We start from the raw sequence: 288,358 nt of genomic DNA, 5'->3' as shown, positions 1-288,358 counted from the left end.
AAACTGTTGTCAATGTGTTTGTTAAGTGCTCTGAGCTATAAAATACAATACATCTGCTTTTAAGTGTCCATGTTGTCTCCTCAACTCATGAACACACTGAAGTCCAAAGAATGACTTTCCAGCTTGCGAAATGGGACCATTAGGAATATGGTTATAGGAATAAGTTAAATGTGTTTGCTAGCATTTGCTATTTAGCACGTATGTGAATTTGTTGCAGGCATTTGGTTCCAAACCAAAGTACTGAACAAAATGAAATTTTGATTCCAAAGAAAAAAGCCAAGTCCTGCACATACTTAGCACCTTTGCATCAATTTATTTAAAAAAGAGTCAACATTTTTAAATACATCAATGCAGAGTGAGAACTGATTTTCTTTTTCTTTGGAACTGGCTATTCAAAGGAAGTGATTCCCTGCATCACAAAGGAGACAAAGCAGAGTCTTAATCATCACATTTGCATCAGTCGACACCTTCTATGACCCAATCCTCCAGGGGGGGCCTGGGGTGAAATTCTCCCAGAGTCAAAGCAGCATTACTGACCATTTGTTTTAAAACAAAAAATCTTTCATAAGGGGTTCTCAAAGTGTGTGCCATTTTAGGGAGTCAGCATATGAGTGCTGCACAGGAAAAGTGCATACACTATGACTTAATAACTTTTTTATGACATTATTATTTATTTTTTTATGACAGTAACAGTACAATAACTATAACCACTGACAGTGATGTGACCTACATAACACTCGTATTACATCCTAGTTTTCCACTTTCTAATACAGTTTAAAGTAAGGCAATAGAGAGACAGTACAGTGTTTGACATTGATTGTACCTACCAACAGCAGTCAAGTAGCTTCTGCTGAGGTATGGAAACACCACTTACACAAATGTCATGCAGAACTGCAGTACACTGTTATACTAGAACCAGTGGTAATAATTATGGCAGATTACATTTGCTGATGGTAGTCCCAAATGACAGTTCATGGTTGCCTTTTGTACCACAGCATTTTTGTGTTGCGATCTACTCCAGTTAAAATTTTGACCAGATGATGGCAGTAGATAAACAGTCAAGGGATCACCAAAGGTTTTTGCAGTTCAGTCTGTGGGGAACATGAATGAACAAAGTTGATGTCAAACCAACCAATAGCTGAGACGTATTACTCTGTACCAAGATTGTTGACCCCATGGTGGCACTGAAGGAAAAGTCAGGGGATCATAAAAAGAGATCCATGCCCAGGGAAATCACGAATGTATGTACATAAGGTTGTAAGGTAAATGTTGAGATATTTCACTCTACACTGGTGGCGCAAAAGAAAAAGTCAAGAGGTCATAAAAGTCATTAGCATTCATCCCATGAGCACCATGCGTGCAGTACTTGTTCAAATATTTTACAGGAAAAACAAAAACGTCTTTACACGTCTCGGCGGCCAGAGGGAAAGAAGCAGGATCTCTGATGCAGAGGTGAAACGAATACCATTAATTATTGCATTGTGACATTTAGGTGTGTCAATAAACCAGAAAGACAGCATACTCAAAGTAAGGGGCACGCTACTGGAATGCACCTGGGATTTCCAGGTGCACAAGTCATGCAAACTGAAGTTACTTTTACTTTCAAACTTAGTAACCTTTCACTTAACAGGTGGCTGTTTCTTTAACTCCAGATACTGCTGTGATGTTGCAGTCCACGTTGTACACCTTTCATAGCCGTGGTTATATGTGCACTTACAATGTCCGTGCTCCTGTAGTTCAAGGAGCTGTAGTTATGGAACAATGGCTACATGGTTTTCATAAATCTAGTCCATTCATGGCATATGAAGGACAGAGCATTAAGCTGATGCCAAATCAGATCTGGAATGAGATCATAGCAAGAGAGATAACCGGCTCAAAGCATCCAGCCACATGCTGGGAAACTGGGAACCAAAATATCTTCTACCACCAATGAGGTTATAAATTCTGCTCTGCGCTTCATGCACTGCATCTAATGTCAAAACAAGAGCTGATGGAACGGCTGTTCATCATGTTAATGTTCAGACTTTATTAGGGCAAATTGCATGACGAGGGAGTTCGAGCATGGGTGCTGGTGTGCATTGTAGTTTGTTAAATCTAGTCTTTGCTGCATAGACACGAGCATTGATTTGCCTCCCAAATTCAATGTTTCTTTGTTTGCTCTGACAGGCATTGCCATGGAAACACAAGGGAGTGGAATTACAGTAAAGTTAAGAGGGAGTCTGTGAGAAGGAGCCAGTCCACCAGACTGTGAAGGGCTGCTATAATCCAAGACCAAAGACAGTGCTACATCATCTCTCTGGGGCTGAGACGGCTACAGCCCGCCTTTAAGGTCTTCAGTGTACTTTTAGTCTCTCACATCTTTCAGAAAACAGCTGTTAGTTTTACCTTAACTTGTACATAACTGCTATACACTCATCGGACAAGAGCCTTTCTTTGTATGGGAGTAATCTGATGTCTGTGCCTGTTTCCTCAAAAGTGAAAGCAAGGAATGGATTCTATTCTTGTCTCTTACACAGATGGGGTGTTAAACATTGATAGGGCTGATGCAGGGAGAAAGAGGCAGAGTAGGGGGAGAAGAGAGAAAGAGGCACTACTTTCTTCTCCTTTAGTTTTGATTTGATTACTCTCCAGCATCCAATTTTGTTGAGTAGGAACATCTGTTAAAATGCAGCAACTGCGTTATGGCAGAGATTCAGGATCTGACATGCATCATGGGAAAACATATACAAGTACACAGCGGCCTGTCGGTGTGAGGACAGTGAGAATTTTTTTCAGTTAAAGTGCTGACCTTAATCTTTACTTTGGAGGTGTGTGCACCAACAGCTATATCAGACAAACCATGTAGGGAAGTGTTGCCCTTTTAACAACCCAGCTGCAAGAATAAATGTTGGCATTTGTTTACATTAGTGCATCATTAAGTAGCAGATGTGTTGAACTTTTACATTTCCACAATGTTGCTGTTAATGATGTTAAGGTTAAGGCACAAAAGCTTAAATGGTTATGTCTTTTTCTTAGCTTAAAATACCCAGTTTTGGTTGCACAATTCTGGCACAAAATGCAGCAACGTACGCAGCAAATCAGTAAAAAACAATCGCTTTATGTGGCACTATCCCTGGTGGAAACATGGCAACATGTCGCTAAAAAACAAACTGTTTTTGTGGTACAGGTAATGCAGCAATGTCTTAAAAAAAAACAACCACTTTACATGACACTGTCCCCAGTGGAAACACAGCAAGAGGTTGCAAATAAACAACCTCTTTTTGCAGCAATATCTTGGGGGGAAAAACAGTTGTTTTTCGTGGTGTGAGCCGAGATGGAAGTACTGCACCAGATCGCTAAAAAACAACCATGTTTGGTGGCTAAAAAGCTGCTGGAAATGCAGCAATGACGTGCTAAAAAATAACCGCTTTTGCTATTTGTTGTTCTCAAACAATGATCTGCAATTTGGCAAGCGTCTCACCAAGGTACCACCATCCCCTCCCCCTCCTGATGACAATGTCTGCTCATATATTACATCGCTTTACAATGTTTGTATGATACATATGAAACATACAAATGTAACCTGCCTGTGGTTTGCAGACATGTACAATGCCAACGTTGTCCTCTGGTGACTGGGCTGCTTTCAATGCATAATCCCCCAATTTTAAGTGACCAAAAAAATAAATCAGATAATTTCAAATACGTTTAACTGGTTGCAAAGCATTTGCAATCAAGACAGCCTGAAGTCTACAACTCACTAACATTAAGCAACATTAAGATAAGAGATAAGATAGAACTTTACTAATACCAAAGGAAATTCTTTTGCCAGAGGTTGTTAAAAATTACAGCTTAAGAACAGAACAAACAGAAGTAGAGCAATAAAAGTATATTAGCAGGAAAAGTAAACACAAGTGCCGAAAAGAATGGCAATAAAAGTAAGATAAATTGGTGATGCTCTACCAGACCTTGCTTGTTTAGGCTGGTTTTATCTTTAAGGATTTAAAGAAATGCTCAGCTGATTGACTTGGCCAATCAAGAACATTCATCAAGCCCAAAATGCTTTGGCTGTGTATTTAGGATCTTTGATCTGCTGCACTGTCCTACATTGTGTGACAATGTACAAGAAGTGAAAATCCCTTCATTGTTCAACAATTATGGATGTGAGAACCATACAACACCCTTAAATGTCACATTTATTCTCATACTAATTGTATAATTTCAAATTCAGTCAAAACAATTAAGAACATTTCCTAGTGCAGAATTCTTGAAGTGAAACCGTGCATCCAACGTCACATGTACATGAAATGTTTGCATTAGCAGATTTCTGCTTCCAATGTACGAAGGTAACCTCTGTGAGAATAGCGTGACTCTGTCTGCCCAAATGCCTGTCACACTCACTTTTCAGCAGATTTGCAGACCACACAGTCATCCTTGTGTTCTTATAGAACCACAGAGCACTTCCTGGTTGATTCACTGTGGCGCTGCTTACTGAGAAAAGTTTCAAATCTCCCCCACATGTCGTGCTTAGCTGCTCCCTCAGACATGCTATATGCTTTGACTTCTTCTCATCAAAGGCATAGTATCAAGCTGCCTGGTGTTGCTACATAAAAAGGAATCTGTCAGTCTGAGTATGTTGCTTTGTAGGTGCAAAGCCACCAAGTTGATCTCCTGCCTAGCTCGACTGTCCATTGCAGGCAGTAAGAAGGGGCGATTATGCAAAGAAGTTTTAGCTGTAAAAATGAAAAGTGCCTGTTTAATTTTAAAGGTTTAATGAATTTCATTAATTCATAAAGGCAAAATTATTCCCAGCTGCACAGAGGGAAAACATTTAAACTTTTTTTTTTTTTTTTACACAGGGACATTATTAACAGATTCATTTAAACAAGAATTATTGATCTTTGAATAAAAAATATGTACAGTACAGTACAACTTTTGGAATAGTTGCATATAAAATATTGCATACTTTACATTGCACATAAAAATATGAATGCTTTTTTTCCTCTCCTCTCTTCTCTTCTAGTCTAAAAGGTTCAGTTCTCCACACCGGGTTTGGTGTTCAGAGGGTGCTGCTCTGTCCACAGACTTTGGCCCGACTGCTTTCCTCCTGAGACCTTGCTCCGGCATATCAACACCAACAGCAGGAATATGATCAACAATGAGCAGATAACTGCAGCTATGAAAACCCCCATCCACATATTCGACCTGCATTCTGGCTCAGAGACAGTTTTAGCATCCCCTGCAAAGAAGAAGACAAAGAAAAACACATATGCATGTTTTAACAAGAGTTTCAAGACTGGTGTTTATTGAGAGATACTGCTAAACACTTAAACACGTGCTTACCCTCTGCATAGACATTAACCGTCAAATATCCAGACTTCTCCACTGCAGCCTTCCTCCACTCTTGAGACAGAGATGGGAGCCACTCTTCTACTTCACAGAAATACATGCCACTGTCTTCAGGACTTGGTTTCATAAGCGTAAGGATGAACTGGTTGGACGCAGGGTGGCGGAATCTAAACTGTTCACCCTTACTAGACCAGTCTTGTAGGGTGGAGTTACGGTAAGCTGTGAATATAGGGTGTTGTTTAGTTTCTCTCTCTTTCTGCCAAAACCACGTGACCTGGAACTCAGATTGGCTGCTGGATTGTTTGGTGATGTGACAGGGCATGGCAATATTACGGGAAATGCTTATATTCAAGTTCATTTCGTTCTTCTCGATGTGAAGGTTTTTTTCTGCGGACAGAAAAACAAAACAGAAAAAAAAAGACATATTTTATTCAACTTAAGTTTTACAAGACAAACTAATCAATGGGACTTTAAATTGAATTCCTGCGTACACAGACAGACAAGGGAGAAGTCGGGGGAAAGGAGACAAAGGGGAGATTAGGAGGCTTTGCAAAGGGCAGAAACAGTAAACACAACAAAATTAATCTGTAATACTAAAAGAGCAGAGCAAGTAGGGCTTATGTACATAACAAAGGAGAGATAAACAACACCACTAGAGCAAAACATATGACAGCACTATTAGAGAAGTGGGTTTTTTGGCCTAGAAGCAAGACAGTACGTGAGGTTGTGTGGCACAAGCCAGAGAGAACACACACACACACACCATCACATGATATTGGTATTGGTAATTGGATTGCAAGTTTTAAGGGAATAGTGCATTATTTTGGAAAATATGCTTCTTTGCTTTCCTACCAAGAGTTACATGATACCACTCTCAGACATAAGACACACATAACTACATTTACTGAGCTGAGCAGAGCAACTCAATCGCCAGAATACATGTTGGCATTATACGTTTCTAAAAACCACATATTGCATTCGCACGTTATTATGTTCTACTTCAACAGCGCTGTGGTTAATGTGTGGTTAGGTTTATGCACAAAAAGCTTTTGGTTATAATCAGTATGATCTGCATACAGGCATCCTGCCTAGGTGTCACGCCATCCACCACCTCCTCCACCTCCCCATGACCTCCTCATGACAAAGTCAGCTCATATATTATGTCACGCACAAATGTACCGTATTCATGGTTTGCAGAAACGCACAATGCCAACATTTTCTGGCGACTGGGCTGTACACAGCGATCTAAAAGATGTGCTCATACCTGTAACATTTACACTCAGCACAATTGGCCCAGCGCTGTCTGAGGCCTTTTGTTGCCAGTGACCTTCATGATCCAGCTGATATTGCTCCACCTGGCACTGGTAGGTCCCACTGTCATCCACATGGGCCCTCTGAATTCCTAAGTAGAAGCTGCTCTGAGTGGGCCTGGAGAGACGAAGCCGCCCCTGCAGGCCGCTGAGCTCCTGGTTCTCTGGGTAACTCAGCAGGCCCGTGTGGTCAAGCTCCACCAGAGGATTTGAGGCAGGTGAATCATGGCCAGTATAGAACCAAGTGGCTTTGTAGAAGAAAGAAGGACCGGATGCACCTGTGATGATGGTGCACTTGAGCTCCACCTCGTCTCCCTCCATGGAAGTCACCGGCTGCTCTGTCTTGTCTAAAGAAAGGTCATTGGCTGGAGTATAAGAAAGAGAGGGGCAGAGGAAAGAAAACTTAGTATTTCCTTCAATTGTTTTTGTTTAAAGCCACTGAAAATTTGGTTGTAACTCTCAAGTATGCCTATATGTCAGTGCTGAAAACACGCTGAAGACACATTTGATTCAAATGCTGCTTAATTGGTGCAAAGAAATACACCACATTTTTCCAACTGAGTCCCAGCCACTTAAAATCAGTGAGAAAGGAAACTACAGATAGATAAATATGGAAATATCTCATTTGAAATGAGCAAAACTGTTTGAACTTTGGCAGAACACTGTATTCATGTAGGCCTCAATGCTTGTAGATTGAAGCTGCATAAGAAAATATGTTTAAAATTGTATGATGTCATAGACTTTATATAAAGCTGGACGACACCTGTCCACTTCCTCCCTGTGTACAAAAGTGGAGCCAAATATCCCAAATATGGCCACTGCTATCTTACATTGGTGACGTCATTTGAAGCAAGAGTTTGTGCAGTAGTGGTATTGAGGTCCTGCCCATCAATCCTAGCTGTCAATCATGTCACACCGCTTACTAATTTATCAGAAAAATGAATACATGAACAAACGTGATAAGAACTATCTTGAAAGACAAAAACCATCTTTTGCAGAAAATTATCCAACCTATATTTTGGCTTTTTAGTTAGGCCCATGTCCAGTCCACTAATCCATAATGCAGCCAGCCACCAGGGGCTGATCGATATGTTTGGGCTCCACTTTTGGGGAGCCACCAGGTCGTCCATCTTTATATACAGCTTATGGATGATATATATTAAATGCTTAATGGAGAAATGATCAGTGAGCTTTTTAACACAAACTTACCAGGCTCAATAACTGTTAGCTCTGTAGTTCTGGACACTGGTGAGAGCTGATACCAGTCACCATTAGGATCTTGCAGCCACTCCACCACCTCACACACGTATGAGCCATTGTCTGAGATTCGAGCTTGCCGAATATTCAACTCAAAACTCGGGCCCTGAGTGCGCTTCATGCTGATTCGCTGTCTGTGGCTCGGCAGTACTTGGGATCCATATGTCACTAGGGCATCCCGGTCAGAGCTCACAATGGTCTTATTTTCCTCCTGCTGCTGGAGCAGCCAGGTCACAGCATAGCGAGAGTATGCAGAGGGTTCGGAGATAACCGAGCATTTTATTTCTATGTCAGTGTTGATATTTCTTGTCAAGGCGGGGGTGGGAGTCAGGTCGAGCTTGCTCACTAGGAGAGAGAGAAAAAGTGAATTCATATATGGTTAGAAAAATAGAGAAACAGGATGCACAGTGCAGCTTTCACCCTGAATTACAGATGGCTCACAAATCTTAGCAGTACCTGGGTTCTGCACCAAAACAGCCACTGGGTAGGATGGAGGCAGCTTCTTGTGTACATTTTCCAGGAAAACAGACACCCTACACTGGTAGCTTCCTGCCTCCCTGTGGCTCGCACCATTGATGAGCAGATAGTGTATGGCTTCATTCTGATTATTCTCGACTTTCAGCTGGTAGCGGTGCTGATTTGCAGACCAGCTGATGGCTCCATCAGAGTACAGTGTCAGGATGTTATCTACGTTCGAGGCGTCACGCTGCAGGCTCCAAGTCAGTGTTATTGGTATGCGTGGACCTTTGACCCGGCACATCAGCTCCACATTTTCTCCCACAGTCACCATGTTTTTGCGACTTATCAGACGCACGGTCAAAAACGATTCTGTTAACACAAATCCAAAATAGACAGCCGTGGTGAGCAAGTAAGCAGAAGTTCATGGTCATGCAATCATGAGTGTACAAAGTGAATAAGAGATGTGCGTAAATTGCATTTCCACATTTCTGTCTGACTCTTCTCTCATTTTTTTCTCACACATTTCTCAATACTATTTCCTTCTTTAAAACAAGAAGAGGTTAATACGTGCATAATCATCGAAATGTATAAAACAAATTACCATTCATGCATTACATATCCAGAATGCTAACATACTTGTCTTCACATCAAACTTAGAACTTAAAGCATTCAGCATTCTTAACACTCTCGAGAAAATCATTTTTTTTATGTTATTGTATGCAAATATATGCATTGGAGCACACCAGAGTCTATACTTAAGTGTCATTTCAACAAATGCATGTTGACAAAATGTCCAGTCTAAAGGCCTGGAAGTGAACCCTCCTATATCTTAAAATACAGCGCAAAAGTGTTGGACCACATCAAGAACGTCCTGAAGATTTTGTTCCTCCTCAGACAGCTGCTCACGGTCTATTGTGCTAATTAAAATCCAAAATAATTTTTCCTTGTGATGGTGCAAATGTCATGGCAGTGTCTTCAGTGCAAACTTAAAATTTCGACCTGAGGTGGCACAAGAGGGGAGACCAGGTGGTGCCGAAATGAAAAGGCTTATAATGCCTCATTTCCACAGCATGGTTCAGCTCAACTTAACTCAGTTTTGGTGTCATATACTTGCAAATACTACTCCCCCAGTGTAGGTGAGATTCTTAGCTAATTGCTATAGCAACACCACCTGAAACTGCCATGACATCATCTTCAATGCCACACTTGCTGGATCCTATATCAGCAACAATGTCTGTCGATTGTACAGCAAAGTGTTTGAAGTGTATGGCGGAACTTTGTGGGCTGCCGTTTTAGTCAAAAATCTAGGGCGAATGCATAGAAAATTTGTGGTTGCTAAATTGTGGGTTTGTGCAGGATGTCCGTGTCACGTATTGAGTATTCTAGTCGCAGTGTTTTTTGAGTGAGCATTGCTCTGCAGTGTTTTAACGCCACCATCTTGTATCAGCTCAGCTTGCTTGACGCCTCAACCAAGGTGGTAAGTTAAAGTCAGCAGTTACTAATCACAACATAAAAGAGCAAGCTGAGCTGAGTAGAGCCGCCAGAACTGACATGATGAAAATGACTTTTTTGTTTTTTAGAAAGTAATCAGATCATCTGTGTGACAAGAGAAACCTGTTGTGTCATTATGCAGGTTTTATCATTTGTGTTGAATGATCTGTACTACAAAGACAGAGGGAAACAAAGCGTACCTGTAGGAGCCACTGACACAGTGGCACTCTGCGACTGGCTGCTGGTCTTGCTGTTGGTTTGCACGGTGCACTGGTAGACTCCTGAATCAGAGGGTGTGACCTCATCGAGCTCAAAGGTGAAGGTATCGGTCGCTGGACGTGTTGCCCTCACGCTGCGACTCATGAACTCCTCCGCTTTCTCTGTGACGCCATCCTGACTTAGACTGATGACTTTGGTGAATATGGCTGTTGATGTGGGTGTTGATTTGCGTTGCCAGGTGACGGAGAGTTGACCTTTGACCCCATACACTTTACAGGTGAGGTTCAGTCTGTTGCCTTCGTTAACGCTCGTGGTGTTTTGAATTTCAACAGAGAGCCCACTTTCTATGATGAGACACAGCAAGAGACAGATGAGTGTGTTTAGTAACTTTGTTATAAATAATATTGCTCATTATTTTAAGAAGATGAAACTTAAAATCCAGGGTAATTCATACAGGTAACAAAATTAAACCCTGTGTGTGTGTGTATGTGTGTGTCTCAGTCACTATGGGCTCACTTGCTGACTCACCTGTGGCTAAGATGCTGACCCGCTGGGAGCTGGAGCTCTGGACTGCTCCCTGTGTAAAAGCACCATTCTGCTCTCTGTCCTGAAGACTTGCTCTACAGATATACCCTCCTTGGTCCTCAGTTCTGACAGGCTGCAGTGTAAGACTGTAATCCCTGTCTCCTATCCGGGCTGCCCTCAGCTCCCCTTCCTTCGCCCGCCCACTGTACTCGGGTCCCACGGACAGAATGCCTGTAGGGCCAATGTGGGCCAACTCAACACCCTCCTTGAGCCAGGCTACAGAGAAGAACCTTTCCGCCAGGTTCTGTGTGTCTACATTGCAGATGAGCGACAGCTCCTGTCCTTCCTGTAGAGTTTCAGGCTGCGCAGAAATTCTCACCACCAGAGACGACATGTCTTGCGCCACCTCTACTCAGGGTAAAAAAAAAAGAAGCAAAGTGACACAAACACAGACACAGACATCCTGTCAAAAAGCCACAATGACTGCGTAGAGGAAGAGCAATGACAAATGTATTGACATGTATCAAGATGTGCTATTTAATAGATAAAATCAGTTAGCTGCTTCTAACCTCTTGCTTTGACGTTCAGGGGGGTTTCCTCTGCATCTTTCTGTGCGATATTGTACCAGGAGCGGTCAGGATCTTGGATCCACTCCTGGGCCTGGCAGTAGACCCTGCCGTGGTCTGACAGCTCCAGCTGAGCCATGTGTAGCTTGTATGTGGCCTCTCCCATTTTGTCTAACCTTATGAGTCCAGCTTGGTAACGCCTCTCAAACAACGGGCCTGGGCTCAGTGTGAAATCTCTATCCAGAGAAATGATAGGCTGAGGGTTGTCCTCGCCGTCTTTACGATGAAACCAGGTGAGAGACAGATGGGTGTGCTGGACAGTGTTGCTGGAGGCTTGGCATGTTAAAGTGAAAGCGTCACCCTCATTATAGCTCAGTGTGGTGGGGGCAGGTGATGAAACACTGAGGGAGTTGTCAATCACTATGGAATCACATCAGAAAAAGAGACAAAGACATGAAAGTCGTACATTTTTGCCATCTTACAATACAGCAATGAAAAGTCTTAAAACTCAAAAGTAGATGAGATTAACGGATAACAGATTAACAGATAACAAGGTAACAGATTACCTTTCACTGTTGTCTTAAAGTTGTAGGTCCCATGATAAGTCACCTCTGAGTTGACTACAGTGCAGTCGTATTCCCCCTCATCATTTTTGTTTAGCTTGTCTATCTCAAATAAGACTGAGTTTGGGTTCACATGTGTCAGAGTAATTTCCTTTCTCCTCACACGGCTTGCATACACTGCATAGCCGAAGTTTTCGTCATTGGTGCTGATGATGTTGATCTCAAATGTTGGTTTTGCCGGCTTCTTCATACGGTATTCAAATTCTTTTCTTGTGGTGGCGCTGGCGAAGCCACTCACATTGCAGGAGATGGAGAGCGGATAGCCCACCACGCGATACAGAGGCCCAGCCTGTGCTTCAGTGTGCACAGGACCACTCCCGGCTTCTCCTGTGTTGAGCACAGACAAAAAACAGAAGTCAGCTGAAAACTGCGACTTTAAGTGTCGGCCATTTTTATAAAGGTGCTAGAATCCGGGGTCTAACCTATGTTTTAGTATTGCCTTGATATGTAAAGCAAAAAATCCATAGTGGGGTAGGGCAATAAATTGACATTGTACCGATATCGTGATATGAGATAGATATCGTCTTTCCCTGGTTTTAAAACTATTGTGACTGTATTTAATTTTCTCCATATCGCTTGGCCTACTCTGTAGCCTTCAAATTTCTTTGCATATTGCAAGATGCATAAACACCTCACAGTATATAGTAGGGCTGCAAAATGAACCTAAATCTTAATCAAAATCACAATATGACCAAGTGTGATATTCAGATCACAGGAGCTGCAATTTTTTTCATAAAGGTGTCACAACATACTATTAAAAATGATGCACTGTGAGATGCCCCAGCGCTATAAATCATATTGCATGACATGATGCAGCTCGCTTTGAAGACACCAGCAAAAATCACATCATCATCATTCTCATATTTTTGTCAGTGAAAATGAAAAGCAAAAATTAGCACTTCCACTAAAATCGGAGGGAGGGAATTATTGCTTATTTTCCAGCTCTATGAAAATGATTTGCCACTAATTTGTTTGCCTACATCAATTATTTTTTTAAGTCAGAGAGAATAACATAAGTGAATCATCAATTATGAATAATTGGAAATCTTTGCAACTGCAATATGCAATTTTATGAGATTCTAAAAATACGTCACCAGAAACACAGTGAGTATTTTAGCTGTTATTTCTTGTTATTCATTGGTGGTATTTTCAAATTCTTCCACTTCAACTACAAGTTTCTCGGCCCCACTTAATAGCCCCTGACTTTAAAAATCAGTCTTTCTTTCTCTGTTCTATTTTTAACAAGGTTTTAACAAATTAAGTAACTACCATATTTTCACCCAGCATGCTCACTCCCCAGAATACAATCTAACTGCAGGAAATCCAGTGTGCTACTCACCGCCGTGCACAAGTAGTCCCAGACAAAGGAGCAAATTGGCCCTCATACAAGATTGCAGGGAACACTTCATCCTGAACCTGCCTCAGAAGTAACAGCAGTGTTCACACCATAGCAGCTGTGACCAAGTCCTCAGTCAGTCGGTGACAATCTGTGTCTGTTCTCACAGAGACATTGAAGTGGTTAATGCTTCCTGAAGGTAAGAGGAAGTCTGATATAGTTCCTGCATTTACACAAGCAGCTGCAGCATACTGTACTTGTAAATAGCACTGTCATTTATAACGTGTGTGTCACAAATGCACCTGCGCAGATGAAAAAAATATATCTACAGACCCACAAAAGTGTTCGTCCTTAACCTATAGCTATGTGATTATTGATGAGGCACACATTAGAAAAATCACACTGTGCCCATTAGGGCTCATGTTGGATACATCACACTGTTTCACACCATCATCAAATGTAATCCAAAGCGAATTGGACTTAAATTACACCCTAACCAGATAAAAAAAAGGGACCATGAGCGCTTATTTGTCCCTAACATACCTGCAACAGTGTGAAGTGAGGTGAAATAAAGTGATGCTCTGTGCAGACAGGTGATGCGCTCTATCGGTATCCTCAGGCACTGAAGCTCCTCCATGTCGACAAGTTTTATACTGTTTAAACCGAACCACACCAACCATTTCCTTATAGTTTATCTCTGAATAAAACAGGTGTAGCTTCCGGTTTTCCAGCATTCGATTATTAATTTCCATGATTAACAATATATCTCAGTAATCCGATCATGAAGTGGCCTACAGAGAGGGGGAGATAAAGGGCCTGCGGTTGAATCCCGTTGCTAGAAATCAGCTGGGGTCCAAGTTTGACCTATTTTGGCAAAGAATTGAAACAGGAAATAAGTTTGGATTCATTTAAATTATGTTTGAATGGTGTTGTAAAAATATGAGGCAACAGTGCCACCCAGTGGTGAAGATGAAATCATGCAGTTCTGCTGCAGCCGTGTCTGTCTCAATATGTTCCCATCTCAGCATCTAGCCTGACTAATTGAGCTGACTGAGTAAATAAATGCTGGGTAATTTTATTTGTCTATCAATAAGGGGTAAAAAGGAGATCACCACCAGGTTGAACCAAGGCTGAACCACCTATTTAACATAGCTGAAGGACTTTTTTAAGTCATAATAGCACTCTAGTCGAACATTAGTCTGGTTTCAGGAAGCAACATAGCACTATTACTGCAACAATGAAGGTGGTGACACTCTATAATGTTATTGCCATTGTGAATAAATACATAGAGCTGTGTAAATACTGTTGACCATCTTATCCTGATACAGAGATTGGTACCCCATGACACAAACTCACCAACTACTGGCCGATGATCTCACTCCTCTGCCTCTGGGATGCTTAGTACAACACCATCATCGCCAAACTTTATATTGTGTCTTTTCTAATATTCACTTTGACAGCTGTTTGTGTTAACAATATAAAGGAAGGGAGGCAAAACACATCCTTGAGGTGAACTGGTGAATACATGAAGATTGTTTGAATCAAAGGACACCATTATCTCTCACAAACTGTGACCGGTTTGTTAAAAAGTCTAGAATCCATCCAGTGATATTGTTATCAAGATTAAACTCGAAAATAAGATTTTCTGTAAGCAAAATGAAAAGTCTACAATCAGACACCTGACATTAGTTTGTATACTTTCCCTTTGCTTCTCATATTTTAGATATTTTTATTAATATAATTTATATAATTATTGCTATTTTATATATGACATAAAAATCAGTATACAAAATATACATTATATACCCGTACATTGCACTTCATAAGAGAATTGTGCAAATATGTGTGATAATATCCAGCAGTGCAACTCTGGTAGCCATAATTTGTGTGAACTATTCAAGTAGAAAATACAAAATAGCATATATAGGTAGGTATTCATGATAAATACATCTATTGTGACATCTATTGCATGTCTGTCCATCCTGGAAGAGGGATCCCTCCTCAGTTGCTCTTCCTGAGGTTTCTACTGTTTTTTCCCCCCCGGGGTTTTCTTATCCGCTTGAGGGTCCAAGAACAGAGTGATGTTGTATGTTGTAAAGCCCTCTGAGGCAAATTGTGATTTGTGATATTGGGTTTTATAAATACAATTGATTGATTGATTGATCTATAACAATATATAATAACAATAGCATTAAATAATACCGTGACACATAAAATATAAGATGAAAATACAACAATATAATGATACTAGGGCAGCAAGTGGTGCAGTGGTTAGCATTGTTTTCACACAGCAAGAGGGTTCATAGTATGAAGCAAGGGTGGGGGGGTTCGAACCCGAGGTGGGGTAACCCTTCTGTGTGGAGTTTGCATGTTCTCCCTGTGTTGGTGTGGGTTTTCTCAGGGTACTCCAGCTTCCTCCCACAGTCCAAAGACATGCAGGTTAATTGGTGACTCTAAATTGTCCGTAGGTGAGTGTGAATGGTTGTCTGTCTCTGTGTCAGCTCTGTTATAGTCTGGTGACCTGTCCAGAGTGTACCCTGCCTCTCGCCTAATGTCAGCTGGGATAGGCTCCAGCCCCCCATGCAACCCCTTGGTAATGAAAAATAAACGAATGAATAAATGAATAATGCTACTATATTGTAAAGTAACTCATAAAAAGCAATATAGTAACAGGTATATTACTACTACCTAAACTACTACCTCCATAGTAGTTGTAAAAATAGTGAAAATGTAATCAATTATATGTTCTACAGAACTTGTGTTTTTTTTCCAACTGTTTTCTAGTCTTTGCATTTAGCTCTTTAGGTCTTAAAAAGACAACCCAAAGATGTGTGAATGGATGAATTACTGCACAGCCCTGTCGGACAAAGGCTCAGGGGCCCAATGTGTCAGGGGGCCCCCTGGCTCTCACCTGCAAAATGTCAGTCAAATTATCACACACTGATCAGGAAGAGGCACAAAGTGACCACTAAGAGGTGCAAAGGAACTGCAAAGAGACACAAAATAACCTCAAAGAGACAAAGTGAACATAAAGAGACACAAAACAACAAAAATATGCTTAAAAACTACCAAGACAACATCAACAAATGGGGGAAACCACAAATCTGTGTGCCTTACTCCTGTGTAAGAGAGACAGAGGGGCCTTTTGCATAGTTGTGGCCAGGGGCCTGTTTTCTTATAATCCAACTATGAACATGTGTAACCGTGCGACGGGGTCACAAGTATTAGACACTGCACCACTTTAAAGGGCCACAAGCCAAAATGGGTGAACCACTGCATCAGGGGTTACTCAGTTGTGGTAACCAATGACAGGCAAAAGCTGCTCTTTCACTTTCCCCACTCAGATTCATCCTGACGGTTTGGGGATCAAACATGCTACCTTCTGGTCACGAGGCAGAGTCTCATGATTATAACATTCAGCACTTGCCTTGAGCCAGAATGACAGAGTCATGTAAGACAAGAAGTGAGTTCATGTCGACAGCAAATTAAAGGACACACATCATTTTAAAAATGTATTCAAGATTTATCACTTTAATGATCAGCATCTTATCCCATGCAGATAAGATGCTGAGTGTTATCCACAATATTATCTACCTGGTGCCATCTGTCCGCAGAGACCTGGTGTCTGTAATTCTTTTGAGAAGAGGAAAATTGGGTAACTTAGGGGGAATTTACTCAGCACAAGAAGAGGAAGTGTCTAGAAACGAGCGTTGCTACATACGCATGTTCCTCACAGAGCAGGAGTAGGAAGTATGAAGAGCACAGGAAAAAACAAATCCACAGCTCAAAGCGACACAACTCTTGCAAGCGTAAACCACAGAGGTCTTTTAAACTGGTGCAGGTGCAGCTCGAATAGCTGCACGCTCTTCTTCTGGGTTTCTGAAGAGCCTCTGCTGTGAAAGATGAGCGAGACGCTGGAGAGGACTACAGACTGCCCCTTGCCACTTCTTAAAGATGATGACTCCGGCCCAGATGAGGAGAGAAACAGCCTGACGGGCTCAAGTGAGTTACGCTGGGAAGATGGGGGTCTACCTGTGGAGCTGCAGAGAGGGATGGAGAACTTACGAATGAACAGAGAGCTGACTGATGTGGTGCTGAGCATTCAGGGACATGACTTCCCTTGCCATAGAGCCATACTCGCTGCGGCCAGTCAGTACTTCAGGTAAAATAGATCCCATGTTGTCTAACTCCATCGTCAAGGCACCACTGGTTTTAATGACTGATGTGTTTTCTGTCTGTGTAGGGCCATGTTTTGCAGTGGTTTGAAGGAGAGTCATGAGGAGCGTGTGGAAATGAAGGGAGTGGACAGTGGGACGATGCAGTCTCTCCTGGAGTATACCTACACCAGCCGAGCCCACCTCACACACTCTAACGTCCAGAGGATACTCGAGGCTGCCAGTCAATTTCAGGTGAAATTACAATAACTTACAATAGAATTTAAAGACGATACTCAGTCAGTTTGATTCTGAGTATCGTCTGATACACAGAAATTTCCCTGTAAATCAGCAGCGATGACTTTTTTAGAATTACAAATTGACTGCTGGTGAAGAGAAAAAGTTCTCGAAATGTGAACTGTAATTATATTAGAAGCTGATTTTTGATTTCATGTGAACGCGTCTTTTACATAAAAGTCACTGACTTCAAAAAACTCATCCTAAACCATAAATTTCACAAGATCCTAAACACATCCTCAAAACATTCAAAACATGAATCCACCAACAATCATTTTTTTAGCTTGACAAATTTTTACTTTTGTTTCGGCTGTAAGGGTTTTATCAGGTGAGATACACTTCCTTTATACGAAATTGTGGCCACATGCATGATCATGTGATTCTTCATTGGAAGTAAAACCATAACTTCCAGACTTTGAGTCTCTAACCAAACAGGAACAGTTTACTGATTTTACAATTTCGTTAATAATTATGGCAATTTAGCTCAGTGTCATCGACTTACTATCAATCAACTGGGACGCATGACGCACTAAAAGCATCCCAGGAGACACTGTGATACAGAACTAGCAGCAAAAAGCACATTTATTTACATCCAGAAAGACAAGTTCTAGTACAGCAATGATATTTATAAGCACTGTGACTGTTGCCGTAGTGTAGTACTACATTTAAAATCTTCAAACGGCTCTGATCTTCTTTCTTTAGACAATTTTCCTCCATTCAGTGGAACAAACATCACACCGAGTAAGAGACGGGTGAAAGAGGGAAGTGAAAGTTGCCCAGTTGTTTACACTAAGGATCAGTTTTCCATACAGGCTTAATTTAACTACACAGCTGTGCCTCACAAGGGAGGAGGCAGGGGTTTGTGTTCCTATACTTCTATTTTTGTGACGAGCTATTTGAGTTTTTTGAAAATGAACAGAAGGGTCAAATATTCAGGTTGGTACTCGTGTCTTTAACAGGTTGTTGGGATTTAGATTGAGGTTAGAGTTACAAATTTAGATTTAGGGTACAATTTGAGGACATGCATGTGATAATAATCATCATTTTATAACGTATACTTTTCTGAATAGAGTTTTAAAGTGCTTATTTGTAAAACAAACAAGAAACAGCAGGGCTGGCCCTAGACTTTTGGGGGCCCTGAGCAGAATTTGGTTTGGGGGCCACCCTCATTGTAACGTATTGCCACTTCACATTTTACTGAACGATTTTGTGTATTGTAATATTAGTAGCACACTTAATTTACAAATAAGCATGTAAAGACTTAAGTGTGACGTATTAGCAGCAACGCTATTTTTGAATAGTAAATACAGTATTTGTCTATTTCTCCCAGACCTTATGAATGATCCTCTTAAAGGGATAGTGCACCCAAAAATTAAAATTCACCCATTATGTACTTACCCTCATGCCAAGGGAGGATCAGGTGAAGTTTTAGAGTCCTCACAACACTTGCGGAGATCCCAGGGGGAGAGTGGGTAGCAACAAAACTCCACCTAATGGAGGCTTACGGCGCCCCAGAAACGTCCAAAAACACATAATTGAAACCACAAAATATCTCCATACTGCTCGTCCGTAGTGATCCAAATGTCCTGAAGCCCCGACACAAAAAGTTGTTTGGAAAAACGTCATTTGAATTCTGTTTTTAGCCTAACTGTAGCCTGTAGTTCTAACTGCCTCTCTGGGCACCGCGTTCACATGTACACCATAAGCCTCCATTAGGTGGAGTCTTGTTGCTACTTCCTCTCCCCTTGGATCTCTGCAAGTGTTGTGAGGACTCTAAAACTTCACCTGATCCTCCATCAGCAGGAGGGTGAGTAGATAATGGCTGAATTTTCATGTTGGGTGCACTATCCCTTTATACCAACATCCCTGCGTAATTTATTTTACTTAAATCATGGGCTACAATGCTAGCAGACTGTCAAAGAAAAGTTTGTGAAGATATTTATCCCAGTCTGTGTTGACTTTTCACTGATTTTTTTAACTTACCATATCTAATACAACCATAAAATGTGTCTCATTTTTTAACCACAGAAACATGGGAATACTTGTTTTGTAGGGACACAAAATAACTTACTTAGCCCACCTAAATTGTCCATTTTACCCGAAATTGAGCTCAACCAGTTATTGTGTAGTCAATATGTTGAAACTTCACGTTTCAGTAATGTTGTGGTTAACACATGGTTACGTTCAAGTACAAAAACCACTTCATTTTGGTGAGGAAAACATCATGTTTTGGCTTAAAATACCTCATCTGGGGGGCTTAATCCAGGCAGGAAAAGCAATGATATTTCAGTGTATCGGGGCACTAACACCCACCAATAGAGCCTAAATGGTCGTAGGAAAAACACAGATGGGTTGCTACAAAAGCAGATGGAAAAGCATGGACAGGTTGCTACAAAACACCCACGACTGTAGCCTAAAATGCTGGTGGAAAAACACTGATGGGTCGCTGAACACCCACTGTTGCACTTTAAATAGCTGATGGAAAAACAGCAATGACCCCTTGTTGTAGTCTGCAGTAGTCTGTGGACCATCTAACTTCCCTTTCACCTCCTCGTGACCAGTTTAGTTGAGCCCTAAGCACACTGTTTATATCTCCTAATGGGCAGGGTCGGCTCTGGTAAACAGTAAAAATGCCAACAATAGTTAGATTGCAAGAAAAAATGTAGGATACGAAATTTAGTAAAAAGTAAAACAATATAATATACATACATTTTGTGCACACTTTTAAAATTGTACTGCAGCTCATCAATCTTATGTAATGTCGCTTCATCTGCTTTTCACTGACGTTATTGAGAAACCTTGTATGTGTACATCAGAGTGCTTGCTGACTTTTCATCTGCAATACTAACGCCTGTATGCTGGCCTGTCTCCTGTAGTTCCTGCGTGTGGTGGATGCATGTGCCAGCTTCCTGAGCAAGTCTCTGCACCTCGAGAGCTGTGTCGGGATCCTGAATCTTGCTGAAAGCCATGCCTTGCCCGCCTTGAGGACCGGGGCTCAGGACTACATCGCCGCTCAGTTCTCCCAGATAGTCCAGCAGCAGGACTTCCTGGAGCTGCCGACAGAGTCTCTGGAGGCCGTACTGCAGAGGGACGACCTTGATGTGAAGTGCGAGGAGAGTGTTTTTGAGGCACTCATGTGCTGGGTGAGGGCCCAGCAGGATGAACGAGCGCCTTCACTGGCCAGGTTGCTCTCACACGTGCGACTGCCGTTGTTGGAGCCTGCATACTTTGTGGAAAAAGTGGAGTCAGATGAACTGATTCGCCATTGCAGTGAGGCCTTTCCTTTGCTGCAAGAGGCCCGCATCTATCACCTGTCCGGCAGAGAGGTCAGTATACAGGGAAAACCGAAATTTACTGTCTTACGTTACCACCAGTGGAAAAAGCTGACTACTTTCCTTTAAAGTTTTACACACTTTAATTCTTGTGCAAACAGCCATTTTGTAAGAGTAAAAAAAAGAAGAAGATTTTTTGTGATAAAATTGCTGCTGTATGACAGTGACATTGTGCTTTGTACATCTGTTCAAAGGTGGTCTCTGAACGAACCAAACCCCGTGTGCGGCACTTCCTGTCAGAAGTGTTCCTGATCATCGGAGGCTGCACAAAAGACGAACGCTTCATTTCCACCGTCACGTGTTTGGACCCCCTGAGACGCAGCAGGCTGGAGGTTGCCAGGCTGCCAATCACAGAGATGGAGGATGAATCCCAAAACAGGAAATGGGTGGAGTTTGCATGCATCACCTTCCGCAATGAGGTGTACATATCTGGTGAGAGACGTCACATATTCAGGTTTTTATTTTTAGAAAGGCTTACGGTAATATGTGTAGCAGACCCCCTGCTGTGGAGGTGAAAGTGAGACTGTTCCCCATCTCGTGATTATGTTTCTGTCAAGTTATGGTTTCGATGGTTCCTTTTATCAAGTATTACTTTTCTTGCGTCTTTATCACCTATGATTGAAAGTGAAATTGTTCCCCACCTGGTGATTGTATATCTGCCAAGTTGTGGTTTCTATCGTATCCTTTTATTAAGTTTAACTTTTGCATCTTTATCATGTAAAGAGATTGTTATCAATGCTTCAAGGCTTCTCATACTGAAAAATAATGGTGTTTAATTCCATAAAACCAAAAGTGTACAACTGAGCAAAACAAGCTTGCAGTTACAGTTCTTGTGGGTTTAGGTGTTTCCCAACTTAGGAACTGACACCACAGCTGTGGTTACTTTAACTGTTCAGTCACACGTACGCTAGAGGTTCAGACTTTGTGTCATGGGATTTTACATCTTTAATCAGAATGATTAATGAACAGACATAGTCATTGCTTAAAATTTAGTGACACATTAATGTTTTGGGAACAAAGTCTGTTCATCACATGACATTTTTTTTCTCATGTTCCTTGTTGCAGGAGGTAAAGAGACACAACATGATGTTTGGAAGTACAACGGCGCCCTGGACAAGTGGATCCAGATTGAGCCACTGGCAACTGGGCGCTGGAGACACAAGATGGCAGTCCACGGGGGGAAGGTGTATGCACTGGGTGGATTTGATGGAGCTCAGAGACTGGATAGCGTAGAGGCCTATGATCCCTTTCACAATCGGTGGTCACAGGTAAACATACAAGAGGTCTATATAACAGTAGTGCCATTAATTTTACATCAAATGTTCTTTAAAGCGGCTGGAATTTGTATTTTTATAATAACAGCAACATGTGAAACAGTGCAGTTTGAACATAGTGGAGCCTTTCTCAAAATGGTGGAGACCCAAACAGAGCTAAAAGGAGAATGAATATTGTCATTGCAAAAACACAACTCCATACGAATCCCAATTTTTGGCCATCTGTAACTGTTTGCTGATGTGCTCACAGTATCAAAATTTTAAGTTTACAGCTTGGTTCTGCTGCGCCATCTTAGAAATATCAATTGATGTTAAAAGTTAAAACTTACGATTTGGCCTCCACCCAAAATTTTAGTTGTCCTGAAATTGTTCAATATTGGATTAAAAAAGACACTATATTATAAATTGTGTAAAATATATAAATAAACCAACATTTTGTGACTGTAAAAATTATTATTGTAAAAAAAATATTAAGATTAAATATGATTAAATGTAATTTCATTTTTATGATAGCTGAATTTTATTAGAAATATTTTAATTTCATCATTAACATTTTATTTATGTATTTTCTTATATTCAACTATGACATTTTATCTAGTTTTGCCTATCATCACTTTTCATAATGACACAATTTATTTCATAATGTTCCTTTTCTTGAGCTTTTCAAAACTCACAAATTATTTTCATTAATATATTTTCCACAGTTTATCAATGTGATTATTTCACAATCACTAATTTATGTATTTAATGTTGGTTAATACTTATATATTAAACATTAGTGTTAACACCGTGCATGTGATGCTACATAAAGTAAACTGCTTTTAAACACCCCTCATATATTTACATTAATGCCTGTTTGGCTGCCCTCCATTACAGACACATATTTAGATACCCCTCTGATTGTGCCTCCAGGTGACCCCACTTGCAGTAGGCGTGAGCTCCTTTGCTGCTGCAAGCTTTGACAGATGGATCTATGTGATCGGTGGCGGGCCCAATGGAAAGTTGGCAACTGATAAGGTTCAGTGCTGGGAACCCGGGACAGACTGCTGGGAGCTGCGAGCGCCCATTCCCATCGAAACCAAATGCACTAATGCAGTCACATTCAAGAACTGCATCTATATAGTCGGTAAGTTGGCAGCAGTGGATGGCAACTACATTTACTCAAACACTGTGCTATTTAAGGTATTTGTGGGCTACCTTTACATGGGTATTTTCCTTTAATGCTTTTTATATTTCAACTCTACTACAGTTCAGGGAAACTTGTCGTACTCTCTGTCATACTCCACAATATTTATTTTACACCATGAAATATGCTGCATTGTTATAGATAAAAATACCCAGCAGTTTAAAAAAAAAAGAAAAATATCAAATCAGTAATATAAATAACATTACCTCAGCTGACTAAAACATGAATCCATCATTATCTGATATTTTTCTGTATTATAAGAATTTGTGTTTTTTACATTTTGCCAATAATATATAGAAACTTTTACCTAAAATGGCATTTTCAATCACCTTTCTCTATACTTGAGTATTTCTTATGTTGAGGTATCACTATTTTTCCCGAGGGAAAGGACCTAAATACCCCACCACTGTAAGGGGGTGGATTTAAACTTCTGTATATGTATGAGTGTCTGTGTGCGTCATCAATGACACATATGAAGAGTTTCAGTCCAAAATGAGATGAACAAAATGTGGAAACAGTAGTGTAGACATCAGTAGACCACCACCTACAAGAAAACCAATCCTTGTTGAGATATAAATCTGCATAGCCCCGCACCCTTTCCAGATGGGTGCATCATTGCAAGAGATGAGTCAGTCCAAAGATGGAGTGTAGCCATGGTGAAAACCAGCCACCAAAAGTGAATTATTCCTGGCTGCGGTGCATCCAAAAAAATCAACACACAGCCTTCCAAGAGATAAAGATATGAACAAGTGGATGGATTTTATTTTTGGCAACTTGCCTCAACCTGGTGGCACAGTGGTGCAGTGGTTAGCATTGTCGCCTCACAGCAAAAAGGCTCCTGGTTTGAACCTGGGGTGGGGGAGCCCTTCTGTGCAGAGTTTGCATGTTCACCCCGTGTGTCAGCATTGGTTTTCTGGGGGTACTCCGGCTTCCTCCCACAGTCCAATGACATGCAGGTTAATTGGTGACTCTAAATTGTCCGTAGGTGTGAATGTAAGTGTGAATGGCTGTCTGTCTCTATGTGTCAGCCCTGTGATAGTCTGGCGACCTGTCCAGGGTGTACCCCGCCTCTCACCCAGTGTCAGTTGTGGTAGGCTCCAGGCTCCCCTGCGAGCCCTCTCAGAATAAGCGGTTACAGAGTAGTACTCGTCTTCTGTGCCTTATATTGTGTGAGAAGTACTTGTACATGCCTGACACATATACGGTTCCTCTGTTTACTCCCAGGTGGTGCCATGCATGCCATGTACTGCTACTCACCTCTGTCAGACTCCTGGTCCCTTGTGACCCGTCTGGGGGAGAGGGCCAGCTGCGCCATCGCTGCCTGTAACAACAAACTCTTCATCACAGGGGGACGGGATAACAAGAACCAAGTCATCTCCACAGTGATGTGCTGGGACGTCGGCCGAGGGGTGTTGACAGAGGAGTGTGTTCTACCGATGGGGGTGTCGCACCATGGCAGTGTGACACTCATGAAGTCCTACACACACATACACAGGGTGACACCTGCCTCAGAGTGCCAATGACACAGGCTTCTGCCAACAGGACATTTTTGCCGTTGAGAGAAGCTTTGAAAAGGAAAGTGGAGATACTTCTTTTTTTTCTTGCATGCACTATGTTCATTTGATGTCAATTTATGTCACTTTAAAAGCTAGGAGTCAATCCCTGTGTTTAACCTATAACAGTATAATGCTATACTACAGCAGCAGTTGATCAAACTATATTTTCTGATGAATAATTACATGTACAACAGTAATAACACATAACTTGGTATGACACACTTTCTAATACCAAGAAATACACTGTTTCATGGCTTTATAGTTAACACAAATATTTCAGAAACGTAAAGCAATGACAGAATGGAACCATATTTGGATAAAATAAATAGATGCATATCATTAACTAGAAATATGCAAATTAACACAGTGTGTGACTTTCATACAGGAACTATACAAAAGCCCTATAGCACCTGGTGTTTTTTAATTCACACACACACACACACATACACACACACACACACACACACACACACACACAAACACTGCCATCTGGTGGTCAATATAACTTCTTGTTTTGCCTCCAGTTTCATTGTACTCAAACTAATTAAGTCTTAAATAAATGCAGAAACTTAACTAAAGCAAATATTGTTTTCATTTCACTTCATTTATTTGACTCTCATATCACATAGTATGGAGTACAAACATTACATACAATAACAAAACAGTGGCACACAGCATGTCTTAAGTACAACAGCTTCCATTCTGACATTGAAACAAAATATGATACTCATCTCCCACGCGATTATCATCACAGAGGTTCCACATCTCCTGGTTTCTGTCCAGCTTTTATATCTTCCAGTGACTTTAGGAGTTCTGGTGTTATTTGCTCTTCACCAGTTTACACTCTTGTTTAACTTCGACACATAACTCACACAATGTCACACCACTGAGCTCACTTTGCTATGTTTGCATGAACTGATTTTTTAGCCTCTGTTCAACAGTTTAACCTGTAGATGTTGTTACACTTTTGAGCCAGAGGTACAACAAGTCACATTAATACAGTATCTGCTTAACCTGCAGGACCCATGGTGACACATACAGTATACACCCTTATTATGCAGCCTGAGCAAATAGTTGTACATTTTTCGACTGAATCTAGTTTCTTTATCCTCTATCAGCCTCCCCCAGTCGCCAATAATTCTCCTTTTAACTGCTATACAGAGTGGATATCTTCATTTTTTATTAGACAAGGATCTACAAAAACCAGGGTAAAAGCAAAGCAAACAAAAAGAGACACAAAAGAGCAAGGCAAGACACATTAGAGAAGCAAGGATTGAGAAACAGACGTGTAAAGTTTAATAGCTTTATGGTTCCTTTTTGCCATAATTTTCAGCGACCTAAAGTAATTGGCGAAATTACACAGGAACACTGTGAATGACGGAGAGCTTCTGTTTCATTAACAAATATAAATATGATTTTAACCCATAATAATTACAAAGATTAAGACTGACAGTATCAGAAATGTTTGAAATGTTGTCCATAAAATAAATAATATCACTGTAGGTAAATGGAGGTATGTTGTCCATTTTCAAAGATAACCAATTATGGATTTCAGACCAGAACAAAGTGACTTGAACATTTAAAAAATAGATAGTTTCTGCCTCTGAAGAGCAAAGCGACACCTGGACCAACAGCAAATTTAAATCTATTGTGCAGAAGGTCACTGGCAGAGTATATTTCTGATACTATTTTCAAAATGTGTTTCTTTTACTTTAGGAGCAACAGGACAAGATATATAAAAAGAGAAGGCCTGTCTCTTTAAGGGGGGCTCTATGTCATTCTAGACATAGCATGACTTGAGGTCACCAAAATGTACTTGTTTAAAAACTAGGCTTATTGATTTGTTGTCACTTTTTTTATTTTTTTGTGGGGAGAAAGTGTGTAGTGGATATCGTCCTAACTCCCCATAGACCGTATTATTGCAGGTTGTCATTTTAACTGTAAGAGTATAGTTTAGATGTCCTGCACATCACTGCAAAGGTGTTAAAAATACAATCTTTTGTGTCAAACTAATCACTGAAATTATGTGTTTCGTAGATTAAAGTTACAGAACTACTGAATCAAACTTATTTAAATGTATTCCTTGAACAACTGACACCTTCACACACATAACTGACATTCCCGTACAACAGGATGAAGAAAAAAAAATCTGGCACCCAGCCTAAATTCACTAACCGTCAAAACAGCCGAGCTTCCGGTATATTTTCAAAATAAAACACACTGGCATGAAGATGATAACGGTAACAAAAGTCATTAAAATTATGAAATCAAGCAAAGCTTATCTGGAAAAATGTGTTAAATTAAAACAGATTGTTTTTTCTTGTCATATTAACAATGAAGTTTGGGAAGAGTGTGCCACATCCAGTCCACATTTTAAGCAATTACACCTTCCAGGATGTTTTTAATGTAATCTTGTAAAATGTAGCTTTGGTGGGAAACTTGAGTAAATACAGCTGTTTGAAGGAGGAAATTGTTAATGTTTTCACAGCACAAAGCAGCATAAAGTAGATATTACAGAGGGAACTATGATGTATCATGTATAATAAAAAGGCCTTTTGCTTATTTTTAAAGATGTATTTCATGTGACAGAAGGTTATGTTAAAGGTTGTTTCATAGATAGCCTGTGTATTATTGACCCTGCTCATTCAAAGTTGGTGTAATGAAGGACTGAATGACTTTATAACTGTTCTTTTTTTAAATAGTGTAGATATCTAGCATACAAGAAGAAAAAAATAACAACACAAAAAACAAACAAACAAAAGAAACACCAATATAAAAACAGCTATTGTTAAATTGTTTTAAACACTAATATCAGTATCGTCCCAGAAATTAAACATCGGTGCATCCCCAGTTCAATTAGAAAGTTATTTTGCACATTTTATAATCATTTTATAGTGTTGTGTATTATTTTATTGATTATTTTTCTGAACAAGTTCATTTGTAATTATTTTTTTTATTGATTATTGATTTATAGGACTATAATAACACATTTACAATATGTACTGAAAGACAGCACATATTATTTTCTTATTGTCCTATTTTTATCATTTTACAGATAAGCAGATTTGGCTGTCTGTCCGTGATGCACTAATGTGAGATAGTTATAAATATTTAAATGATTATGGACATATTTGATTTATACATCTAAGTTTCCAAGCCCAGGGCCACTGCCATGTTGATGTGTTTAATCAGGTTTTATTTTGAAGAAGGAAAACAGAAAACACCGGAAACCCTCAGGTGTCTCACCTGCCAGTTAGCTATCTTTAGTCCAAATACTTTCGTTTGCGAAGCTGTCTGGGAGCCGTGGCCAGTCCGTACCCTACCATCACACCCACTGGATTACGCCTATTTTACGCCTGTTCCGACTTGTTCGAAGAAAGATAGGCTAATATTTACTTTCGACTCAGGCTACTGTAAGAAGACAGTTACCCTATTTATTCCAACAACACCTGCGACCAAGTGAAAGTAAATGTAAGACGGCGGCTGAGTACGTGATTTTCATCGGCTTTTCTGAAATGGCTGTTCGGTATTTCCTGGTCTATCTCACCCTTACCTGGTGCCTAGGTGAGTTTGTGTGCTTGGATTGTGTTTGCGGTTTTTTAAATGTGCACTTTCATGTCGCCATATTAACCACTGTATGCATCTTGTAGGCCTGACAGGACAAGTCAGGTAAAAGTTAATGATTCACCTAATGTGGGGTTCAAGAGTTCATGATATCTCAGAGCAGTATACTCTACTAACTATGTGTCTGTGGTATAAACTAGGTTTGACCCAATGTTTTTAACTGCTTTAGTAAAAAAGAACAACTGCCCAATTAATGCTGTATAATTTATAGTGTATTTTTTTATGCAGCTGTATGCCTATCCTTGGGATACCAAGACATAAGACACCAGCGATAACATTATAACTATGTATGACGAGTCTGTGTATGCACATACATTACTGGTAGTTACACCTGTACAAACAAAACAACATCCTTGAAATGCCTATCCCACGATGACAGGCTGAAGTTTTTGTTTACAGTGTCAGAGAGGTGCGGTGCTATTTCAATGATATTGCAAAGTTTGACCCAATAGTATTGATATATGGTATTTTCACAGATTTGCTGGAGCTTTCAACCGTGTTTTATAGTCTTCATCAGTAGATGAAGTTTGCTCAGCTGACAAATGGCTCAGTTTTCATCATGTTATAATAGTTATCTGATAAAGTAGTGTTAGTACAAGGCAGGGTTTTAAATGCAGCTGCAGAGCTGGACATTAAAATACTTTGCAGCCCACTACTTTCTGACTGTTTATTTGTATTTTTTTACTCATTTTCGAGGGGCATTTTTGCCAATTAGATCCATAGTGAAGAGGCAGACATGTGGCGAGAGAAGTTCCATACTTGGGTCAAGTATGTCTCCATGACAACTGAGCAAGAAAAACCAACTATGAAATGCTGTGAAAGCTCCACAAAAAAGTAGACCTTGAGTTAAGATTGTCAAACTGTTTATTTGCAAGGTCAGGGTACTGTCTTATAGAAAAGCTTTCTAAAATTTTGCCAGCTTCCATTAACAAACATTAGGGGTACAAAAATAAATAAAAACAGCTCTCTGTAATGCTGTCCAGGACACCAACAAAATGAACTAGTCTCAAAAATGATAGATTGGAATCAGCACCTCTCCGGCACAGTGTTAGCAAAAACAATCACTTTAACATTCACGCAAATAGGATTTATTGCTGGATTATGGGGACAAGCTACTCCAGACGTCCCTCTCCCTATAGCAATGCTTTCTAGCTCCTCTTGTAGGAACCCAAGGTATTCCCAAACCAGATGAGAGATACAATCTCTCCAGCGTGTTCTGGGTCTGCCCCGGGAACTCTTATCACTTGCCTGGAAAACCTCTAACAGGAGGCACCCAGGAGGCGTCTTTATCAGATGCCCAAACCCCCTCAAAAGACCCTGAAGGAGCAGCAGTTTTACATCAAGCTCCCTCCAAAAGTCTGAGCTCCTCGCCCTATCTCTAAGGCTGAGCCCAGCCACCCCACTGAGGAAGCTTATTTCAGCCGCTTGTATCCGCAATCTCATTCTTTCGGTCACTGCCCAAAGCTAATGGCCACAGGTGAGGGCAGGAACTTAACTGGTTATTCAAGAGCTTTGCCTTCTGGCTCAGTTCCCTCTTCACTAAAACGGTCCAGCGCAATGCTGGCGTCGCTGCTGACGCCCATCTCATGCTCCATTTTACGTGTGTGGAGCAGATTTATTTATTTGATTTATATTAGATCGTACAGGTGTGTCTAATAGATCTGCAACTCGATGTACTGTATAGTGTTGAGATCTTGAGTTGTCATTATACACAATACAAACACTTTCAGACATTATGCGGTATGTTTCTATAAGTCTCTATTCTCTGTGCCTAGTTGCTGGACAGTCTCCAAAATATGCACTCAAGGGGAACACAATCCACTTGGAGCCGGGCGTTAATGGACAACCTGATGGGATTCTATGGAAACACAATGGCAACAAAGTTGTAGAGTTTAACGGCAACGAGGAACACGTGTACAACCCATATAAAGACAGGATCACTCTTGACTGGGTCAGTGCAGAACTCAATATCACTAACCTCAGATTTGAAGACAGCGGAGAGTATGAACTGGAAGTAGACATCAACAAAGGGCTGCATCGTTCAGTTCATAAATTGAAGGTCATAGGTAAGTTGTTTCCCTCTTTAACAAAGTGGTTAATTGATCACATTGGTACGTGCATTCTATAGCTGGAAGTTGAGATGTTGCCAAAGTTCTTTAAAGTAAAATCAAACATGCAAAAGAAAATGGACATCTGCAATAAAGAAAATACAGTTGCTTAATACCACTGCCACTACCAGCAATAAATATGAGATCCTTCCATGTTTTATTGTTTTACAACTTTGCATTACAATGTGTTTTAAATGTGTCTTTGAAGCTGATCATCAGAAAACTCTTTATTGTGAGAGTTCCGAGACTGTAATGGGAGATAGTGTGCATAAAACAACTGTTGCTCAGTCACAACGTTATAGGAAAGTGGCAAAGAGGATGCTGCAGTAAACTTGCAATGCTGTGATAGTGTTTCCTAGCAGACATTGAAACAAGTGAAGAAAAGTTCAGTATTCATATAAGACAAAAACTGAGCTGAGCACCGCAGCTGAAACACCCAACGTGAAGCACAGTGGTGGTCATGGAAGGCTTGTGAAGGCAGAGGGAAAATGAATGCAGCAAACTAAAGAGAAATCTTGAAGCTGACAAGAGAACAGCAGCTCGTCAGAAGATTTATTGCCAGGAATTCAGTTCAGAATATGTAGCGTCAAGCAACTAAGTGTGTGGGAAAATTGTAGAGGTCAGATGTGCAAGCCTGACACAGACAGTTCCACACACAGTCAAGGCTGGTATGCTGCTAAAGAGGCTTTTGAGGGGTAGTCAATACATGTAGTATTATCAGTAACATTTAGATCACTTTGTAGGGATTTGTTTTCACATTCAAGTGTCATTTCTGTTGATCAGTTTCAGAAAAACTTTACTCACTAGTATAAAACAATAAAACCTGAAAGAGGTGTGGTAGTGGGGAATATTTTTATAGGCACTGTACCTTTGGTACAGTTGCTGATTTCATCATGGTTGAGGATTTATTGAGGCTTTTTTGTTTTTGAATTAATCTGTAAAGTTTTAATTTTCAAATTAATTTGTATTAAAACAGGCAAACTGTTCATATTTGTAGTTTTGTTAACCTATGGAACTCAGTGTAGAAGCCCCACAGAGCATTCCCACATTAGCCTCCAGTTAATTGAGACATTGAGTCAGGACTGCTAGCCCACGCCCAACAGTATAAACATCCAGATATCAAAACCAATTTTATCTCTTAATATATCACCTATAAAAATGGATTTTATAGGTGGCTATTTGCTTTGGTTTTTATGACAGCCTCAGTTGAGAGACTTTGCTCTCCAGAAAGTATTGGTTTGTCCACAGAACTGAAAGCAATATACATTTACTATCAGTGCCAAAGACAAAGAAAGGGGAAATTACTGTGAATTATATTATCTCTATTATATCTTTGATATGCCTTTCATGTATAACTATATCAAATTTTTTATTAAGATTTTCTGATAAGAGCTTTATGTCCTTTATATTCTATACTATGTTTAAAATGTTGTTATGCATGACGTAGCGTAATAGAATTATTCAGTTAAGTTGGTATTCATTTATTTATCCATTTATCTATTCGTTAAGATGAAGTCGCCAAGCCCACCATATCCTGTGAAATGATCGACGGCAGCAGCTCTAACAAATCTGGAAAGCTAGTGTGCACCTCGGAGCCCAGACGACCTGAGTCTTTGATGAAGTTTGAGTGGAGCTCAAATGGAAAAGTGCAGCGTGGCCCAAATTTACTGATATCTCTGGGGGAAAAACATGATGATGAGGTGTACAGTTGTCATGTGAGCAACCCTCTGAGTAGGGTAACTGCTACATTCACTGCAAAGGATTGCCACCCAGGTAAGATTTCACTTAGGGTTCGGCTGCATATATATTTATTGTTCATTTTGTGGAAATTGTCATTTCAAGCAAATGTACTTTTAGAAGCTAATTTAGGCAGGATATTCATATAATAACCCACCATAAGTCATTAAAGGGTAACTGCTATTTTCCAACATGGACCCTATTTTCCCATGTGTTTGTGTCTAAGTGAGTAATGGGAACAACGGAAATTTTTGAAATTGGTCGTGTACTGAGAGAGAGCAGCTGCAATACAGGCTGCAATTCAACAGCTTGGGGCATTTGTGCATCGTTAATGTATGTCCACTTAAAGTGTTTGTTTTTGCCACTGACAGGCTCAGATTGTTATTCTGACTGTCTGAAAACATTGTGGAAAGGACCCCTCAGAGATAGACCTTTGTGTTAAAGTGTCATATCCTTTTTGTTTAACCAGAAACAGCTTACAAATCACTTGCGCCAAACCCACCAGACTCTATTTATATCAACAGTAATTTTATCATTGTAGTACACACTTCATTCAAAGTTGACAGAAAGAAAATGCAACTCACAAAACTGTCCTGCTTCATCTAACCACTGTTACAACAATCTTAAACTGTGATTTGGTTTAAAGGGGAACTAATGTTTTTTTTCAACCTGGGCTCTATTTTCCGATCTACTTTTGTCTAAATGAGTGATGGGATGTTCAATATTTGACATTTCTCCAGTACGAAGCTAGGGCTGACCTGCCTGCAGCCCATGTGTGCGCACTGTATTAAAAATTAGGGCACTGGGACAGCGACAAACGTCAAAATACGTCCACTAAAAGTGCATTTTTTTCACACAGATAGACTCGGATTGTTACTGTAATTATCCAACAACATAACGGAAAGGAGAAATGAACGTCTGGATTTACCTTTAGCTGGATTCGGACATGTTGTTCTGCCTGTTGCAATTTTAGTATGTGTGCTACCGAAGTAACACTGCTCCCACTCACTCTCTCCTCGTCTGCTTTTCAGTTTCAATGAGCTCTGCCTCCGTGTACATCCGTGTACTCCGTGTTCAAATAAATACGAGCGGTCATCAAATTCAAATGGCTCATCCAGATCCAGTTGGTCAAAATCGGGTACAAATTCAGCCATGACTACTCCAAACAGAGTAACTCCTCGCGTTTGGTAAGGTCACTCCAGCGGTAACTTCCTGCAACAACTCAAATCTTGCAAGACGTGAGATTTCAGAACCAGACTTTCACTCTCTGAGTGTTTTGACTTGCCACAACAAAAATGTCTGAATTTTTACCCGATTTTGACCAACTGGATCTGGATGAGCCATTTGAATTTGATGACCGGCCGTAGTTTATATTTATTTCGGTAGCACATATACTAAAATTGCAACAGGCAGAGGAACATGTTCGGATCCAGCTAAAGGTAAACACAGACGTTCATTTCTAGTTTCCGTTATGTTGTCGGATAATTATACTAACAATCCGAGCCTATCTGTGTGAAAAAACTGCACTTTTAGTGGACGTTGGTTGACGCTGTCTGAGTGCCCTATTATTTAATATAGCACGCGCTCACGTGCTGCTGGCAGGACAGCCCGAGCTTTGTACTGGAGAAATGTCACATATTGAACATCCTATCACATTTAAACAAACGTAGATCGGAAAATAGGGCCCAGGTTGAAAAAAAACATAAATTCTCTTTTAAATAAAACCTTAATTCACCTAGTTAGATTAGAAAATATGCTGACTCTATACCCGCTAACATTACACTTTATTTAAATGCAGTCTGGTTAGGGTGGTGAGTGTCAATTTCAGGGCTGTTTCTAGTTAAACAAAAGGGATGTTACTCTTTAGCAAAAAAGCCTGTCTTTACAGGGATTCTTTCCATAAATTGTCCAACACTTTGAACAATAATGTGATCCTGTCAGTGGCAAAAACAAGCACTTAAGTGGATGTACATTGATGCTGCAGAAATACTCTGAGTGGTGGGAACTGCCCATTGGTTCGACAGCCCATTGGTTCGACATCCCATTGTTCCGACCATATTAAACTCATTGTTCCGAAGTCCGTTCCGAAATCATCATGACGCCCTGTGGTTAAGGTCTGGTTAGGTTTAGGCACAAAAACCACTTGGTTAGGGTCAGGAAAAGATCATGGTGTGGGTTAAAATGAAAAAGAAAGTGGCAAACACATAAGCCGTGAGCCTGCTCCGCCTCAAGCCGGTCACGGTGCACCATACGCCCGCCGTGAGCCGTTCAGCACCGCAGACAGTCGAACTAATGGGATGTCGAACCAATGGGCTGTCGAACCAATGACATGGACCCCTGAGTGGTTACATTGCAGCAGACACAGAAACATGGGGAAATAAGGTCCAGGTTGAAAAACAGCAAAGTTATTTGCTTAAGAAGCAATACCTGCAGTACGTCATTGACGTAGACAGACAATTTGAAACAGAGACTTTAATCTTGCATATGCAGCTGGGCTTTATTTCTTACTGGTGGAGGAAAAGAAAATGAAACACACAAATGATGTGTGAACAGCACATGTGTGCATTCTCTATAATTAATCAAAAATAGGCTTTCAAAGTGATTTACAAATTAAATATATCCTTTGTTATAGCATCAAGAGAGATGGAAAGTTCATGTTCAAAATCCAGACTGAAATACTGAGTGTGACAGTACGACGTTGTTTTAGCAACTAAATGTATTGTGATAAAACGTTTGTGGTTCTGTGCAGACGGTTCATCTTCAGCACTGATTGCCATCCTGGTCAGCATCATTTTAATTGGGCTTCTTCTTGTGGGTCTGAGCGTACTGTTCTGCAAACGATACCATAAAGGTAAAAATGACAAAAAACACACCTTAACCAGAGGAACTGCTCCAAAATTATGTATTTTTCAGCCATTAAGGAGCACTAGCTGACATATGTATGCACTGATGTCCACGTATTCTCAAAGCTATGTGTAACAGTTGACAGAATGCATGATAAGTATTACACTGTCTACCAACTGTATGTATGGAAAGCTGTTTATGTGCAGTGTTACTGAACACAAGCAACAGTTACTATGTATTTCACTACAACATACTGTTTCTTTCTTCTTTTTCTGACCTCTCGCTCTTGCTTTCAGCATGTTTCACAAACAATGATTTGGAAAAACAGTCACCGACCAAAAAAACAGAAGGTAAGAAGGACACTGTATGTACGCTTAAAGCAGCAATGTTTGGCCTTTAAGATGATTAATTGATATTAAATAATAATATAAAATGATAATATTGAAATTGATTTTTTTTAATTAAATGTCTGTCAATAGACTAATCGTATTAATTGGCTAATTGTTTCAGCATCACTCAGATGAGAGAACAAGCAGTGAACACTAAAAAAAAACTCAGAAAAAAATCTGTTATTTGGGTGCTGCTCAAATTGTCAAGCAGCTGGACAGTTTTAGTGCTTTGTGTGAAATTGGTTTTCATAAAAAAAAAAAAAATGAATGTCATTAATAGTGCAGTAGAAAACTGACCTATTATGTACTAGACCACTGAGCACCACCATGTATGTATTATTTTCCTATTTTCTTTTTTTCTATTTTCTATCATTTTCTTTTTCCTATTTTAAAGACATCGTGAGGTTAGACAATGACCAGGTATTTCCACCAGATGGAACATGAGAATTACGTTTTGCGTATCGATTTTGTTCCTTGTAGTGATAAAAACAAAGCGCGCAGCAGTTTCATTTGGCAAGTGTTGACTGTTCATTGTGTGCAGCGCAGGGAGTGTTGCAGATAAGAGCTAGAGAGCACTCTACCTGCAAAGCTGCACAATACTTTCAATATTGTAAATAGATAATAATCGAGCATGTTTTGAAATGTTTAATGATTTGCATCTGGATCCAAATCTGCATCAAATACACACAGTGATAGTAAATTCTAATGATAGTGATAGATTTTCTCGCAGAAGCTCCTGTGAAACCTTTTGCCCTACATCGCAATATAAACAAACCTTTTTCAAAATTTGCCTGTGCACAATTCAGAACTGATTGTTCCTTTGTTCATAACCTACTTCTCAGCCACTGTTAAATCACTTTTATTTTTTATACTGATGAATCCATAATGATGGGTATTAATGCAATCTGAGGTCCATTTTGATGCAGTCCATGGCTCTTGTGAAAATGTCTGTCAGCTTGTTATTAACATCACACACTGCTCTTCAATGTGTTGTTCTACTCAAAGGTCATAATGTCTATATTATGTGTTATGTTACATTGTATTTTATATGTCAACTGTTCCAGGGTCAGATGAGCAGGCAGCTCCAGGTGTAGAAAGAAAGCCCCTCCTTCACAGAGAGTCCACACTTGCCTCTACTCAGCCACTTCGCCATTTGTCCCCAGGTGTGAGGAGTATGAGGCAGGACGATGATGCACATTCAGATGTTGAGACTGTTAAAAGTAAGATGCTGCTAAGAAATGTATTGCGTGTTGTTTGCTACACCAGTAGCAAAATCTGGGTTTAAAGCACCATTATCAAAAAATGTATTTTTGAAAGGTGAAAGAGCATCATGCTTTGTGTCATTTTCTTTGAATTGAGATTGTTTCTGAGAATGAGAATGGCATGTGTCCCAAATTATTATGGACTGAACCAAGAAGCATTTTTTGTGAAATTCCTATCTTTTATTCTTTTTTTGTGATAGCAGGTGATATGGATAAACCAGATGAGACGCCACAAAAAGGTGACATTAATACAAATGTTATTTGTTGTAGCTTACGTACTAAATATAAAGGTTGCTTCATATTAACATTGCTGGTTGTGACTTATCACTCTTTTTAGGTGTTCAAGAGCTTACAATGATGTTTGAGCGAAAGAGTGTCAAGAGAGGTAGCCTAAAGAATTTTCCTCAAAAACAATATATGGACTGGTGCAGAACTAACCTTCTCTCAATCATCACTTTTAACCCACTAGAAGTGTATTGCGGTGTATTTCTCTGCAGGGCCTTCTGCCTGTATTTTCTTATTTTCCTCTTGTTTTCTGGGTTCAAGATGTTTATGGGGGACATATATGTACCCCAACAGCTCTAAGGTGGGGTCAGGGCTTTATAAAAAGGTAGCAACCAGGTGCCAGACTGCAAGCAGCAGGCATTCAAGAGACACAGTGCCAAAAAAAAAAAAAAGTCAAGAGCAAATCTAGGGTTGGCTTTTACTTTGACTTTTCCAGGCAAGTGTGTTCACGAACAGTAACTGACAATCCTGCATAGTATACCTTTAAAAAAAAAAAAAAAAGGATTGTTTGCTAACAGCTGCAACTAATACTTATTTTTTCTGTCACGTATTCATTTATTTTTCTCTCTTTTGATGATTCAATTAATAACATCACACATTGCTCTTTGCTTGTTTGTTTAACTCCCAGATTTCAAAGACTGCTTGTGTATATTCATCTCTTAAAGCATTCTCTTTCTTCATTTTCTTTTTTCTGTGTTTCCGGTTTACAAAATAAAACAGACAAGCCCAAGGAGCCTGTGTCTCTTCCTTCCACTCCGCCGAGTGAGCCACCTTCTCCTTTGTATCAGAATAGCCTTGCCAGCAGCCACAAAGGTGATCTGGATACAGAACAGCTCGGAGAACACACAGAGGTAGAAGTCCCACAGTTTGACCTCTCAGACTTGGAGAAGGCAAATGAAGCAGACCCAGCTGGACTGTCGGACGACTTCAGTGAGGACACGAACTCTGATTGCTTCATTGCTCCTGAGCAGCCAGGTTTGGAAACTTCACTACTCAGAGTAGTTACAGGAAAAAAAAACACTAAAATTATGTGTGCCCAAACTACTTCATCGATAGGTGCAAAACCATTTTCCTACAGTGCAGTACAGAAGGGAAAGTAGACACAGTTTAAGTGAATAGCGACATTGGATTAAACATCCATGTTAGGGTAGGCATATGTTGTAATATCTGACACACAAGATAAAGGATGTAGCAGCAGTTTAATTTGTGACTGATCATTCTTTGCAATCATCTTGACAGATTAGACGAAAACATAGAAGAAGGAATTGACCTCAACCAATGATCTAACTTTAAAGTAGAGACGTAACTGCATTTTGAGAGTATCCATCTTAAGTGTTATGATGGGTTTCCAAGTGAAAAGGTTAGGCAGGCAGGATATACAATTCCATGGACAGGATACAGTGTTGGGAGGAATTTAATTTAATCACTAAAAAGTGGGAATGTCATAACAGACATGGAGGGGCCCCGTCGGTGACAGACGAAGCCCATCAAATGGGACATGTAGTTGCTGAAGCAGTCCACTGCGCACAATCTGGAGCTGTTGCAGATAAATTCTAGCCAGCGGGCCTGTAACCACAGTATTTTCGGGAAACGATGCCACGCCAAGCTGCAAGCTGTTGCCTGCTGGCTAACTAATAAATCTTAGCTCTGTGCAGCTAAATATTGCAGATTGATTGATGGGTGGATGTCATGATGTTGTTGGTTTAAACTGGTTTGATATTAGCTTATGTACGCACTGTCATGGTTTGTTTTACAGGAAGTAAACCTGATTGTATTTTGAAGAATACAAAGATACATCTTTTGTCATTTTTGGCATATATTAATAGGTGCACAGTATGGCGGGGATGTGATCTGAAAGGGTTAAAAGGCATTTTTCATTTCATCTTGACGTTAAGTATGACCACAGCATTTCTTATTCTTGACAGTTCAAACTTAAGCATGTTAAAGCTGAAGGAGGAGCTACATTTGATTGATATTATTGCTATTTAATGCAGTCTGTGGGTTACTTGGGAAATGGCTTTTCGGCTCTGTGATGTTTTTTTTAATCTCCATGGAGTAAGATTTATTTACTGCCTCTGCACAATTTAATCTTAGCAGTCAGTTCCACTTTTTAAAAAGGCATTTTTTACTCATTTTTCTGTCTGTTTCAGAGCCAGAGAAGGAGGCAGATGAGGATGACGAAGCACAGCCTGCTCCTTCCAATGCTGTAACTCCTCCTGTTGCTCGGCCACGCACCGCTTTGACCAAAAGCTCTCCAAATACAGCACCCAAGGACACCGCTGGTGAACATGAGGAAGAGGCCAACTCAGATCAGGCCACTGAGGAAACTGTGGAGAATAATACCAGAGAATCTGACTCATCAAGGGAAGGAGAAAGAAATGAATCAGACAACTCTCGCAAGGACATAGAGTCGCCCACCGTTCCTGAACCGAAAGACTCAAAAACATCACTGGATAAGCCGGAGTCGCCACAGAGAGAAGCACACACGAGCGAAGACAACCAGCAAGAAAGTGTCAAACCAGCTGCTGAAGTTGAAAGTGAAAAAGGTAGTGTAGGTGAGAGTGAGGACGCCACCTCCCTGCAACCTCCGAGCCCGCCCCCAACAGAACCAAACAACAGGAACACTGACACCTCTCCCCACATGCTGTAAATGCAGACCCATGTCGAGAAGACAACAAGACCAGTCATGACTCAGAGGGGCAGTCAGATGAAGATGAAGGTGAGGGTGAAACTGATGAAAGTAAAAAAGAGGTCCAGAGTGGCCCAAAAGAAGACAAGCCATACAATGAGAGCCTTAGTGAGGATAAAGAAGGACAAAAGAAAAATGAAGTCGTTGCATAGGCCCTCAAGCAGCTTGGCAAACTGAAACAAAGTTCAGTAGGAACATCATAGTGAAAGTGAAGCTGTAAATACAGCACAGCAGAAGGCAGTAAGGGAATAAGATCAATGTAAAGATATAAAGGCAGAGTTAAAAGATTGTGGAGGAATTTCACACCATTTTAATGTAGACAAATGTTTGCTGTGGGAATTCAGGAAAAGATGTGCAGACAGTGAGAGAAGAAGCAGACAGTCACCAAGTAAAAAAGGACAGTTTTGAGGTTGAAAGCAGACGTGTGCTTCATCTATCTCTGTTGCCTGGTTGTTTTTTTTAATGTAAAATAAACTGACCCATTAAAACCAGTCACATCAGTATGTATCGGTATGCTAACTGAGCAGAGATTGCCATCTTGTACACGGTGAAACAGTCTGTGTCAGAGAGCTGGCATGCGCTTGACTGCGCATGTCTCTGCAGAAACAGCACTTCACATTTTTTAAGGAAGTGACTTTACAGTTTTCTGTCTACGTCTCACGATGTCCACAGTCCTCTTACTTTAAACTTCTGAGCTACTTTTAATGTTAGTCATGTGATGCCGTTGTCATGTAATATGACTAATATTGTGTTTTTATTGTTTGTCTTTTTAAACACTACAAAAAAGCATCCATTAATGATGCTACATAATGTTTCCTTATTTTTATTTTTTGTAATGAATCAAGCTATTATTATAAGAAGCTATATGTTGAACTGTAAAAAACTGTCTTATTAATGTCGTTGTGATAATAAGGAGGACTATATGGTTAAAAGGAAATAGCATCAGCTTAGTTGGATATTCAGTGACTGTGACGAGGTTCAGACAACAGATCTTTGCCCTTTTACATATCAAAATGCTGTATTGACCATGTCGACGGAGAGTGAAACCATTACAAGCTTCAAATAATCCCACATCAAACATATGTGGTGTGTATGATTATATAGAGTTTATTGATCCCCAGCAGGGAAATTCAATTGTTGTAGCAGTATGACGACAGAAATAAATACAGATTAAGTAGCAGAAATAAATAATAAGAGGTAAATAGACTGATATAAGAGTAGAATAGAAACAGAAAGCAGCAAAGTTAACACCTGTATGTAAATAGTGTACATATGATAATATTAAAGTAATCTAATACCCACTTTTAAAAATGTTTTATGCATACCTTTATTTTTATTGACCCCAGCTAGTTTCTACTACTTCATTACTGTGATGATAATTGACTTTTTTGGGCTGCAGGGTATATCTGTCATTGTTGATTATCCATTAATGTGATTTCCATGTATGAAACTACAGCTGGACTTTGTTTGTATTTTGTTTTCATTTCTCTTCGCTGCAGTTTTTGCTGATGATGAATGTTATGGAAAGGTTTCGTTGCGCTAGTAAAAGCAGTGCCAGTGTGAGTAGTTTATGTCCAGTTTCTTCTCTTTTTGTTATATTAAAAAAATCTTAGATTCCACTGTGTTCAAAAGACATATTGGAGTAAGAGCATCAGTTATTGCAGGTTGCTGTATTTGCTTTGAGATTCCTTTGAAAGCTGAGGAATGGAGCCGGAAACCTCAAGGAATTTATTTACAGAAGAAGTCGTCTATCAGGGGGGGGGGGGATGATGGTTGAACTGAAATGCAATACACTTGTGAAATAGGAGAAAAATAAGGTGATAAACTGATGGTGTGTTTGGCAGGAAAGTGCAGCAAATCAAATGTATAACCTACACACTTAAAAAACACTGACACTACATCAGCGGACACTGGTAAGTAACTGTAAGAACATTATTGTATCAGTAGGGGGCAGTGTTTATTAGCTCTTACCTCTAATCATGGACTGAGGGTGTTTTTTTTTTATTTAAAATGAATGTTTTTCAAGATCTTAATACAGAGAGAGCTGAAGGACATCCTCAGCTATAGAGGGAAGCTTAACAAATAATAAATGAGGCTTTACAGGAATTTTTTGCAGAACATTTCTCTAAAGTCTGAGGCATACAGATAGGTCAGGGCAGGGTGTTGATGATGAGTTGTATGAATGCAGTGTGTAGGAGAGTGTTGTGGCTCTGTGTAATTAAAGGTGAGTTTAGTGAAAAGCTGCCGCAGTAATCCAGCAGCTGAAATCACAAAGATGTAAATGCACTGAAAAGCAGGTTCACCCACTGCTAGATGACAAGCCGGTGTAGATTTCTAAAGGTGCTTGTTGGGCCATGTGAGAAAGTCATGCATGATTAGTTTAACCTCTGAGTCACAGAGGAGTCTGTGATCTGCTACCACCTGACCTGTAGGTTCAGGGCACAAGCAGAGAATGAACACTATCATATTTCTGTGGTCACAACGAATACCAGGGGAATATTAGAGTATTGAATTATTTGCGGGGAACGGGGCTCTGCCTCTTTCAGACGAGGGTCACAATGTGGTTCCGCTGAGACGTTGTCGATGTGTCGACGGCAGCAGGGAAGCTCACATCCTGGCTGGAGAGTCTTCCAGTGGAGCAACTGTACCTCCTTCGCCAACATATTTTTATATAAGCATCTTTTCCCTGGGATGATTGTTACACCGAAGAGGCTTTGTTTTTCTTGGATTTTGAGAAATACAACAATGGCATGCCAGCCTGACTGGCCAGGGAATGCCTTTTAAAGTACTTGTTTCCCTTTCCACATCATATAGTTACATTACACTGGAGTGTAATGTTCCTTCAGATACAGGCACAATTACACTTTCCTCCCTCAGATTGTTTAGGTCTCTTTTTTGGCCTTGTTGGAATAGGAGAGAAGGGAGTAAAAAAGAATGGGCCACCCTCCAGAGCTGCCTTTTATACCAGGTTGATTAGCATGCTGGGTTGTTTAAATTGCCTCCTGGAGGGCTGACGTGAAATCGAACAATATCCTCTGGCTTTAGAGACTAGCCCCATAGCTTCTCATTTATTTTTATGCAGAGTTAGGACAGACCTTGGCAATGCTCCACTGAGGAAGCTGAGCCCAGGGAGGCCAGGTCTGGGTAGGTTAGGACAAATCAATTAATATCAGCTCAATAAAAGTTCTTGGCTCTCACTGGGCCGTTCTTTACCGTGACAGCGCAACCTGGGCGCCCACCATAATTATGTGGATAAATTGTTAAGTGTGGTTGAGACATTATAATGAAATAATCCTTTCCTATCTCTATAAAAGGCCTCCATTAAGGCCTGATTTGTCTTTGGAACCTGCGTTTATGAGAAGTGATAGTAGAGCATTGTTTGTCATTGTTATTATTGTACTATATTAAACAAAGTTTCCCTCCTGGGTGATGATGTTTATGGCTGTATATTTAGGTCCAGCTAAATTTCTATGCTCTTATTTTTCTGCTGCATTTGGTCATCATATAAAGTGTGACCAAGGCGAAAAGATTATTACACCCATGGCAGCAACCAACATGATGGAAACACGTATTAATATACTACTTATATACCTATAAATGCTACAAATGGGAGAGATAAAATAGGTGTAGGGTGGAAGGTTGAAAGCTGTTTCAGTGTCCTCCCTGAACCAAAACATGATCTCAGTAGTCAGAAATAATTCAAGTCACTACAAATATACCTCAGCTCCTCTGTGGTCTCGATAACAGAAGCCTTGCTCTGCAAGGGAAAAACCTGATTAGGTCATTGTTGAGATTTATACGGCCATCATGTTGTTATTGCTCCACTAATAAGGAACTTAATTGGAGGATGTTATCTACTGTTTGGTTGAGTTTGAACAACACCAGGTCTATCAAACACACCAGCGTTGCTACGTTCATATCTGCCGACCACAGTATAAACACTGGTTATTAAACCCCCAGGCTGAGTGAAGGTGTGCACAGCGCCAGCCATGTTTGCGTGAGTCTCATGGCGGATTCCTTAACATCAGGACAGCTTAGAGGTAATTACAGAGTCTCAGACATCTCTTTGTGGCCTGGCTGGAGTTCGGTCGCATCTCTGTGCCTGCATGCACACTTTCTCTGTCACACAACGTCTTGGCAATAATTTCCCCTCTGAAACATCAATTGTTAAGTCAATGAGTAAATATTTTCTTCTGCATGGCCAGGAAAAAATCTTGGAGCATTTACATGTTTTCATTATGGTTTCTCTTGGGCTTTTGCTTTGGAGACAGCTTTCATCTTTGTGGTAGAAACACAGAACCTGGCCTAATTTGTGCATTTTATCTAAACAGTATTGGCACATGACTGAGCAAGTAACAGAGGCAAGCAATTCTTGGTGTAAAAAAAAGCACTGGTTCTTTTGTCAAGCATCACAAAAATTAGTTTGACTGTAGTAGTATAATGTTGTTTTAGGGACGCCAGTGTCAGTTGTTAGTGCACTACTTTGGTCCTGACTAAAATCTCTCAACAACTGTTCAATAGAGTGCCATGACATTTTGGACGTTTATAGTCCCAGAGAACAAACGTGATCTCATCCCTACTTGTCATATTTTGCCACTTAGGCAGAAGAATTGGGCGTAACTATAATGACACCAGGGACAGCTTTTTGCATTATATCGTAAAGCAGAAGGAGTCTGCATTTAGGTTTAGTCAACGAAACTACTTGGTTACAGTTAGGAAAAGATCTTGTTTGACATTATTCATGTGAGGCAACCCACACGAGGGTTCAGCAGAAAGGTTAAAACAACAAAACTACTTGATAATAGTTAGGAGAAGATCTTGGTTGATGTCATTCACATGAGGCAACTCACGTAAGGGGTGAGCAGTTAGGTTTAGGCAACAAAACCAATTGTATATGGTTAGGAAAAGATCATGGATGCTGCCAAAAAACACCTGGCTTTGAGTGCCACAAACACAGCAGTAAGAAGTGGTTGCCAGGTTAGGTTTAGGCAACAAAATGAATTGGTTATAGTGAGGAAAAGATTATAATTTATGTTATTCATCATGTTAGGTGACCCATGTAACGGTCAGCAGTTAGGTTTAGGCCATATAACTACTTGATTACTGTAAGGTTAAGATCATGGATAGCTTTAGTTACGTGAGACGACTCACTTAAGGGTTCAACGGATAGGTTAAGGCAACAAAACTGCTTGATTACAATAAGGTAAAGATCATGGTTAACGTTGTTTATTTGAGGCAACTCTCGTAAGAGGTCAGCAATTAGGTTTAGGCAACAAGACGACTTTATTTACGATAGAGTAAGGATCGTGGTTCATGTTATTCACGTGAGGCAACCCATGTAAGGGGTCGGCAGTCAAGTTTAGGTAACACAACTACTTGCCTAAAGATCATGGTTAATGTTGTTCGTGTGGCGACTCTCGTAAGGGGTCAGCAGTTAGGTTTAGGCAACAAAACCAATTGGTTATGGATAGAAAAAGATCACAGATGTTGCCAAAAAAGTTCAGTGTTTGTGAGACCCAACCACCTCCTCTCCTGCCCACCCTGAGGGGACTTTCACACTTCTTTCGGTACGCCAGTTGCTCTGAACGTCTTTTAATGACATTAATGGGTTTACAATGGAGTAAGTGGAAAGCCCAGTGCATTTGATACAGACTCTTAATGGGGGACATCATTTAGCCCAAGCAGTGTATTTTGACATACTGGGAGTGAGACTGGGCTGCCAAGAATCCTAATGACTTTAGTGATCCCCTGACTTTTCCTCTAGCACCACCATCACGTTGACACTTTGTTTTTTTGTTACATGATCTTAAAGTGGACTTGACTGGATAGATGGGAACTCTGACAGCCCATTGGTCCGACATCCCATTGTTCAGAAGTCCCGTTGTTCCAAAATCATCATGATGCCCTGTGGTTAAGGTCTGGTTAGGTTTAGGCACAAAAACCACTTGGTTAGGGTTAGGGTTAGGAAAAGATCATGGTGTGGGTTAAAATGAAAAAGAAAGTGGCAAACACATAAGCCGTGAGCCTGCTTCACCTCAAGCCTTTCCCAGCTGACCCAGAGCCGGTCGCGGCGCACCATCAAGGTAGAAATACGCCTGCCGGGAGCCATTCAGCACCGCGGACCGTCGGACTAATGGGATGTCGGACCAATGGGCTGTCAGACCAATGACATGGACCTGTATTGATAGCCATGAATTTCTGAAGCCCACTTACTTGCTATACTTGTAAAACTAATTGCATTCCCATCAGTCTCATCTTATTTTGTTTAGTGCTAATTAGCATATGTTAGCATGTTAACATGCTAACATAGTGAACATAGGATACACTGGACCTGCAAAACAGCAGCATGTTCGTCATTGTAAGCATGTTAGCATGCTGACATTAGCATTTAGCTCAAAGCACCACTTTGCCTAACTACAGCCTAACAAAGCTGCTAGCGTGGCTGGAGACTGTCCTGTTTTCTTGTCCTCATTCTTCACAGAATCAGCATTTTGTCATTGATAAAGATGCTGTTGAGCAGGGAGTCTTTCGATAGGGATTCAATAGATGGATGATGACACATCAGTATCTTTGATTTACATGCAGTATTCTGTAGCAACGGGCATCACTCATCGTCTGGTTTCACATTCTTTTATCTAAAACAGCCAGCCCCATATGATGCTATTTATCAAAGATAAGCTCCACACAAGTTGCTGAATGCTCTTGCATATGCAAAGCTGTCACAAAAACTAATGTTTTCCATTTGCTCACATTTTTAAACAGCTCCGTAACCATTTGTAATTAACTTTGGATCGGAAAAACTATGCATAGCTCTTTTCAGCAATTTGCAATATCCTTTCAGCACCATGGACAGACAGTTTCTGAGAACTAGCATCACTTTGTTTTTGTTTTCTGTTGTCATGTGCATGTGTTTCTGTAAATACTTTGCGCAACAGTCGAGCCGCTCGGTTTCGGAGCTCTGTCAGTTCTTTATTTGAACAAGCTGCCTGTCAACGTGCCACGCTGACGTATCTGCGCCTGTGCACTTGCAGAACCTGACACAATTCTCTCGTGGCAAAATGGAAAACACTTGCAGCGTACCGCTCGCCTCGTATTGTCTGATGGGAAGATTAAAGCCAATCCAAACAAAATTCACTCTCTTCAACTCTGACTTGGTCGATGGTGAGACCACCAGAGGGGAACAGCTCGCTCAACTATGTCATCAGATCACATTATCATTGATCTCGCTCTCCCTCTCTCCAACTCTGTCTGTCTTTGCCTTCCTGTGTCTTTCAGTGACATTTCTCAGGGCTCATTGTTGCCTCTCATCTCCTGAGTGCGATAAGAAATCACAATGACTTCACCGGAATAACATACTGAGTGCACAGAGATGCACTTTTAACTGTTTTTGTCCCAGGCTTTGAATCTAATCACCTTTACTTGACTCTAACACTCACTAACTTCTGTTAATAATGGGAGGAAATAATGTGTTGAGACTTAAACTCTGGGTAATTGTTGCCAGTCTGGTGGTGTATTTCGTCTTCACACCAAAAAGTAGGCTTTCTGCCACAACTGTAGAGCCTCCTGTGGTGTTTTCATTGACTGCAAGGAGCATTGTTCACAGCAATTATAAAATCAATTCCGAGAAATATTCAAACACATAATCACCGCTTTGAGTGTATAACTGTGGGAAAAGGCAAGATTTTTACAGCACAGCAGGCAGAAACTGGTTTGACATGGAGGTCACCCACATTTAAACTGTGTCTTGGTTAATAAATCCTTAATGAACAATTAAAATCTGACCCAAAAGACAGAAATTCCATTTATAATATGCTAAGAGCTATAATCATGGTGATGTGTTTTCAGTTAAAACATGTCAAAACGACAAAAAGGCTTTAAAAATATTGAAAATAGCAAATGAATAATTGAGTGTTTCTTTTAGTAAAATAGATCCAGAATTTTGGGGGACAATTGTGGCTATTTAACATTTTTATGAAAATGAGATGTTACCAAAACAAGATGTACAACACTCCGTCTGGCTCTGTTGTGGTCGATGCGGAGTCTGAATATGTCCAAATGCTCTCCATATGTCTGGCAACTCCACTGACCCCTCGTACTTAAACATTGCCAGGGTGGATGTGTTCCACGCTCGGTCAATGTGCGGTGATGTTGTTGTTTTACTTTACACGAGTATCACAGCAATAAAAATTCCGCTGAAACCTAACAAGGAGAGATAGATCGACTACTGTGGCGCGTCTAAATTTAGAGTAGATGAAGCTTGCCACTGATTCAAATGTTATTGCCAGCAGAGGACTTTTTATGCACTCCATAATGATGCATAGGTATATGGTGGGGAAAAGAAACCCTCCTGCTGTTAAAGCTCACTCTGTGAGACAGAGGGTTACTGTATGTGAAAGGGAGCGTTACAGCCAAATGTTATAATTGTTTATTTGTGTCTGTTCAGCTCGATGGCAGCATGTCACTTCTGTTTCCCGGATCTGTCTGTGGGGGAATGATTCATGTGGACAGCGCCGCAGATTGTGCTGGTGATTACCCGAAATAGCCCTGGCATGCAGCTCTGTACGAGTTCATACGTGCATACATTCGTAGAGCAGTGCGTGCATGTCATTGTGCGAGCATAAATGTTTGTTCATATGCACATGAAACATGTCTTGCCTGTGCGTGTGCATTCCTGCCGTCATGTGCATGTAGCCTGTGATCTGGCGAGGTTCTCTCCACCCATGGTGGGCCTCTCTCAGCCAGATGGATGGTCTCGGCCAGTGTCAGAGAGGTGACAGCTGGCTGGCCTGGCCTCTCCTGGCCAAGGGTCTGGATCCTGTCCTCTGACAGCTCCTGACAGCTCCTGATGGGTGACACGTCTACCGCTCCCCCCACCCATGAGCTTGCATCATGGAAACTGCGGCTTTACTGAGAAATCAATGATGTCTCACAGCGTGCTTTAATGAAATGTAAATGATATGAGCTACACCCCGGTGAGATGACGCCTGAACTCATAAGTGTTCAAGAGGAAGTAGCCACCCTCCTGATGATTGAATAATTAGGTCTTTTCAATGGCTGTAAAACATGTTTTACAGAGGAAGAGTAATAGCTCCCCCACTCCAAACTTAAATTAGACAACAGGTCATGCTTCATACTGAAAATCTAAACTCATGTACCATGTCAAAAACCTCATTAGGTAAGCTACACAAGCTGTCACAGAATCTCTCGTGAAAGTCATAAATCAGACTAAGGTAGTGCTGCTTTTCTTGCTTTACGTAACACATAACATAACCGCTCTCCCTCCTGGCTCTCAGTCTTAGTGGCCTCAACATTACAGTCAACTCGTTAGAGAGGCTGGAGGTCTAAGCTGCAGCAACCTGGGGAGTGGTGCTGGAGCTGGGGACCGAGCACGGGGACTCTGTAATGTGTGAGTCATTATTTTCAGCTTCCATGCAGCAGGCTACAGGTTTCGGCAGGACAGAGATAGGGCTATGCTAAAACCGAGCCTGCTGGGTTCTGTGTTAATGAGACAGCTCTGCAGGGATGAGAAGAACACACACAGAGCAACTCAGGAGACGTCTGCTGGCCTCCCAAAGGTAATTCCCTTAAATGAAAAGCAGACTGCATGCTAGTCATTGTTGCATCAAGGGGGTGAGGATGAATAGTGACGGGGTTGTATTTCAACACACCTCCCCATGCTCTTATTACGGGGCTGAGATGAGTGGAGGCAGGGGTACCTTGTTCAGACACTCCCCGCCAATGCTCTTTCTTACCCAATTATCCTTGACTAGAATGACTTGTGCAATGCTGGCTGTGTCACGCAGCTTTGGAATGGATGTTTTATCCTATCAAGGCCTTTTCATTTTTCAGATTAAGAGTTCCTCTTGCTTCCAACCAAGGACGCCAACAGGACTGAAGTTCTCTACATCTGGGAGACATTAGGGACACATGGAAGAGGCTCATTTAAGGCTCTTGTTAGCTCACCTGGCGCTTTAAGTAGGACCATTAATATTGATCTACTTAAAATATGAACAACTGCGGTTCGCACATGTCCGTTAGATGAGAGAGACACAGCGTCCCTCGGTGTGCACCACCATGTCAATTCCAGGCTTGCATCAGCCGTCGCTATCAAACTGGCCCAAGCTGTGATTCGGAGCTAATAAGCTTTCCAGATGTTCTCCCCTGTATTTCATTGAATCCAACACCTCTGCAGGCCACTGTCCAGCCATAAATCACAGGCTGCGTGCTGCATGAGGAAAGCGAAGGGATGTGGCTTGATGCATAAGTCACATGCTTGATTCATGAGCTCACTGCGAATATCTTCAGGACACAAGCGAAACAATTAACTGTTACCTTAACCCCGAGGCCATGGAGTCTCTTAAAGGGGCTTAGTATCCCCTTTATAAGCTCTGAAGCCCCAGCTCAAAGCCGTGGGGACAGCAGAGCTTTATAAGAATGATTTGGTTTTATGTGGTATTCTTGGATGACAGTCCACGGCGAGTCACTGTGCAGTGTTAGCAACAGTTCATGGCTTTATTTGGTTCTGCAAACGAGCCTCACTTCCAACTGTCTGAGATGAGTCGGGCTGAACAGATGTCTGATAAAATGTTCTTCTTTCATCCATCTAACGTAAATGTACTGTGCGACCAAGGTTGTTATTAATCTCTGTAAAGCATCAGGCGATGTTTTCCTTCCGATAGCTGAGCCAGAATAAGTCCTGGTAAGAATTACTAGAATGCCAATATTCAACATGTGGGCTGAACATTTATCCATAAACACACATGCATCCATTTGCACCTAATTGAATTCCCAGTGTGTAATTTGTTGATCCTCCTTAGCCATGCTCCCAAATGAACATCTTAACCTTGAGCTGCTGCATGGAGTTTTTATTGCATTCATTCATCTGAAATGTTATGAACTCATATACAAAACACATCACAACAACTCAAGATGGTTATATTTCACCCTAAGCCCTCTGTCCAACTGCCTTTTGGTTACTGAGGTCTTAGGAAAATCACACAATTTTAAATCTTTCTCTCTCGTGAAAGGATGTCACCGCTATCCTACGTTTTTAGCTCTTATAAATGGCCATTGGCACGTCTGCGGTCTGTTAATGTGCAATCCATCTGCTCTTTGGCTCATATAGAGGAAATGAGCAGATCCATAATCTGTACCTGCACTGGCAAGTTGATCCGACACGGTGACGGGAATGATCGATCTGGTGCTCAGGTTTATCTTTCCAGGAGATTTTTGTTTGGCTTAGACATCTCAGTGGAATCACCGGGTGAAAAAAAAAAACATGCATAAAGCTGTTTGCTTCCACTATCTGAGCTCTCCAATACCGTGAATCATCAGACATCAAAAAAAGACAGAGAGAGAAAAAAACGCAGCTACAGAGACGCGAAAGTTTATGACCCATTACTCGCACGCTGTTAGACATTTCCCAAATAGTTCCCCACCCTTCACATATGATGGTGTGTGAATATGAAGTCGTGTTCGGCTGCGTGAGTGTTTTCATGCCCAGATTTTACCCTCAGTATAATGATGGACCTTTGGATCATATTGTACCCATAGTTCAAGTCCACAAACATGTTCTCCTGCTGTCTTGATGTTCTTACAATTGTGGCCCACCAATTATTACTAATTACACAGAATGTGAAAAATAGATGTGGAAAAACAATAAATCAGTTTGCCTTCTAAAAAGCTCCAAGTCTGTTAGGTTTTCTTTTTGGGTTGAGCCCTGAATGTCTACAACGTCTGGCTCCGCCCATGTTACCTTAGCCCATCCTCATCCCAGTTGTCAAATACTAATACTTTGTATGCTCTTTGGCATGTGATATAGATGCTAAAGGCATCCTCTAGCATTTTTATGAGACGCACCGTGATTTGAATAATTCAAAGAAAACAGGACTTTCATTTAGGAGACCGCAGTTCATGTCCTATGTGAAAATACAAGTCTAGGGCTGCCCTCTAATAGTTGACCAAACGTTGGTCGAGCAAAAGGTCATTAGTCGGCAAGATGTCATTGGTCACTTAGTCGCAGAAAAAAAACAACACACAAACAAACAAACAAACAAACAAACAAACAAACAAACGTGAAACTCTATTAGGAGCCGCACCTTGCAGTTAATGACATGTCGGGCAGGAAATCCAAAGTGTGGGATCATTTTGAGAAGGTGAAGGACAAACCCAAGGTGATATGTAAACTCATCTTCATTGGTCGACTACAAACATGACGTATCATCTGAAACATGGAAGTAGCTACATGCCCATTAGCCCACAGCGCCTATATTAATGAATGTTCATTAGTACGGTTTTGTATTTCTCTGTAATGTAGCACAGTGTTAACAATGTTACTGATACTATTCTTTCTCACACCTTAATCTCAAACCATTGTGTTGCCCCGCCCAATATATATAATCTAATAATCAAATTAATATCGTAAACATGCGGGTGACTAGTCGACTAATGGCACTAAATGACGACTACTGGTTGACTACTTAACAGCGGCCGATTCACAACATTAACTAAGTGCTACAGTGTGTTTCAGCTGTAAGTCACACAAAGATGCTAAAGGGTGCCCTGTGCATTGCTATGAGATGCCACGGGTGTGACAAAGCTTCACTGTCTTCTGGAGCCATAAGTGATGCAAGGGGAGGGTAACCCCAGATCTGAGAAACTCTCACAAGCCTTTTGTAAATATTCTTGTCTTGCTGTTTAATAATATGGCAACGCTGTGGTTGAGGTCTGGTAAGGTTTAGGCACATAAAGCACTTGGTTAAGGTTTTGGAAAGAGCAGGGTTTGGGTTAAAATGACCACTTGAAACATGGAACATGAAATCTCGTGGGAGTTTTCACGAATCTGGGGCTACCAAATGACCTAAGGTAGCCATATTTGGATGAGAGGGTGGAGCTGTGGAGAAGCAGAGGGTGGATCTGACTCATAGACTGTGGTGACGCCTCGCACACAGCCTGTCACTGTGAGCAGCCATGCCCTTAATCATGTATGACTTTGACCCTTAGTAAAATTTAAACGGCTGGGTTGTTTAAAAATTCACCCACCGTACTGTTGTCATGAATGTTGAAATTAGCTATAGAGGTCAAAACTGTTTTCTGTACCAGGCTGTAAACATGTTTATTGCTGCTGTAAAGTAAGCTGTTTTAACATGGGCATCTATGGGGATTGACTCACTATTGGAGCCAGCCTCACATGGCCATTCAAGGAACAGCAGTTTCTGATTCTTACATATTGGCTTTTTTTTTTTTTTAGCCCCAAAGGTTTCCGCTTCGTTTGAACTTACAAAGAGCTCCAGGTCTCCACAGTGACAGCTAGAAGCCTGGCACCGTTGCCTCCAGAGAGCTGCCTCTTCCAAGCCAACAACAAAGCTCAGAGCAGCTGCACCGACTGTCATAAGATCATCCTGTTATTTATTCTATACAAATTACTTGCATATGTTCAGCACTGGCTTGCCCTCAAGGTTAAAGCTCTCATCCAAGGAGGGATGTAGAGAGGACAGTTGGCAGGGTGATAGATCTACTCTCAGCTGTAGCCACTACAACGTTGTCTCTCGTTTCCCATCCACACCTCTCAACGAGGTCCAGGCACTGCGAGAAATGAGTTCCAGAGATACGAATGTGAAACGCTCCACTGATTCTCGGCCTGTTTGTGATCACACCTTTAGATTCATATTAAAATCAAATCAGAAGTAACTCAAGGGAGCACCATCACATGGCAAACCATTACAATCAATGTCGTTTGTCTGAGTTAAGCTGCCCGGTGTGATGGGAAGTGGAGAAGGTGACGAATTGTGTTGTTTCCATATCAAAGGGGAGCTCTTAGTTTCAGGATCACTGTACATCAACTGCATGTGGTGAAGGGTCTGACTGATGAATGAAGAAACTAATTAGAGGAAGTGGTCCTGTGGTGCTACAAGGCAGCTGGAGCTCAAGGTCCGGACGTCATGTCACCAGGCTTGCAACATGGACCTGTCAGGATGCTCAGTGGTTGGTGCAGACGCTGGACAGGCTGACATTGTACCCCACCCAGCACCCTTCATGTGAGACAATGAAGCCTGCAGCAGCTACTCACATTCATCACAGGCCTTGTAAATGTCAGCACAGAAACTGCTGCAGACATGACATGCAAACGAAGGTGAATCTAAACAAAAATAGGTCGTAACCTGGATTCCATTACAGTACATACTGTGGCCTCCAGCCTCAGTGACTCCTCAGGATCCGGGCTGTTCTGTTGCTCCACTTGCGTAACTTTGGCTTAGATGGAAGATCTATTTGTGAGAGCCTTTTAATACACTAAGGTCATCTGTAGGAAATAAATCATGATTTTAACTATCAATTCAAAGGTAGCAGCGTCAGTGACTCCATGAACAATAGCACAGACTCAGAACCAGCAATAACAAAAACACTTTTATTTAACTTCCGAGTTGCGTTCCAGGAAAATTTTATGACATTTCGGGTCAGTGGCATGGTTTGTTAGTGAACTTTTCATATTTAATAAAATATATTGATAGCAAAAGCCGTTGAGGAAAAAAAACGACCGGAGCAGATTTCGCTCTTAAAGTCTGGGGTGTTCCACTGGGAATGGTATATCCACGTGTTCCTTTCCTTGACATTCTCCTTTGCTTTTTAACAAGCTCGCAGAGACACATAAAGCCCTCTGCGTCTATCCAGAGAACAAGGTTGATGCAACTCTTCTGAGCAGATTCTCAGAGGAATTGTCCTCCTCCAAATGCAAATCAGACTGGAAGAAAAATAAATCATGACTTAACCATCATAGCATGCACAGTGGCTTATAAAAAGAATTTAACATTTCTGCAAACGGCCTGGGTTCAAACAAACTTGTTTTTATGTGAACCAACTATCCACTAAATGGATGCTAATTCATATTCCACTGTATCGAGTATCACTAAATCCTTAAGTTTCTTTTGTTCTTTCCTGTTTTGAAGCTCGTTTCCTCACTGTAACATAATTCATAAACGCTGTACTGACTAGGATGTAATGATTAAGATAAACACTTTGATGGTTTGCTTTTGTTTTGAAATATGGATCTATTATAAATGGGCTCCTGACAAACAAACACATGCCTGGCTTCCCCCAGATGTCCTCAGAGGCTCACAAAGCTTAGACAGAAACAATGCCACAGCAATCATAAAAGGGAATAGCAAATCCTCTGCATGTCATGTGCTCTCACCATATCCATCAGCTTGAAAGGGCTGCTTTTAAATGGGTGGACAAAATACACATATCCCTGCATTTGACATGGAATTACCCTATCCTAATCCTGTGGTAACTTGTAAACAGTCTACTGCTCACATGACATACCTCATTCCCACTAAAGTATTTTTCAGCGTTACAATCTGTTTCCACATAATTCCAATGTAAAGTCTATAGACTTTTTTTTTTTTTCTGAACACACAATGTTGTTCTGTCATCTCACACAGTGTCCAAGGTCACCCCTCTGTCTTGTTAGCAAGTCAATCAAACAAATGCAAAGAAATGCAAAAGCACCACAAAGTAACACAAAATTAGAAGCAAAACAACTCAGAGGATGTGAAACACCTAAAGAGAAGTAAAATGATTAAAAAGAGACATAAAACATCTAAAGATATGTAAATTGGCTAAAGACATTATCTTAAATAGAAGCAAAACAGCTAAATAGATACACCAAAAACAAGAAAACTACAAAAAGATACAAATGACTACAAACAGAATCATGGAAAGAGATGTAAAACGACAAAAAACCAACCACAAAGAGATGAATAACAACAAAAGGGAGACACAAAACATCAAAAGAGATGTAAAATGACAAGAGAAACAACTACAGAGCCACAAAACAACCAAAAGGTGACACAAAACATCAAAAGAGTTGTAAAATGACAAGACAAACAACCACAAGGACAGGCAAAACAACCAAAAGGAGACACAAAACATTGAAAGAGATGTAAAATGACAAAAGAACCAACCACAAAGAGACACAAAACAACCACAATGAGACACAAAACATAGGAAGAGGTTTAAAATGACTAAAGAAACAATCACAAAGAGACGCAAAACAACCAAAAGGAGACACAAAACATGGAAAGAGATGTAAAATGACTAAAGAGAAACAAACACAAAGTGACGCAAAACAACAAAAGAGATGTAAAATGACAAAAGAACCAACCACAAAGAGACACAAAACAACCAAAATGAGACATAAAACATAAGAAGAGGTGTAAAATGACTAAAGAAACAATCACAAAGAGACGCAAAACAACCAAAAGGAGACACAAAATATCAAAAGAGATGTAAAATGACTAAAGAAACGATCACAAAAAGACACAAAACAACCAAAATGAGACACAAAACATAAGAAGAGGTGTAAAATGACTAAAGAAACGATCACAAAAAGATGCAAAACAACCAAAAGGAGACACAAAATATCAAGAGATGTAAAATGACTAAAGAAACAATCACAAACACATGAATAACAGCTAAAAACAGACACACAAAAACTGCAAAGAGACACAATCGACTACAAACAGACACAAACAACCAAAAAGAGATGCAAAACAACCAAAAGGAGACACAAAAAAATGACCACAAATAGACCCAAACAAATAGACCCAATATTTAACTATTAATAATGTACAGTTTATTATTAGACTTTAGATTCGAGTTTCATTTGAACATACTTTTACTAATTTTATAAATATACCCCCCTTCTTCTAAACTGTGCCCCAGTGCGGCCCCTCCATTCAAAAGTTTCTAAACCCGCCCCTGGTCTCTCACAAAAACATGTGTTCAGTGCTGCTTTGAGAGGTGATTGCATGCTGCGTGGTGTCCAGACTCCTTGGCCCCGACCTTGGCTCCATTCATTTGAATCAGAAAGAGCCTTTCAGTAGATGGTGTTGTAGTCACAGAGGAACTGGACTCGACTCTCTTCTCTCTTTCCTTGGACTTCACAATAACTCAGTTCCAAGGGACAAATATTCTTTTTTTACGGCAAACCTTATATAAGCTCGCGCTAGGATAAATGATTTTTCTTACAAAAGTTAACGTACGCCTGACTTTTATGATTTGATCTGAAGCACATGTGGAGAACACCTACGATTATAAAGCCGTAGCTGTAAAGTGAAACAATGCGTGATGTTTTTATTGCGTGGTCACTGATAGATATGTCATCTTTGTCACTGACATTTTACATTCGGCTCTGTTGAATCTCCACGATAGATTCACAACAAATAAACGAAATGACGAAAGCACAATGTCACTTCAGGCATGCCCTTCTGCGAGAGTCCAAGGCTCAGATCAGCTGCATTGTATGCTTCTTCCTCCGTATATTGTACAGGCGTCATAGCACAGACCCCTCTGCCCTCATAAACACATCCAGAAGGGAGTGATTATTTCTCAAGATGTGGAGATGGAGGACTTGCCAGTTCATGCCTCTTTATGAGTGTTTTGGCATGACGGCCTGTTCCGCTTCACGATGCTTTTGTTCCTCTTGTTAGAAAGAGATGCTTAATCCAGCCACCCTGCGGGCCATGTGTCTCTGTCACCTTGAGCTCAGCGACTGGGCCGAGTGAGACAGCACTGTGGGTTTCTATGTTTGTGTCTCCCTCTAATGAAATACACCATATCAAGTGTCCCCAAATTAGTAACAGTATTGCAGGTCATAAAACATGGCATTTCCTTTAATCCACAGTGACATAACCATGCCCGCATTCTCTCATGTTGCAACATCGGGAATGCATTTCCATCCAATATGGGGCTTCTTAGCCATGTTCATGCATTTTTGAGGAGACCAATTTGTCCCCAGATTGTGAAATTTGAAGATGTAATAAATCAAGACATTTAGCAGGAATATTATGAGTGGTTGGAGTGTGGGCTTTGGAGTAGGATGAAAAAAATATGTTCGCAGTCCTAAGAAAGATTTTTATTTTTCTCTTCTTGGAAAGGACCCCCTGAATAAATGCCAAGAAGTGAGTTTGTCATTAAAAAGGCACAGATAAGCTTTGATGAGTCAAAGCTCAGCTGTGTCTGACTTCATCTTCTTGCCTTCAGATCTGCTTTCACTGATCAGATCTAATTGTTGTAATGCTTCCTAACCCAACACGAGGAAAATGTCTTTTTTATTATGCTTTATTTCAGATTATTTCTTCACACAAAAATGGAAATTTGAACCAGTGCGATTGCGTGACAACTGGGAAAACTCCTTGTGCTGATGAAGGTCATATAATTTAACTGAAAGCTCCTAATCATAATTTAAATGGCCCTTTTGGTGATTGTTGTCTCAAACATCCTAAACTGAGAATAACATAAGGGAATATAACAATGTGTGCTTTGAATACGAGTGTTTTTATTTTTTTATTTTCCATTCACAAAATTAAAGAAATTGAACTGGACTGAACATCCACCACAAACTAACACAACACTGAACGGCTTGACCCAATAATAACTGTTACATAACATTTGCCCTATGATGCTAACAGTTAGCCCTGTCTCTGTGCATGCATCCGCTCTCACAACTGTCCCCAGCAAAGAGCTGGCTCCCACAGCAGCAGCTTCACCCCATAAAGTCTGTGGTGTGGTGAAGTTAAGTGCTGTGTATTTGATGAAGTTGGCAGTCCAGCGTGCCAATTTGCCATCAAATGGTTAGAAAGTTTTGCTTTACTACACACCACTCCATTCACATTATGGGTATCAAATGATGTTCTTGATGGTATTGATATCTCTTTAAGGGGCCGTACACATGATGCATCTTTAACCGCAAGGAAAACATGAGGTTAAGCGCTGTGTGCTACTACTGTGTCTTTTCTGTGCCAGCTTTCTAGAGTGCGGCGGCAGGTTGTGTCTGAGTTTGCTAAGCAGCCTTAACAAGCACTGAATCATAGCCTTTTTACCTGAAATCCTGTGCAGTGCAGATCTTCTCCCATGTTTTCTAAAGCCCTATTCAGACAGGATTAGTTTAACATGGAGACATGGGGTAAAGTAATTATTACCAGGGATTTTAGTCCCGTCCGAGCGCACCATGTCTGTAATCATTACAGATAATGTCAGTAAGAATTATGTCGACTTTTACCTTCTGTAAAATGGTCCGGAGAAAATACCTCGGGTAATATTAATCCCGTGCGAACGCGATCCTCTGTAAAAATGTATGTGAATATTTCGTCACGTCCTGTTTACAACTATTTTTACGCGTTTACGACTAGTTTTCTGCGTTTTTTCGCTGATGGAGGCGCTTGAAGAAGCATTCGGTGTTGTCGGCAGTCGTGATAGTGGACATTCTTCTAATGATCGCATAGCCCTACGTGGGAGACCATTCAAAAAGGTAGAGAAGAAAGCACTTTTCAGAGCCACACGACTTCTGGTTGTGTTAGGTAGGCCTAATATAAATCCATATTGCTAATCGTTGTGTACACACAATCCTGATCATGGGCAATATTTCATATTGGGCTAATCATTTATTATTATTAACCTTCAATTGATGCTTACAGGAAGCAACGTAGCACGCACATGCCAACAAGGAGGTAACGCCAGGGCGCAAACCAAGTTACCACTCCCATCTCTGGTAGAATAACGGAGATTTCTTGTCCTGTGTGAATCGTACATTTATATTATATCCTGTGGTAAACTGACTGATTAGTCCACAACCCTATGTAAAACTAATCCCGTCTGAATACTTAAGTGTGTATTAGGCCAATAATATTGTCCATGGGACAGATGTAAAGCTCTCCATATTTACACAGGCTAATTTACGGAAGAAGGGAAAGATAACTGTCGACCGTGATTGGTTGATCCGTGTCACATGACATGCTGTGGGCACTGTTGAGATCCAAAAGTTGAACACAGCAGTTGCGCCTTAACAAAAAAGCTGCTCAGGAACACGTGTGCCATGACGGTATTGGTACTGGTGTCATCACTTTTTAAACAATACCCAGCCCTATTTTTTATACACTCTCCCACCTTGTTTACAGTCAAGCTAAAAAAAAATCTCAGCATGACTCAATTTATTTAATATTGAATTAGGCAATGGTCGGCGGGCCACCCAGGGCGTGGGCCAGATTTGGCCCACAGGCCATAAGTTGAGTATCACCGCTCAACAGCATCTCTCTGGAGTCACCAAGACTGAATAATGAAATCATCACTACCCCTCAAAGAGCAACTCATCTCCCAAATACCTCTCCTTTTAATTACATTGTAGAAATACTACTGGCTCTTTTCCCAGACCTATAGGTACAGAGTCAGTCACACAAGATCGGGCTTGGCAAATGTTTATTTTCCCCAAATACAAAATGGGACCCTGGGGATATTATGCTTCATTCCACTTTGTCTCTCACTTCAAAGACACTGCTGGGAATCGACTGACATATTTCACCGGGCTTACTTGTTCTATGAACAGCTACTAGAGGAGAACATATTATATAACATATTTGTAAGAGTATTACTTAATAATTTTTAATTTTCAGACTCTATTAAAATGAATAGAACAAATCCACACAACCCAACAAGCAATAAAAACATAACTTCTGGTCGAGTATGATCCCATAGCATCAACATCAGGGAGGAATGTCTTGGCTTCAGACCGACAAGCCCCATAAATTAAAAGCATGTAGACAAATAGCGCACGATGGCAAAGAAGAAAAAAAATCAGACAGAAATGTGAGCTGTGTGTTTAGCAGCATGCTGTTTGACTCCCTGGCTCTATAACAGAGCTTTTATTATTCCGCTTCTTCCTGGTTCTCCTCAAACAAACTCTCACACTCGCTTAATTAAATCCTCGATTGAAAATGTGTTTGTGGAAAGAAATGAGATATTCCGTGCTGAAAACACTTTTGCAGACAATTCATGGCCCTTTGTTTTCCCAAAGAGGGCTGCGCTCACTCCAACCCAGATTGTGTCTGTGTTTGTTGGCGTATAAGTGGGTGAATTTATTTCCAACAGGCTTCATTTTTTTTTCTTCTTGTCAGTGTCTTGCAAGGCAGTGGTGGAATTTTACACTGCTGTAAACTGACAGTCAAACAAAGGCCCGGCAATTAAAATACTCAAGGCATCCAGGATTTCATACCTGACATTATGGTGGGATTTCATAACACTAATGAGGCATCCTTCTAACTCAGGTCAGAAGGCGTTTCCTTGGAAAAGGTTGCATTCTCGGTTTGCTGGCAGCTCTCGCCACTTCTAATGATTCATGTCTTTCAAATGGTTGTTTTTGAGAGCTAAGAAGAAGCATGTAATGTTACCTCTGTTCCCAAGGAAGAAAAAGACAGTGTTTGCTCATGAACATTGAACTAGCACTTTACATTATGCTGGACATTACTGATCACTTTTGATTTATCTCTTCTCTCTCGCAGGTTACTTCATCTGTCTTAGTTTACAATAAGCGTTCAAGCGGCTGTTAATGGTTTGCATGTCATCACATACTAATGCCGATGAAAATAATTGTTTAAAGCCACTTGATATGAAGTTTAAAGACATTCTTACAGTATTATCATGCTGGGGGCCTTGATCCAAGAGCGAAAAGCCACAGACTAAATCGCGCATAATGCCATTTTCTTGCACATGTTTCATGCGTTTGGGATCATTTTGCAGACTGGGGAGTCCACGACATGTCTGTGATGTCGTAGCAACAGGCCGGTTGTGATTGACACATTTCAAGGGGGATTCAGTGGGAGTGAAAGACCGTGAGTGCATTAGGAGTACAGACACGGCGCCAAAGGCAACACCTGTAATATGAGTTGCGTGTTTCAAAGAAAGTAGCATTACAGTCATTTTCAATCTGCGAGAAAATGAAGCATAGCAGGGCCGTTAAATCCAGAGAAATAGAGACCTACTAATGGTTTCCCATGCCATCTGTCATTTATGTTGCTGGTGATTTTTATTTACCAAAACAGCGATGATGATGGGAGATTTGTCTTTTCATTCCATGCATTTAGGCTTGTCTTCAGAGAGCCAAATACCCTTCGTTAGGTGGAGCCCAGCAGAGCGGGGAGCAGGAATGCAGCAGGGATGGTAGCTCTGAGAGTGTATTTACTGTAATGAGAAACAGACAGGAGGAACTCTGAGCTGCTATTGTTGTGCACAGGTTTGCTTTGGATTCCTGTCTCACCCCTGCAGGCTACAGACCCATGAATATTTAAATAGGAAAGGGACTTCCTCTAAACATCAATCAAAAGCCTATCTATTCAATTACTGGCCTCAGATCTGAGATGTTCAACCAACAGCAGCTTCTGATGAGAGGAAATTCTGCCCGTGGCAATGCCCGTGAATACACCAACCATGTGGACAATGACTCAATTAAAAGCAGCCCCTCAATAGCTGGCAGACATTCAGCAGAAGAAAGTCACTGGATATATACTCAGTGACACAGCACTTGGAAGAAATTCATAAGAAGTTTTAGTCAATTTAAAGAGGATCAGAATACAGGAGAAAAATCGCAGTAAAGAAATATAATCCCCCTTTCTGGTTAAAAAAAAATGTACCCAGTATGAAAGTATAACTCAATTCAATATTTTCTCATAAAGTATGTTGAATAGGCTCAAATTCAAAGGCACTTTCTCTCTCTGAACACATTTCATCCTTGATAAATGCCAGAGGCCAACACTATTTCTTTTGTATGAAAAGAGCAAAAGAAAGCGAGTGTGTGGGTGTGTGTAGAGAGTGGGAGGGGTGGAGTGAGATGGGATCAGATACACAAACAGTAACGTTAAAAAAAAATATATATATATATATATATATGAGAAAAGAGCGGTGAGAAAGAAAAACAACAGCTTTGGACACCTGTTCAAAGACTGTTCTCCCGAGCCTTTGCCATGAGAAAAAGATGACTCATACTGGCAGAGGATCAGTTGATTGGAAGTGTGTCATTTAGCAGCCCCGACATCTCTGTCAGTGAGCGATTGCACACAACAGTGCCATGATCTTTTTTCAACCACAACAACAACACGGCTCAGCCTGCAGAGAAGCTGTGCTTGACACAAACCTATCCTTCGCTAACAAGAGCCAGACACATCAGCCAGAGTGCTATTCTTGGCAGCCAACACTGGTCCAATATGAAAGACAGATCGTGCAGCAAGGCCAGAGGACTACTAGAGGGATTTTACAGCAAACCACTACAGTGGTTAGTTAATGTAATGTTTGCTTTTTGTGTTATCTTTACATTTTGTGGCTTCCTGATCTTGATTTGGTCATACTAATTGAGTTAATCAAAGATCTTCTCCACAAAGTGTGATATGTGAAATGTGATGTGTAAAATCTGTACTCGTGATAAAAACAACAGTTCACAAATATATACTGATGTGCAAATTAAAATCACACACACACACACACACACACACACACACACACACAAATAGCCACCGTGTGTAAAGGCCTTAAAGCTTACAAATGAAAAGGCTACATTTTGCTTGTTGAATCCAAGCGGCAACCCCCAGGGCTAAAAAATGAAGCCAAAAACTGCAGTTCCTCTAATGACCACTTGAGGCTGGCTCCAAAAGCAAGTCAAACCCCACAGACAGTCACATCCACCCCTCACTTCTCGACAGCTCCAGCCTCTCACCAAAATATCATCACTTCTAGCTCCCAAAAACTAAGATGGTGACAGCCAAAATGCTAAACTTAAAGCTTCAAAACATGAGTCCACAGTAGTTACAGTAGCTACGTGCATTATTTATACAATGTATAGTTTCATCTCTACCAAAACAAAAGTGTATAAAGTTCAGGTTGTGTATAAATTTACTCTTTCTTTCAAGGCACAGTCCTGTTTCTGGTCTTTATGCTAAGCTAATCAGTTGTTGGCATCGTAGCCTAAAATGAAGTATACAGACACAGGAGCGGTATCTCTTCTCATCTAACTCTTGGCCAGAAAGCAAATAACCAAAATATAGAACTATTCCTTGACATTGTTAGCAGTATTAGTCTGTCTCTGGTCATGTGATCAGTGTATTTCTTTGCACAACATATTAACAGTTCACTGGTGACTGTGGTATCTCAACTTGGTCTCACTCAGAAGTCATCGAAAACCAGCACTTGGGCAGTGACTTATGGTGTCAGACACCAACGAAAAAAGCCGTCCTTTCACATCAGCATGATATGTGACCAGTTGCTGTTATTGTTTAACAGTGGTGAGTGGCATCAGGGGGAAACGCGTCAGAATGACAATGAAAGTGAAGGGGGCGAAAAGTCTGAGGTGGGTGGGCGGGACAAGTGGCATACGGATCCAACAACCACCAACTTTCACCCGGTAGACTGGTGTTTGCTACCTGTTTGAATATAAAGCCGAACCCCTTCCTTTTTTCTGAAACCCAACCATGTGCCTTTGTTGCCTAAACCCAACCACGTGCATGTGTTGTTGAAAAAAAACAACCCATCAATCCACGGTGTACCAGCGTATGCAAAGTGTACGTTTCCTATGGAAACGGAAGTGTATTTTGAAAATAGACAATGTATGTAACAGGCAGAAGTTGACATTGCATCCCAGAACGTCAACATCCAACTCACACGCACCCAGGCTACCTTGCACGTCACATGTCGACGTGAAAAGTCCATGACCAAGCGTCGATATGTGACAGTGTCAGAGTGAGAATGTGTTGGGTGTCTCCAAAATAAATAAAAAAAAGAATAAAAATAAAATTTGGTCATAAAATGCATCCATGGTGTTTCATCACCTGGTCAATGGTATTATTACGTGCTTATAATGCTCCTCTATGCAATAATAACTGTGTTAATTATGCTATAATTAACACTTATATAGTCTTATTAATGGTAATATTCTGGTAAATATTCTGTCTTATAAGTGCTCATTAACTGTTAACTGGTGCTTATTAAGCATTAATTAACGCTTATTACAGTACCTTAATATAAAGTGTTACCTAAATATATAATGTAGCCTATTAGTGTGATCCAGTAGTGGAAAGTAACTATATTACTCATGTAATGTACTAACTACAAATTAGAGGTACTTACTTGAGTATTTCCATTTTATCCAACTTTATATTTGTAATCCACTCCACTACATTTATCTGACAACTTTAGTTACAAATGAGCAGATTCAGATTATCAACACAAAATTATGATGTGTTATGATATCAGTAAGGCTTTACTGATCCCCAAGGAAATTCAAAAGCTACCCTGCTGTATGTAAAGTAATACAGAAAGTCACCTTTATCAGCTGCAACAAGTATATTTTGATACCAATACTTCTTTTACTTCTTTTACTAAAGTAATATTTTCAGTATTCTACTAGAGCATTTCTTCTGTGGTGTACTTTTACTTAGGTAAAAGATCTGAGTACTTTTTCCACCACTGATGCAATCAGAGCTTAATTTATAGATACTATAATCTGAAATACTGCATCAATCCCTCATGGCAGTATTTATCCACATGCATGGGAGTGAGCGATTCATTAAGTTGACTTTGAAACAAAGTTTGCTTTTACGTAAGATTAATTGAAACACAATCCAGAAAGCCACTAAAAAGATGATGGTAAAATGTTGTCAGAGCTGAAAAGAATCTGCAACGCATTAGTAGCCTTGCTCGGAGGAACAGATGAAAGACGCTGCCCTTATATTAAAAGAACTGCTGGGGAGGTGAAGGATTCTCCTCAGGAGAAATCAGAAACACTCTTTTCCCACTGGCGCACTGACAGTAACTCACCGGGTTGTCAATCTGTTTTAATCAAATTACTGTGATGTTTCAAACAGTCTATTTTAAAACTGGAATGACATAAGACTGAGAGATCGCTAGCTCCACATTATGATGGCTGTTTTCAATCAGATCTGCACAATATTTCATTGTCTTTGGAGCTTTGCTTGAAAGGACTGTGAATATGAGAAGAGATGAGCACAGAGATGGGCTGAGTTGAGGGGGATATTTGGCAACGTCGCGCATTCACAGGCGTGAGAAGAGAAAAGGCTGATAGACGCGGCACAAATCACACAAAGCAGTAAACTGTTTCTGAATCGAAGAGAGAGGAAAATGTTTGTTTGTTTAGCACATATGAATATAACAGCAACTCAGTGGTTTTTCAGGAATCATCCCTTTTGAGGTGCTGTGCTTCTGCCAAATGACAGCTAATGTGTCACAAGAAAGAGCCTCTCATGTAGAGTAATTAAACATCAAGCAATTTAAACCCACAAATATGTTGCTGCAGTCATCAGATATCAGTATAAAGGATTGGCGGGCGAACTGAGCCGGAAAAAATGCGCTTTAGGTTTCTGTCACACGTGATGAAAAGCAGATTGTCCTCAGATAAGTAGCTGATAATGTCATTTATCCCAAAGGTGGGATGTGGTTAACAGCCACTTACCATCAAAGTGTGGAAAAAGAGAGATCATCCCTCGTCTCGCCGTGCTGTGCAAACCTCCCTAACATGTATACCATATGTTTTTTTTCTCCTCTTGAGTGTCATAAATGTGTTACAGGCTGCGCGGGCACAATGGCCTGTCCTGACACTGAATCACAGGGTTCCCTCAGCTCGCCTAAATCTGGGGTCCACTCAACACCTTCACACAAACGGAACTGTTTATGTTGCAAACAGGCGCACTTGTAATGGTGCATTTAGACAAGGGATTTATGAACAGGATGTTACTGTTGCTGATGCACCTTTAACACTGTTTCAAGATATTAGCAGCTCATATCCACCGCATACAGCTCTATTGTCACTTCAATAATGTATTTTCTTTATTGAAATAGAACAATTTGCTCCAGGGATGTGACTGAGATATATACCATCATGCTCTGCTCACTGTCATACGCACCCTCTGAGACAAACAAGACCAGGCAGGCTGTGCCTCCGAGCATGCTGAGGCACAGGAAATGGTCAGCCATCACTGAGGTCATAAATTGAAGTCATGAAAGTATTAGATGTTGTGCTGCGCATTGTTTGGTGATAAGGTACACTTTTTAATGGGTTCCAATGACTCCTTTCCTGATTTGCAATTCATTTCCTCATTTTCAGCAATAAAGCATTCATAAGAACAACATTTGGCCAGAGCTGAAGGCATATTAGAAAGTTCTTACAAAGCTGTTAACCTTTAATAATGCTGTTGTAGCATAACTGTAGCCTTAATGGCTTATTGGTAAGTAAGTACTAAAGGGTTATTCCATCACAACGATTTTTATTCTTTTTTTCCTTTTAATGCCATTATTGGATAGACAATAGTAGGAACATGACAGGAAATGAAGGGAGTATGAGATGAGGAATGACTGCAGTGTACACTGCTCAGAAAAATTGAGGGAGAGCCTGGTCTCACTCCGAGGCCATTGAAATCTGGCGTTCAGAAACAAACAATAAAAGGCGTCCTTTAACGTCAGCATGATATGCAGCCAATTGCTGTTGTAGTTGAATGGCCCCTGGCAGCATCGGGGGAAACAGGGCGGGACAAGGACGAAACTTAAGGTGATGAAAAGTCCAACTGGGGTGGGCTGGAGGGGTGGTGGATGGGTCCAACAAACACCGCCCTTCACCTAAGAGAACGGTGTTTGCACCCAGTAGGATTCTAAGGTCTCGTTTATACGACAACGATTTCAACTGAAAACGGTAAACTTAAGTTGCATTTTGGCCGATCGTTTACACGACAGCGGCGTTTTGGGTGCCTGAAAACACAACGTTTTGAAAACGGGTTCCCTAGTGCAATTTTTTGGAAACGGCACCATATCTGTTGTCATGTAAACTTGCAATATGCAGATCCTCTGAAAACAGACTTTCGCACATGTGCATTACACTTCCAGTCACTAAGCATGCGTGAGAAAGTCGACCATCACAACAACAATGGCGGATTCCCGAGCTCTGCTTGTGCTGCTCACCATATTGAATTTATCAACGCTTCCCCATCATAGTGTAGATTTGCTGTAGCAACTCCACCTCGTTGTCCATCCAGACAAACGTTTTGTTTGTTTATACATCAGCGCTCTGTAGAAGGAAGCGTAAGCGTCACATCGCCAACTACTGGCCTGGCATGTATACTGCAGCGTTTTTGGTTGGCACAGCGATTGTTATCAAAACGTTGTCTCGACGTGGAACTTTTTTCAAAACAAAAATGAGAAACGATTCTGTTTTCAGTGGATCGTTTTCATGTAAATATGGCCTAAAGCCAAACTCTGTTCTTCTCTCCTAAACCTAACCATGTGTTTTTGTTGTTGAAGGAAAAGAGATGTCAATTTGCACTGTTGTACTGAGGTAGTGCTTTTATTTTGAAAGAGACTGTATGTAAACTGTACATTTCCTGTGATAACAGAAGTGTATTTTGAAAGAAGACAATGCACGTAACAGGCAGAACTTGACACAGTGTCCCAGAACGTCAACAACCAACGCACCCAGGGTACCTTGCACGTTGTATGTGGACGTGGAAAATCCCTGAGAAGTCCATGACTAAACATCGATATGTGACGAGGTCGGAGTGAGAATGTGTTGTAAGGGAACACTCAAATCACACATCAGATTTAGATGAACAAAATTATTCAAGTTGAAAATCTTTACTCATGTACCTTGTTTACTTTGTTGAGAACAAAATGACCTAACAAAAGTCAGTGGGAACCAAAATCATCAACCCACTGAGGGCTGAATCCAAAATCACACCAAAAATCAAAGTAAAAAATTGAAATCACAGGCTGATCCACCATGTGTGAATTTTATCACGGCAAGTCATAATGTGACTCAGTAGTGAGTATGGCCCCTGCGTGACTGTACGCACTCCCAACAACGTCTGTGCATGCTCCTGATGAGTCGGCGGATGGTATCCTGGGGATCTGTGGGGGTTGTCTTGTTTCTGCTTCTCCATAACAGATGTTGTCACTTTCATTTGCACCAAAGCAGGTGACACTGATTCACAATCACTTATGCTTCCTAAATAGACAGATTGATTTATTTGATGTTTAAAAGGCTTGATGTTATACTGTGATGATTAAGTGCTCCCTTAATTTTTTTTCTGAGCACTGTATATGACCCCAGCTGGAAGCGAATCGCAAGCGTTGCAGTTCATGATTGGCGCTGTAGTCTCTAGGTGACCAGGGCACCCTCACAGTCTTCTTTATGCATTAAAGGGAAACTTTCCCACCATTCATGTGAATGTCTAATCAATGTTGATGGTAAAAGTAGTCAATTAAGGAATTCCTCAGTGCGTGCTAGATTGACCAAGAAAGTTGGATTCGCAGTTGCAAAATCTGTTGTTGTTCCTGAGAGAGCCTGTGTGTGCATTACTACGCACAAAAGTTGTACTTCTCACTTGGACAGCACGTGCTGGAGATAAATTGGAAAAGTCAACCAAGAGGACAGATTACCACTGAGTGAGTATTTTTGTCACCTAATATGTTTTGAGGCTCATATACAATGCATCCTGGTACATGTAGACACTGCCCACATGGCTGTGTGACCATGAGAACTCAGACATCTCTGTTGATATAACGCACAGTTTGTTGCCTCAATTAACTACATTTACCTCAAACACTGATGAGACATTCACATAAAATGAGGCGAGTTAGTTAAAGACAAAATAAGTTGCTGTAGGACGATATACTCCAGCCAACAGTGTGTTTCCACAATTTGTTCTTACAAATGGTTACCCATAGCATTCACATGATTTGATAACGAACAATAACATCATTAAATTTTATGAGTGATGTCTTATTATAAAATGGAACCAATTTTTCTAACATGCAGATATATGAAATCAAGTAGCATGAAAAGCAAGTGTATGAGCTATGAATTTATATCTATATTGGCCTAGACATGTGCATGATTTTTCCCCCCAAAAAATCCATCATTTACGGCTGTTCTTAGATTCTTTGCAGGACAATACTGACCAAAACCAAACCATCAAGTCCACCAGGTCGAACAGCACCCAGTGTATCTGGTATACGCCAAGAGACGCCGAGGAGGAGAGCGGTTGACTTTCACCAGCCAGGCCCTCTGTTTGACATCATGTTTTGTTAATGAGAGCCAGCTGCCTGCAACATCAGCATTCAACTTCATACCAGCATGAAAAAACATGAAAGTTAGTGCTTTAAACATGTCCAGATTCTTTTGTACGCCACAGGCAGAACTAGCCTGCTCGTCAGCATTACAATCAATGGTGCCTGTGATCATCAAGGGTGGAAATGAGCTCTTAGCCTTGGAGCACACACACATACACATGCACACACACACACACACACACACACACACACACACAGAGGCAGGATGAAATACTACATATTCATTATATAAACACTGCGGTTTGCTGAGCCATGTGCCGGCTTTGTTTTTAATATATTTAGATCAACGTCTTCATACAAAATAAAAACAAAAAAAATCGTATTATCCTGGTGCTAATTTATTTGTGGAGTCAATTGCCGCTCCATGTTTTCGGGGGGCTGTAAAAGCTTTTGTGATTGCAAATATGAGCCGTTCTTTTACAGTGTAATCGATTTCATGCTCCCTTTTCAGCTCATGCCTCATTTTGATTTTCTCAGGACGACAAATGGATTTAACTGAAATGTAAAAAAAAAAACATCCCAGTGCCTTTATTGTGAGCAATAATTACCTCTGATGCCATTTTTCCGCATGTAAACAAACAGGTACATTTATTATTTTGGGCATAAACCAGATGTTGATCCTTAGCAGTCCCTCTGCATGAAGAGAGACAGTGCAGCAGACAGACGAACGGATTGACTGTTTAGTCTTTGCCAATCTGGAACAATCAAGACAGAGACAGAGCAGATTTTCCTCAGAGAAAACTCTGAATTAAAATGTGCAACTGTGTTTGAGCTGAAGCAAGATTCCGATTCTTTTGTTTATTGCGAAAAGAGTTCATGGATTTTAATCTCTAAACATCCCTCAGAACACATTTTTCACAGCTCTTTTTCCTCTCACGCAAGTTTATTTCAACATACTGAGGAAGCAGAGGTGCCGAAGCCAAGTGTTTACACATCAAATTATGCCTGTCATAATTTCCTCCTCTACTGTAACAGCCACTTTGGATGGCAGATGCATCATCTTATTAACACCTTTGAATTAGTGCTCAGAGCTGGGGATGTGTTTACGGTCTCTGATGCTGCTGCTCCTGCCTTGTGGGGTCTTTAGCGGTGGGCCGGCAGGAAAAGTGGAGGAAGCTCTGTTCTCCCCCGACGATATCTGTTTTAACATCCTCTGTGTGGATTCCATCTGAACTCAACCCCTGACCTTTCCCCTTGTCCCCGAGCCTGGGCCCTGCCCTCGTGCTGCCGTCCATCCTCCTGGGTACACGCTGACCTGTGAACTTTGCCTCGCCTCTGAGGCCCGGCTACCGACCCCGCGCACTGACTTCACAGGAGAGAAGAACTCAAGATGGAAAGTTGCCCCTCATCACTAGTCACGCCTGGGGGTGTGTTGCATCGTGAAAAAGCTGACACCAGCCAGTGATCCCAATGTAAAAGTGTCATTGTGAGTCATTACCTGTAAACTGTATCATTACGAGCTTCAATACAAGCTCGTGAAACACTGGACTGACCACAGCAAAGAGATGATAGCATACCAAACTTCATTAATTAGGAGTGGGTCACTTGGGTCAATATGTGTTTATTCCCAGGAAGGAGCATTAAGGGGATTAACACTAATCAGAGGGGATTATAAGCAGCCATTACCCAGCTGGATGGTGCTTTCCTGCCTGATCTCTCTACTTTGTACGCCTGTGGAGAAGGATGTTTGGTTTGGAAAGAGGGCTCTGGATAATGACTCCTCTGGTGACGTTTTCTTTGTAAACACAAACAAACTGGACCTCTCGCTTACCTTTGACCCAAACTCCAAAGGATGGCAAGTCCTTTGAACATAAGTGTGTTTCAGTTCAGGATAAAAGGGGAAATGTTTGTCTCTTTGTATTTAGATTTGTTGGCCCTGTTACAGAGAGGTGTTGTGGTCATTTTAAGGATGTAGTTTGCCTTGTTGTTGTTGTATTATATTGCATTATACTGTGTTCAGGGGTGGAAAGCAGCTAAGTACATTTAAGAGCTGTACTTAAAGGGACAGTTCACCCCAAAATCTAAAACACATCTTTTCCTCTTACCTGTGGTGTTAATCATCAACCTAGATTGATTTGGTGTAAGTTGCCGAGTGTTGGAGATGTTGGCCTTAGAGATGTCTGCATTCTCTCAAATATAATGGAACTAGGTGGCACTCAGCTTGTGGATAAAATAAAATAAAATAAAATAACATAAATAAATCTGAAAATCCCAACCAGCCAACTGTATCCCAGTTTTATGGTACTGAATAATACCTGAATATTTCCATTTTATACCACTTTGCACTTCTACTCTGCTACATTTCAGTGGGAAATATTGTATTTTTTGAACTCCTCTGACAACTTGTAATTTCTTGTTACTTTGCAGATTTAAAGTATACATGGAAAACATATGATCAGTTTACAAAAAAAAGCAGAATAAGAAGTTAGAATTAGCTACAGCTCAACCAGCTGCTTACATGTAAATACAATAATGATAATAATGCATAATAAATACCACTATAAAATGACTTGCTCTTCTGTGTTAGTAATTTTGCTTTTCATACTTAAAGTCTATTTTGCTGATTATGTTCTGTATTTGTTAGAGACATTTCTAGCAAGTCATAGTTTCCTATTATTTTTTAGTCACTCTAATGCACCACCTGACCTGGCATCTCAGGAACGTTTAATTAAAGGCAGGTGTGCTAAAGTGAGTGTGGAGCATGGAAGATGCCACAGGGTCTTTAACCATGTGCTTGGTTAATCTTAGTTTTTTATTGTTTGATGAAGTCGTTTAATACTCCATTGATAGGAACTTTGTTTTTGTAAAGGCATGTTTATTTGAGGAATGTTTGCTTGGGGATTTTGGTTTCATTTTTTTTAAACACAGTAGTCAGTCAACAGTTCAAAGCGTCATCTTGCATGTTTCCATACATCCTGCAAATAAATCAACTCTTAAACCAAGCGAAGCACAATGGATCATCAGTGAGTGAGTAAAACTAAACCAAGGACAGTGAGTTCATCATATCGTCTGTTATGGCGTATGTGGACAACTATTTGGAAGCTTTACTTTTAAGCACAATTTTGAATGCATGACTTTTACTTTTACTCCTCTACACATCATTCAGAGCATATCTACGATTCAGAGTCTGAGCCGGGTTTGCCTGCACATGGCTGCCATTGTGGAGGTGGCTAGCAGTGAACAGTGCTAACAGTGTGAACAATGCTAACAACGGCAACAGTGCTGACAGAGCTAACGGTGTTAACTGTGGAGGGGAACTGGAGGGTGGTACCATCCTGCCAAAGCAGGTTGGGACAGTGTTATCAGCAGTAACCGCCATATGACTGCAGTGCAGAGTGACGGCAATTAACTAACCAGTGGGATACACACATGCACTAACATGCATGTGCCGCTGGGCCATCTACCGCAACAAAGAACACAGAAGCTCGGATTAAACTTCACACAAAAGTAGCGTGACTTCAGAGACACCTGCTTTTTCTATCAAACTTTTCTTTTTAAATACTGAACCAAAAGCAGATTATATCTATGTTCTCCTCAAAGCTAGACTCCAGTACCAAGGTATTAGTGTAAATGCATGTGTTTTGCTGCTGTTGAACCTGGTCCCAAATCAATCAACAAATCAATATGTTCACGATTTTCATTGGTGGTGTGCGAGAAAAGCAACGTTTTCTGCACACATCTAAGGTAACACAGCATGACTGATATACCAATGATCATTTTGTGGGTGAAGTATTCCTTTAATATTCTGAATGTCATACAAAGCTCCTTCAAGGGAGTATTTATTGTGGTATTGATATTTTTTTACTTTAATTGAAGTACATAAACCACAAACGATTTTGCTGTGAGGTGATTCAATTTTTTGCCTCCCACAAGAGTCCTCTCTACAGTAGTCCAATATATCTCCTCTACAACTGCCACAAAAGAGCTGAATCACCACATCTCTGACACAGTGTCAACAAAAATGAGCATTATGAGAGTGGAGTTATTGGAGATCTATTGTAATGGATTGTGTTTGATTGCACAGGTGTACTTTATAAACTGCTAACTTTGTTTGTGTGAAAGAATTTTGTTATGGTATTATTATAGCAGCCTAACCGCTGACTCGTTCAGCCCGAGAGAGCTTTTCCAGGCGCGGAGAGAAGGAAATAACGTTCCCTGTGGAGACACAGAGGCGAAGGAAATTGTTGCTAAAATGAAAGGCGGTGAAAACAAACACATTATCCGTCCGTCTTTAGAGGTGGCGATGTTTTTACCTCGGCGTCCTGCTTTTTAATCACAACACACACGTGCTTATCGAGCTTCTCACTTTGTCAGCCTTTAAAGAACAGCAGATGAATGCTAAGCTTGTCAACAGTGTTGTAGCTCTCATGCTTGTGTAATGTGTGGCATGTTCTCAGGTCTGTCCATGTGTTCTGGTCTTCATTAGACTTAGACTGAACATCTTTTGCGGCCTGACAGAGAGATCCTTTCATGTGTCCCCTGCCTGGTCCCCACCAGAGCCTAAGCAGAAACATGCCACTGCCCAGGGCAAGGTCAGATTTCTCACCATACCACAGCATTAAAGCAACATTGCCTTTCCTAATGGAGGAGGGAGGAGGGGGGTGAACACTGGTTATTTTTCATCAATCTCACAGACAATATATTCCATCTCATCATATTGAAGGAGTACCAGCGCAAATGGATGTAGTCCATGTGGTAGTAATCTGGAGCGAATGCCTGGCTCCGCTCGATGATCTCACTGACCTGAAACTCACATGAGAGTAACATTTGCTTTCAAATCGTTCAGGTTACGATCGGTGTCATCTGAAAAGGGGAAAGTAAAGTCCATCCATTTTATTTTTTGCCTCATACTTCAAAGTCACGCTCGGATCGTACCTATCATCAAAACTTAAATTCCACCCATCCTTTGAGGAGTAATGTTACAGTCGCTCCGTCCACTCCATCAACTATTGTAGGATGACCCATAAAAGTGGCTTAGATTTGATAAATAGTAATGCATGGCTCATTGCGATGTTAATCTGCAGAACGGGTGCAAAGGGGTCAGAGGAAATGTGTGGGAGAAACAGCCTATCTTTGTTGCGCTCCTCTGAATAGACTCTCTGTGTTGTTCTCAATTCTAATAAAATGAGGGCTAATGTCAACCAGGAGACGGGTAAATATTTAACTGACCGGGATTATTCGAGGAGCCAAATGAATAATATTGTTTTCAGAAATATGTGTTCAAATTTGAAAGCGATATCCCCTGCCTGACTTTCACAATAGGGATGTAATGTCATGCAAAGTGAATAAGCCCTCACTGGCCTTGTACCATCAGAGACAAAGCTTTTGTACTGACGACTGGCCTATTATTTAGTTGTTGCATTTTTTCTCTTTCTTTTATGTCCTCGGAGACTTGGACGTCTTGCAACATGCCTCAAAAGAGGCTAGAGGCCCTTTTGTTTTGAGGTTTTCACACTTGAGGGCCATGGTATTTGGTGTGTGTAGAGAGGGACTGTGACAGCCTGAAAGGGAGAGGGGCTGGGCTGGCTCGCACAGAAAGGAGCCTTGGCTAAACACTGGCGAGGCTCCTAGAAAAGAGAGAGGGATTAGCGTGCACAGACCAAGAGGAACTAATCTCCTGTGACATAATAGAACTGTACATAAACAACATCCCTGAGAAGTGAGCGGTGAAGCATTGACTGACTGAAGAGGCTGAGTGTGTGAAAACAAGGGCTCAGAATAATTTGTTGCTCGCTGTGGAAAGTGGCGACAGGGACAGACTTCAAATGTAAACATCTGGATGGCGACTTCTCGTTGCAGACATACACTTAGCGCACACAAATATGCCGACACTATGACCATTTCACACAGACAGAGCCAATACAGTGCATTTCTCATTGTTCATTTAACACTGACACACACTGATTAACCTTCAACATCAGAATAGGAAACCATGATTCTGCCAGCATTACTTGGAGTGGAATCCACCAGGGGCCCCATGTTATGATATTATTATGATACTTAAGTCATAATATTGTGACATAACATGTTTTGTGACAACATTTGTGATTTATTACCTCTTTCCACCTGCAAATTATGTCCCCAAAGAAAAACTTTGTCAGCATCTGTTTTAAATAGGACTGTCAAATGATTTTAAAAAAAAATAATCTCATTAAATACATGCTCTGTGATTAATTAATCTAAATCTAATCAAAATTTCAATTCAAATTAATTTTGGCAGATGTGTCGTAGTAAAGCTAATGGATTTTGGACACAATTGTCCCCCTGTCCTCCACCACCGAAAGTGGTCCGCAGTCCATTGCAATCTATTAAAGTGTTAGTTAGTTAGTCGACACCTGGTCAAGTGTGGCTAACAGCTAGCGCTAGCATCAGAGGCTGAGCTAGCTCGGACCTCCGGTTTCTCTGCTAAATGCTTTGCGTTACAGTGATATTTCAGGCTTGAAATTCTCCTATGGTATGAAAATTACATACTACAGATACTGCAGAAACTACAGTGCTCCTACAAACAGTTCCTTCTGGGCATTTTTTAAATGTAAATGCTCCATTTATGGAGCCAAAAAGCGCTGTCTCGGCTGCCTCCATCACGTGACGAGGCCATGTGTGGCCCTCAGTCACACACCAGATCAGAGGCCACCTCCGAACGTGATTAATCAGCGTAAATTTTTTTGAACAAATTATTTTTTCTGTGATTAATTGATTGAAATTAACGTGTTTTTTTACAGCCTTAGTTTTAAGACAAAGTTTTCAGTCTGGTCATCTCATTTCAGTCATTTATTATTTCAGATAAATGTATCCAGTGAGCTGTTCGAGCAATTCATTTTAATAATCTAATAGGCAACCAAACATTTAATTTGTATTTTAGTATTTGGAGTCTATGTATCAATACAATATTGCCACTCAAATGATCACAATATTATGCTGTATTAACATCCCCGTCCCTAGCCAGTACCACACTGGAATAATATTTCTCTACTCGGGGACAAAAACAAACAGAACACCAGCAATCACGGATATTTTTTCTTAATTAATATGGGCAAAATAAAAACAGTGGGGAGAGTAATTTTCTTTAAGCATATCTAAGGTAAATCAAAATAACACATGGCTCAGGGGGTGAAAAACAAAACTCATTAAAATGCATCTCAAAATAGAAAGCCGACTGCACTAATTGGAAAATTTAATAACAGCTAAAATGTTTTATCTGGTTTTTATCTCACAGTTTGTCTACATCCTCCATCACAACTACTTCTGTTGTATCTATTTTTGGAAATGTCACAAGATATGTAACTGATCTAATTTTGATGTAATCTTGGACAAGCTACGTGACTTCTTCTGGTCTTTTTTCTTTATTTCAATCTATGAAAGAAAAGAATGAGATCCAGTTGCTGGTGGATTCTTTGCATGTTGTCATCATAAACACTTTGCAGGCAGTATAATCTGAAGTCCAACCTGCCAGGTTTGGCACATGCAGTGGTTTGAATACTGTGAATTACTCAACCAGTGAGGATGCTGATGTTCATTAGCACAGTGAAAAACAAAAGCTTTGTTTGCTATGAATGGATAAAAGGATGAATGCAATTCTTTCAAGTCAGTTTTGTCAAAGGCGTCCGCAAAATAAACTTAAATGTAATGACAGTGACCACATATGTAACACAGTAGTTATATCTCTGTTGTAAATAAACCTCTGTCTCATTGAAGCTACCATTAAGAGGAATGATATGTCGACTTGCCTGGATTCATAAAACATATAAACAATGTGGACTATTAAAGCTTGGTCACTTTGATGAAGTTAACCTTTGTCATATTTGCTTGATTGGTCAGAATTTCCATGTGGGAAAAATCCAGGAAGTGAACAAAACATTGAAGAAGAGTACACTTGCAAGATAAATGTGACACTTTCTAATGTCACAATGGAGGGACAACTACGCAGGTTGATTTTAGCGCTGCTCATCGTGGACTATATTGCTGTCATTGTTCATTTTAGTCAAACCATACAGTTTGAAAACGAGGCGCGGCTCCAACTAGAAAACAATGTTTTGATGCATTGGATGTGCTGAATGTGCATATTAAGGCAGTACAGGAGGAGGTGCACATTAATAATCCTCCAGGACTGTAACATGCTCATGTTTAACCCAAACAATGTGTCATGTGACTGCAGTTGGTTCGGATCCAGGTCGGAACACGTTCTCACCACAAACAAACTGCACCAGAGTTCGTTTGTAAGTGGGCCGAAACCACGTCTTCAGGAAGGTCTCGGTCCGGTTGTTTTGGTGCACACCTGAGTGCGATTGCTGTGTTCACACCTGCCCAAACAAACCACACTTAGGGGGCAAACCGATTAAACCAAACCAAACAGGGAAGGTGTGAAAGCACCCTTACAGCTAAATAGTGCACTTAATTGTTTTTGAAGCATACGAGGCGAGAAATAGACAGTGCAGTAACAGAATTTTGATTTATATTTGATCAGCACTGCCTAGTTTGACAGTTTGACCGCAGTTTACCAGCAGTAATTGACATGACTGACAGTTTCGTTAGAGACTCCTCAGCTCTGATTGGTTGTTTTTGTTTAAACAGTGGATTCTTTCAAATGCCTTTAGAGCACTAAGCGAAGGCAGATTAACTGTCTCGTGTGCTACTGTCTGGATGTGGTGGCAGTTTGAGCAAATATGAAAAAAACTTTTTTATATAAGTCACCAACTACAGCTTTAAACACTATTTTTCATGCGTCCTTTCAGGATTATTGAATACGTCCTTAGACATAAAGTTTCCATCCGACATACACAAACAGCTCTGCTTGCAGAAAATCATACACTCCACACATATAGGATTAACTCTCACAATGTCACTCTAAGCTTTATTTTCTTATAAACATTTCCACTTTTCATTTTACGAGGGCGAGAGGCTGCTGAGCAGAGGAGGGATTTAATGCTTTTCAAACACACAAGTGCTCTGAGAAGCAGAGCATTATGTCGAGGGGTGCCGACCTCAGCGATGGTAAATTCGCCGGGGCTGCTGAGCTAGATGACCTGTTTATTTGGACTTGCAGAGCGCATGTCTCAGGCTCCTGGACCGATCAGTGAATATGCTGTACAGAGAGTCGGCCATGATGGCTTTTACAGCCAAAACAAGCAACATTAACTGCCAAATAGCCGAGCACTGGGAGGAGAAGCATGTCTATTTACCGCTCGCAGCAGCTTCAATTAAACAAACAGCAAAAAGGGAACTGGTTAAGGATTATTTTTATTACTTAGCATTTTGTACAGTTTCTACCATGGAAAAATAACATGTAACATAAGACTGTATTTACAATTCCATTTTTACAAAATGTCTTTACAAGATTTTTTTTTTTTGCCGGTTCAAAAACTTGAGACTAGAACACATGGAACATACACATTCACACACATCCAAACCAAACTTTGTAATACACACATAAATAAATATAGACATTCACTGACTGCTCCACGACAAATATTTCTACAGCCAAGAACATGTACAATTCATCATTTCCACACAAGTTATAATTTCATTAATAAACATTACGTATTACTCCCGATATAATTCTTTGTTAATCTGTTAATGAAATATTGCTAACATACTGAAAAGAGGTAACACAGACATTATTTCATGCCAACAGAATGCTAACGGTTGTCATGCAAAACCATTACGAGCTTACAATTTGAAGCAAGTAATTCATTTACAGATCAAAAATCAAATGTACTACATGCAACATACTATGTGAAATATTCTGGGTTAGACAACAATGACTTTAGTTACATTATCCATCAGTACTGACTGTATGCCTAAGCGCCTCTTTAATGGGTAAAACAAAATAAATAGATTAATTTCTACTTTTCTGTCTCATGGATAAAGAATTGTTTTACAGTTCTGGCATTTCCCACCATCCATGTTCAACCGTCTTCATCAAGTAATTGTTTTCTTTAAACCACAACCTAATTGCCTGTCAAGTGACTGAACTGAATTTTTATTATCTTGGGGCTGCGTCTGACGACAGCTGGATCACAACTATGTTATCCTGGGGTCTTAACGTTTACCGGGAATTTCATAACTTCCTTGATGAGCTGGGGGTGTGTTTAAGGGAGCTGTGTACTAACCAACGCAGAATATGAGACCTTGCAGTATAAATGTCATTGTACAGACCAACCCGTCCGCTGACATGTATCCGTCAAAGGAGAGGGGTTGAGAAGGAATAGCTGATGTGTTGTGGAGCCTGGAGAGGATGGACCCATATTTCACGAGCAGAGGGGGTCAGTTCATGGTCTGGTGCGCTGTGTTTCTGTTTGGTTCCACACATTCCTTCCCTGACAGACAGGAGCAGAGAGCCACCGGTACTTCTCCCTATTGGGTTTGCCTCGACTTGCAGCTCAGTGCCTCTCTACTGATGGCTTCTGGTGGTGAGAGTGGTGCTGCCGGAGTCTGGGTCCTAGAGAGACACACATTATCAGAGATCTGTCAGATATCACTGCAGAGATTCGGGCCTTAGTAATAATTGACTTTTCTTCCGTACTGTATAAATGTGCTTGTTTGGCGACTTGCTGTCGCAGTATTTAACCTGTTATCTGGGTCATTTTACATCCTCTGCTTTTGCTGAGCTAAACACTAACTGTTAAGTGCTGCATTTTTTATGCTGCCTAACACAAAGTAATGTGGCGGGAGCACAGCATCTTTTCTTAAAAACTGCTGATTTTGGGGGGCAGCGGAAACAAGCTGTAAACACCACACTGACATATTATCCCCTTATAAAGGTGATACGGTAATTTGAAAGGACAGACAAAGGAAGAGGCCACACTCAGCAGTCAGACAGGAGTCACTTTACAAACTAATCACAGCCGACAGATGTCTTTCCCTTCTTCTGTAAATATTCAGTCGGAATAGTTGATCGTGTTAGTGCAGGGCTACCCAGAGCTTAAAATCTGTCCCACAGACGATAGTCCTACACACTTATAAACAGCGTCTAGAAGAAGATCAGCTCTGCACAGGCTAGTTAATAACATGTCGGGCAGGAAATCCAAAGTGTGGGATCATTTTGAGAAGGTGAAGGACGAACCCAAGGTGATATGTAAACCCATCTTCATTGGTCGACTACAAACATGACGTATCATCTGAAACATGGAAGTAGCTACATGCTCATTAGCCCACAGCGTCATTAACAGGCGGCTCGCTCAGTGTGTGACGTGCACTTGTAGATAAAATATAGGCCTATATTAATGAAGGTTCATTAGTACAGTTTTGTATTTCTCTGTAATGTAGCACAGTGTAAACAATGTTCCTGATACTATTCTTTCTCACACCTTCAACTCAAACCATTGTGTTGCCCTGTATCGAAAACATGCAGGCGACTAGTCGACTAACGACCGTGACCATTATTTAAACTGTGCCACAGTGTAATGTTGTAGTAAATAAATGTGTAACAGTAACCCTATTGATAATTATTATACATGATTCGCCTGATGAGTAACGAGATGTAACCCTTACCCTAACCTTAACCGCCTCTCTTTTAACACCTCATAACTAGCTAAATGCTAACTTGGCATTTTCTTGAGGGCTTTTGCTTCTAAACCAAAGAGTGGAGAGGTGTGTGCAATGGGGTATGGTGGGCGAGTCATGCAGCTCATGGGTGAGTCACGTAGCTGCTCTAGTCGCAGCTATACCTACTCCAAAAAACTAGGTATTTTACCATAGCTAAAAGGCTATCTGAATATTTGTTTTAATTTCTGAACAGCATTATTATTGGGTGCCTTAAAATGTGTGAATTTAATTAATTCCTCTGGTATTACGTGACAACGCCATGTCAGATGAGGTCAGAGTGCAAGGGTCGGGTTCAGGTAAACTTGTGAAGAGATGTGCAGTTGCAGGAGCTACTTAATAGCACACACAGGCTGAACAGGCTGAGAAAGACCAGAAAATTGCGAGGACAGTTTGGGGGCTGCTTTTTAGATCCATAAAATTAGCCCACTTGGACACAAGGGACTTCCACTGTGGGGGCATAACCATTAGGATGGAGTTTAAAATTTAAGTCTCTAATGATGGGGCAGACAACGAGCGGACAATGATGTGCCCAGGGGACATGAATGGCTCTAGCAAAGAGACAACTGGATGTCCGACACCAATTTTGGCATATGCAGTCCAGAGAGAAATCATGTCTGAGGCAAGGCAACATTCTTTTGATGGAACCACCTATGTAAGTACATATAAGCAGTTTTCCTCAGAGCACATTTACACTGTGCAACAGCTCTCAGCACGCATAGACGGAAAACAAAAATATGAAGGTGAAAGATGCCAAAACGCTCCGTAGAGCTGAGGAGAGCTGCTACAATTCTCTGTGAGTTCATCACTTCACGCAAGCCCTTTCACACATAGGTAGGCATGTGATCCATTGTTGATATTAAGATGTGTATTAATCATACTTGAAACATTAGTTTTGACATTTTGTGAACTATTTGCTTTCTGGTGAATGATTATTTGTGCTGGACTATTTCTCAGCTCTGAGCAGCCAGGAAACGTGTTATTGAGTGAGCTTCAGAGGTGGGGGTAGGTGGATTTTGTTTCTGTCGGACAGAGCCAGGCTAGCTGTTTCTTCCTGATTTCCAGTCTTCATGCTTAACTAACCAGCTGCTGGCTGTAGCCTTTTATTTATTGCACAGACTTGAGTGGTATCGATTTGTTATGGAGCTCTTGCCAGAAAGCAAATAGACAAACTGAGACTAAAACTAAGATGTCAAACAATTGCCTTAAGGATAAATGAAGGATCTAATGTGTGTTGCTAGGACTTAGCAATAACACCCTACCCAAACTTTAACAGAAATAACATTAGTGGATATTATGGAGTACAAAAGATATTAATAAATCCAACATATAATCACTTAAACTGAGCTAATAAAGTGTTTGCAACAGCTCACAGTGACTTACGGTGTTGAATGACTGGTAATATGTTCGGGGTCTGAAAGGTCTTGACAGTGGCGGGACCTTCCCCTCCAGTTGTTATGACCTGCACCTCCAGTCTGTAGTAGGTCGATGGCCGCAGGTTGGACACAACGAGCAAGTTATGATCCTGCCAAGTGAGGGAGGATAACAGCAGAAGACATGCAATCAGCTGAAAGACAGCAGAACGTGCCTTATTTGACAGGACTTGAATTTGAATGGGCTGTAAACCAGGCGAGTATCAGCAGCAGAGCTGTCTTTGCACAAGCCACAGACAAAAACAAAGACTTTGTTTTCATAAGGCTCGCTGTCTCTCCCTTTTTTTTGCTGCCAGCTTGATAAAGTGTGCGGTGGGTGGTGTTATTTATAGACAAGCTCCAGAGGCTGGGAGGTGCAGATAGGCGGAACGTGTTGTTGATGGAGCAGATTATGTCAAAGAGCGGCTTTTTCGGAGCTCTCACGGAGGATGAAAGAGGAAGACGTGAAGGCAGATGAAAACGTAGAGGAGGAGAAACTTCCAGCAGGACACAACACTTCCTCTGATCTCTCCCTGTGTCTGTCTACACACCGCCGCTTATCACAAGATTCATGCAAAGAGGCCACAACAGTGTTATCCTCAAATCACCCTCACCTCTGACAGATGCTGTGAAATGAACAGCTGAAAATAGAACATACCATTCTACTACAAAGGGCAATTTGCATGACTATACATGACAGCATGTGGGATACTGAAACATAACCAATCTGCAGGATTTGAAAACAGCCTTTACTCTTTGGCTATTAGAGTTAGAGCTAGAAAAACACTGATCCTGTTTTTAATGAAAACAGACTTACTGGAGGCAGGATCTGGGACTGGGAGATGATGCTGTTGGGCAGGCTGTTTTGCCGGCTTTCAGTGGTGATCTCAGCCCAGGTGACCTGGAAGCCTGTGATTCGCTGATGGGGAGCAACCCTGGACACGCGCCACAGGAAGTTGCCGGTGATGTTTCCATCAATGATGGAGAAAGAGGCCGTCAGGTTCTCTGGCTTGGCCAAAACCTTTGGAAGCCCTGGAGCTGTTGGGAGAAGGGTGGTGTCAGTCAGGGTCGTGATATTGAAGCCATAGTTTGACATTTTGGGAATGAAACATGCTTTATAGTCTGGGCTTTAAATTCGCCTCAATCACTGAACTGAACAGGCCTCATTTCATTTTGCACAAAACTGTTGCTCAGCACAAATTAAAAGTAACTATCTTGTTTAAATCAGTATGGATATTACTTGTATAAAAAATCAGGCTACCAAACTACAGTGTAATTACAAGTCATTTATTCAATCTAGCTCCGAGAAACAGTGCATGAGAAAAAGAGGAGAACAGAGAGAGACTCAGTTAAACTGCGGTCTTCATTTGAAGAACGAGATTAGCAGACAGTTAGCAACAAACTTCACGTGACAATATTCACAACTTGAGAATAGAAAATAAATACATTTTAAAAAATGCTTTGATTCTATTGATCAGTAGAATATATTTAATTGGGGAAATGGAAACATATTCAGACTTTACAACCACGTTAGAGGTAGAAAGTCACCACCTTTTTTCCGTTAATTTTGTTTACCGTGCTGGTACACTGGAATAAATTACACTTTGGTGCTCATTGTTTCCATAAAATGAACTGCATAATTGAATTGCGGAGAATCTAACTGAGCTTATGATGTGTAACATATCTATACTGACAAAAGTTGAAACATTTATATTTGTATGTACGATCTATAACAGCTTAAAATTAGCACTAGCTGGGCGATATGGGGAAAATCAAACATCATGATAATTTTGACCAAATACCTCGGTATTGACATTGCGATGATATTGTAGGGTTGGCTTTTGGTGCTTTTACAAAATATTTACACCATGAAATTTTTGATAAATTACCATCTGTCATGCGGATAGTAGGGCTGCTCGATTAATTGAATTTTAATCTGGATTACAATTTGGGCTTTCAACGATTATGAAAACAAAATAATCAACATAAAATGATTATGCGCTTCTTGTCAGTTTACTCTCGTTGTCTTGTGTTGCAAATCGAATCAACCCGGGTGCCCCCTCCCCTCCTCTACTCTATTCACTCCACAAGCCAGTCAAGTAGGTGAAATCAAATAATGTGAGGGGCAGGTGATTGCCAAACTTCAAAAACAGCGTGCAGAAAATGGCAGAGGGAGAGCGAGAGAGGTTGGTCTGTGTGTGTCTGTGTGTGTGTGTGTGTGTGGGTGTGTGTACATCAGGGCCGAACTCCACCGTGCGCGATACAGAGAGCAAAGGAGAATTGTAAACACGTGACCATGTGGAGACAGAAATGACATGCTGTCGTGTAAATAAGTCATCACGTACGCTGCATAATCGTTTGCATAATCGTGATTTCAATTTTGACCAAAATAATCGTGATTATAATTTTTTCCATAATCGAGCAGCCCTAGCGGATAGTATGTCGAGGGAGGTAAAGGCAAATAATAGAACAACTACAACAGTCTGATATGTTTAGAAATGCTCAACATGTTACTGCAGGCCTAATGCAGCCTTTAAAACCAGGAAAAGACAACACTTAAAATACTATAATATCCAAAATCTAAGATGCTATCTAGTCTCATAACACAATGTCAATCTTATATCGATATACTGCCCCCAGCCCTGGCTCAACCCAGTGGGCTTTAAGAGGACTTACCAATAGGACCTTCCAATGTCATCCTGACTCAGCATCTAATTGAGACCTGCTTTAATTTGTCCAAATGTGTAGCCACACAGGGCTAGCAAGGGACTCAGTGTTTCTAGCTTTGGCTTTTAGTTTTACAGTATTTGCTTATTTACCGAGAGTTAAATTACAAAATTGATACCACTCTCATGTCTGTAACTTGTGAGCTTTAGAGCTGCTGATAGGTGGAGCCAGGCTAGCTGTGACCCCGTTTCTGGTCTTGTGCTAAGTTAAGCTAACTTGCTTCATATATACATACTGCAAAAGCATGAGAGTGGCATCAATCTTGTTATGTAACTCTTGGCAAGAATGCAAATAAGTGTATTTCCCAAAATATCAAACTATTTCTCATCATGATTATAGTTGTTTGATTACTGTATCCGCGCTTACAGAGATCGATTTCAGTGTGTCCTTTACGCATCAAACAGCTGACTACTCACCTCCCTCCCCCGGGCAGGGGATGTGTTTGTGAGTCTTGCTGCGGATGGTTGCACAGGATGGAGTGAGGAAGGTGGTGCTCTCGTCCTTGGAGCGTCTCTTGGACTTCAGCATGTGAACAGTGACTTTGTACTTGCAGGAGAACAGCAGGCCTGGGAGGTTGATGTAGTTCTCCTGAGCCAAGAAACACATTATTCAGCCCTGATGACTTTGACATGTCACCCAGGTCAGGTCCCATGGAGCTTCAGAGATAATTAAATACACAGCACCGAGGCAGATCACATTCCCGCGCAGGCCTCAGGAACATGCCCCACATTACAGGACCACTTTGAACACTCACATGGTAGGGGTTAGACCACTATCCTTCCATTCAGCTTACAATATAAATGATTTTTTATAGCTTCCACATGTGGCACAAACACGACTTAATTAAGAAGCAGCGACCAAAGTGGATTTATATGTAATTTTAAAAAGAGAATGCCCTGTAAATCCCTGTTAATGAATTCTCTGCTGCAGTCTTACACTTTACGCTCAAACTTTAATCATCTATTGATCTTAACAAAAAAAGAAAAAACACCTTTCTCAAGTCATTCGAGGAAACCAAACGAAATCCTGCTGACTAGTGGGATCAGATCTTGCATTTGTAATAAAGAGGTTCTACATTAATAGGCAGTCCCCCGAGAGAGGGTGTGTGTATATTCTCTCTGATATGAAACAGCTTTGATTAAAAGTGAATGAGGCGCTGTGCTCACATAAAAGCACAAGCCTGGAATCCTTCCCAGCGATCTATAGAAAATGGATGTATATTTCCTAGCAACCAGAGCGCTGGTCCCCAAAGAATGTGTTGATTGCCAGGCCTCTGCCATCCTGTATCAGCCTGAGCCCAAGCAGTTAACCCCCCCCACCTCCCAGACGCTCCCAACCCCTACAGATCCTAGTGCACTCTACAAGAAAGCCCAACGCAGAAGCATGGCTGGGGCAGTTGGAGGTGAATGATCCCCCATTCCGGGAAACATTGTTTAAGTAAATGCGTTTTATTGGCCAACACTCCACATGCCTGACCACACGACTGACTCATAATATTCAAAACAACAGCCAGTGATTTGCCCAGTGCAAATCAAACGCAACAGGGCTTCGGGCTCGCTCAGCAGAGTTGTTTTCTTTCGCGGAGCTGTCCTTTCTAAGCATCAGACAAAAGGTTAGGCACGTGCTTTGCATAGCACAGAGCTGCTGATCAAGCCATAGCTCTGCGCTCTGCACTCTGTGATCAGACTCTCGGTTTGAAGGTGGGTGAAACGGCTTCTGGGTACTAACCTGCGTGACAGATTTCTCCGGTCCTCGGGTCTCGTTGTGGCTGCAGTATTCTGGCATCCACTGGACATGATAGCGACTCACTGAGGGATCTGCAACGATGGAAGGATGAGAAGAAAGAATGTCACATTATACAACTGATACTCACATCTTTTACTCAAGGACAGGTCCTGTTTACTGCAGTATTATTTTTGACATGCACTCATTAATCAGCAGAATGACCCTTGTCAGTGCCAGTACTGTATGATGAGATTAATTACTCGTGTCTCATAGATAAGTGTTTCAACAGAAAATTAATTGACAACAGTTTTTATATCTAATGATGATTCATTCAGTTCATTAATGAAACAAAAATGTTTAATATTTTCTGGATCCAGGTTTTCAAATGTAAAGATTTGCTGCTTTTCTCTTTACTTTAGCACAAACTGCATTTTGGAGTGTTGGCCAGCAAAACAAGCTGGTACTTTTCACTATTTTCTTACTTCTTAAAGAGTAAACAACCAATCAAATAACTGATAATCAAAATAATCAATCAGACCAAATCATCAAATACATATGCTGGTCATAATTGTCTTAAGTAAAACAAAACACTTCTGCTGCTCTACCTCTAAAAGGTAGTGGGGTTTAAAGCCTCCCTCCAGTGTATGTTGGTATTTTTATAACCATCTGAGTCATTTCCTGACAATGTTAATTAGCCACACTGTTCACCATTTATTTTTGGGAAAGTTACTTCACATTGTGCTTAGTTTAAAAAAGAAGGCTGTTGCTAAAATGGGAAGATGACATATGACTATGGTAGAAGCTGCAGATCATACATCATCCTTCGAGCTTCCAAGCTTGTACAGGTGCACCGTCAAGCCAGCTAGCTTGTCAGCTTATCTTGGATCTTGGCTACACTGAAGACATAGCGGATGCAGACAGAGGAGGTGTCGTGGAATGTATCTTTTCACCAGCTACACCTGCAGCGCACAACTGGTTGTGTGAGTCACAGGCAAAACAAGACAGTGAGCTTTATGTCTGTGATCGTGTGGGATTGCTTCTTCAGTTTTTGGATGCAGCTGTGTCATCAGTTACACGTAACACGTTCTCTGTGGGTGTTGGCCTCTGTCAAGGTTGTCCCTTGTCACCAGTCCTGTATGTGATTTTCATGGACAGGATCTCAAGGCACAGCCGGGCGAAGGACGGGGTCCAGTTTGGGGATCTAGGAACTCCATTTCTGCTTTTCGCAGATGATGTGGTTCTGTTGGCTTCATCACACCGTGACCTCCAGCATGCACTGGGGCGGTTTGCAGCCGAGAGAGACAACTCTGAGACCATGGTTCTCTGCCGGAAACCAGTGGATTGCCCCCTCCAGGTTGGGAGAGAGTTACTGCCTCAAGCAAGGGAGTTCAAGTAATTCGAGGTCTTGCTCACGAGTGAGGGTAGAATGGAGTGTGAGCTGAATCAGCAGTCTGGTGCAGCCTCTGCAGTGATGCAGGTGCTGCGCCGGTCTGTTGTGGTGAAGAGGCAACTGAGCCAGAAGGCGAAGCTTTCGATTTACTGGTCCATCTACATCCCAACCCTCACCTATGGTCATGAGCTCTGGGTAGTGACTGAAAGAATGAGATCATGGATACAAGTGGTCGAAATGAGTTTCCTCCAATCTGGTTGCCATGGTGATGGATTGTGTCAGACTATTAACCACACCCCCATTTTGTGTTTGAGAAAGAACATCAACCAGAAACAGGATGTATCACTGCCTGGAGTGGAGTTTAAATATAAAGTAGCCTTAGATATTTGAGAACTGTACCTCAGTACAGTACTCAAGTGAATGCACATAGTTATGTAACACCACTGCACCCTCTGAACATTTATCAGATACCAAAAGACAATCCAGCAGCCAGAAATGATTAACTGATGGGTATCTCAGAAATTACAACAGTCCCTATCTCATATCTGATATCGCTGTTTCCATTATTGATGACTGCGATAACTTGTGTCTCTGAGAATAAAAAAGAAACATGAAAGCACTTCCTCCTTTATCCCTGCAGTAGTTTATTAACATGATTTTCCTGTTTCCTAAACCTTTCCTTTTGTTTGCTGAAGGCTCAATTCCCAAACCCAAACTTTTCTGCTTCCACTTCAAGGATCTGCGTTCTCATCAGCAAAGCAGCAGCCTTGGTCATGCTGGGACACAGCAGCTCTCATTCCCTTCATTACTGTACAGTAGCTCCTCCTGCGCTCATCAGCAGTGTTTATCTGCCCATCACCCTCATCTTATGTTACTAGATTTATTATTCATTCAACTGTGTCGCTTGGATATGTGAAATACTTCTCCGATTAATAATTGAGTTATGCTATGTTTGCCCCTCGGCGGGGGCCTGGGTTGTAGTGGGGAGATAAAAGGGGTCCTTTGAAGGCTTAGACACAGATCTGGCACTTGGAGCCCCTGAGCTCTTTGGAAGCAGAAGAGAGGAATTACAGGGAACCGGGAAATCGGGAAAAAATAAACAAGATATGCTTAGCCCGGTCTGACAGAGAGGGGAAGTGGTATGTAAAACAAGAAATGGGACATGGAAATCAGGTAGAGAACAGAACCTCGGCGGTGTTCGATAAATCATGGCTGGAAGCGAGCCTCAGAAGTGCCGCCACCGCTGGACTGCTGTCTATTGTCTGGGTGTCGGGCAGACAGGCGATATATTATCTGAGCTGGTGCACAGTAAGGTTCCCTTTCGTCTGCTGGAGACAACCCAGAGGCCGGGCTGCTTTGGATCATAGAGACAATGAGTGAGAGTTTAATCATGGTTCAGTTAACCTGTCCCTTCTCTCTGTCACACAAACCAGATGTCCAGAGACTACAACTCTCCAGGCCATCTGTATGTCTGTATGTTTACAGTAGTGGAACCCAGGTTGTCAGAGTCAAAGCCAGGGTCATCCCTCAGACTAATGAGTGGCAGTGGCAAACACACACAAACACACACCACGGACCAGCACTGCAAAGAAGAGACAGAAAAAGAAGCTGGACCAGGATTAACTCTGCACTGCAACACTGTGATTCCCAAGCCGTGCTTGATCCCCGTCAGCATCACTCAACTCCCTGAGTCCAGGCCAACCTTGCTAACAGCTCTGGGCCAACTCTATCTTCCCCTTCTCTCTCTCGCACTCTGATTCAGCAGTTGGTGTCTCACCAGGCCTCTCCTTCAGCCAGGGTTTGCATTCTTGACTCTAAGATGTGGAGTTTGGCTTAGGTGATGACATATATTAGTAACATAACATAGACCAGTGAATGGAACTTGACAGGTTACCCTGAGAGCATGGCTTTCAAGGTTTCCATATTTCCACTCCGGTATTAACAGAAGGGTTGGGGGAATGGACGCCGCTGGGACAGGCATTCCTATAGGCGTTAACCCCTTGTGGTGCCGCAACCCACGACCGTCTCTGTTACCTATGACATCAGGTCTTGTAAAACAAAATGGGCCGCTTCAACACTAACGCACGGGTGAGGATCTATTAAATACAGCTGTCAATAAATCCCATCGCACAGCTCCGGCTCTGTGTGTTTATTGTTCTCCACTAAACGGTGGCTCCGCTCTACCAAACGAGGTTTACACCAGTTTGCCCAGCACTCAAATTACTCAGCCCTCACAATGACACACTGTTCCGTTTATTTAATTTACACCATCTGATACCACATTTATATAAAGGAATCTTCCATTGTTTCACTGATTATCAGTCATAACACTTTATTATGGTGTACATGAGTCATAGTGATTGATGGGCATAATGGGGTGCAAATTAGATTCTAACACAGCTGTAAATCAATACAGTAGAGCGCATACCTCCCCGGTTCTTCCAGTAGACACGGACCTGCAGCTGGCCATCCTGGTAGAAGGGCGTGCCGACCTCTAGAGGGCCAGAGGGGCGTTTGGCCAAGGTCGAACCAAGAGGGGATATCTCCTCCTTCTTTGACTTGAGTACTGATTTTACTGGGAAGAGAAAGGAGAAATGTTTGCTGCTGTAGCTAAGACAGTGACTGTGTTGTGGCAAACTCTCCAGCATGGTAACAGAAACACACAATTATTTCTTTGTAATATCATAGCAGTTACAACACTTAATGCATAAATGTGGTTTAACTCGACGGATACACGCAGTACAGCCTAACGCTGCCAAGGTTAGAGGTTCAATTCCCTCGAGAGCCACGCCATGCTTAAAAATGTACACCCTCATAGTGCCGTGGCTTCCTCTGTGATTTCTAAACATGCAGGAGCTTCGAATGAATGCAGATGTGCTGTCAGCGCACCTTGGCCATTCCTTTTTGCAATTCACACGATGATTGCTTGCCTGAAGACACTTAGTAATTTAGGAAAATTTAACTCAAGGAAAACAAACAAATATAAAAGAAAATTGGATTCTGCTTCAGTCCTGTATAGATACAATTACGAAAGTTCATTACCATCCAGGATTTTTATTTTATTTCAGCTAGTGCATGATCCTCCATGAAACTCTAAAAGGATAGTTTGAATTTTTTGAACTGGGGTTATATGAGTTGCTTATCAATAATTAGCGTATTACATGCTGTAGATGTTGGTTGGCACATCCCCAGTTTGAAGAAATGTACCGCTGCAGATTGTGGAAGCAACAAAAACATATTTTTTATATAACACAGGTGCAGCTAGTCTATTGCTGCCTCAATTGGTTGGTTAGTTTGTATAATTGTGTGACTTTAGCATTTAAAGAGTATGTTTGGATTCACCAAAGTCACACAATAACACAACATAAGTGATGGAGGCAGCGGCAGACCATGTGTTCTGCGAGCTTAAGGGTGCTTTCACACTTGGCCTGTTTGGTTCAGTTCAATCGAACTCAAGTTAATTTGCCCCCTAAGTGAGGTTCATTTTGGCAGGTATGAACACAACAATTGCACTCAGGTTCACACCAAAACAACCGGACCGAGACCTTCTTGAAGAGGTGGTCTGAGTCCGGTTACAAACAAACTCTGGTGCGGTTCGTTTGTGGTGAGAACGTGTTCCAACCTCTATTCGAACCAACTGCAGTCACATGACACATTGTTTGGGTTAAACATGAGCATGTTACAGTCCTGGAGGATTATTAATGTGCACCTCCTCCTGTACTGCCTTAATATGCACATTCAGCACATCCAATGCATCAAAACATTGTTTTCTAGTTGGAGCCACGCCTCGTTTTCAAACTGTATGGTTTGACTAAAATGAACAATGACAGCAATATAGTCCACGATGACCAGCACTAAAATCAACCTGCGTAGTTGTCCCTCCATTGTGACATTAGAAAGTGTCACATTTATCTTGCAAGTGTACTCTTCTTCAACGTTTATTAACTTCCTGGATTTTTCCTGCATGGAAATTCTGACCAATCAAGAACAGTTTGGTCCGCTTGTAAATGCTGCCGTGAGAACATGAACCAACTCTAGGTAATTATACGACTTTGTAACAAAATTAATCCCTGATTCGGACCAAAGCAAGACAACTCTAAGTCTGAAAGCACCCTAAGAATTATTGTTTTTCTCAATAGAGTCTGGCAGCTTTCACGAGATCATAGATGGGGAACTGAAACCCTTTATAGCTTTCCCGTCGGAAATTGCTGTCTGACAGCGAGGTAAAGCAATGAAAACATTCTAAATATAGCATACACTTAAACTGATATTGATTTTTTTCAGGTGGGACTTGTTTATTAGGTGGCTAAAATAAGTTGTCTTGTTGCCCCCGCCCACAGCAGTACTTTGTTTAGTTTCAGCGACGGTACTCCTGCAGGTTTCTCCAACTGGGAGCCTACTGAACGACCACCATGTACTGTATGTAATACACTGATAATGTATAAGTACCACATAGAACCCCATTTCAAATAATCTGAACTGTCCCTTTAATTATACTTTCGCATGATTTGGTTACACCGGCTGTGTCAGTTTCTTAGTGGAGATAGCATGCTAGTATTTGCAAATTAGCACTAAAAAGGACGTACAGCTAAGGATGATGGGAATGTCATTAGTTTGACAGGGATTTAGTCACAAAGTGGACAAAGTGAAATTTTAACCAGATGGTAGTGCAAGAAGAAAAGTGTGGACAAAGTGATTCCCTGACAATTCATCCTGTCATGGACATGAATGTTTGTACCAAATTTGATCAATATGGACAATCCATCCAATGGCTGTTGAGGAATTTTCCTCAAAAGCCACATATGTCAACCTCATGGTAGCGAGAGTCGAAAATTCAGAGAGTCCTCAAAGTCACTCAGATACATCTCTTGGGGATTATGAATGTCTAAACAGCATTTTATGACAATCAATAACCGACCAACATTGCAATCCCTCGTGGCTTAAAGCATGTAACAAGCCAGAGAGCTGAATTTCTGATAGAAAATTAGCGTCAATGTTTACCTGACTCATTATTCTGCGAAGTGCTGAAGTGGAGAGAAGCCTTGGAGCTCTTCAGGCGCACCTGTCCCCAGTATGTGACAGCCTGCAGCTCCACAGTGTAGCTGCTGTTCTGCTGCAGTCCCTCCAGATCCACCCAGCTCTGAGCCTGCAACAACACAAAACACTTGCATGTTGGCTTTTGTATGTTACCGCACAGTCACTTGAGGCCCCTTTCAAAGCCCTGTCATTGTCCCAGTCACAGTTCCAGCTCAGCTCAGCCCGGGCCAACGCGGGCCTGTGGGAAAGCCCTGCTTATTAAGAACACATGTGGAGCTGGGGAAGGTATCGTGGCGAGGAGATAGCCTTCAGGGCCTTGCGAGGGAGCCGTGTTATCAGAGCCTCCCAGGGCTTCCTCACTGTGTTTGACTTGCAGCATTCCACCATCAGCGTGAGCTCGATGAATTCTTGTTATTGACTGTGCGTGTTTTGACATTCCTCTACCAGCAGGCTTCTTTTCAAAGCCCCGAGGTGCCAAAGTGGAAACCAGTAGTACATGTGTCAATGGGTGTCTGGTGTCTCCCACCTCTATCTCCTCTGTGCCACATCTGCTATGCATTTCATACACTAATTCAGGAGAAGACTCCATAGAGGTGTGTGTGGACTGTCTAGACAATCTGTCTATCTGTTTGAGACTCAAATGAAATGCTCTTTACAGATACTGAGCCACAGGTATGTGCTATCAGGTCACACATTGGTTAATGGATATATTGTGCAGATGGCTCACAAAGCACTTAATAATGTATTCAGTTATGCGCAGACAGTCTTGATTTATATGTATATGATTTATCTATAGAGTCAATTTTTGTGCGTATGAACCCATGGCTTTAATCTGCAACAGCCTGAATAAATGTTTGCATACACAATTTTTATGTAGAAGCAAGAAAAACAAACTTGTAATACAATCAAAACATTATTCTGCGGCTTTCTGAGTCGTCCAAGCCAGGAAGTCCAACTCTGTAAGCTCTTAGCTTGCCCGTTTGTTCAAGCTTTTATAACCAAATTGTATTTATCCTTTCATTGTGATCGCAAGTGGGGGGCCTTTGTCTGTGTGACATCCCACACAAAGGCCCATGAAAACTCTTCTTCCTGGCCGGACCAAATAGTTGAGAATGTTCCAGTATGCAAACTAAACTATTGTTGGGCTTTAACAGTGGGAATCAGTGGTATGTCTCTTAAAATATCTTATCTATGTCATTATCTGAGAGTGTTTCTTGGATGTTTTTAAATGTCCTGTCCTGTTTTACTTTAAATATGCTGTAAGCATTAATGTAAATTATAATAATACAATAACAACTGTGAGTATAGTTATATAACTAATGAAGATCTAGAGCTGATTAATCGAAATTTTATCGAAATTCCGATATGACCTACCACAATTTTCAAATTGCAGGAGGGGCAATATTTGTTAAAGCTAAAATATTTTTCAAATTGCCATTTTAAATCAAATATTGTCAAGCTGCAACATATTCTACAGACTTAAGACAACATCTTTGTTTGGCACAGATCCCAGCAAGAATCACACCATAATCATTTAATGTGATTAATCAATGAAAATGAGAATAATGATGTAACATATTGCAAATCATATCATAGCTGCAAAATCAGTTAGAATAATCACAATTAGATTTTTGTTTAACTTGTTCAGCCCTGCTGAGATCTATATCGAAAATAAGACAAATACATGAATAAAGCCATGTACCACTTTAGAGGTAGCTGAAATACACAATCAAAGACGGAGTGGGGAAAAAACACAAGCTTCAACATATCAACTGCAAAAAAAAGAAAAAGTTAACAATACAAATTGAGATGTTTAAGAAACACAGACCTTGAAAAGATGATTTATAACTACAAATATAGCCATTTATCACACTTAATGTGTTTTCGTTCAAAGCTTAACAGTGCGTTTAAGGGTTCTTTCATCAGTATATAAAGAACTAAAACAATGTAGAACACATTGTATCAATCTGTGCATGATTGATGGCCCTGCCGGTATATACAAATAAATGCAACCCCTTTCCCATGTTTATCCGTTCTCCTTGGATATTTACAGTGACGTGTTGAAGCCAGAGGAGAAGATGCTGAGATAATCCTGGACAAGACCCTGTCGTCTTAGAGAGAGGAAAAGGGAGAGAAAAAGGAAGAACACATCGCTGAGACAGGGTGAGAAGATTACCCCGTTGGTGGTCTTTCTCCTTTTCTTCTTGGATGGCACCATTGACTTGGTGGGCACAGTCCAGCTCCAGAACACTTTGTAGTGATGTATAGGGATATCAGGCTCCTCTGGCAGGGTCCAGTTGAGACGGGCAGTCACCAGGCCTTCGTCCCCCAGCGTCACGTTGCTGACACGCAGATTGGTTGGGCTGGGAGGGGCGGATGGATCTAAAGACATAGCAACAACAAGAAACAACACAATCAGCGGTAACAGATTTGAGTACATCTGTAGACGTTTACAGCGGAAGACAAAGAGGGCCGCTGGTTCTTCTATGTGACACATCTTGAGCCAAGGCATTTTTCTTGCAAGTATAATTTCAAGTTGAATGCATCACAGGCCAAGACACCTTTCACTACTTGCGGGTGAGCATTGCAGAGGAGGGGGACCACTGGTATGACACTGCGCAAAGTAATTAGTCCACCACTGACAATCTGCCATGAGATGTTATGACAGGTGTCATGTCACGTCCATGACAGCCATCGCCAGGACGGAGAGCGCAGGTCAGAGGTTAACAAACACATGCTGCTCACTTTGGCTCCACATTTAACATTCCTGTACTCGAACTAATGTGTGTGTGCGTCCAGAGTAAAGCTGGTTCTGGACCTATCCGTGTATGCTGTGACCCAGCTGATGTCAGCCTGGTGCAGGAGGAAAGGCAGGGCCACATGCCAGACGCTATACCACAGGGAATAGCCTCTGTAATGAGAAAATGATTCACGCCACAGCCCTGTTGGCTCTCCTCTCCTCCTGCCCTCTCCCACCTGAAACACATTTAACCCCGTCCAACAGCACAAGTGGACACATCGGCTCTCCATACCAGCTGATGTCGGCAGCGCAAGACAAATAAGCAGTCAGTTCTTACAAATTGCCCTAACATAGTATGGTAGTGCAAAATTGCAATCAGATGATATGGCCGCACTATATAAATAACAATGGCATGACAGAATGGCCAGGAGCTCATCAAATCCATGACAGCTCCCATCAATCTATCAACGTTCTGGCACTGATTGGCCTGATTGGAGATCGGTTTCCATCCCTGCAGCAGAATCCTTTTCCCACCTGGTGTCTGGCTCTGTCTGACAGCCATCCAGAACGCTCTGGGGAGTAAATGCATGACGAAGGATTGACAGGGCAGGTCAACACACACACCACCAAACACATTAATACGTTTTGCATTTGGCACAGGTTTTTAGTATTTGGCAGAACATGGAAGTACTTAGGACGTCTGCCAAAGTTCCACTAGTAAACAACTTTACATTAATGAATAAATAACACAAGTTTTGTAAAGTATGCTGATGTGCACTGTGCGTTACCAAGTTGTTAAATTAAAGTGGTTCACACACGCAGACGCTATTTTACATGATATACATTTGCAGACGCTGAACTCAAGGCTGAACTGGCGGGCACATGTCTCTGCCTCTACATGTCAAACCCGCTGTATCTGATCTGGATCAGATTCAATCTAGACACAATATTATATTCACAAATCTGTAATCCCTGGGAACCACACAACAATTGGCCGTCGCTTTAACGAATGCCATCTGCAGCACAACACCACGATTTAGTGTCGTTTAACGCTCAGAGTGCAGGGTGCGGGAGCAGAGCAGCGACGCAGGATGCCATCAGAGCTCGTTCGCTAATCTGTGGCAAAGATCTGAAGCGCGCCTCGGTTGCGTCACTCCCTCTGGAAGCAAGACAACACTTGCATTCATTTGAAACCTGCAATATCCTGACTAATTCAGACGTATTACATTTTATATGACTGTAAAGAGGGGGAAACCCCTGCTTTGAAGACAGAAATGAAGATCTGGTTGCAGCTCAGAAAAAAATATGCTCTGCACACCCAGTCCCTCCTCATTACTCGCCTTCTACTTGGCATCACCATGAATTACCCTTTCTACTTAGCTCACTGGGTAAATGTGGAGAGGCTGTGGAGGGGGGGCTCTTATTTACAACTCAGGTTAACAAGATGAACAAAAGAGGGTTTAATACCTAAAAACAATTTTAAATAAACACATTTGAGCAGTGCAAACACCACCAGTCAATAGTGATAAATGTATGTTTAGCTTTATCGATCATGTTTTAAGCATTTGTTTGAAGCTTTTGAAGTGGGGTTGTATGAGGTAGTTATCCAGGTTCAGTCAAGAACACCTTGGGGCTTCTCTGCCTTTCCTCTGGCCTACGCAGAAAGCCTCTTAGCCTGCCCTTCCATGCGCCTACATGGAAAGCCTAAGGCAGGGAGAGCAGCAGCAGAGCATTGTCACAGCTTTACCTTGCCACAGACAGCTCTTTCCAATGGGGAAGCAATAAACAGCTTCAGTTCCCTCTCTACGCTCTTGTCAAATCCACCAAACTCCATTGACAAAAGCAATAATTTGGGTTTGCTGAACACAAGAGCTACTGGTCTACCACTGCCTTGATCTGTGAGTTAGTTTGCGTTATTGCGTGACTTTAGTGAATCTGAACTTAAATTTTTAAACACCAAAGTCACACAGCTACACAAACAAAATAACTGGACAAGGCAGCAGTAGACCAGCAGCTCCTGTGTTTAGCTTTGTTAAATCGCTGTTTTTCTCAATGGAGTCTGGCTTCGGCAGAAACTGTTTACAGTCTGTGTCAGACTCCAGCCTATATGTCAAAACACAGAGGGCATGCCAACTGCCTTCTACTGTACGTAATACACTGACTGTGGATAACCTCATACAACCCCACTTCAAAAGATCCAAACGATCCCTTTAGGTCATAATCAGTTTTCTGCTGCTGTATGGAGCCATGGGGCTGAACAGCTGAGGACACACATGATGTCTTATTAAAAATTTCTTCTTTAGTCTTCTAAAAAAACCCACACAATTTCCTTAAGTCATTGATGAAGACAGCTTCACCACATGTACTGGTCAGATCAGAAGTCAAATCAGGTCTTAACTCTTTCCCCAAAGCTCCACCTGTTCCAAGGTCTTCACCATAACAAATGGAGGGCATTGGGTGTCAAACAGGAACTTAAGGCCACACACACATGCACGTGTACATACACACACAGACCTCTGGAGGAGCGGAAGTGTTTGCTGGGCGCAGTGAAGCCGCGGGTCCCGTGGACATTGACTGCAGCAACCCTGAACTGGTACCATCTGCTGGCTCTGATGTCGGCCAGTTGGACGCGCTCCTCTGCAGTCTGAGGGACAGATGGGGGGAGAGAAAACCACAGGGGTCAGGGTTCACGCAGGGTCACAGCCCCATGTGAGTTTGCTGCCACATCAGTCATCTGCGTGTTTCTCTTTGCCAAACTTTCAAAGACACTGTGACTGCGAGGAATGTGCAACCGTGTGCAACAGTCTGTCAGCGCACTGCAGCACTTTCACAGCTGTAGCATGTGGCACGCTGGGACATGTGAGGCTGACATTTCTGTGATGCAAATCCCAAATGTCGGATGAAACGAATCACTCACATCACATCATTTGATGAGGAAAACTTGACATGCTTCAGTATTCCGTACGTATGGTGCGTAGATTCCTACCTGTGCCACAGTCTGCCACTCGGTGGCATCGTCCTCGCTGGGGTGGATGCCATAATTCCAGCGGCGCTGCACCACATAGAGGACGGGCTCCACGGATATGTTGAACTTGGATGACCAGCGGATCTCCAGCTGACCTGACTGCTGCTCCAAAAACACCAGCTCTTTCCTCGGCTTCAGCGGGACTCCTAAAAGTACAAGCAAGACAGATGATGTCGTGACAGAAGTTAATATCACCGCTGTGTGGAACGTTGTAGGTGAACTTCAACAAGAAATTTGCTGTTTTCCTTTCTTTGGGCGGAAAGATAAATGACACCATCAGAGTTGGACAGATACAGATTTGAAAATGAGACATGACCTCACCGCAATAGATTTAATACACGCTGCGGGTCAACAGCATCATCTTTCTACTGTGACAGATTGTGATATTTCCTGGCATGAGTAATGTGTTTTAGTAGCTGCACTTCTTAGTAATGAAACACATAGTTTGCATCTAGGTATGCGAGATGGCCTGCGGAACATCTCCCTCTCCTCCGGACACAAGATCCACCAGTGCAAACATACACACATATATGTAAAGTTCACTTGCATCGTTGCACTTTACATTCAGCCTTTCAGACAAAGTCAACGCGGCCATGTGCAATAAATTAGAGATTTATTAAGTGCAGGACTGGGCCAAGTGCTCAGCCAAGTCAGACTGACTCTCTCAAGTAAATTTATTGCAGCAGAGACGTAGTGAGTTGTTGATTGAGCGCTGGGCACAGTGATAATGAGATGGAGATTGGAAAAGCAAGTTTGAAAGTACAGGAGAAGGCAGAATACATCCCACAGTTCTCAATAAATCACCTAGCACTTCAGACCATTATGTTGGACCTCTGTCGCTGCTGAGCGGCCCACCACTGCTCCGCATTTATAAACAGCATCAACACACGCTCAAGGCTACTGCGCGCCGTGTCGGTAAACAACATAATCAAGACAGTGTTTTGTATGCACAGCGCTTGATCTACTTATATCTCTATTCAGTCTTCATACAGTGCATGTAAAAGTGATTGATCGGGGCATATAAAATCCTGGGAGATGGAGGAGGGTCCTTGAGCCACATGCATATGGAGTCAGTACTTTGTTTTGTGCCGCAGATAACAGCTTTCTGCACACTAACAGCTGGGGGTCATTGTGCTGTGGTTTCACAGCTCCACGGTCGACTGTGTGCGTGCACGCATGTGTGTGTGTGTGTGTGCAAACGAAACAAACGTGTCACATTTCCTGTGCAATACTGAACACCAAGGTAACCACAGCATTCCTCCTCTCCCTCTGTCTTAGCTCATCTTCCCACAAAGTCACACAAGCACTCCTGCAAAGCACAAACCACACAAAAATACACACACACACGCGCACACGCGCACACACACACACACACACACACACACACACACACACACAACCTCTCTCTTCCGCAATACGTGGGAGGACAACGAATACACTTTCTCTCAGCTTGCTCTTTCCAAAGATAACTTTTGGGTCAGGTTCGGTCCAAGAATCATACAACGTTCATTTTTCAATGGCTGCATGCTTCCTCCAAAACTGTGATGTAACTGCTGCTGGAGCAAGAGGACGGCGTCCATTCATGTCTTAATCATGCCAACAATTACACTCCAGGAATATAATTCTCAATACTCACGCACATACTGTCATAATGACTGCTGTAATTACAGGGGATGGGGAGAACACTACAAATACTGCTTGTAGCACAAGAGACATACCGTGAACTGAGGGTGGCTGATGGACTGATTAACTGACTGACTTGTTGTGACAGTGTGGAGATAACACTCGCAGAATTCAATTTCATTGCGACATCTGCATTTTTCACATTTTCCCTTTTTTTTTCTTCCAACCACCCCTCCAGCTTCTTTGCATGTTTCTCTCACGATACAGGGTAAAACTGTGTGCCGCTGCTGATCAGAAAGCACGCTAACAATTTGGGTTGCATCACATGTGGTGATGCTAATTCTTCTGAGGAACAGACAAAATTAGAACTAGCGAGAAAGATATGCAAATGACAGAAATAGAAGAGTCTAATAACCCAGGGTGTCTGCAGGTATAAACAAGTGGAATTTCAGACTTTTTAAAACCTTATTAATTCCACTTCAAATGAAATTCAAGACAAAACTTGTGGTGTAAATACACACCCACAGTGAAAATACACTCTTACCGACTAAACACATGGGTGTCAGTTCAAAATGAACAGTTAGTCAAAATGACACTGATAATCCAGTGATGATGTACTGTCACTTAAGTACAATTCGGAGGTACTTCTATTTTCCTTGAATATTTCCATGTTCTGATACTTATAACTTCCACTCTGAGTCACCAGTTAACCTGCATGTCTTTGGACTGTGGGAGGAAGCCGGAGTACCTGGAAAAATGCTGACATGAGGGAAACATGCAAACTCCGCAACGAAGGACTCCCTCCACCCTGGGTTCAAACAAGGAACCCTCTAGCTGTGAGGAGACAATGCTAACCACTGTACCACTGTGCCGCTGGATATTAACACAAAACATACATCTAACTACCCAGCAGTATAGTAGTCAAAATGAGCTCCATCTTTACCATCTAAAACATTAAAGTGACGATCACATTGATGCGTCAATAATTCTAATTCAATAATATGACTTCTGATATTATTCATTATTCTGACATGGGCCATTCTACATAATGAGTCATTTTCTTGGTACTTAAAGTACGTTTTGATGCTTAAACTTTTGTACTTTCACATAAGTAAAATTCTGAATGCAGGACTTTTATTTGTAATACAGTAGTTTTATACTTTTTTACCAAAGTAAAAGGTTTGACCACTTCTTCCACCACTGATACTCTCTTACCGCTCTGCATGTGTGATTTCCACCATAGAGTGCTGCAGGAATTAGTCTGGAAACTCTGAAATTAGTTAACATTTTAGCACTTCCAGTCCCCTTGCCTCAAAGTCGATGGTTTTTTTGAATGGGTTCTTAGTAAGATGCTTGATATAAGGTCTGTGGAGACTTTCACATTTTGTTCTATGATTTAAAATACTTTAAAAATATGGTAAATACCCCACTTATAAATTGTGAAGCTTTTACATGACGGCTGCTGACTACTGATTAAATGAGACTACGGAATGTCATCACACCGACCACGGTTTTACGGCCTCGTTGTGGGGTCATCCTCAAAGTGCTGTGACCATAGTGTAGTCCATTTATTAGTTTTTTACTCTTTGCGATTGCATTAACGCCTCATAAGTAATAAAAGCGATGTTTTAAGTATTTTGTTTTAAGAGATTTTGTTTGCAACAGAGCTTATTTTCTGCAGTAATCCAAAATCCAATGGAAAAATCCCTTAGGCGTTTTGTCGAGGAAATCAGGACGATGTTGAAATACAAATAAATGTCACCCCTGCAGCACTCTACTATGTGATCTAAATGTGTAGAGGGGGCAAAAATGGGAGCATAAAGGTGTTGTGTCAAGGTCTATTCCCCATCAAATTGTGTTTCCCTCCTGGTTACTGGAGATTCTTATGGTGGCGTTACTTAAGACCTATCCAATCTTAATTAAAGACAATTTAGTACTTCTTAAGGCCATCTATTTGTAAATGTGCATTTAAGACAAATTAAGACTTTTTAAGGATCCATAGCCACCCTGTAAACCACCTGTTCCCATACGTGCAGGGCATTATATTATCAGAGCCACACTCCCACGAATACAATTTTGAGACAACACTACAGAGCAGTGGATGATGTGTAACAGCATGAGGCTCTATTGATGTAAAAAAAGAAGAAGCTTTGTTACTCATCAAAAGCCCTGTGGGGGTCCAGTCCTGAACACTGAAGTTTTTGTCTATCAGGGACACACACGTGGGCTGGCGACCCTAACCTGAAGACACACACACACACATACGCACACACACACACGCACACACACACAAACATCTGAGAGTGATCTCAGTGGGGGAAACGCTCCATTTCTCCCCGCTTGTGTTTGCTAATGGCTTCCAGCATCATGGCTCATCATGGCAAAGACTACACACTTGTGCACACATAGAAACAATTACGCTCTTCAAACCATGAGCAACTAATTAGACCTTTAACACTGGAGGACCAGGACAGAAATTCCATCCGGACTTTCACCATAACGCTCAGTGTAATTCAGTGTAAATGCAGTGCTGACGGCGACCCGTCATGAGCTCAGTGTTTGGACTAAAAATCAGCGTGCAGACTGCTTGATTTGAAGGTCTCACAGTGTGGTGAATGGTTTTCGTTGACTGGGTCACTATATTGCAATTTTCAAGGTTCCGCTTGCTTTCATCTCTCCCCCCGATTAATGTGCTATTCACCTTTTGAGCACAACATCCACCATGAAGTCCCTCAGGATTTTTTCCAAATCAAACATAAATACTAGCATGCTCCTCTGTGTGCATAAGCTCACACTCTAAATCACATGCCTCTCTCCACTACACACAGTAAAACATGCTTACACTAACTGCAGTGTGATACAAAGCATACACAGCCCCAGCCGATCACTGTTGCGGTTCAAGGCTTGATTTAGACTCATCTTCCACTGCTCTCACTTCAACATCTCCTCAACTTTGTTATGGCCTCAGGCTGCCAGCAATTGTGTGCTGATAGTGTATATAATGTAGTTCCAGCTCCCATCTCCAAGTTCAGAGGCTCTTGGTTCTCTCACATAACAACTCAGCACCCTCAGAACATCAGGCCGCCTTGGGCAGCGCTATTAAACTGTTTTACTGGAGCTAAGATTCCTGGGTACATCTGCGTCTGTGAAACCCTGAAGCTTATCCAGCAAATTCAAGGCTGAAGATATATTCCAATTTGCAACAGTGTGAGGGATGTGTGGGTGAAGTGCAATACCAAGAGATGAATTTAAGATTTATGATTCTGAGCAAGTTGTCAAAAATGTTCAAGATAATCTGCAATTTACGTCACTGAGATTTAAACCCTGATGTTTGACAGAGGGGGATTAATTGCTTCAACACTGTTTATGAAAACGATGCAAACTGCAACAGTTAATCACATTAAGAACATGACGTTTGCACTCGAGCATTACCAGAAATGAAACGTCATGTATTGAGTAGGATAAATAGAGAGGGTGGGAGGGTGTATCCATAATTCAGCTGATGAACCGCGTTAATCTTGTCCCTCTTGGAAACATTAATGAGCAATGATTAAATGAAGAGACGAGTTTCTGCGAGCATGGACAATTAAACAACTTTATTAGTGCACACAGACTAACGTTTAAACATTTTAGTGTGTCACCCTGGCTTGTGTTGAACTTCGTTCTCCCTCTAATTAATAATTACGAGGTTTCTAATCTGTGTTATGTATCATAAGCTATCATTACATTTCCATCCAAACCTGCAACTAGAGTGCCTTAGTCAGTGAGTGGTTACAGTGCATATCACCTAACCACAATGCCCTGGGTTTGATTCCGGCCTCGGGACCTTTGATGCATGTCATACCCTTTACCCTCCCTCCCACATCTCTACACCTTCCACCAAACATATCTGCAAACCATACACTGTATGAAAGAAGTGAATGTAGCCACTGAGACCTCACCCAAAGGTTTGTGGACTACGGTTTTGGAACTTGGAGTTTGGTATTCTGGTCGTTGCCAGAGGAAGAACCCAAGGACACTGCCATCGTAGTGACTTGTCATTCACAAGGTAGCCATGCCCTGCTTTATCATCTATTTTACTCTTAATGGGATCATAGTTTACAAAATGAACATCATGCTGTTACCTACCAGTTGAGACCGAAATCTCAATAAAAAAAATGTTTACCAAGGTAATAAATCAAGTGAGAAGTAGGGTCAGTTTCTGATAAACTTCTATACAAACAGACTTTTGCATCCAGTGGAATTCCCTACTACTAGCTATTACAAAGATGCAGGTTTAAGGCACTTCTACATTGGTTTTACCTTTTAGACCCGGAGATAAGCCCCTCAAATAACATGTGTTTTCGGCTTAACAGCACTGACATATCATCACCTTTTCAGTTAAGATAGCAAACTTGTTGGCGAACAGTTGTTTATTTACATATCCAGCACTTACGGAGAAACATTATTAATCATTTTGAGTCATGTTTGTGTCCACTTGATAAATCTACATCCAATATTTTTACTCTCTTTTAGCTCTGTGTTTGGTCTCCACCACTTTCTGAGGGAAATAGCTGACTTTTAAGCTGCTAATTGTTCCACTATGTTTAGAAGCTAGTCGCTAACTTTGTCTGTTGGCTGTTTGGTGCCAAACAGACAGTGTACTGCTGGTCTAGACTGACAGTCAAATCTTTTGTTGTTGTTGTTGTTGTTGTTGTGGTGGTTTATTGATAGATTTGCGACATTAATTTCCATATTTTCCACACTGGACAAAAAAGCTGAAACACATAATTAAACAACTTTTCTTCCTGACTTGGTGTAAGAATTATTTTTGTATTAAAATGTGTTCCGTCCAGTGCTGCTTGTTGTGTGTCAGAAGTGTGTGTGTAGGTCTATGCATGTAGGTACGGCAACACCACTGTCCACAGTGCTGGAGGGGAGTGGAAGAAATCAATAGACCGACAGCAAGAACACATCACCTAGTTTGGTTCCTTTTGGGTTACGTATTCTCATTCATAAGTCATAAAACCTTCTTCATGAGTGCTCTTATTAAGACATTTTTTTTTTACCAAAATAGTTTATATATCATAATTTCTTGTGAAAAAGCAAATAACCCTATGTCAAATCAGACATTCAGCCACACCGTATAACCCAAATGGAATGATCCTTGGTGTCATAACCACATTTTCCTACAACTGCGGCAATTCGACTGAAAGATTGGCAGCTGAATCAGGCTCCTTAGATCAAATATTCAGCTATTCTGGGTCTCTCCTATGATGTACAGTGGGTTTTTAGAGCTTTTTGCTCATAACATCTGCCTGGTGCAGCTGAAAATAACACTGACAGAGCTGTGAGAGTGATCCAAAATTGTAAAGTTGTGGGCTGGATAGCTAAACAATGAGCTGGAACTCACCATAAAGCTCTGTATTTAAAGGGGAGCTGCAGATTCAGGTGTTCATTTTCTGTATGTTCATATTATTAAGTTGTTTTTACACCGTGATTTGTAACATGACTACTAAAAAACTGACCACAGCCCAGGACTGAAATCTTAAAGATGGAGGTTTAACTTTTAGTATTACCTTTGTAGAGGTTCTTAGGCAGCTGGCAGGTGTGGCCACAGCCGTTGGAGCAGCACTTTTTCACAGCTGAACACTCTCCATCCTCCTCACAGCTCTCCACGCAGGCCGCTGCAAAGCCGCTGGCCTTCTCCGGGGCAGGACAGTCGCCTTGCTTCACTCCCTCTACCGACTTTAGGAACTCACAGCTCGTGAGACATTCGTAGTGCTTCTTGGGAAAGAGCGGCTAAGGAGAAGGGGGAGGGAGAAAAAAGCAGGAGAGGGAAAATATATGTCAGATTACTTTTTTAAGACCAACCTGCCTGCCGGCAAACAGGCCGCTCTGTGAGCTAACAGGGATTGTCCTGTTTACATTTCAGCTTATGACTCACCGGAGCGGTGGGTACATTTAAACAGCTTTGATTCAGCCTCACAGAGAGTGTCATTACAGCGCAGAAAGAGTTACTTCACACTCCTCTCAAACTTTCCTCTTACTGAATTTTCCCACTAAGTATGAAAAGCTCAAACACTCGAGTCTGAGGCGACCACGGTATTTGTGGCAGTGACATACCTCGCATAAATCCTGGCACTGGTTTTCCTTCAGGTCCCAGGATTCCTTGCAGGGCTCCAGGCACTGTGAAAAGGAGAGAAGGGTGTCAGTTCTTCAAAGAGCCAGCCACATCAAAGAGCAAAGGCTGCGGAGATGGTGCTGTCTGTGCCTGAGCGAGCGCTGGCTGCCTGACAGGCACCTCGCTCAGCCACTTCCCCTGCACGTTCACAACAACCAGTCACACCTCTTTTTGCTACGGATGCCTGGCATACCTTCAAAGCACATAAACTATCTTCTACAACACGGGGCAGAGGGGTTGTCCGTTATGAGTAGACGGACACACCCTTGCTGTGTCTAGAAATCTGCTCGGATTTGGTGTGCCCTGGCAGAAATCCGACATCATGCCTTAACACTACTAACCTCCCATACTGTCTACGCCTCATTGTCATCCCACCACTTCTCCGGCTCATGTCTGGGCCTGATACACTCTGGCACCGACACCAAACTCCCTTCTCTTTACCACGCTGAACGGAGAGCGCTTAATAAATGATACACTTGGTTTAATGTTCTTGGGATTCCCTTTTCAAACACGTGGAACAAATTTACTGAATGTTTGGCATCGGCGCTGGATAAAAGCAAAACCTCAGCAGCTCAAAGTCATTTTGCCAAACATAATGGGATGATAAAATTTCAAATGAAAGTTTACCAATCTAGTCATACTCCTCTTGCTTTAAATACTACAACTCACCCCGGATGAATCAAATTCAATAAAAGCGAACGTAATTTAACACAAAAGTCCACGCGTGTCCAATGGAATCAGGCAGATGCTGCCGCAAGAAAGGGAATATGTTCAGATGGGACGAGGGTTTTATATGCTCCCGTTGTTGGCCACGGAGAGCTGGTGTGAAAGAGAAGAGCAGGCTCAGTCAAACAGTCAAACCACTGCCAGGCTGCTTCTATGCTGCTCTGGGAGCAGCCCAAACCACACCAACCAGAGACCTGCCAAAGTCACTCATTCAACTCCATTTAATTTAGACTCCTGCACCACTTACAGTACTGAGACAAGGCACAGCAGTAAATTTTCAACACATTCGCCTACATTCTTCATCTGGGACAGCCCAATATGTTGGTCAGTAGGAGAGGGAGATATGATAAAGTAGATATGGCGATCTGCCATCAGTGGAGGTCGGCATTTGGCTCAAACTCCTGTAAAAAAGATAATCAGAACAATATGTCGTGTTATGTAAGGTACAGTACAGACGGGTGGTTAAATGAGGGCACCTACTGTAGAGTTGATGTAAGATATTTCACGTCCCTCTCAGGGGGCAGAGCTGTATTTACGACTCTTTAATTCAGTCATTAGCCAACTGTGTCATTATTATGCCATTGCCAGTGAAAAGTTTATTTGCTTTTTATGGAGTGCGGTGGACGGGCGCATGATGAAACATAAACCTTGCTTCTGGAGGAACATGCTGCAATCAGGACCATGCGCACTACTGCCAGCGCTCAATTACGCTCAGCCCTCGGCTTTGCCCGGTCTCGTCTCAGGCAAACGCCAGTGTGAGGACCGTGTGTTGAGTGTTGAACAGCTGGCTCCAGAGGATGGAGGAGGCTGGGAGGGAAGGTATTTTCTTAATTACTTCATAGCAATATAGACATCCCTCCAGTGATGATATAAAATATAAAGTGCCAGAGGAAAAATTGGGCTCCTCGGAGAGAGAGCACGTAGTTATGACAGCTGAGAGCTCCAAGAGAAACTAATGTGGTTTCTGCAGAGCTGATCAGGTGAAACCACTGCAACACCTCAGAGATTTAAGATGACATACGAGCTCAATTGCGCTGTCCAAGTTATGCCTCACAGTCCAGAGAGTCTGTGCAGTTTTATCATCATCTGCTATTAATAATATGGTGACCTTATATCATTAATTCTGTTCTCAATTGTGTCCTCCGAGAGCGCAGCCTGCGGCGAAGACGGGCAGTAGCAGCAACCTCAGCAACCCAGCCTCACACAAGCGCCGCGCTGGAACAATGAGGTGTCGAGGCAATAACTGTGTGCTACACCAGTGTCTGAAGAACATTCTGCCAGTAGACGCACATGTTAAAGCCCCCAAATCCCTTCTACAAATCACTGAACATACACACATAAGCCAGGGGATCAAGCTCATTTTACTCATTGAAAGATCTTGTGTGCACGGACTGAATGCATTCCATTGGCTTTTCATGAGGATGGATCTTTTTTTCTGGTTCACCACAATCACAACTATACAAGTGAAAATAGAATCATCGTTACCTCGAGATGCTCAGGCTTGCGTGCCAAGCAGCATGAATTAACACAGCACATTGCGTACCGAGGATATTGCAACACAGATCAGAATGCTGGCTGTGTGTTTAGTGTTGTCTCACCCCCAGAGTCCCAGTTATTCTTTTTTTTTTTTTTTTAACTCTTCAGGGCAAAAGTTCCCAACTCACAAAAACTGCTGAACTCTAACAGGAAGTTGTATTTTGAAAAAATTATCATCAGGACATTCATTTTTGCTGAATGAGCAGATACATCGTAAACGGCGCTCTTTAAAAAGATGAGAACTTTGTATAGACGGCAGTGAGAGCTCCCTGCAGGTGTGCTGAAAACTGACAATCTGTCAGCATTTCTCTGCAGCCACACCCACAACCTGACATTTAAGGAGGGCCGACGACAGATGTCTTGCCAAAGCAAATAGGATGGCTGTATATAATTACAAAGGTGCTCTCATCAATCAAGTGCCTGATTCCTATTTACACAGTTTGGTGCTCGATCTAAGACCATAGCACCGAAGCCGCCGAAAGCATGCCTGGGAGAGTGCCGTAACAGATTTCCTAGAAGCTCTTGTGCAATTCTTTGGGGGGGCCACCACCTAAACCCGATCACATGCAGATACACATCAAGCTTAAATATGCACTTCTGCTTTTATTTGTTGACATGTTGCAATACCGCTAAAACGCTAATTACAACAAACCAATAAAACACTAAATCACTTCCAAACCATAAGTAAAACTGACTGTGTGTATGAATGGCACATGAAACTATCCTATTAAAATACCACTCCTCCCCCACAATGATCATTTGGATATCAATTACTCACCCGATGTTGTGCAGAATTTGGGATTAAAAATATGTTTTACACAGTGAACAAAGAATCCATAAACGTAGAAAAATTCTTGATGAATGAAAGTCGTAAGGGTCCATGTTTAACAGCAGCAAAACTATGTCAAAGTATCAGTTTACAAACTCTCACACAACTCATGCAGTATAACCAAATCTCATTTATCCAGTTGTATGTTCAGCACTCCCTAAACAGAGACCTTTCCGACAGGGAAATGAATGGAAAGTGAAACTAATCAATGCTCTCTTCAAAGCCAGATTCCATTGACAAAAACATTAATTTTACCTTGCTGAATACGGGAGTTGCTCGGCTTTCACTGCCTCAATCGGTTAGTTTGTTTGTAATAATAAGTGACTTTGGTGATTTCGATCAAACCCCACAATACACTAAAGTCACACAAAAACACAACGCAGCTAACTGATCGAGGCAGTGGTAGACCAGCAGTGGTCCTATTCACTGACATAAAATTACTGTTTTTGTCAATGGAGTCTGGCTGTGAAGAGAGCATAGATATGTTTCAGTTCCCTGTTGGAAAGGGCTGTCTGTTTGGGAAGTACTAAGCATACAACTAGATAAATCATACTTCGATTATACGGCACAAGTTGTGAGAGAGTTTGTCAATGGATGTTTTGATAAAGTTTTGCTGGTGTTATACGCAGACCCCTATGACTCCAACTTATTAAAAACGTACTCTGATGTTGGATTCTTTGTTTTTCCCGCATGTCTCCTTTAAACTAAGTTTTCCTCATGAATTCAGCGTTAACACAGGGTGAGTAACTCATATACAAATGGTCATTTGGGGGATGAAGTATTCCTTTAATGGGAGATATCTGTGGTCTATGAGTTTGTATTAGTGGGTCCCATAGAGGGTAGGAGACCTCAAACATGTGCAAAGCCATCGATAGCTATGCTAGTGTTTGACTTCTGAGATCTAATCTGGGAAAACACACCATGGAGCTGGAGTGGAGAACATAATTGAGCTGGACATAGTGTATCTACTGAGCTTGGGTGCCAACGTCTGGGTCTCCCTCAAGCAAATCTTTCCAGCTGGCAACACGGCTACCATCTGTTTGAATAGCGTAAGGAATGCATGTAACCATCCAATGTGATGTTAACATATTTCTGGACAAATTTCACCTAAAAAGACACAAATGGTTCTACTGTGAGATGTAAACAAGAGCACGGGGTTGTTTCTATGGACTTGAGCTGTTTGTCTTAACAAAAGCATTTGAGCGGCTGATTTCCCCTTTGTCCTCTTATCTAGCTCCCCAATAGTGACACATTCTGCATGGTTAAGTAGGAACATCCATAGCGGTCTTTCACTCCCCATTTCACGCTGTAATAAAACGCAGCAGTTGTTACTCTGGGGGATCCTGAAAGGCATTCTGTGGGGCCGATGAGAGAGTCAGGCTGAATGGTGGCCAATGCCACAGCCCATCTTCACTTTGTCATGGCTGGGACGAGGCGGAGGGGAGGTGGAGGGAGTGAAGAGGGGAAGATGGGGGAGGAGAGGGAAGGGGGAGAGGTACGGTGGGGTGTTGGTTGGTGTGCACAGAAGTGCCTTTCTCCATCACTGGAGCGTAGTTATCTCCGCCCGACGCAAAAATGCTAAACTATGAAAAAAGTGCATAAATAAAATGTCACGCGAGGGTTTTGTTTTAGTTAATGAAGCATGAACTGCTACCAGAGGAGATTGCCCCCGGCTTAAAAATACACAGTGTATACAAAATAAAGATGGGTAATAATTCATACTGATGCAGATGACATTTTCCATTTTGCCAGAGCATATTTGTACAGTCACAGAGAGATGAGCGAGACAGCTATGACTGATCCTGTTATTTTGTAAATGAAGTCAAGCAGACGTAAAACTGTGCACTAACACATGTGGGTACCTGCACTTCTCCTACACCTAAAATGTGGACTTCCCCAATATGTTTTCTCTCTGTCGATCCAAGCTCTGACGGTCAGCGTGAAGCTCGAGTGGCGCCAACATATATTTACAAGGTGCCTTTGTGGCCCCTCGGGACGGAGCAGCTGCTGTCTGCTTCTCTGGGAGACTCAGATATGGAGGAATCTCTGTTGTTGATCACACACATTGTAAATCTCACCTCCAATCTCATTGAGTTATGGCTATTTTCTGCTGCCCCGGCGCTTTTCACACTCCCGTTGACCGGACTCAATTATTCCAGCAGCTCTCAGTCCTCTGCTCATATCTATCGACCCATCCAGTCGCCGGGCTCTGCTCTCCCCTCTATTGAAACAGGCACTTACTCCACATATTCACTCACTTCTCACTCTATTTCACTTTTATTTGGCTGTCTGTCATCTCCCCTCGACTTCCCCAGTTTCTTCTTGGTTCTTATCTGCCTTTCATTCTCCTGCACTCTCAGACCATGTCCGCTCTAATCCAGATAAATTTTAAAACTCATCTTTTTCTCTCTGTTCTGGCCCTCCATCTGCACTAAGCCAGCGAGATCAAGCTCCAAAAATGGATGTTTTCCAAAACTCTCTCCAAAGTAGATAAATTCGAAAACACTAGGCTCACGTTGCAGCGCAGACAAAGACTGAGCTTTTTATCATGTGATATATCTTTCACAAACATGGCCAATGCACTTTCACTTGCCAGCAATGTTATAAGGCCATGTTTCTGTAGCCTCCAACTTTTGTCTGTTATCATTTTTTGTGTTCGTGTTTTCCGAGCCCATGGCCAAGCACACAACACAGGTGATGTCACTGACACATGTTTTGTATCTGTTGTAAGGCAACTGCACAAATGCAAAAGAGAGTAATTTAATGAAATATGCCAATGCCAGACTGCATTTCATGTGGAGACATTTTGGAGCCTGGATTTGAGTTTATCATTGTATGCCATCTTGGCAAAATCCAAACATGGTCAAAGTGGAGAAAGGGTTGGGATGTGTTGAGGTGGGATGCAAGCAACATTACCGTCCCACATACCTCTGACATTTATCAAAGAACACTTTACAGATGATGGTTGGGAGAGTTTCATAACTCTCTGAAGTGCCACTTACCTAATACTGTCTATGCAGAAAGCACTGCATGCCCAAAATAAGCGCTACTATTACAGTTAGCCCTGAACAGCACAAAGACATGGACATTAATTACCATGGCAACAATCAAAGCTTAGAAGCCTCGAGGCATTCAGGTCAGCACTAATTTCAACCAAAAATAGGTTCAGAGCCCAGAAAGTTTATTCCCAGCCAGAACCAAAAGCAGCAGGTTTTTCTTGACCTAAAGTGCGAAGTCTACAAGTTAGAAAGAGAGCATGGAGAAGGCAACAATAGAGAATACAATTGTCTCTAGTTGACCCATGCTTGTTTTATGGATAAAAACTAATACCTGTTATAACAGAACAAAAGTTTCCAAGTTATCAATGCGATCCGCCATCTTGCCACCACTGTCTCCTTTCGTTGTGCATTGTGCAACACCCTTTGTGATTACAATGGTTCTGTAGCCTGGAAATCCAGACTCAAATCTAGAAAGATTTTGAGTCTGGCCCTCACCGATACACCCTTCCTACCCAAGGGGCGGCACTAACTGAGGCATTTCAAATGCCGCCGCACGCAATTGGATAGCACGATGGCCAATTAGAGCAAAAAACAAGGTGACATATTCATTGCACTAAGCCCCATTTGTTTGCCGAACAGTGAGGCTAACTGATATATTATGCTTTTGCTGTATCCTGTCGGTAAAACAGCAAAAACGTCCTTCCTAGAAACAAAGGCTTCTAGGTCAGTCTTCTGTTCCTCTCTCAAGGAAAAAGATAAGTGTAGTTGGCTTAGCGTGTCTTCCAAAGCTAAACTGAATGGACGCGGTCCTTCAGTAGCTGCCATCTTAGCTGTTTACTTTTCGACTCCTATGGCGCAGTGCTGTCGTCATCATGTTACGCCCGCCCAGAGCCCGCCTCTGTCTGATAGACTGATTGGTCCGATAGGCGATTCAGCGGGCTCTGCTCAGTGGGGGCCCTAGCAAATTAGAATTTGCAAATTAGAATTTGCTAGGGGCGGGGCATCTAGATTTCCAGGATAATGGTTCTGTTCAAAACTGGTAGAAATGTGGGCTAGTTCACTAGATAGCACCGAGGTTCTCAGAGTCCTGAGCAGAACCAGTTCAAGAACAAGACCTGATTTGGTGGAAAAGGCTGTTTGAAACACAAAGTAAGCAACCACAGAAGAAGTGAGCAAACTAAACTTCGAGGAGGGCTGCATCTACCAGTACTTAGCACTCACTGATCAATTAATCATTTTATCAGTAAAATGTCATAAAAGTATTGTAAAAGTGTCCATTATAATTTCACAGAGCCCAAGGGGAAAAATTTTAATTGCCTGTTTTATCTGACCAACCACTTAAAAGCCAGGATCCTCGATTCTTGACCCTTGAATAATTCCAGATTCATCAGCATTATGGTGGACATGACTCTGCGCTCCCTCTCTGTCTGTCACTTGCTCCCTCTCTCCGCCTCTGTTCTCTGTGGAGAGCCAGAATGAGGGCCATTACTCTTGGTAATTTTCCTGTTTTCTCCCCATTCTTATTCATGGCACAGGCCCTACTTCAAGCTGCCTCTCAGAATTCAAAGTCAGCTTGATTCGCATCCAAAATTTACTTTTGAGGGCAAACAAGGAGTAGCATGCCTAAAATCTTTGTAGCTGCCTTTCACACGAAACCCACAGAGACTATGATTCCAGTTTAACCAGGCTGAAACATATTTCATCAAGCTCTGGAACTGTGATCTTAACAAGTGTAAAATCATACGCTGGCGAGGCTTTCCAATATGTCTCTGACGTCCCATTAAGTTCCAAAGGACTGCAAAAATATGGCAAGTAAATCAGGAAGAAGATATCCCCGTCCTGAGCTGTTATAAAAACTAGTCACGCCATTTCCTCAACCTTACGCGACCTTATAGCGTGTTAAGTCCATGAGATATCGCATATTTAATTTCTGCGCTGCCGTAAATCAGCACGTGTGTGTTGAGCAGACAGTGGGTTGGATCAGGTGGATCAAAAAGATTAACGGCGTGCTGATTTGAGATGTGACTCTGCAACTCTATACGCAGCGAGCTCACACGGGTGCTGATAAATATGGAATGAGGTTTTCCAAAGAGCAGAAGGTCACTCATCTAAATGCCACAGTTTAATGTTGAAATCACATTAGCGCGGTTTGAATCATTTTCCAGTCAATGCCGTTGTTTCATTTGCAACTTAAACTAACAGAAAGAGCTGTGTGTGTCAATGAAAGTGCATCTTAAATATTCATACAAAGTTTTGGTCTGATATTTGAGGGGGTGCACAGATAAAATTAAAACGCAGTGGCTGCTGTGGGGTTTTCTATTCTGCAATTACATAAGCCTCTGCAAACTAACAGGCTCACAGTGTCAGCGCTGTATTCGGAATGAGACAAGACAACAATTACAGCATGTCGGTGATCCTGCGCTTCATTTGTTCCCACTGCCTAAGTATTGGAGATATGTGGCACCTGTGTGCGATGCCAGGTAAGCTATGTGTGTGGAGCAAATTGGTGTCTGCTCTTGTTTGTCTCCCTAAAGATACAGGTGTCTAAACTGTATGGAAATTCAGCATTAGGTGCAGTGGGTGCCTATCATTTCTGTATCTATTTATCACGTCTGTCATAGCTGGTCTGAAGGAGGACAAGCTGCCTGTTAGCAACACCCTGCAGCACCAGTGGCACCCCTAAGGGGGACCAAGAGGAACCATGCCTCCCCTAACACAATAGCTGCTTACCCAGGTGAACTAAGGCCGACATTACTGTCTTTAAAAGGCTGTGGCGTTCTCGTTTCTTAAGCATGTGCAAAGGTAGTGACATCATGTGAAACTAGACAACCTAAGGCATCCAGTGGTACCAACCATGTCGGCATAGCTTGTCTAAAAGGGGGCTCAATAACACTCCATATTCTGGCTAAATATTGGCTCGGAAACAAATGGCATGGCATCTCCATGAACTTTAACCTCAAGGTATGAATTTTCTGAATGAAAATGGGCTCCATGGGTATCCACGAGTCTCCCCTACACCTGAAATGGCTTGTTCCCAGTAAATATTTTGCTCCCTACAATTCATGCACTCCTTCAAATTAAAGCTGTATATTTGTCTTTTTTGAGGAACGGCGTATTTGAAAAGCGAAAAATCACCTAATAGATACACTGAACATTAAAACAGGATCGTTGTGGAGCTCACAATGTAATCCATGCATGTCAGATAATTAGCAATATTAGCTATAAAGTAAGACACCAAAGTATATCTGCATGCGATTTCTTAGCTCTTCATAATGACATAGTTTTCAGCTAGTCTATATATTACTTATGGCTTTTGATTTTTGTGTGTCACGCCAAGATTTTCAGTGGCCCCATTTGTCATCATTGCACCACCTGAGAAATAGATGTCAGCGTAATTTTGTCCATGTCTGCTTAACATCACAATCTAAAAATGGAATAAGACAGGGCCTGCCAGCAACAGTAACTTGTCGACAACATTTCTTAATGTAAGTAATACAGGATGATAACCACGCCAATTAGCTCACACCAAGATTGATAGAGACTTTTACACTCTTACACGACACATTTTCCAAATCTCCAAGTGTTTTACAGCCCTGAGAGGGACGTATGCTGCAGACGTTGCCAGCGTCATAATTCCTTCATATTTACAACCAACTAAAACACTGTAGTATTCCAGCTCTAGAGGGGGTGAACTGAAACGGATATGGTTCAAGACTCTGTTTTGTTTCTCGAAACCTGGCTCGGAGACGGTGAGTAACCTAGCAGGTGGTGTCACAGACATTCTTTGAGCATCACTTTAATTATTAATTTAAATGCAGTGGAGGGCGCAGACAACAAAGAGCTGAAAAGGAATAGCTTGGCAGAAAGTGAGAAGAAAAAGAGGAGGAGCAGGAGGGGCAGTGCATGAATTATACATTTACCCCACAATCAGAGATGCCTGCCTTATTTATGAGCAAAAAAAGCCCACACAGCGTAGCCAGAATTGTGCTTTGTCTGCTGTGGAATGCAATAGCAGTTCACTTAATACTTAATGACTCTGAAGTTTCACCCAGACACCCCTCCCATGCACACACACACACACACACACACACACACACACACACACACCCCTCCTCTGAGAGGCCTCCTTCTCTTACAGGTCCTCTGCCATCTCATGTTGTTATGTTCCGCAGTGACAAGAGTCAAACTTACAGTGGCTGTAACCAGAGCCTCAGTTATCACCTACCTCTGGGCTCAGTTTACATTTCATGACAATTAGACTCAACAGGATGTATCCATCATGTGGGGTCAGATCGGTGATAAAGGAGGTCTGTCTCTGTGTGACGTGGCATGGGAAAGCCAAACCCTCTCCGCTGTTCTCCGAAGCAAAAAAACACCAATGTCAGATCTGCCCTACACATGATTTACTGTCTTTACTCCCACACCATCACACTGAATAATGTCACGCTGACAGATGCATACGAGCGCAGTTGAAAATGCGATCAAATGATAAAACACTTCCTCAGCGCCAAAGCCATTTATCCAAACTGTCTATACAGTTGATTTACAGCATTGATAACAAACTCGCAGAAGATGAAAAATGAATTTCCGTCAGTGCGGATTGAGGAGATAGTAAACAAGATAAAAGGATGTCAGCCCCCACTGGTTTGTTCAACCAGTGACCGCTCGAGCCGTCTCAATCCCCTCGCCATCTGAAATGAAATGAGACCTGGAGATTCTGTCTCAATGTAGGCCAACAACATGTAAAACACGACGCGCCGTTGAGGGGGACTAAAGCCGCCCTAATCCCATGCTGCAGTCACATTCCACCACTATCTCCACTTGTTTATTTGAGCCTCAGAAACACTTGAAATTCACTAATCCTACTTGCCCTCGCCAGCCTCCAGTAACAGCTCCTCACACCAGTGCAACACGTAGATTGAGAGGTAACGTGCGCCTCATTCCACGCACCTGGTGCAATGATTGATTTCTCTTTTATATGTATTTCAAAAGTGGAGAACAAAAGACTTTTCAAAGAGCGGGCAAACCTGGGCAAGCTGAGTGGGAAGAGTCACAAGAAGGCGGTTTTATTCATCACGGATACATGTACAGTCTGGAAATTTCGACTACTCTGCTGAAGTAATCACGTCCAGGGTAAAGGTCAAGAGAGCTGTCGATCACAGAGTCTCTGACACACATTTTGGTTCTTCGTCGTCCTGAAACTGTCACACACAATCTGCAGGATTTATCTGCGGGATGCAACTGCTTTGAGTGGAGCTGGAATAAATTGATAAGCCAACATCTACTAAGTACATCAGCTTTAAGATTCTTACGTTTTAATCTCCTCTTCTTCAATGTGACCGTTGGCACGATTAGGTCTGTAAGGATATATTAACATGGACTATGAATAAAGCTGTAGAATAATTCCTTGCTTCAGCACCTCTCGATACGCAAGCTCAGGGAGGGAAGAGACAGCAAAGTCAACATGAAAGGTACGCAGTAATCTATGATACTCAGCCAATCCATCCTCAGAAAGAGAATAAACACTTGGATGACAGCAGATTGTCTCAGTGTGACTGGTCATTATTGCTAAAAGAGGATTTCACAGCAGCTTTCATTACATTAATCCTTCAAGGGAATGAAAACCCATCTGACAGGGAGAACATGTGAAATCATCGCTCAGATATTGAACAGACAGCATTGCAGAGAGCAGCTTTAGATGTGAGCTTTCACTGTGGAGGAAGTCTAAACTGCAGTTCCACTGCCTCTTCGTCTCCTCTCCTGTGGCCACGTCTTTAGTTTTCTGCTGTGGGGGGTTTTCATTCTCTGCCACCCACCATGTGAATAATGAGCTCCACAGATAGCAGCCAATGAAGCGACCCCCCCTTTAGCCAGTGAAACTTAACAACCATGTCCAGATCAGGTCCTTCCTGCTGGGACTGACCAGCCCTGCTTCACACTCCTCCGCCACCCACCCACACACACACACACACACACAGCCTCAAACTAGATAAAACACATGAAGAAAGGCTTCCGAGAAAGTACAGCGACAGCTCTTTGCCTGAACTCCAGCACCTCGGAACTCTTCGACACATATATATGAAATTAGAAAATCAATTAAGACTGTTTCTCGAATTTTTACACTCTGCTTAGCAGCCCCACTGACAGCCAATCCAGACACACTGGCCACTTGACAGATTGATTTCTAGTCCAGCTTGCTTTGAGGTGTTGGTGCTGGTAATGTGGCTAACACAGGGAGGTGAGACGAACGTCTGGCCTCAGCATGACCAAAAGGTGCTTTGAAGTCCTTCTAAGCACCTAACAATCCCAGCCCTGCCCGGCTGTAAACCCACCAACCAGCACCCACTTTATCACATCTTTTCAAAATATACTACCTACCGCCAAAGAAAAGATGACCACACAAAAGACTTGTAAACTGCATCAGCACACTCGGAAAGCCTCAAGTGAAAGTGACCATTCCCAAAAGTATGCGCTGTTATTTTTGTTTTTAATTAAGATTCATATAAACTGCAGAACTAGGCGGCGCTTTTGAGGTAAATTTATAGCTTCAACTGACCCGGAAAAAAAGAACAACCGATGGGAAGTTTGACCACTTTATTTTGGCGTGAGAAAATGTGGGCTTTGGACGAGGGGGGGGCTGACAAGAAAGACACTTTTGAATGAGACATAGTAGCATTCCAGTGATTGTTATTCAGGCTCCAAAGCTTCCGACATGTGAAGACGAGGGCGCATCTAATCCAAAAGAGTAAACACTTCTTATTCTTGTGTTGGTATGTGCAGCTCAGGACGTGATTGGTAGAAAAGACATTCAAAAGAGCCACCTGGGATATGTGAGACATCTATGAAAGACATGCACGACTCATTGGCGTCAAATGCCGACTAGACAATGTTGCATTATAAAGCTTTTCTCTCTGGAAACTCCTGATAAATAAAAGGGCAAGGATGTGGCAGGTTAAGGGAAATGTAAGGCTAAGTCAACATCTCCCTGCTTAAAAGATGCTTTATTACAGGCTGGCGTTTTAGCTCTCTTCAGCTCAATTATCACCACTCAATCTAATTCATTGAGAGATCAGCCTCCACGGAGGAATAAGTACACTGATTTTAAAAAATGTTCAGGATATTCGGCGTGTTTACAAGAAAAATATGACACTTTTCTTCCTCAGGAGTTATAAGTGGTGGCCACGTTCCAATGACTCACCACAGGCCAACTTATCCAGGCGTAATGCACATGTCCTTTCTTCTCTTCCTTCCCTGAGAGAAGTTTGAGTAATGAAGCGCACCGCTTTGTTGTAGAGCGGCATTTAGCTGCCTTAAGTCAATCCTAGCATTTGATTTGGAGCCTGGATCACACCCATGGGAGAAAAGCAAGCCCCGCTAATATCAGCCATGCTCTGAATGTGGAAAGCTTCTTGGCTGCTTCTGCACGCTCTCCCATGCGCACGCACAAAATCTATTTTCTTTGCACCAGCAGGAAAAGAGAACACCCTGGAGTTTTACAAACTTTCAGGGAACACATCCAAACTTCTCAAGTTGGGGAGCTCTAACAGTAGGGAGACAAAATGACAATAGCTCATAGAAAACGCCTGCTGTGTGTTCTCCTGGCGTCTCCCCACTGAATGGAGTTTGTCTGCTGGTCCAGTGTTATGGCATGATAATGACTCCCCGGCTCTCCAAATGCCACCTCGCTCCGCTCTGGAGAGAGGGGCAAGCAGGTTAATTACCATGACAATGGGGACACTGAGAGCGGGGCCGGCTCTGGACACTGCATAAGAGATGACCGGGATGACTTTGTCTTCACAAATGGAAGGCGGGAGGCTTTGATTTCCTAAAACGCAGACAGATGGACGGGGTCACAGCAGCTTTGTCTAAATTATTAGGCAGCCCTTCCTCGCATTTTCCTCACGGGCAGGGAGCTCCCTGACGCCCTTTAACAGAGCGCTGGGTGGACAGGCCTTCTGCCCTAACGCACTCCCCGGGAGCCACTGCCTTTGTCTCTCTGTTTGACCGTGCGCCGTTCATGAAGTGAAGAGGCTAATCAGCGGCTGTAGAGCTATTCACAGGGAACCACTGTACAGCATGGGCCCATTTGGTACAATTGTTAAAGTGGCCACAATAGCTCTGTGTTTTGACACACTACACACAGGCCCTGAGTGTGCACTCAAGGCATTGATGTGGAAGTGAAGTGTGGTGGTGTTTGCTACCAAAATATTGACTTCTGGCCGCAAATTAAACTCCAGCACTGTGCCCTGGCCTGCATCCTGAATGGCTGAACCTAAAACCTAGGATACAATTAAATTAATTAAATTCAGAGAGCCCTTGAAACGATTTTGGAATGGCAGAGCGGTCGAGCACCACATTTGTGCAGCAGTAACACAAGCATATCATTATTTTTAAGGGCTTACATCAAATCCAGCCTCATTTATTTACAGCCCACCAGTAGGATAAAGAAGTGCTAACTGACATGCTTGTTAGAACGCAGAGAACAAGAAGTTCATTAAAGAGTGTTTTTGGACATTTGCAGCAGGGTTTCAGCAATGTTAGCTGGTTGATTATGAAAACAGTATGCTGTGCTTGGACTCACAGCCAGCGAAAGCCTTTTTCAAACACAAAACTCTGCCGAATGACTGGGGACTGACGAGTGCCAAGAGCCAATGTTGGCCATCACAGTGGAAAGGAGAGAAACAAGTTTCACAGTATCATGGTGAAAACAAAGGAGGTTTGCCTTCTTAAGTGTCTGTGCATAAACGTGTCACAGATGATTTAAGATAATATATATGACATACTCTTGATCGCAGATTTAGCTTTAGAGACAAACTTAAGTTGACTGCGCTCTGCCTCGAGAAGCTTAAATTACAACATGCTGTGTAATAGCAGAACTTAATCATAAGGTGTAACGTGATTTAACAACAAGCTTACACTTTACACACAGATCAGGACACATTCAGAGACATGACAGGTTAGATAATGTTGTAAACATATGCAAAGAGGTTTTAGAGAAGCAACCTGGGCAGCACAAAGAACAATAGCCTGGCTGTATCCCAGGCAAATGCAAATTGCCAAGGAAACAATTTGAAATTCAAAAGAGGAATTAAAAAATCAAACACAAAGGGATATTTTGCAAGGCAACTGATACCAGACACTGATTGTGATTAATACGAACACCGAACGTGAGGCCATGTTAAGTAAGCACACGAAAAAAATCTGCATTTTCCTCAATTTCCAATTAATCACAATCAATGCAATGATGTGATTTGCCCAAATCACAGCATGCTTTCCTCCATAAGTACACCAAGATCTGTGGACGTTTGAGTAAGAACAATAAATGCATACAAGGGCTGTGTTTGAAATCACACACTAACATACGCACGATAAGTATGACGGAGAATTGTAGTCCGTTCACACTGCATGGTATGTGGACTTTGCGTAGCCAGAAATGTCCGGATACATTACCAAGAATTTCTGAGTAAGAGATGTCAACTTTCTGTATATACCCAACTGTCCCACAATGCACTGCATCCCCTTTAAACTGCACAACAGTGGGCATTTAGAGTGAGGCTAAAAGCTGTTTAAACCAGTGGTTCCCAACAGGTCCAGCCACAGGTTCTAGATTTCTCCTTAGTCATTGGTTGAAGCTCTACACAGTTTTAAACATTCGGGTTCATACTTGCATTTGACATGCCGTAAAGCTAGTGTGCTGTCTCTCTCAAGTAGCTGTCTGTTAGTCACTCCCTGTACAGCAGGAGATGGCACTTCAAAATAAAAGCTTTGTCCCGCAAAGTCCGTGTACTTTTTTTATGTATGTTTTTTACAGACATGACACTGGGGGTCCATTCAGAATGAACCCAAGACCCACTTTTGGACCACGGCCCACCAGTTGGGAACCACTGGTTTATGGAATACTTCACTCACAAACTTTGTTTTTTTCGCCAACATTCTGCATTTAACAAGAGCAAAACTATGTCAAAACATCCATTCACAAACTCAGACAACTCGTGCAGTATAATCCAAGTGTCATTTATCCAGTCATTTGTTCAGCACTTACCAAACACATGCATTGTCATTAAAAATGTTACAATATAAAACACTTTTACCCATGAGTAGCTCACCCTGAGCGTGCTTGAGCATGAGCATGCGTATGAGTTTCACTTGAGTACATACTGAGCATGCGACTGTACAAATGAGACTTGGATTATACTGCAGGAGTTGTGTGAGAGTTTGTAATCAAATGTTTTGATATAGTTTTACTGTTGTTCCCTGTTCACTTCAATTCATGAACAGTGTTCATCTTTTTTTGGATTCTCCGTTCACTGTGGAGGCATACGAGAAAGACAAAGTTTGCTTTACAAATTTAAGGTAACACAGAGTGAGTAATGAATATGCAAATGGTTATTTTGCAGGTGAAGTATCCCTTTAATATGCCACTTTATTACATTTTAAATATCTTTTCAGGGGAGAATTTAAGTATTTAGATTCCCAATATGTGGTCAGTTTTTTCAAGTAACGCCTGTTTGGATATTTGCTGCAATATTTCGGAGATGTGAGAGCCACTGGCCAGGTTACACCTAATGAAACGTAGCAAAACATTTATTCAAACGAAAACGATGGCGCGTTCACAGACGCACTGCCTTTTAGTGTGGTGGGTTTACTCTAGTTCAATTTCGAGGGGCTTTTATGGCACGGGAAACACATTTTGCTTTCCCATAGCAAGTGTGAAATATAAACAAAAATGTGCACAGTGTGCCCCAGCTGTCAGTCATATGATGCAGTCACATGACTGTCTTGCTGGTAATACTTAATCTTTTGCTTAGTAGGCAGCATACAGTACATACAGATCGAGTGTGTGGTGGTATGTGATTCCGAACACAGCCAACAACGACATCTCATTTGTCATCACCACAACAACAACACACATCCTGCATTTTATTCAGACAATGTATACGTGTTGTCTATGTCCTACTTTGAGTCCTCATGGGCAAACAGCATTGAATCACGCTTTCACGGTCTGTGTGTGAGGAGATGAGAGCCTCTGACAGCTACAGAGAGCATTGCTCAGATTTCTACTTGGACTGCGCTCTCCTAGCGTATCATGCTCCTTATTTCAGCTCCATAGTGTTCTCTGTCTTCAGTCTATACGGCACATCTCCGAGGGCCTTGTCAACAGCTCCGGGAGAGTCTGATAGAATATGTCAGCGCCATCTTTTCAGAGCAGCTGTCAACACCAGCTTTGTATCAACCTTCTCTGGGACAGGGCACGAAACACAAACAAGCCCTACGGGAGGCGAAGCGTAATGCAACCTTACTGAAAATTCCAAAAGACACGAGCGGGAAAAACAATCAGGGTTTGGTCTCATAAATCGACACACATTTAACCTTTTAAATTCTATTTAACTGTGTTTAATTGCATCCCATTTACAAGAGCAAATCGGTATCAAATGTAAGGACTGGCTGAAAAGAAAAAGAGGTTTTCTCATGATAGTCTATGTCAACAGTTCTCCAAGTGATTCCTGCAGGCATGATAAAACAAGTCCTGTCGTGACTCGCGCACTTTATGTTGTATTATCCTCTGATAATGAGGCATGTATGTATGTGGCATGTGCCTCATTCATGAAAGACGGGAAACCACACTACCTTGGAGCACTGCTTGTGATTCTGGCACCACACCAAGGATCCATTATTCTGTAAAGAAGAGGGAAAAATATCATCAGTCATCGGAGAAATACAGTTACAATTAACAATTCATCACATGAACATGTGGCTTTGACCCTCTCCTATCAAAATACAGCCCAATACTTTCCTTAAGTCAAGGCCCTTTTTGAGGAACAATAATGCTAACAATAGTAAGAGTCAGCTTTGCGTGCTGATTGCATGTACCCCAAGCAGGAAAGCGGGGTCAGTGGCACCAGGGCTGGGGCAAACCTCTGGTCAGTTTCAGCAGAGCATAGTGACCTCAGCTTTTCTGTGGGGCCCGTTTGATCTCTCAACAGACGTCCCCAAGGTCACCGAGGCGAGAACTGATGTCAGCACTCCTGTGCAGACTGCAGATACTGCCAATTTCCTTTAATTGCCATGGAAGTGCCACCTTCTGCGCTTCAGCGAGGCAAACATTTGGTCCTAATAGTGCTGCGTATTTATAAATCGTCTACGTGTAAATATGGGGAGTTGTTGAGCGAAGGACCGGTGGGGGTAAATGGCCTGTGCAAGTGGTCATTTCCTGAATTCCATTAGGGCGAGGAATTATGCTGTCATCTTCTGCAAACATAATTGTGCTTGGATGGCGAGTGCAAGGCTAGCGCTACGGAATAAATGACCAGTTGTTCAACATGAGAGAGATGAAATGTTTAGTGATGTGTATCAGAAGATGTGACATTTATATCAATGTTATAAAAACCCTGGAACAACAGTTTTGTCCACCTTTTCTACACCTCTGGATAAGTGATAAAATCAAATGCAAATATTCTCAACAGAGGATCTGGGTTTAAAAGTCAATGGCCTGAAGCTGAGCCTCACTGGATGTTCCCTTTACTTCTGTATGAAAGCGACCGTAGCAGTCGGATACAGCCAAACTTTAGGGTCTGCAGGCAAGAAGTCTGCTTCAGTTCAATGTCAAGTTCAAAGCCTTTTCCCACAATGTAATCCAGAAGAAATTTCCCATGAGACCTTAGGAGAGAACTTATCATTAAAGGGTTTAATTTGACATCCAGTACCAGTAAGTGCTGTGCTTTTAGTGTCAAGGATAATGGTCAAATGGCTTCAAAGGAATCCATGATTGTATGGTCATGTCTTGGGAGAATCTCTTCAACAAAAAAACTGCAGATAAGGATGAAAAATATATGAGTCTGAGCACCAAGGAGACTCGGACTAGTTGTTTCACTTTGTTACAAAGAAGAAGTGGGCATGAGTGCTAACTTGTCTGAGGAGTTTTGAGTGCATCAGCAAGTTTTCTGTGCAGAGAACATCTTCATTCTGTTTGGCCAAATGTTGATTAAAATGTAACTTATTCCTCACTACATCCTTTTGTGCAGTATCACAGGATTAAAATCCTTGTGGGCTTCCCTAACTTATAAAAAATGATCGATCCAACCTCGCCAAACGCCCCCGTCGGTGACACGCTGTAAATAAAACCTTGACATTTACACAGGCAGTCAGTACCTCGGGATAATTTATATAGATTGTCACTACTCTCGACCATGTTCTAAATCATCAATCCTGTTTTTGACACCTTTCTTCGCCCATCCATCAGCGGCGACAGGGCCTGATCCACAGAGGAGCTAATTTTGCTGTGTGACAGCATCCCTGTAGAAGAGACGCTCAGCAGGATGTTGCCCCAGCTGTCCAGGCCTGACCCCAACATGTCAGGGACCAACGGGGGAATAATTATAGGTCAGGACTTCATCCCTCTGACTCACCATGACATTCCTCTGCAGCCTGAACATTATGCAGTGCTGAGGACTGTCAAGGACTCCAGTGAATGAATGCTTTCCAGATATCCTCCTGTGTGACTGGGGTCGAGGAGAGGAGACCAGACAGTAGTATATGAATGTGCGGCTAAGGTGAACTCTCGGCTCTGTTAGTGACACTGGTGGAGTCGTGTAAACAGGGGATTTATCACAGAGATACATTATGGCTGTTGTCAGCTGAGAAGACAGAGCAGGTGGCCAGGGGCGTGTTGTATTGTCTAGACAACTGAGAGGAACATGGACAAAAACTCCTTTTATCTTTGAGGGGTGCATTCCACCTTTTGAAAATGGGAATCTTTTGTTTCCTATGAGCCGCTGATTTGGATTAAACGGCTCTCAGATTACACTGATGCATTATTTTTGAATTCTATTTAATCTTGCCTATATGTTTTCCAGCATTAAAGGGACAGACACAAAATCAAAAATGCATATTTTTCCTCTTACCTGTAGTGCTATTTATCAGTGTAGACTGTTTTGTTGTGAGTTGCCGAGTGTTAGAGATATCAGTTGTAGAGATAATGGAACTAGCTGCCACTCCGCTTGTGGTGCTCAAAGCACCAAAACTATACATTTTAAAAACTCTTTCTAGAAATCGGGACCGGGTTACTAAGCAGTTTCATGTAGGGACTATTTTCTTTCCACCAATCTTCACCCACTAACCAAATCACCACACACAAAAGTGTTTGGACGAGAAATCATGGTCGTGAAAGCTTGTGATAGCTGTTAGCTAGCTCAATGGTGCTAGCAGTAGATGCACGCTTCCTTCAGCGCAGTGATACGGCTGGCAGGTGTAGTTTGGTAGAAAGAAAATAGTTCCTATATGAAACTGCTCACAGCAACGTCTGTGGATTACCTTTGGTAACCAGGTCATGAGAATTTGCTGCTGAGTTTTTCAAATGTGTCTTTTTGGCACCACAAGCCGAGTGCCATCTAGTTCCATTACATTCGAGAGAAGGCAGACATCTCTAAGGCCAATATCTCCAACATTCGGCAACTCACACCAAAACAATCTAGACTGATTGACAGCATCGGAGGTAAGAGGAACAATATATGTTTTTGACTTTGGGGTGAAGTGTCCCTTTAACCTATTGGAACTACTACTGAGACCTTGTGCATTTGTGGCCAAGTTAACAGGAGACGGGACTTCAAAGGACAGCCTGTTGTCTCTGTGTGTCCTTGGACGGCCAAGAGGTCCTCAGGCAACACCAAAATAACTGATCCTTCAGGGCACATATGCAACACTAAAATAAAGGGCCTCAAGATTTAGGCTTTGACTTGAGTGGGTGTGAGGGCTGTGGTCACTCGGCTCATCAATTATTCACTTTATATGAATTATTTGACAGGGGCTCTGAAAGTGAGCTAATGTGTCCAGCGCTCATCCAATGTTAACATAAAAGGGTGTTTCAGAAATCTCAAACAACACTGGTGTAGAGTTGTCCCCACTTAGGAATGAGGGCTATTTGTCAAATGAGGTAGCTCAGGGTGTAGCAGCTCTCGGGGCTGAGATTTACAGACAGGACTGTCATGGTTTAAAAGCATTTACAGAGAGGTGAGGCCAAGCTACATAGACCTCTATTCATCCGCTGTCTTCACTAATGAAAAACTCCACACATGAGACGAGCACTGGCTGAGGTTTGATTCCACCGCAGGTTATTTAATATCAAAGGCGAAAACAAGGGGACACGGAAAAACTACTTTCCAATGTTTTTTCTTCCCTTCGCTTCAAACACAAATCTCTCAAGCAAGATGCTTAGACTTTACTGTGCAGCACATTAGAAGTGAATGACTGAATTTAAAATGTTTTTATTGCTCTGAATGTAATAACAAGACCGCATGGACACACCTTGTTTTTGGCTTTGCAGGTCCCCACATAAATAATCCACTACAAGGCTGATGCTTTCAGAATACATTATTGCACAGCGCTCCCAGCTCGCTCTTAATATTTTAAAGTGTCCGAGGCTAATATTTATGGTTGGGTGTTCCCCTCTGTCTATTGTACAGGGGTGACAAGTTCCCCAAATGTGGAGTAAAATGTCAATAAATCTGTATTTGGAAACACTATTACATCAATAAATCTACAGTTGCCATAAATCTGACAAGCAATGGCCGACCCATGGGTTTCTAACTCTGCGACTCCATGCTTGTTTCCATTTGACACTAATTCATAATTGGGACAATTAAAACAAAAGTGTCTGATTTGTCCTCCCGATTCAGCCACATAAAAAGGAAAAGACACGTGGGTGTTCGTAACATCTGCAAGTGCTAAATTCTCCAAGTATCGTTCCAGTATTCACAGAATGATCACATTAAAGCTGATATGAAAAACAGAGTTTTAAATTCCAGCTGCAGAACGTGTTAAGAGGACAAATTGTCTCTTGTACCATGACCAAAATAAGTAGTGGTTCATATAGATTACAAGATATTGAGTAGACACAGTAAAATATTAAGAAACAGTAGGCAAAAGTCACCGCTTTGACATACAGCCCAGGCATTTCATTTCCATTAAAATGGAAAGTGTTGTGTGTCTTGGTTTTCCTATTGAGTATTAAATGACCCCTGAAGGATGTCCGAGTTGAATTAAGAGGTCTGTCGTCTCAATCACTGGAGTGGAGCTCCGAGCTGCTGCGTGTTGGCCCGTCGCTGTAATAAGATCTGGCAGAGGAAGCAGATCCACCTGTAGGTTGTGCTGACTGAGCATGCTCAAGTGTTGTGGCAACAGTACATTAGAGCTTATCACATTTAGCACAATTGGGCGCCAGCATTTAGCAGGAAGGTGACCTCGGCGGAGCGGCATCAGTAGCTCAGCGTGTATCCTCGACATGCCTATGAGGTGTGATGCTGGCATTTATTGGCAGGGCCAGGGGGTAGAGGGCGTGGAAGGGGGGGAAGCCATATGTTTTTGCAGCTGACCAGACCCCCCATTTTCACATGAAAGGCCTGTTGAGAACACAGTGCATAAGACAGTCCTTGCAGATTATCAACAATTGCTTTCTATTCTTAGCCCCACAAGCTTGCTCAAGCAACCTTGCTTATCACTAACCACAAAAATGCTCCTCTCTTTAGACAAATACTTCCCTCTCATTTTCCCCTCGCTGAAAAAAAGGGCTGTCTCAGACTCTGAGGCTCTGCAGTCAATTATATAGACTATTAGCTGTTCATTAGAGGTGAGACTTCCATCAGTTATTTGACTTCTCTGTCAGCTGGTGACTAATTTAATTCCCCCAACTTTGCAACCCAGGGCAGCAGTACACCCTTGGACTCCTCTCAAAAAAAAATCCTGAACCCTGCTCGCCAAGTTGTGAATTAAGAAACACTGTTTTCAATGTGTGTCCTTTGGATGCACAGCACTGCTGTTTTCTTTCCTACCATGATTTTAATTGCACTTAACTGCATTCATCCCTCACCCCAGGTGTAGTTCCCCCCCCCCCCCCCCCCCCCCCCCCCTTTTAATAAAACTGCAGGAATTAACTGCAGTTGGTCTCTTTGTCCCACGGACATGCTTTGAGAACACACCAGATCAATAAGTGCTTTCAAAGTAAAGTTAATTGGTGACAAACAAACAAGCAGTCCACTCTGTTAATACATTAAACCCAATTACAAATTTACCTCCCTCCACAATGTTTCCTGACAACTAAAGGGGGAGTCATTAATGCACCTTGAGAAAGACAAGCTTTGCAAATGCAAATGTGGTGAGCATAAAGGCGGTCACCAGATAGATAGCTGGTGAAAAGGATCAGTGACCAGTCCCCCTTTTCTCCAGAGTCCTGGGAGAGAACAGTGTGTCCAGTGGAGGGTGAAAAACAACTTCTGACACCACACACCAAACCATGCAGAGAATACAGCTAATTCATAGCAGCTTCAAACAAGGGTCCGCATCCCCAACATGCTGTGTGGGGACACTACTGTAAAATTCTCACTGTGAATACATAGTGGCTGCTCTCACATGAGATGCATTATGAATAAGTGGGCAACACAGAGGCGACGCTAGATAGAGTCATAACAGGAGTTAAGTCCATCCCATTTGCACTGGCAGAAACGGGTCTCATTTTCCACTAATTAGCAAGTAATGAATGGAAACTGGCTCCACTGAAAGGCGTCCATCATCCCGTACTCTCAGAAATACTGCAGTGTGTTAATTAGATTTATTCTAAGGAGTCCTACTCTGCACGATCAGTGTGTGTGGCAACTTTACATGCAACTCAAGCCCTTATATAGCAGCTTATATCTGCAACTGGTGCTTAATTTTGATGATTCTTTCCATTTAAAGAGGTTTAATAATCATGTCAGTGACAGAAAAACACAAGTGTTAAAGTATTTCATTAGTGACCTGCTCCTGTCTACTCACAATGGGCTCAAGAGGAACAGGTTAGACTTATGAGGGTGAGGAATCGCCCAGCACACACTCATTCATTATTAAATAACGCACCACCGCGGTTATTGCTGAACTTTGCGCGTCTGTGCCCACATGCTCGTACCTGGGAGTGCTTGAAGAAAGCGGAGATGCGAGTGATGTGCAGGCTGAGGCATCTCGAGGCGCATCTTGCTCGGTAAATACTGGCAGTGAAGAAAGAGTCGTCCTGCTTCCTCGCGGACACACTCCCCGGGCTCATTAGCGCCGTAATCCACAAACACAGGGACACACACACGCTCAGGCTCCTGGAAAACATGCTCCCGCCGTTTGTGTATTTAATCCCTCCACGGATCGGACAATACTGCGTGCAGGCTCCGCCGGAGAAACTAAAGAAACTTCAATTATACACTGGGGAGGAGTCACGGGCTCACGTGCCCTGCGATTGGAGGATGCCGCGGTGACTGACACGCACGCGGAGCGTTAAAGCAGGTAGACTGCTGCTGCATAGTCCTGCACACTGTGCACAGCATGGGCAGGTTGTTCAGTGAGAGGGGGCCTACAAGGATGAAGAAAATGGAAATCATAGTCCATAATCATAACTTATAATATAATCAGTAATATAATAAACTTCAGTATGAATAGAAAAAAAGTGATTTATATGTTTATTATATTGTAATCCAAGTGTGTAGGTTTGGTTTCAACATTTTGGGGGGCACGTATGAAACAGGGGTGGTGGCTGCTAGAACATTTTGACCATGAAACACTTAATTTCCAACATTCAGGTGATTGTAAGGCAGCAATTTGCGCATTTTCTGCATTAATATGAAGTGTACAAGTTTTATTTTGTCCAAATAAAAGTTCTCTGCTACTTTCATGCCTTTATAAGGTCGGACACATGTTCCATACACTGGTGGGGCGTCCCTCCCAAAATCATAATCTGTTGTTTTAATTTACACAAGATCAACCTAGAACACTGCTATACAGTGCACAATTTGCACCACTAATGTGTTTTAATATTGGGCATATTGTCTTGTGTTACTCAGGTTAGTCTCTACTGTCAGATCTATGCTTTTCTAGTTTATTATTCAATTGTGTTAATTTTTTCTTGTCTATACATCTATTTATCTATGTATACAGCTATTCATCTATCTATACATTTATCTATCATCTATCTATCTTTCCATCTATACATCTATTTATCGATCTATCTACCTATCTATCCATATATACATCTATACAGCTATACACCTATACATATGTCTATATACCTATTCATCTATCTATACATCTAGTCTCCTATACATCTATTTATCTATCGATACATTTATCCATTTATCCATCTATCTATCTATCTATCTATCTATCTATCTATACATCTATCCACCTATACATATGTCTATATACCATTCATCTATCTATACATCTGTCCATCTATAGCCTACATCTATCTATGCATCTATACATGTATCTATACATCTATTCATCTATCTAAACATCTATCCAGCTATACATCTATTTATCTATCTATCCATTTATCCATCTATCTATCTACCTATCTATACATCTATCCATCTATACATATGTCTATATACCTATTCATCTATCTATACATCTGTCCATCTATAGCCTACATCTATCTATACAGCTATACATGTATCTATACATCTATTCACCTATCTATACATCTATCCACCTATACACATGGCTATATACCTATACATCTATCTATACATCTATACATCTATCTATCTACCTATCTATACATCTATCCACCTATACATATGTCTATATACCTATTCATCTATCTATACATCTGTCCATCTATACATCTATCTATACATCTATATGTGTATCTATACATCTAAACATCTATACACCTATACATCTATTTATCTATCTATACATTGTTCCATCTATCTATCTACCTATCTATACATCTATACACCTATACATCTATCTATACATCTATTCCTTATATATAACACAACCAATAAGTGGAAGATCTGAATCTAAATAAAGACACACTGCATCCACATACTTGGTAGATTCATGAGGCAGATTAAAGGGAAGAATGGTAAACATCAAAGCAGCAGAGGCCAATATATCCTCAGTCCCCTAGTATGGGAATCCTGCATTTCCCTCAATGCAAATAACTAGATACTGTCTTTTGTTAGGGAACCCAGTGAACCCTTAACGCCCACTCCTCATCTTCGGTTTGTTGCACAGTCTTTCTGATATGATATTAAAATCCAGATTACAATCAGTGAGTCCCTTTTTTCATACTTTGGGAAGCTGCGGAACAAAACTTCATGTGTTCATGTAGGGTGCCCTTTGAATACAATGCTGACTTCACAGATTTAAGGTAAAGGTAAAAAACAGACACATGGCATTTGCATAAATCCACATTCCTCAAGGAACATGGAAAAATTGTTGATTGCTGCTTATGTTTTTATTCATTTATGTTACTCACATTCTTCCTTCCTTCCTCTCATTTATTCATTCATTATTTGGCAGCGTACCAGCTCGTGTCTCCTTAAAATTGCCTCAACAATACACCCACACGTCATGCACAGTGGAAAACCCGGTACACACCTGTCTACCAAGCAGGAGGTAGGGTTAGCCCTACTGCCATCTACTGATGACACAACTCATCAGAAATGTGGAAAAGCCAGGTTTCCTGTATCAAACCCTCACATATGGCCTTGGTGAAGCTTGCCAACATCCCAGGGAAGCCCTTTCCCTTCAGCTCTCACCTCCCAGTTTAACAGTAGCTTGGAAAAACAAATCAACTCGGAAAACTATTAAAACCATCCTGACTAAATTCCTCAAGCTGGACTCCCAACTTCTGGCCTGAGGTATGGAGAAAATATGACATGTAGGAAAAGCTTGAAATCCTCACTATTTATTGGAGTTAAAGAGTGAATATTTAATTAGAAAGTTCCCTCGAGGGTTTACAAGACACTCCTGCTTTTGTCAGCTCACGGAGTACTTCCCTGAACCCCATTACAGCAGCAGCATAATGAAGTTTTATAGGTGTTGCTCTTAAACTGTGTGCAGAGTGGGAGTGAGCACACACTTACACACCATCATTAGATTTGGCTTGAGTCGCTATCTTGCCGTGGGCCAATTACGCATTGTGCCAAAACAGTTCGACCTATGCCTCTGCACTGAAACTGTACCATGCCCATATTAGCACATCCTGAACAGCAGACAATGTCTCTGTGATGGGGATTGTGGAATCAAACTAAAAACACCCATCAGTCACATATTCCCATGTCATTCATGAACACTCAACATCCCACTCGGTGAGAGTAAGCAGACCACTGTAATGACAGCGCTGGCCTGTCATAGTTTTGCAAAAGCATGGCTATTTATCATACAAATCATCTCACAGCTCTGTAATGATAAGATGGATGTGCAATCATTTCCCTGGTGGTCTCAGACACACAATGTAACTTGGGGTGAGAGATCCCTTGCCACTCTTAAAATATTTAAGCACGGATGTCTGTGTACCTTAAAAACAGTATAATGGCTTAATTTGTTGGCTTATTACAGCCATGTGTGGTGGTGGGGTTTTATAGTGTGCAGTGAAGGAAACACACTGTCTGTGTGCGGTCCTGATGTCTCCTGCAGCCTGTGGGACACGTACCCCTCCGACGCCATGCTTTCATTCACTGGGAAAAGCCTCTGCAATATTGTGATCTGTGAAGCTATCTCGAGAGGGAATGTTTGTCTGACTGGATTTCATCTCTCACTCACGTCACTGCATTAATCCACACCTATATTTACAGTGAGTCACCGTTGACAACATGTGTTTACCTATGTAAATAGACCTGCGAGTGCATAAACTGGCTCGAAATCCAGTAAAGCATGTACACAACAAAGCATACCATTTTTATCCTGTGAGGTGCACCCAGTCTTTATGACTTTGCGTGATTGGTTTAGAATAATGATACTCAACGTACGCTCTAAGGGACAAATCTGGTCCAGGATAAGGTGCTGGGTTGCTCCTGAACCATTTTCTAATTTACAGTGACAATTAATTAATTCACACTGGGATTATTTTTTGACTTTCGTGAATGAGTAATCTAAATAAGGTGCTCATGTGTTCATCAAAGACGAGGCTGTTCTCATGCACTGTTTGTACGCTCTCCTACGAAAAGTTATGCACCAAAATCTGAACATATCCCACGTAATGATGAACCAGTAATACATGCATAACCCATGTATTTTGGAAGGCTGCGGCCACTTGATCAATCCGCTTATGGGAGAAAAGACAAAGCGGTCTAGTAAGGAGGCAGGTTAGGGTGGCATTGGGTCAAAAAACACAGGACTTACCCCCAGAACTCTCCCCAGGACACAGGTGTTCGGAACCATGTGAACGTTCAGTTAACTACTTCACCATGTTTCTTTTCCTAGAGCTAATGACGGTGATTTTACTTGCCTAAATCTAACCTATGTTAACTTTACCTTGAGGACAAAACACCAATCATGGGATGCTAATTCATGAGATATGATACAAACTGTTGTGTGTATCCTACGAATAGGAAGGATACGTTGCAAAAAACAGTGCCAGGGGAGGTTCCCCCAACCCTCCCTACAGAGGTCCTGGCTCAGCCCCAATTGTCCTCAAATTCTAGAAACACCCCTGCAAACACCTGACTTGACCGGAGCTGCTGCGACTGTAGAAGTGGCCCCTGAGCAAAGCAAGTTGAGCATCCCTTGTTTCGAACAAATTGCTCAGATTAAACTAATATCTGATAACAAACCAGCAGCTCAGCACTGCTTTCTAAAATCCCTATTACCAGCCATCTCCATCACTCTCCACTATCTCTATTGGAGCCTTTCTCTTATCTTCACACCCCTATTTTCAGGCTCAATTTGCCCCTTCTCACATAATCATGCCAACAGCATCAGCATAAAACAGCCAGTCAACATCCCCAGGTTCAGTGCGAACCAGGAACTGATTATTTTTAGCTTTGTTCAAGAGCACCCGTGGTTACGCTGCAGCCTCTTCGCTCCCTCTTTAGTTGGTATTCTGACTTGATTGTGTGGCGAGGGACCGGCTGCAGTCCTGGAGCTGCAAAAATGAGGGTTTCTATCTCATGATCTGACAAAAGGCATCTCAAAAAGACAACACGCCGGTATCCGTTTTCAGCCTGCATGCTCCTGAGAAAGAAGGTGCATGGTGATCAAACACTTGAGTATCTTTGATCCTTAAAGGTGCGGGTGGAGTAATAGTTCACACCTTTGATGAGAGGCCCGCCAGATCAGAGGAGACCACCGGCTGTTGTTGTGAACACTAGCAAACAAAAGGATAAGGAGATTAGCTCAGATGGAGGCAGTATTTCAACATGGATTATGAGTTGGACATGCAGTAATAAAGCAGATGTCAGAATGCATTAATATTGGAAAAAGCAGTATGTTAAGAAAGGGTCCACAGAATAAACAGACACATAGATCTTTCTAATGGTGTTGCATGCATTTGTTTAAAGTAATGTTTCACCTGCTGCAGAACAGGTTGACACCCACTAATAGACAAAACATAAAGTTCAAAGATCCTCTATTTGATGACAGCCAAAACTGTGAGCCTATAATTCCACCACCCCCTGTTATTATCATTGCTTAATCTACACAGGCTATGATTTAATATCAAATCCAGGGTGATTAAAAAAAAAAGAAAACCGCTTCGAGCTAATCAGCAGCCAACACAAAATAAAAAAAACATGAGGTTTATTTCTAAGAGACAACAATGGCAGCATTGTAAGTGATATCATCCACCAGGTAGAGGCAGAGAACACAGAAATCTTTCACACGTCAATACTTAACACCTTTCATCACATGCCAAGGTAAGAGATCGCTGCTCTTGAAGTAGCACACACACACACAGATACACACGTACACCTACACACAAATCCATTTTAAAAAATTTGTTCATTGATCCTCTTTTGCTTCTATTACCAAGTCAAATAACATGTTGCAGCAAGTCACAGTTTCACTAACAGGCTTCAAATGAAGGCAGTTGTCATCCATCATATTTCTGAGATATACAGAGCAAGCTGATTTGCATTGCAAGCATTTTAATTATTCCACCCCATCAGCAGATATTTTTTCCCCGAGTATCGATATGTAAGCCACAGGGAGAGTAATTCTCAAGAAACGTGAGAGGGGCTAATATTGATTTGCATTAGCTTCGTTATTTAGATTCTGATGTGCAACATCATCTCTAATTTGGTCAATTACTTGATGTTTCTCTTTTATTTTGAGTTGTGCCTGTATGCTTGTGATGCTGTGCAACCATGAGGGGACGGTTGTGTCTTGAAATGAAATATATCATGTGGAAAATATCTCTAAATAGGCTTTCTCAAAGATAAACCCCCTCAGTTGTATAGTCAGTCTTTGTCTATTCATAATTCCAAGCCTATTCATAAGAATTTTCTAACATATCCCCTGTGAAAATATTTATCTTGTTGCTATATGAGATTGGAAAAACCTACTTGGCGTGGAGAACTTCTAAATAGATGCCTGCATGAAATATTTTCCCTCTTTCACCACGTCCCAAAACAATGCAGCGTTGTGCAATGGTGGGGGTTGATAGTCCAGCACAAGCTGATATTCACACATAAGCCACCCACTCTGCGCTGAAGTTACATTTTGGTTTCAGTTTAGACAGTGATGGTTGAGTGACAGCTGAGTATCCCTTGGTGGCTATTAGCAGCAGGCCATATGATCATAAGCACACCTTTTTTACGAAGTGTGCCGGTGTTTATTTTCAGGTTGGAAATAATGAATAGACAGAGAGGAGACGAGGAAGAAGGAGTTATGAAACAGGACTGATTTGAACTCATCTATTTGCAGTGTGACGACAAAAAACATGGTATCCAAATGAGGGTGATCTCAATGCATTTTTAATAGGGGGTGTACCATTTGGTGCCACTAGATGGCAATGTGTCCACAGACAAATTTTAGCGCCAGACAAGTGCTTTGACGCCTCTCTCTGTCTCTTTCTTTCTCTCCTTTTCTCACAATATTTTCCAGGAGATGATCCAGCATTAATACCCAACAATGGGGAATTTATCAGGGGGATTTTGTTCTCTCGTCTGAGGCAAACAATTATCAGAGATGATGGAAAATAGAACACATTTTGAAACTCAATGTAATCTCTCTTTCTCTGTGTCTCTCTCTCTCACACACACACACACACAAATGCATTCACATATACCAGCACATTGAAAAGGGTTTAACACACACACAGCTCACAGAGTGAAGCAGGATTTATTCATTTTTTATAACCTAATTTGGTAGGGAAATGTTAACAGATGGTAATACTCTCTGGATCTTTTTTATTATACATATCAGATCACAAGGTGCTTGACATCTCCATATGAATGACTTTTATCGGAATGTGTGATAACACAGTTTGTTCCCACTTCCTGTCTGTTACACCCCCCCCCCCCCCCCCCCCCCTTCTCAGCCACATGTAAATCTCCATGCGACTCGTTTTCATCATCACTCATTTCCAGAGGGAACACGGAGAACCATGACGGCCTTGTCCAAATGTCATTTCCTGAACCTGGAGGTCAGGAGAGTCATTATGTATAGTGACATGTCACAGTGTAGTAGTGGGTGTCTAGCTGAGTGGAGGCCCATTACGCAGCATTATGTTGCTATGACAAAGCAGGAGGCTGAAATCAGTGATCCTCTGCACGGCAGACATGCCCATCCCCCAGCCTCTAAGCTAACAATACAGTGTCACTGGGAGATCACAGCTCCTGTGAGATTCTCCTGGCTAGAATTCATACAGCAGGAATGTTTTATAACGCCCTCGGGCTGTAAACTGAAAGCTAACCCCGCCCTATATTTTCAGCAAATCTCACCACCCTGGTTTCTATACTATAGATCTATATAAGGGACCTTGACACTAACCTTCATGAACTTAGAAAAAGAAACCACAGAGCTGAGCTGGACTGTCATATTAGGTAAACAAATAGTATTTAAATTTTTGAACTGACATTTGTATGGCCAGTTGGCTTCATAAAAGAATCTAGACACATTAGTGTGACACGTCGCACGTTTTAGATGTACAAATAAAATGTTTTCGAGTTCACCATCACACCATGTAATCAAATCACTACATTAATACATTGTGACACCTAGCAGGAATATTTTCCATTATGCATACATCTACAGAATGCAACTCACACAACGGTCTCCAAGGAAACCCATCCATGACATTTGACAGTTTAGGAAATGGGTTTATTCGCTTTTTTTGCAGACAGCTAGAAGAGAGGATTGACAACACTGAGAACTGTGGAGTAAATATGTAGCTGGGGCCAGAAGCTGTATAGCTTGGTTCAGCCATGGGGTCCAGATTTCTCCTTAGTCATTAATTCAAGGTCCATGCAGTTTAATACATTCAGCGTTAATCATGTCATCAAGCTAGTTTGCAGTCTCTGTCAAGTATATGTCGGTTATTCACTCACTCTAGCAGGAAACGGCACTTCAAAACAAAAACTCTGTGCTGAAAATTCACTGTGCTTAAAAATAAAGTATGCTTTTTACAAACATGACATGTTTGTGAGTCACTTGGGGTCCATTCAGAATTGACCCGCCACCCACTGGCTTGTATGCTTTTGCAGAAGGGTCAGAGACATGGAGAAACAGCTAGCCCTGCACTTTCCAAAGGTAACAATATCAGCCTGCCAGAACCAGAACTGCTGTTACATGGACTTGTTTTATTGGTTTAGTCCATACAGAAACTGAAATGTGTAAATGGCAATTTGCTGTTTTACACAGGGTTCTAAAGAGTCTATTTTTTGGCTGAGAGCAGTTGATAGGCAACTAGTAGACATTGTCCATTTACACTTAGTTTCAGGGTTGCCAGAGTGCACAGGAAGACATTCCACCTCTATTTTTCCTGAAAGTGATGAAATAAAATACTCTCAATTTGTGTAACTGAAATTCATATACATTATTTCAAGCACTTGGACACTTGGAGATCCAATCATTACTGTTTTAAGTAACATGCAAGAAAACATGCCACCTTGCATTTCCACCACTGTACGGTGAATAAAATTATCTTTTTACTGTCTATAGCTGCTAACTGTTAACTATTAAAAAATTAAAAGACAGCAAAACATCCCCCATTTTGTAATCATACTTTACTCATGTATGTAAACCTGCCACTGGAACAGTGGTTACATAACCTTCACAACAAGCCATGACTTAACTGTGCACACATGTACGCTCGTCATGTATGTGCTGCCATAACTTAACAAATAGCACTCCACCCCTGCTTAGGTTGTGGTATGGATTAGTCTAGACAAACCACATACTATAAGGGGTTGTTATTAGTCAAAACAGAGCTGCTGAGATGCTGGTTAGCTGACTTTGTTATTGGTAGACACAGTGAGGCTAGCTGTTTGCCCCTGTTTCCACTCTTTATGCTAAATTAAGCTAAGCTAACAGGTAGCTGGCTCCATCTAGATTTACTGTACAAATATGAGAACAGTCTTCTCATCTAACTCCCTTCAAGGAAAAGAAGAAACATATTTCCAAAAATGAATAAACTGTGATGCACTCTTCTTTTGATGTTTTATAGAAGTGTTTGTTGTATGTGAAAATTTAACAGTTACGAGTAAAAACAACTGATAAACTGTTGAACACGTAGCTTCTAAGCAATCTCCAGCCTCAGAGTGAGTTTCACAACTGTGCAAGTTAAGGATTTAAATGTCACTGTAAGAAAAAAAGCATTGTAAAGTCAATGACTGCCATTGTGCCAGAGGGGGAGGAAAGGGAAGGCAAGTCTGTTGGATGCCCAGGTCACCAACCCTTGACCTCTGTCCTCGACCCTTGAATCTATGACATCTGTCTGCCTTTCCCGCCTTCTCCCCCTCCCCCTGTCCTGTCAAAGGAATTTGATTATGACGGGGGGTGAATGTGGCTTCCAAAAGTGACACATTTTTTAAACACAGCCTCGACTTGGTGAACAAGTGTGATATATAAACTGCATGTTTGTAGCAGCTCGTGTATTTCACAGTTCATCTGAGCTGCACTTTGTCAACAGCTTCTTTTCTTTGCTTATGTGAAACATTAGCACCTGAAAATAAAGATGTTTTTTTCCCTTTATTCTGCTTTGCTTTGTCTGGAAAATAGGTCTGTAGGCTATGACATAACAGTGTACCACAGAAAGCCTCCTGCATCTCTAGCCTGTGTGGATGGTTGCAGAGGGGGAGGGGAGGAAGATAGTGGGGGTGGTGTTGTACAGTGAGTACATAAGGCTCACTTTTTCTCTCTGATGCCACAAGCTCATATGCGTGCGCACACACACACACACACACACACACACACACACAGACAGACACACACAAATAGAGAAGCCTTTTCCTCCAGACTGGCTCTGACAGCCCGGCCCCCATGCTCCTATTCTCTTTACAGTGTAAATAAAGCAGCAGGGCTTAGGGAACTAAATCCAATATGTCAGTGGACACCAGAGCACAATGAGGAATAGATACCGACTGGATATTCCCCTGCTACAAACTCAGCTATCCACGCGCTTCCCCGGCCTAATAACGACACAACAAGAGTCGTGTGACTCGCAGCACCCTTCCCCCACCCGTACATATTACCATTGCTCCTCAGTGCTGTCTAGAAAGGTCATGTGACCCTCATCAGCTTCCCGGGTTGGGGGAGGGGAGGCAGATTGAACCTGTTCTTTGTTAGGAGGTCAGCCCCAGCTCTATGGCAGGAAGCGCGCCTACCATACAGCATGTAATAGAAGTGCAGAAGGGGCAGAAGGCAGAGCAGGGGGATTAGAGACTCGAGTTTTTGAGCATTCATGCAAATAGAGAGCACGCAAGCAGGACTCGCATGGCACAGCTGTGCTAAGGCTTGCTTCACAAATGCAGCTCCAGTGGTTTAAAATGGCACAAGGCTGATGTAACAGACAGAAAAATAAGTGAACCAATTTTAGGCCTGGTCTCTGTTTTTATTAGCGCCAGCTCAAATGTCTGGATACAGTTAATATAAGCATGACATTAGCACTGTTTGTGTGGGTAGAGGTAGTGGCAGTGCTGAGGGTATACAGCTGGAGATGGGGAAAGAAATTCAAGCAGGAATATTTGGTTATTTAAATAAATTAAAATAAATATAGAGGAGCAGTATTCTTTCAGAGGGAGCCAGCTAGAAAGCAGCACAGAAAACTTGAATATTTGCAGATGATGTTGTCCTTCAGACTGTAACCTCATGCAGTTTGCAGCCAAGTGTGACAGGGTTAGGATGAGCAATTCTAAAATCCCAAAGGGGTGGTTGTTTCCTAGAAAAAGAAAGTGTAGTGCTCCATGAGGGGGGAGGGGAAGCAACCATATTTAGTGAAGGAATTTAGGCGTCAGTGATGGTTAATTCCAGTAGTGGGAAGAGCTGAGGTATAATACAGTCTGTTTATCAGACTGTGTTTGTAGGAATAAAGCTGAATAATGATATAAACCTTTCACTTTACCACTCAATCTTAATTTCTTAAACCCTTCATTATGCCAGCATTGCATTTTTAATGCAGGCCCAAACAATAATGGCATATTGCCGCCCCAGTGTGTAAATTTACATAGTATGCCAGCAGCAACAGAGGGGCGTGAGGTGGTGTGTGATGACAATCATTTACCATCAGTGTTACATGGCTGGTTGATCTTGTGTTCTGCTTGGAGGGTAAGTAGCTCCTGGACTTCATTGTCTCTGCAGTTTGGGGACATTTTCAGTTGCTGTTCTTCCTCTTTGAGTAAGCACTTGAGTAACTACTAGCTGCTTTTGAAATCTTCTGGCACCATAGATTGTATAAATCACCCATTAGTTTGTGGACTGCTGTTTTAAAGTCTTGAGTTCGGTATTTCAGCCGTCGCCATGTTGGCTTTTTGGAGTCAGAAGTGACCATATTTGGACGAGAGGTTGGAGCTGTCGAGGAGCGTGAGGTGGAACTGACTCATGGACTGTGTGGATCTCTGCAGAAAGCCTGTCACTTAAGCACCCCGCTCTTAAATATGTTTAACTTTGGGCCTTGATAAAATGTAAACAGATGAGTTATAAGAAAATCCCTCCCCTAACAGTTGTCATAAATGTTGAAATTAGGCACAGAGACCAAAGTCGGTTTTTATACCAGGCTGTAAACATATTTATTTATATTGTTAAGTTGGGCATTTTAACATGGGAGTCTGTGGTCATTTGCTGTTTTGGAACCAGCCTCAAGTGGCCATTCGATGAACTGCAGTTTTTGCCACTTCCGCATCGGCTTTATTTTTCAGCCTCAGAGGTTGCCATTTGGGGTGCACACATAACACATCCTCAAAATGTCACACCTGTCCCATTCAAGGTCCGACTGGCTGTCCCTTTTACACAATCGTCAATTTGGCAACGTTACTTCCTCTGTCGGCTGAAAGGCAAGACAAGTCTGTCCTCCCATTCCGCAATCGTACCTTTAATACCGAACAGCGAGGTGGAATAATGGCCCAACATTCCTGCCTTGACCAGGCAGTGTAAAAGAGGATACTGAAACAATGAGAAATTGAGAAAAGTGTGTATTTTACTGATAACTGGAAGGCTTTGTTTCATTTCTGATCAAATTTGTAGTCAGAGGTGGTTCAACCTAGTGGTAATTTTGTAGGCTGTAGTTTGTATTGTTAAGCATTTCAGGTACACCTCACTACCACATTAAAGTAGGAATGTTGACTGACATCTGAACTTAATTGTTATTCAACATCCTATTCAGTATGTGTCTTGCAGTTCAACCAGTTCAGTGTCACCTCCCACACTGTAGCCTACCACATCACAGCCAATCTGTAACACAATCTTGAGAACACCTCGCATTACTTTTCAAAGTGGCATAATGGCATCGTATTAAAAAGTGTGTTATACATCATCTCACCGAACTCTAGTATGCAGTACAAAAATTTGAAATGATCACCATCAATCCCAGAAAATCAGGGGTAAGTATTACAGTAAGATAACAGGAAGAGGTTATTTGAGGAACATACAGTATGTCTGACATGCAAATGGGTCATATTTGAATATGTCCAGATGTGTGAATGAAGAAATTTTTTGATTTGTCATTTTCTGGAAATAAGATGTCTCACTTCCTCACTGAAATCTATATAACAATTGACTGTTGAGAAAGGGCTCCGAAACGGTTATTTGGCAGGCTGCAGTTCTGAGCTCATACATCCATTCATCTGCTCTCATCAAATATGGATTGCTCTGGAGAACAGCTCTCACTGGATTCTCTTTGTAGCATATGGCCCTACAACATCTGCACATCAGAGACTCAATGACATCTGCATGTCTTCTGTAAATGTTGTGTGTTTATTTTCATTGTCTCTCAATCAGATTGTAAAAGACAGTAGCTGAGAATCCTGAATGTGAGAGCCTCGTGTGATGCTTGGAAAAATCTGGAAAGAAAAAAGAAGAACAAAGCCCTGAGATGGGCAAAGCAAGTAGGTGCACGGATATTTAACATGTTAAAGAATAGGGTTAATATTACATGCAGTAAATCAAGAGGGTTGGTGATATTCAATAGTCGTTTTATTGTCATCAGATCCCATGAACAGACTAAATCAAGCTCTAGCCTACTAGTATTACCTGAGAACCCACAGCCCCCATTCCTCTGTGCCACAGCCCCACATTGTTATCCCAAAACAAATAAAAATACATCAGTGAGTCACATAGTTGCACTGGATGACATGTTCCTTCATTACGATGAACGTAGGCGCTGTAGTTTATTTTGAGTCAATCCCCCATACACCATTTTGGTGCCACACACTCTCAATAGAGCACCAAACTTATATCAATCTGCAGCTGAAAACTGTTTTCAATTAAATACACTAGATATTTTTGTTTGAGAAGGGTTTGCCAAAAACTGCAGTGCCCAGCTGTTTTTTGTGAAAATATACTTAGCCTTTAAAAAAAATCATCTCAGTCTCTTTTCTTTCTTTTTTTTTTCAACCAGTTTGAAAGATTTATATCTGCAGTAGGAATGAAAGGGCCTGAGGGTGAGTCCCAATGACAGTGTAGGGAAGTAATAAAGAAATGCTTCTCCCCCCCAAATGATCATTTGTATGTCAATTACTCACCTTGTGTTACACTGAATTCACAAAGAAAGGTTACTTTTTCTCACATGCTGTAGAAGCAGCGTTTCTGGCACAGTTTAATAAATGTAAAATTCGGAAACACTTCTGCATAAACAGCGCAGGTGCACTACTTGTCAGTGCATGAGACTGTGCGGAAGTGGTGTAAATATTACTGTTTTAGCAAAAATGCACGTGTTTTGGAAGTACTGAGCATACGACTGATAAAAGAGACTTGGATTATAGTCAAGCGGCATCCTCTGAGGCTGAAAAATGAAGCCTATGTGAAAGGGCCAGAAACTGCAGTTCATTTGGGGCCTGTCCCAATACCCCCCCTTAGCCCTACCCCCTGGCCCTACCCCTATATTTGCGTGTTCCCGCTTGGTGTCCCAAATCCTTTTTGCGTGTAGGGGTAGGGGGCATAACAAGGGGTAGTGGGTATGAAACTAGCAAATATAGGGGTAGGGCCAGGGGGGACAAGAGACGGGGAAAAAAGTTCATACATAGCTAACGTTACCGTCCTCAGTAGTAGCTAGTTGGCTAGCTCGCGCTATCTGGCGTCTGTCATCTGTCCTGTTCTGCAAAACTGTTGGATTTTTCACATTACGATAACACACCAGCTAGTTACAACTATGCTGCCTTGTAATGTTAGCTGGTCAGCTAGCTTGGAAATGTAGATGGCTCGCAGCTTCCTGTGTAAAATAGTTACATATGCGTGAACATAACCGACACAGTGACGTAGTGAGTGGTGTCCCAATTCCTAGTGAAAGATTTCAACCCCTACCCCTCGTTGCTTCATTTTGAGGGCCAAGGGGTAGTGGGCAAGGGCTAGGAGTAGTGGACAAGGGGGATATTGGGATTGGGCCTTGGTAGCCACTTGAGGCTGGCTCCAAAACAAAGTAAGGCCCAGCTCACACAGAAAGCATGTTAGCAGCTGGAGGCGGCTTTTTGTTATTCTGTTTTATGAGAATGAAGCTTTTTGCTCGTGTTTTTTTGTGTTGAGATGCACCTACCGTTTCTGCGCTCCAGGCACCTGGTGTTACTGCTGGAGCACTCTGAACTCCTTGAGTTGAAAGAAACTTCAACTCAGAGCAGAAAAGCGCCCCACGTCATTTCTTTTATTGTCATCTTTTTTTCCCATTGTCCAATCGGATGATTTACAGTTGGTAAACAATGGAGGAGAAACTGGTGGTAGCAATTGCTGGATGCCCAGAACTATACAGCCCGAAGAAAGACAGCAGGTTGTCAAACTGCCGTTTAGTCGTCCTAAAATATGCCTGGAAATGGACATCATGGAGGCAAAGCTCCTGGACCAACCGGTGGTACTCCCTGTGATCCACCCTCTTTTTTACGGTCTCATGTACCCACACAAATCTCCGTCTTCCTGTGCCCAACAAACTATTTGCTGACAGCCTCTCACCCTCAACCAGAGCTACAGCAAGCACCCTCTGCCTCAACATTTTAGGAACTAAGTGTAAATTAATGTGGAAAAAAGAAAACAAAAATAGGATAGATTGCTAACACAAGAAGGTTAGTGTAAGGACATGACAGGGTGGTTGCCTGGCAACAACAACAAAAAAAAAAACGTTCAGGTCTCTATAGCTTTTGAACATTCATTCAACTGTACGGGATGGATTTTTTTTATTTCTTTATGACTCACCTGTTTATATTTCACTATAGCCCAAAGTTACACATATTTAAGGGCAGGGCAGCTTCAGTGACAGGCTATCCTAAAGGCATCACTACAGTCATTGAGTCAGATTCAACCCCCGCTCCTCCACAGCTCCTATTTCTCATCCAAATATGGTAACTATGGCTCCAAAGAACAATGATGGCTAGGGCCAAAGTGACACACTCAAGGCTTTCAGATGGCAGTCCACAAACCAATAGGTGACATCACAGTAGCTAAATACATTATTTTCCACAGTCTAGAGTTTGTAAACAGATGTTATATTCCAGTTTTGCTGTTGTTAAATGTGGCCCCTGATGATTTCAGCTCATCAAGAATGTTTGCTTTTTTTGGATTCTTCGTTCATAATGGAGGCAGGTAAAACAAAATTTTCATCATGATTTCAACATGACATGGGGTGAGTAAGTGACTTGCAAAAGGTTATTCAGGAGGTTAAGTATGCCTTTAAGACAAACAAGACAGACAAATTCAATATAGCCTACTTAACAGTGTAAATTTTGGCCTTGATTATAGCAAATGTCTCTCACAATCTGACCACAATGCAATGTTTGTTAAGACAGCAACAATATTAAATTGGGGGGGGGAAAAGTATTTTAGATAAACCCAAATTGTTTTAATGACCTGAAGACATTTTTGCTTAATATCACCACTAACAACCACATACAGTTGGTCATATAACTGTGACCTGCAGAGAGATAACCAGAAGAGCCAGAGGAATAGTTAGATAACAATCATGGCACAAAGTATAACTTAAATGGAGCTCCTTTGTCCGCAGAGAGAATTTATCAGCTGTTAACTTTATACCCTCTCAAATGAAAAATCACAATAATAATTCTGTCATGTTCCAACAGGGACTTGTCTTCCTGTGCTGCTCATTATTGACCTCAAAGACCTCATCACACCTTCAAATATTTCTTATCTCCTTTGGTATTACAGTGAGATATCATTTTAGTCCCATATCTACTGCTTTGTACAGTCTTGCTGTGATGTACTGATAATAAGCTTTCTTTTTGGTTATTTTCCTGCAGTCCAGTGTTGCTCTTTTTCCATTTTTAAAAAAATAAATACTGAAGTCATGAGCTCAAGCCCCACAGACACAACCCCACCCGTCTTGTAAATTTTATAGCCGACCCCAAAAGCAAGTCTATAAAATAGATTTTTCATATTTTATTAATTTGGTTAACTGTAAGATTTTTTACAAGTGTTATATCTCAACATTAAGGTCTATGTGCTGCTTCAAAGCCTGCTCCACACTGCCGGGGAAAGATATGGATGTCAGATCAGAATCTGTTTTTTTTCAAGTAGCCTGAAAGTTGTCAAAATAAAGTCTTTTGAGTCTAAAATACCAGAATCAGCCTGTAATATACACATCACATGCACATTTTCGTGCCAAAGAATACAAACTCAGTGTCCTAAATGGGTGGCTATGGCCTTATTTACAGACTGGTTACCAAACTCTGTTTTTAAAGAAATATTTCACCTACAAAATGACCAATTGTCTATATATTAGTCATGCCGTGCTACCTTGAATTAGTGAAAAATACTTTGTTTTTCTTGCATGCCTCCATGGGAAAATGGCTAACATATCGATTTACTGATTCATTGGGGACCACAATTCATGCAGTATAATCCAAGTCTAATTTATCCAGTTATGTGCTCAGTACTTCCCTAAAGCCTGGTATACACTGTGTGATTTTGGGCTGTCCCAGACCAAAGATGACCAACGTGGAAGATACACAGCATAATCTTTGGTCGTGGCTCTAAAACGGTGATCCTACCTCGCACAGTGAGAGAAGTTCAAGGATGGCCATTGTCAGCCTGGAACAAAATTCTGACAGTGTCAGAAATTTGGGATGACCATCTCACTGTGTGATTGCTGTTACGACCTACATCTACCAACCAACCAAGAGAACTGCAGCATGAAATGATGCACTGGCGCTAATCTCAAAGGAACAGATGGATAGCAGCTTGTCATGGAGGCAAAACATGCTAAAAGAAATGTGTGGGATTCCAGCAAAGAGGAAAACCTTGTGGAGTTGTGGCAGCAAGCCTTGCCTGTATGTTGCGTCCTCCAGCTCTTACCATGATCGCCTATAGAAGGAAAAAGCATGAAAAGAAATTGTAGCGGTGCTGCATCTGCCACGTTAGCAGTTAACAAACACACACACACAGACACATCACAGTATATAGTGCCTACAACTATGGTTATTCAATAATGTGACCTTCTATGTTGTTCACACTCAGTGAAGGCTACTGCATTGTGCGTCGTAGCCTGTGATTCAGTAGGCACTGTTATCATTTATCATGCAACCTGAGCCTGGTCTCACTCAAAGGTGTCAAATTAGGTGCTTGGGCAGTCACTTACAGCATCAGAAACCAACGAAAAAAGGCTTCCTTTAACGTTGGCATAATACGCGGCCGGTTGCCATTGTGGTCTCATGGTGCCCTGTGCCGTCACGGAGAAATGTGGCAGGACAAGGATGAAAGTTAAGGCGGCAAATGTCCGAGTGGGACAGGCGGGAGGGGTGGTGGATGTGTCCACCAAACCATGACTTTCACCCAAGAGATTGGTGTTCACGTCCCGTAAGATTCTAAAGCCAAACCCTGTTCTTTCTTTTCTTAAACCTAACCACATGTTTTTGTTGAAGGAAAAAAAAAACATTAATTTGCAGCATTGTACCAATGTAGTGCGTTTATTTTGAAAGAGACTGTATGAAAATGTTAAATTTTCTGTGAAAACAGAAGTGTATCTTGAAAGAAGACAATGCATGTAACAAGCAGAACTTGGCACTGTGTCCCAGATCGTCAACAACCAACGCGCCCAGGGTACCTTGCACATCACATACGGACTTCAAAACTAAACGTCAATATGTGATGAGGTTGGAGTGGGGATGTGTTGCAGTAATCATGTTTAAAGCGACAAATAAGTCACTTCCGGGCAACATTCAAAAATTGTTTCGTAACAGGGATCAGGGTTATAATTTAAGAGGACAATATAATTTAAAAAAACAATGTGTTCGTACAACCAGGAAGAGTCTGTGTATTTCAGTGTATAATAATAATAATGATAATAATAATAATAATAATAAACTTTATTTATATAGCGCTTTTCTAAATCCAAGTTACAAAGTGCTTTACAGTACCATACACTATGAAAAACAAAGAAGTAAAAGAACATCATCCACAGAAAATGCAATTTAAAAATTATAATATATACATAAATGTATACGCATATGTCCATGCAAACACATATATACTCTTACATACATACATCTATGCATACACGTCTATGCACATACGTACACATAAAGGCTGCACATACATGCACACATACCCATAAACACACATACAAGCATACACACATACCGGTATGTATATATGCAAATATAGGCGCACAAACACACCTTCAAAGTCAAACAATGTTATATAAATGCGAGTCTGTACAGGTGGGTTTTTAATAACTTTTTAAACTGAGGAACTGAGTCAGCCGACAGTAAAAGCATGATCGCCCTTGGTTAGAAGTCTGGACCGTGGGACTTTTAACAACATTTGGTTTTTCGATCTGAGGAATCTTGGAGCAGAATAGGGGTTGAGAGCTCTGAAAAAATCAATTTAAAATATTATACAAAAATATATATTGATAAATTTGGCAGGTATATAGATGAGGAAATGCTGTGGTAGGGGGGTGCATGTTTATTCTGGAACACTTGGCACTTGGACTGTAAATAAACTGGGTTTATTACTAATTTATTTAATTGGGTGGTAAATAGATTTGGGATTGTTGTATATAGGGTGTAAATAAATTTGGGAATTTGTTGAAAAAATATATGAGTAAAAGAAGAAATGTAAGACAGGTTATGACATGTAAGTTTTACTTCTACCTATTCCTTTTTGGACACTGTTATCTTTGTCTTGTTTTTTATTTATTTTTTGGTTTGAAATAAAGTCATTCACTCATTCAACTCCACTGCTTTGAGGCCATGCAACTCAAAAGACACAGTTCAAAACACAGGCTGTAGCCGGAATATTTCCTGCGCGCATATTGCCGTGTGTACGGTAACCAAAGGAATGTGTCACACCAGTGTAGAGCCGTAATGATGTCAACTTGTTATTTACTTTCCAAATCTGAATGACTGAGCAAGGCGAAAGGAGAATTAATCAACCGCTGTGTGACCGGGCAGGCGAAAAATAGTGGAGTGTGGGGGAGGGGAAGTGGCTCACAGGCCAGATAGGCAACATATTACACTGTAGCCTGTGAGACTCAGCACACTGCCTATACTGGGGGACAAAATATCAAAGTAATAACACACTTTAGCGCGGTTTTTCGAGAGCGTGCTATTTTAACGGCGTACGTCGGGCAACCTAGTGTGTATTTTGTGTCTAAAATAAGCGGTGTTTTAGGTGCATATATATATATATATATATATAAGCTATAGGAAACATACAGTAGCTGTGTGGGTACAGCACACAACCCCGGTGGAAGTTAAACGACAGTAGAGGGGCAAGATGTTTACAAAGTAACATTTTAGTGCGTAATACGGGAAGTGACGTGTGCACGGTATAGACTACTGGTGGATTAAGTAATTAACCTGCATGTTTAGTGGTGTTTTTGATATTCAGGTTTAAGGTCAGTTGGCTTTCACCCCCACCACCCCTCTATTCTCTGTCTACGTCTCTCTCCCGCTGCCGCCGCTGTCTCTTTACGTTCCTGTTCTCAGTGAACGCTGAAACTCCACAGAGTAACTAGCCTGCAGCCCCAGCCACAGAAACTCGGGCTTATTCCAACTTTACCGCCAGTTGCGAGCGCGTCTGAGCCATTACTGCTTTGTTAGCACACCAAATTAGTCGACAGTGAGTCACAGCAGCGGCGGTCGGAACTTGAAATATGACGGTAAGCAAAATGGGAGGAAAGTCGTCGCTAGCTTGCTGAAGTTGGAGGTTCTCCTTGTGGAAGAGGAAGAGGTGGCGGCGGACACCACGAGTTCACTCTCACAATAAAAGGTAAGCCAGTTAAAGTGGCATGGTTTTAGGCTGCACTGCATTCAGCCTGCTTCTGTGTTTATGTCTATATGTGTGAGTGCGTGGGGGGGTTTTACGCGAGGACGATAATGACATTCAGAAATTGGTGATTATGGCGTTGATTAGGAGGTTGCCGGCACATAGCTTAGTCACCCTTTAACTCCACACGTGTGTTGAAATTCCTGCTTGTGTCTTTTTAATTTGCTCTTTGTCGGTTTTCCAAACAACCTACTTTCCTGAGACTGTGTTTTCCACACTCACATTACACCTTGGAAGCTGGGCTGTGGACTACTTTGCAAAATAATAAGTTTTAGAGGTTGAATGTTGTCCCATTTTTGGTGAATTATTGGGATATATACTTTGCTCTTACTAGCACAATAGAAACCCTCAACCTCATATAGTTGCACTAGCCTATTCTAATATGATTTATACATATATTTATGTTGCCATACAGACTATAAGAAAGCTCATGAGTGGGGGGGGCACTGCCACCAGCTTTTAAGAGACAGTTCATGTTACTGTATAACTACAATGTGAAGCTGTTTCCTGACTCTGTGTCAACACAGGCACCAATTTCTCCAACTGAAGCTTGAGGACATAGTGATTTCACATCCACAGAACATTTAATAAAACCAGTTGAGGGACCCTATAAATTCTGCTTATTTTCCAGTTAGTAGCCCTGGCTGCTCTCTGTAGTTCCTGGAATAATGGGATACAGCGTGTACAGACACAGTTAAGATGTCTCGTCTAGCCTCTGAGCATCAAAGTGTTTATTATCTTCATTAAGGCAAAGACATGAGAGGCATTCAGATGAAAATAACTGCTAAAGCACACTGCTGTTTTGAAGCCTGATTCTACTTCAATGGCCCAAATAATTAATGCCAAAGTGATGCCCCCGTTTTCGTCTTGACACAGTGGCTGTTGTGTAGTCACAATATCAGGCAGTGTTGTTTGGCTGCTGAAATTAGAAGGAGATATTTTAATGAAGAAGTTGCCCTCTTTGATGAGGAGACACTGACCAGACTTGATGTGACATTTTAGCGGCCACCGTTTTGGGTTTTTTGAATGGTAAGCCATTGGTCATAAGCCGGAAGACACCTACTACTCTCCACTAATGTCACAGTCACCACAGAGATACAACAATTGTTGTTAGCATTGGATTCATTTAGGCTGTAAATAAAGAGAAAAGCAGTGTTTTTTTTCTGGAATTTCATTGTGCCAGGTTATGTAATAGGGCTATCACTTTTAACCAAGGTGAAAGAGTTAATAATGACCATGTTCGTTTTTGTAATGAATTCCAAATTTTATCATCAAATTGGTGTTGTTTTGTGACATCGTAACACAACAGATAGCTTTTTATTTGTTGTCTTAGTTATGTTCCTGTCAGGCAGTCCACAGACAGCTTGACCTTTACCCAATATTCTTGCATCTATAGCGTGAAATCCAAGATGCTTCCATGCATTTGGTGTCATGATTATTTGCTTAGCACAGCTTGTTCGTTTACTCCATTTTGTGTTAACTTATACCCCATTTCCACCAAAATTAGTGTGTATATGCAGGTGTTAAAGCCCCCTTAAATGTGATGAACTCTACATTTCTGTTTTTTTTTCTGGTGTGTCCAGTTTGACGTCACATGTGCGCTGGAAAACGAGATTAGTAAAAAGTAGAGGGCAGCATGGAGACCACGGAAAATGTTACAATGGTTAGGCTACTTCTTGTTTATATCTTTTACTTATTCAGTCTCTCTTTCAAATTAGTCTTGCTTATTAATTTGTAATGGTGTTTGAGTGCTGCTGGATGGAGACGAATGGAATTTGTGGCTAAGATAACAGGGAGTCGCAGAAGTTACTGACAGTTGTACCAGAAAAGGGGCGAAAATTAGCATGTCCGTCTGGGTGTCATGTTTCCATCACTGCCGATTGGAGTTGGAGCTGATGAATAACCGTGACTAGTGCAGTGTCATTTGTCCTGGGAGTGAATGCAGAGTGTAACCTTTCCCACTAAAGACAAAAGCCAGATGTTGGTGGGTTTTTTGGTCCAGTGGAAAGAGGCTAAAGCAATAGCCTGTTGCACCATATAGTTAGCATTTTAGCATTCAGTTAATATAGTATGTGGACTTATAAGGCGAGATAAATATAGAGTGACAGTACAAATTAAAGATTCGAAATAAAATGTAGATTCAAGTTAAAAAAATCAGCTGCTCAAGATTTTGTTCTGCACGTTCAAAGAGCCTTGTCTGATATAATGCATAAAAGTGTGACAGTGCGTCACATTAAACACCAGTTTAAAGACTTAATGTAGCCATTTTGCTGATATTTCCCATATCTACTCAAATTTCAAAGTATTCTTGTTAACATTCGCACACAGAGTCCAACCATATTGCCCTACCCTATTTGTGTGTTTACCAGTTTTGTCACCCAACCTAAGGACCTGCAGATAACCCTACTTGCAGTGGTTACAAAAACAGGTTTAGTGCTGTCTATTTAAAGAACAATAGGTGTTTTATTATGTCTTAATTGCATGTTTAAACTTAACGTCCCACATTTGCATTTATTGATCCTTAAATGTGTTCTTGTCAGTGTCTAAAGTCAGTGCTACCTCTCATTATTTTTACAGAGTGAGTAGCTGTAAGTTTTCCCAATGCTTCATAGATTTTGAATCATCCCTAGTTAACATGTTGTTATTAGGAGCTTTTATTGTCTTTCTTTTAATTTGGTGCTTCAGAAGACAGACACAGTTGCCTTTATGCCGAGTCCTCAGAGGGCATCAGTTGATAATGTTGTTGGCCTACAGGTTATTGTCTGTCTGCCTCTTGCTCAGTGACAGGATTTGAAGATGAAACGTGTTGTTTTTGGTTTCAGTGCGTATGCCGTCTGACAAAAGTGGATGGCCTATCATATGTGAAGAATCATAACTCATTCATCTGATGGCTTCCATGGCTTGCGTTCAGGCAAAGAGGAGGCAACAGCCAATCCGGCGTACATTGTCTTAGACTCTGTGTTCAAAACAAAAATGTATCCCCTGCTCATAAGTAGGGCAAGGAAGTCCCTGAGAAAGCCCATGTCAGCCTTGTGGTGCTGCAAAGCTCTGTATCGGGCTGTCCAAATATTTCTGTAGCAGTATTTATTTATGATAGGCCATGGGGGGAAGTGAGCCATTCTCTCCCTCCGCAAGAGTCGTACAGTGTGCATGGGCTACCAGCCAACTGGCAGACTAGTGGTTACTCTGAAATAACGCCCATACAAGTTCTGGCTAGTTCAAGGCTATGGTTATTTATTTGGATTTATTTTGGATTCAGGGCGGCTCTGTTTATAGTTGCGTGAACTTTTGTCTGTTGTGCCTTGACTCTGTACTTGTGCGTGTATTCAAATTAAAGCAAGTAGGAGGAAACCACATGCCTTTAAGGGTGTGTTAAGTCTTCAACTGTGTCTAGCAGCTCATCAGTTTCTGTTTCCCTTTTGTGTGAAATCGTCACAGCTAATGATTGACATTTGCTGTTAATAGGGCACGTTCACTTTTTAGAGCACATCTCTCTGTGTGAGGTTACATTCAGTCAGTAGACACAGACGCTGTTTCACAGGGTCAATCTGCCAGCACAAACAGGTCATCTTATATTAATATTGCCAACATGTAATGAAGAAAAAAGACTAGGATCTATGGTGCTATCATTCTAGTGAGCCTCTGAAGTAGGCTGATCATTTTTTACTAGTTTTACAGCACTATTACTGCTGATGGATGACTGTTGAGGAAGTTGTGCAAGTACATGCATGCCACAGTGTGAAACATCTTTACTAAAGGGAATTTTGTTTCGCCCGTTAGCCTTTCTTTTCCTGACAGATACTTTGTGTATTGTTCACCAGTGAAGTAAAAGTAAAGACAAGTTTGTGCTCTCAAACAGCCTACATAAAGAGAACAACATCTAAAAGATATCGCTGAAACATGAATTTGTATCATCATGTACTGATGATTCAATCAGGAGAGTTTCATACCTATAAACGCCATTGCTCCAATTGGCAGTTGAATGGGACAGATATGTATTTCATTTTTTGCTATGATACTTTACTGCTTGTGTAAATATTGCAACAATGAGACAGTGTTATAGTAAGTGTTGCAACATTCAGTAGAGAAAGGCCAGAAATACGTCTGAGCTGTGACATTGGTTGTGCAACAACAGAGAGAGCACTGACAAGTTTATTTATTAACTGTAAAATGGTGCTCAGCAAATATCTCATTATGGTCACAGCTCTGTAATAACCACATTAGAGGGGCTGTATTTTTTACAATTATGGCATCTCACCCCTTGCTTTTATGGCTGGCCTTTCTGTTTCTAGCATTACCCGCCACTTAAATATCTTTGTTTAATAAAGACTATTTTGAGCAATGTTGTACATGAATGAACGGCTACCAAACTTACATGAGTCTTTGAATTTTCATGAGAGATCTGTTTTATATGTACTCAGGTTATCTGTCAAAAGCTTTGTTCTGGCAGCCAGTGGTAGGGTTAGGGCTGGGTATAACCCAAATCACAATAGCCCCTTTTACACTGCATTTTCAAGGTGGTAATTTCACGTTGTTATTCCGCCTCGCCATTCTGTGTTAAAGGTACAGTTGCGAAATGGGGGGACAGAGTTGCCTTTAACGTGGCACCAGAAGTAGTTACAGCGCCAAAATGACTTCTGTATAACTGGGACAGCTGGCAGTTCAGGATCATGAGTGGCACGGGTATGACTTTATGACAACATGTTATGAATGCAGCCCTCTGTGGGAGATTGAAAAGAAGCTGTTAGCAGTTAGCAGCTAACTCAAAGAAGAAGAACAGTAGCCCAATATGTCTGTAAATTGGGAAAACAATGAGGTCTGGGAGCTCTTTATTCTCTGAGCAAAGGACCAAATATACCGCCACATAAAGGGATGGTAAATGATTGTTAAATGTGCCATGTTATAGCATTGTTGTTATTTATAAAGCATTGCTGACGCATATGTTAGATGTCACATTAGAGGCCAACACAACCTTGTTTGGTTCTGTGTAAAAAATGCAAAGCCGGCATGAAGAGGGGACGTCGCAGCAGCCCTATAACACAATCTCCTTGTAAAAAGGGCTAACGTCTGTTTACAATTACTTCTGAGTGTAACAATCCTCACATCATTTAGCGCAAATCAAATTGCACTGAACAATCGCTGCCTCAATTGATAAGCTTTTAGCCACCTAAAAATAGCCCACCCAAAAACTCTTATCAGTTCAACTGTACGCTACATTTTGAATAATTTCACCGCTTTACCTTGCCATTAGACAATCTTTTCCAACAGGGAATTGAAGCCGTTAAGTCACCAGAATCCTTTTACACACAGTAATTTTACTTAACAAAACAGTGAGTTGCTGGTCTACTGCCACCTTTAGGGGCAGGGTCAAAATGTTATTTCACATAAACACTGTATTTTTTAAAACTTTTACACAGTTTATATTCATTCACATACACAATTCACTGCATACGAGTAATGCTACCTATAAATTGATTTCATACAGTTTAATTTAGTTATTGTTACTAAATAACATGATTCAGTAATAACCGTCAATTCTTTTTTTCATTCACTGTACTCAACAAAATGACACAGTGTCATACAATACATGCAGTCAGCCAGTTGCTCCATCCGGCCAGTGCTTGAAAAAGTAAAATTTTCCAGACATTGCTTTACGAGAACTGTTACTCACCTTCTCAACTGTCTTCGCTCTGCTTTGCTGGTGTCAGTCTCGACTCATAGTTCCGGAGAATGTGAGGAGAGCGTGACATGCAAAGACAGATCCAGGCAGGCCTGTTTACCTCACAGATGAAATGGCGGTCAGTATAAACAACATACGATTTGACAGGCGAAAGAACATTCTTTGCGTCTTTTAGAAAAATATACGACTGGGTTGACAATGATGTGCGGTCCTAAAAGAGTTAAGCTCAGCGCAGTTTGTGTTTAGCAAGGTGTTGACGATTGAAGCAGAGACCATGGCATCCATGGCATCCATGGCGCACAGCTTTATCCAAACTTATGTGCTTGTGTGCAACTCTTATTGATCTTCCTATAGCACCTGGACAAACATTTTGTTTTGCGAAGCATCACCAAGTTCAGACAGAGCACCAATATGTAGTTGTGTAGGAACCAATAAGCAGAACTGAAATTTAAATTTCTCAGTGATTTCTTTGGAATCGTTATTTCGGAACCGATTCTAATTTGGGACTGGTTCTTGATACCCGACCCAAGGTAGGGTACAGGCTACAATCACACTGCTTCGACAACACTGCTACAGAAATGCAACGACCATCTTTAGGATGTTAGTGAAAGTTTCATGTTCGCCGCTACAGGGTTTGTAATTTCCTACTCCTTGTCATTTGAAGCTCAACGTCATACCACAGTCTGGCCTAACCAGTGGTGTAGGCGGATAAAAGGACAAGCATAATATTTGGGCAAATGTTGTACATGCATGCACTGAATCCAGTTATTGCCTCATAAGAAGGCTATGTTTGTGGCCCAGAGTCTTTATGAAATAGCATATATGTACTAGTGTTGGTATCTCATGATTGTTTGTATTTTATAATTGTAGTACCCATACAGATCTAAAATTCTCCATATTTTCAGTTTCTAAACTAACAGCCTTAACAATGTGAACTCTGAGTTCTTTCTGGTTACAAAAAGACATGGCAATCATTGCAAAACATTCATTGAATGTGCAGACAATTGCTTAGCGGTGTAGAGAACGCACACACACACACACACACACACACACACACACACACACACACACACTACGAAAGGAAATCTTGGGTGTGTGGTATTAATGCTGTGTCGTACTGTGTAAATGTTAGGTAAAGAAACAGTCAGGGGAAAGCTTAGAATGAAGATCAGAATTTCAGTTGTCTGCCGTGTTTGTTTGACCCTGATGTCAGATGGAAGGAAAGCTCAAGGAGAGTGGGGGGTATTTAGGGTGGCATGAGCAGCTGTTGACAGAGAAGCAAGATCTTCTGGTCACCATAGCAACACTTGTATTGCCCACACTGGTGTGTCTCTGTGTTTACAGCTTATTTGTGCAATCCTCATCTTGCTGAAAAAAGAATTGCCTGGCTGAGGCCTCTGTGTCGACTATTACGATCTCAAGTTCATGTCTTTTGTGTTGCTGAATGGATGCAGAAATATACATTTATGTGACAAAATAAAAAGGTTGAAATGATAAAATCCTTTGTGTTTTTTTCCTCTTAGTAACCTGCACTTACGTAAATTCTTGTGAAGACATACTGTATGTTCCCATAAAGATGTGATAGTTTCAGTTCCTGTCGGCGGTGGAGACAATGGCTGCATTTACAATATGTCAACACAACCAGAAGACTAGTGCCAGAATACAGATTTTACAGTTTATTTTGACATAATGTACGGATCATTTACTCTCAATTTTAGATGCAGTACACAGGAACTTGTGGCTCATGCAACATAGGCGCACAAAGCATGCACTGGCCTAGATTTGAAGCCACCTCATTTTACTACCTTATCATTGTTGTACAGTGAATTTGACTATATAAAAGAGATTGTGTTCAGTTGTTCACTCTGTGTCTTTGACGGGTTAAAGTGGAGGGACGAATTATCCTGTTTAAATGTTATCTGCACGTGCATTGACATAACTGTAATGGCACTGTGCTGAATGAAGGGTTGTTATTTATTGTCTTAGTGTGAAGTAACAAATGCTGGGGCTTCTGCTTCATTCTTAGAGCATTAGGGAAAGATGTTTGTTTTGTATGTATGTGCCACCCTGAGCATCAAAAGAGCGCTCTCTGCCCCACAATCTCCTCCGCACAACGTATTTACTTGCCACCCACCCCCACACAGTCATATACACATGCATGCCCTACAGCGACTGGCGCCTTGTGTGCTTACATGCACATATGAAACCATGATATTTTGAGAAACCAGAAAATCAAAGTGTTTTCATGCTCTGCAATAACCTGGTTAGTGTAAAAGCTGTCTGGACAATAATCTGATTTTTTTTCCCTACCCTGCGCTATATCCTTGAGCCATGGCTGGCATATTAAAGACATGATAATATGATGTATTGTGTGAGATGTTGTCACTGTAAAATTATATATGATAACATAAGAAAATTTCATGAAGCCTGTTGTGGCTCTAAAGAGAGCTGCACTAAGGTCACATTCACACTGGCACTATTTGGTCCGCATTAAACAAACTCTAGTCCCCTTCCAGGGATAGTTCGGTTGGTTTGGAGTGGTGTGAACACTCATTCGAACTCTGGTGCGTACCAAACGAGTAAACCCTGGTCTGCTCGAAAACTGGGGGTCTCGGTTCACTTGCAAGTGAACCCTGGTGCGGTTCGCTAACATTCGGAAAGGCAAACAGATTATCCAGTGAACCAGGCGGAGGAAGTGAACCAAAGAGAGGAAGTGACGTAGAGTGCAGTGCATTTTAGGTAGAAAAAAACCCCAAAGCCAACAGCGTGAACCGGGAGAACCAGAGGTTAAAAAAAGGAAAAGTTGGAAAATGTCTCATGGGCAGACGTGGAGCAGTGAGAACACCAGAGTAAAAACAGAAACATTTGGTGGTGCTCCATTGTTTTTATGGTGACCAAGCCGGCTGAAGGGGGTGGATTTCTGTTTTCAGTTGACCAATTGATGATCCAGGTTTTCTTATTCCTCGTGCTTTTTTCCTTCCTGGTCAGTGGTAGTTTTGGGCAGTACTGCCCCCAAACGAGCGGCTGTTGTAACTGCGTGACCTTGTCCAGGCAGTTTGGTCCACTTTAAAAAGTGCAGTGTGAAAGTGAACCGAACCAAATGAAGGTGTGAAATTTTTTCGACATTCCCCGCCCAATTGAACCCTCCTTGTGGGTACATGTAAATGAAACTTCTTTTTTTTTTTAACATAAACGCTACCTAATAAATTTGCCGTTTACAAGCAGAAACTCACAGTTTTGATAGCGCTCCAATGAGGTATAAAATTTTTGATTTCCTAGTTATTTGAATAAAAAAAGAGAAAAGTCTGATGCATCGAATTCGATGCCTTCGTGTTTTTAAACTGGCGATTACAAGTTTGATTATGTTGTAGGAGTGTAATGCTGAATCTCGGGAGTTCTTTTTTTAAAGTTTAGGGGACTAAAACTACCCTTTAACCTGGTGTTTAGACCAAAAATATCCCTGACTAATATATATATACAAGGATCTGCATTGGTATGGGCAAGGTGAAATAATATTCAGGAAGATATAACTCTGATCTCATCTCCAATTCTTACTCATATACCCATCGATAAATTAATAGGTATGTTTTGTTCTTTTTGTGTATGTTATTGTCCACATCAATGGGCAGCAACCCAGGAGTTCTCTTCTTTGAGCAATGCCGATATCCTTTGTTTCTACAGAGAATGCTAAATGACTGCAATAGGCAAGTGGGAGTTGTCATTTTTATTTGATGCTAATGGCTTCAGCATGAGGCTGGATCTTAGGTCCGACGCCCCCGATTAGGAGCCATCATAATGAATCTCTTCAGTGATCTTGCTGTCTGTCACTGTCCCCCATCCATCCCCCTGGGAGAAAATACATTTGATGGTGGCGCCTGTGAATGTGCAGTTCTCCATTGAAAGAGAAAAAATACATACCTCACACTATATTGCTGCAAATCTATCAAGGTGCATATCTTAGATTTGTAATTCTTGTGAGGATAGCATTGGAGCAGGTGTGCAGTAACAGTAGCTGTTGTAGTGCACAAAATACCTCTTCTAATGTGTTACCTCGATGACCTCTTTCATTGTTAACTGTTGAAAGAACCAGTCGATTAGGCCCACTGATTCCAAGGGTGGCCAGCTCTGTGCGTGCATGTGTGTGGAGAGCCAACAGTCTGCAGGTTTTCATTCCAACTGATCACCTCAGCAGGTTATTTCACAAATGAGTTCTTCCCCTTTACTTACAGGAGTGCTAATCAGTGGGTAGCGTCTTTGGTTGGAATGAAAACCTGCAGACTGTTGTCTCTCATGGCGTGGGAGAAGTGTTTCCCCTGGAGACTGAAGGCTCCCATCCCCCACCGTTCGCCGACCTACATTGCCTGTCGCTAAGTGACTCATTGAGAGAGGCAAAGAATAATGCACAAATGGTTGTTGTGATTACCTGTGTGGGGATCATTATTTATCACCCTGCTCCCATTCCACCACCCCCCCCCCACCCCCCCCCCCCCCCCTCGATTCCCCTCCCCCACTCTATCGCTCTCACTCCCCTCCCCCCCTCAAGACTGCAGCCCAACCAGAAGCTTCAAAGGCGGGTTTTACTCAGCAGAGCAGTTCAAGAGAAAATGGCTGCTGTTTCCAGGTCTTGTTTGCACATCTGTCAGGAGGTGACTGTTCAGGAGAAAATGGGGTCCCTGGTATGCTGGTTTTCAACATCATTCTTTTCAAAACCTGCATGAGTAGGAGACGGCTGGTTGTGTAGCTCTCATCGCTACATTATTTCTGCATCAAATGTTTATGTTCAGAAAGCACTTTATTTGGTCTAAGTGATCATTGGATGGTTTTATATGATAAGCCCCATTTAGAGTGTTGTTCAAGGAGTTATTTGCAGTGGCATGTTTGATTTAACCGTGTTAGCTGACATCTAAAAAATAGTGTTGAAATTGGCTACCAAAGCCACCAAAAATGTTTTGCAATCACTTCATTTCATGCTTTTTATGTAACACATAAAGACTATCAGTGTTGTGTCATTGAGATTTAAGAAGGACTAATCAGGTTAAATCTGCAATTGGCTCTTTTAGCTACAATGAAAAAGCCTTTTGCCTGGGGCACGCTGCCAGCATGAGCATTGTGTATGCGTCGTAGAATGCCATCCCTTTTTTGGCTCCTGCGTTAACAGTTTAGAGCAGCCACACTGCCAGTGTGAGTAGTGTCACTCAGCTGCAGAACATCTTGAGGATAGGAGTCTACTTTTTCCGCATGAGGCATGCAATTATTTATTTATTTTTTTAGCAAAAATAGACAGTAAAAAATTGTCTTGTTGATTATATTGACAGTGTACCACCTTACGCTACAGTGGCAATGTTTATGTCTCTCAGACATGATAAAAATGAAATATTTATTATCAACTCAACATTTTCTGTTTCTGTTTCAAATTAAAAGCCCTCTGAAAACAATTCTGTGAACAGAATCTCCTCACTTGTTAACACACAATGCCTTTTATTGTGAAACATTGTCATGACTGTGTTTTTGAAAATGCAGTGGCTTGCGCAGCTCTGTGAGTTTGTAGAGTGCCAACTTTTAATTGTGGAAATACAGTAGTTATAGCAGCAGGTATCTCTGCAGCGGCAACACTGTAAGTGTGAACTACAGCCATTCAGCCAGGTTGCCATCATGCACTGCTCATGTAGGCAGTGTGGCCCGGGCATTAGGTGAAAGCAGGTCTCCAAGCTTGTTTACAGTGAATGATAATTCATGCTGTCTGTATGGCCTCTCTTCTCTCTGAAGATATGCATTCATTCTTAAAAATAACCATCAACAAAATATGAATGTATCTTAATTTCCATTAAGGTTATGACGGTAAAATATATTGTGCAACGGTTGACATGTGTCCACCAGTAGAGATTTGGTAGTATGGTCTCTGCTGCAGGAGCTATTCAGTGCAGGCTTTGTATAGGGCTGGGTCCTGTGATCTCCTGATCATGTGAATACACTTGCTTCCATGGTAATATTATATGGCCAGACATGAAGGGGAAGGGTTACGTGGTAAATTCAGAAACCGGTTACACTTGAAACTTTTGCTTTCAGGAACTTCAAAGCTTCTGTTTTCTCAGAATTTTAGTTTTACAGTTGTGAGTCTTGTTCTTAAGTCTCGTGTCATCTCATGTGAGGCAGACATTCTTTTGTTTGTACGGAAGTTCTAGATTAAAGAAGAAATGTTATGGATGTTATGGTTACTTTAAGTCACTTTTAAAATTTAATTTACAGCACAGTTAGCATATTGTGATTTATAGCCTACTTTTACTGTGATATAAAATTACATATACTGTGATAGAAGATTTTGGTCATATTGCCCACCCTAATATTCTAACCTTAGATATTTCCTCCTTTCTTTTAACTCTGAATGATATCAGAGCTGAATTTGCACCATCTCTCAAAGTGCTGTCTTGTGCACACACCTCAAATATTTTACAAATTAATAATCATCTCTGTTCTTATCTAATACATTTCAATACTTTTGTAATCTATGGGACTGGCTTGTTCCTTTTTTTTTCCAGAGAACTCGTATCATAACACTTTGTCTAAACCTTTGGGTAACAAAAATAACTCTCCTCCATTACATCTCCCCTCAAACTAGTCCCTACAAGCAAGCTCTGTTCCTCACCATATAGCCACATGTATTGGTCAAACCTATTCATGAGTGAACACTTTCTTATTGGCTGTCAGACCTTCCTCTACAATGTGTCTGCACGTGGTAAACCACAGACTCTGGTTGGAGAGCTGTTACGGTTCAGGGGTCATTCAGTTGGATCTTTTAATACTTGCAGATTCAAAATGTCATGCCAGAGCATATCTTAACATAATAACACTATATTAGATGGATATCTTTTACAAGACAATGCTCCACGTCATCAGGAAATTGCTTGAACCTGAGGTAGCGGTGAGCATTGTGTACATCAGCTGTGTAGTGAACGCAGCAGTTCTGCGAAACCTGCTGCTGTCTGTTTCTTTGTATTATTTTTTCTTTTTAACAATCAGCCACAGAACAACTGTGCACTCAGAAGTGACAGTGCGTACAGCCAAATACACAATCCATGTAGTTACATTAGTAAGATGTAGGAAAATGTACTTTGAAGCCTAAATATACGCTTTGTAAGAGGAGGGTGAGTTGTTGTGTAGTCAGATTTGATTACAGTTTAAATGTACCTGTTTTTCAGATGATTAAAATGGAAGACTAAGAGAACACAGGGTGATTCAGTATGAAGGCCTGTTTGGCCACAGCTTCAGGACATAATGCACTCACGGGCGCGAAAGGACAAAGCCCCAGCAGGATGGTGGTGTAGTCTACATCGCCAAATAATTGCTGCAAGATTGCAGTAAACATCCTAAACTTAACCATAATTAGCCGGATGAGCGCAGCAGGTGTTCTCGTCATTGACATATTCATGTTTCCATTTGTCTGTCCTATCTATTGTCTGTCTTTGCTGCTGTCCTCTGTTTGCATTTGGGAATGTTCAAACATGCAAACATGCTTTCAAACAATTGTTATTCAGTGTAAGAGACCATGAAGTGAAAATAATAATGCAAAGTACAGGAAAGTGTAGGTCAAATAAAAACTAATAAAATGCCTTGTATAACTGTCAGTTGCTCCCATTTTTGTACTTAAATGTTGTCATCTCTGGGTCCAGACACTGGGTCTGTTGCAACAGTGTCTTGTCACACCAAGAACAATTGCTCATTTCCTCGTGTTGTCTGTAATGCGTAATTGGCAAGTCACTGTTCTAATCTGCAAGTTGAAAGAATATATACAACAGTGTGAGGACTTTCTGAGGAGAAACTTAATTCGGCATGATGAAAAAGTAACAGATGTATTTGTATGCAGTGCCGATTTCAGCCAGAACTGGGTAGAAAACAAATTGTACTGGTAAATGAGATGTAGTGCAGAGAGCATGCAAGGCAGCTCCATTGTTTGAGTTTTGTGGGTGAGTTCAAATTAAATTTGAATTGACACATATGTTACAGTAACAGCTGCAGTGCTGGGCAGGCTTATAACATTAAACGGCTTGTTGCCGTGTTAAATGAACACATCCGTCTTTGCCTCAGATACACACAGTGTGAGAATTACACCTTGTTTTACTGCTGATGAGAGTAAATCAATTTGTTTCATGTAACACATAATCTGGTCTCATTCCTCAGATGTATTGATACTCTGCACTTTTAATTGGCTTTCTTGTAAGGTTGAAGTTGTTAATGGTGGTGAGATTTGATCCATATTGCCATAGCAACCGTATATACGTGGAATAGTTGTTGTGTTGGGGATTGGAGGTTGCTTGCATTATTTTCAGGGTCCTCTTGATTTCATTTGCATCTTAGTGAAATGCCCGCCCATACCATCTGGGCTTCTGGACTTCTGTGTAAAAACATGACTCTAAATGAGGTTTCCTGTGCCCTCTTTAAGCTGCAGTATCACATTATTACAACAACTATAACCAAGGATGTGTGCTGTTATATTGTGTCTACTGTAAACAGTGTTTTTGTAGTAGCAGCCTTATATGCAGGTGTTTATTCCTTTGTGGTGTCTTTCTCCTTATTCAGAGGGATCATATCTCCAGGCTTTGACTCCACTTATCACTTCAGTGGATAAAAACCTCAGAGCCATTGCCGAGGTTAGCATTTTGTCTGGTCTCCCGGAAGGCACATTGTTTGGTCAAAGGAGGCTTGGATGCCCAGGGAGTTGTGTAATGGATGGTGGCATCATGGGCCCATCTGATAGAGGGATTATTGCTGCTGCCCTGCACCAATGGGCCCTGAGCCCCTCCAGGCTGCCTGTTAATTACGTTTCCAGTTGTTTGGTATGTAGCTGTGGCGGCCTTGGGAGCAGCGGCTGCTTCGCTTTGATGTGGCTACCCCTAGTCATATATGTAAGCCAAAGATAAACACAGTGGCGGTGGTCAAATCAGGGCACGTTGGCTAATGTAGACAAGCTCAGTGTTGTTGTGCTTGCTGGCAGAATAGAGCACCGAGCATTTGCCTTTGAGTGAGAGTTTTGCTTGTTGATCTAAATAGGAATGAGAATATGAAATAGTGAGATCAAAGCACTATTTGCTTTTTCTAGTAACATTTCTGTGAGATCCTGTTCTGCTTTTTTGCAGGATTTTCTTTTACTTGAGGTCTAACTTTAAGGTTACCTGCAGAGTTTTTGACCTCTAGTAACATGGTGGAGCTGTTTATTTATGAGCAGGCCCCCGTTCTGTTTGTTTTGTGCACACGCACGTGGATGCCCATGCACACCATACACACCATTTAAATCAAGTTCCTTACCCTCTTAGAGCGAGATCAGCTGCCATATAACAGGGACAATAAATGATGGTTATTGCCATATTATGCTGTTGTTATTAGATGCATATGTTGTGTGTTACATGTCGCATGAGAGGCAGACGCTGTTTTACATCATGCCCGTCATGCCTCTTTTGCATCTGAAACGCTGGCATGCTATCTAAAATCACACACTCGAGTGGCAGTATGCTGGCATTGTTTGGTTCTGCATAAAAAAATGCAGAGCCAGCGCAATGGAGGGTCTTCATCATGGCCCAGTCGTGGGATTTCTGACTTACACCTGGCTGTAAAGCACCAACAAAGGTAGAGAAGTAAAAACACTGTCAGTTAGAAAACACCAATGTGAACAATACAGGATTTAAAATGGTTAAAAATCTGCTTTGCAACATCAAGAATACACACTTTGAGTTTTGGTGAATGTCAGCTTTTGTTCGTCTAACATGGCACTCTTTCACTGCACTCCCTTTTATATTCAAAAATAAAAATGACACTTCATTTTGTGGCTGCACCAGTTGCAGAAGTTGTTTTAGTTCCAGCCCTTAACATGTCTGCTGTGGCACAATAAAGGCAGACTCCATCTGAAAGAATATACCAAGGTGAAAGTGAATAATTCATGTTGAGTAACATGTTCAAGCCCTCTGGCTGTATGCCCACTGGTAATTGGGACAACACCATTCTCTGTCTATTTTGCTCGATCTCTCTTGTTGCTACGCTACCAAAGGGGAACTTGAGTGGGCCTGGACAGTGTTTGGAATGAAAGTTGGACAGCCTTGCAGTCTTCATACCTGACACCAGCACCACCTCACCCCCGTTATTTCTCTTTGTATTCTCAGCAAAATGTCTGTCCCTTCATCTCCCAGTGAGAGTGCAGGAAATAGTTACAGTTATGTGGTTATACATGGTTATGTAGTTTGTCATGACTGATTCTCAGCGTGATTATTTTGTCGGGCAACGTTTTTCCCCAACCATAACCTGCTTGGAGAGCACTCTTTTTCTGTCCATATGTGCTGTACATTTATGTGTGTTTACATTGTGTGCGTGGGCGTATAAACAATGTTCCAGCTCCATTTTCCCCTGCTCTCGTTAAGCATATGTGTGAGCCATTGGGAAATTATGAACTCCTCAGTATTTTTGCAGTGTTCATCAGCCTGAGGACAAAAACATGATGGAATTAAAACTGTAATTGCCTTTTTTGTTTCTTCAGCTCCCTTCAGTTTTGAGACAGTCTCAATGGAAATGTTAACATAAGCTCCACTAAACACAACTATTTGTTGAAAATAAGTCAGAAGTGAAGGTCAGGGTGACTGCTATGAATAATTCGCCTCTTGCTCTCTTCTGTAATTTACTAGATGGGCAGTGGACAGGCATTTAATATCCTTACTGCTTTATCAGGGCTCTTTCCATCTAGATGGTTGGCTGGGTCACTAATGGGAAGCACCATTCAGTTCTCAGTGAGAGCCAAATGGATATAGACACTCCCATTAGGCCAGAGAAGAGAGGCTGGAAATACTCACATTCAGTACTAGACATGGATTCACAGGTCAAGTGACCCAGCTATTGACATTGTCAAAGGAAGGAATCATGCAATGGACAAGACAAGAGTGAGTGTGTACGCACAGAGGCTGGGCGTCAGAGCTGTCCTGTGTATGTGTGTGTGTGTGTGTGTGTGTGTGTGTGTGTCTATTAAAATATGTCGGCTCATGTCTGCATCACTAACCAAGTATAAGGACAGATTTATGCAGTGTGCAGAATTTACATCTATTTTTATCAGAGTGTGATAGAAATACTTTTTAGATTGGCCTTAAAAAATGTCATATGCAAAACCACGGAGTTAAATATTAATCTCAACTCCTGTTTTTTTGTTTTTTTTTTCAGGAGTGAGCCCATCCTTCCAACATACCTCCTCCCTTTCATTGGGCTAAGATGAGTATTACCAGTGACGAAGTGAACTTCTTGGTCTACAGATATCTCCAAGAATCAGGTTTGTCTCACTAATATCTGCTAAACACACTTATACTGTTTTATTCTAAAAAAAATAATGGATTTAGTTGATATTCCAAGGTTTTGCTCAATACACACATCTTGTTTGACCTTGGACTTATTATCTAGAAAATATAATTATCATCCATGAACAGTTTCGAATGACAAAGCATATAACAATAGGGGTTGGTATTTCTAGGCACCTAAAAATTCGAGTTTGAATCGGAGGGCTACAATGTGATTATAAGACCATTATTGATGCATCTGGACACATCAGAATGTTTTATTATTTATATTTCCTCACTCAAGACTGTGTGCTTCTTATATGACATAGAGCATTTGTAATGATCCATAATTAAAACAAACAGAAACTGAATTTACTTCCATTGTCTTCTATTAATAGTATGTAACAAAAGGAGGAGATGTGCTAACTGGAAGGTTAAATTTGCTTACATCTTTCCCATATTTCAACATACATATATTTAGCCATAGACATAGTCTGGCTCACAGGGTGTAGACTGCTGGTATAAACCTGCCATTGACTTCCTATTTCAGACAGAATTTTTGTCCCCTTCCACTTTTTGTGTGTTACTATTTTCAAAATCCTCTTCACTGTTTGAAACTAGTCTCACATAACCAGAACTACTGTATTTCCACACTTTGTTTAAGCACTATGCTTGAAACAACAACAACCTCTGAGCTAGCAACCTACACACTAAAAGGCCTTTTAAATTTTTTATGTAGTGTTTTCTTTTGAAGGGATTCAACCATTTTAATGCCCGATTTCGCCTCACAGCATGCAAATGTTCCACCAAAACAAGTTCCCTCCCTACACTATGCTGCAAGGGCTCAGCCACAGCATCCAGGGCTAAGAACTGCCCAAGATGATTCTGATTGGTTTAAAGAAATACAAACAACCCAGAGCGTTTTTCTTTTACCGTGTGTGCAATTATGATGGGTTCAGCCAGACCTTTCAACAGTACTGGCATTGCACGAGATAGGTCTGACTATGTGAGACTAAGGGTGCTTTCAGACCTTGCTTTGGTCCGAATCAGGGACTAATTTTGTTTCAAAGATGCATAGTTGACTAGAGTTGGTTCGTGTTCTGACGGCAGCATTTACAAGCGGACCAGATGAAATGCGAGAAAGCTGCTTTTGATTGGTCAGAATTTCCATGTGGGAAAAATCCAGGAAGTAAACAAAACGTTGAAGAAGAGTACACTTGCAAGATAAATGTGACACTTTCTTTCTTTTTTTTTTTTAAGATATTTTTTTGGGGCATTTTTGCCTTTAATGGATAGGACAGACAAGTGTGAAAGGGGGAGAGAGAGAGAGAGGGAGTGACATGCAGCAAAGGGCCACAGGCTGGAGTCGAACCCGGGCCGCTGCGGCAACAGCCTTGTACATGGGGTGCCTACTCTACCACTAAGCCACCGACGCCCCAAATGTGACACTTTCTAATGTCACAATGGAGGGACAACTACGCAGGTTGATTTTAGCGCTGGTCATCGTGGACTATATTGCTGTCATTGTTCATTTAAGTCAAACCATACAGTTTGAAAACGAGGCGTGGCTCCAACTAGAAAACAATGTTTTGATGCATTGGATGTGCTGAATGTGCATATTAAGGCAGTACAGGAGGAGGTGCACATTAATAATCCTCCAGGACTGTAACATGCTCATGTTTAACCCAAACAATATGTCATGTGACTGCAGTTGGTTCGGATCGAGGTCGGAACACCGTACCGAACCGTACCAGAGTTCGTTGGTAAATGGACCGAGACCACCTCTTGAAAAAGGTCTCAGTCCGGTTGTTTTGGTGGCCACCTGAGTGCAATTGCTGTGTTCACACCTGCCCAAACAAACAGCACTTAGGGGGCAAACAGACTTGAGTTCAATTGAACCAAACAGGGCAGGTGTGAAAGCACCCTAAGTAAGACACAACTTGCATACAGTGTGGTCTTTGTCCAGGTCCCTTTTCACTTTAACTCCATAGAAAACCATACGCTAGCTTTTAAATCAGGGGGTCAAATCATCTGTGGTTGCTCACGTTCAGCCATCCTCACCAAAACTTAAGAAGCAGCCTAGCTTAGAGCATTAACACATCACCCGTACTTATGTCTGATATACTTCACTATCCGATTGGCTCAGCCGTGAGGAAGGTACAGCACGGTCTTGCAAAATTGTTACAGCCAATCATATAATGTTGAAGAATTGGGTTTTAAATGTCTGATTAATGACTTTTCTGCATAGAGACATAATCTTTTAAGAAAGAATCATGATGCATTTAAGAATCGATTTCTCCACCCCTCTTGCACTTAAAATGCTACTCTTTGTTTGTGTTATGCCTCATCAAACATGGTTACTTCAATGAAAATATGTTCCCCTCTGCTTATAGCAGATGGAAATAAACAGGCTGTTCAGCCCCTCTAACATGAACACCTTGTGGGTGCACAGAATATTGGCTTGCTCCTTAGATGTCAACATGCTGTTCACTCTTCAATGGGAACTGGATCAATAATTAAAATCCCAGCTCCTTTGTTTTATTACTGTTTTACTGAGACTGCTTCTGAAGCCATCTGGCAGAAAACAAGCCACTAGTATCCCTGAGACATCAACATTGCTATTGGCATGCCTTATTATACTCTCAAATGTCATACTTGTTATGCCATTCGGTTTTTGTATTCAATTACTGTTAGCTTTGTTTGGATCAGACAAGACTTCTCTTTGAATATTTGTGTTGTGTTTGTGCTCATCTTGCGCTCGGCACTCTCCCTTTTAATGAATGTGAATGGTGTTTTGTTTTCAGGTTTCTCCCACTCAGCATTCACCTTTGGCATCGAGAGCCACATCAGCCAGTCGAACATCAATGGAACACTAGTGCCCCCTGCAGCCCTCATCTCCATCCTGCAGAAAGGGCTTCAGTATGTGGAGGCAGAAATCAGCATCAATGAGGTGAGAGCAGAGACCTGCTGTTACTGACTCCCACTCATGTTTTCTATCCTTAAATGATACAAAGACAGACTTTGATCTCTATGACAACACACCAGGTTAGCTGCAAATGCTTTTAACATTTTCAGTCATCCCTATAATGTAAGCAACACTGAAGGTTAGTGGTAGAATACCAATTAGAAAACATTCACCTCTTTAATTCATCACTATCAGGAAACATGACTCTAGACAAGTCGTATCGGCTCATGGTGTGTTATTAACTGCTTTTGCCCTCACAGGATGGTACAGTCTTTGACGGTCGGCCGATCGAGTCGCTGTCGCTCATCGACGCAGTGATGCCAGATGTGGTGCAGACGCGGCAGCAGGCCTTCCGCGACAAGTTAGCCCAGCAGCAGGCAGCCTGTGCCATGGCAGCGTCCACCTCTGGAAACCAGTCCAACACACCAAAGAATGGAGAGGCCATTGTCAATGGGGAGGAGAATGGCACTCACAACATGAGTATGTTGAACCCTCTAAATACAAGAATACCAATATCTCAAAGTAGGAACTGAGGAAAATCAAGTAGAGTACAACCTCGATTCAAAAAATAAAAATTGGGATGCTGTGTAAAATATAAATAAAAACAGTGTAATGATTGGTAAATCCATTTTGACAAGATACAGCACAAAAACAGGACATTTAATGCTCAAACTGATGAACTTTATTTATTTATTTTTTGTAAATATACTCATTCTGAGTTTGACGCCTGTAACATGTTCCAAAAAAGTTGGGACAGGGGCTTGTTTACCACGGGGTTACATCCTCTTTCCTTTTAACAACACTCATCAAGTGTTTAGAAACTGAGAGCACTTATTGTTGAAATTTTCAAGGTGAAATCGGTGATAGGACGACGGTGGAATAATGGGCCAAAATCCCATTTGAACACTGTGCGACATTTGTCTCTTCACACAGGAAGTGTCTTGAAGCTGGCATTGCAAACAAAGGATTTCATCAAGACATTATTTCCTGCGTCACTCCACTTTATTGCATATATTTTTTTATGGATTGAAATGTTACAGTGCCTTAAATTGTGTAGTGTCGAGCTGTCTGGTCTAAATTTCATGTTTTGTTGTTTTTTAAAGATTATTTTTATGAGCTTGTTGCCTTTAATGGACAGGACAGTGTATGAAATTGGGAGAGAGAGAGGGGGGAGTGACACGCAGCAAAGGGCCGCAGGCCAGAATTGAACCCATGGCCTCTGCATTAAAGCAATGCCTCTGTACATGGGGCACCGGCATTATCCACTACGCCACCGACGCCCCCTCCAGATTTCATGTTAATAGCTGCTTTGGAAATATGTTGAACACTTATTTCCTTCACTGTATTTCAAAAAGGATTAGCAAATCATGGTTTTCTGTTTCTATGTACATTTTACACAGTGTCTCAACTTTTATGGAATTGGGGTTGTACAAAAAAAGTCTTTCTGCCATGTACGTTTTTAGACTTGCAGCTCAGAGAAATCTAAGGAATGTTGTTTTCATTGAAATTTAAGATAATGTAAAGGTCTGCATGACAAAAAGAGTCAGAAATTAACCTTTAAGGCCACACTCTTACTAGTAGTCAACATATTTTGTTTCTTCAAACCCAAACCATCATGGCAGTGTCAGGATTCTGATTTTGACTCATAGTAATGCGTAGTTTTCTCAGTTTTGAATTGTAAGTGACTACATTAATATTTCAAAATACTGTTAGATCTGCACTATGGTATGAATCCGCATGTGGAACATTTTCAAAGACGTGGCAGGCAGGAGTTTCTCTTCCTGTGCTGTGTTGTGGCTCTGCTGCCGTCATAAGAAAGCAGCCTAGCAGTTGCATTATTACACCTACTGAACCATCAGTGTTTCTACCTTAGGTGACATGTCCAAATGATCACACGGTTTTACTCGGAGAAGCGGAAACAGCCGTGTGGTTTTTCGCAGAATGTGATACCATTAGCGGCTCTTTAGCTTCTTCTGCGAGTGAAACCAGAGAGGTGTAGATCAGGTGGAGCTCGAGACAAGGGGAAGCGGCGTGGATGTGCATGTCAGCACATCCTCACGGAATTCAGTTCGAAGGTGTAGATGGCAACAAGAAGAGTCGGGTGTGAATAAGGTTTCGCTGTCTTTCTGGCTTTCACGTGGTGGAAATGATCTGAAAGCTTTCACATGTTCTCGAGGCTAGATCCTTTACTGTGACTAGGTACACATTATACTGTGATAATCGTGTGCCCTCCAAGTGGGACAGTATTTTCTGACTGTGATAAATAAAAAATTGCCCTGGCAGAAACACAGCCACTTCACCTCCTTAAACAGTCACTATGTTTACATGCACACTAATGGTCCACTATTATTTTTAATATGACAATATTCTGTAGCATTTTCCAATTAAGACATTTGGGATATGGGTTTTAGGAGCATTGTTTGGATTTGTGTACATTGCATCCCAAATCTGCATCTCAATTGGGGTTTTTACTGCAGTTTGTTTGCGACGCACGATCTCTTTCCTGTTTACAATCAGCTTTGTGTGTTGCACAAAATCCTTGCACAAAATCCATCTAGCCAACAGTTTGCAAGGCTGGGGTAGAGACGCATGCCCAAAAGAAAAGCCCATGTTTCTGCTCAGAAGGAGAGACACACCTACTTTTAAACTGTATAAAAGACGTGGATATCAACAGGTTTTTGGATCTGTGCAAACATCGCAACAGTGACCATTTCAAGGAGGTGGTGTAAGCAATGAAAGCTGACGGAGGCTCTGTGTGCACAGTCGAAAACCTTCACCATTCGCCAGTGGTGGAAAACTTTGAAATAATCCTATTTTGAGACAAAAATGCAAAGTGGCAAATGCGACCCCAGCCAATCCACTCACTAGTCAGTTATGAGAGGTACATTTATCAGCCCTTTAGTTATAGTTTGCCTAAAAGTGTGGGCATATTTGTGTTTGCATGCATGTGTAATATAAATATGTGTGTGCGTGTGTCTGTCCATCTGTGTGTGCGCCCACTCTCACTCAGATAACCACAGCGAGCCCATGGAGATGGATGTGGACGTGGAGATACCAGCCAGTAAAGCCACAGTGCTCCGAGGCCACGAGTCTGAAGTGTTCATCTGCGCCTGGAACCCTGTCAGCGATCTGCTGGCCTCGGGGTGAGTCCCTGTCTGTGCTGAAACAGATCCTAATGCGTGCTGGATGAGTCATGCTATATTGTGCGCTCGCTTTGGCTTTTATTTCATAAGATATATGGCCTCATAAGTTCCATCGCTGACAGCTTATATTCCAACAATCTTTTGACCCCCTCCTGCTGTGCTGGTATTCAGCTCAGGGGACTCCACCGCCAGGATCTGGAACCTGAACGAGAACAATAACTCCAACTCCACCCAGCTGGTGCTGCGCCACTGTATCCGAGAAGGTGGCCAGGATGTCCCCAGCAACAAAGACGTCACCTCACTGGACTGGAATGTAGGTTTCTGATCATCCATCCACATCTGTCCTTTTCTGCTTTCACCATGTGGTTAACAGACTGTGCAGCTGAGGACAGTTAAGTAACAATCCTGTTATCTTTCCATCCAACAGAGCGATGGGACTCTCCTGGCAACGGGCTCGTATGATGGATTTGCCAGGATATGGACAAAGGATGGTACGTCCTCCATCATTCCAGCAGTGTTGTTCCCTCAGTCATTAGCTTTACGGCATTGTTACTGTGAATAATGCAACCTCTGTGACAATTTTTTGAAGGATAATTTCTAATAGAAATGGATATGGTTTTCATCCATTAGGAAATCTGGCAAGCACCTTGGGACAGCACAAAGGGCCCATATTTGCACTCAAGTGGAACAAGAAGGGGAACTCTATTCTCAGTGCTGGTGTAGATAAGGTATTTCATAATGGCCCACAAGCATTGATTTGTGTCTTTGAGTAATAATATCCTCATGTGTTTTTTTTTTTTCTTTTTACCAGTCCTAGAGCTTGAAAAGAAGTTTTCTGATCATCAGCCAACGTGTAAATCTGTAACATATAATTTACTGGTGTCCATAAACTACAGTGCAAACTGTTATCAGTCATGTTATGTACAGTTTTAAACCCAAGATACAGACAGAAAGAGAGCCCTGATTTTGTATATATATCTTATGTATGTTATTAAATATTTCACATTATTCATATGACCAAATCTAATTAAATATAACTTGATTAATGAGGACAAATCCAGAGAAAATTGTGTTTGTACTCGTGCAAGACACTGTGGCACAGGCCCCCAAATATTGCGTGCGAGTTACAAGCATGCACAAAGGCAATTATGCTCAATGTGTTGATCGTTACATCTCTGAATCACCAGAGGGGGACAGGCAAAATAATTTGTGGACAACCAAGACGTCTGGCAACAGTAGTAAACACCAATGCACCACCAAACATTGCATTCTACTATAACTGTAGGTGTTGCTTACCTCAAAGTCAAATTATTTTACACCACTTTTTTCCCCCGGGGTCACCACTGTTCCCACAAGACTGCTTTTTTTTTTTTAGCTTTTCCAGTGATGTCTTATTTTCTTCCACACCCTCCTGCAAAAAGCCTCTTCTTCCCTCAGTGAGGTAGCTGTTTCTTGGCAGTAATTTAAAGCCATTTGACTGTCCCTGGCCTGTGATGTCTAAATTAAGAGTCTCAGAGATTTCCGTACCGGTGAACCCATCTTGGCCAGCTGCTGTTGAACTGAAAAGTGCAGAAACGCAGTGTTTGCCCAGTTAGAAAAACTGTTGCACAACCAAGCACCGTGACAACTTTCGGAGCCTTTGACCTTGACGCGAAAGGTGTAATTATGTCATTTTCTGGAGCGTGAACCTTGCACTGGGGACACTCCAGCGAGTATAAACCTAGGTTGTGCTACAGTCACAGTGACATGAAGCGCTTCTTTGTGGATGATTCTTTGAAAATAAAACTGTGTCAACAGGCAGAGAAAAGAAATGTATCTTACAAAGGCGCACACACACACTAGCTGCATCACCTACCTACCTATTTGGTGCAATTTATTTCAAGCCCTGGTAGTCCTTTAAAGCACATTTTAAAGAATCTTTAATATGTCATATTCTTTGTAATGATGCATTCAAAATTGTTACTTTCATGGTTTGAAATGTTCAATTTCATTTTCCAGACGACAATCATTTGGGACGCACACACAGGAGAAGCCAAACAGCAGTTCCCGTTTCACTCAGGTAAATCGAGTTTGCGATGTATCCAGAACAATAGAAGGTTATTATTGCAGATAATAAACAGGATGCAAAATGTTTCCTGCTCAGCTGTGGGCTCATAAACCTTCCCAACTCGTAATGAACGCTGTCCCGTGCATTCAAATATTCCTCAGCCCCAGCACTGGATGTCGACTGGCAGAACAACACCACCTTTGCCTCCTGCAGCACAGACATGTGCATCCACGTATGTCGCCTTGGCAGCGACCGCCCCCTGAAGACCTTCCAGGGCCACACGGTAAACAGCTTTTTCTGTGTTGTTCCTCTGACCTTGTGCCACGCTTACTCCCCTGACAGTCCTGCTAACGAGTTTTGTGTTTTGCAGAATGAAGTTAACGCCATTAAGTGGGATCCGTCGGGCATGCTGCTTGCTTCCTGCTCAGATGACATGACCTTAAAGGTACGACTACTCCTCAAACTTTAAGAGGAAGACAACAAACCTGAGCGGTGATTTGATTTCAGCTAAATTATTGCTGTTTCTCCTCACACAGATTTGGAGTATGAAGCAGGAGTCCTGTGTCCATGACCTCCAGGCTCATAGCAAAGAGATCTACACTATTAAGTGGAGCCCCACAGGCCCCGGCACGAGCAACCCCAACTCCAACATCATGCTGGCCAGGTGGGAAAAATCTCTCACACATAGCTCATAGTTACTACCGTACATGGCAGCCACCCACGTCGCTCAGTTTTGAAAGAGAAGTCCAAGTTTGTACGCTCGGAGCAGACTGTGTACATGTGGGTGTGCATTTGTCTCGAGGTGTGTGTGGGAAGCGGACACTTGTCATAGCTTGGCATTCGGAAGGAATCATGTTCCACACAAAATCCCAGCGCTAGTTATTGTCAGTGGCCCACAGCCCTACACCCTGACCCAGATGTGCATGCATGTGTAAATGTTCTAGTTCAAATACCGCAGGAATTTACAGCCCTTACTGACAGACCAGCATACCTGCCTGTAATTCACATTAGACATAAAACTGCCACTATCGCCACTGCTTGGAAGGAACTCCATAATCTTAAATAAACGCCACAGATGAGCAGTACGTGTTCACCACGTTTTTAATTGACTTCACTTTCACTTCCTCCATAATATCGTAATAAGAGATCAGCCCTGTCTATTTATATCTTAGTGAAGACGATGTGTTAATTGAAATCAGCCTCCTGTTTTTGTCATGGTTTGTTTTCAACAGTGTCTCAGTTATAGGGTCACAGATGTTCACAGTTTCACATTTTTTGAGAAGTTCACACATTTTTTTTATTGCATAGTGTGGGCTCGTTTGTGTAGTTTCTAAAATGTTTGTTTGACATGTTGGCATTGTGTATAGGACAAGATGTTCTGATGCTACCGAAAGCAAAATAGATAACAATTTGTAGCTTCTTAACTTGTGTTATCGGCAGGGTTCCAGTGGGTCCTTAATATCCTTGAAAGTTTGTGAATTAAAGAAAAAAAATCAAGGCTTAAATTTCTTTGGAAAATAGACATTAATAGTAGGGGTGTGCCATATTATGCCATGTCTTGTTGAAATATTGACGTCATACTGTTACTCACGGCAACAACAAGCATACCTGAAAGCAAAATTATTACAGACTCCGCAGTGGTTCCAAAAAGAGGAGCAGCTTCAGTAGTGTGGAATAAACTGTGGCATCCTGAATGTTTTATGAACAGCCCTGGACTTCTCAGACTTTTTTAGCAAGTTATGAGGGAACTCATTCAGCGGCTCATCTGGCGGCAGCACAGCGTGTCTTCCTCTCCTCTCTCGCTGTGCGCTCACAGGAGTTGGTGTCGTCAAGTCATTTTATCATAAACTTTTGTTAATGTAAACCTACGTGACACCTGCTGCTCAACAAAAAGCTACATATATGTGAATGTGCGATAGTTATGGTATAATAACAGCCTGTCACAGGTTACAGTGGGATGATTAGAGGAGAAATGGCAGAGCATAAAGGTCCATGTGGAAAAAAAACAACTCAATTATGCATATTTTGTGCAGAAATGAAAAAAATTTGTCTCCATCACTCAACTTAAAGAGATAGTGCACCCAAAAATGAAAATTTAGCCATTATCTACTCACCCATATGTCGATGGAGGCCCTGGTGAAGTTTTAGAGTCCTCACATCCCTTGCGGAAATCTGCGGGCAGAGCGGATAGCACACCTAATGGCAGACGGCGCCCCAGACTAACGTCCAAGAACACAAAATTGAATCCACAGAGTATCTCCATACTGCTCATCTGTAGTGATCCAAGTGTGCTGCAGCCGCGACATTAAAAGTTGTTTGGAAAAACGTCATATGAACTCTGTTTTTAGCCTCACTGTAGCCTGTAGCTCTGACTGCTTCTCTGTGCTCCGCGCTCACATGTGCGCGCCTGCACGAGACCAGCGAAAGCATGCGCTTTGCTCACCCGTGTTTACATCACGTGACATGTGCACCGCAGGGGGAGACAACGGTAACCACAGTAGCTAAAAGATAATTTGCACTACGGTCTTTTAGCAAAGGACAGCCCAACATGTCTGAAGACTTTGAAATTGAGGAGGAACAGCATTTCTTTGTTGAGCCGTATTTGTTTGAGCCCGAGTATACGGACGGAACTCAGGCTACTGGAAGAAGCAGCCGCAGCTCATGAGTCTAACCCTCAGCCAGCTGCAGAATACCGGAGTCGAGCACTGGAAACCTGGTGGTGTAGTTGTTTCAAATGCAAAGCAATGCCAATGTCTTTGCTGCTCAGACTGGGAATTGGCGATGCCTGCACTTGAGAATCTGGACATCAGTACTGACGAGACTGCTGCTCTTCAGAGACCGTGCATCACCGATCACCCTGAGCGCGCACACGTGAGCGCGGAGCACAGAGAAGTAGTCAGAGCTACAGGCTACAGTGAGGCTAAAAACAGAGTTCAAATGACGTTTTTCCAAACAACTTTTTATGTCGGGGCTGCAGCACACTTGGATCACTACGGATGAGCAGTATGGAGGTACTTTGTGGATTCAATTTTGTGTTCTTGGATGTTAGTCTGGGGCGCCGTCTACCATTAGGTGTGCTAGCCGCTCCACCCGCCGATCTCCGCAAGGGATGTGAGGACTCTAAAACTTCCCCAGGGCCTCCCTCGGCATATGGGTGAGTAGATAATGGCTGAATTTTCATTTTTGGGTGCACTATCCCTTTAAACAATACATTGTTTTACTGTGCTATATTAGAGAAGGTAAGATACCACAGTCAGTCATCACTGTAACAGCACAGTTAAGAAGCATTCACACACTCAAGCCTCGTTGTCTTTTAGTTGTTGTTTGTGAGGATCTGTAAAGCCTGCCAGTTCTCACTATAAAAAATCTCAGTGTTGTAGCAGTAATTAACCTTGATCTGTGTGTCAAACTATGCCGTGTTGAGTCCTTGAATTAGAGTGCATTGGGCCTGGAAAGTCCTTGCATTTGGTATTTAAAGGGCTACAATGCCAATTTTTACCCAGCTTTGTATCATAACAATGTGGGTAGTATGTGTAAGTGAAGTATGTTAACTTCCCTCCATCTTACCAGCACCCAGATCTCCCTGCTAAATAGATTTTTGCTGGCTGTTGCTCAAACTACACATTGTACTTCCCCATTTTCCCGCCACCACAGACACAAAGACATAGTGTACTGTTTGACTGTAATTCCAGCTGGCTGCCATATTGTTGTCTGTGTCAATACAGCAAGTTGCATTACATCACCCACTAGCAAATACATCAGGCCTTTTCCACTGTTTTTCCTTCTCTTGTAGCACAAAATTCAAAAGTATTTGTGTCTTTCTGCTGCACAGACAGCCCTGGTTTATGAAGAGACCATGTTTCCAGCAGTGAAATACTTATTTTAAGAAGGTGTGGGAACCCTCTACTGGTTCCTTTGTTTCTGTTAATGACTTTCTGGGGTTCATTCCCTGCCTCATATAACTGTGAAAATAATGAATACTATTTTAAGACATCATGCAGGCACTATACAAACCACTAGTTTGGTCAATTTTTGAGATTTTTTTCAAACACGTGGAATATGATACCAAGAATGGACCGAGGATACCTAAAGGTAAGTGTGTAGGAATCATTGGTGCTTCTCATGTCTCATCTTTGCATACTGTCTTTTCCACACCCACAGCGCCTCTTTCGACTCGACAGTACGACTCTGGGACGTAGAGCGAGGGGTTTGTATTCACACGCTGACCAAGCACCAGGAACCCGTCTACAGTGTGGCCTTCAGCCCCGACGGCAAGCACCTCGCTAGCGGCTCCTTTGATAAGTGTGTCCACATTTGGAACACCATGGTAAGTGTGTGATTCACACAGCAGAAGAGAGAACTCATTGTGATTGCTAACTCTTGATGGAGTTGGATATTAATTTGTTGACACTCTTGTTTCAGACTGGAGCCTTGGTGCACAGCTACAGGGGTACTGGTGGTATTTTCGAGGTGTGCTGGAACAGCACCGGGGACAAAGTTGGTGCCAGCGCGTCAGACGGCTCGGTAAGCCACTGTGATGATGAAGTAGTAATATTCATTATTCACTTTTGGTTTGTTACCAGGAAATAAAAATGACTGAAAGACCTTTGAGAACAATTAGTAAAAAAACCAAAAAAAAACAAAACACATTGCCTGAAATGTATTATTAATGCTACCTTATTTTTACTCTCTAGGTATGTGTTCTTGATCTCCGAAAATAGCCGACTTGAGACTTTGATGATGAATCCTGGAATGTGCAGCAAATTGCCTTCTTCTGACGTCAGCAAACACACTCATTGCTTGAGAAAAGCTGTGAGGTGGAGCGAAACAAACCCCCTAACAGGAGTAAAACCAGATGACTGCAGCAGCCTCTGAGGAGCCAACACCAACTGACTTCAGTGCACCTTACAGTTTGTTGACGTGTGTTTTATGATACGCCTATTGGAAACATAATGGAAGCTGGTAGAGAGATCCCCAAGACTGGACTGAATCCAACTCCCTGGGTGCATCCGTGTTTTAAAAGGTTTCTAATGAGAAAGTGCTGCGATCCCTCCGGGCCACTGGTCCAGCTGTTATCGGGTTGTAAGGGTGGAAACAAAGATGAGTTTTATATAAAGAGAAAAGTGTTAATGAGACACGTGTTTGGCTGGAAAAGGCAACAAATTATGAAAGACAGATTGTGGTTTTTTTTAGAATTCCTCTGAGCAAATGTTACCTCATGTCCAATCGAACTAACTGGGGACGTGATTAAAAGTAACATCGATACTAAAAGCACTGGTATTGTCTGTTGACAGGGTGCTTAACTTCTTCTCAGTGGAGAATAGTTTGTTTCAAGAGTACTTCTTGCTTCTTTTTTTCCACAGATGGACTTTTGAAAGTCAAAAATCGAATGTGCCGCTACAAGGTAGTTCTTAGCTCACGTTTAACATCAGGTCAACAAAAGGAAATACCTGCCAAGAAACAGTCCTAACCTCCTAAAATGACCTGCTCAATTCACTCGAAATTAGAAAATGTCATTTTGTGGACAAGATGTGAAAAGTGTGGTTTACAAAGAGAATTTTCTCCCTTTTTTGGATGTAAATTTAAGAATGTAAAGATATGTAAATTAGATTAATACACAGACTTATATACTGTGTATATATGTTTATATACAGTACACTTTATTGCCATCCTGTAGGGGCTCATTAACGGCTAGAGCTGTCACGTCTTTGCCGACAACACGTGACGAGAGTTCCTTTTTAAATGAAGTGCATGTGTCATCAACTTCTTTTAATACAGTCTTTTTTCAAGTGGGCCAATCACATCCAGCACATCGAGTTGTTTTGTTTTCTAGTGAGTCACAAATGACGTTGACACAGATGTGTTAAGCAGCTTTGCTTTCCTTTACCGATCCCTGAAAGCCATGGAAGAAATGTGCGCCTCATTACCGGCGTTTAGAGAATTATCTGGTCAACAATACGGGAGAAAGGAGTCATCCCAGTCTCCTGCTTGGTTTCTGCTATAACTTTTATGTGGAACAGGACATGACAGAATCAATGTTAAGAGTATGATGAAGACCTGAGTGGGGAAACAGCTACAGCTTAATTACCATGGTTTCTCTTTGGCACTTTCCTCTGAACAATCTACTGAAAATTCAGAGCACATTTTGACCAGAAGGTGGAGGTCAAGCAAAAATCCTGCTGTTGCTTAAAAAAAAGAAGCTATGATTGGTCTTATTAGGTCCAAACGAATGCTGCCAGCTGATCAGATTTGAAATGCCTGTGTTGTGGGCTGAACCTCATCAGTGTGCAGTAAGCGTGGCTCCATCTGCGTACTGGGATCTCATGAAAAAGATACTAACTTCAAACCAACTTGCCACCACTTTGATTTGCCTTTTTTTCTGGTCCCTTTCTTTTTCAGTCAACTTCTGCTAAAGCAATGTGAAGTGCACTTTTTGTAACAGTGGATACAGCAAATGTTCAGATTTTGCTGGAAGTTGAAGGGCCAACGTTTTATTTTTGTTTTGTTTTTAAGTGTCACAATTGGATGTTAATGGGTAGTTCATTGTTTTCTGACTTTTTTTTTTCATTTGCTGAGAGCCATTATTGTCTGTGTCAGACTGAGAATTGGGCTGTGGGTTGGTGGCCATTCTTGGCATGCTAAGGAGCCCGGTATGAAATAAAGTGCTGTGACGGCTACTATCTCTTCTTGCACCCTGGTCCAGGGTGCGGTCACCTGTTTCCAAGACAAAACGTTGAAGTCATTCAGTGTCTCAAATAAATCACTCTATTTTGATATCAGAAATCATGGAGTCTGTGTCTTTAATTCAGTGTGTTTGTTTGTCTGGAACCACTCAAAAGCATGGGCAGGTTATGAGACAATGGGCCCCTGATAGAAAGGCAACAGTAACTCAAATAACCACTCGTTACAACCAAGGTATGCAGAGGAACATCTCTGAACGAACAACACGTCCAACCTTGAAGCAGATGGGCTACAGCAGCAGAAGACCACACCAGGTGCCACTCCTGTCAGCTAACAACAGGAAACTGAGGCTACAGTTCACACAGGCTCACCAGAACTGGACAATAGAAGATTGGAAAGATGTTGCCTGGTCTGATGACTCTGGATTTCTGCTGCAACATTTAGATGGTAGCGAGATGGTAGATGGATCCATCCTGCCTTGTATCAACGGTTCAGGCTGGTGGTGGTGGTGTAATGGTGTGGGGGATATTTTCTTGGCACACTTTGGGCCCCTTAGTACCAACTGAGCATGGTTTAAACACCACAGCCTACCTGAGTATTGTTGCTGACCATGTCCATCCCTTTATGACCACAGTGTACCCATCTTCTGATGGCTACTTCCAGCAGGATAACGCTCCATGTCACAAAGCTCAAATCATCTCAAACTGGTTTCTTGAACATGACAATGAGTTCACTGTACTCCAGTGGCCTCCACAGTCACCAGATCTCAATCCAGTAGAGCATGGATGTGCAGCCGACTGTGTGATGCTATCACGTCAATATGGACTGAAATCTGAGGAATGTTTCCAGCACCTTGTTGAATCTATGCGACCAAAAATTAAAGCAGTTATAAAAATATAAGGGGTCCAACCTGGCACTAGCAAGGTGTTCCTAATAAAGTGGCTGGTGAAAGTAGGTGGAAGGCGCAAAGACTTTGTGGTGGTTTGCATCTCTTCTTGGTCATTCTGTGTTTCCTTGTGGATGTTTTATGTCTTTATGTAGTTGTGTGAGTCTGTTAAAGGTAATTTTGTGCCTCCTTGTATTTATTTTGTGTCTCTTTGCAGTTCCTTTGCATCTCTTTGTGTCTTTGTCTCATTCAGTAATCCACCCATGCACAAAAGACATCAAGAAAATGTCATCAACAAACCTTTTACAAATATTTTGTAAATTTAATAAAGTATAAAATGGATGTGTGCAAAAATACAAGATGGACAACTACAAATACAGTAAAAAAAACAACAACACTAAGTAGCTTATTCCATTCTGTGCACATCACTAAACCAGCGTGCATCTAATTCAGTGAATATGCCAGGAGAATTTTTTTTCCTAAGGCACTTAAGACACACGTAAAGGTCAGCCTGTGAGGTTTTAATACAAAAATGTCATGTTTACTCTGTTGACTGACGACAGTGCAGTAGCTTCGGGATTGTTCAGCTGTACAGTTCATGGTTCCACTGCACTGTACTGCAGGCAGATTTAAAAAGCTTAGGGAAGGAATAAAAAGCTTAGAATCAAGAATCAGACTCATTTTTGTTGTACCAACTAATGACATCTCGTGACCAGAAAATATCTGGGGTAAAATCTCAACCGGATAAAAGAGGCTAAGAGGAGACAATCTAAAAAACAAAAGTAACTAAAAGAACAATGTCACACAGGGAAAAGCCGAGGGAGGCGGGTTGTTGATCACCCAGCTAGTGCCTCACAGAGTTCTCCAAGGATTCTCCGTCAGCGTCTACATCCTCATAGTCTCGTAGCTCGCTGGAAATGTGGATTTCAACTGTACTAGACTCTGAACCTAGCAAGACAAAATAGGGGTAGATTACTGGGCTGCACAAGACACCTTCACAGCTAACAAACTGCTTAGCCACTGAGAGATTGACCTGGCATTTACACATCCCTCCATCGCAAATGTGCATTGATTCACAAATGTATTTTGGGAATTTTAACACATGCATTGTAGTTCACCCCAAAATCAAAGTACAGATTTTTCCTCTTATCAGTCTAGATTGTTTTGGTGTGAGTTGCAGAGTGTTGGAGATATCACCTGTAAAGATGTCTGCCTTCATTCAACAGCAATGTCTCTTTCCAGAAATCATGAGCGGTTTCATGTAGGAATTATTTTCTTTATACCTGCTAACCGTATCACCACACAGAAGGAAGTGTGCATCTACTGCTAGCTTACCTAGCAGCACTGAGCTAGCTAACGTTACAGCTCAGCGGAGGAGGACGCCATTAATGTTTCAAATCTTGTCCTGTCAGGAGCATGTGACTCTTTTCCATTAGCAGATTCACGCTTCATTATGCACGGTGATTCGTTAGCGGGTGTAGTTTGGTAGAAAGAAAATAGTTCCTCTATGAAACTGCTCACAGCAAGATCTGTGGATTATCTTTAATAACCGGGTCATGATTTCTGGAAAGAGACATTGCCACTGAGTTTTTCAAATGTCATTTTTTGCCGCTTTGAGCACCACAAGCCGAGTGCCATCGAGTTCCATTATATTGGAAAGAAGGTCGACATTGCTACAGCTGATATCTCCAACACTCAGCAGCTCACACCAAAAAAATCTCGACCAATAAATAGCACTTCAGGTAGGAGGGAAAATGTGTAATTTTGGTTTTGAGGTGAACTGTCCCTTTAATGTGGAAACTTTTTTTTCAATCTACTCATGCATTTTACACAAAACAGGTTAAAGGCTATATAAATGAATGAAAAGCATGAATCCTTTAAAGGGTTAACTTTATTTCTAAAGATTTGCCATTTCAGAGACACTAAATGGTGACACAACACATTGAATAGCCTTTGTACATGATCTACAGTGTGCACAAACAAAATAGTATAAAATGGTATAAAATGCTTTACAAAATCATCCCAAAATACATTTAATACTATCAAACAGGCTTTTAGTCACAGCAGACATTTGGAGAGGCCATCGTAGGGAAAGCACAGGTGTTACTAATATCATTAACAATGGCTCTGTCCTATTCAAGTATCCCTGTGAGACAGCACGGACAGCACTGGGACCCTGAAACTGAAGCAGCTAAATTGAATTGAGCCATCATTTACACCTGTGCGTCTCCTACTGCACATGTCTAAATGTCACGTGTAAAAAAGGCCCGTGTCATCACTCAGTGTTACTAGGATGAGAGAATAAATATTGACATTTTTGTCCAGTGAATGTACATCAGTGTTCAATCTACAGTTTGTTGCCAGTTTATTAGGTACACTTAGCTAAACTAAAGCACTGTAATACAAGATTGCTGCAATAAATCCCACATCGAAGGCAATACTGTTAAATATCCCTGCATTTATATTAATGACAGTAAACTCAATATCAGTCTCCAAAATGACTATACAGTTAATATCTAATATATTTTCAACAATCCCTGAACATATAAGCTCCGTGAAGGTTTATCACAGGGCTGTTGTATTAGACTGCATTACTTTTAGTTAGGTGTACCTAATAAACTGGCAACTGAGTGTGCTCTAAATGCTTCATATATATATTTAACAGCTTTGCAATTGCTCTCTGCATACCAATAATAATTTAAAGCTTAATGTGATAACTGGCACCTGTAACAGAAGGTCAGGACTCATGGTTAAAAAAAGAGCATGTCTCATAAATGCAAAATGGGAGCAACTCTGCGTTCGTCAGTTTGGTATTATCAAAAAATGTGTCACTTTCTGTGCAGCGTAATTTCAGGATACTGCATTTATGAGTATACCACTGATCAAAACAGGTAATTATGCACTACATGCTTCAGTATTTTATCCAGCAGGAGTTTAAACAAGTATTTTACTGTTAAAAAATCACCACAAAGAGCTTTAACTTTCAGTGTCTCCAGAGCTTTGCCACTGAAATTAATTTAATCACCATTATAAAATAACAAAAAAAAACAAAAAACAAGTAGAAAAAAAAAGTGTTCAGACAGTTAATGATGTCATCCAAAAGACAACTACAGGATGCTCTAGAGCTTCACCAGCCCTGATACACAGGTGAGCTGTTACTACCATTCATAGCCCAGTTACCTTCTGATAGGACGCTGATGGCGTCAGAGTGGTGCTGCCCGTTCCCCATCATGCTCTTCTTGGCATCCTGGACATGACTCTGGTAGAGCAGAGTAGTCCCAACTGTGGAATTATGGCCGGCTGCGTTAGGCGCTGAAGTAGAAACCGAGTCCCAGGCCAGCTCTCTCCGCCGCTGCAGTCTGAAGTCGACATCGAAGCCCGTCCAGCCGTGAAAGGCCAGGGTGTTGAGGAAAGCTTGCATGGGGTTCAGGATACCCTGAGAGAGACGAAATGCAGAGTAATGTCAGGTGTTAGATAAACGACTTTTTTTAATTCTGTGCTTTGATGTTTTTTAACCCACCATGATAAACCATGTGATGAGGGCGGTGTTTCTGATGTTCCTGAAACCATTGTCGTTGATGTCCGTCTGCATCTCCAGGTAGAAGAGGAGGCTCTCATTGATGATGTTGGGCACCCAGCTTAAACATCAGAGGAAAAATATTATGTGTCATTAAATCTCTGACTTATTTTTGCCCCCCGCAAACAAAACTCTACAGCTGTAATTACAGTATTATCCAACTCTGATGGAAAACAATGGCTAATTAGTTTGACATATATGTCTTCATGAGTTTGCCTTGTGAGAGTCACATTACTACCAGAGTTACATCACAGCAAAATGTCTCCATCTCAGTGACACTTTAAAATAAAGGTACAAATCATATACTTAAGTGACGCTTAACAAATGATCAAGTCACTTTGCCTATACGGGATCAATTAAGGAACGCTGATTCAATGTAACTTCATACATTAATTGATATGAGACCAAATTTAAACAAGAAGACATGATTTGTAGTTGAGAATATAACACTTGCAAATGCATTGAGGTGATTCTTTAAAGGAATAGTGCAACATTTTGGGGACTATGCTTACTAAAAAAAGTGTAAAAACAACATGTTTTGGTTTCACGGGTGCCCCCATTATTTCTTGGCACAGTAACTTCCTGTTTTCACTGTAACGCTGCCAGGCAACCAGCAAACTAAGACTCCAGGAATTTACTGAGCCTGGCCAAGAGATAGTCTGGCACGTAATCCCCATGAAACCACAATGTGTTACCTTTTCCCTTTGGTTTTCGTGTGGAGTAAACAAGACTTAACATGTTGACTGGTGAGCTTAAGAGGTGCTAATAGATGGAGTTCATTACCTGTGGAAAAAGCTGGTGTGTTTCAGTCTTTATGCTAAGCTAAGCTAATGCTAACTCTCATGTCTGTGCTGTAAATATGAAACTACAATCTTCTCACTCCCCAAAATGTCAAACAATTCCTTTAAGTTTATCCAAATAATAATGTATAACAACATACCAAATGAAGAACACCAGCATTATTTTAAAGAAGCGTATTTTTATCTCGTTGGCCAGCCGTCTCTCGTTCTCTGTGTAGATTCCTTGTCGTCCTTTTAGCAAAGACGTCACTAGATTGAAGAGACGAGAGAGGTGGATATTTAAGCCAAAGTGCATGTGTGATAAAATTATTTGACATAGAGAGATTTGAGAGCAGGCAAGGACCTGACCTGCAGAGATGGTCCGGTTAAAGAAGACAGGGTTGGCTACAAGGACAAGCAGCATCGGTGCATACGTGGTGACATAGTGCGGGATGGCGTGCTGGAGGCCTTGCTCACAGCTGCACAGAAATGCAACAAAATCATGAAATTAGCTTTGGGACTGAGGTCATTTGAACGTCATCGTCGCAGTCATTACAGACGGTCTTTGGCTCTTGGAGGAGAAAAGACTGCGAGACAATTGCCCAAAGGGTGTGTGATGGTGTGTCTGAAGGAACAACAAAGAGTCTTACTCAGAGATGGATGGATAGTAGAGCATGGCCACTCCTTCGACGCACAACAGCACAGCCAGACCCCATGTAATCATGTGGTAGAGGATAATGGTGCTGATGGGGAAAGAAACAAGTCATGAGACTGAGCTCACAACACATGCTGCAGCTCTGAATGTGGAGGATGATTTTTTTTTCAGTACAGAAATCAAATGCACCACACAAACTGGGGAGGAAAACATACTGTCAGCCAACTGAAACACAAGAAATGTGTTTAAAACTCAGACCATTTCCAACCAGTTTCAGGGTGTTTGCAAATTTAGTCGTGAGAGAAGAAGGATTACATCTATAAAACAATGTGAAAATAAGTGAAAGGAAGATGTTTCACATGTTCTCGGCTCAGTTTAAAGCTTTGCGCTTTGTCTTGTTGCTATAGTGGGAGATGTTGAGGTGATAATGATGCTCCAAGCACCTGATTCCTGCAGATGTCTTCACCACCAGAAAGACGTCGACCGCATAACAAAAGGTCCACCAAAAAGAAGCACTGAAAAACAACTGGATCCACATCTGTAACACATACATAGGACACCTTGGTCATAAGTCTGATCATCCACATAGTAAGAAGCATGACTAACTGTGCCTTGCGTTTGAGGTCAATCTGTGACTTTGATTTTACAGTCGGCTGTGCACATGCTTGTTGAGCCTGTGTGGAATCCTGATTGTTCCAGGATCATGCATTATTTTGTATTTTCCACTTCCTGTCATCCGTCAAGACACACTTAAACAATGTGGTTTGTTCTGCCACCGAACGAGGTCAAGCTTTGTCAAAGAGCATCACACATACCGCACTGCCAACACAGAAGACCTCCGGCCAAGCATCAGTGCTGTTGGCCACTGAGACGCGGTCCATGATGTTCGGCAGGCTTAGCCACACGGATGACCTTACAATGATACCTGCAGGAGGAAAAAACAACACGTGATCTCTAATTGTGGAGCAAATTGGACAAATCCTGCTCCACCAGGAAGAGGAAGACATACAAACAAAAACAATGAAGGGGGAAGTGGAATTGTTCTGGGTTTAATTAACATTTAAACCATCATTTCATTCTGTATTATTAAGTGAGTTAATTAATTAGACTCAGTCATGGGAGTCCTTTTAATAGCAGCTTTATGTCATGGAAATATGAACTACCTCCAGGTGTGTTTTATGAGGGTGTTTCCACTTCCTGCATGAGACTCTTCGCAGTGGAGTGGGAAAACAGGAGCTCTCCCAGAATCTTAATGTGATGCAGACTACACGCTGTTGTGCATTTCTGTTTTAAACTGTATCATGGGGGTGCTTCAAGCTGTTACTTTACAGTGGTGGATGAATCTCGCCGGGCACTAAGTACACAGAAATACATGACTTCATCTGCCTTCCCCTCCCTTTCAGCAAGCGCAGAGGCAAAGTGATGAATGAACAGCTGGAGTGTCACATTGGTTCTGATATGAAGCAGAGCAACAATGTGAGAATAATGTGCAGCCTTTGGTGTGCTGTTAAACCTGCAAGTATTGGTTACTTTAAGAACAATGCTGCATTCAAATCAAGTGGAGGAAAAAAAGGGGGTTTGTGGTGGTGAGGAGTCATTCATGACTCACATGAGAGGACCGTGATTCATTCTTTTGTTTCGTAACAAGTTGAATCAGAACTCAACAACTTAAATTCATGTTATTTGTACAAACTTTATCAAGGTGTGACATGTGATTTGCATTTTTAAAGTTTGTAATCAAGTTTCCCATTTGAAGAAGAGAGGCTTGGGCATGTTTACAGCCTGTACTTTGACTCAAAATGCTGCAAAAGCGTCATGTAAGATTCTTTTTTTTGCTAGAAAAATTACATTTTCATGTTAGTTATATTAGTTAGTTATATTTTTATGTTAGCTGGATAATTATGTTTTATGTTTTCTTTCTGTTTGCATAATCAGGTGCAACAAAAGGGTTAAAAACAAAGCATTTTGCGTGCGTAATTGGATCCAGCAAGCAACACCACGATGCGTAAAAGTGCTTTCTTTCATGTATGATCAAAACTAGGCCCACAGCAGTTAGTGCTTTACCTGTACATCCCAGTATGTCACAAATACTGATGATGAACAATATCCGTGAGGAAGACGCGGGCCTCGGCAGCGGATACTGCCCGAGTCTTCTGTATCCTTTACGCTTCGGTAGAATTTGTATAACAGCAAACACGAGGCTGAGAGTGGCGCTCCCCAGACCTAACGCCCCGAACAGGACGGGCTGGAAGGTGACCACAAACTCCGTCGCTGCGTCTCGGTTCGGACAGCAGAAAGTCTCCAGCCGGGGGGATGCCATGACGCAGCGGGGCCGGGGGAAGAGGGGAGAGCACAAAGGGAGTAAGAAAGAAGTGGGCTACGGTGTCAGGGGAAAGGAGCAAAAGACAAGAAAAGGAGAGGAAATGACTGGGTACATGAGCCGGCTCTCGGAGAAATCACGGGGTTGAATCATCATGTGCTTCCATTTAATCCCTGCAGTTGTAGCTTAACTGGGCCACAATAAGAGGAACCCGACAAAGGACTGTTGTGTGATTTAGGTCTAACTTAAGACCTTAAGTTAGGTGAGTTCAGTAAGCTGCTGTGTGTTTTAATTATCTGATTCATGTACAGTATTTTTGGCCTGTTAAATACAGACTATCTAAAAAAATACACTGAAATATATTCATAATAAGACATTTTGATTTCATGTATCCTGAGGGAAAATGGTCTTGGGCTCAAAAAGCAATTCTGATTTACTCTACATAATGTAAGTCAGTGGAGCAACTTTAATATCTACTATTTTATTACTGCAACATCATCAAAGGGAAATTAGTTGTGCAGAAGAAAATAAAAACACCTGATAAAAAGACAAAGCACATAAACACATCCATTAAATACAAAATAAAAATCACTAGGATCACTCCACTGGTGATGCAATGCTCTGCAACTCTATGCTAATGTGAGCCAGTGGCGTAAAGTCAGGGGGGCCAGCAACCCTTTCCCTACTTCCGGCCCTTTTGCTTTGACCACACCCATCTTTGACTCAGCCGTCATTCTGATCTCAGCTGCACACCTGTAAAATTTTGGGATTGTATCTTGCACAACAAAATCTGTCCACAGACATATAAACACCTTGCAAACACTCAGACCCACCTCTGTGGTACTTCCTGCTACAATAGGTGTCTCCAGGACCTCTTGTGGCCGTGACGCCACACACAGACTAAGCAGTGTAAATAATCCTAGCCATAGCACATTGTTGCAACTGGTAACAATTAAAGACTGATTTAAAGCAGTGGTTCCCAACTGGTCCAGCCACTGGGTCCAGATTTCTCCTCAGTCATTAGTTCAAGGTAAAAACAGTGTAATACATTGAGCATCATACTTGTGTTTTCGGCCATGTCATCGAATTAGTTTGCTGTCTCTGTCAAGTAGCTGTCTGTTAGTCGCTCATTTTATAACAGGAAACGGCACTAAATTCACCGTACTTAAAAATAAGTGTGTTTTTTGTACAAACTCGAAACGTTTGCAAGTCACTTGTGGTCCATTCAGAATGGACTTGCGACCCACTTTTGGACTGGGACCCACCAGTTGGGAAACACTGATCAAAGGTATCCATAAAATAACAGTCATATCATAGGAGAAACAGTAAAGTAGTGCAGGCACACCACAATGCATACAAACAGCTTGCCTTGTCTTCCGACGACTCGAAGCGCTTTAACACTACGAGTCGCATTCACACACTAGTGGCCGAGACTACCGTACAAGGTGCCACCTGCTGCTCAGTAACCATTCACATGCACTTGCACACCAATGGAACAGCCATTGAGAGCAATTTGGGGTTCAGGATCTTGCCCAAGGATACTTTGACATGCAGACTCGATGAGCCTGGGATCGAACCTGCTGTACCTCTGAGCCACAGCTGCATAATTGATCTCTTAAAAAGAGTTCTCGATAACTTAAAGCTATCATTGTCATAATTCAGTTTCTTAGCTGACGAGTGATGCCAGCATCAGGGATACTACAACATAAATGTATCGTGAGCCCTCTGGAGGTGTAAACCAAACTCGTGAAACATCAGCAGTGGGAGACCCACTTGATAACCACATCACATTTGGGTGTGGTGACCTGTGATGACCTCTGTATCTACCATATGTGCTATTTGTGGGTCAAGTCTTCTGTGATAACAGGACTGGACATGTATTACAGCATGAAAGACCCTGTGTTACGCATCAGTAAATATGCTCGAGCAGATGTAAAAGAGAGACTGTTGGACTGACTAAATTTTAACCCAGACAGCATGAAAAAAAGACTGATTTTCATATGAACACAACCTCTAATTTTGATGAAGGAAGATTGTTCATGGCTTTCCAAACCGTAAACAAAGTCCTGTTCTCTCTTTGTTTAAAGGCAGTAATGAAAAGGTCAGATCTGAGCGACAAAGAATTAAAAGTAAATGCTTTGTATATGAACAGAAATGGTCCCATCCTCAGATTCATGATAAGAAGGATGACCTTTGGTGCACACACAGTTAAGCCTTGCACCAGAATTAAGAACCTGTACTTGATATAATTTCCCTCCCAATATGTATGCAGCAGACGTGCGCCCCGTCCAGACACAGGAGAGGTCACGGCAACTGCTGGAGCTGCGCGCCTGGACGGAGATCTGAGAAAACGCATGGACATTTAAAGCAGATTTATTTGGGGAAACAAAGCATCAAGGGCTTTCATTATTCAGTACTACAGAGAGGGCATTCATTGAGTTTGTACAATGGCATTCTAATCCATATGCACCTTCTCTGACAAGGCACAAAGTCAATTGTATGGCAAGCTTGTAGCCTGCTGCCAGGGATTAACAACTCCCTGAGGAATACACTTGGTATCGACTTGCTGTTTAAACATCTGCTCTCTGTTGCTGCCCTCTGCTGGTCTGCTGACAGTGTGATTGTAGCTCCCAAAACACAACAGGTAATTGTTGGTGCTGTGCATCTGGGGATGGCTCTGTGTGGAAAGATAGAGCTTCTACCATTACACATTAATGTGTTGTATTTATAGCAAACAAAGGGCACTACCACCAGCCTGAATCATAGGGGTGACTACACTATATGCTATAACACAGCTGTTCAGCTGTTAGAAGAGGATTTATGTTATGATGAAGATACAGATGTGTAGAAACTTAATTGAACTCTGTAGAGGAAGTCAGAGGTCAGGTTAGTATATCCCCAGAGCTGCTTGGGATTCAGTGTGTTCCTCAAGGACACCGGAGCAGAGCAGATTCTTGTTAACATGGCTGCTGAACCCTTTGAATTTAAGGAGGGTCGGTCTGATTATCAGGCCACCCATCCACATTCTATTAGGGCTGGAAAATAAGTGGATTTCCATGAGATATATAAAAATAAGATTACACTAGACTGTATGGAATTAAGAACTTTTTATTCTTGGGAAATTTTAATGTTTTTTCCTCACTTTTTATCTCAGCAAAATGTCATTACCATGACAAAATGGAAGAAATTGTTTGAGTAACTTTAGTATTTTTCAACCTGACTGTATTTCCCATGTTTTTGTGTCTAAAGCCCCGTTTCCACCAAACACTCTCGACATGGTACCTTTGGAACCAAAAGTAATCCTTCAGACATGGTACCTAGACTCTAGCGGGGTTGTTGTCACTCACTGCTGCATCCAGCACTCACTGTATTTCCTCCTTTATCAGTCTGCACCCCGTTTATCGTCCACAGAACGACATTTTCAGAACAAAATACAACAGGCTGCAGTGAGAGTCTCTCTCCATGGGAAATTTAAAAATAGCTGGTTTGTGCATTTAGTCCTTCTCAGGCAAGCTCGGGGGTTTAGTGTTGCCGAAGCCCACAGGAACAACGCTCCACGACGCTTTTTTTTTTTTCTCTCTGAGTGAGGATTGGGATATATGCAGTTCACACAATCTGGTCAAAATGTAAATGCTTGAAGATCCACTCATTACATAAAGTGTGTCATATAAAAACTAAAGTGATGGTCACAGTTGTCACATTGAAATTAAAGGTGTGCTGATGGATTCACATCGCCAACTCATGCATTGAGTAACATTACAAGCTAACGTTCCACCTTAAAGGTTGCCAGTAGCTGGCCCAGTGAATTATTTTTCTCCGACTCCAGCTGCTGCAAGAGGCAGCAAAACATCCTCTCATTTTATAGTTACAGTCTACTGACAAAACACTCCACGGTATGAACAGTGGTTACATGAGCCTCAAAACCAGCCACAACTCAGCCCTGAGCAGAGTGACCGTCCTCTATTGACCAATCAACAGGCTGCAGTGTTCACAGCTCCACCTTTTAGTACCAGATCTGTGTGCTAGGTACCCCAACAGAGGGGGGACCAAAAATGGGGACGTATGGAACAGTTCCAGTGGTACCATCCACAACTTTTCACAGTGGAAATGTACTGAACTGTATCGTACCCTACTGCTTGGTGGAAACGGTGCTTCAGTGACTAAGGGAGACAACTTTTTTTTAAGTTCTAGTATTGAGCAAGGGCGCAGCCACAGGCAGCTATGAAACGTGCCAATGTAACCATTCAGTGCATGTTTGCACAAGAGTTCACGTCCACTGAAAGTGCTTGTTTTTGCCACTGACAGGCTCAGATTGTTATTATTAGTGTTAGTAGTATTATAACTCTGCACAGACTTAATTCTGCACAGTGAAGGTTAAACATCCAAGCAATAAGGAAGACACATTTCTGATCGGTGGGGACCTTTGAATGTCTGGAAATAAATTGTGACATCTCTGCAGTGGCAGCAATATTACTGCTGAGGCACATTAAAAAAGTTTAGAACTTACTTTTTTAATGAAAATCTAGGCAAAGACATGAAGTTGAAGAATCATCTAAAAAAGGTTTATCAGTGAGAATGTCCTGCTGTGTTATCCTAAATCAGGCACACTGGGAGGAACTACAGAGATGGTATCTTTAAATGTAGAAACTCGGGCACAGTTTTTTAACCACTAATGCATAATGGCGTCACAGTGAAGCAGATAGGTTCACTTCCCTTTATTTTACCCATCAACCAGCTCTACGCTGCCCATCCCCTGCTGAAGAGGATGGGTGTGGCTGCAGAGTCACGTTGCACTCAAATTACAGACCTGCTCAACAGGCCCCTCACCCACTCCCTCTGCAACTTCATTGGTTGGTTGAGACCAAACCGCTCAACTCAACCAGCCTGTTTCCTGCAGGCAAATACTTTGTCAAAGAGGAAATGACATCACAGGACCAGGACTTACCACAAAAACACTGAAAACAGATGAGGACCAAACGACTATCAGATGTCCTGTGACTCCGAGGAGCACACAGTTCAGCCTCTGTTACAAAATACCTGTGAGGAGAAACAATCCGGCCATAAAACAACAGCTTTTGGAGCGACACTGTGAAGTATGTCTGCTGAACACACAGAGACCCGGGGAGACACTACATGTCAGAGTGGAGCTGGTGTTTTTTTCTCCAACCCTTTGATGAGTGGTGAGTAGCCGCAGGCAGCATATGCTGGCGCTGCAGCTGGAGCGCATTCACTGCATTGCACACAATGTTTAACCATGTCATTTCAATGCATGTTCAACATATTTGAAAGAACGACACTGAGTGAGCTGTGGGTGACTTGTTTATGTCTATGCATAGACTTTGAATCAGACTGGTCCCCGATTCATGATGCTGCCTTTAATGGACGTGTCCTCGCTCTGCAGAGACTCATTGCTCAGGTAAAGTTTAACAAAACTTTATAGGTTACATTATACTGCTTAGAACATGGAGTTTATCCATTTAGAAAAAGTTTTGCTCTCTGAAAATCATCATTGATCATATTGAGACCGTGATAGTCTTTAACTTGTATGCCATTTTGTTGTATATAGTTTGTTTTGGAGCAAAACTCCTAATGTGCATCTACAGTATTTCAGTGAATCTACGTGCTGTGTATTCTTCACAGGGTACATGTGTGAACCTGAACACTCTGGACCAGGTTTCTCCCCTTCATGGAGCTTGTTTACAAGGCCACGAGTCCTGCGCCAAGCTTCTGGTGGATAATGGGGCAAACGTGAGTAAGGCATCACTTTTTTCTCAATATAACTAAATTCAAGATTAAAGTAGACTCACAAGTCCATCTTTATATGCTTTGCTTAACTAAAGACTGATGACTTTCTCCCTGATTTTGTGTTTAGATGGGCAGATACAATTTCAGTTTAAAAAAACTCCCTACGTTGCAGAACCAATAGTAAATCCGCAGAGAGGTCCTTCGGTGGCTCGCTGAACTCTTGTGCTCGTAAACATAGTCCGACTAGAAACACGTGCAGCGGTACAAAATGGCTCAAGTCGCTGTAAGTCCTTCATTTCCACAATCTTGTGGACTGAGCACACGTTTGATAAAACAGAGTTAAATCTCTCGGCATCCATTTTCAAGCTCTCTGTGTGTTTGTTTCCTTACGGACGAGAAAAGGGGCAGCGCACATTTCCGGGAGGGCGTGTCCTTTTCAAAAATGCAAGAGGCGTTGTTTTGTTGCCGGCCGTTTTCGCCAGTCTGTTAAAAGGAAATTTTGGTTTATTTCAACCTGTCTCCTATCGTCCTAAATTTGTTTCAAGTGACTAGTGACATATAAATAATAGTTAGCATGTTAGCCGTTAGCCTAGATACAGCCGGGGGGCACCTAGTAGCGTCAGACCTGTTAAAACGTAAGTGAAAGGGCAACCTTCAAGTGCAAAGTTAGTCCACTAAACAAGTTCGGATAAATGTCAGAGAACATATAGAAAACGACATGTAAACGTGTTGTCTTACCTTAACCGTGTGCTGCCGTGTTTGTTTACCATTAGGTCTGCTTTCCAAAGCGCAGCCAAAATATCGCGAGAACATGCAGCGATCTCATACCGTGCCTGAAATCTCACGAGAACAAGCAGCAACAGCTGGAAGGCAGAACCGGACAGTAGCCTGAAAAGTTCATTCATTTATTTTATTAAGATTTATAGAATAATGGCTGACTTTTTGCCAGACTTCGACTTTGTGGAGGAGGAATTTGATTTTGCAGAGTTTAATGGCCGCCCTTATTTATTTGAGCCAGAATACACTGACAAAGAGCTTCGTGAAATTGTATAACGGAGGAGGAGAGAGAGAGAGAGGCGCAACAGGTAGAGGACGAGAGAGGAGGAATGGCTGCTGCAAGGCTGCATAGCTCTGGAGATTGGTGGTATTTCGCAATATTTCAGCCACGCTTTGGAAAGCAGCGCTAAATGGTAAACAAACATGGCAGCACACCGGTAAGGTAAGACAACACATTTACATGTCATTTTCTATATGTTCTCTGACATTTATCCTAACGATATGAGGCAGTCTTTGTGGAAAAAAAAGCTTGTTTAGTGGACTAACTTTGCACTTGAAGGTTGCCCTTTCACTTACATTTTAACAGGTCTGACGCTACTATGCGCCCCGGCTGTATCTAGGCTAACGGCTAACATGCTAACTATTATTTCTATGTCACTAGTCACTTGAAACAAATTTAGGATGATAGGAGACAGGTTGAAATAAACCGAAATTTCCCTTTAAACACACTTTAGAAAGGAGTGTCCCCAGACTATCAGAAGCTGGAGATCTCTGATTGTCTGGTGGTGAGACTAAGATTAAAGAAACTCCTAAATTCTTCTCTGGTCTAGTAAGGAAGCAACCATATCAATAATTACTGGGTTCAACTTTGTTTTGGTGCAAATCAGTAAGAGATTAACCCAACACACAGACAGACAGGATCATGCAAACACATCCATGCATGCACAATGACACATTAACAAACAGAAATCTGCAGATACAAAGTCTGATCTGTCAAACCGCCACAGTGCACTTCATGTTTGATTCACACCTACAGTAGCTATTGTATAAATATCATCATTCATTCATTCACTTTCTGTAACCGCTCATACTGTTGGGGGTCGTGGGGGGCTGGAGCCGATCCCGGGTGATATTGGGCGACAGGCAGGGTACACCCTGGGCTAACATATAAAGACAGACGCTCAATATTCACACCTACGGGCCATTTAGAGTTACCAATTAACCTAACATGCATGTCCTTGGACTGTGGGAGGAAACCAGAGGAGAAAACGCACGCTGACATGTGGAGAACATGCAAACTCTGCACAGAAGGGCTCCTTTTCTTCATTAAAAGCTCATAATCATTTCTTTAAATTATCATCACTTTACTGACTCGTGCTCACACGATGTCTGATTTCTTCTGCTCGATTTGTTTATTATTCTCACTTTAAATTAACGGACTTGTGTCTCAAAAATACACTCACCCACATCAGGTTAACAGTTCAACAGTGGACGGACAAACTCCCCTGTCTGAAGCTTGTGCCCGAGGCCATGTGACCTGCGTATCGTTGCTCCTTCAACACGGAGCGACTCCCATGGGGACCAGCCAGACCAGCTCTCCGATCCACCGGGCTGCAGCCAAAGGTGAGAGGTCACATTCCTCTGCATGCGCATGGATAATCTATGCTGAACCAGCTTCGTCAGTCACTATAAAAATGCACAAGGAGTGCCAAAGCATCAGCAAAGCTCTGAGACATGCAAAGTGTATCAAAAAAAATAAATATATAAATAGAAATCGGTGTTGTTCTGAGCTGCAAAGTAAAACAATTGCATATTCTTCCCCCCGGAATGCCGAGAGCAAGCAGATTTCAAAGCACATCCTTTCAAGTGCATCACTTCTCATTGTGATGATTCTGGTAACTGTGTGTAGGTCATCCAGAGTGCATCAAGTTGCTTGTTCAGCACGGCGCTGATGTGGATCAGTGTATCGACCAATCAGGGTTCCCTCTGCATACCGCCTGCTCCAATCAGCACCTGGGTACTGTGAGGAAACTGCTTCAACTTGGTAAGAATGCCTTTAGATTTAACTTATAAGCTCTTCAATGAATGTGTCAGTCTGTTAGGGTAAAGAGGGGACCATCTGCTGTAATAACGTTGGAGTTTTATAATAGTTGGATACACATCTCTGGGGTCTGATTGACCTTTGTGACATTAGTGATGTCACTCTGTAGGATAGCACACAAGATTTCTTCATGTCTTTGGCGAACACATCATTTAAATTTCTTCATACAGAGCCCATATAACATATAAAACATGACATATTTCCTGATTTTGGTGTTCCTTTCCTCTCCTAATTATAAGGCCAGAGGACTTATAATTACTCAAAATATAGCATGCATAATAAGAGCCATTTTCAAACTAAAAATGGCTTGGTTTTGACCACTACTCGACGAACCTGTCCTTTAGTGTCCGTTATAGTTTGCACGACTCTTCCCAGAGGGCAACAGCTCCTGGGGGCGTTTTTATCCAGGATTATCACAGTATCTCCTGGTGCTAGATTTTGCCTGAAGCTTTGAACAGAAAACCCTGCACCCTGCTCTTGCTCAGCTTCACAATTTATTAGTAACACCAACATTTCGGTCCTCCTGGACCTTCGTCAAGAGTGTTCAACCACCACTTTAATCCGTTTTTGGTGTTCCTGTAAGCTGGGCAAGTACTCACGCACCCACCTCTTCCAAAACAGGTCTGTGAGATACTGAGTCTGCTTCCATGTATGACAAGAGCAGCAGTCATCCTTGCTGAACAGTGCAGAGGAAGTGAGAGCTGTTTCTTTAGCGACAGCAGATGATTTAGTGTCAATGCTTCGATGTCATTTGGGTCATCAGATGATGTAGTTAGTGGTCTATAATTTAGTATGGCCTTGACCTCACATAGTAAAGTCTGCACACACTTGTTGTCTATTGTTTGCTCATGCAGAACAGACTTAAAGACCTTTATCACTGATTTCACTTGCCTGTTCCAAACTTCACCGATATTCCTTTTTGTGCAAGATCACTCTGTATCTTCGCTTGATTCCATTGCCACATAGCTGCCCTTATGTCTTTGTCTGTACTGACAAGGTTGGTGCCATTGTCTGATCTGATAAGGGAAAAATGACCTCTTCTGCAAATGAAGCGTCAAAGGGCATTTAAGCACAAGTGTGTGTCAAGTGAAGCAATGAAATGTAGCACTGTGACCAAGATGAATTTCCCTTAGGGGACAATAAAGTTTACCTTACCTTACCTTACCTTACCTTACCTTACCTAAGTGAGTGCCACCTCTAGGTGCACAGCGCAGCTTGTCAAACAGGTAAACAATACACCATACCCTTTGACAATGCTGCGACCTCTCTTGACCTCTGTGGATCAGAAATAATCAAAAAAAATCTCCTTTTGTCATGTCACTAAACTACCTCATGGCACCATACCCATCATAAATAACTTGTGCCTGTATTCTAACACGAAACTAAAAGTAAATATAAACATAACCTTAGCACAGTCCACTAATATACACTATTCAGAGTATACAGAAACTGTTCTGTAAACTTAAACAATAGCAGAAACTATATAATATGTCATATCAGCACAGACATTTTTACCAAATATAAAGATATGCCGAAATGGTAATTTCTGTATTTTGTGGCAAATGAAAGGGCTACCACTTAACTACATTTCTGGGTTTCAGTGGGTCAGAAGTTAAGAGTATTAAAAGGGGAAAAAAGTTATTTTGCAGATGTTACTGTTGTTTTTACATGTACAGCAGTGGAATCTGAAAAACCCCAAACAATGCATGTACATGTACATGAAGTAAAGCCAGTGTCAACAAAGCACACAGGCTAAATAGCATTGCTACTCAAAATCAGGACAATATGTTTCCAGTGGTGGGAATAGTACTCTGCTCAGCAGGTATAAGTAATCAAACCCAGAGTAACAATACTCTGTTATAATTAAAAGTTCTGCTTTCAAAATTGTATTCAAGTAAACAACAAAAAATATTGCCAGCAAAGTGTACTTTAAGTACCAGAAATAAATTGTATTGCATCATTATCCAAAAATATATTACAGAATAACACATGTAGGGGCCATTCTTCTGCATCATGTGTACATTTTCTTGTACTTAAGTATATTTTGTTAATAATACTCACATACTTTTACCCAAGGGACATTTTCATTGCTGGACGTTCACTTGTAATGAGGTATTTTTACATTTTGCAGATTTGCTACTTTCACTTCAATATATATCTTGGTAGTTCCTCCATCACATGTAATTAGTTAAGAATCAGTTTTTATATGTAGAACCACAAAGGAACAGTTCACCCCAAAATTCTGAATCCATATTTTTTCTCTTACCTGTTGTGCTATTCATCAGTCTAGATTGTTTTGGTATGAGTTGCAGAGTGTTAGAGATATCTGCCGTAGAGACATCTACCTTCTCTCCAATATAATGGAACTCGATACAACTTGACCTGTAGTGCTCAAAGCTCATGCAGAAATCATGACCCAGTCACTCTAGATTATTCACAGACCTTGTTGTGAGCAGTTTCATGTATGAACTATTTTCTGTCTACCGAAATACACCCACCAACCGTATCACTGTGCAGAAGGAAGCGTGCATCTACTCATGGATTAGAGGCTCGTGCTCATGACAGCTAGCCCAGTGGTGGTACAGCAGTTGATGCACGCTTCCTTCTGCACTGTGATACAGATGGTGGGTTCAGTAGATGGAAAATAGTTCTGACATGAAACTGCTCACAACAAAGTCTGTGGATTATCTTCGGAAAGAGACAATGTTGTTGAGTTTTTCAAATGTATTTTTCGGTGTTTTGAGCATCACAAGCCGAGTGCCATCCACTTCCATTGTGTTCCAGAGAAGGCAGACATCTCTATAGCCGATATCTCCAACACTCTGCAGCTCACACCAAGACCATCTAGATTGATGAACAGCACTACAGGTAAGAGGAAAAATATGTACTTTTATTTTAGGGCGAACTGTCCCTTTAATCTGCCAGTTAAATGTAGTGGAGTAAAAAGCACAAATTAGTCTCTGAAATGTATAAGAGTAGAAGTACAAAGTCAAATTTAAAGGAAATACTTAAGTAAAGTATAATTATCTTAAAAGTAAACTTAAATACAGTGCTTGTGTAAATGCACACAGGGCTCTTCATGCTGTTTTACTTAATGTAACATGCATAATTTTTTGGGCTCCCTGATTTGAATATTCATAACCTGAGTGACTGCAGTCCTGCTAGGAAATGGCCCAAAGTCTTTTAGGTAAGCAATAAAGAGGATAATGGTGCTCTGCTGTAGGAGAAGAAAAGCTTTAACTGAACTGTCAGAGCTCCTCTCCCCCACTCATGTAATGTGAGGACATCATACCTCATTAGTCTCTGCTCTCCTTCAGGTGCCAGTGTGAACAGCTGTGCATCTGGTGACTCGCCGCTGCACATCGCTGCCCGTCTGTCCAGCCCTGAGATGGTGTCAGTCCTGCTTGACCACGGGGCCGATCGATCCCTCAGGAACTCGGAGGGCAAACAGCCACTGGACCTTGCGCCTCCCAACAGCCTGGTGGAGAGGCTGTTGAGACAAGCAGGTGGTATACAAGCCAAACTAAGCAAGTAGACTCACTGCGGCCTGTACATCAGGCAAGTGCCCCTAAGCAATAGCTAATAATCAAAACATCTCTCTGTCATGGCTCCTGCTTCTCTCCCCCCTGACAACTGCCCCAGGAACGTCTCCCTTAATGCAGCTGTGCCGGCTGAACATCAGGAAAACTGTGGGCAAGCAGAGACTGGGTGGGATTCACGACCTTCACCTTCCCACAGAAGTGAAACAGTATCTCCTCTACCAATCAGACCCAGAGGGAGTCTCATCTAATGCTTAGAGGAGCTCAGACTCTGAGCATTTAACTTCTAGGTCAGTAGGGGGTGCAGTTGCATAATCTTCCATGGCTCATGGTTGTGGTAGTCATTAACTCAAGACCTCTGTAAACAAACTCTCAAATTCTCATGATCAGTCTGGACTTTATGTGAACGCTTACAGCGAGTTTTAATCATTAAGTATTCATAAACAAAATACATACATATTTAAAATGAGAATATGCTAAGAAATGCTGCATAATTAATGTAAAATAAGGTACTGAAACAATATTTGTTAGATTGCACAAGCCTCTGCATTCAGCCGATGTAGTTTTTGTTATTTAAAATTGAATTTATGTCTAAGATACTGCTGTATTGATTTTTCTCCCCCTTCAGACCTACACTAGATAAACTCTCATGTGAAATCTTGTTCATGTCCGCTACAATTCATCCCTAGAATGTTCCTGGAAACGGCTCAGCGTGTTTGGCTCTTGCAGGGTATGTAGTAATTTTTTTTCTGAGGGCAAAAAAACAACAACCTGTTTGTAGATCAGCTGAAAACACAGTAGATAAGTCATCTCCACCTAATAAAAAGTCACCTTAAAAGTGTCCTTGAATTTGAACACATCAATATTTTTGTACTGCAATTATCATGACTATGACTTAATAATAAAAACTAAGGGATTTTTTTCCCATTATTTCAAATTAAGGAAAATGTTTTTTTGTGTTGTTGTTTTTTCATCTGCAACATTTACCAATAAGCATGGTCATCATGGATATGGACGATGACCTTGGTACTTAAAAATGAATTATTGATATCATGGTAATAATACACATATGATAATACTGTGTAAATAATTCAGCACCTCTTGAATCATATCCGTTTCATTCGGTTCTCGCTTTTTCTCACCCTTGGGTTGCCTTTTTTACCATCCACCAGGTGTAATTGCTCCTTCTGTATCATTTTGTACACCTCCCTTAAATTATTTTTGACTAATTTATTAAGATATATATAGAAAAAGAGACAAAATGCACTGTAAAAACAGTTAAAGATTAATTTGACTGAAAGCATTATTATTATTTTATAAAAACATTGTAATAATAACATTATCGTGAATCCTTAGTCATGCTCTTCGGATAAGTCAAGGTAACAAGTAACTATGACTCAGCATCCAACGCACACAAACCACTTGAGGTTTGAGTCAATAAAAACGCTTTATCCTTCTCTCCCCTCATCAAGAATAAATGTTCCACTGTAGTGTTTCTGGATTCCTCTATGATGCCTCTGATAAAAAGCACCAATGACACATTATCAAATACTGATTCACATAGTGAATGTGGCTATTTAAGACATGCACTGTATTATTTTCTTACAGATTATGTTTAAAAACTGACATTATATGTATCTGCATATGCACTGTGTGTGAAGAACTGCGTATTTTCACTCAGTGTAAACACAAAGAATCGACTGTTATGGGGTTGTGGTTGGGACACAGGATGTGTTGAGATATTATGCAAACAAGTTTCCCCAGAGTCTTAAGAGTACATCTGAAAAACAAGACGGGCACAGCACAAGGATAAAGCATGAAAGTGAACACTGAGTGCACAGAGTACTATTCATTGTATAAATGAGTACATTATAACCCAGTTACATGTTTTTCCTTAAAGCTCAGTTGAGTTGAGGACAGTCCTACATCAACAAAATAACATCTGCAAAGCTCCATTTCTCAGATGGACTTAAGGAAGAGCATTTAAATGAAGAATCAGGCATTTACCCTAAAACTTCAATTAGTAGCCCGAGCTTTTATTTGCTTAAATCACTAACAAATAAATTGTTTATTTGAACCAGTACGAATATAACTTGTATAGGAATTAGACTTCAACTTCTTATCAGATTACAACACCCAGTATACCTATACAACACCACATCTTTTGATCGGTGGACCCTTACGGACTAAAGAAACATAAATAACCTTTCGTGTAATTGAGGAAGGGAGTTACCACTTGTTTTGTCGTCATGCCGGAAAATCTAAATGACTTACGGCCTTCTCTGGTGCTCGTGGTTTCAGTGAAATGAACTCCCCAATGGCAGTGGCCCCCCAGCAGGATAATGCACCATGCCACACTGCAAACATCCCTCAGGAACGGCCCAAGAAATGTGACAAAGACCTCAAAGTGTCAACCTGGCCTCCAAATTCCCCAGATCCCAATCGGAATGAGCATCTGTGGCACATGCCATTAACCCACCTCACAACCCACTTGGACTAAATGGATGTGCCGTCAGCACACTCCTAGAGATCCTGTGTCCGATCCAAGCAGGCCCCACCTTGAATTAGGGGTACATCTGGGGTACCGGCACATCTCAAGAATCCTTGAGCTGATTGGGACCTCGGAAATTTAGAAGCAAGGTCGACACCTTGAGCTTTTTGTCACGCTCCACAGGCCATTTCTGAACAGTTTTTGTAGTGTGGCATGCTGCTTTTTTCTGCTGCAATTGGGGAGGACTGTTGCCATGAGGGGGGTACTTGGTCTGCAACAGTGTTTTAGTGGGTGGAACATGTCAGGTGGTATCCACATGAATGCCAGAACCAAAGGTAGTATTTGTCTGAATGTGTAGATACACCAGGCTAGTAAAAGGGACTGGGCGTTTAATTATAACTAGGTTTTTTATTGAAGTTTAACGGTATTAGATTCTGATTTTCTTGTGGTGCCCTACTACAGATTACAACAACCTGAGAAGAAGAGGGGGCACTGCAACAAAGACATATCAGAGATCCATGCGATTTCTTATTCCCCTTACATCAGATGATAGAAATCAAAGAACACAATGTCTTATTTAGGTCACTACTTCTTTCTGATGCCTAAATCTAGTATTTGAGATGTGCTGGCTGATTTCATGGTAATCATTTGTTTATCCGCCACCTGAAGCAAAAACATGTAATGCAAAGTAGGTCTGTCTTTTTTTTCCTGATTCCCTCAACAGTTTTGTCCACACAAGTCAAATAAATATATCGAGTGTGATGCGAGGCATCATTGGTGATGTTTCCAAAGCGCCTAGCAGCAAGTCAGCTGTCACCATCCTTACCCAAAACTCTTCAAGGGCTCGCTGACCCCCGACCCGTGTGTTTGTCTGTGCATATAGCCAATCATCAGGGCTGACAGAGCCCATAAGGCAGAAAACAGGTTTAGCATAAATGGAGAAAAGCCAAAAAGATAGTGGAAAGAAACCTTTTCAGTATGGTTTACTTGGTATAAATCATAACCTTTTTACCACACAGTTATGGGAGCTGAGTAATGTTCACCACCACTGTAATAAAAGCCTTGATTTCAACAGGTCATTTACAGAGATGATGGAAAGTGAAGCGTGTCGTACTGTAGTTTCCCAACATCTTCTCCATGGTGACAAAAGCAACAGATGCTCAACACCCACACCCTCCTCGTTAAATGCACACTCATCGACTTTCCACCAACTCCTCTGTCCCAATTTACCACTTAATCATCGCTCTCCTCAAACATCCCATGAGCGCCCGGGAGCCAGCCGCACATTGAACCGGGTTTCGATTTAACTGGAGTTTAATGTTAAATCAATATCGTGGAGGAGCTTGTGACTCCTGAAAGCTGCCAGGGAAGACGTACAGTGTCCCCCCCTAAGTGAGACAAGCCTGTCTGGGAATCAGTGTCACATGACCGCTCAAATAATTTCCCACTCCAGCCATTGTGGCATCACTGATGGTTGTGTTGTGTTTGGCCGGGCGCAGCACGGTGTATCTGATCGACTTCCTGGGTTCAGTCAGGTGCTGCGTGGCACTCAGATGCACTTAAAATCAGCCCACCTATGTGTGATACCAAAGCTTTTACTTTTAGTCTCAAGAGGCAAACACTCCATTAACCCCCATCCTTTTTTTTATGCATATGCACTCACTACCCAAATAGCGCAAAATGCATTTTTTAGTAAGACTTTAAGTGAAACACATAATGCAAGTTTTACATCCAGCACACATGCTCGCTTAAAACCAATTCCTTCAACAAACAACTATTAATGGAGCGGCTTTATAAGAACCATATGAGGGGCTGCCACTAAAATAGAATGATTTACAGAACAAGCAAAGCAATGCAATCTTCAGGGGAATAAACATTTCGCGGCGCCCGAAAGAGCCCAGTGTTTATAATCAACGCAGGATTAGTTTACCCGTTATTGCATGAGTCATTCTAATCATCCCTCGCATGCGAGCAGCCACCACCTACTGCGAACAAGCTGCAAATGTTGACGCCAGACAACCCTTGTGCGCACATATCTAATAACCCAATTGTGATCATTTCTAGTGTGGCAGCTTGCGTCCTGATTGCTCCGAGCTGGATCTTGTTATAGATATCAGCGCTTCCCACTAAGCTACAAGTGGGTTGTGCCATGTCCTTGTACTCACCAGTAATTGCTTTGGTATTTTTAGTTTGCTAGTGTCGGGGTAATTAAAACAAATAGAGGAGATAGTAGAGACAGAGATCTCTTGTGGCTCCTTGGTCTGAGTGTGGAGAGGTTTAGTAAGGTCATACATGGCAATGTTTTCAATTAGACACCTCTGTACTAATGAGGGTTTATTAGAGAGTGTGGATACTTATGCAAAACAGGACGACTGACTGACCCAAACATCTACAGCTCAGGATAAAGGAGAGTGTGTGGATACTCTTATTAAATGCTCTGACAAAAGTAAAAGTGTTATAATGCTGAATAAAAAGAGATAGTTTGACAAAAGAAGGTTTATTTCATAATTTTTAGATTTATATAATATAAAAAATTGTACATTATGATCACAAAAATAACTAATAATAACAATAATAACTTCTTCCTACATATTGTGTCTTTCGCAATAAATACACTTTTTTTTCTCCATGATCGGTCTTAAAAAATACATTAATGATTCCATGTCACATTGTTAAAAGTGTCTCTGTTGCATTACCTCTCAAGTGCTTGAAAAGAGACGAGTACAATCTCTTCATATAGTTACTCCACAACAACTCTCATGTCCCTAAGGTCAGCCCTCCTCCCCTCCATGACAGCAGCCCGAGGGAAGGAGAGAGCTCAGGACGACCGTCCCCCAGGTAGTCAACTGTGGCCCCTGCTGGAACCGTCTGTGCGTCTGTGGTCGACAGATGCGGGCGGAGGGAGCTGTGGCAGGTCAGGATGGCTGCTGGGAAGTGCCCAGCAGGTAGAGACACAGGAGGTTCAGCACCACGAGGACCAGCACCAACCCGATGAGAACCTTCTGCACCCACAGACACGTGTTCATCTTCTGCTCCAACCGAGCATTGCAGGTCATCACTCGCATGAGCTGCTGAGATAAAAACGGGTTCACTGACCTGGTTTATCTAACACCCTTGGAATTAAAGTCATGGAAACAAATCAGGCAGGAGACGTAAGGTAAATTAAGGGAATAGTGTGAAATGCGCTTATTTGGTTTGTTGCCAAGAGTTAGATGAGAAGGTTGATAGCACTCTCATATCTGTGTGATATGTATGGAGCTGGAGCAGGGAGGCAATTAGCTTAACATGAAGACTGGAGGCTTAAGGTTATCTGTATAGGGGAAACAAACAGCCTGGTCTTCTACACACTTAAGAAATACGCATGCCTGCACCTCTAAAAGCACATTATCAACGTGAAGTATTTCATTTGTTTAAATTACACTTAAGCAGAAAGGCAAACATGACAACCTGTGGTTTTAGAGGGAGCTAAGTGCTATAACTAGATCCTGCTGTACAAAGGGCCAGTGCGGTGACTTCCTAGAGTCTTGTGTCACCGTGAGGTTGTGAGGTAATCAGAGGAGAGGCTACACTCTCTTTTATGGTCATTTTATTTGTGTACACTGTGTGGACTAAACAAACGAGATACAACATGTAAATTAGTGAGTGTTACAGGTGCTGGAAAGCATATTTTTTAACATTCGATAGAGCCAGGCAAACTGTTTCCCCCCATGTCCAGTTTTTCTGCTAAGCAAGGCTAGCTGCCTCCCTATTCCAGCTCCAAAGTTATCACACAGGTCTGAAAGCGGTGCAGGAAAGCAAATAGTAACCAAAATGTTGAACTTTAAGAAGCTAATAAACCAGGTACCCAGTTTATGCATCTACAACCTAAACAACCCACACTCAAACTACATGTTATACTTACTGATGTGCAGTTAAAGTTATCATCCAGTGCCTGGGTGTGGGAGGATTTTGGAGCATACTGTACAAATACAAACTAGAATTACCACCTCGTGGTTGTGTACCTCCACCAGTCAGTCAAGTTGCAGTTTATATCCATGTCTATCCAGACTCAAATGTAGCCATGGCAGTAGACAATAGACAATACTTCAAATATAGATGTTGTTGAATAGAAACGATATATGAAGTATGAAGCCAAAGATTAAGGCCTTTGCACACTGAGTCCGTTTTGGATGTGTTTTTTAATCTGTCATCTGAAAAAGAAAAATCATTACGCGCAGAAACTTGCACCGATTCCGATGCGTTTTACTGCTCTATTTGTTGTGAAAATTCGCAATTCGAGACAAACTTAAAAGACGCATTTCCTCATTTGCCTCTCTCCACTGGAGTTACCTATCCGGGTGTCACCACTCCCTCCTTGTCCCTCCTTGTCACATGCTCCTCCTCGTCATCATCATCCACCTGCATAATTACTATCTGACTGTTTAAAGTGAGCTGTCTGCGTTATGTAATTATTCTGTGCGTCCTATTCCTCTGTCTCGTCGCGGTTGTGTCCCGCCGCCACATGCCCTTCACTGATTCTTGGTCAAACGTTTCTAAAGGCTCTGACAGATCCTAAAAACGCAGAAAATCGAACCTGTTCCAAAAATTTTATTGACAAAAGTTTTGGACTCAGTGTGCAAACGTGATTGACACAACGTGAGGTCGTACTTTTTTTAGATGTGCGACAATTTCGGACAAAAAAAACAAAACAAAACAGACTCAGTGTACAAAGGCCTTTAGTGTCACCAAATCAGTATCTGACCAAGTGTCTTCCCTGTTGTTTCTGAATTATGAAGTTGAATAATGGTAAGAAAACATTATGATGTCACAGTGAGGTTGACCTTTCACCTTTTGGATACACAATGTCATCACTTTATCATTTTATCCTATTAGAAATTTGGGTGAAATGTTGCCATTATTCGCATATGAATTCTTAAGTTGTGGCCAAAAACGTGTTTTGTGAGGTGATGGTGACTTTGACTTTTGACAATTAAAATCTGATCAGTTCATCCTTGAGTCCATGTGGACATTTGTGCCAAATTTGAGGAAATTCTCTCAAGGTTATCCAGTTCACGGACGGACGGACGGACAACCCGAATACATAATGCCTTCGACCATGGCTGTCGCAGGAGTGGAGGCATAAAAAACACTGATAACAAATTTGTTTCAAATTTTAGGGCCCTTAATCTTTTAAGACAGTGGTTCCAAACTGGTGGGTCGTGGTCCAAAAGTGGGTCACGGGTCCATTCTGAATGGACTAGAAGTGACTCTAATGTGTCAAGTTTTGTAAAAAACACACTTTACTTTGAAGTACAGTGAATTTTCGGCACAGAGCTTACATACTGAAGTTCTGTTTCCTGCTGTAGAGTGAGTGAATAACGGACAGCTACTTGACAGAGACAGCAAACTAGCTCGACTACATGGCCAAACACAAGTATGGTGCTGAATATATTAAACTGCGTGGACCCTGAACTAATGACTAAGGAGAAATCTGGATCCCTGTGGCTGGACAGTTGGGAACCACTGTTTTAAGAGTCAAAGTAATATTGAACTGTCACTGGTTTTAAAACAGTGATGGCAATATACAAAATCTAAATTGCTGGCCATAAGTATCTGAATGAACAAATACACTGTAACTAAAGAATAGTGTGTACTGCAGAGGAACAGGGCTGCTCTTCCACCAGAACTCACCACTGTGCTTAATTCCTGCTGCCCGCTGCTTCCTGTCTCCACAGGGCTGTCTCTGAGAGGATTCACTGTTGGTTTAGCGCTCTCCAGAACATGACAGCGCAATCTGTGGGAAAGTCACAAACTAATGAGCGGAGGCCATCAGGGTGATACGCAGCCTGCAAGTCTCCTGTAAAAGAGGACTGTGTGGCAACAGACGATCACTGAGAGTGTACAAATTCTTTCACATATTTACTGACATGTCTCAATAAGCAGTACAAGATGCCTACCTGTGTTCCATGACCTTGGTTTTCGGGACTTCTTTCCAGAACTGCGCGAGTTCTTGTGATCCAGCATTTTCCATCTCGGCAGCCATGACCAAAAATCTGTCCTGTGGAGAGGCTTGAGAACCTGCACATGAACAGTCAGGGCAACATTAAACCAAGACTTTAATGCGAGATGATATAATTAGGAAAAAAAAAAAACAGAAACAGAAAGGGCTCGTTTTTTTCAGTAAACGTGAGAGAAGAATTAAAATTGCTGTTTAAATCAATAACAAAACCAAGGTAGCTGACTGACTTGGCTCAGAAATAGAAACAGAGGGGCCTTGTTAAAATTCACTGCTGAAAAGACAGTATTGGAAAAAAACAACACAGAAACACCACAGCATAAAAGCAAGAAAAAAAAACCCACAGCCCAGAAATAGGTAGTGCGGATTCCTCTGAGTTATTTGGAGCACATCGTAACCTACAGCTGACATTTCAGTGCTTGAAGGCCATAAAATGTTTTAACTCGCACGGCGCTGTCAGCTGTCTGATGGTTTGTTTTGGAGAGATGATTCTTTTATCACTTTTGAAATATGTATGTCAGGAAAAGAAAAGTGGCTGCTGGCACTTTGGAAAGGTAAAAGACCGGACCATTTGATTATTCTGAAGTTCAGCATTCGGATACATCTGTGAGTGGAGCGGAGTGCGGAGCTAAAGTGCAGTACCTCCATGTAAAGACACCACTATATCCACTGAAGCTCCTGGTTCACAGCTGCTGCTACTGGGCTTCACTCTGTACTTCTCAGGTGCTGTGGTCCGTACCTGTGGAGACACCAGAGGCACTTTTAATAATAAATAATATTTGTTCTTCTTGAAGCTAGGGTAGGCAGGTTTTTGCGTTACTGGGCAAAAGTCCCATATTTACAGCATGTTGTAATCTAAGTGGTCTAAAAGAAAACTGGACGCGTGCATCTCCTCATGGCTCTGTTATCAGGCTTCAGAAAATTTAGTCCCTGAAGGGAGACTTTGGACAATTACAGGTCATTTCGGAAAGTGCACATTCCTGTTGGCTGTTCTATAAATGCAGATGCACATGCACGTCCCTTTCGATGGTAAAAGCCTTCTACTATGGCGGAAAATCATGTGGAAAACTGCCCACACTGCAAAGGAACTCAAAAAAGGAAAACGGACAAATCCAAAAAGACAGTCTAAAAGAGAGTCTGACAATAAATACAATGACAGACATGCCAATATCGCCAAAGTGTTTCAGAAAGGGAACAAAATGTTGTTAGTAGTTAAGAATTCTGCTAACTGTAGCCAAATGCTCACAGCTACAGCTGAATCCAGATCATGTTTATTTAGCTAGCTTGAGCCTCAAATCACAGTTTATAATCTCAAAGGGCTTTACAGGCCCATAAGGTTGCAAGGCAAACAGGACAGTCATCTTCTAAGGATACTTTCAGACCTAGAGTTCGCTTGCTTTGGTCCGAATCAGGGACTAATTTTGTTATAAAGTTGCCTAGAGTCCGCATTTACAAGCGGACCAGATAAAATGTCTTGCATGTGAAAGCTGCTCTTGATTGGTCAGAATTTCCATGTGGGAAAAATCCAGGAAGTAAACAAAACGCTGAAGAAGAGTACACTTGCAAGATAAATGTGACACTTTCTAATGTCACAATGGAGGGACAACTACACAGGTTGAGTTTAGCGCTGCTCATCGTGGACTTTATTGCTGTCATTGTTCATTTTAGGCAAACCATACAGTTTGAAAACGAGGCACGGCTCCAACTAGAAAACAATGTTTTGATGCATTGGATGTGCTGAATGTGCATATTAAGGCAGTACAGGAGGAGGTGCACATTAATAATCCTCCAGGACTGTAACATGCTCATGTTTAACCCAAACAATGTGTCATGTGACTGCAGTTGGTTTGGATCGAGGTTCGAAACACGTTCTCACCACAAATGAACCGCACCAGAGTTTGTTTGTAACCGGACCGAGACCACCTCTTCAAGAAGGTCTTAGTCCGGTTGTTTTGGTGCACAAGTGTGATTGCACCTGCCCAAACGAACCACACTTAGGGGGCAAACAAACTTGAGTTTGATTGAACCGAACCAAACAGGGCAGCTGTGAAAGCACCCAAGAATTACTGCTATATAACATCAGGAATCTGGGTCACAATTATTATCTGGATGACTGAAATGGGAGATGGAAACTTTGACTTTTTTTTTTTTTTGGTTTTCTTTTCCAGAAAACTACCTACCCCAGCTTTAATGAAATGAATTCTAAGTCCATGAAATGTCAGAAAATTCCCACATGTGCTGTGGGAAATTTCACAGTAACACATGATAGAAAAAAGCAGGAAATTCCAACATTTGAGAAACTGGGACCAGTTCATTTTTGTCTTTTTTTTCTTAGCAAATTACTTCAATAACTTATCACTTGACAAAATGTTAATTTTCTGTTGATCAACAAACAGATGTATCGGTCTAATCTAATAATTGTTTAGCCTCAATTCATTATAGCAGCATAAAGCAGTTGTACTGTCAGCTCATGCTGTGCCCACAAACTTAAGCACACAACTTAGCACTGAGCCGTTCCTCTCACCTTGAAGGCTACTTGATTTTTGGTAACATTGCTCAGGATAATGAGGCTCTTTTTCTCCGTCTCTCCAGAGCCAAAGCTGAGCTCCTCTGCGGGGCTGGAGGGAGAGAATAAAAACACACATTGTGAGACAGGAGCTACATTACGGTGCAAAGTAGACACTATAAAGAGTCTATTTGTGCACTTCAGTAGAGATACAACTGCTACATGCAGACAAGTGTTCCCATTTGCTTCACAAAATGCTTTGTTGTTTCTTTCTTAGGTGTCTTATTAATACAGATTGGGCTGCTGCTATTTCTCTGCCTCGCTGTCTGTGTGGTATGATTATCCAAGGACTTGTAGCTTGTCCTGCTACACATCACTTTAATTGTCTGCTTCAGCAAGTCTTTCCTTAAGGATGATGTAGAGGCAGTATTTTACAGCCAAAAATAAAACTAAAGTTTACTTTAAAATACAGAATTTACATCAAGCTTGTTTACATTATCACAACCATCTGTTTTATTTTTCACTTTAACCAATGTTTTGTCAAAGCAACCCTATACATGGCAGCAAGACAAGATAAATAATAATGAAAGACCTGCCTTAACGGCCTTAACCGTTAAGCTGGTAATGTTCTTTTGTGCTGCACATGCCCACACATATCTGCAATAAATCATAAAACAACAAACCGACTGACACACAATTAATACCAGTAGGTGAGCAACCTGTTTGCCCGGTTAATAATCCAGCTTTGGCCCCAGCAGAGATAACATGCTGTGGTTTGCAGCTCACAGGAGAGATTCTTCCACAGCTCCTGACTGCACTTCTTTAAACCTTTCTCAAAGCCTCTGACTTATTGCTTATTCTTGACCCATATGGATCTCTCAGGCTTTCAGTTGGCTTAAAAGGCCACATCTGGGTGCCATTACATGGAATTGTGTAATTATCAGGTTTAAAGACCGTCAGTTTACCATCAATAAAAAAAAACCTTTTTACTGCAAAAATGTATGCTTATTTATCAAAGGAATAAATAAGGTCTTTGGAAAAATATCAGAAATATTTTTTTTCTGTCTCATTAAAGGGGTGTGTCGCTGTGTGTGTTTGATTGACAGCAGCTCGCAGGCTGAGCCCAAGCAGGGGAATGAGAGACAAAGTAAATTAAAGATCGGGATCGTTCCAGCTGTGATACAGCTATTCGCAACTTAAAACAAATCGGGGTCAGGGGCGTAAAGTTGGGGGGACAATGGTCCCTTCCCTACTTCCGGCCTTCTACTTCTGGACCCCTTTGCTTGGACCACACCCATCTTCAGACTATGCCTTCATTTTGATCTCAGCTACACACGTGAAGTTTCCTGAATGCATCTTATACAGTTGTGATGCTATTGCGATGAAAAAATCTGCAGTAGTTCCTGCTACAAAATAGGTATCTCCAGGACTACAATTTGCATGATGACACACACACACACACACACACACACACACACACACACACACACACACACACACAAGGTGAAAACAATACCAGCTGTGGCAATGCTGTCGCACCTAGTAAAAAAACCTGGGCTGTACCATACAAGTCATGAGCAGACAGTGTAAGGAGTATTTAAGAGTAAGGACCACACCAACATTTATGGTATAATGTAAGTGACATTTGAAGGTGCGTTTACATGCCCTTTAATGCACTGAAACAGACAAGTTTATGTTCATCTGGTGGCTCGATTAATAAGCTAAGATGCTCAACAAGACGTGTTCAAGATTGTAAATTAGACAAGAAGGAGACCTTAGACGAATCTGTGGCTTTTGTACTGTGTGGCAGGATGTTGTCTGGCTTTTAGTCAGTGTGACTGTCTGCCCATGATGGAACACTGACATTACTGCTTCATGCAAATACTGTTTTCAAATGAAGTGATTTGATAAGCTGTATGGAAATGAGTTGTTCATCTATGTAGCTGGAGAACGAACTGTGTTACGACAAATTAATGCAAAAAAGAAAAAAGGGCCGCCATCATGACACCATCAAATATCAAATGTCTCCCTTTTGGTTTTTGATTTTGTCTCAAAGGAGAGTAAATAAAAGAGAGCAGATGAGTATATTGTAGCAGAAACATGCAACACAATTTTAGCACTTTTAAGCAGGGTAGAGCTCTGATCATGCATCAAAGCTGTGAAATTTAGAGCCAAAGCAAATCTGTAGCCTAAAATCTGGCGATGAGGCACTTTGCCTCTCTCTCTCTGACACTCCTTGTTGGTTGTTGGCACTCAATAGCTTCTTCTAAGCAAGTTTGCAACAGTCTAACTTGGCTATAAATAGTATGTGATTTGATGGATTCAGCCTCAGTGAACACTTTTTGCACTGGGGACTTTAACTTTGCCAAGACGAAACAAGCAAATGGATTATAATATCTGCCTCAAATGTATAAAGCTTCTCACTGATGCAGCTTGGCTACGTTTCATGGACAAAACTGCAAAGAACAAAGGTATTTTTTTTTCCTTTTCAAGTCTTCGTGTGTTTTTTCCTCAGTAAAACAGCTGTAGAGTCTGGCGCTTGCTCGCGCTCAGAGTGAGTCTTCGGGCTCTGGAAACCTTTGGCAAACACAAGATCAAAGCCCCCTACTCCCTTCTAAAGCCCCCAGCCTCGAATTAAGGCTAACACAGCTCAGAAACATAATTGCGTTTAAGGCTCATTTAAATCTGTTTATCACTATAATTCACAGCCCAGAGCTGTTAAAATCCTCACATCAAAGCCATTACCCTTTAAAAAAACAGAATTCAACGGACATTATTCATGAAAACGAGGAGCAATATCATGCAGTGTGTGAATGCACTGCTAAGTATTTACCCAAGAACCAACCGCATCGTGTGACTGCTCTACTCCTTTGCAACACGCCACTTTTGAAGTCGACACCCCCTTTGCAATTCAATGAACATCCAATTAAAACATATGATGTGTTTAACGACATGTGCAAGGGGGGACGTGTGCTCCTTTCTTTAGGGTTAATTGATCATTGGCCAGTGTCTCAGTGTGAACAATTGATTGGCAGCATCCTTAATTCCTGCCCAGATCAATCGGGCTATAAAGGTACAAACACGTCAATAATAACTTCAGGCTTTGAGCCGAAACGTGAAGAGACGATTTCTGTCAATATGTACAAGGCAATTAAAATTCATGACTCCTCAATAAACTCTCTGTTGCCAGTTAACGTCAAGCTTAAACTAATGCAGTGTAATACAAAAGCCCTGCAGTAAATAAATACTGCTTATTATTATCCTGTTTTGTTTGTTTTATCTAGGTGTAGCTAATAAATTGGCATCTGAGTGTACATATATTCAGAGAGGGAGGAGTGTCAGCCACAGTGCAACACCTGAACAAGCTTTGGGGTTTGCTGGCCTGGCAGAAATCTTGGGAACAGATGATGGAGTAATGTGTTGTAACTGCAGTGCAGGGAAGCTGCAATGTGTGAACACACAACCCCAGATGGGTAAAGGTGCAGCCAGGAGAACAGGATTGAATGCTTTTACACCTGTTTGTTTCAGTGAAAACAGATTGAACTCTGGTGTAGAGATGGGATGAAGTGTGATTTTATGGCGGCTCTCAATTTAAAAAAAAAAAAAAAAAAACACTTAAAATGAGTTGACCATAGGGAATTTCCCTCATTGGGAATATTTTGTCAAGCAATATGGGAAACCAATAATACCAACCAACCAAGCACAAACCTCAAAGGACACAAAAGGTCTTTAAAGCATTGGCATACTTTCTATCAAAAGATATGATGCCATTTGGAACTAACTATAATTTACTGATATAATTTTTGAGACCCTCCTAATTTAAAGGAGTATTTCACTGCTGTAAAGATGGTCTTTTCATCTACATGACCAAAGAAAACAGAGTAAAATGGCTGTGGCATTTACTTTCACCACCAGAAGTTGTGCACTGCACCACACCAGACCAATACACGCTCTCACTGGTGGGTGACGTAATGCGAGCTTGACCATTTTGACACAGGAAACAATGTGCTGGCCGGCTGATAACAACCCATCTCAGCTGTTAAACAGTAAGCTGTTTCTAAAAACATTTTAGACATGACACAGGCTACACAGTAACAGATTCTTGGTTCATATTTGATCAGTACTAGAGGGGCAGCTCTCTCTCTCAATCCGCTTCTATAGTGTTTGTGTCCGTGGCAGCGGGCATACAGAAAAGCGGAAGTGCAGTCTGTAGTTTGAGCTGGCAGACGAGCAGGGAGATCTGGGCGCTGGTAAAATGGAGTGAGGGTTACCACAGTTCATTTACAGATACTACTCACATGGTTGCTGGTTGAAAATCAGCAAAGTATCCGTATAAGTGTGTAGAAAACCCCTGCAATGTGACTATCAAGAGCTTAAAGTGAAGTGCAGGCTAATGACAAGATGGGACAGGGTGTGAGCAGGACGCCTACCTAACATCTAACAAAGGGCCTTTGAAGGTGGTCAATGGCTTCCTGGCCCCTTTGGTCCTGGTGCTTGTTTCTCCTTTATCATTGTCCTCTGCCCTCAAACTGTCTTCCAGGAAATTCACCTGAAACAACAAAGAGTGCTTAATTAGAAAAGAGACTCGGAATACTGATAATGTAATCGCGTGACCCTTATCTGGCCCCTTCCATGAAAATAAAATGTTTGACCCTTGCCCTTCAAGCGGAGAAAGCTATCAGTTAATGAAGCGCTTGACAGTCGTCTGTAATGATTAATAAGTGGTTATTGTGAAATTAGCGTGAAGTGTTATGTCATCAAAATATGGCGCCTTTTCCAGAGAAACCCCCATGAAAACTCCTGACCTTTGTTCCTGGTAGACTCTTAAACTCATGACTTGTTTGGATGAAACAAAGAACCTTTAACAAAAATAGTTCAATCAGACCAAAAGTCATATCACTCATACGTGGATACTTTCACTTCAGCAAAACATCAATAAACTTTGACCCAAATCATCCACAAAAAGACCATATGACCATAAAACAGCTGACAGCGTACAAATTGTGAAACACTGGCATGAGCGCTATGAATAAACTAAGTGGTTAGGGAAATGGATGCTTTCACTGTGCTGTTGGCACAACATGTTGTGCAAAACAGATGGGAGAGGGAGCACATCATGGGAGGACGAGGGGAGGGGAGGGGGCAAAGGTGAGCGGACTCTGCATGTGATGGGAACATTTGTGACTCAGAGGGGAAGTGTGTCCTTTGCTGTGATAAGCAACACAGCATGTCATCTTAATTTAAAGGCTGACTGTCATGCAACTGCCACAATGAAGACATCAGGAGATAATCAGCTGCTGATGAAATGTCTCTATTTATTTGTCATTTTTAAAGAGCAAGCTTAACACAATTAGGTAATAATGCGTGTAAAAAAAAAAAAATAAAAAAAAAAGTAAAACATACTCCAATTTTTAATTAAAAGGAAACATTGAAATAGCAGGCTGTGTCGTACAGATATTATAATTAAAATTACAGTGTTCTGGCGCAGCTTTGACCATATCTGTAAGGCTCATGGAAACAAATTCCATTATAGATTGACAAAAAAAGCAAAATAAATGGCAATTTATTTTGAGAAACAAATTAATTAAAAAAAACAAACACTTATACTATTATAGTCCATTACAAAGAGTTAAAATTGACCATGATAAAATACATCTTAAATTAGTTCAAATTCAAAATTTCTACAAATTGTGTGTAAGATTCGAAATGCAAAGACATTATCCTAAGCTGAAAGCTTCATGAAATGCTAATGAGGAGTGTCTACTGGTTATACAGTACATATTAAGGAAGGAAATGCGTGAAGATAAGCACTCTCCAGATTCACAGAGCTGGTAAAGGATAATGTAAGAGGACAAGGCACACGTGGGTTTGCTAAAAACCTGCCTCAAAGGCAAGCATGGTTAAATAGTTAGTGCTGAGTGTTAGTGACTTGGTCTACTGTAGCTTAGCAGTAATAATATTAGTATTATCTGTACGTTCTGACCTCAGGTTAGGTCATGTTGTTCACTGGGAGTAGTGATTGTGCTTTTCATGCTCTTTGAGCTGATCATACAGTGAAACATGAGTGTCTTGCTTGGTTGAGTGTTCACATGTCGTTGTGCAAAAGGCAGGCTGAGCTTCATTTAGCCTGTTTCCCTTCATAACAAAAGTCAGAAAATTTGCGGTTTTCAAACAATGCAATACAATTTAGGGGGGGTCGGATTGAAAAGTGAGGTCCGGGGCGGGGTCAGGGGTCGAGATGACAGCGGGTCGACTGTGAGGGAGGTGCGCTCACAACCATTCGAGTCACGTGAGAACACCTGCCTTCCCAGCCGGTAGAAATCGTCTGGACTCTGAGCTCCTTGTGTGGGTGTGATCCTACACTGTCTTACCACCTCCAGCCCTTGTTTCAAAACAGAGAGAGTGACAATTAGCTTTCCCGAAGCCATTCGAGTTATCAGTGCAGTGCTGCCGGGAACGCAGCGGAATTCAGGATGCGATGGGTGGTGGTGGTGGCGGTGGAAGGGGGAGAGTCTCTTGTTTATTTAGACAAGATGGATCAGAAGCAGTGCTGTGGAATGCATTCAGACGGGCTTGAAGAGCTGACAGGCTGGTATATTAACACAGTGCTACGAGTATAGACACAGCAGAGTACCAGAAATAATATTCATAATGCCTGATGAAACTGGAGACAGCAGACACTGCTAAGTAACCTGTTATAACAATTAATTTCAATTTCTCTTGAGCATATTAACCTCACACTTCAAGTACTTAACCTTGCCTTCTTCTATATACTGTGTTTGTTTGAGATGCTTTTGATTTATTTTCGGCAAACATCAAACAATAATTTCCGTCAGGTCTGTGCAGGTGGTCTTATTACCTTGAAAACACTACAGCCTTGAATGAACAAGCTTCTAACCAAAGGGAAGGGTTTGTAAGGTTTCCAGACAGACAGCATAAGAACATGTATACCTTTACACATACTCACATATCACATGAATAACCAGCAGGATTAACTCTAATCGCTACAGTTCACCCTTTTAAGACAAATTGAAGATCTACTATTATAATCCTCTGAGACTGTTCAATTGCAGTCAGGCATATTCAAACACTTAAATCATAGCATACTGTCCATGCAGTGTCAGTGCAGAATGGTTGTGCAACTAGTTTCTCAGGCTAACCTGAAAAATATCTTCCTCTTTCCCACAGAGCTGACTCAAGTGTTTTGATATCTTGTCTGTCACCTCAGAGGACAGGAGTGCTTGTTCAACAGTTACTTGGTTTTGTATCTGGAAATGAAACTAAATTCACATGCACATTTTCTCTGGAGTCATGCATGCCAGAGTGTAAGGTGATTCTATTAACAAACATTAACAAACTTCAAACTTGTGCCTGTAGATTACTGCTGAAGCAAACGCTTGACTGATTTGCATATCGCTGCTTTGCAAATCTAAATCTGTTGTGCATGACCAATGTGGTGTTTATTAACAATGGGTGCACTGTTTGTTTATTGGGGCTTAGGAGGCTCATGGGAGTAGCTGTGGGGTGACGTGGCACCTCTCCAGCAGATACAGTTTGTGTCCTATAGGCAGCCGGCTACAAAAACCCTCAACAGCTGCTATAAATTACAGCAACGTCACATCAAATGCGGGTTAACCCCAAATCTGCTGCTCCCTGACTGTGACAGCAAAACAGCATAAAATATCTGTAAATAACAGCTGTAACACTCAATAACAACAAAGCAAAAAGAATAAATAACCATGGTTGGAAACAACATGCAGCAATATAATGCCAATGCACGACTTTCTGCGAGTCTTCAATAGGCATTTCCTGCTGCAGAGCTTTTCCTGGGATGACCCCCTTAATGCCCTCCATCTATTTCCACGCAGGCTTTCTTTGCATGCCGCTACCCAGAAAGGAAGCTAAATAGATTACGAGGGCTGGATTGTCCTGTGGGGAGTGAGCAGAATATGTAACATAAGCTGCAATCCTGACTGCAAGTGGGTGAAATTTGGTGACACCAGAGTGAGAGGGAGGTTGACAGCGGCTGCAGACACATTCAAGATAAGGCCTGTGGGGAGTTTCAGTGATGGCGGGGCACGCTGGGGCTGTGTGTTGCTGTTGGGCGAGAATAGGAATCTCACCGCAGCAGGGGAGGGCTTAAGTAGCTGACTTGACATCCTCTGTGGACCGTATGAGGGGAGGAGAGGATGAGAGAAGCAGAGCGCTGGCTGTGATGCATGGGCTTTGTTGGCAGGATTTAATTGCAGCCAGAGACATTAGGAGTCACCTTCACACAGACAATGAGCAAGAGCTTAACGTCTTCCAAATCAGGGCATTACTTGCCACTTAATTCACAGCTGTCTCCACAGAGCGGTCTGATTACATGCTGTAATCTTGAGCTCAATTTATAGAAAGTGAGGGAAAGACGAAACAGGAAGAATCTCCGACCATAGGGCATCTAATTAGAGCAGGAGCAAAATATCACACCTATAAGAGACGGACACCACTGCCTGAAATGCCAGAATCAGAATTAATCATGACTCAATCACACATCAGATCGGCTACACTGATAACAACAGAAACAATGCTCCTGATATACTAGTATAAGCACAATTTAATCACATTCATTTACCAATTTTATTCAAGAATATAACACCTACTCATCCACATTCACATAGACAATGAGATCAATTAAACAATGCCCGCTGACTTGTGTGTCCTGCCAAAGTGGAGACTTACGCAACACACAAGGAGCAGCCCTGCTTCATATTGTAGAGAAATTAAAAAGGCGTACAAGGGTGAAGATATTTTTAATTTAAGGTCTCTTAAGCACTTCTTCATTCTGCAAAGAACTGATAATAATTAGATATAAACTTGAAAGAAAATGTACCTTTTTGGGCTTTGCCGCAACCTCAGAGTTGAAGCTGGACTCGAGGGTATCTTTGCCGTCTATTTCACCCTCTTTGCTCTCAGTCTCATCCTCGCTAACAATCGGTCCATTTTCACAGAGGGGTGTTTGGAAGTCGTCATCAGGAAGAGGCGGGTAGCTGTACTTGAAGGGGTCCTGGAATGTAGCCAGATAAGTTAAATCACTACACGCATGGTTTTAAAGTGTGTACATTGTCAAGTTAAATTAAAGTGGTCATGCTGAATGTCCTTGATAAGTACAGAAAGTCTCATGACTTGCATATGAATGAGCATTATGGCATGTGGAAGGGAAGTTCCGTTAAGTGATCAAACGGATGTTAATTATTTACTGAGGTTAGATTTCAGTGTCAACAGTGAGCTCACAAAACTAATTAACATTCTGTCAGAGTATGGAGAGCGTCTACAACTATAAAAATGTGCACTACGAATAAAACGATACTCGAGATTCCAGTGTGGCACAAACACCACTCAAGGTAACAAATACATCTCTTAAAATGGTTCATATTTAGAATTTGTTCTGATTAATGCACAATATAAAGGCAGGGCCGGGCAATATGGAGAAAATCAAATATCACTGCATTTTTAGAAATGCAGCCTTTAAAAGCAGGAAAAGACAACACACATGATATTATCATATTTAATCTAAGACGATATCTAATGTCATATCACAGGCTAAGTTGTAAATGTTAAATGCAACACACACGGAAGGACATAATAGCATACCGTTCCACCCATGTGAGATGGCAGGTACTCGAGGTCTATGAATCCCTGGATCTCAGATCTGGATGCAAACTTGAGCTTGCTGATTGCCTCGGGACCCAACCACGATTTCACGATCTTCCAAGCAGCTGAGACACAGAGACATGTTTATGCTCAAGATGACAGAATCAGGCATCATTTCTAATGGACATTAAAATGACAAGTTTGTTTGGACTGCTAAGATAAAGGACGCTCATTCTCACCATTCATGATCCAAGGCATATCCACGATGATCATTTTGGCTGGAATGATAGAAAAGGACAAAGCTTGTCTATTAGAATTGGGTTTGACTTGAAAGTAGCTTAAAATCACATTTAATGGGTGAATGTAACATATGTGAACAAACATGGTTACATATTTGTTTTGTCACTTACATAAAAACTTCGGATAATAAACTTTGAAGCAATTAATGATGTACTTCACAAACTCCATGTCCTGAAACACAGAGTGGGAAAAAAACAAGGATTTAAAAAGTGAAACCACGTACAAGGCTTCAACTATAAAAAGATGTTGCATGGATTTTCAATAAGGAGAACTGTTTGTGCAGTCTTAACTGCCTCTTGATCTAAAGTGACCCACTTAAGAGGAAATGAAAACGTACTAGCTCTTGAGATGACCTGCTCGATTCCTCTTAAATACTACGTATGAGACAGACTTGAGTAAATCACGTCAACAAAATATATAACCTGCTGTTATATGCCGTTTATCACCATTTGATTACATAGACTATATCTAACAACTTAATTATTTCAAGGAGACAATCTTCCTAAAAAAACACATAAAGAGAGAGACAGTTAAGGATAAATGGCTTAGACTTAAATGCATTTTCTCCACTTAAATAATAAAGGGCTTCTGATTCAATAAATAATCTTATCTACACTTAAGATAGTGCTACAAAATCTAATCATGGCTAACAAATTAAATACATATGATAAATCTTATCTATACACCACACATCCAGGTGAAAGGTTCTGCCACACTTTAAAATCATTCTTTAAGTGAATATGATAAATGTTCCCCTTACTTTTTTTATGTTAATCATCAGGCAAACAACCAATATGTCAATATATACAGCCCCTATACCCTGGCTGGGCTCCATAATTGGCTAGAAGCCTCATTGCTATGCAGGAGACTCACTCCCGAGCCTTAATGAGATCATACTGGCTACCCTTGCTCCAGCACCTACTGTGGTTCAACAAGGCTCAACAGGGCTGCTTTCCAAACTGATCTTCTAATCTACTCATTTCATTTTTTTTAGGTTGCACAGCTATTTATCCTTTTCTGCCGTGCCTGCGCTGGTTTATTTGTCTTTAATTGAGCCATTTCTCCAGGAGAGAGCCCAGCCGATGAAATACACCCCCCCTGACAGAGAGCTCCATCAAGGAGCTAACGCCTGCGACACAGTGAGTCGACGGATTAGACAGTCCACTCGAATTGACCAACGGGATTTAAAGGTTACTTTAATCTCCGAAGTGTAAAACCATTAAAGAGCATCAGTCCCTACAAGACCACAGCTCAAACAGCAAGAAAAATGAGGATACTCCACAGCATTTCAATGACAGTCACAGGAAGGAAATGGTCTTTTTAAAATATAACAGTGATTCTCATTTTGTAGGGAGGGAGAGAAATGCAACATACTGTATATGCTTTGTCTTGGAGACCTGGAAGCAAAATTAAAGACAAATGACAAAGAATAAAAAAAAAAAACAGTTACTCATATTATCACTAAAACTCTGGACTTACTATATTGCTGAGGCCAGACTCTGTCATGTCAAACACAACAGTGAGCGGCATCCCAGGCTCTTTCTTCGCATACCGCTCAAGCCAGAAGGCAACATACTTCTTCTTGTCAATGATTGTTTTTGCATCCTTGACGTGGAGCTTTACTTTGAACCAGACTAAAAACAGTAAACGGAGATCAAAAATTATTCATTAAAATTTTAGCAGTTTCGTATTTGTGTAGAATATCAGTGATGGGAGCACACTTTTATTTGAACAGATATTATCTTGTCTGACAATTAAAGAAAGGCTAAGTAGGAAGTGTTTACTGTAAGTAGGTCTGTAATAAAACATGTACATACAGAGCTTGTTGCCCTCTTTGTCGTAGCCGTGGAGGTAGACAGCACCAGTCTCGAACATCCATTTGGGAATGGTGCTCTCAGTGAGATCTGAAACATGCCAGCAAACACACATTTCATTATGAAATAAAAACACTGGCTATAAAGAACATGGCATTGAAGTCAAAGGTGGCTTGTAAGCTTCCTTTTTGAGACTATTAGAAATCTGAATTTAACTAATTAAAGATGGCATCAAATACTTAAATTAGACTCTTTTTTTTTTAAAAAAAAAATTGTCGTAATCTTTGAATTTTCTTCATGTCTGAGCAACACTCAGCGAAGTCATCGTGTTGCATTCTTGCAGATCAGTCATCACAGGCACAAAATATAACTAAAATTGGTCACCTGTATATAAAATTTTATAAAACATTCATGTAGGTGGCCCAGGACTGGACAGTTTCCTTTCCTGTTTAGAGGAAGTCTTTTGCTAAAAATTATTAAATAGTTCTTGAGAATTTCTTGAGGATCCTAGCTTCCCTATAACCTGAAACAACTTGAGTTGACAAAAATAATTTATTTGTCATCTTCCCTTTTCAATAGAGTGATAAAATACTGACAGTGTTTAGCCTTTGTGATACAGCCCCAGATGCCCCTGGATACTAATGACATGAATAAATCAGATTTCTCAAAACCAACTGCTTGACAAATTGAATTTGCTGGATTAAAGCCTCACAAACAACAACTCTGAGAAATTCCTCAGCAAACATAAAGAGAGGGGATTGTTCTCGGGGGTAGCCTATGCATGGCTTTATGGGTGCTTAACACACAATGCCACTCTGTCTGGATTCATCCCAGGGCAAGCACAAAGACAACCACTGATGTGTCGCAAGCCTGTAAACATCTAAATATGGAAATGTCAATATTTCTGCTTTTAGATAGGACTGGATATTGAACTTCAGTACTCAATTTTGGCACAGATCAAACTCTGCCTGCAGCCAACAGTCATTAAAAACTGCCCAAAACATGGCATTTAAAGACTGCTCTGATTAACTGTCTTGTTTAATCTGATGATGTAGTTGTTGATTTAAAAATCAAATATTTGCCAACACATTAGACTACTTTATTTAGGCAAAGCTCATGGACAACTGCATCTGTTTTGACATCATTTGACATTTGAGAAAGAGGAAAAGAGGGTTTTGTAAATAAATAAAAATGCGCTCAACTTTATTAAATGTAAGAAACAGAGGGAAAATTTACGGACCCAAACTTGCACTACTATCAGAAAGGATGCCTACTTTTAAGTGACACTGCACACTCCATATTAAAAACCACTCAGCATAATTTCTTACCATTCAAACCATATTCTTTTCTCCACTGAAGACTTTCATCAATCATTTTCAATGCATCATCGATAACATAAAGTCTCCACTGCAGGTAGCCCTCCACCAGAGCATCATCTTTCTCAAGTCTTTCAACATCTCTGGAGTCATATTTATCTGTTGAGTCTGTAAACACAACACAAAGGCTCGGATCACATGACAGTCCAAATTTAAAGAAGTCAAGCACAAGGTTTCGCTTTCAACCACACTGACTTTTCTATTATTGGAAGCTGATAAAGTCATACATTAGCATACTGTACTGTAACTGAGGCCATAACGTCATAGCAAAGGGCTGTAATAGTCAAAACTGCCTGCTACATGTGGCAACACAGAGCTAACGTTAGCTAGGTTAGTTATCTGTTGGAGCTTATCTGGGCTCTGTGCAAATAGGTCATGATGTTATCAACATGTCAAAGTAAGGCAACAGCTGACTCGTGCACAGTTAACCTACAATAACTAAGTTTCTGAAGCTGGCAATGCTCTCAAAGTCATTCAAAAGCAAAGCAAGTGACTTGTCATGGTGCAGGTTAATTCCAGCTTCTTCATAACAAACTGTTACCTTGGAGCAACTCATTCTTGAATCTCTGCCTCGTCTCCTCAATTTTCCTCTCAATGTCCTGTCAAAACAGAGTTCGTTCATGTTAAACACGTCTCAGGTTTAAACAAATTGAGTCTTAAAATAGCTGAAATATGCTCTAACGGTAGTTCACGATACCTGCTCTCCTTCGTGTTGTTCAAGTTCAGCCATATTCAACCGTCCCCGGGTTTCCGTCTCTCTGATAGTTCCTCGTTGAGCTAGCTAGTCAAGCTAACGTTCAATGAAGTGAATCAGTGCGAAGTGAGAAACTGGCGTCCCGTCGTTGCCATTTTGGTTCCAGCCGTGGCCACACCTCTTCGTTGTGTTGTTTGTTTGACCGGAAAAGAGCGGAGGGGGTGTTCAACTATATTCAAGATGGCAAGAAATGCGTCTAGCTAATCAGTTATATGGTTGAGTCGTTCAAATAACACAGCGAGCTAAGCGCTAGCTCAATATCGCTGCTGTTTGCCAACTCTTACCCACAATGCACCTGGGCTGACAGGAAGCGTTCAATCTCAGTTGGCGCGCCGGTATGAGTGTGCAACAGTCGCTATGAGACGTTGAATACAGCGAAATGTCGCTCTCACGAGTACATTTAGCAACCAGTCGACCATATGTACACCTTAGTGAGACTTCTGACACGCAAGTGACAGCTCCAAGCTTTCTAATAACGTAAAGTGAAGCTGTCAATAAGGAGGAATCGAACCGGGTAGGCACACGAAGCTTCCCTATTGCATAATGGAGAGATTGCCCTCGGAAGATTTGTATCTAAATCCCCATCGGCTTTCCCTGTGTGGAAAGATAATCTCGTTTAACTGCAAACGAGCCTCAGCCACAAATGACAGCGAAAAGACCGAGTTAATATTCCACCGCCTCTCGTTTGAACGGGAAGACAGCGCGTTCGTGAAGGCAGCTGATGGAGCAGCTGTCATCAGCAGGAGGAGATCAGCGCATGTGGATATTGTGAAATGTAAATGGGCCGTTAATGTTCAGAGCAGAGTCACCGCAGCGTGTGTTTTAGTGACAAAGAAGAGTGAGAAGGGGGAGAGCTTCCAGTATAGTCTCCTCACACTGAGCAGCTCAAACCGACTGGAGCCCTGCATTGAGTTTAAACTCCCTTATCAAATGAGGGAGTGTGCGTCCATCCTCCAGGGCCCCACAGTGTTGTGGAGCCATGGTGGTAATGTCTTCTATGCATCTCTGCAGGCAGGAGAGGTCAGAAAGGTGCCCATTCAGTTATCCCACATTGTTATTGGAGAGCTTCCCCTCTACAAAGAGCAGCTATTTGTTCTTGGATTGCAAAACCTTTCAGAACAGCCCACAAGCCAAACCCTGGGCTATTTTGTGGAGAGTGGACAAGTGTTTGATGGCACCATGATGTTGCCTCATCCCTATATTTGCATCACAAGGTGCATCCTGGTGCTGTCAGCGGAAAAAGTGGATGACATGCTGAAATCTACTGTGGTTGCAGCAACGTCTAATCAGCAACTTGTTTATTTTGAGGATGGCATCGTGAAAGACGTGCGCCAGCTCCCCTTTGAGCAACCTGAAAATATTCAAGTGGTCCACACAGGAAGAAATGGCAGCCTGTTTGTCGTATCGTTTCACCAGGGGCATGTTTGTGTTTTGTGGAAGGAAACATTTCAGGTTAAGTGAGGTTTCGATATCTATCCTTAAAGCTTTACTTTCAGTTTGCAGTTTTTTATAAGTCTGCTTTGTTTAACTGTCTTTCCCAGATAGCCTCCCACTGGTCAGGTGTCAGTTCTGTTCATGTGGATGACTTCCTGGGATGTGGAACAGACCAAATGCTGCTGGTTTTCGAGCATCAAGGCGTAACAGGACAGCCTTTGGAAAAATTCCTCCTCACTGACCTCTGCGGCATTTCATATTCTGTAAGGCATGAATTTTACTTCTCATGTGCAATACTACATATGTTTCCCTTGATAAAGTGAACATCTGAAGGCAGCATTACTTATTGTAAATACACATTTCAGCGTGGCCAGGACAGTGAAACACTAAAGACACCAACTCCTCCACCAGAGAACTGTCTCCTCACTCTTCGAGCTTTAGAGTCCAGACTACAGGTGAGCATCTATCAAGTATTTCTGGAGTGGCTGGGCAATAATTCACTATTAGCATAATCAGTTGAATGCCAAAAACATTACTACAGCATACTATTGTTTTACAAAATGTGAATAAAAAAAAGCCAAGCAGAAATAGACGAAATTATGTTATTAATGTTTTTGTGTGGATTTTTTTGTTTTTATTTTATTGAACATAGTTTGACTATTTAACATGTAGTTCTGCATACATTTGCCATATAGGGATGTGTTTACAATAGTTGACAGAAAAAGATTGCTTTGATACTGTGATAATGATTTAATTTAATCATTTTTTATTTATTTTACTTATTTATTTAACCTTAATTTAATCAGGAAGTCCCATTGAGATTGAACATCTCTTTTACAAGAGAGACCTGGTCAAGGTATCAGACAATCAAAACACATTTAAATTTGCAACAAATACTCAACTCAACTTTATTTATATAGCACCTTTCTCACAAACATGCAGGCCAAAGTGCAAAATTGAAACGACACAGACACAAAACAATAAAATATTAAAAAAGCAAACCAGGGCATCGGTGGCTTAGTGGTAGAGCAGGCGCCCCATGTACAAGGCTGTTGCTGCAGCGGCCCGGGTTCGAGTCCAGCCTGTGGCCCTTTGCTGCATGTCATCCCCCTCTCTCTCTCCCCCTTCACACTTAACTGTCCTGTCCATTAAAGGCAAAAAATGCCCAAAAAATATATTTAAAAAGCAAACCAACCAAAATAGAACAAATGAACAAAAAAGATGATCAAAACTCTATTACATATAAAGACTGTAAATAAATAAAACAAATGAATAGGAGAGATAAGGTAAAAACCAATGGTTAAAATTTAAAAGTCAAGACTGTAATGTTACTTCACATTAAGAGCTAATAAAGCTAACATATTCTAATATCCAGAAGTAGCGAATTCCACAGTTTAGGGGCGTAAATACAACATATAATGCAAAAATCCACAGCAAAACAAGTGGCCTCTCAAGAAAAATAAGCACGTGTCTCTGTCACCACATTCTTTATGACGCCCTTAAATTCATCAGTGGATTTAAGTGTTTCCGATTTTAGACGTTTTTGAAGATTGTTCCGTGTCCAAGGTGCAGAGTAGGAGAATGCAGTTTTCCCCAGATATGTTAAAACCTGGGGTTCATTAAAAAGCAACAGCTTGGAGCAGTGTGGCTGGTAATTATCAGAGCTTACACGCAGAAGGGTGCAGAGGTAGAAGTTTGCCCAATATTGCTTTATAGATAAAGAATGCAGTGATGGAGTGAGTGAGGGACAGTCATGATAAAATGTAGAGATGCATGGTATACTGAATCAAGGCTACGTAAAATGGAGCATTCTTGCTCTATCATGCTGCATAATAAATAATGTAATTGCTATTTAAATGATATTTTGGAAGAAAACTTCTTTTTCACCTCTCTGTTATTCAGTGCATGTTGAATTTATGATATATACTGTCACTCACATACAATCTGTTATGCAGAGTGGATTGAGCGTGCTTCAAGAGCTTCAACGAGAGGTGAGAATGAAGGACAGAGTTCTGCAGCAGTCAGTCCGAGCCCTCACCGATGTGGTCTCAGAAAGAGAGACTGTCCTCACCCAGCATGAGCAGGTACAGTACATGCTAGGAACTACAGTATACAACCATGAGTTTCTGCAAAGCACTGCCTGTGGTGTCGCAGTATTTAGCTAATTTGCCAGAGGCCTTGGAACTAATAAGACTCAAGTGTCAGCTGCCTTCCCTCTGGCACTGAGACAGGACAACATGAAGCCTTATGACAGGATATTGAGGGCATGCTGATGTTAGCTCTTGTAGATTCCAGTGGCATTTATGATAATGAAATGTCTGTAAAATGGTGTGCATTTAAATTCAGTTCACAATTTTAACATGGGCCACACATTATGTTAAAACAGTGAGGTATATCACTATAAGTCCCGCCCCTCTCCCCCTCAGCCTCTAAGGTTTCGCTCCAGCACTTGTCACTCACGCTGATAAGTTGTCATATTTGAAATGGCATCTTACATGAGGCTGATGCAACCAGCGTTCCTAATGCGGCCACAGGCATTGAGGAAGCAAACGCAGGCAGTGAAAACAAATGCCACAAATGTTTTGTTGTCTTCTCCTTTGTAACTCTAGATGGCGTTTCATGTTTTGAAATTCTTCGGCGCAGCTGATACTATTTCCTTGTGCTGTGGTCACAAGACATTCCTCGGATGTTGTGTGTGGCCCAGAACAAACTTTTTGAAAAACAAGCTTCAAATTCTAGGAATAATGAAACTGTATTTTGACAGAATGCATCACTGCAACACTTTTCGTCTTTAAGTAGTATTTGAAAAGAACAATACATGTGCACCGGATGGGTAAATTGAAATACCTGACATAAGCTGCTATTGCTGTCAATGCTGTCACACACTTGTCATCGCTGATTATAGTCTTTGCACTTTCTGTCCAGGAAGGCCTTATTGCTCTGTGGGACTGCGATGATGATGAGTCAAAGGACGAGGCCTCGGATGACAAGATGGAAGACATGCCAGCAGTGTCTTCAAAACCTCAAGTTGACAAGCTGTGGCATCGCATCGCTGAGGAGCGAATGGTCGTGGGAGTGATACTAACTACTGACAGCTCAGTGTAAACATGATTTGTTTTCTAATTGAAGCTGATCGTATGTTTGTCTGTGTGAAGAATGCGTGAGCTTTACGGAGCGAAGCATTCAGCCTTCGTAAATATGGCCCATTGAACATGACATTATCTAAACACTTCGGAGTGATTCTCCTAAAATGCTAATCCGCTTGATGTCTTGTCGGGTGTAATGAGTTCTGGTTGAGTGGATCTATGTATGTATGGTACTGATAAAGATGCAGGGAATGTTAGTATGGCGCTCCATGTTTAAGTCAAGTGAGATGTACTACTATCCAGCTGTCAGAGTGAATAATTGCGCCCTGATTTGATCGTCAGAACTGAAACAGTATGGTGCCATTGGTTGAGGTGGACTGATCATATTGAGTAATCAATTTCCGCTTGACTTCAAAGACCTTAGAGGGATAGTTTTTCAAGTAGGGTTGTGTGAGGTACTTGTTCATAGTCAATGTGTTACATACAGTAGATGGTGCTTGTACAGCTGTGGATGGGGGGAGCAGAAAAACCTATTTTGTCCACCTAAAAAAGTCTTAGCATGTGCTATATTTAGGATATTTTAACAGCTTTACCTTGATGTAGACAGCCCTTTCTGATGGGGGAAGCCATTAACAGTGATTCCCAATCTATGCTCTTGTCAAAGTCACCAGACTCTATCGACAAAGACAGTAATTATACAGGATTCCCACAGTCATGGAATTCCTAAGAAAGTTTTGAATTTAGAAAATTGTTTTCCAGGTCTGGAAATAGTTTGGAATTAACAGCAAGTTTTAGAAAAGCTTAGGATATACATGGTTTAGAATACGTTCATAAAAATCCTAAAACATGTCCAACCTTAAGTGAAATGCATTCCTTTTATTACTAATTGAAAATCTATTGCTGTGCTGCGTGACCATTGAAACATCACTAGTATCACGTGATACACATTGGCGTATGGAGCTAGTTGGCGATAGGATTGTCTAACATGCAAGTAAAGTTAGCTGTTTGCTTATTCACAAATGCCCAGGAAGTACAAGTTTAATAATGGATGACAAATATAATACATGGCTTAAGAAAGAGGCAGACCCCAGCAGCACTGGACTATGCACCAAAAGTTTTGATGTTTTGGTGCAAATTAGTTTTGATTAGTGACCAAAATTAGTTGTAAGGAAAGTGTACATATCTCTCTACATTTGGAAATGCACCCTACTTCAAATCGCTTGTTGTCAGAGAGATGTCCAGGCAGTCTATTTAAGACTACTTAAGGTTATGTAAATGGGGTAAAATATTATTGAAATTTAAGGAAAAGTTTTGAAAATTCATCGGCAAAAGCAGCTGTGGCGGCTGTGGCTCAGGGGTTAAAACAGGTCATCCATCAGGAGTATCAGCCATCAGGAGTAACAGAGATTCAATTCGCGACTCCTCCAGTCTGCAGGTTGAAATATCCTTGGGCAAGATACTGAACCCCATGTTACTCCTGATGGCTGTTCTATTGGTGTGTGAGTGTGTTAAAGCTGTGTAGCAGGTCGCACCTCATATGGTAGCCTCAGCCACCAGTGTGTGAATGTGACTTGTAGTGTAAAAAGACTGGAAAGGCTCTATGCATGTGCAAGTCCATTACCATTTACCGAAAGTGCACAGGAACCCTGATTTCTGCTCGCTGAACAAAGCAGCTGCTGGTCCACCGCTGCCTCAGTCACTTAGGTAGTTTGCTTTGTTGTGTGGCTTTGGTGAATCCAAACTAACCCTTTAAAACACCAAAGTAACACATTAAAACAACCAGTAGTTCCTTTGTTCGGTAATATAAAATAACTGTTTTTCTCAATGGAATCTGGCTTTGAAAACAGAAATGCAATGGCTTCAGTTCCCCATCAAAAATCGCCATCTGGCGGCAAGATAATACGTTGAAAATATTCTAAATGTAGCATACACTTGACCTGATATTGGTGTTTTTTAGATGGGACTTTTTAAAGTGGCTTCAATTATTTTTTTGCTGATCCATCCACAGCAGTACATTAGCTTCTGTGGTGGTACTCCTGCCCGCTTCTCATACATCTACTGTATGTAATACACTCAGAATAAATAAGTGCCTCATACAACCCCTCTTCAAAAGATTCAAACTATTCCTCTGAGGTCTTCTTTCATGATTAAATCAATCCCAGCCTCTCAATCTCTGTAAACAAATAGCTCTAACTAAATAAAGATGTTTTTTGCCTCTTTGATTGCCCCCAGCTTTATATGAATCCCTCAAAGGCAGATGCAGGGTGGCTAGGTGGTCACCATGGCAACAAGTATTTAATAACTCCCCAAGCTCCTTTTGTGGGAACAAGAAGCTATCACATTCTTCCATCCACCTGTTCCTTTTTTTTTTATTTGAGAACATGTGGAAGAAAACCACTTCTGGCATGATTGCCTCAAGAGCCCATATATTGCTGGTTTGATTGGTGCACTTGTCTGGTTGATGTCATTTCACCACCTGGAGATATCAGGGCTGTTAATCAGTTCACAAGCAGTCACACGTTCAGTCACACACACTCATTTTGTATTTTTTTTTAACTGATTATCTACTGTCTATGTGATATCTGATTGTTAGTGATGTGTTATTTTTTGCTCCAGACCAGTGGCCAGTGTGAGCTTATCCATCCTGACACTGATGGGTCAGAGCTCAACGCCTGCAGTCATCCAGACCCAGAGCCAAGTGTTCTGGCTCCCCGCGCCCTGCTCCTCATCATCCTCCTCCTCCTCTGCCTCCCCCTCCTCTGCCTCCACATTCTCAGAGCCCGCAGCCAAAAGAAGCAAGCAGCACAGTGTCGGCAGACCCAATGATCTCAACACATGCAGACTGGCTGTGACTGCTGTGACCAGGCTGACACCTCTGTTGAACTCTGGCAGTGTCAAGTGCCGTGTCGTGCTCCATTACGTCCAGAGACAAGATGCTTTTGCCCTCATGAGCAACCCAACACCGGCCGTCCTGCACTGTGGTCAAGTTGCTTTAGACATTCACGGTGATTTCCACACCCAACTGTTGAAAAACCCTGAACTCAAAACAGGTAAAATCACAAATGCCTACGACTTCAGATTTAAATTCTGACTCACAGATGTTCATTAGTGTCTTCTTTCTGTACCCAGATGAGGTTAAAGAGGACTTGCTGAGTCTGATGGCGGTGCTGGATCACTGGGTCTTCCACATAGACTCTCCTGATCACAGCTTAGGTGACATAGATGGCTGGATTCAGAAAAGAGTGGGTTGTAAGAGGATAGAAGTGAGCCCACAGTATCTACTGTTAAAATCTTCAGGACCATCTGCTTTCATGCTGCTGCACTGGCACCAGATAACCCCTTTCCAGGGGGAACTGTCTGTCCACTCCAGGTAAATATTTTTTATTTACAGATAACTGTGTGATGGCTTTATTCCTGACCTCAGAGGTGTAGATGTTGATTGATAGTGTCGAGTTTTGGCCATAATCATGACCAGTTCACAAAGTGAAAGGATGTATTTTTTATCTTTAAGTTATAGGTGCCAGGGAGACTTTTCTTGTAAGTGGGTGTTACTTACCAAAATCATTGTGTGTTACCTTGAGGTCTAACAAAGATATTGAATCCATTTCTTTCCTTTTTGGAATATTCTGAAACCTGCATTGGCTATGTTTGCATGCACACACATATTCCACCATCGTCACAAATGTGACAATATTCTGAATTTGATAAGGGTCATGTAAAAAGCGTATTCCGCATGGATATTACAAATTAGGCCTTTTTCCGAAAGAAGCATTTTTCGATAACTGCGATAGCTGCTGTGTGTCAGGTTTTAGGAGCATTCTCTGGACATGTATACAGCGCATTCGGAATGTGCGTCTCAACTGGCGCTTATACCTCATTTGCTGACACACAGCGTTTTGCCTGTTTACAGTCAGCTCTGTGCATTGTCATGGATGCATTGTACAAAGACCAACTAGCCAACAGTTTGCAAGGTGAATGCCCAAAAGAAAAGAGAGACACACCTACTTTTAAACATTGTAAAGACTTGGAGATCAACAGGTTTTTTGGATATGTGCAAATATCCCAATGCTGACCTTTTTAAGAACTTTGTGTGACGGAAAGAGAGAGGCTGTGTTTGTTGAACAAGTTGGCCAACTATGGTAAGCTTCTGGCAAAGTACAAAACAAATAAGTCTGCACACCATGTAGCTCCCGTTTAGAGGGATTTTAATGCAGAGTGACATTCCGAGCCACATATCACTTCCTCAAACTTCTGATACATGACAGAAAGTTGCCATATTAAATACCCGTAGTGCTGCCTGAGGCAGTCATGTGACATGCCACACCTGTAGCCCATATTTATAATGAAAATAAACCAAGGGAAAAAAAAATGTACCTGTATATCCCAATATGGTACCAAAGCTACTTAAGAGGATCTAGTTAAGTGGCCGTCATACATACGTCAAAAACACATCTTGATATGTCACAGTATATATACACGCCACGCATAGAAATAAAGGTACATGATGAAAAAACATATATACAAATATACAGCTATAGAATTACAGCATTACAAGAATGGTCTAATGTCAAATCCCTCAATGGGGCCTTTAGGGGCCAAAGTGCCTAATTTATGTATCCAGAAGAGTTCACATTTAGTCGAACAAGTCGGCCAACTGTGGAAAACGTCCCATCAAAATTTCCATTCTGATGAAAAAAAGCAAAATGGCACATTTCCATATTTAAACGTGATAACCTGCATGTTAGGACACATTAATCACTGTGCATGGCTGCATGTTAATAGGAATATCAGTGGAATGTTCATTTTCATTAGCCATTTAAACAGAAGGGCAAAAAAACAAATTTTCTGTGCATGTAAAAATAGTCATTGCTACACCTATATTTATTTGCAGTCTAATTCTTCCCTACCTTTGCTGCCTCTTTGTTGCATCTGTTGGTGCACAATAGCCACTTGTAGAACAGTGGAATAGTGTAAAGCCATCAGCAGGAGTGTGTTTTGCATCACCCACGTGCATGTGTGTCCTTGTGCTTGAGAACAAACACAACGGGGGGCACCTGCTCCAAAAAAACCCCTGCTCTTTAGAAGTCAGAAACTCCACAGAGTACCTTTTAGTCATCTTATTTTGACATTTATATTGTCTGGATGCCATTTTCTTATCTTTTATTTTTTATGAGCAACTTTCTTTGGCATGATTTAAAGTGTTACATGCTGCTAATTTAATTTGTGACTTGTTACTTAAAGTGAGAAAAACACAAAATGCTTTGTCCAACAGAGAGATTTTCTTTTTGTTTTGTTCACTGCTCTCTTCAAACACTACTACCGGGGGTACTCTTGAATTATTCATTTTATTTAAAAGAACTAAGGAAGGTGGTAGAAGTGGGCACTGCTCAATTTATATTAATGGATTCAAAGTTGACAAGGCTTTGAAGTTGACTAGGAAGCACGTCCAAGTGATAGTCCACTGAATATCAAAGTGATTAGGATTCTCTGGCAAGCCGAGCACTTAGAAGTACAAATTCTGCAAATAAACTCTGCACAGGTAGGCGGGAGGGAAGCAGCTGAGAAGTGACAGCAATTCTAAAAAGACATGAAACTTAACATGCAATTTGTGGTTCTGTTCAGCCAGTTACAGATGCTCCAGTTTCTGGACTCTCTCTTGGCCTACCTCCCTGCATCCAGCTCCATCCAGCCTGTCAAAGGTACAAGAGGACAGGGTGCAGCTCAGGTACTTTCTCTGGCACTGGAGAAAGAGGTGGTGTCTCTCAGGGAGTGTGTGTCATCACTACTTTGTGAAGGAGAAGAGGAAGAGAGGATGATCGTTGGACATGAGGAGACCCCCGAGCCAGGGTCTGTAGAGGGGCTCCAGAGGTGCAGAGATATGTTTCAAAAGGACGTGGAGAGGAGCAGGATGAGGTTGAGCCCCCTGGTGGATGTGGGCAGGTATCGTAAGCTAACCCAAAACATGTCCAAAGTCCAGCTTGATGGGGATTTGGCAGCTCTCTTGGACACTCAGAGAACTTTGCTCAGCTGAAATGCTGCAGATGTTGTTGCTGGAAATTATTAACGGGAAAAGAAGCCAACTCTTTAATTGTGTGTTGTGTCGAGTGGACTGATTAAAAAGTCGGGCATTATGTATGCTCGGCACATTTCACCTATACTGAGAGCTGTCCCTGTTGCCGGCTTGGTGTTGTCTCTGCTGAGCTGTGTGTGTCAGCTCCCTCAGACTCTCGGGCTTTACATCTCTCTGCTGGCATGTAGAGCCTCAGCCTGTTTCCACTATCTCACCCCCTGGGTTTCACAGCCTTAATCTATTACTGATGCGATACCGCTCATCGTATTCTTCTGCTCGTGTCCCTTTAAACCCTCTATGTTCAAAAACGCTCTTTAATGTCTGTCGCCGCTGTGTGCTGTTCAATAGGAGACCACTTTCATGTCGGAGTGGGAAACTGTTTGTGTTCTGAATAAAGGCAACAACATGATTGTAGAGCAACGGGGTTATACATCTGCTCAGTGACAGGAGTTGACTGAAAGCTTTTAGTGGTACTTTTCCCTCGTGCTTCAGTTATTTTCCTGTTAAACGCTGTAAATAGAAAAGGAGTATTTGGGTGCTGTTTCTCCGGTGACGCTGCACAAGCTGTTAAAATGCAGTTTGTCCAAGTAAACATCAAATCCTACTTCAAAGGGCCCCGGCTTTACTGGATACATGAGGTCTGTGGCAGCTTGGCCAGTAGTGTTTGCTAAAATGGTTTTATTTTTCTTCTCCCAGTAGGGGCCGAAAAATGAGGATGTGCATTTTGTTTGCTCCGGGAGCTACTCCATCTGTGTGTTGTAGTCAGTCTGAGGAGAGATAAACTCCCCCTCTTTTACATCTTTAACATGCCTCCTTCATTGCAAGCTTTCACTGGTCTCACTGCCACAGGACTCCCTTAAATATAGCTGAAGCAAAATTAACTTTAAAGCAAGTGATTCCTAATGTGTTACTTTATGATTGTAATGGTGCCGTGAGTTAATGAAACGTTACAGAAGTGCACAATATATTTCTGTCTTGTTAAGATGGAAATAAAGCTCCTGTTTTTTTCTAAATACCTTTTTTATTGAGCAGATATATTTCACATACATTTCACTGGTGCATTCAAGACTCATTTTCACTGTTCGCCGTATGATGCACGCAGCATTTTGAAGCCAGGAAATTAAATAAAGTAATAGGCTCAGAGCTGATAAAAAGAAATATCTAAATAAATCATAATGAGAATTCAAGAAAAAACTTTTTTTTTTCTGTCATCCCTCGCATACAATAAACAGCCAGACTCCCAGTCACCTTTTTCTGGCTGCGACACAAACACCCCTGTCATTTCTAGCACAGAACGAGAACTGTGAATTCCTTACTGGAAATAACACGGGGTAGAGAGCCGGAGAGAAATGGATCACATGTGAAAACGAAAATTCAATTGTATTGGTGTTCCCTTAAAGCCCTGACTGCCACCCAGAGTAAAATATATGGTTTGTCATCCCATTATTGTCTGTTAACTTCCATTAACTCTGAGTGGTGGAAGGAGGCTGCAGGGTTTCTACCCTCCACCGAAGTCCACTCACTTTAATGGGGAATGAGACGTGAATGAATAATGCTGTGATATGAAACACCCCAGACATGAAACCCTACATCCCAGCGAGGTTGTTCATGTAGACGAGTTGACAGTTGATAGATTCATGCATCTTTTGACACCTTTGTGGATGCCAGCAATCTGCTGTCACCACTTTTGGCAGTCCGTTGCCTTGAGGAAATGATAAAAAATTGCCTCTTTTTTTTTTCTTTTTTTCTTTAAATGGTCATGGCAAATGGAATAATTAAACTGTAAGTAAAAATTAAAAACATATATAATAAATAAGATTAAATAGAATAAAATAAGTGATAAAATAAAATAAATGGAATAAATTAAATATGATAAAATAAAATAAAAACTACTTTCTATCACAAAAAAATAGTTTTTAATCTCATAGTTATAATTAAATATTTCGTAATCTTTTAATACTATTTCAGGGTTTTAACAGAATCAAAACTTTTACTTAGGCATTTTTGTCACAACTATCTTTCCATCTATTTTCTTTTTCCTCGGCCAATGGGACAGCAATACTTTTGTTTTTAAATATAATTATAATGAATCAGTCCTGAATTTATTGGCCATATAAAAGTTCATATTCATAATTGAGGAGTTTGAGTTGGAGATTGAAACTCAACATTTTATGTATGTAGATATATGACACTTTTATTTCTGCATTTGCAAATATGAGCGATGTTAACAAACATTTACCAACATGTACCCTCACTACAGGGTGTCTGCAGGACCATAAAAAGTCTTAAAATGTCTTAAATTCAGGTTCATAAATATTAGCCCTTAAAAGTCATTAAAGGAGCTATATGTAAGAAATCTAAAGCAAATAGTCGTAAAATCCTCCTAATATGTCACAGAGGATAAGGAATAATGTTCATATAACATACTGATCTCACAGACAACAATAGTACAGCCAGAATATTCGCATTTAAAAAAATATTTTACAGTGTGCAAATCATGTTTATGTTTTGAATTTGTGTTTTGGCCTGTTGCGCCACCCACTGCCGTCTACCAGTCACACAGTCAGTAGAGTCTCAGCATCAGTTACAGTTACAACTGAGCTACAGCAGCACGGCAAGCAGCATTAGCAGTGTCCCGGTACATAACATTAGCAGCCGGCTCCTCCGCTGTATCCCGGCAGCAGCGTTAGCAGCAGAGAAGCCGGACTTGCTCAAATGGTGCACTGGAAAACCGAAGATCACGGACGCGGCGACACAGCCCTGCCACGGCAGCCGTCCACGGGCAAACAAATCAGTCTCCAGCGTGCCGCTGTCCAGCAACCTCGAATCTGTAGGGGAGGGGGGGCGGACACGACTCGCGGCAGTATTTTGAATTTGAGTGCAGTAACCGTTTTGGCCACATTCTTACATACAGCGCCTTTAAATAGTCTTAAATTTGAATTTGTGAGGTTCTAATTGACGCAAATATTTTATCCAATTTTATTTATCCACCTTTAAGTTCTTTTTGTCCAGATGGATTGTGCTCTTCTGCGTGGAAGTCCACATTTCTGATCTTACAAGTCTTTAAAACCACCACTCAACATAAAACTGTCTTTGAAAGTCAAAGTAAAAGCCAACCCAGATTATGGTCTTGCACCTGACTGTGTATTAAACATGTTAAATTGTCTGAGAGTAACAGGAGGTTACAGTTTTATGTTTTATTTTTTTGCCCTGGTGGTTTAATTGAATTGCAGATTGCGCCTTTAATAATATGTTAAAACATCCATAATGATGAATGGTGCTGCTAAGCCATGTTTATATTGATGGTGTGTGATGAGGGCACTGGTGTGGTGTTTGTCTGCAGTCGACCGATTTTGGTCGGGTCAGTCCTCTGGACTCTGGAAACTCAGTGGGTCAACCAAATGAAGTGGGCGGCCATTGATTGCATCTACAACGCAAGGCATAGTGCACAGCCCACATACAGTACAGTAGTGTGCATGGTTCTGTATGCAGAGAGCTAACACTGTGGTTTGAAAACAAAAAAATACCTGTGAGTAAACAACCTTTAATATTTATGCTTCTTTCCATGTGGAAATTTTTTCAGAACATCTCACCAATATATGTAATTGGAGGTGTCTAATAACAGGTTGTATCTTTTGCCCATCCTCTAGCACAGTTTTATGAAGCCCTTAGGCATAATACAGACATTATACAGGCTCCAAACACAGTAATGCTTCTTTAATATGCCAGGCTACTTATTTATATCATGTAACCTTGGAACATGCAGGCCGACGAACTTGATTCTACAAGAAATTCTTATCACAAGGTCCGCTTACTTGCTTTCAACCACATCATATGGCCTTCCTCAGCAGATAGAGTTGCTCAGTTGTCATGGAGATGGTTAGCCAAACTGAAGTTGTGGTTTTCAAATGCTGCTACATTTTAAAATGGCCCCCGGAGACACTAGGTTCTCCCTGATTATAGACAAGGCTACCTTAAGCTATCAGAGAGGAGTAAAGATCAATACTACCAGCCTGCGGATGATCTCACAGCAACTGAGAATATTTCTGTTGCCGGAGCACCACGTTTCACAGCATTCACACCACTTCATATCCCATACATAACACTAGCTCACGCTCACACCAGCACACCCAGTGCTTGTGTTGTTGTTTGAAGAGTGCCACGGATGCATAATCCTCTGAATAATCTGTACAGAAAATAGCGGAATACGCCGCTGGTTTTATTATTACTTTAATAAAGTAGGAATAAATGTTTAATTTAGTGTAGGGTTCATGTTCAGGCATAAGAGACACACTTTGGGCCAAATCATGCTCCAATGTTCTCAACTCCATTAATTTCCCGCTTTTCTCTCACACTGGCCTTCTCAATTGCTGTGCTGTTGCTATAGCAACCCTCATTTCTCGCCTCTCTCAGACCTCACAAAGCAGCCTCCCCTAAACCTTAATGAATGATGGAAAGTTGTTTTTCCTCTTAAACACAATTATAAGCTGCAAATTATTTTCCTTTCATAAGCCGTCATACTGAACTTGATTGCATAAAGGCTATTGCAATCCCTGCATATTCAAACGGCAATAATAATGAACAGTGATTTAAGGCTGTGTCAGGCAAATAGATGGTATTTCCATGCTGGGATTTGTATTATTGATTAGTTAATAATCCCTGTGTGTTGTGCATTAAAAATGTGGTTAGATGATTCATGCGGCCTTCTCAATAAACCTACCACAGGCTACGTATTATTCATCTTTTAGATAAATATAAGATTGATGGATCCTGGTGTTCCCCACATCACCACAATGAATAGCATTATTAGTGGGATAATGTAATTACAGGATATCGAGAGCTGATGTGGCCTCTCCTGTCTCTTTAAGGGTGATATATTTGGGTTATTTATGCAGTAACAACAGGTGGAAATGGACTGTTACTCAGGATGTAGAGCAGGTCGTCCTTTAAAAGCAACAGAACTGTTTTCTTTCTAGACCAACACATTCTCACTCCAACCTTGTCACTTATTGACGTTTAGTCATGGACTTTCAGTGTCCAGATATGACATGCAAGGTACCCTGGGTGCGTTGGTTGTTAACATTCTGGGACACCGTGTCAAGTTCTGTCTGTTACATGCTTCTTTCAAAATACACTTCTGTTTTCACAGGAATTTACAGTTTACACACACTCTTTCAAAATAAACGCACTATGTCAGTACAACACCGCAAACTGATGTTTGTTTTTTTTTTCCTCCAACAACTAACGTGGTTAGATTTTGGAAAAAAAAATAGGGTTTGACTTTACAATCTGACGGGACGCGGACATCGCTGTCCTGGGCAAAAGTGCGGTGTTTGTTGGACGCATCCACCACCCCTTAGACCCGCCCTACTTAGACTTTCACAGCCTTAACTTTCGTCCTTGCCTTACGTGTTTCCCCCTGATGCCGCCGAGCACTGTTAAACTATAACAGTGACCGGCCGCGTATCATGCCGATGTTAAAGGACAGCTTTTTCCGTTGGTTTCTGACACCAAAAGTCCCTACCCAAGCACCAGATTTCAATGACTTCGGAGTGAGACCGGGTTGTCTAGACAACTACATCTGCCAATCGTGTCAACATGCAGAAGGAAGTGTGCATCTACTGCTAGCTCACCTAGCACCACTGAGCTAGCTAACATTACAGATCACCCAAGGACAATAGCATTAATGTTTACATCTCGTACAGTCACAATCACGAGCCTCTCGTCCATGAGTAGATGCACACTTCCTTCGGCACAATGATAACAGTTGGGAGGTGTAGTCATGGGCAGATTATGAGACAATGGGCCCCTGAGCACAGATATGCAAAAGGCCCCACCACCTTTCCTACACAAGAGCAAGAAACAGAATTTTTGGTAGTTAAGCTTTTTATTTATTTATTTATTTATTGATTTTTATTAATGGTTTTGTGTCTTTACAATGTTTTTTGTCTTTTTTTTTGTCTTTGTTTGGTCGTTTTGTGTCTCTCTGACGTAATTTTGGGTCTTTTTTGGTACTTTTGTGTCTTTTTGTTGCTGTTTTGCCACTTTTGTAGTACTTGTGTCTATTAACAGTTCCTTTGCATCCTCCTATAGTCATTCTGAGTCTCCTCTTGGTCGATATGTGCCTTTGCCCCGTAGGCTCGTTCAGTAATCCTTAAGATTGTAGCTCAGTAAAGAGAAAATAGTCCCTACATGAAACTGCTCACAAGTTCTGTGGATTATCTTGGGTAACTGGGTCATGACTTCTGGAAAGAGACATTGCTGTTAAGTTTTTCAAATGTATTTTTTGGCACTGAGCACCACAAGCTGAGTGCCATTTAGTTCCATTATATCCAAGAGAAGGCAGACATGTCTATGGATGATATCTCCAACACTCGGCAACACACACCAAAACAATCTAGACTGATAAATAGCACTACAGGTAAGACTTAAAATATGTATGTTTGACTTTGGGATGAACTGTTTCTTTAATCAAGTTTGGTGGTTTCTGGCTCTGCATGTTGAAAAAGGCCAGGCCTGCTCTGCCGCAGTTGCTGACGGTGCAGCTCCATCATCATCATCTGTGTATGCATGTGTGTGCGAGTAAATGAGAGGAAGGGGCAACTTGTAAAGTGCGTTGTCTTGTAAGGTAGAGTGGCACTATATAAATGCAGGGCACTTAGAAGCACCTTTTATTTACAAAATATCTAATACAATACCTCCCTTGTGTATAGATGCCATGCCAATATTTTTCATTCAACTGGTAGCTCAGCCCCAGCTGATGGAATCTCAGTGCTACAGTGTGAAGTCCATTATCATGCATTAATGGGAACCCGCTGTCAGATCATATCTGTGTCACCCCAGGCCACCCAGCAATCCATGGCATGTGTCATCACCCTGACTTACAGGCTCTGTGAGGAGACTGTGTTTGTTATTTTCTTTGATCCGATCTGCAACACAGGCGCAAAAAGAATTTTCATGTGTTCATGCCTTATTCTGTCAGCTATTTTTTCCGGAAAGGCTTCCATCTATTCATTTCCTACATGTGAAGAATGCAATATGGTGCGTCAACAAATGCATGAGGGTATAAAACGAGTCTTCTACTTTACACATGACAGGAGAAGTGGAAGTAAAGTAAATATGGTGCAGTCAGTTTTTATTGATGTACAGACCAGTAAATAACCTTTTTTTTTTTTTCGGGAATAGCATTCAAGAAAGGAGTTCTTTACCACAGTTTATCAGGAGTGCAAGGACCAGTAGCTGCTCTGTACTGTGAATGTTGTACAGATCTGCCCTTCACTGCTGGATCTGTTCTACAAACATATGTCACCATCCAGCAACAAACACGCCAAGTGGAGGGAAACAGGCCACAGCGGAGGTTGAAGAAGTATACAGAAAGCAATTTTTTTCTATAAACATAACCTTTTTCCTCCATTACAATAAATATTTCATCAGACTAAATCTACAGAAAACATAGTCTCAAACTCTAAAACCATACCTAAGATACCTGTAGTATTTACCTGGAATATAAATGAATTCATGTGGCTATGGGCATATGACAACATTGAATAATGCAGTGCGTGTTCACAGTTTGTAGGCTTACCTATACACTTGGCCGTTATACTTTTATGAACCTAGCTTGTGAAATATATGACAGTTTATTTATTAAATCATTTCAGAATGAAAAGGAAAACTTGCGACTTTTATAACATCTGAATAAACTTTTAAACACTGATTTGAAGTGACATCAGTTGTCCATGAATGTGATTTATAATACACTCAGAGAGAAAGGAAACAACAAGGAGTACTTTTGGATGTCTGGCCACAGGTAGAAAAGATCAAACGCTGCATTCGGCTCTGATAGACCACTGAACGAGAGGAGATGCTTGAAAAAATAGAGAAGCACAGCACTTCATCTCACCAAATCTTTGATATCTAAGGCCTCGGGTATTTCATAAAAATGCGGTGTCCAATTCCAGATTTTCATCGCCTTTGTTCGTGCCCATGCCTGAAAACGTGGGCTGCCGCCTAATGTCTGAAGGGTGTGTTAGTATGTGCTTTCTGTGTGTATATTTTAGAAGTTTTGCTGCTTTATTTTGTATAAACATAGAGGAAGTGCCGTGACAATATTACAATATAAAACAGTCTTAAGCATCCTTAAGAAATACCCTTTTTGCAATCACAAAAAGTCATTGAGGGTCTGACTAAGCTACCTTACAGTTACAAATCCATGGAATGTTTCTTTGTTCCTTGTACAGGTGCCAAGGTAGGATTTATTCAAAGACAAAAATTTGGTCCATCTGCTCCAACATGTTACTAAGCCTTGAGTTAAAACCATTTTTCCAGATTTTGTCAGGAAATATGCAGCAGTACAACAACAAAAAAGCATCTGCGTCTCAAGAGCTGTTCAGAACATGAGCATTACTGTATGACGCATGAACATTATACATTATCCCTGAAAGAACACCACCGTCAAAACCACCATGGTCGGCTACCTCTCGATGCACAGTCTCCAATCTCATCTCGCTGTGCTTCCCAAGCATTTCTCAATCTGAGAAATGGAAAAAAGTATATGTTGTTTGTCAAGTGTTAAGTCTTTTGGTGGATGTCCTCATGCCTGATGATCTTGTAGGTGACCCAGTAGAAGACGTTGAAGATGAGGAATGCGAGAGGAAAAGCAGCCCTGGAGATAGTGTCTATCCTCTTGGCTCTGTCCACAAACTTCTTCCTCATTGTGTCTATGTCCTTGGGAACAGATGGTTGAGGGTTTGGAGCCGGAGCAGCGTTCTTAACAGCTGAGCCATCCTTTGTTTGTAGACACTGACTCATATTGTAGCCGGCAAAGTTAAAGCGGCCTTCACGCATTTCCTCATCCTGGAAAAACACATGCACATGTGCACAAAATGAGCTTCTTCTTCATGGCCACTGGGTCAGTGTTGCTGTTAGCAATGTGAACTTACATGAACATTAATCATAAGATAAGACATTCAAATTAAAAAAAGATAACCTGATGCACTTTAATGATAAACCACTTAGAATGACTGCCTGCGGGATGAATTTTAAATCACTGTTTATCCTTCAACATCCCAACAAGAGTCTACAGCCAGTTCTGTAGAGCTAGCAGTTCTCTGGGCTTAAAGCTAACACCAGCATGCAAACAAACCTACAATGGCAACATGGTAGATATAATCACCTTCCTGTCTGTCAGCATGCTAATGTTAGCAATTTAACACTCAACAAAAAATACAGCTGAGGCTGATGGGACTGTCATTAGTTTTGTAGGTATTTGGTCATGAACCAAAATTTAGACCTGATGATGGTGTTAGATTAAAAGTCAGAGAATCACCAAAGTTATTAAAGTCATCAGTCATCCTGATGGTCTATAAAGACCTTATCATTTTTCAGTTATTTGGTACACGCTTATCTGAAATAAGGGTCTTGTCCTGCTGTACAGATTATAGAGCCTTTTGTGTCACATTTGTTATTTGGGAATTTTGGGCTCTAGCTCAGTGGTTCCCAAGTAGTCAAGCCACGGGGTCCAGGCTTCTTAATCAACAGTTCAAGGTCCACACAGTTTAATACATTCAGGGTCATACTTGCATTTGGCTATGTCGTGTTGTCTCCATATCTTAAGTAACTCCACAGCAGGAAAAAAGCCCTGTTCCGGAAATGCACTGTACTTCATAATAAAGTGTTTTTTACAAACTTGACACATTCAGAAGTCGCTTTCGGTCCATTCAGAATGGACCTGCGACCCACTTTTAGTCCATGACCCACCAGTTGGGAACCACTGCTCCAGCCTATAGGCCCTATATAAAATTGACTTGACTTGATCATTTCTCCTGAGGAATACATGAATGCTAAGGCACTGCATTTCATGGTAATGTATCCAATAGACAAGGGCATGGGTTTTGTTTCAACTTAGGGGTGGACCCATATGAAACAGGGGGGTTTGAGGGTCCTTTTGGCATCAATTTATGGTATAAATGTCTTTCATTTTGTCAAGATTAAGGTCAATGGGGGTAATGCACACGCACACATATGCTAATAGATACTGAAAAATCTGTGAGAAATACAACAAAGTCAGACTCATGGTGATCAGGAAATCACCATGTTAGATGATACATCATTTGGGGCCATGAATGCCAAATTTTGTGCCAGTTGACCAGGTAGATTTTGACATATCACTGTGAATGTGAATCCCAGGACCTGTTGGTGGCACTAGAGGAAAAGTCAGAGCATCACCTGTCATTTAGATTCATCCTCTGGGTACCATGAATGCCTACATAAAACTGAATGGATCTTAATCAAATCTTTGCTTAGATATTTCAGTCTAAAACAAAGTGGTGCAGCCAACCAATGGACGTTGGCTTCCTTCAGGCCACAGTGTGGCCAGAAAGTTTGAAAACCAAACAGCAACCTTGTATAGACATTGAGAGCTTACCTTGTGATTCCTCCTTTGTCTTCGCCTCAGGCGAAGGAACTCTTTCTGTTGCCTGGAGACAAAATTAACCCCAGCATATTCTAGCAATGCAGCAAATACAAAGAGGAGACACACAGCCATCCAGATGTCAATGGCTTTCACGTAAGAGACCTGGAAGAGAAAACAGATTTCCCCTGTTAGATCCTCCAAGGTGACAGCATCAGCCAACAGTTCAAATGCAGTTTGAATTTATGCGCTGACTTGAAGTATTGGTAGATTTTATTTAGCCTTTCTGTTTCTGTTTTGAGTCCTGGATCTGTTAGAGCTACCTGGTGATCCGCCTTTTCTTTCCCCTTTATTCTCCCTTTATCTTGCTCATCATGTCAGCTAACAGGGATTTCTAAATGACTGTAATTACAGATAATGTTTGCTAACAAGTGTATTAGAGCTGCCAGTAATGTCAGTGATTGCATGGCCATAAACAGTGGGAAATAATTGCTGCCCTCATTAGCAACAGAAAGAGAACTGTAGCACTAGTTTGTATCCTTAGCACTGTTTTTGATCCGTTACTCTTGGAAAAATGAGGATGAAGTTGAAAGACTTTACTGTTCATCACTGTGACCACCTAACTCCATGACAGCTGATTAGCATGTGGAGAAAACAACTCAGCTTTCTAAGGGAAGTTAAGGCATATTAAGTTATTGTTTTCTTGAATCTGGGCCCTCAAAGCCTTGTCTTTAAATATTTATCAGTATGCGTGTCTTTTATGTGAGAATCTCTGATGCGGCTGAGGCCTTCAGTGCCTATGTGCACACTGATGCGTGGAGAGTGATTGATCATCAGGATCTGTCTCTCAGTGCCTGTAGTACCCTTCACAATATGTGCATGGCAATTTACCCTGATTGTAAATAAGCTACGGCAGACGACCATAGCTGTCGGCAATATACACATGCTTTAGATGGCAACGTCTTCACACGAAAATGTTGAATGCAGTGAATCATACCAAGCAGGTTAAAAGAGCTGCCTAGTTATGGTTTAATCATCTCTGAAATAAGGTGCTTCTGATCCAGTGCAGTTGTACAGTGGCTTTCACATAACAGATGAAAGAGACATAGCTGTGTCAGAAGTACTTCAAACAGTCAGCAATGATTTATACTTTATTCATCTCATTCATCTCTGGCTCTGAATTGTCTTCTTGTTTAGATTGTTAATTTGTCTTCATGTTTTCCTGGGTCATGAATCTGTTCTCTGGCTGAAACAACTGCAAAGTATTGCGGCCATGTTACAGTAAGAAAGTAATATAAGTTCCCAGAGACATTAGAACAATAGGACAATCTAACTGCTCTTAAATGTAAAATATGAGTTGGTCTTTAAGTCTCTGTAGCTCTATATACGATGTACATACAGTCACTGGCCCCTTTATTAGGTACACCTTGCTAGTACCAGGTTGGACGTCCTTTTGCCTTCAGAACTGCCTTAATAATTCGTGGCATAGATTCAACAAGGTGCTGAGATTTCAGAGATTTCAGTCCATGTTGACATGATAGCATCACACAGTTGCTGCAGATTTGTCAGCTGCACATCCATGATGTGAATCTCCCGTTCCACCACATCCCAAAGGTGCTCTATTGGATTGAGATCTGGTGACTGTGGAGGCCATTGGAGTACAGTGAACTCATTGTCATGTTCAAGAAACCAGTTTGAGATGATTTGAGCTTTGTGACATGGTGCGTTATCCTGCTGGAAGTAGCCATCAGAAGATGGGTACACTGTGGTCATAAAGGGATGGACATGGTCAGCAACAATACTCAGGTAGGCTGTGGTATTTAAACCATGCTCAGTTGGTAGTAATGGGCCCAAAGTGTGCCAAGAAAATATCCCCCACACCATTACACCACCACCACCACCACCACCAGCCTGAACTGTTGATACAAGGTGGGATGGATCCATCTACCATCTCGCTACCATCAAAATGTTGCAGCAGAAATCCAGAGTTATCAGACCAGGCAACGTTTTTCTAATCTTCTATTGTCCAATTTTGTTGAGCCTGTGTGAATTGTAGTTTCAGTTTTCTGTTCTTAGCTGACAGGAGTGGCACCTGGTGTGGTCTTCTGCTGCTGTAGCCCATCTGCTTCAAATTTGGACGTGTTGTTGGTTCAGAGATGGTCTTCTGCAGACCCTGGTTGTAACCAGTGGTTATTTGAGTTACTGTTGCCTTTCTATCATCTTTCAACAATGCTGTGTGGTTAGGTCTGGCACAAAAACCACTTGGTCATGGTTAGTCTTAAAATACCTGGTTCTGAGGGCACAATTACTACTGGAAAAGCAGCGATGTCTCAGTTGAAAAACAATGACTTTCCCAGCAGGAAATGCAGCAATGTCTTGACAAAAACAATCGCTTTTTGTGGCACTTTCCCCCATGGAAAAACAGTAATGGGTCGCAAAAAAACACCCAAGCTAAGTGGCTAAGACACTGCTAGAAAAACAGTGATGACTTGCTAAAAGACAACTGGGTTGTTCTTTGTTGGACTCGCACTGTGGCCTGCAGTGGACTTAAGCTTGGCAAGTATCTCGCCAAGGTGACACTTTTTTACTTAAACCTAATGTTTTCTTTTTATATTTGTTCCACGTCATGAACAAATGCAGAAGTGTGTCATGTTTCAAAATGCTCCCCTCGGACGACCTTGAAATAACTTTGGTTCTTAAATTTCTCAAACAAAGTTGCCTCTGTCTCATGAAAAATTAACACATTATACTTTTTTCACAGAATTTCGATACTTGCAACTGTTTGATCTGAGCCTGCAACAACATAACACAATCATGCAAGCAAGAAGCTATGCATAGTTCACGAATGTCTGGACATCTGAGAGGTGAAACTTGATTTAGACATTTGCAAAGGGACATTATTCATATTCATTTGCTCATTCTTAAACTTTAAATGTGTGTTTCTGATTAATTCTTTACAAATAAATACAATCACTGAAGCATTCCTTTAAAATCCATCTCTTTGCAATATGTACTGCCAGTTTTTATGTGATTTACATGATTGAGACGTAAAGATTTGATATTAGCACAACTTTTCGACCTGCAAATTTACAACTTATGCTGCCAAAAGAAACAGATGGGGTTCACCTTTGGAAGAGAAGCTCTGGAGCCGGAGCTTTGGGTGGTCATGGTAAGCACAGTGGTGATCCCCAGCGCCACTCTGGCAGGCGCAGCATCCATATTGATCCAAAACGACACCCATGAGAGGATGACAATGAGGAGGGAAGGGATGTACATCTGGATCAGGTAATACCCCATCTGCCGCTCCAGGTGAAAGTTCACCTCTATGCAGGTGAATTTACCTGAAACACAAATGCAAGTCAATTCCACTAAACTAGTAGAGTTTTCCAAACAGCATGTGGTTGTTTGTGTGTTTCCTCTGACCAGTGTTGTAGTGTTTTGTGCAGTATCCCAGCTCCTTCTCTTCCCTCATGATGAACTGAGGCAGTGTGAGCCCCTCTGACACCTGCACCGCACCGTTCTCCAGCCACTCGAAAACCAAGTCGTTCATGGTGTAGCCGACTAGAGACAGGAGAGAATAGCTGAATCAGAATTTACAAATGCAAAGGTAGAAGTGCAGCGACAAACCTGAGACAAAATTAATGCTTACAACTTTCCAGCTGCATCGTACAAGTTTGGACATCCATCGGGAAGTTCTTCAGGTCCATTGGGCAGGACAGAATGAGAGTCAACCTGTGAGGCGAGACAAAGCCACACAGTAAGATGTAGTGAGCAGACTACACCAATGAATATATTTGATTTTGACAGAAATATATTTATTAAACCTTGAACTTGTGAGTCGACCTGAGTTGGAAATAATTTGCTTGCTACAGGTGGTACTTTTTTTGGTAGTCTCTGTATTGTGAGACAGTTTCTCCTGTGCGATAGCCTCTGACATATCATGCAGGATTCCCTTCAGCAGGTTCCTATCACACTTTCATTACTGCAGCGTATTGTCTCTGCGATGCACTGTGCTCCACAGTCTGCCCACTCTGTCATTTCTCTCATGAATGGCGAGAGTGGCTAACCACCTTTCATCTCTCCCGTTGACCCACTCTGCCTCCACACCTGAGCCTGTCTAAATGGACTCAAAATTGATCTGCTTCATATCGCATCATTGCAGAGAAAATTGAATGCTGCGTGTGACTGAAGTCGTATTGAAATGAAATGAAACATATTTTCATATCTTGTCCTGAGTTGTGCTCAAATTTTGGGCTGATAGGGCCTTTAAAATGCCATCCATCCCAGCTGCATGTTTCCAAGTCTATCGCGAGGCTTTTATGTGCAGAAATTCTGCATGCTGAGACCAGCATGAAGAAGGATTCCTTTTCTTATCTTCACTTTGGATTCTCAACAATGCCCCTGAGATTAGCTTGCCCTCTCGCAATCAGTGTTCTTTTAATAAAAATCTACATCACATATGGGAATGTACTGTACTTCAGTGAAAGATGCCATTTCAAAGGAGTGATCATAATGAGATAAAATCCATTTAATACTGTTGCTTTTAGATTGACAGTCTTTGATGTTTGAGAGGAAATGTAAGAAAAGCAATAAGTGAACATGTCCTGGGGTGATCTATGCATCAGAGCATTTGGTTCTCTGCAGTATCACTTTTTCCTTAGTACAGATTCCTACCTCAGCTACAGATGAACAGCCCTAAACTAGGGCTGCATCTAACAAACACTTTCATTATCAACTAATCTATTGATTATTTTCTTGATTAATTACCTGGCCTGAGGACTGACAACAGGGACAAATTCCCAGATGTTTCATAAAATATCTAGTTTTGTCTGAGTAATCGCAAAGATTATCGGTTTACTATTATAGAAGACAAATTAAACTTTTTTTTAGGGGCATCTATTGGCAGAAATGGAATATAATAGTCATATCTATGTTTTTATTAGTTTATAATCACCAAAAAATAAGAATGTTTTACTTTTGTTACCTTAGAATGAATCACTTATATCTACATCATGGATGCATAAAGAGAAATGGATAGAGTTGGAGGCAGGGCCCTGTTCATTTCTATGAAAGTTGCTCACTGGTGCATGACGGCAAAAAAGTTTGTCTTCCCGCTTGTAAAATTACCCGGATCTTCCCCATCATTGGACCCATAGAACAAGCGCACTAGAGACTTCACATACAGTACAGGCCAAAAGTTTGGACACACCTTCTCATTCAATGCGTTTTCTTTATTTTCATGACTATTTACATTGTAGATTCTCACTGAAGGCATCAAAACTATGAATGAACACATGTGGAGTTATGTACTTAACAAAAAAAGGTGAAATAACTGAAAACATGTTTTATATTCTAGTTTCTTCAAAATAGCCACCCTTTGCTCTGATTACTGCTTTGCACACTCTTGGCATTCTCTCCATGAGCTTCAAGAGGTAGTCACCTGAAATGGTTTCCACTTCACAGGTGTGCCTTATCAGGGTTAATTAGTGGAATTTCTTGCTTTATCAATGGGGTTGGGACCATCAGTTGTGTTGTGCAGAAGTCAGGTTAATACACAGCCGACAGCCCTATTGGACAGCTGTTAAAATTCATATTATGGCAAGAACCAATCAGCTAACTAAAGAAAAACCAGTGGCCATCATTACTTTGAGAAATGAAGGTCAGTCAGTCCGGAAAATTGCAAAAACTTTAAATGTGTCCCCAAGTGGAGTCGCAAAAACCATCAAGCGCTACAACGAAACTGGCACACATGAGGACCGACCCAGGAAAGGAAGACCAAGAGTCACCTCTGCTTCTGAGGATAAGTTCATCCGAGTCACCAGCCTCAGAAATCGCAAGTTAACAGCAGCTCAGATCAGAGACCAGATGAATGCCACACAGAGTTCTAGCAGCAGACCCATCTCTAGAACAACTGTTAAGAGGAGACTACGCGAATCAGGCCTTCATGGTCAAATAGCTGCTAGGAAACCACTGCTAAGGAGAGGCAACAAGCAGAAGAGATTTGTTTGGGCCAAGAAACACAAGGAATGGACATTAGACCAGTGGAAATCTGTGCTTTGGTCTGATGAGTCCAAATTTGAGATCTTTGGTTCCACCCGCTGTGTCTTTGTGAGACGCGGAAAAGGTGAACGGATGGATTCCACATGCCTGGTTCCCACTGTGAAGCATGGAGGAGGAGGTGTGATGGTGTGGGGGTGTTTTGCTGGTGACACTGTTGGGGATTTATTCAAAATTGAAGGCACACTGAACCAGCATGGCTACCACAGCATCCTGCAGCGACATGCCATCCCATCCGGTTTGCGTTTAGTTGGACCATCATTTATTTTTCAACAGGACAATGACCCCAAACACACCTCCAGGCTGTGTAAGGGCTATTTGACCAAGAAGGAGAGTGATGGAGTGCTGCAGCAGATGACCTGGCCTCCACAGTCACCGGACCTGAACCCAATCGAGATGGTTTGGGGTGAGCTGGACCGCAGAGTGAAGGCAAAGGGGCCAACAAGTGCTAAACACCTCTGGGAACTCCTTCAAAACTGTTGGAAAACCATTTCAGGTGACTACCTCTTGAAGCTCATGGAGAGAATGCCAAGAGTGTGCAAAGCAGTAATCAGAGCAAAGGGTGGCTATTTTGAAGAAACTAGAATATAAAACATGTTTTCAGTTATTTCACCTTTTTTTGTTAAGTACATAACTCCACATGTGTTCATTCATAGTTTTGATGCCTTCAGTGAGAATCTACAATGTAAATAGTCATGAAAATAAAGAAAACGCATTGAATGAGAAGGATGTGTCCAAACTTTTGGCCTGTACTGTATGTGCCTTCTGCTGACTTGAATAAGGTTAAAATGATTTAATAGTGCAGCTTTTCTAGACTTTTGAAAGGTTATGGAACGGAATGAACCAAATCCTGAGAGTGAAATGAATAATTTTGCGGGAGTTGTGACACTCAAACAAATCTATCCACTGGTTTACAGACTCTCACAGTCTCTTTCACAATGTAGAGTTCTTTTACACCTGCCCTGTTTGGTTCAGTTCAATCAAACTCAAGTTCGTTTGCCCCTTAAGTGCGGTTCATTTGGGCAGGTGTGAACACAGCAAGCGCACTCTGGTGCGCACAAAAACAACTGTACCTAGACCTTCTTGAAGAGGTGGTCTCGGCACGGTTACAAACGAACTCTGGTGCAGTTCGTTTGTGGTGAGAACGTGTTCCGACCTCAATCCGAACCAACTGCAGTCGCATTACACATGAGCATGTTACAGTCCAATCAAAACATTGTTTTCTAGTTGGAGCCGTGCCTCGTTTTCAAACTGTATGGTTTGACTAAAATGAACAATGACAGCAATATAGTCCACGATGACCAGCGCTAAAATCAACCTGCGTAGTTGTCCCTCCATTGTGACATTAGAAAGTGTCCCATTTATCTTGCAAGTGTACTCTTCTTCAACGTTTTGTTTACTTCCTGGGTTTTTCCCGCATGGAAATTCTGACCAATCAAGAGCAGCTTTCTCACACAAGGCATTTGATCTGGTCCACTTGTAAATGCTGCCGTGAGAACACGAACCAACTCTAGGCAATTATGCATCTTTGTAATAAAATTAGTCCCTGATTCAGACCAAAGCAAGACAACTCTAGGTCTGAAAGATAGGGCCTTTTGCATTTTAGCATTTTTGCATTTTCACGTTTTCACATTTTTGCATTCGTCACCAAAGGTCTCCCACACAGTTGGCACACAGGAGAAGTTTCAGCTCTGTTACCTCAAAGCTATAGGTGCCACTAAATCTTTAACACTGGACATTCAACTGATCAACCAATACTTTAAATAGCTGCCAGTTCATTTCCTGTCGATCAACTCATCAGCTCTACTGTAAACCTCCATTTTCAATCCTGTTTTTGTTCCTAACAACATGCTCAATACTTCACCTGATGCTGTAGAGGACGGTCCCATCCTTGAAGATCCGCAGCAGCTTGTTGTCAGTGGTGACATCATGGAAGTTGGCCCCTTTCTCGTTGGCAAAGAAGAGGTCGGGTTTCCATATGGAGTCCAACATGGACGGGTCCAAGTCGAGGGAGGAATCTGGGTATTTACTATACGCCAGCCGAGGGTCATTCCACTTCTGCCGCAGGAAGATGTTCACTCTGTAATCCTGCGGAGATGACAAGCGGCTTTGCATATTTTGTAGTCCAGTGATTGGGGGTTATGAGAAAGCAGTCATCTGTATCGGTTTTTAATATAATATATATCTCCTTTTGATGAGGGAAATAGGAAGATTGCCTTGTGTCTTCATGATTTTTCTACTGCACAAAATGCATCTGGCAGTGATGAGGAGCAAGCAAGCGGATGTATTTTCTTAAGTACATTACTCAAGTACAATTCTGAGGTATTTGTACTTCTCTTAAGTATTTCCATTTTATGCTACTTGATATTTCTAGCATATAATATTTCAGAGATATACTGTACTTTTTACTCCACTACATTTATTTGACAATATGGGAAAATATGATGCATCTTATAGATTATACAAAGCAATTTAAATGATGACCAACTTCAACATTAAATTGCTCTTATACATTAATGTATAAAATATCTACAATAATGCTTGGGGGGCATTCTGCATAGTCAATACTTTTATTTTTGATACCTTAAATACATTTAGCTGCTTATACTTTTTAGTTTTACTTAAGTAAGGAGCTTGAATACTTCACAGACTTTCTTGTTACATCCATATTGTCACAGTCAATTAATTGTTGCAATAATACAAAACATTTTCAGTTCTGTAATATGAATAACAACACATGACAAAAAATAAAATGGATGACAAACAGGAAATGAATTTCAGTGCACATTTGGCTAAATCTACATCATCCAGCAACACTATCAGTTAAGTGTCTACATGATCTTGACCAGCTTGATGGTTATCTATTGTTACAAGTTGCAAAACACTGACCTCATAATAATGTTTCTCATCAAATATAATTATGTAAGAGCCATTATAGCAGCTAATGGTTGATTTTTAAGATGTAATGGCTGATGGGGAAAACTGACAGTGCAGTTAGTAGTGTAACTGAGTGTCACAAAGCTCAGTTGCTCCGAGTAATTGATATGTCATGATGATGAGAGGCCCTTATGTTGTTTGACATTTCATCAGAATATTGGCGGTTCCAAATATTTGCACGTGTGTCTAAAGCTGTGTAATTCCCTGGCAATCTCACGAGTGCCAGCTCCTGTGCAAATTAACATCCTTCATTCACAATCTAAGTAGTTATTATCACTCATTATGAATCCTTTGATCTTGATGCAGCCTTGCAGGTTTTATATTTTTACCCCACAGGCAGCTTGACGCCTTCACGCGTTACATATTGTAGATCAGCTTGTTTTAAAGCCCAGCCCCCCCTCACACCTACAGTTATTGGCTGCACTTTAAGTGACTTACTGGTTGGGGTTTATTGTATTAATTATTAAAACTGGACTAACACATGCATAAGGGGGCTTCATGGGGGGAGAAACCTTAATGTGCGTGCGCCTCATGGACCCGCCAATAGACTCGTTAATGGCAAAAACAAAGTCATTTTGTGACACAGCAATGATAAATGTCAAAAATTATATCAGGTAAAAAAACAACAACAGGATGATTCAGTCTTCCTGAGCAGGGGTCAGGGCTTTAGACGTCCAAGCACAACGCTCAACTCACCATTGTAGTTTCTGCTATAGAACCAAAGCTGTTGATAAATATGTTGCAGGTAACATTAACTGGCGGACCTGCAGGTTGAGGGATAGATAACACATTGTGCAGAAAATCAGCCAAAATGCCAGAGGAACTCACCATGGTTGTCTCTGTGACAGAGCCGAAACTGTTGATAAAAATATTGCATGTAACGTTTACGGGGGGACCTGTGAAATGGAATGACAATGACATGACAGGAAAGAGCCTTAAACCATATCATCAAGGACGACTGGGTTTGGAGCAGTGAAGATGTTTCATCAGGAAATTTGGGTCTGTTGGTTCACAAGCTGCTGTTTCACTGTGTATGTCAACATGCATTAATACCAACAGGCACTGGCTTTCTTTTTTTTATTTTATTCTATTTTATAGGAGCTCCAGGAGTGGATGGTGACATGCTGCATGCTTTGTTAAACCAGACTCAAAAGATCACATAAGGACCTATGTTAGAGACTAAAATAATGTTTTACTGAATGTTTCTAAATGCAGCTGTACTCAAACTAAATCTAATAATCTGTAACGACATCAAACTGTGTCAGCTTGTTATAATTGTTATAATTAAGTAGTGATCTTTTGTGTGGTGATTTTTGTGGTAAACTAACATCATGTCTTTACAATTCAGCACTGGATACATGCACACACAGACAAATGCATGCATATACAAACAGTAGAGCTGCAATGATTAACCAAATAATCAATTAGTCGATGGACAGATAATGAATGGGCAACTATTTTGATCACTGATTAATCGTTTAAGTATTTTTTAAAGACAAAAATGCCAAAGAAATCACTAGTTACTGCTTCTTAAAGGGTAACTTCGGTATTTTTGAATCTGAATCCTATTTTGCCATATTTTTGTGTCCAAGGGGACTAATGGGAGAAACAATTTCTTATAGTGGTCCAGTATCGAGTAAGACTGCTGCAGCCAGCAGTGGTTAAACAGGCTGTAATGTAATGTCAAAGGGCAACTGCATACCGTCAATGTACATCCACTAAAAGTGTTTGTTTTTGCTACTGACAGGCTCAGATTGTAATTATAAGTGCCTGACAACATTACTGAAAGGACCCTTCAGAAATGTTAAGAAGAGATCCTTTTTTGTTAAACCAAAAACAGTCCTGAAATCTTCCTCAGCAAAGCTACCAGAGTCCATTGATATAAACCGTGATTTTATAATCATAAACACTCTTCATTCAAAGTCAACTGAAACAAAATTAATCTCACGAAAAACATCTTCTTTCATCTTTCCGCTGTTCTAACAATTACCAACTCTGGTTTGGCTAAAATAAACCTGGAATTGATCCAGCTAGATGTGAAATCATGCTGGCTCCATACACTCTAAAATTACTGTTTATTTAAATGGAGTCTGGTGGGTTTGGTGATGGCGATTTTAGGGCTGTTCTTATGAAATAAAAAGGTCTATCTCTGTAGGCATCCTTTCCAAAATGTCATCAGACACTCAGAATAAAAATCTCTTTCAGTGGACATTGAGATTACACATATACCCACACATATGTGGTCACATTGCAGCCTGTTTCATCGGTGCCTGCTGCTGCAGTCTCTCTCAACACTGGACAAACTTAAAAAAAATTGCTGTCTCCATCAGTCATTTAGACACAAAAACACGGAAAAGTGGTCCAGGTTGAAATATACTGAAATCACCCTTTTACTATGAATATTTTCTTAATCTTCCATTGCTTGTTTTTTAGAGAAAAAACAAGCAATTTGAATATTTCATTTTCATTTTTTACTATGACTGACTTTTTTGTACTAAAGAATTAATCAGTGAATCAAAACAGTCAGATACAGGTTATTCACTGATGAACATACTCATCAGTTGCAGCCCTACAGTACGTTGTTAGTTACTGTATTAAATATGAGCATTTTCTGTCCAACACCCAGCATGCTCTAATGAGAGGTGTCCTTTTTTGGCCTATACTGAAATCTCTTCACGAGGCTTGGCATGTTATGCCAGATAAAGTCACAGCCAATCTTTTTCTCCCCACCTATCTGATAAGTGAAGTTGTAAGCCCTTCATAGTGCCCTTCCCCTGTGCGTTCGGCATCAATATTGCATGGCACTTGGTATTAATATTTGCCTCAGTTTGTCGTCAGGTAGCTGCATTTAACAGCAGAAGCAGAAAAATAAAGCAGTACCTCCTCACAACAAACTCAGCAAGGGAATCTAGGTCAGCCTTCAGAAATACAGTTCAAGACTCTCTTCAAAGTATGACTAGCAGGTTCGCAACCGAAATCATCTGTTTACATCGCAGTGGGTTCCTGCAAAAGTGTTTGTTTTCTAGCTATAAGACATTGTGCATGAGACAGCTCTATCTGCCCTAAAATACAGAGAGAATACAAATATAACCAGCATCATTAAAATCATGCCCCGTGCCTTTTAATCCATGTGTGCTTATCCTCTCTTCATTAGCTGGAAACAGTTGCTTTCACTACATCCCTCCCCTGAAAATGCCAGCCGGTGTTAAACAGGCTGTTCTCCTCCCATCTTAAGTCCGTTTCAGCAATCTTGTCAACATTTTCACTCCTCTCCCAGATGGAGAGGAAAGATCTGGGCCATGTGTTTCTGAATCCTGCTGATCAGTCCCCGTCTTGGCTGCTTCAACAACTGGAATCCCCACCACCCCCCTCCCTCCTTCAACAAATCCCAGCCCACCTGACCCAGCCTGAAGTAGGCCTGAGCCCCAGCGGGCCGGCCTCTCCTCACTCAGCTCCGTTCCAGTGACAGATGCTGTGTCTGTCCCCAGCATCATAGCATCAACAACAGTGGAAGTCGGTAGCCTGCAGCCTTGCCACGGGGGCACCATCCATCATTTGGCCTGTCATGGTGGCATCCCTGTGTGCCACTGTGGCTGTGATATTTACAAGCCTGATTTTGTGTCACTACTTAATGGAGACATGGATTCTATCTGTCATGATTTTAGCAAATGAAAACAAGTGTGCAGTGTTACAGTGAGGGGTTAGTTGATGTTCAATCCAAGCCAATGTTAACTGTCAAGTGGAGTGATTGATTGTTCTTAGGACTTCTCAAAGGACTGGTAGCATTAGATAACAATCAGTGGATCTCCAGATAAGTATTCATGCCAAGGTCTGGTGTGTTTAAGGGGAATGGACTCTGTATTCTGCATGCAAAACTACTCCATCACACAATGACAATAAAAGGTGGTGTTTCTGTGGTTTGGGGATGCAAAGGTAAGACTGAGTGTAAAGTCAGGTGTGTGAAGATTTCCAAAAAGACAAAGACAGTGATAAACAAACCTTTAAAATTGGGTCTTATTCGTGCATCATACCCAGACGTGCGACCCATGAGTGAGTCCAGAAAGTCTGATGGAGACATGCTGGAGGATGATCTGGAATCGTGCTCCTTGGCATCCACAGCTCTGGAACACACACACACACACACACACACACACACACAGTGAGGAAAATCACTTTAGCAGACTGAAGTCGCAGCTGAAAACCAGGAGTTAAACCTTATCTGTCGCCTAGCAGCTGCCGGGAGTGATGGGCAAGCACAGGGAAACTAAAAAATGCGTTTGAGAGCACACACGTATCAGGCGAATCTTGTGTGATTTCGACGTCGTGGCCATCTCCTTTTCACGAGAAAGAGCTTGTCACATCATGCAAGATCACAGCACAGATAACAGAGCATGTTGTGATCTCATAAAACATTGCAGGAATGTTGTTATGGTGCCACAAGAGAAAAAATGACAACACTATTACGTGCGTAAATGTCACTGTTAAGTCATTGTAGGGAAAATATGTACGTGTATTTTAAGGACCAAATGGTGCTCATAAAAACAATTAAAACAGTTGAAAATACAGAGTAAGTTCAGTCTAATTAAAGCAGCACTAACAAGCAATTATCAACTTAGTCTGCGCTGAAAGAAGTCACTGCCCTTTTCATATTGTTCCATAAATTACGCATAGAATCACTTCACTGAATTATCTTATTTTCTAAATTAATTGGCCTACCTGAAGTTGTTTGTCTCCATGAAATATGTAAATAAAGCTGCCAAAATCTTAATAAAGGAGCGATTCATTCCTGGTGGTTTTCCCATGTGCTCACTTTTTTATTTCTTCCATATGTTTACATTGGTCAAACACATAATCCAAATAGGGGCACCGCTTTCTTCCTGACCAATAAGTCGTGGGCGTTTGGGTGTTCTTGTGTCACACAAAAATACAGGAGACATTCCTCAACGCAGCCACAGATCATAGTTTAGTTTCACGAAACTCTGACTCCCAAAAACAGATTTCTCGAAGCGGAGGTGTGAAGAAACATCAGTCCAGTGGTCAGACGCCGAGAGGCTGAAACTCCAAAAAACGCAGCGGAGGCTGGAAGCTTTTTGCGCTGGCTCAGATTTGAGTGCTCGCTCTGTGAAGACAACCCCGCCGGCCCGTGTTGTTACTCATAAGTGAAATCTTTCGCAGGTGGAGGACCGTCCTCTGTTGAGGAATGGGAGTGGAACGCCTTTTCTCATTTCAGCACTTGGACAGCTCCCGGCTCCGTTACGCGCAAGCGCAAGGCTTAAAAGTGGTGGACGTGAGTTGGTTTTCAATAAGTCCAATAAACGAGGGAGGTAATCACCAGAAACATATTCAGACATTGTCATCGGTGTCTGTTACATAACGAAAGGTGTCAGTTTTTAAATGTTACAGCTTTCGTCTGACGGGAGCGCGCGCAGCTGCGCATCAGGATCAACTGGCTTTAGGAGTGTTTCATGTTCCCCAGCGGTTTAATTAAGCAGGAATAACATATATAATGTGGGGAGTCTGAAATAAATGTGCAGCCTCTAGTGAAAACATAACTTGAAATTTACACTTGTACTTAAAATCATAATTATCAGGGATGCAAATCAGGGTGGGGAAACACCAAATATTCTGGATGTGTGACATAAGATTGACTGCTGTTACTCCGACATCATCCATGGCTGTATTTTACGCATTGTACCTTTTTGTTGTTCCCATCCGTGTCAGTTTAGAGCAACCTACATCCTCACACAGATATGAAAAGTGTAAACAAAGGACGCACAAGCGAGAAGCCGCTGGGAGAGTATTTGGTACCCCGGTTGCCCTGGAAACAGATTTCCGAGGCACATCATTGGAAATGCTGAAAGGTTGGCCTCCCAGAGCGAGACGGAAGAGCGCTGACTGACAGACAGAGACACAGACGGAGACGGCAGGAAATATACTATAGGCTGGCTGAAGCCCAAGGGTGGAGGAACCGAGGTTTAGTAGGCCACCACACAGATTCAGTAATTATTATTCAATATATATGTATATAAGCTCCCGGTATTGATGCAGAGGCTGCACGGGAAACCTGGCAGTGTGGGGATGTGAGTGGGCTGAGAGGCTTCATGGACCACAGGCATGAATGACTCATTCCACATGAACACACCAGGCATGTGCTGTGGAAGAAACAGCTAAACTTAGTGAGAAAAAAAATAATATTTCATTCACATTAAGCCAACCATAGGCATCATACTGTGAGATGACTCTCAGCATCACATGGCTCAATGCTGTGACATGCTGGGGGCCACATTACACTTACTGACCAGTTTCCAGATCATTTTGGCCTGTCACAGCCAGAGGGGGAGTCATCGTGTTCTCCTTCCTTAATGCTGAAGTTCAAATTAAAAGTGTCACGTTGTATGTCATGGTTGGGAATGTATGGCTTACTCTGGTCTGGGGACTTAACGTCATCAGAGGTTTGGTACAAAGCGTGTTCTACAGCATGTTTGACGCCATAAAAACTGAATGTGCTGTATGAATTATTTATCAACAGGCACATGGACTGTATGTCCATGTAACAACAGGAAACAAATAAGTGTCATGATGAGCAAAACACCAGAGGCAGAGCCAGACACTGTAAACATTCAGGGTTCAGCCCAAAACTAGGGGGCACCAGGGGCATGGCAGTTTTGTGCACAATTTTTCAAGCCATTTGAGATAATAAAAAGTCTAAAAATTCGTACATCGCTTGGGAAAAACATAATAGCTGCAAAGGAAAAATCATCGTGTAGAGTTTTTCCTGTTTTGAATCATGCTTTTATTGTTTCCTTAAGAAAAAATGTCTACAGCAACCAAAACAATGACACACAGAGTAGTATGTACATCACAGATAAAAACATAAATAAGAAAAAATGATTCAAAAAGAAGGGAGAAAGAAAATCAAAAATTCACAAACAGGTTCCCAGCACCTACATATATCCATCATGTTCTCTTCCAGCTCATCAAATACCTTTGTCAGTGGATCTACATGTCTAAACATGCTGCGAGGTACTCTCTGTTGTCAGTTTTGAACATTCAGTGATGTTATGTCAATTTACGCTTGCAACATGCATTGTGTCATTTCAAAATATGGCACAGTGGTGCAGGTTAGCATTGTCGCCTCACAGCAAGACACCTGGTTCGGAGATTGCATGTTATCCCGTGTTAGCGTGGGTTTCTGCGGGTACTCCAGCTTCCTCCCACAGTCCAACATGCAGGTTAACTGGTGACTCTAAATTGTCCGTAGGTGTGAATGTGAGTGTGAATGGTTGTCTGTCTCTATGTGTCAGCCCTGTGATAGTCTGGTGACCTGTCCAGGATGTAACCTGCCTCTCGCCCAATGGCAGCTGGAATAGGCTCCACCTCCCCCCTAAGCAGTTACAGAAACTTAGGTTTTCACTGGAAATGTACAGTTTCTGCTTGTTAGATGTATAGGCCTACAGTCTCTTTCAAAATAAACTTACAAGTCAGGTTTATTTCCACAGTTTTGGGCAAGAAAACTCAGTGGTTAAGACATCACAGACAAAGCAGCAGTATTTGTGAGTTGGACCAGCCCCCAAATTAGTTCACCCATACAGAATAGATAGCATTTACATACTTTGTGTATAAGGCATGCTTATGGTGCATTTATGACAGGGTAAAGAAAACAATATGAAAATACAGCACATACTCACTCCGACCTCGTCACATATTGACATTTTGGCCATGGACTTTCCACGTCCAGATATGACGTGAAAGGTACCTTGGGTGTGTTGGTTGTTGATGTTCTGGAACGCCATGTCAATTCATGCCTGTTACATGCATTGTCTTCTTTCAAAATACACTTCCATTTTCACAGGAAATTCAACATTTACATACATCCTCTTTCAAAATAAATGCACTAAGTTAGTACAAAAACACAACTGACAACTGATGCAAGTGGTTAGGTTTAGGAGAAAAGAACAGGGTTTGATTTTATAATCTCATGACACCCAAACACCACTCTCCCAGGTGAAGGTCAGTGTTTATTGGACCCATCCACCACCCCTCGGACTTGGACTTTCACCGCCTTAACTTTCGTTCTTGTCCCACTGTGTTTCCCCCTGACAACGCTGAGCACTGTTAAACTATAACAGCAACTGGCTGCGTATCATGCCAACTTTAAAGGACAGTTTTTTTCTTCAGTCTCTGATGTGGCAAGTCACCGCCCAAGCACAGTGACTTGACAATATTTACTCCCACCTCACTGACCCGAACATATACCACTTGTCTGTACCACTGGGCTGTGACTAGATGTTTTTGGCTCCAATATATGTCAAGCTACACTCAACTTTGAGATGGTTTCCCTGGGATGTATCAGAAATGATTCCCAAATTTCCATGAAGACATCCAGTTTATTGTTTAGCTTATACTACATCCTATTTTGTATCTTATTGTTCTCTAAATGTCTTCATCATTCTGAAACCATTACACAAAAAAGTTGCAGATGACTAATTCTCACTCCCGCTGCCTAAAAAGCAGGGAAAAAATGTCTGATGTTACTACTGAAGTTATATAACGTAGTAGGAGTTTGGTGTACACACCTTTACTAATCTTGAAACTATTTTTGTTATACTATGCAGGAGTAGAGTTTGCAGAGTGAATGTTCAGCTGACAAATCTGCTACATTGTTAATGCCATAATAATCAGGGCTGCTTTAATTGCAAGTCAAGGATCCCCAACAATGCAAAGTTAATGTGGCCTTCAGCAGTAGACCAACAGGAAAACATTTACTCAGTTTTATTAGATTTCATCAGGGAATAGCACAGGGATTTTGAGAAAACATTAGGGGATGGAGCCTCAAAGCCCCTCTCTTCCACCCCCACTCCTCCGCTCCGCCCGAGAAGCACATCAATGACTCCCGTGTCATTGTGCCTGATCCGAGGCAAAAAATAACATCTATAACATCAGATATTTTGTGAAGCCGCTTTAATGAATACATTTCCTCCTGGTTAAGGGCCAAAAATTCTCTCTTTGCACTCAAGTCATTTATTTCCCATCTCTGAGACAGCTGCAGTTGGCTCGTCTGTGTAATGACAACCAACCAGAGCTTCAATTGGCCATTAGTTTCCATAAGGAAGGACTCTGGGGCCAGGTGGGTCGCATAATTAAAGGCAAGAACAAGTCAAATCTGCATGTCATTAAGAGAGAGATGTCGTGTGCTTCTCTCTGAAAGGAGAGAATAAAACAGAACTATCCTTTAGACCAGAGCTGTCTGTCTGTCTCATTTATCCAGCAGTTTCCTCACAGCCATTAAAATTACAGGCTCAAGACGGGCAAAGGCGCTATTTTAAAGCTACCCACACACAATGAAGACTGGTCGCTACCGCCTGTTATTCTGTGGGGAATTAAGGGTCTTACATCATCTGGTTTATTGTGTTGTCTAAAGGGGATTTGCAGCACAATTTATAGCTTTTAAATTAAATCTTTTGTAACCTCTCTGTTAAGATATTACAACCCCAAAATAACACACATATCAGTTTAGCCTAAAATTTCCATTTGTACACTTGAAGTTAAATAAGGTTGGAGGAGTAACCAGCCGGACGCTCCGTGTAGTCTGGGTAGGCTGTTGATCATTGATCCCCCCTCAATAACTGAAGGACTAGCTCACCTGGAAACAACAAGCAGGCTTTACCACCCTGATGCTCATGTGCACTGGACTGGAGACAATTGAGAGCCGCGGAGTATCTATTGCTCCATCGATTCCTTGTATCTTTATCCCACTTAATGACTTTCTCGCTCTATAATTCAACTCATGGAGCTGATCCCGGGCCTAGCAGGGATACAGAGAAGTAACTTGGTGGTGGGAGCTATTTTGATGAGACGACGCCACATGCCCGTAGGAAGAATGCAAAGGATTTAATGAGTGGATTCTTGAAGAGAAGGAAGGATTTTCAGAATCCTCTGGTGCCACAACAGCCAACACAATCCCGACATAATCTCTGTCGTAGCAAAATGAAGCTATTCTGAGGCACACAAGAGAATGACAAACATGCTTAGACTATACAAACAGCCAGGCTGCAACAGAGACACATGGAGAAATGCTGGAAATACTCCTCTCTAGATGGAGTATAGGAGCTATAGAGTGAACCATGGGTGAGCGAACACCCTAAATGCCCCCACAAGGATGTTGCTCCTTAGGTCATGCTATCCCTCAGGCCAAGTGAAGAGAGCAGCGCTGGTCCTCACTAAGACTCATCTGTCAATCACAGCTTCCCTTCATCAGTGGGAGCAACCTGACAGCCACAGAGCCTTTCTCCATCACTGAGCACCGAAAAACCCGCTGATCCCCAGTCTAGACCCCCCGTACACGCTCCACAGTCTCTCTGTCTCTGCACATCCAAACAGCTGAACGAAACGCCACACCGTTTGCACAGGATGTATACATCACACCGAAACACTTAAGACTGCGTTCAGTTTGTCAAGCAATTGCTCCTCAAGCGATGGGAAATCCATCATGTTTTCACTCACATCTGCATGTTACAGTGTCTCCCCTGAGTTCCAGTGTCTGTGCAGTCACCCAGACCCTAAACAGCACACATAACACACACTTCTCCCTGGCCAATGTCTGCTCCGTGTTGACACTGGCTCACAATTTATCTATTTCTAGCTTGCATGCTTGTCTCGCCAAGCTTTGTTGCTGGAGTTGTGCAGCTGTCAAAGTGATGCAAGAATAGATTGAAGATTGAATGCAATTTCAATTGCTGAACTAACTGGTTTACATCAGGTTTTTTTTCCTCCTTTCAATGGAGCTTAGATGTATGTTATGGGAGCAATTACCCATGAGGGGGGCACTGGCAGAGCGACGCTTGTTCCCCGGCTTTTTTAGATATTTATGAGGAAACTAATCTCTTATATGCGGGGTCTTGTGTTGAATATTAATGCATTGGCATTCCACCCTAATGTGGCAATTTTTAAAACTGTGGTTGGAAAATTCCTGTTGCAGGGAGCACTGTCAAGTGTGGGTGGCTGCAGCATCTCACCAGGTTTGTCAGAAGTAACAGGGGACGTTATAATTGTTGTCATATAGAGGAGTGTGTGTGCAGCTATACAGTTGAGGGAAGAGAAGACGTGCTTGCACAAACATGGCTTCATGAAAATGATTAGCATGCAGTCTGTCAGATGAAGAGCATGTTAGAGATGACTGACTGTCAAACTCAAACTGAACCCACTTCTATAGAATTGAGCAGCATACTGTACAAGGGAGAGTTGCCTGTCCCAGTGGTGCATTTAAACTTAAAAACCACCTGCAGGTAATGCGTTACATTTTTTATCTTGTTAGCCGAGCTGCTGTGTGTTCCCCTGAAGTAAAGAAGCGAAGGATTGCTGGCAGCCCACAGACACACCGCTCTCTTTTATCAAGCATCAATGTCTTCTTGAATGGACACTTGCCGTGTCTCTTCTCCCACTCATCATGTTTGTCTTGCTTTAAACTGTCAGAGAGGATTGGAGATTTACTACAGTTACAGCTGTGCCACAACTGCATATTCTTTGAAATTTTCTCTTTAAACTGAAAGAGTTTTTATCATGAGGCCGAGTTGTTTTCAGCGTGTCCATTGTTTTCCTGCAGTTAATCATTAAACAGATGATACAGGATGCAAATTTAATCTGAACCATTTTAAGAATTCATTTGTGCCAGCTTCATTTAAGATTTTAAATAATGACACATGTGTTTGGCTTATGGTGCTCTGCTGGTGTTATGTGTGATACATGAGTGGCTGATGTGGAGTACTGTTATGTGTAGTATGTCTTTTTATTTTGTTATGGTCATTTATTCTGGACTATTATTGTAAGGCAGCAATACTGGTGCAGCTCCTGAGTCCAAGACAAATTTCTCTTTGGGGACAATAAAGTATTTTTATTGTATCGTATCGTATCACATCGCATTACATTATATCGTATCATATCGTATCATATCGCATTGTATCGTATCGTATCATATCATATCGTATCATATCATAAACATCTCCCAAACTTTAAGTAGACCTTAAAACAGTGGTTTCCCCAGAATTATTTCATGGGGTGGCCAGTGTATGTACAAGTTTTAGGTTATTCAATGTTCTTGTTCCTTCACAAGACATAAAACAGATAGATCAAATCAAACAGTCTGACTGCTTGTTGGCCATGGTAGACTAACCATATAAAATGGCAGTGAGGTCAGTGCCTAATCCCAACCATCTTTGCACACTGGGTTTCCTGTATGGATCAGTCAGGAAGATACATTTTGTTTTCCACAGTTACTCTGGATGTTCCACCGTCCGCCATTTCCACCACTGGGGATAGAAACTACAGAGAACTTAGTGTACATTAAAAAGGAGATGGGACTTCAAAATGTAGCAACAACCAATGCCCCGCGAGCATACTGCTCCCCCAACAAGGTTTGTAAGCAAGTGGCAACCACCAGGGCTGAAAATCGAAGCCAACATGGAAGTGCCAAAAACTGTAGTTCCTTGAATGGCCACTTGAGGCTTCAGAAGTCAGTCAACCCCGACATACACCCACGTTAAGATGTCCAACTTTAACATTTAACAACATTTAAAATGATTTTGGTCTCTGTAGATAATTTCTCACTTAATGACAAGTATACAGGGGTTGAAATTTTCTTTAACTCACCCACTTACATTTTATTAAGGCTTAAGTCTACGCATTAATTAATCAGCGGGCCGATAGTGTCCTCAGCTTCTCAGTCAAGATCCACCCTTCGCTCCTCCACAGCTCCACCCTCTCATCCAAATATGGTCACTTCTGGCTCCAAAAAAACAAAACAAAAAAAACACCAAGATGGTGGCGACTGAAATGCCACTTACGGCTTCAGTACAGGAGTAAACAAACCAATGGATGACGTCACAGTACCTACGTCCGTTATTTTTAACTGTCTATGTAACATGCTAGAGAAATTACTGGAGATTCACAGTATGTGCAAAGTTAGCAAATAATCATACTAATATCTGGGTTTCAGTTACAAATATTAACACATTCACCTATCAGCATTTCAGCAAAAGGGAGTATAGGTGAATGGTGATAAAACTAGAGAGGAAAAACACTGTTATCTTAGTATCAACCACAGCAAACAAAACTAAAGGTAAACCCTTGCTGTTAACAAGATGACATTACTTTGGTGAGACAAAGTAAATTACTATCAGGATATGAAGAAAACAAACTTGTGAGGTCATAGAGGGGCAAATTTATTACACATCGATGCGGTCTTTCTAACATGCATTAACACTCTTTGGTAACTGGGGATAGCCACAGATAGCTACCGGGGAAAACAAAAGCGCTGTCCTCTTGATTTGGGCAATGGTTACGCACTTCCTTTATGCTGTAAATTGAGCCTCCATTTTTCCAGGAGATTGTACGTGGTAGCAGACAGAACTACGCAGTGAAAGCGAGGCTTAAAGGGACCAATCCAAACACAGATGGTGTCATTGTTTTACAGCCATTGCTAAGTGGAACATTTACTTCATAATGATAGGTTGAACATGTGTTTATTTCCACTTAAATAGTTTTATCCAAAACATTTTGCAACCCAAACCTATTTTCTTATTAATGGTTTATAACTAATCTACAAAGAATAGGTAATTTATTAATTAATGATGCTACTGGTTACAAATTATGGGCCGAAGCACCGATGTGATTAATGAAAAAAGCTCAAAAACAACAACAAAAATAAACAGATTATGTCATTTTGGCTGTTGTAACTAAAAGCCTTTAGTTTTTAATAGAGAAAAGAGAGTAGATTTGGATGCACTCGCTTCATCAGAGTGTCACATATTATACAGTAAAATGGTGCAGATCTCATTTCGTAATAAAAAAGTCTTTGGTTCTGGTTGGGTGGTGGACACGATGTGGAGCTGTCAGAGCATCCAGAGAAGATAACTGACAGCTTCCAGGTCTTATATGTACGTTTGAAACAGCTCCGCTTTCATTAAGCCAAAGGTCGACTGAATTCACTCTTTGACCTGTTAGTGGTCTGAACTCATAAATAATTTAATAAGAAGTATAAAAGCCTTTTCTTTCATTCATTCACAGCCACTGAGGCATGTTTATTATACAGTCAAATGGCCAGAAAACAGCACTTATTCTTTTCTAACAAATGACATGTTTTTCTTTTAAAGAAAAGTACCAGCGGAATCAGAGACTTACGTATTCAGCAAATGTAGCCACAGAGTACACTAATGAATCTCATTATCAAATTGCGTGCAAAAGGAAACACGGATATCAAGATCAAGAGTATCAGATTTTTAGAAGTTCGATCCAAAAAAAATAGTTCCTTCACTCTGATCACACTGAAATGATTAAACAACATACGAGAGCTTTACTGACACACAACTTTTCCCCAGCGATAGAAGAAATCCTACTTTAAACTTGATGAATGCAAAGTTATTTCCTCCCTAGCTGATTGCCATGGGAACAGTGCGCTGACTGTCTCCTCCATCTAAGACAGCTGATAATTGTCTTCTTCAAAAGACAGCATTCACAGTGTGAGAAAAAAAGACCCTGTTATGATAATATGATATAGAGAATTAGACACAATACAACATATTATGACTCAATAATTGGAGATGCAAGTGATTTGTTTATGCATGCTTTCCTTCATCTATTGAAAAAGCAAATTAACTTGAAATATTCACTCGTGTTCTTCACCTTCAAATGAAAGCACTGATGGCGAATAATTAGGGGGCTGGAATGAGGAGGGCGCTGTCGCAGCTGTAGAGACAGACACATAATCAGACTCACAAAAAAGATCTTCTCGCAGAATAAAGGGAAATATCTCGAGGTGTTCAGGTTTGGGTAATGTGCCAACAAAAAGCCATTTTATGGAAAGAAGAAAGAGAAATAATGACATTAGTTAGCCTTTTTAATTCCACCATTTGGACTTCACACTGAGCACAGATTGCCACAAGGTCAACTTCAGTTTCTAATTTGCCTCTATCTAAATTGTGCTCATCAGCTCAACATATTCAGCACCTCTCCAGAGCAGCCAGCAAGACTTATGAAGAGCGCTCGGAGGGAAGGAAAAAAAGAGAAAGAGAAGAGGGGGGAAAGATATTTTTAATTCACCACGTTCCTCAAAGCTTTAAATAATCAGTTTCAGACATTGAATTTGTTTTAACAGTGTGTAAAAAGCATACATAAGTGCTTCATATGCATGCATTAAAAATTTGACTTGTTACAATGTCAATCATTGTCATTGTCCATCATATCTTTGCACTGCTTTCACTAGTCTGGCACCGTTATCACTTTGGAACCATTTTTAGAACACTGTGGGGCAGTAAACACAGTTTCCATGGAAACATCACCGAGACACACATTGATAAGCGGATTGGAGCAGCTGTATTTCTCTGATGACGAATGAAACCTCAAAAGCTGAGAGGGTTTCAGCTGGCGAACACAATTAAACGCTGCCAATATATTCGGGATAGAGGGATCCACATAGGCAGAGGAATCTGTTTGATTTCTCATTATGAGGCAGATAACAAACGACTCTTATCTGGTTTTGCCAAAAGCACCCTCTGGCTCTGCCTCCCAGCCAGCCAGCCAGTGGGTCTGCTTGTGTGTCTGAGTGCAGTCACAAATGGGCAACAATTTCCAATTAGATTTTACTTTACAAATGGATATATTGATCTGGTGCAGCTGTTCTCATCAAGCTGCAGAGAAACAATCAGGCACAGTTTAATTTAGCATCAGTCAATACAATAGTCTTAAGCAGGTGAAGAAGAAGAAGACATAGAAAGGTCAGGAATGTTTGTACAAAACAATTATAAAAACATCACATTATGAATGATGTTGAACAATTATTGAAATTAATTTCTAGCATAAATAATTTGTTGTCTTTGTTGACTTTGTCATACTCTACAAACACTCTGCAGTAGACATTCAAAATGTGCTTAATATTGCTTGGATAATTTACCTGGACCCAATTTCCAGACTTGATGATGGCATTGTACATTACTGCAGACCACATATGATACATTTGTATGCTGAAACTTTACATTTCTTTATATTTGAATTTTGAGTTGTGACAATGCCTGTTTAGGCTTAGGAAAGATCATGTTTTGGCTAAAATACCTGCTTTGATCAGTATAAACATGGTTGGAAATGTCCCGCCATTTTGTCACCCACTTTTGTCACCACAAACACAGATGGAAATGTTGAAAAATACCTGCTTTATTGCCACAAGCATGGCTGGAAATCTCATGAAAGGTATCTGCTGTTGTTGCTACAACTTGTTCGAAAATGTCCCAAACTCTTGTTAGAAAAAATACCCACCTTTGTCTCTACAAACACAGTTGGAAATGCCATGAAGGTCTATTAAAAATGTGCCTTTGCTGCTGCAAACAAAGCTGGAAAAGTCCCAAACTCTTGATAAAAAAATGCCTGCTTTTGTCACTGCATACATGACTGAAAATGTCCTGAACTCTTTATTGCTACAAGCATGACAGGAAACTCCATGAACTCTTATTAAAAGAATACCTGCTTTTGTCGCTACAAACACAGTTGAAAATGCCATAAAGTCTTAGCAAAACATATTTTCTTTTGTTGCTACAAACATGGCTGAAAATGTCCTGATGTCTTGTTTAGAATACCTGCTTTATTGCCACAAGCACAGCTGGAAATCTCATGACCTCTCATTAAAAAATACCTGCTTTTGTCACTAAAACACAGTTGGAAATGCCATGACATTTTAATAAAAAAATATTTGCTTTTGTCTCTGCAAACATGGCTGGAAAAGTCTGAAACGCTTGATAAAAAAAATGCCTGCTTTTCTCGCTAAAAACACGGTTGAAAATGTCCTGAACTCTTGTTAAAAAATACCTTCTTTATTCTTACAAGCATGGCTGGAAATCTCATGAACTTAATTAATCCCTGCTTTTATTGCTACAAACAAGGTTTGAAATGTCCCAAATACTCTCGTTAAAAACTATCCACTTTTGTCGCTACATACATTGCTGGAATTCTCCTGACCTCATTAAAAAACTCACTCTTGTAGGTTTCAAACAGTGGTCTGGTGCTGAAACTCATCTTATTTACATCCAATGTGAACTACGTCATACGAATGAAATGTTATATATACATAAATGTACAATGCCAACATTTTATGCTGAGGACTGGGCTGTTGACCTTCGTTGTGCAGGATGATGCTTATAGTTTCTGGATTTTTCAGTGAGGGAAAAGAAGCAGACAGATTTTTCAGCATTTTTATCTCGTGAGAAAAATCATATCAGACACAAATTATTATATCAAGTGACGTTTTCTAATTGTCTGAGGACATTTTAATGCTGTACACTGAGGATATTTGAAACCCGCAGCCTATATTTACACTGTGTCCCAAGTCTTCCAGGGTTATGGGCTGAGACTCAGCTGTTGGGAGGACACACAGAACTTGATCACAGTGTAACCGATGGTGTCGTGAGAGATGCTTTGCCTGAGAGCAGCACATCTCCCCTCTGCGGCTTTCGTGGTCCTAAAAGGGCTGCACAGAAAGTATGAGAGCGCTGACCTAAAAAACAGACTCTTCCCCACAAAGCCCAGAGAATGTACAGCTTCATCAACAGCATGTAGATTGGTGAAGTGTAAAGGAGTACTGGTGAATCAGATAGTGAATTGTCACATTGACAACCATTAACTGCTGAGTGTTAGGTAACGTAGAGAAATTAAGCAAATTGGTGCACAGGTGACATATGTCACCACAGTTTTTACCCAGCACAGAACTTGTTTTGTCTGCTCTGATAAAACACTTCAGCAGTGGCGGAGCAGAGGGGTGGTTTCTGGGGCTCCAGCCCTGAATGTTTTTTAAGCCTAAAATCTTGTAGGTTTTTAAAATGCCTTCAGCTTTGTGTCATTTAATTTAATATCAATTTAATATAGCAAAAGTTCTATTACATCTTTATTAGTGATGCTGTTTACGCCAAATTCCTACCTTACCTATAATTACATCCCACACTCACCAAAATGCAGCCATATAGTAGGTTAAATGTGCAAGCAGCTTACTATGACCCATACTACATTTATTGTAAGGCTGCACCCTATGTTAGCCGTAGTAATTATTACAGGAGCAGAGAAGGAAGTGCAGTGATGAAGCATAGAATGTAACAAAGTCCATGTAATGCTGTATGAGGATGGAAGAAAGGCAGGAGAGGTGGTGGATGGGTCAAGCAAGCACAGGACTTTTTTCCAGGAGACTGGTGTTCGTGGACTGAAGTTAATAACAACATGGCGTAGTATGCTAGCACGTGTAGCATACGACCCTCGTGACATATGTGACGTGACCTATATGACATCTGTGACATTATGTTAGTAACAGAAGTACTTATTTAAGGCCAAACCATGACCACCTTTTTACTAAACCAGATGTCCTAGTTTTGTTGCCTGAACCTAACCATGAAGGGTTAGATTGTTAGCAAAGTTTGCTTTGACACCCGCCCTGTTTGGTTCAGTTCAATCGAACTCAAGTTTGTTTGTCCCCTAAGTGCGGTTCGTTTGGGCAGGTGTGAATGCAGCAGTCGCACTCGGGTGCACACCAAAAAAAATGGACCAAGACCTTCTTGAAAAGGTGGTCTCGGTCCGCTTGCAAACAAACTCCGGTGAGGTTCATTTGTGGTGAGAATGTGTTCCGACCTCGATCCGAACCAACTGCAGTCACATGACACATTGTTTGGGTTAAACATGAGCATGTTACAGTCCTGGAGGATTATTAATGTGCACCTCCTCCTGTACTGCCTTAATATGCACATTCAGCACATCCAATGCATCAAAACATTGTTTTCTAGTTGGAGCCGCGCCTCGTTTTCAAACTGTATGGTTTGACTAAAATGAACAGTGACAGCAATATAGTCCACGATGACCAGCATAGTTGAAAGTGTCACATTTATCTTGCAAGTGTACTCTTCTTCAACGTTTGGTTTACTTCCTAGATTTTTCTCACATGGAAATTCTGAACAATCAAGAGCAGCTTTCTCACACGAGGCATTTGATCTGGTCCGCTTGTAAATGCTGCCGTGAGAACACGAACCAACTCTAGACAATTATGCAGCTTTGCAACAAAACTAGTCCCTGATTCAGACCAAAGCAAGACAACTCTGTCTGAAAGCAGCCTTATAGCATAACTTTAAGGAAATGTTTAAAACTGCAATCATGAGGACAGTAACATGTTGTTTTGGGGACTGTGGGTTGACCTATTCTGTCATTTAGTTATGAGAGAGTGTTGGTTATGTAACTTAAAATGGTGACATCAGACTATTTTGCCTCTTTCTAGGTGACAGGAGTGAAAATTAGTCATCCTCAACATTTGTTGTGTAAAGGTTTCAGAATGATGAAGATAGTTTGAGAACAATTACAAAATACGATGCGGTCTCTACAGGATGATTTATTTCCACTGGGCAACTATCATGTTTTCCCATATAAAGTACAGATTTTTTGGCATTTTATTATCTCAGGTTAACATGTCCCATAACATCTGGCTCTGCCCCAGCACCTCAGAAGTTTACATCTCTCATTCTGCTGCTGCACTGAGTGTGGATCAATGTGGGTGACGCTCAGTGATGAACTCGTTCCCCGCTGGCAGTCTGATGAGTCTATTTCTAATGAAACAGGGCCTCCGGAGAAAATAATGACACTCTGCTGGCCTCAGTCTGCCAGGCCATGCTCCTCTTTCTTTGTACAGTGGATGCTATGAGTAGAAAATAAGCCAATATTTAATGATACCTAAAAAGCCATTTTATGCTGCAAAAGAAACTGGGGGAGCATGAGAGGTAAAATGAGATAATTGGCTCTTTTTGAAACTCCCTATCCTAAATTGCCGTATCTAAAGCAAAGAAATTTGGGTCAAAATGGTCCAATGACACTAAAATCAGCGTAGCGTTCAAAAGCTTCAGTGTGCCATTGGCAAAATAATTGAAAATGATAATGAATGCCTGCTATTATCAGGTCAGCAAAAGACAATCTACCATTATGCTCACAATATAAAAGCCCAATTTCCCGTGATGCAGGGGAGGAACACTAACATCACCATAAACAACATAATGTGGCGAAATTGCAGAGCATGTAGATCATGTTAAAGGACATGCTGGCAAATTGAATTGATGTGATCACATAGGTGCTTTATAATGTTTGCCTATGTCACACTGACATAAATGTGGCGTACCCTGCCTCCACACCCCTCATTTACTCCTTCCACGCAAAGTGTGAAAACACCAGGGACAGCATGAAGATAAAATCCATTTGGCAAATTAGTAATCACTCGAAACAATGTGAGGAGCTCACAGTCTACAGTGTATTAATGTGCCACAGAGCACTAATGGCCTCTTTGTGAAATCATGGCTTGTTTGTTGAAATAAGTATAAAGCCACATTGAGACATCACACTGGAGGTCAACAAACCTGTAAATGAATAAAATATGAGAAGATACATTTATCTCTAATTAGTATTGATATTCTGTTTGGGAAAGACACAGCAGGGAAATTATGTTCAAGGCTGGTGAAGAGTAATCAGCCTGCAAATGGATGCTATGATGCATCACTTCAATATAAAACTTGAATGATGCCACTATTCAATTTGACATGATTGCCTTTTGGGAATTGTAATAAGTGCAAAGAAAAGAAATGTTTACAGAGCAACTATTAGGTTATCCATACACTGACTATATGTGTGTACATCCCCATACAGTAAGGAGACAGTGTGTCATTCTTTTGAGAGATGAAGGAGGCAAGATTTCACAGTTTCACTCACAGAGGTGAAACAGAGAGAAATTTGCTGTGATTATAGAAGATGTAAAATTAATCACACCTAAGAGAGTGAATTCTTTAAAAATTCAAATCAGTTCAGCAGCAGATGGGCGCTCATCAAACGCAGAAGTTAAGGCTCTATTTTAAGCACCTAAATCCTGTAAAAATCATTTCCGTCACTACATTTTTAGCTATAATTGATGCTAATTCTGCCATACTTTGATAGGATTCAGTCTGCTTTTATTCTTTATTTAGTGCACTGTTGTGAGCAAAAAAAGTTCTTATTATACTGCTATGTTGTACATCTGAATGTACAATAATCATTTGAAATGTTGCAGAGCCATACGCTGCTATGATGTACTTAGACACAGCAGTGCTTTGAGCTATATGTTAATATAAGCACGCTAACATGCTCACAATGACAATGCTAACATGCTAATGTGAAGCAAGTGTTAAGGTTTTCCAGGTTCATCTTAGTTTAATCCAGTGGTTCCCCAATGGAGTCCAGATTTCTCCTTAATCATTAGTTTGAGGTCCCACAGTTTAATAAACTCAGTGTCATGTCATGTCTTCTGTTTGACCATGTCTTTGAGCTAGTTTGCTGTCTCTCTCGAGTAGCTGTCGGGTCGTCACTCACCCTTCAGCAGAAATTAGCACTTTAAAATAAAAGCTCTCTGCTGGAAATGGACCATACCTAAAAATAAAGTGTGTTTTTTTTACCAACTTGACACGTTCGCAAGTCACTTGCAGGTCCATTCAGACCCACTTTTGCACCGCGACCCACCAGTTGGGAACCACTGGTTTAATCCTTAGTGTGATGTCTAAGCATGCTAATATTTTCTAAAATATTTTTCAGATATTTCACCAATTGTTTTGGGATATTTTGCTAATATTAATCATACATTCTACCAATAATTTTTTGGGATATTGTGCCACTTTTTGTTTAATATTTCAGGTTTGGTTTTTTTTATATTTCACTGATATTTTAGTTATAATAATGTCAGTAACATAGATGAAAAATACATTTTTTAATGGCCAAATATTTAAAAAATAATAATGATAATAATAATAATATTTCAGCAGAAAATTTGAGCAAAATGTATTAAAATATCCAGAAAAACATTAAAATCTCTGAAAATCATTATTAAGAGCTTTTCACAACCCAGTGATAACATCCTTATGCCTTGGAATTATATTAAAAATTTCAAAAAGGATAAAGATGTAAAGCACACACACACACACACACACACACACACACACACACACACACAAGACTACATGTGTTCCTTCCAGACTCAGGAGAGTCAACAGGAGAGCAGCTGCTTGGAGGTGATACCATTCAAATAACATAAGTCGCCTGTCAACCATTGAGTTGATAATTTCCCTCAGGTAAACTCAGGCACACTACTTTCTTAATCTGCCAAGTAACATAACAGGAGTCCTTTTGGGTTGGCATTTGTGATAAAAAGAAAAATCACATTAATGCCACGTGTTAATTGAAAAGACCCACTAATCTGCAGACAAACGGACAGTATAAGCTGTATGTGCCATTAGTACATGCAGCCTTGTACTTCTATCAGGGGCGACTAATGAGTGACACGTTCTGCGAATGTTTGTGCGAGTGATTTCTGTCTGGAGACAAAAAACACTAGCTTTGTTCTCCTTGTTCCACAGGTTTAACTCTTATTAGCAATATTTTTTTTTTTTTACCTCAGGTGTAGGCTGCACTGTGAGGGGGGTGGGGGACAGTAATGAATTCAGTGTCAATGATTGCAAGGCTAACCAATGTCACAACACTTTCCAAATAACAGAGTGGCCTTGATATGCCAAGCACAGCATCACTGGACAAAACACATAATCAAATCAGAGCGCATGGCCACATTTAGATAGATGGAGTACTTTATTATTAAATTACAGTGTATCAGCAGCGACAAAAGAACACACAAAGAGATTATTAACCTAGAATAATAACTGAACTCTGAACTAGAGCCATATTCAGTGATACGCTGGGTAATATTCTGTCCATGATTTAAGCAAGTCTACAGCACATTTATTGTTGTTATTTCAAAAAAGCAAAATGATATTTCAGGAAAATCCCATTCCTGAGATGCAGTGATGGAAAGAAAAGGAGGAGATTTGAAAGTAGGTGACATGAACACTGAAATCATGTTCCAGTTCCAGCAAAACAGCAAAAACATGCTCCAATTTGTGCTGCCTTCAACTCATCATACTGCCAGCTTTGAACATTATCCAGAACATTTGGACTGACTAATATTCTTTTTTTCCCTGTTATTTATAAATCAGGGTCTGTGTAGACAAAAAGTTTGCTATTTTCCCAGTTACCTATCAGAGATTTGTAACGCATCAATAGTCTACTTGGTCTGGAACCACAAACTCACGCTTGTACAGGTATAGTCTGTCCTATATGTACTTAAATACACTATAATAAACAGTTTTTTTTCTCTTTTCCTTTGTGATTTGTCTATTTATCTTTCTTTTCCTTCCATTTTTCTTTGTCTGTACATATTTGCACCTCAAGATGATGGCTTATGTCATTGTATTGTAATGTGTCTCATATGAGGACATCACATTCTGGGTTTACTTGACCTTATACTTCATTCTACGTAACTTAGACCTGTTGTCCTCATTCGTGGACACTTTTTGTGCCATCTAATGGTAGTGGTAGCGAGACGACAATACACTAATCCAAGTAAAAACAAGGTGGCGGCCATCTCTGCCAAGTCAGTCTACAGCCGATCCTGAAACAAAAGTGGACAGTGTCAAAAACCCGATCACATTTTATGGTTGATACTTGTTTATCTATGATTAATAATGCTTGTAGTTCAAAATGGCAACAGATTTGACCAATTTTAGCAACACGTTAGCGTTAGCTAAAACACTTTTAATTAGGAAGTACTCGTTTGAAGACATTGGACATCTGAAGACATCTGAGGACATTGGGACTTTATTATCGACTCATTTGAGGACATCCATCCATCCATTTTTGTAACCACTTATCCTCTTGAGGGTCGTGGAGGGGGCTGGAGCCTATCCCAGCTGTCACTGGGCGAGAGGCGGAGTACACCCTGGACAGGTCACCAGACTATCACAGGGCCAACACATAGAGACACTCACATTCACACCTACGGGCAATTTAGAGTCACCAATCAACCTGCATGTCTTTGGACTGTGGGAGGAAGCTGGAGAAAACCCACACTGACACAGGGCGAACATGCAAACTTTGTACAGAAGGGACCCTCTTGCTGTGAGGCCACAGTGCTAACCACCACACCACCGTGCCGCCCACGTTTGAGGACATTGGGATTTTATTGTTGTCTCGTTTAAGGACATTGGGACTTAATTATCTTTGATAGTGGGTCCCTCTGATCCCAAATAGCTTGGAGAAATTAAAAATGCATCCCAAACAAAAGTTCGGGTCTCCAGAGGATAGATTAATCATAAATAAATAAGTCATTTAAAAAAATCTTGTCAATAAATCAAATCACATGATGTTGTCTTCAAACAAAATGCTGCAAAAACAAAAACTTCACTCAAGGTAGCAGGAAATACAAACTTTTTTTCATTCCTGTCTTCCTTGTTTGAGACAAGGAAACTATAAACGGTATAAACACAAACCAACAAACACTGAATTACTGTGATTTTATTAAGAGTGAACAATGCTGTGCCAGGTGTGCCAAATATACATGGGTCACGTGACTAATTATCACAGTTATTTCACTTTTCTTTTTCAATATTTTTACTTCCACATTTTCCAAAAGAGGCCACCATAAAATTATCCACTAGATGGCAGCATAGTATAGACAAGTGTTAAAACTGTTGCTATTAGTTCAGTTACTGTAACAATAAATTTAAAGGGTTATTTTCCAACAAAAATGCACCACATCTATCAGTGAAACTGTGTCAGCATTAAAATGTGGCCTAAAGACAGCTTTGCTCTGCTACAATGACCTATTTATTATGTGGTGTTCTCTGCCCAAGGCCACTGCTGCCAGCCAACACATGATGGGAGTGGTGGAGGAATAGTTTACATCAGTGTTAGGGCACTGCTCAAGAGACTATCCAGTCATTACCTAATGCTGGTCCGGTGTCTATATTTCCGATATAGATGCCCTTGTTTTAGATGTACAGGAATGTTTTGTCTCTAAACGTTCAGCTCAAAGCTGATGGTTTGGTCTTGATGCATCCTGTACACCATGGAGAGTAACAGAGTTGCAGTGACCCAATTATCTCTGGAGGCAGAGTCACGAGGGTGTGCATAGTTGCTCTTGTTGTTTTTCCATTCCCAGACTTAAGTCTGTCTGTTGAGTCCTCCAAAAATCTGGCCACTCCCAACTCTTAACACCACCAGAAACTGAGGGCAGCAGATGCAACACGATTTGCAGCATTGTTACACTGCAGCTGGATTCTCACTCATTTCACATGTTGAGCATGTCTATCCACAGGGATCTGACAGTAACACAAGCTTTCTTTTTTTAATGCTCTCCTTTTACACACACGCTTGAGGAGATAACTTGCTGGATGTAACTTCCTGCCCAGCCCCCAGCTGTGCGTGGAGCTGTTCTGTGACTGCCCTCTGCCTGGAGCCTCGGGGGCGATAAATTACATGAGCTCAGCGCTGCTTACATGTTCATCACTCCCCTCGACCTGCTGGAGTCGGTCAGCACCACTTCACCACTGTCTGTTTTGACCCGTGAGCACTGGTGATGTGTTGTGTTTGCTGAACCTCCAGCAGAGACTGATGAAACTCTGCCAAGACATGACATTTATTTTGTTAAACTCTGTGAAGAACTTACATAATTAGAGGCCAATTTTCAGATTCAATAAAAGTTTATATAATCAGAAATCCCCAGTCAGATTGAGGGATCAATGCAGAAAACATTAGACAAAAGGTTCAAGCACAAACATACTTTGTCTCTAAGTGGCATATGTTTTCAACTTGTAAGCAGGTTTGTAGTTTTATGAGCAAGTTGAATAGATCAAACTCTTTTGAGTGCCTTTTGTGGGTAGTGGTAAACAATATATATTTCCTCGGTATTTTTCCCTGCAATGGCAATGAAATTATTTTCCACTTCTTCTCAAATACTAAACCAGATGTTAGCTCCACACTAAACCTCATATGTTTCTTCACTATATGGCAGTGGCGCCCCAGAAAGTTTTCATGGGGGTGGCCAGATGAGGCCACTGGATATCTTAGAGGGGGGGTGATACTAAAACCAAAAGCCATAACTGATTTTCAGGAATTTGCTGTTATTGTACTGTTTAAGTATAGGCTGGCTGAAAACTATGTCAGTATGAAGAGTTAGGGAATCACATACTGATATAGATTGGTTTCTTTTCCAGTAAATATTAATCATTATCGGATGTGCATGGACTAATACCAGTTCAGCCTTCTCCAGTTTAGGGGAGACTTGTAGGTACCATAGACTGTTGGTGTCTAAGTCAAGGATCCTTCCTTGGTAGGACGAATCCTTCCTAGGAAGGATCCTACAGAGGCAAGGCATGAGTTCTTCCTAGCAACATTGGAACAGTCCAACAAGTGTCCCCAGGTGTACGTCATTAACCCTCAGCAGACTGAGGGGGTTTCAGGGTACTGTGATCATTTTGGCACACTCTAATGTTGTTCTACAATTTAAACAAATGTAAGCAGTATTTTCAGAGTCACATGACTTTTAGGGAGAATACATTATTGGATTACACATAAAAAAAACAAAACAGGTAGGCTAAATGAAACTTTAGTGGCACTTAGCACTCTATCACTGCTGTAAATTATTAATTTAAAAACTTTTATGTTTTATCATAATCACGGTATTTTTAAAATCTCATTATTCGGCAGTGGACGCATTGGAATGTGTAAATGATGAGGTTTCTGTCAGTAATATTTTCATGCTTGCATGATAACAATAAATCCAAATACATGACATATTTATCTAAATCTGCCGAGCTCCGCTGGTGCAGGTTTCATTGAAGAGGCCCTGCCTTCACTTTGAGCAAATCAAGGATACGCACATGCATCCTTGAAAATTTTCTGAAGGAAGGATTCAGTCCTTAGTAAAATTTGAAGGATCCTTGATATTGGAACAGTCCTTGATGATGTAGCATCCTTGAAATTCAGCCATTTAAGGATCCTTCCATGACTTTGAGAAACACCCTGTGTATAAAGATGGACGTCTCATCTCCACTTATGCTGCGTTCCAGGCAAGTTTCTGAGCCCCTAAGTCACCGCTTCAAGTCACGACTCACGACTTCATAGCGTTCCAGGCAAGTCACGGCAAACTCTCAAAGCAACATGGCGGACCATGGGGTTTAATGTTTGTTTATGATCACTTCTGTCACCAAAGGTGCCGGTTCCTTCCTCATTTGAACGAAACAGACGAGGAGAAACGGCGCATAATGTCACAGATGCTATTATAGTTTTTATTTTACATTATCTGTGTGTTTGGAAATGTGTTTTGTATTGATTTATTCTTGCACTGGAAACTGGCTGTTAGAGTGGCCGCCAATAATGCGTTAACATTAGGGTTATTTTATGTCTATTTCTCACCGTGTACCGCCTGCATCAACACCGCATCCATGGGAACGGCCCATTGGTTCAACAGCCCATTGGTTCGACATCCCATTGATCCGACCATATTAAACTCATTGTTCCGAAGTCCGTTCCGAAATCATCATGATGCCCTGTGGTTAAGGTCTGGTTAGGTTTAGGCACAAAAACCACTTGGTTAGGGTCAGGAAAAGATCATGGTGTGGGTTAAAATGAAAAAGAAAGTGGCAAACACATAAGCCGTGAGCCTGCTCCGCCTCAAGCCGGTCGCGGCGCACCATACACCCGCCGTGAGCCGTTCAGCACCGCAGACAGTCGGACTAATGGGATGTCGAACCAATGGGCTGTCGAACTAATGACATGGACCCGCATCCATAGGGCTGCCATTGTTGTTTAGAGGAGTAAGGTAATTGGTTTAGAGGGCTGTGTGACATCAGAAAGCGTAACTGGGAGTACATCGATCTGGTACGAGTTCACGGGTGGTAAGTTACGGGTTTGACTGCCGTTCCAGTGCACTTTCACGGGTAGAAGGTTGTAAAAACACAAGTTACAGGTTGCCTGGAATGCACCATAAGTCCCCTTACACCCATCTGACCAATTCTGAGCAGCGCCATTGATAGCAACCACACCATTTGGCACAGACAGCTGTCAATCATGACCTTAATGCCCCCATATTTTAACTAGATTACTAGTTATAACCAAAATTATCAGAAAAAACAGACACTTGAAGACACATCAGCACAGAAGAACTACCTTATATGACAAAAACGCTCTTATGGGAAAAAATTGATAAGTACTTTGAGTTTTTGTTTGGCCTATGTCCCATCTGCTAACATGGAGGGGGCGAGGTTTATGACCCATACTGCAGTTAGCCACAAGGGGGCGTTTGAGATGATTTGGCTTAACTTTTAGGGAGCTGTCATGTCATCCATTTTTACATACAGATTGTAGTGGGTATCCATAGAATCTATTTTCATTCAGATACCTTGAGGTGAGAGCTCAAGGGACCCCTTTGAAAATAGCCATGTCAGTTGTTCTGTTACCAAAATTTTGTCTTACTAAGGTGTTATTTAGCCCCTTTCTCGACAAGCTATGCCGACAATGGATGCCTTATGGGTTGTCTAGTTTCACAAGATATCACCACCTTTGCCCTCACTTTAAACGTGACAGTTATATCAGCCTCCAATTGCTTTTGCTGGGGGGGTCATAACAATGTATCAGGGGGTCACGGGCCCCCCTGGCCCCCCTTGGGAATGCCACTGCTGCAAGGTCAAAGTTTCAGGAACAGTTGCATTGTCTGAGTTCAAAGGGATGCAGTGTTAAAATGAAGAATGTAAACCATCCTTTGAGATTATGTACTGGTTTTTGGGAGGGTTTAATGAGCAACTTCCCCTTCAACTTTAACAGAGGATATCATCATCAGTTCCAGTCTTTATTTATAAAGAGTATACAGTGTAAGAAAATCTTATCTGTGTTCGCAGAATCGTGGCTTTTCTGGGAAAATAGTAAACTGTGTCCACATATAATGAGCACACACAGATTAAACCACGATGCACTGAGCTGAGAGGAGTTTGCACCAACCTCCTCGAACCTTTAGTGACTGGTTGTTGCTGACGCATTCCTTAACATCTGTTTATCTCAACAGAGTTATCTGGAAAACCTTAAGTAATCAGCTGAATTATCTTCAGCACACATTCAATACTGGGCTGCATATCTCCCAGAAAACAGGATATTTTGTAATGCTTTGTGTTTTTAAAACTCTTGCATGTTATTTCATCACAAATATGAGCAGGGTTTTTCTGTCATAGTTCTGTTACACAGTGTTATGAGCTGACACATGAAGGAGGCAGGCAAGACTTGTCCAACCAAGTCATGCAACATCCGATCGGATGCCAACATCACTTTAAACCGCCTCTCATTTTGAGCCCATTCACAGTGTCTGCCATTTTCTCAGTGGTTTGTAACCATGGTGGCTGTTGTGTTTGGTGCAGCGCTTCAACAGCTTTTCTTTATTTGCAATTAGACGCTGCAGGATTACCTCAATTTGCCTCCACTG

The 288,358-nt window shown here is 41.4% G+C and overlaps 10 protein-coding genes across 23 annotated transcripts; 5 read left to right on the top strand and 5 right to left on the bottom strand.

The window, feature by feature from the left end:
- Positions 1-4,731: 4,731 nt before the first annotated feature.
- LOC117251247 (immunoglobulin superfamily member 2-like) lies at positions 4,732-13,864 on the bottom strand. Of its 2 annotated transcripts, XM_078174540.1 has the most exons (11): positions 13,655-13,864; positions 13,115-13,268; positions 11,719-12,102; positions 11,156-11,572; positions 10,590-10,994; positions 10,043-10,405; positions 8,349-8,720; positions 7,845-8,237; positions 6,590-7,000; positions 5,320-5,712; positions 4,732-5,215 (listed from the first exon to the last, which is right to left on the bottom strand). In XM_078174540.1, the coding sequence occupies exons 2-11, from the start codon at positions 13,182-13,184 to the stop codon at positions 5,010-5,012; spliced, it is 3,414 nt and encodes a 1,137-aa protein (XP_078030666.1). In that variant the 5' UTR covers positions 13,185-13,268; positions 13,655-13,864; the 3' UTR covers positions 4,732-5,009. The 2 variants fall into 2 exon arrangements, with proteins under 2 accessions (XP_078030666.1, XP_033473247.1); XM_033617356.2 differs by lacking the exon at positions 13,655-13,864 and having other exon boundaries at positions 13,115-13,316.
- Positions 13,865-16,827: 2,963 nt separating this feature from the next.
- On the top strand, positions 16,828-25,269 carry klhl6 (kelch-like family member 6). Its single transcript, XM_033616951.2, has 7 exons — positions 16,828-17,273; positions 17,355-17,520; positions 20,439-20,888; positions 21,089-21,326; positions 21,960-22,162; positions 23,081-23,294; positions 24,579-25,269. The coding sequence occupies exons 1-7, from the start codon at positions 17,014-17,016 to the stop codon at positions 24,875-24,877; spliced, it is 1,830 nt and encodes a 609-aa protein (XP_033472842.2). The 5' UTR covers positions 16,828-17,013; the 3' UTR covers positions 24,878-25,269.
- Positions 25,270-28,150: 2,881 nt separating this feature from the next.
- Positions 28,151-41,414, top strand: LOC117251833 (uncharacterized). Of its 6 annotated transcripts, none has more exons than XM_033618395.2 (10): positions 28,151-28,474; positions 30,310-30,600; positions 32,152-32,415; positions 35,129-35,230; positions 35,520-35,573; positions 36,677-36,832; positions 37,078-37,113; positions 37,212-37,259; positions 37,880-38,134; positions 39,310-41,414. In XM_033618395.2, the coding sequence occupies exons 1-10, from the start codon at positions 28,426-28,428 to the stop codon at positions 39,807-39,809; spliced, it is 1,755 nt and encodes a 584-aa protein (XP_033474286.2). In that variant the 5' UTR covers positions 28,151-28,425; the 3' UTR covers positions 39,810-41,414. The 6 variants fall into 6 exon arrangements, with proteins under 6 accessions (XP_033474286.2, XP_033474290.2, XP_033474285.2 ...); XM_033618394.2 differs by having other exon boundaries at positions 28,152-28,474; positions 37,075-37,113; XM_033618399.2 differs by lacking the exon at positions 35,520-35,573 and having other exon boundaries at positions 37,075-37,113.
- A 37,599-nt stretch (positions 41,415-79,013) lies between these two features.
- Positions 79,014-131,432, bottom strand: anos1 (anosmin 1). The gene is made up of 14 exons (XM_033613775.2): positions 131,200-131,432; positions 124,896-124,943; positions 107,120-107,182; positions 106,573-106,795; positions 99,353-99,537; positions 98,881-99,010; positions 95,803-96,008; positions 93,591-93,735; positions 91,018-91,164; positions 87,203-87,291; positions 85,891-86,062; positions 83,565-83,785; positions 82,719-82,860; positions 79,014-80,232 (listed from the first exon to the last, which is right to left on the bottom strand). The coding sequence occupies exons 1-14, from the start codon at positions 131,389-131,391 to the stop codon at positions 80,174-80,176; spliced, it is 2,022 nt and encodes a 673-aa protein (XP_033469666.1). The 5' UTR covers positions 131,392-131,432; the 3' UTR covers positions 79,014-80,173.
- A 20,134-nt stretch (positions 131,433-151,566) lies between these two features.
- tbl1x (transducin beta like 1 X-linked) lies at positions 151,567-183,846 on the top strand. The gene is made up of 15 exons (XM_033617702.2): positions 151,567-151,871; positions 168,799-168,904; positions 171,713-171,858; positions 172,134-172,353; positions 174,884-175,016; positions 175,188-175,329; positions 175,444-175,507; positions 175,647-175,744; positions 177,015-177,075; positions 177,225-177,346; positions 177,434-177,508; positions 177,600-177,727; positions 181,225-181,390; positions 181,486-181,587; positions 181,758-183,846. The coding sequence occupies exons 2-15, from the start codon at positions 168,847-168,849 to the stop codon at positions 181,782-181,784; spliced, it is 1,542 nt and encodes a 513-aa protein (XP_033473593.1). The 5' UTR covers positions 151,567-151,871; positions 168,799-168,846; the 3' UTR covers positions 181,785-183,846.
- A 1,085-nt stretch (positions 183,847-184,931) lies between these two features.
- On the bottom strand, positions 184,932-192,092 carry gpr143 (G protein-coupled receptor 143). Its single transcript, XM_033617143.2, has 9 exons — positions 191,706-192,092; positions 190,457-190,566; positions 190,085-190,179; positions 189,637-189,729; positions 189,356-189,465; positions 189,148-189,256; positions 188,151-188,268; positions 187,811-188,066; positions 184,932-185,578 (listed from the first exon to the last, which is right to left on the bottom strand). The coding sequence occupies exons 1-9, from the start codon at positions 191,959-191,961 to the stop codon at positions 185,475-185,477; spliced, it is 1,251 nt and encodes a 416-aa protein (XP_033473034.2). The 5' UTR covers positions 191,962-192,092; the 3' UTR covers positions 184,932-185,474.
- Positions 192,093-196,800: 4,708 nt separating this feature from the next.
- Positions 196,801-205,070, top strand: LOC117251099 (ankyrin repeat and SOCS box protein 9-like). Of its 2 annotated transcripts, XM_078174539.1 has the most exons (8): positions 196,801-197,141; positions 197,298-197,377; positions 197,602-197,709; positions 199,956-200,106; positions 200,393-200,527; positions 203,369-203,452; positions 203,902-204,090; positions 204,227-205,070. In XM_078174539.1, the coding sequence occupies exons 1-8, from the start codon at positions 197,057-197,059 to the stop codon at positions 204,379-204,381; spliced, it is 987 nt and encodes a 328-aa protein (XP_078030665.1). In that variant the 5' UTR covers positions 196,801-197,056; the 3' UTR covers positions 204,382-205,070. The 2 variants fall into 2 exon arrangements, with proteins under 2 accessions (XP_078030665.1, XP_033472978.2); XM_033617087.2 differs by lacking the exon at positions 203,369-203,452 and having other exon boundaries at positions 196,807-197,141.
- A 4,024-nt stretch (positions 205,071-209,094) lies between these two features.
- mospd2 (motile sperm domain containing 2) lies at positions 209,095-229,257 on the bottom strand. 5 transcript variants are annotated; one of them, XM_033617306.2, is made up of 16 exons: positions 228,936-229,257; positions 228,780-228,837; positions 228,191-228,346; positions 226,866-226,952; positions 226,528-226,682; positions 225,159-225,219; positions 224,988-225,026; positions 224,749-224,873; positions 223,988-224,161; positions 219,546-219,664; positions 215,134-215,227; positions 213,252-213,348; positions 212,551-212,671; positions 212,285-212,387; positions 210,516-210,572; positions 209,095-209,685 (listed from the first exon to the last, which is right to left on the bottom strand). In XM_033617306.2, the coding sequence occupies exons 1-16, from the start codon at positions 228,966-228,968 to the stop codon at positions 209,530-209,532; spliced, it is 1,635 nt and encodes a 544-aa protein (XP_033473197.1). In that variant the 5' UTR covers positions 228,969-229,257; the 3' UTR covers positions 209,095-209,529. The 5 variants fall into 5 exon arrangements, with proteins under 5 accessions (XP_033473197.1, XP_033473198.1, XP_033473199.1 ...); XM_033617307.2 differs by having other exon boundaries at positions 209,095-209,682; XM_033617308.2 differs by having other exon boundaries at positions 228,191-228,337.
- Positions 229,258-229,439: 182 nt separating this feature from the next.
- fancb (FA complementation group B) lies at positions 229,440-240,595 on the top strand. Its single transcript, XM_033617304.2, has 8 exons — positions 229,440-230,444; positions 230,534-230,689; positions 230,792-230,881; positions 232,382-232,510; positions 233,352-233,527; positions 236,129-236,562; positions 236,642-236,882; positions 239,135-240,595. The coding sequence occupies exons 1-8, from the start codon at positions 229,536-229,538 to the stop codon at positions 239,541-239,543; spliced, it is 2,544 nt and encodes an 847-aa protein (XP_033473195.2). The 5' UTR covers positions 229,440-229,535; the 3' UTR covers positions 239,544-240,595.
- A 6,096-nt stretch (positions 240,596-246,691) lies between these two features.
- Positions 246,692-264,377, bottom strand: glra2 (glycine receptor, alpha 2). 3 transcript variants are annotated; one of them, XM_078174535.1, is made up of 9 exons: positions 263,701-264,377; positions 262,984-263,105; positions 259,681-259,880; positions 257,912-258,135; positions 253,640-253,722; positions 253,414-253,551; positions 253,117-253,331; positions 250,006-250,155; positions 246,692-248,435 (listed from the first exon to the last, which is right to left on the bottom strand). In XM_078174535.1, the coding sequence occupies exons 1-9, from the start codon at positions 263,784-263,786 to the stop codon at positions 248,151-248,153; spliced, it is 1,503 nt and encodes a 500-aa protein (XP_078030661.1). In that variant the 5' UTR covers positions 263,787-264,377; the 3' UTR covers positions 246,692-248,150. The 3 variants fall into 3 exon arrangements, with proteins under 3 accessions (XP_078030661.1, XP_033474162.1, XP_033474161.1); XM_033618271.2 differs by having other exon boundaries at positions 259,813-259,880; positions 263,701-264,376; XM_033618270.2 differs by having other exon boundaries at positions 259,681-259,748; positions 263,701-264,375.
- Positions 264,378-288,358: the final 23,981 nt, after the last annotated feature.

The sequence above is a fragment of the Epinephelus lanceolatus genome, chromosome 14 (assembly GCF_041903045.1).
Source record: "Epinephelus lanceolatus isolate andai-2023 chromosome 14, ASM4190304v1, whole genome shotgun sequence".
In the NCBI taxonomy this organism is placed as follows: Eukaryota; Metazoa; Chordata; class Actinopteri; order Perciformes; family Serranidae; genus Epinephelus; species Epinephelus lanceolatus.
Note: the sequence above shows the minus strand (reverse complement) of the source record. Positions and strands in the feature narration are given on the sequence as shown.

Coding starts and splice junctions, on each gene's coding strand:
- LOC117251247 (XM_078174540.1), bottom strand. CDS start 13,184: ATGAAGTGTTCCCTGCAATCTTGTATGAGGGCCAATTTGCTCCTTTGT. Junction 12,103..13,114: donor GGGACTACTTGTGCACGGCG/GTGAGTAGCACA, acceptor TGCTCAACACAG/GAGAAGCCGGGAGTGGTCCT. Junction 8,238..8,348: donor TGTTTTGGTGCAGAACCCAG/GTACTGCTAAGA, acceptor TCTCTCTCCTAG/TGAGCAAGCTCGACCTGACT.
- klhl6 (XM_033616951.2), top strand. CDS start 17,014: ATGAGCGAGACGCTGGAGAGGACTACAGACTGCCCCTTGCCACTTCTT. Junction 22,163..23,080: donor TTCACAATCGGTGGTCACAG/GTAAACATACAA, acceptor TTGTGCCTCCAG/GTGACCCCACTTGCAGTAGG. Junction 23,295..24,578: donor GAACTGCATCTATATAGTCG/GTAAGTTGGCAG, acceptor GTTTACTCCCAG/GTGGTGCCATGCATGCCATG.
- LOC117251833 (XM_033618394.2), top strand. CDS start 28,426: ATGGCTGTTCGGTATTTCCTGGTCTATCTCACCCTTACCTGGTGCCTA. Junction 32,416..35,128: donor TGCAAAGGATTGCCACCCAG/GTAAGATTTCAC, acceptor GGTTCTGTGCAG/ACGGTTCATCTTCAGCACTG. Junction 38,135..39,309: donor CATTGCTCCTGAGCAGCCAG/GTTTGGAAACTT, acceptor TGTCTGTTTCAG/AGCCAGAGAAGGAGGCAGAT.
- anos1 (XM_033613775.2), bottom strand. CDS start 131,391: ATGTTTTCCAGGAGCCTGAGCGTGTGTGTGTCCCTGTGTTTGTGGATT. Junction 99,538..106,572: donor GCCTAAGAACCTCTACAAAG/GTAATACTAAAA, acceptor TTGTACTTTTAG/GAGTCCCGCTGAAGCCGAGG. Junction 83,786..85,890: donor CCCCTGCCCGGGGGAGGGAG/GTGAGTAGTCAG, acceptor TTCTCCCAACAG/CTCCAGGGCTTCCAAAGGTT.
- tbl1x (XM_033617702.2), top strand. CDS start 168,847: ATGAGTATTACCAGTGACGAAGTGAACTTCTTGGTCTACAGATATCTC. Junction 172,354..174,883: donor GAATGGCACTCACAACATGA/GTATGTTGAACC, acceptor ACTCTCACTCAG/ATAACCACAGCGAGCCCATG. Junction 175,017..175,187: donor AGCGATCTGCTGGCCTCGGG/GTGAGTCCCTGT, acceptor GCTGGTATTCAG/CTCAGGGGACTCCACCGCCA.
- gpr143 (XM_033617143.2), bottom strand. CDS start 191,961: ATGGCATCCCCCCGGCTGGAGACTTTCTGCTGTCCGAACCGAGACGCA. Junction 190,567..191,705: donor TGACATACTGGGATGTACAG/GTAAAGCACTAA, acceptor TTCCTCCTGCAG/GTATCATTGTAAGGTCATCC. Junction 189,730..190,084: donor AAGACATCTGCAGGAATCAG/GTGCTTGGAGCA, acceptor TTTCCCCATCAG/CACCATTATCCTCTACCACA.
- LOC117251099 (XM_078174539.1), top strand. CDS start 197,057: ATGTCTGCTGAACACACAGAGACCCGGGGAGACACTACATGTCAGAGT. Junction 197,378..197,601: donor TGCAGAGACTCATTGCTCAG/GTAAAGTTTAAC, acceptor TATTCTTCACAG/GGTACATGTGTGAACCTGAA. Junction 197,710..199,955: donor TGGTGGATAATGGGGCAAAC/GTGAGTAAGGCA, acceptor CACCCACATCAG/GTTAACAGTTCAACAGTGGA.
- mospd2 (XM_033617306.2), bottom strand. CDS start 228,968: ATGGCTGAACTTGAACAACACGAAGGAGAGCAG. Junction 228,838..228,935: donor AACAACACGAAGGAGAGCAG/GTATCGTGAACT, acceptor CTGTTTTGACAG/GACATTGAGAGGAAAATTGA. Junction 228,347..228,779: donor CAAGAATGAGTTGCTCCAAG/GTAACAGTTTGT, acceptor TTGTGTTTACAG/ACTCAACAGATAAATATGAC.
- fancb (XM_033617304.2), top strand. CDS start 229,536: ATGGAGAGATTGCCCTCGGAAGATTTGTATCTAAATCCCCATCGGCTT. Junction 230,690..230,791: donor TCTGCGGCATTTCATATTCT/GTAAGGCATGAA, acceptor TACACATTTCAG/CGTGGCCAGGACAGTGAAAC. Junction 236,883..239,134: donor GAACTGTCTGTCCACTCCAG/GTAAATATTTTT, acceptor GGTTCTGTTCAG/CCAGTTACAGATGCTCCAGT.
- glra2 (XM_078174535.1), bottom strand. CDS start 263,786: ATGGGAAAACCACCAGGAATGAATCGCTCCTTTATTAAGATTTTGGCA. Junction 263,106..263,700: donor ATGGAGACAAACAACTTCAG/GTAGGCCAATTA, acceptor TGTGTGTTCCAG/AGCTGTGGATGCCAAGGAGC. Junction 253,552..253,639: donor TACGATGCAGCTGGAAAGTT/GTAAGCATTAAT, acceptor TCCTGTCTCTAG/TCGGCTACACCATGAACGAC.